The following is a 217318-nucleotide window of genomic DNA, read 5'->3' as shown; positions in this document are numbered from 1 at the left end:
GAACTAGTTAATTAAGGGAATTGAATAAAGTAACGAACTTGACGGGTATGGGGTGAGTCTTTGTTTAGTTCTCGGTTATAAAATCAACATAATTGAATTGGTTCTTTAAATATATGCAACCTAAATAATGTGTATCATGGAGTCGAAGTGGATGATCTTCTCATCCTATTTGATTTAAAACAATTCTCTTTTCAATAAATTCTACGGAATTTCTAACTCTTTCAATTAACTAACTTTCAATTTAAAATCAAGATGACGTGGTGTCTTTAAAAACCAAACTCTTTCTAAATTACTTAAAACTCGCTAGCTCTTCATAGTCTCCGTGGAACAAACCCTTACTTACTTTAATCTATATTACATACGAACGGGTCCACTGCCCGATTGTGTGTGGTATTCGATTCGGAGTATTTATAGGATTTTAATTTAACTAGATTTTCACACATCAACATCCGTGAGATATGTAACGTTTGGCACGAGCAAAAGTACACACGGATATAGAACGTTCTTTCCTATCACCGTAAACCACCAAGTCTTCGACCTTTGAAGTCTTCAAGTATACCGCTTTTTCATCACACGCGATCTTGGCGTTACAAGAGCTCAACCAATCCATACCTAAGATTATGTCAAACTCTCCCGTTGGAAAAGGAATTAGATTAGCTTGGAAGAGTTCCGAAGAGATTTTCATTTCACACCCTTTATACACATCCTTCACTAATTCCATCATACCATTACCAACCTCGACTTGCAAAGTATTTTCTAAACATGACTTAGACACAGGAATAATATGAATTACTCTAGTTGCAACAAATGATCTATTCGCCCCCGAATCAAAGAGAATTCGCATAGGCACATTATATACAAGAAATGTACCTGTGACAACATCATCCGTGTCTCTTGCTTGCTCCACTGTGAGTTGAAAAGATCTTCCACGTGGGTTTCCATGAACTTGGGCGTTCTTCCTCTCCGCCTCCCTCCTTCTCTCTTCGAGTCTCTCCTCCTCGGTCAACTTAGGGCATGAACTTCTCATATGACCCTCCTCAAAGCTTTTGAAGCATATAATGGGTTTTTGAGGTTTAGACCTACATTCCCGACTAATGTGCTCCGGCTTCCCACAAGTATAACAGCCCTTATCCGCCGCCCTACATACCCCCGAATGATTCTTCTTGCATTGGCGGCAAAAATAAACATTTCTTCTATTTGAGTGGTTACCGGAACTACCGTATTGTCTAGGCCGCTTGCTTGGAGAATTTACATCTTCATACCTTCTTTTCAAAACACCTTCATCAACCCTCGACATCTCAATTTCATGATCCCAGGCCACATCCGCCAACAAGGAGAAAGACTCCATTTGACGCAAGCTAATGTTCTCCCGAATATTCTTCCTCAACTTCAAATAAAATTGCTCCTTGAGCAATTGGTCATTTTCAAGAAATTCCAGACAAAATTGAGCATTGTCCAAGAATTTGGCTCGAAATTCGTTCAAGCTCATGTTGCCTTGACAATCATTGAGGAATTCACTCCTCAACTTAGTTACCTCGGCCTCCGACTGGAACTCCTTGAAGAACATTTCTTTAAATTCGGGTCATTCGACATTATCTAGTGCCCCCTTCTTAATAGCCAGCAAACCATCCCACCATCTTTTCCCACCGCTTCTTAACATACCAACCGCGAATATGACCTTCAAATGTGTAGGGCATTGACTAGTACGGAATGCCCCTTCTATCTTCGATATCCACCGAGTATAAACGATGGGATCACGATCACCGTGATACTCCAGTGGGTGGCACACTTCAAATCTCGGAAAGTGAACTTCTTCTTATAGATTCTTTCCCCGGTCACTTCCACCTCCTTTTCATCTTCGGTCTTCTTGCCTTTATCTTTGGCATCACGCTTCTCGAATTCTCGTTGCACGTTAATTGCAACCTCTTCCCTGATCATTTGACCTATTAGGTTATTCATAGCCCCTTCCATCGTTGCATTCAACCTTTTAAGTAAAACGGGAGTGTACTTTTCTAAAGCTCTCCCCATTTGATCTGATATATCCATGTTATCCTCGTCAAATACGGGCTCTTCTTCTTCATTTTGTCTATGGTGCTTATCTTCGTCATTATGATGATCGTCCATACTATAATAAGAGTAGATAAAACTGATTTAAATATATAACCTATCTTTCTCTACGAGCTAAAAGCCAAAACCTATAACTTTATACTAAACCGTCCTAAGGTTTGAGGCCGTCAGTTTATAAAATTGTTAGTATTTCAACCACAATAAGGCCGGCTTCTTATTATGCTTTAAATACTAGCAAGTTGATAAATTAGCATCATCAAACGCATCTTTCGGTCCCATATAAAGTTGTCGGTCACCTAAGGTCGAGTCTCAACTAAGGTTTAAGTCTAGGCACTCTCTACACGAGGGAATACCTAAATCCTTTAAACCTAGCTCTGATACCAACTTGAAAGGACTGGACTCGATAACCAAAAAACACGACTCATTTTTTTTATAATACCCCACTGCGCCGCAGTGGGTTGAGCACTCCCCACTACGCCGCAGTGGGAAATCTCAAACTCGAGACTGGAAAAGCCCCACTGCGCCGCAGTGGGTTTGACACATCGCCGCAGTGGGAAGAAAACCATTTTTGGCCGTGGGTTGCCACTGCGCCGCAGTGGGCAAAATGTAACACCCATCATTTAAAAACAAGGATTTCCAAAAACTTTCACCTAACGGTGTCAAAGAAAGCGAAAAAACATTTAAAAGTCCAAACCAATAATTTCAGTTTGGTTTATTCATCAAACGGTGTTACTAGCCATATCATTGAAACAAGTCTAAATGGAAATCCATCAGTTGCCCAACATAAAACAACCGATCACAAGTCAATACAATTCATAAATATCTAAACATAAAATTCAAAGGTCTAAAGGAGTAGCCACTATGGGTAAACTATAATCCTTTTCAAGCAATCTACCCATGCCTCGCTCTTTATTCATCAACACTCAAAGCTTTCTAAACCTGAAGGAACAACACATTTCGAGAAACAAGTGTTAGCTAACGAATTAGCTAAGTAAGATAACACGAGCTTATAAAAACATTTGTCCAATTAAAACGTATTAAAAGTCATATTTCATCATTAAGGCACATAACATCTCATATAGCCATAAACATCATTCGTATAGGATCGTTCGTCTTGGATGTGCCTAATCATCTTTTCATCATCACATATAACATCATTTCAGGTGTGACATAAGTCACTCATATCATATAAGGTGTAAGTTTGTGTGTAGGCGGTCAAAAGACCTAACGGGGACCTCACACCCGACTGGATGGATAAGCCTTACGGCGGTCCATCAGTGTCGTTAAGGAATGGCAAGTCAATCCAGGAGTAGTCCGTATGTTCAAGACATTGGTGGTTAATCATGCCACCCGGAGATACTCTAACCACGTAATTATGTTGCAAGAAGCCACCCAAGCAACCATATACGTACTCACCGGGCAAGGGCAAGTACGGGTTAAGCTTAACACTTTCATATCATATACGAGCTCGATTTACATTACATATAGTTCAGGAAACTACATTACCTAAACATAACACATAATCATCTTTTATGTTTGGGCCCTTAAACGTGCACATGACATGGCAACTTAAAGAGTCTAGTGAACTAGATTAATAAGCCATACAAACATGCACAATACAATACATCTCAAAACATATCATATCATATCATTTCATTTCATATCATAGGGACTGCATATCAGGCCTCAAATGTCATTTACATAGCCCACATCACCTCCCGTGTATCCCGATTACCCATAAATGATCAAGATATCAAATGGAAGCTATTATAAGAAAACCATCTTTTTTTGAACCCTCAGCATGTCAAAGTAGTGTATCTTACCTCTTAGAAGCGTACAAAATGATAACGTAAGTTACCGAGCTTTGCAAGTATTCCCGATTACCTATAATCATTAAACGACATAATAAGCTAAATAAGTACCTACTTACTTTTGTTCATGAATCAAGCCTAAGTATCTATAAACATGACCCATGACAAGGCTTGATGCATCGGACATTCGATTAATACTTTAAAGCTTACATAACTCAACAAAACTCGACATTCACTCACTAAATTAACCTTTCTGGAAACTTGACATCACAATCATCTTTTAAAAACATAACCATTAGAAAGTAGACTCTCTTATGATTCCGTGGATAGCTTATTTGTTAAAAACGGAGTTACGGTTCAAAAGTTATGACCCGTCGCTATTGCGTCGCAACTACCAAGTTACGTCGCAGCTATGTGTCCCTGTTATCCAGTTGCGCCGCAGCTTAGTAGTTGTGCCGTAGCTAGCCCCGATTCTACACAAACCTCATTGTTTAACCTCCAAAACTTAACCAAACACACCCCAAACGACCCCAAACCTTATGAACGACTTTTAACCCTCAAAATTCATCATTTTAAGACTCTAATGATGTCATGAAAACAACCCTTAACATCCAATTGATTTGCAACACAACAACAATCGTTTTAGGTTACCGAATCGATTAAAACTCACAGTTTCGACTCCAATCAACCCTCTAAAGACCTAGATCAGTTATTAATCGAACCAAGGGATTGAAAGGACATGAAATCAATGTTATTATACCTGGGATACTTGGAGATTATAAAGAGAATGTAAAAACTTGATCAAAACACTCTCGAATCAACCAAACGAAGATTAAATCGAACAAGGAATTGATTATGGCAATGGGGAATGGTTAGGGCTCAAAGAGAAAAGGATAATATGAGTAATTAGAAGCTAATGACCTGCTCCAAGACCCTAATCCCGTTTTTTAGTTTCCACCTATGTCAAAACTAGTCCTTAGGCTTCCTTATTGCTCATATTTAGCTCAAAACACCTATTGGGAATACTTACAACACATTAAACACTTTAAGCACATCAAAAGGCATATAAAACATATCTTAAGCACTTTAGCACATTAATCATTAAGGCACTAAAGCCTGACACATATAACACATTAAACACATATAGTCATTAAATCATTTATAGGCTTAACGGACACGTAATGTTGACTTAACGACTCAGGTCAACTGTTAAATAAAAAGTTTGGGATGTTACGCAAAACCACCCCCATTGCGCCGCAGTGAGCATCAGTTCAGCAACCCTAAAACCATTTCAACACATGATCAAACTTGTAACCTTCAAATTTCAAAACAAACATCTTACCAGAGATTGACAACAACAACATAGACACGTGTTAGCTTAATTACAACATCAACTTGTTTCAAATCCCATGAACACCATCATATGGGTCATTTACCCATTTTGACACCATTTTCGTCCAAAATGCAACTTCACAAACTTTTTAAAAGCTTTACACCTGATCATTTACATAATTTTAACAAAAGTATGACCATCAAATCAAAATGTACCAAGAGCCATGAGGAGAGAGATTTCTAAGCCTCTAAACCAAAAGTTTTCATTCATCCATGAATGACCTAATACCTTCAAGTCTTCCAAAATCACTTCAAGTTCTAATCAACCCTTTCAATTCAATCACACTAGTTCCTTCTTCCGGAACTACCTATAAAAATGTTAAACAACTCAAATATAAGCAAAGACTTAGTGAATATACTTGCATACATTTACGAATACGAAGGAGGGCAAAGTACAAGGACTTTTACAAGTAACCTATGACACCGTCATGCCACATTTACATGCTCACCTTGCACACTATCAACACATATATGGATCCATATAAGCTAAACAATCGTATCAATCACATCTATCGGGATTCTTAGGCCCCGGAGGTTCTTAGGCCTCATAATCATAATGTCCCACATGGGCTCATGCCACATCAATTACCACACATGGATTTACAAATTTCAACATGAAATGGTCAAAACCACCATGGACAAAAGGCTTCAACATGATGTGGTCAATTGATCCAACTTATACATAAAGGTATGCAAATATACTCACCTCCTCCGCAAAAACGACAACAATGCTAAAACGAAAAGCACAAACAAGCTTCAACCTATAGTCATATCATAAAATGCATAAGCTTACATTCACAACTTGACTAGCTCAACCTAGTCATATGCAATCACTAGCCTTTCTAAACCCAAAACTCAACCCATTTGTCATTGAGTTACTTTCATCTATAACAACAACATTAATCCTACCATTTTCATCCACATTTCAATAACTAGCAAAAATTCATCTTTTCTTACAAACTCAATTTATCACATTGAACTAATCTATTTCAAAATCAAACACATTATATAACTCAATGACAACTAGGTTAACTAAGAAATTGGGGAAAAATTAACCATAATTCATTTCTTAGCAAAACCCCCAAATTAGTTCACTCCATGAACCCTAATTTTACAAGAAGGATAGAACTAAAGTAGGGAAAATCAATACCTCAACAATGGAAGACAATAGATTAGGGTTTTCAATTCACAATTCCTTCCCCTTTTCCTCTCAATTTTCGGCCACCACCACTAAGACCCACAAACCCTAACTTTTGAATTCTTAAATGAAGATTATATGTTGGTGATGATTAATACAATAAATTCTTCCTTGAACTTGAGAGAATTTACCTTTGATTTTGAAAGAATGAGATGGAATGCATGAAAGGAATGTGAAGAAGAAAGAAAAAATATTAGTGGGAGAGTGATTCACCAACAAGGTGGTGGGCTGACATTCTTTGGAGCTGCCACAACCCATCCACTTTTTGTGGATATTTTACCCGCTATCCGGTAAAGTTCCAACTAAATTAACCCCATATCTAAAAATAAAATACTAGGAAATTAATTTAATATCAAAACTATGAAAAGGGGTTAATTTCTTTTACCTTAAAATCTTGGCGTATTACAGTAATGTTTTGTATATGGTTGCATATTATAATTATTATAGATATACATAATTATATATCACTCCACAAACTTGTAAATCATATTTTTACATGTTTTCTCATAAAGTGTGTTGTTATTTATGCTTGTTTCATTTTTTCTCGCTTTTTCTATGCTATTAAAATTTTCAAATATCTAAAATGACTATGTTTTATAATACATCACATATCCCCTTGATATTATTTCATCTCGATAACATGTATCTAGAAAAAATACATCATACATACACTCATATGTTAAACTACCTATATAATATTCTCTAGATAAACAAAATCTTATTCTTAAACTATAAACCCTACCCACATCTTGTTACCGCCCTTATCACCACCACGTCAACCGATCGCTAACATTGTTGCGCCATATTACGCGGACAACTTGCTTTTTACTTATTTTTTTGGTTTGTTGCAAATTTTAATAAATTGAACTTCTTGTTGGTCAATTGAGTTTTAACAACTAAGTAATTAACCGTGCAATGCGGCGGTGATGGTGACAACAACGACATATGAAATGTGAGTGGCAACTGATGGTGGTGGTGGTGGTTGTAGAGACAGCTAGCTAAAGATAAGATTTGTTTTAGTTATTGATATAAAATGTAACAAGTTTTTTATTTTAATATACTCTTATGTATGACTTAAATACATATTTTAAAAACCTAAAATTAAATGCTAATATTTTTTATAATGTATTATAGATAAATTAATATGATGATAAACATGTCATTTTCTTGTAGATTTTGGAATATAGGTTTGGTTTCACAACTGACTATAGTTCGACCCGGAACATCATGGTACGTCGACCACCTTATTAGCTTAGAAGTCTAGAACACGTTTGGATTATTATGAATCCCATATGTATATTAGTATGATCTATATCAACAAATTGTGTTGTATTCTTTCTTTGTTTTAGTATTTCTTTTTAATGAGATTAGAGAATATGAGGTTGTTACTTTGTTAGATATCTAAGTTGAGTGTAAATTTTTTACATGTTAACTTTTTAATCTATAAAAAAACATAAATGCCAATCATTTATATATATTAAAAAATTTAATATGTGAGAGATTTTATCCAAAGAGACATAATTTTTTATAAGTATCTAGAAGTGCAGTCAACTAATGCTCAAAAGTTATTGTGTGCATGAACTTTAGGTCAACTTTATTGTATTCAGAAAACTTGTTCAATAGTCCTAAAGCATGCAAAAGTGACCGGGTCAAAAGTTAGCCGGTCACCACTTTCACGTTGACCAGTTGACTGCTTACGTGACATGCACACAATAACTTTTTGGGATTAATTTATGCACACAATAACTTTTTGGGATTAGTTTATGCACACAATTAAAAAAAAAGATTATTTTTTTTAAAACTCGCCTGAAACTGCAAATACTTGCCAGAAAACTTAAAAATCCGATTAAACCTTCGTATCTTCGAATTAGACCACGAAATTGACACCAAAATACTCAAAAATCAGCCGCGAACAAACCCTCGGCAAAAGTTAAACCAATTGAGACGCTGGATAATTCATCAACTCGCCGGAAAATTTAAAATCACCATTACTTTGTTGTTTTTTCGAGTTTCGGACAACAATTTTGAGCAATTTGGTGTTGGTTTCAAGTCGAAACTCGAATAAACAACAAAGTTATGGTGATTTTAATTTTTCCGGTGAGTTGGTGAATTTTTCGGCGAGTTGGTGAATTTTTCGGCGAGTCTCAATCGGTTTAACTTTTGTTGAGGATTTGTTCGCGGCTGATTTTTGAGTATTTTGATACGAATTTCGTTGTCTAATTCGAAGAAATGAAGGTTTAATCGGATTTTTAAGTTTTCCGGCGAGTATTTGCAGTTTCTAGCGAGTTTGAAAAAAAATATTTTGTTTTTTTAATTATATGCATAAACTAATCCCAAAAAGTTATTGTGTGCATATCACGTAAGCAGTCAACGGGTTAATGTGAAAGTAACCGGTCTCACATAGTCATAATCCCGTTTTATGTTCTCAATAACCAAAACTTCAAGTTTCGGGAATACAATAAAGTTGGCCTAGAGTTCGTACACACAATAACTTTTGAACATTAATTGACTGCATTTCTTGATATTTATCCCTAATTTTTTTTCTCATTCTTTTTCTCTATAAGGTAATAGAATATGTTTTGGTCGGCTGGCAAGTACCCACGTGACCAAATAATTTGTGGTTCTACTTTACAAAAAAATAATAATTTGTGGTTCTCTTTCTTTTTAATTCGTTTTCTATTTTTAGCATTCGATGAGGGATTGGATTGAAGTATTTGTAGTGACTCATCATAGCCGGTGGATGTGTATATTGTAGGGTAGCAATAGCAATAGGGACTTGATATCCCAACTCATATTCTTACGTTTTATACCGAAAACACGCAATTTGGTATTACAATTGCAATTGAAGACGTTTTTGTTATTAGTAATTGCCTTTGAGGCTTTGAAGTTATAGTTTTTTAGTTGATGAAAAATATTATCTAAAAAAATGAATGTCGATTAATGATTTTAGTTGTTATCTATTGTTCTCTTTACTAATATTATGGGGAAGTGTTTTTATTCTACAGTTTTTACTTCTCATACTACAAATAATTTACTATGACTTTTTTTTTTATTCTTTTTGATAATTTTTCTAACTTATCAAATATTCATCTGCAGATTTTCTAACCTATCAATTATTCATTTAAAGAATTATAGTGCCCTTTTTTTACTTCTTTCTTTCTTTCTCGTCATCCTCTTTCATCTTACTCATAAAGAGAATAAAAATATATCTTTTATATTTTTTATTTATATATAAATACTCCCAGCAACACATAAAATAGTACTCGTAACATAATCACCAAACACCCGTTTTTATTTTTAATAATTCAGATTTAAAAATATTGGAAGTAAAGTTATTTCGAGAACCTTTTTATTGCGAGAACTTTTGAAAACTTTTCAAATCAAGCCCAACCGATGATTGTTCTTTATATGAAAATTGTTTTTTGATTGTTTTCTAAATAACTTATGTGTAATTTTGAAGTTTATAATTGTGTGGAGCATGGATTATCATCCGTTATATAATTATGTGGAGATTTGGATTCATGATCACATGTGCACGAATATTGCTATGATCACATGTATGCAACCCGATCACATGTAATCATAGTAATATTCGTACACATGTGATCAAGAATTCAAATCTCCACATAATTGTATAACGGATGATAATCAATGTCTCCACACAACTATAAACTTCAAAATTACACATAAGTTATTCAGAAAACAATCAAAAAACAATTTTCATGTAAAGAATAATCATCGGTTGGGCTTGATTTGAAAAATTCTCAAAGGTTCTCGCAAAAAAAAGGGTTCTCAAAATAACTTTTCACTATATATATAGGGGGATGGTAATATAAGGTTGTCGGGTATCTAAGCGTAGGTGTGGAACACTCACATATTGTTTTTTTAATCCATAAAAATCATAGGGGTCCATGCATTTATTTATTAAACAATAAATAGTAAAAATATTAGTATGTTATATATATGGGAAAAAGGAATATATATATATATATATTATATATATATATATATATATGGGAAAAAGGAATATAAGGCTGTCCAGCACCTAAGCTTAGGTGTGGAACTCCTCACATACTAATATTTTACTATTTATTGTTTAATAAATAAATGCATGGACCCCCATGATTTTTATGGTTTAAAAAATTAATATGTGAATATCCGACATATAAGCTTAGGTACCTAACAACCTTATATTCTCATATTGATGATATGAAAGAGATGAATGACAATATTAACCCATATGATACTCCCTCCGCCCATTTTAGTTGTTATGTTGACTAACTTTGACTGTAAATAACTTTGTTTGTACTATATAGTAGTTGATGAAACTTGTATGAACGAAAAGTACATTAAAAACCCAATCCATTCATATATTTTATATCAAGTGTTACATGACACAAACAAAATTATTTATGGTCAAAGTTAGTCAACATGACAACTAAAATAGGACGGAGAGAGTATTATTACTTAAATGCCATTTTTGTCATGAGATTTAATAAGATTGGGAGAATTTGGAGAAAAAGGATAAAAGGGTGTTTAGTGATTATGTCAACAGAAAGAATGAGGATGGAAAAATATAAGTTGATAGAATGAAAATAGACAATTTTGCTATTAATGATGAACTCTGTTTTTTGGTAACACATGAAGAAGTTAGAAGGGCTAAAGAGCAAGAGAATTGAACGAGAGAGAAGTGTAAGTGTGTGGTGAAAGATCAAATAAATAAAAAGGTTAAATTTTTTTATTAAAGTAGCTGACAAATTAAAGGTAAAATAATCAAAATAAATAAATTATAGTAGGAGAAGTAAAAGTTTTAGTAAAAAAATCACTCCCAATATTATGTAGTGCAAATAAACGTTGTAAGCTAGGTTTTTGGTATGATATTTGAAGTGGTTTGGTTCAAAGATCTCAATAGAATTTGATGAATTGAAATTTAGATGTCTTGTAATTCTTATTCCTTCAATTTTACCAATATTTGATTTACAAGTATATATACATGCTATTGTACGTGCTTTGAGAAAAAAATATATGATTTTAAAAATGTCGATAAAAATGTGGCATGGCCCGTGGCCGCTAATTAATGTCTACCACAAGTCCACAACAATGCATTGGATAATACTAATTGTCTCTAGTTAGTGTGAGTGTGTGACTAGTTTCAGTAACAAATTAAATTAATTAAGTAAATAAAAGAATTAACTTACTTTTACTAAAGTTATAAATAAGGATAAAATAAAAATATAAGTATATATTACTGTAAAAGAATTATCTCCCTAGCGATATAATCGGATGGTCTACGTTTATAGGTGTTAGTGGAACAAGTGGGCGAAAATATCTAGGAATATTAATATTAAATATTAATGATATCAATTAATGGTTGTGGAACGAGTTTATTGATGTTATTACTCCGTAAAATTAAGGGGAAGGATCCTAGATTCCTAGTTGTTTTTAATTTGAGGAGTTAAATTAAGAAAATATATTAAATTAAAAAGTAAAAATTTAAATATTTGAATTTTGATCATTAGATTAAATTTAAGAGTTAAAATATTTATAACATAACTAGTCAAGTTAGAAAACTTGAAAATATCAATTACCTAAAATTAAATATAGAGTACTAATTAAAGTATATCAATTTTTTTTCCCTAAACAACAAAGATGAAATAATATTAATAAGTTGTCATCTGACAAGGTATTAGAAGCCGCATATTACAAATACCAATATCTAGAAATACAAACAAAACTGCACAATCTAGACACATCCGGATACTTTAAATGCTAAGTTTGTAAAACAAATAGAAAAAATTATGCAAACCAAGACATAAGAAAAATTTAATACGAGTAGTGAGTTTGTGGAACAAGCGTATGGCAATTTGGCATCATCACAATTCAAAATAGTGAAATACAAATATGTGTCTCGTAATCTTGTATAACAATTATCAAGTTTGCCATTTCATTTTAATAACTTTGATAATGTAAATGAAATTAAATACCTATTTTAATATATAATATAAGACAATTGAATTAATGATTTATTAACCAATTAAATCGTTTACTTTTATCAAATTGATTTTCGCTTATGTCATCATTTAGATTAATTTTAAATTAAAAATTTTAATAATCATCATCCAAATATATTATTATATTAATATTTATATTATTTTGTAGAAAAAGTCTCATTAATTTATATTTTTTTGTTTTTTAATTAATAGTTTACACTTTTTAGCCTTGAATACTTAATTTATATTTATTTTTAGCCATCAACTTAAAATAAATCTCAATATATTAAATATTCTCTAAAATTGTTATTTCAAAACCTAATAACTTATTAAAGAATAATAGATTAGATTATTTTATAAATTATAAATATTAATATTTAGTTTAATATTTAATATAAACACACTTTGAACTCTAGATACATATCCCAAACATAATAACAGATGACGATATACAACATCCTTATCCTAAACATAATAGGAATAAAAAAATATGGGACGATCATAGATAAACACGATTTACAACAGTTTTATTGTATCTCTCAAATCAAAAAGGTACATAATTTTCTCTTTTTTTGTATATTAGGTTTGCGTATTAATGTTTAAAGTTACAATTGTCACTCAAATCAAGAGTCCTAATTGTTATCAAAGAATATGAAAACAATCCTAATTGTTATCTAATTATCATAGGACAAGTGATTGAAAATAAACATATATGTGTTATGGGTCCGCATCAAGATCAAATACATATACTTAAATGTCAATTACATGATCAAAAGTATTTTTATATTTTGATTCTCAATTATCTTTCATAATAATAGCACATTATGAGTACAACTGGTTTCAAAAAGTTATATAATAAAAAAATTATTATAACATGTGTTTTGTGGATGAATATGACAAACAATTTCATTAATATGTTTCAACTAATAATGACAATGACGAACATATGATTATTGTACTATAACTTGCAAAATATAACACTTAGAATTTGAGCATCAAAATCCTAAAGTCGGATGAATCGTCTTTGAGCATCAAAATCACGTGGGTTGTACCCTGGTGGACACTTGGCTTCGTCCACTGTCCTGTCCGGGTGGATCTATCCTTGCTAACACTCGGCGTGATAAATCATGTATCCCAATGAGAAATGCGCATCATATACAAATCTGATTGTGTTGTCTATCTTGGCGAGCTTATCTTGTAGATAGTACGTATTTCTTGAATTTTGGCTTGAAAGCCGGTTTGTGAGCCAATATGTTTTCGATTACGTTCCATAGCTCAGCTTGTGTGTTAGAGTGGTCTAACATGTGTTTTTGCATCTCATTCTTGACATCTAACAGGGCTATGAACGATAGTCGGAGTAAAGGATGAAGAGGAAGTCATTTCAGTTTTTATGATGATATTTAAAAAATCAAATGAAATTATTTTGGTTAAATGAGATAGTTTTACTGAAAAATCATAAAAAAAAAATATTATTTTTTCTAAAATAATTAACCGTCGAAATGGGGTGGGGCACTCAAACTGTCACAAAAACCTCGAATCTCACAAACCAAAACATGGTAATTTTTTTTGCCGCACCGCATTTAGAGGTGTTGGCAGCGATGTTCCAATGTGACACCACACCATCACTATGCTTACCATTTATATGTTGTCATCGCTCTCATAAGAGTACCAATTTTTTCTGTTCATATATTTTTTAATTACTTTCAAAATGAGAAAGTTAATTATATCATGCTAAATGCAATATTAGTCAAATATAAACAACGTATTAGCCAAATATTAATAGGAAACAATTAAATACATCCACGAATTCAGTATGAACACCCACTATACGCACATATGCGTTTATACGGGAAATATACTCGCTTTGACCAGACTAGTCAAAGTACCATACGGGAAGTACCAATATGCTCCTCGTATGGTGGGTGTTGATCAATGTATACTTACCGTATAGTTGATGTTTAGATGTTTATGCCGAATTAAGGTGTTTCTATAACATGACTCTATTAATCGATAAGCCATGCATGATGCATGTAGCATGTGTCATATATCTTGCTTTCAAGAGTTCAAACCTTGTGTGGGTGACATTGCAAACGTTTTGTGTTGTTCTTCTTATGTGAAAAATACCCCTAGTTGACAATTTGATTACTTGTACATTTGGTGAGTGTTTATAAATGGTTAAGTTATTATTGATGGATTGCAAATTATCATCATGTCACTAAAGAAGTAATGATTCTATCTGACTCTAATCCAACACCACAAAAAAAACCCTCAATATAAGTAAGAAAAAAAATAAACCTATAACTCTTTCATTATCAAAGTTATTAGATACTATCACTTGAACTAAGGTCATTGGCTACATCAAGTGTTTGATTCTCACCAAAGCTATACCGGCCTCATCTAAGCATATATTCAACGGTCATCAATAGATAAATTGATATATAGTAGAGCTTGAAATTAAAAGTGTTTTGGGTTTAAATTATGGTATAAACAAAATATTAAACAAGGATTTTCCAATATGAATTTCCTTTTAAATTAAAATTGGATATACAAAGAATCAAGCTGCTAACTCCAAATTTATCTATATCTATACTCTTTTTATAAAAAAAAATTAACACTCCCTCTCCTAAATGTTGAAAGTTACACATGACGAAATCATACTCATACCCTTGAACAGACACAACCCACCACTTAGAAACGAAAACACACGCAAAACACATAGTATTGTTTTCTCCAAAATAAAAACAAACACAAAACATAGTACTATTAACGGTAACCATCATAACGTGGTGTCAATTGTATCCGATATATCACAGTGATAATATAGTTAAAAAAAAATAAGTAAACATATATTATTGTATGCATTTAATGCACTGAATGAATGTATTTATATTATATTATTAATTCATTTAATGAAATAATGAATGTACTCATATTATATGTTATTAATTCATTTAATGAAATATTGACATAATATTATATGCAAAGTTATATGTTTGGTATGCTGTTAATAATTTGACTTATAACCTTCTAGATTTAGAGAGATATGAAGTTCATGCTCTATCTAACATTCTAACCTCTCGGATGGTTTGATAATATGACTTTTAGGCATGGAAGGAGTTATAATGTGTCAGTATGAGCAATTATTTTCATTTCAATTTTGAGTTAATGTAATTTTTCTATTTTGAAAAGTATATTTATAATTTTTCTATTAAAAAAATAAAAATAAAAATAAAAAAATACATAAATGTCATATTTGTTATCATAAGCCTGTTTTTTAAAAATCTTGAAAACATTAGTTTTGAGATAGATTGCTCCAATCAACTATGCTAAACCTTGTCTTCTCAACATTGACCATTGATAATTTGACTTGATCAAACTTCAGAGGACGAAACGCTCTTATAAAGAAACATTAGGCTTTCATAAGAAATCAATGAATTTAAGAGTTTATATCAAATTTACAAACTATGATAGCATTACAGAAAAATGTTTTGATTTTAATGAATTATGGTACATCATCTCTCGAGTGGATGTATCTAGCTCCATCCCTACATACAAGCTAGTGAAGGGTAAATAGTTTAGTTACTCGATTTATAGCAAGTTAGCAACGTATATCACATCTTACTATCTACTTATCTTGTATATATACATTATTATTATTTTTTGGGGTAAAAGCAAGATACCTTTAGAGGGCATCATCACATTATACATTTATACAGAATATATAAAGATTATTCCACGGTTGTGACATGAATGAAATATAAAAGAATGGGCCTGCTTTACCTGCCATTCCTTTGTCGCTTTTGTGGTTGATGTGCCTGTAGTAGCATGATTTTGGCCGGTCCAACCGCTAAATTTATATATTACATTAAAAGTGGCGGGTCCAACCATTAGAAAGAAAATTTCAGTTGGTCATATGAAAAAAATAAAATAAAAATCTTCTTAAAGTTTTAAAACAATTTTATTAGTAAAATTGAAGAATGTTTATCATCATTAAATTAAAATTAATTGTCAAAATTTAAAAATCATCTTTGAATATTGACTATTGATTTTAATTTAAAGGTTAAAATTTTCAACTTTATTAAAAAATTTGTTTTCAACTTTATGTAATCCAAATCCATGAAAATGAAAAATATAAAAGATGTGAGGTCGTAAGGAGTATTTAGTTATTTACACATTAAAGTCTATTACACTAATACTTTTTTTACTATTAGAAATTAACAAATTCAACATTATTTTTGTTTCTAACACATGTAGAGAAGATGATATGTATCCAATTATCCATAACAAATTGTAATTTAAGATTTTTCTGTTTAAAAAGTGTAAATTGGCAGAGATCGTCTTTAACCCGAATGTCTTTTCGGTAACATTTATTAATCACCTTCAGGGCTTCATCCATAAAAAACAACTTCAAACAACTTCCTTGATGTGATAAAGTATAAACACATTGAATTGAATCCAAAACTTTTGTATTTTCTATAAGTCCTTTCAATAGAACTATATATATTTTGTAGTTGTGGATACATCTAAATTATGCTTAATTCAACTTACAAGAAAAAAGATAGAAAAGACAAAAATAAGACAGTTGGAAATATAAACTTAAATCATTATTAATATACGTACAGATAAAAAAAACTCATAAAAAAGTGTTGTGGCCACTTGTATAAGGTACAATATATTTCTTAGTCGAGACTCCAGATACCTTTAAGATTATTTTTATGAAAGGTTAAACAAAGCCTTTAAAGCTTTACTTAACGTGCATAAAAAGATTGTACATTTTTATATTAAAAACTTATTATTTGAATTTTATGGTAAGTGTACAACTAATTAATGCACTTTAACGAAAATCTTTAATGTTTCATTTAGCAAAACCCTTATTTTTAATGGAACTTTTTATATAACAAGTGTATTTATATCAAGTTTATAACTGTTATACATTACATACTTATACATTATACTATAAAATATATACAATGTGATAAATGTATTAAATTATATGATACAATTATCACTTCGTTTTATATGCTCAAAACACACCATTCACTTCGGTGAATTGGTCATATATATTCAACTTGACACGTTGAATTTCAATTTATAATTTACTCGTGTCAGGTTATCATTAATACGAGAATAAAGAAATACGCTTAGATATCAACACGTAGTCTGAACAAGATTGCTGTAAGTTAACTATGAATCTATGATGACAAATATTTGTTTGTACGTAAACTATGTAGATATCAGAAGAGAAACATAGAGAAAAATAAGTTTTGCACTTATTTTCAATTTGTTTCATTTGGTTAGTTATTAAGTCTTTCGTTAATAATATACTTAGACGAATGTCCGCACGATGCGCCATTAATGGTGGTAGCGATGAAGGTGTAGCGACAACAGCAGTGGTGGCGGCGATGTGCGGCGCTGACGGTGGTGGTGAATGTAAATTAATTGATGTAAGAGAGGTTAATATGGTTCTTTAAGTGTTGAAGTATCTATGTTATAATTTATTTCATTAAGAGTATTATAAGTAAATAGGTAAAAATGTTTAAATTAGTTAATAAAGAAAATGAGTAATTTGGTCATTTTAAAATCTTAATTACTTAAAAGGAGAAAAAATAGTTTGTTTTATAGAGTAGTATAGATATAGATATCAAAACAGTTTCCTTTACCGAATAGGACACTTAATAAATTATAAAACATTTTATTATCTATATTATAAAGTACATATAGTTAACTACGAGTTTATGTTTATTATAGACCAAACCTTAACACTTATTTATAGCATTAAAACACAAAGATGGTAGTTAGGGAGTTAGTCATGAGTGCATATCATATTTCTCCTCCGTCATGTTAATATCTTGTTTGAAAAGTAACAATTATATTGCCACATAGTTCATTAATTAGAAATTCATCCGTGCAATATACGGTGGTGGATGAGGTTTTTTATATCGTTTGATAATGCACCATGATAATTGATGATTAATCTTTTCGTTTGAGTAAAGCACTAATGTTTCTTTATAATAATTATGCTTATATTGGTATAGTGCAAACACCATCAACAAAATTCAAAATGTATTGATTATGTCAAGCGATAATTTGATAAACCATATATAGACAACATATATGGTTTCAAGATTTATTTAAGACACGATATGGTGTAAATTTTGAGGTCGAATTTCTACTACCACGTATATATTAATGAAAAATCTATTGGATTTAATGTTCACAAATATGTGATCAGAGGAGATATTAAAATATAGAATAAGGATAAAGTTTAATATGGATTGGATCGATATGTAGTGATGATTGCCTCTTATTATAGTCACCAACTCACCATATATACAATCACGAAATCACCACCCTCGATCATCTCATCATGTGGTCTTATATACGATCACGGAATCACCACCCACATCTCATCATGTGTTCTTTGTCTTCTGTTGGATATTCTCTTTTAATAATTATAATTTATATTATGTGATTTAAATATCAAATTAAGAGTAATTTGATCAAAGTTCGAGACAATTAGATTAGATCATGTATTTAATTTTTTCTTCGTGACATTTAGATTAGATTAGATCATATGTTCTCAAAATTTTGGCTATAAATCATGACAGTAGATGGACAAGAAACTTTTTAATTACCAACACTCGAAAACTCTCCAATAAAGAAACTTACAAGAAAATATTTAACATCAACTAAAAGCTTTTAACACCATCTCGAGTAAACAATCCAAGGAGACATGCATCCAGGATGCGCCTTTAAAAAATTAGATTTAATTGAGTCTCGGTTAAAACAACTGACTATCCTGGTTTGATTGGGCTCCCAATATCCCACCTTTGAATGATGGGGGCGTATATTTGACATTTGCCGTTAAAGTAAAACACTATCTTGACATAAGCTTCTATGTTTAGAAATCTTAAACATTCAATAACGCTTACTCAAAGCAACGGGATTGAATATATTTTAAACATAGTTATGAATTATGATACAATGATATATGTGAAGACAAAGAATCCAAAACCCCCCAACAATAGGGTGTTTCGTAAGATATGTGCAAACAGTACATACAAAAACATGTTAGCACATACTGCATTGAGCAATTGATACCATTTTCGTGTTCTTTCGGAGGCCTGTACGTAACATATATGCATTCAGCCACAATAACTAATCCCACATTATGAGTAGTCATTTTCAGAATGCATTATACGCTCGTTTTCTATCAAATTATTAATTAAAACGCAAACAGATTCAAATCATGCTTACGTACAATATATACATCAAATGATACTTAGGCCCGGTTCTTTTTTAACTTAATAGATTTAATAATTCATAACCTAATGCATTCACTCAAATTTCATGTTTTTTTCCACTTAATAAATGAAAATAACTATCAATTACCTATTTTTTAAATAATATATACAGACATTATTTATATATTCAGCCACTTAATACATTAAACACTTAATAAAAAAAAAGGCCTTTAGACATATAACCGATAATGAAAACCGATGTAACCAAGTTTTGCATCTTATGTTACAATTTCATTTTATTATTATTATTATTTTTTTTTTTTGGTCATTTTTCTTTTTAAATATATTGGTGAGACTCAGTGTTTTCTTTTGCTTGCATAATTAGAGATTGAGAAATATCCAAAGAATACCATAAGAACCAAGTTAATACGTCAACTTTGTGAACAAATGTATATAATCGTAATTTGCTAAAAGAGCACCAAAATCAACAAAATACGAATTAAAGTTAAGCCATATGCATCACTGCATGTAGCACGTCATACATTTTATTTCAAAGGACGAATTTTGGTTAGGTGACGCGCCAACTTAATAAATACTTGTTGAAAATTTGTTTACTTGCACATTTGGTGTGCTTGCAATTAATAAATTATTGACATACGAGTATTATATTATGCAACTTTATTATATATATGACAAAATCTCAATATGTTTGGTGAGGTTTTTGATAAAATTAACATAGAGCATATCGCAAACTCAGTGGAGCATGTTTTGAAAAGATAGAATATATTTTGAAGAGATCAACCTCTCAAAAAGAAGAATTTTCTTCCTATTAGTCTGAGTGTTTTAAAACGCAAGTTAAAAAAGTAGAGCTGTATATCATAGAAAATTCAGTTTTCATAGAAACTACTCGTATTACAGATGAAAACCAAATAATTGAACTTATTAGATAAGCTAGTCAAGGGCAAGTCAAAACCTGCCTTTTGTAAAATACTATTCACAAGCTGAGCTCGGGATTTCCTCATGAGCTATGAAACAACTCAGAGCAAGAGCTCCAGAAATTAAACAAGCCGAGCTCGAGCTTAAGCACGCTAAAGCATGATGTACTCAAATTCGTTTACAACCCACTTGTCTTTTGCTAAAGGATCTAATTTGAAAATGATTTTATGCTTTTAAACTTAAACATTGAAGTTTGATCATCTTTACATAGTGTTTGGTAAGAAGTTATCAATAATATTAACGATTTGAGATTGTAAATAATTTGAATAACACTATTCGTGATAAGATTGCTATTAAAAATTTTTTTAAAATAAAGAGTTATTTATGAAATACAGTTTACATTCGCTGGAACAAATCACGATCATAACACTTTGGTCCATTATTATGGGGACTTGAAGTCTTGAAGTAGTAATCAGTAGAACTTCAAGATAATTAGCAAACACTAACTGAAAACTTGTAAACATTTAGATATCCTAAAAAGTCGATATTATGTTTAATGGTTTCCATTATCCAATTCTTAATCAAGGTAACATTCTTATGGAAAGTATTTATTAATACTTTGTCTTGCATGTGATACTATGCTACATCTGAAGTTAAAGAAACCAAAACCCCGATTTGTATCAATATTCAATCCATCCATGTTGCCAGGAGAAAGTGAGAAAGAAATGCATACTACAATACTACATACCAGCAAAATAGTGCCATTTTAAATATCTAAAGATCCATACTAAACAATTGCCTAAAAACCACATATTACTAAATGCTACAATACTACATACCAGCAAAATAGTGCCATTTTACATATCTAAAGATCCATACTAAACAATTGCCTAAAAACCACATATTACTAAATGCTACGCAGTACCAAAAAATATCTATCAGTTTGGTTGTTGCATACCCAACATACAATTTAATTCTTGACACAAGTCTATATAGACAGAAGTTTTTACTACAACAGAAGAAATGGAAAAGAAAAAGGCAGAAACTTACCAAAATTTGGCCGAGAAAGAGAACCTCTAGCATCTCAGACACCTTATTTTCGCAACTCTGTAGCACCATGTGCGAAGTGGCATCTTTCACCAAAGGTGCAAGACCCTTTGATGAAATTTTCACACAGCTTTGTCTTCTTATTGCTCGTCATAGTATGTGGCGGGGCACCACGATGCATAGCTAGGGGTGGCGCTCTACCAGGTGGACCAGCTGCACCTGGTGGAATAGTTAGACTCGATATTAGCTCCTCAACCAGGGCGTTTGCTTCCTTAATTTGATCAAATGTGCCTTCAAGCTCAATGTTTTTTATACTTGTGTCGCTTTCATGATCCCGAATAGAAAGTTTGACTCCTGTCTGCCTGCTGATCTGTTTAGAATTCGCACCTCCTTTGCCAATGATAGCACCAACAAGGGAAGCATCAACACTGATTTTGGCAGTGGCTGAGGCACCAAAGCTGGTGGCAGTACTTGGCGGTGCAGGGCGGACTATGACTGATGGCAGAGCTCGTGGGGGCTCATGTGATGGAGCAATAGGCTTCCCAAGCTCCCATTCTCCATGAGCAAAGCTGCACTGGTCACCAAACTTACAGCCTTCAGGGGTGTTGTACTTGTTGCACAACTTGGATCTAAGGACTGCTTGGGGCCCATTTTGTGTGGTGGCTTGAGCGGTTGAAATCGGAGGAAGATTCATCAATTGGGCAACAGCATTGTATCCACCAGGGAAAAAATGAAGAAAGTGACAGTTCTCCCCGAATGGACAGCCATCAATGCTACAATAAAACCATCCATTGGTTCACATTGCAAACTAGAAGTAAAATAAACTAACATAACAAGTACAATGTAATTAGGATGATCATTAATGTTAGGTTGAACTTAGAATATAATTCTTGTATATGGTATAACTATTTAAAATAATTTGTTAAAAACAGCCAAGGATTTAAACCTGAAATACTTCATGCAAGGCTTCGTTTTGCCTCTTATACCACTTGATAAAGACTCTGATTCTGTTACAAGACATTAGGTGTTTTCTCTTGGTTAGATTTCGTTGTAATCGTTTGTTCTATATACTTTATATATAGATATTAAAGAAGAAAGAGTGAAGGGGAGGATAAACTCCGTCTTGCTGTGTAATGCAATTTTCAGAATCACGTTACAAAATTTATTTGCCTTTTGGAATGTTATTCTCAGACTAGTGATCCCCCAAAAGTGGTGTTCATACCACAATCTACTTTGAATACACACTATTGTCCCAAACTAGATCCATCATATGTTTGATAAAAACTTACTTTGTAAAGGGTTAGCCGCTCAGGGTAGATAGCAAGCAGGGCACGTCAGATGGGTTGGGTAATAAGTTACAGTATAAGAAATTACTTCTAATACATGTTAAAACAATATCACAATACTAAACTAAATATTTCGAGTATAAAGGCTTTAAGATGTTGTTTGCATTAGAATTAGACTTCAGGGGACTTTTAACCCATCTAAACATGTTCCCCCATTAACAACTTTTAACTGATTTTGGTCTATTTGACGGAAAAACAACGATACCAATGCATCACTATATAAATGGGTTGATATTACAATCATCAGAAAATAACTAAAATGACGAGGTGTGATGATTAGATCATGCCCAAAAACCTTACTCAGTGCATTCTTATCACATCTTTTCAGCAAACCTAACTCAATGCATTCTTATCACATCTTTAAGCAAACAGTACTGATCTTTCCTCTCACTCTGCCCCTATAGCCTCAATCTTATAGGCTAGCTTTTCCTTCAAAGCTAAATCGTGGAGCATCTGGAACTGAACATCTAGAAAGATGCATTTTTAAGTTTGGATCTTGACGCTCTCTACCACTAACATCTTTAATATCTTTGAATGTAGAGCATTAAATATAACCTTGATACATATATATAAGTTTGGCATGCTCTTAGTCCGGACCACTACACTTAGGGCTGTCATTCTCGACCCAACCTGAAACCCAACCCGAAAAAAATCAGGTTAGGGTTGGGTATTTTCGACCCACCAACCTGAATTTTTCCAGGTTGGGTCAGGGTTCGGTTGTTGGGTTGTCAGGTCGACCCGCCAACCCGATATCTTAAAAATATTTGAATTACGAGTATATATAATAGCTTATACTCTACAATCCACTAATCCATACACCCCATTCTCATTATTTATATTTTCAACCTAAATTAACTTCACATCTAAAATAAGAGGATTCAAAATTTTGTGAGATGCTAACTGAATCAATGATAGAGCTCTATATTGGTTGATTTATTCTATTATATATTTATATATATTTGCTTATCAAGTCATATGAGTTGGGTCATGGGTTGACGGGTTGTAGGTCAGGGTTGAAATTTCTGACCTAAAACTTTTAGTGGATTGGGTAGGGTCATAGTTTTTCAACCCGCCAACCCGAACCCGGACCCATTGACAGCCCTAAGTCTAGACTAACATAAGGAGACTGAATCACAAATACTCGAGCTCAAACTTGCTTAAGTTCGAGCTCGAATCGTTTAAACCTGGGAGAAGTCGAGCTAGTTTAAGTTCAAATGGGATGACGCACACACACAAATACTCTTTCTCTAAAGAAGGCTAAATAAAGAGCACATTAATAAAATAAATAATAAGTAAAAAGTTACCTGATTTAGATTTCTTGTAAGAAGCAGCAGCAGCAGCAGTAGCGCCATTGGGTTTTGAATGATGAGGCCATCCTCTTTTGCGAGTATCCATACTCCCTTTCTTCTTTATCTATTCTTTATTATTTATTATTATATATATAATGAATTATATATAATATATATGTATAGGAATTTTGTTTTTGATATGTGAAAATAATCTAAAAACCCTAAATTGAGATGTGGAAGGGGAAGGGAGGGTTTTGGGGGACGGAAATTTTCCGATCCGAATGGAGGTGGAGCAGAATATGAACCCACGGCCTTGAACCTACTTTTAACGTCTTGAGTTGTATAGCACTATTTTTTAAAGCTAAAAAAACTGCATATTACATTAAAAAAATGTCATATTTAATAACAAAAATAATAGAAAAACACTAACACAAAAAGTCAATCTTGAGTAGGAAAATAAACCAAAAGAATTAAGATGATTGTGTATTTATATAGTTTTTGCAATATAAAGTTATGTCGAAAAATGATTCTGTTAAATAAATGCATACTTAAATAGAACAAAATTGATGTGGTTATTAACTTATTATGAGTAAAAATGAGATATATTTATATAGCTTAGAGAGAAAACAGAATGTCATAACCATAAAAACCATAAGACTCAAGCTTCAACACTATAACTTTGACATCTAATTTTACTAGTCACATGCTCGTGCGATGTGACGGTGTAGGGATGATTGCAACAACGGTGACGGGTGATGGTGACGGCCCTAAATGATTACTTGATTAGTGTGTGGATTTTTGTTTGATAGAGATAAAAATTCAAATGCATCATATTTTAGTATGTTTTGGTTGTACGTAGTATAAATATAATATGACATTTTTTACTTTTTAGAGACTCAAAAGTTTTTGATGATAGTAAGTAGTAATCTGAGCATGAGTCAAGCTAGTTCCGAAATCAGCCCTCTTGTTCTAATCTTTTTCTTAACAACTGACTTTCAGAAGTCTTGGTGTGAGGAAGATTAGAAAAATTACAATTTGTTTTATAAAGGTTTAAAGATAGCTTTATAAAACAAGTCATAACTTTGTAGTCGAACACGCCCTAAAGTAAATGGTGTAAAGATGTAACCAAAAAATGCTTTTATAAAGGAATTATTTCGGTTGTGCTCATTAGGCCTCTCTGTTAAAGATTATAGTTGTTGTTAAATATTGTATTAACCATTAAAGATGTGCAAGTAACTATATTAGGTGTAAACTTAAGCTATTATTTGAAGAAAAATAATTACAAGACATAATTAGACAACTAATACAAAGCCGACGGTCGGCAATTGCGGTCGTTGTCACCCTAAACCTCTTAGTTGTGTACTTGTTAAACAACTTGAAACACATCCTGCCTGCACGGATATTTTTGGTTAAAAAAACAACTCTGGCCCACATAGGTTGTGACTTGCTAAGGGGGTTGGCATTCCACCTTCCATTCCTTTTTTCACCACTCGATTTTAACCAATCACATTATGTCACCTCAACTCCACCACTCACTCACCATTCATCCAAATTTCATTGGCATCCGACCACTCACATTCACCACTCCTTTTACAATTTTCATTTTATTTAAACATTAAATTTCATTAAACTAAAAACATTAAGATACATAAACATTTGTGAAGCGGTCCAACGGTTGCGGTTCACGACTTTACTCTTCGGGCGTCACCGTGCCGTGGAACTTTCGGCTTCTTCGGCCGCAATCGCGTTCGCAAACACCTCTAAAATACTATCATCGGACCATTCAAACGATTCGTCGATGATTAAAGTGGAACCAATACGTTTTTCCATTTTTTTTAGTGTGTATGTGTTTGAGTTGTAGTGTGTTTTTTGAAAGAAAAAGTGAATGCGTTGTGAGTTGTAGTGTATGTGTTTTGTACTTGTATGTATATAAAAAAAAAAGGAATGAGCCGTAATATGGTCGAAGTAGCCATTGCACAAAAATCAAAGGGGAAGAAAACGGATGGTCGACCGCGTGGTCACACCACTCATTTTGAAGCGACGACGCGTGGTGAGAGGATGGCGGCAGTGTGGAATGGTGGTGCCGCATCCACCATGCTTCCATATTGCGTCTGATGCGAAACCCCTAACAATCTTGACCCCCCTCATCAATATCAAATATCGTTCATGTACATGTTTAAATTGACTAGCTAACAAGTTGGACAGGTAATATGCCTTTTAAAGTATGTCGTGTCTTTGGTAAATGAAATCATAACAATCTTGTCATCTCGTGTAGTCGAAAGATTTAAACACAATTATCTACCTATAATTAATCCATGGGGAAAAGAAAATGAGACTGTTAGGCACTTAAGTTGGATGAAAAACTTCTCACATACCTTTTTTTAAACCATAAAAATCATAAGGGAAAACATTTATTTAAAATATTAAAATATTAGTATGTAAGGAATTTTTCACCCAAGTTGAATACATAACCCAATAATCACTTTTCTTTTAATCTATATCACTCACTTTATTTTATGTCTTTTGTAATTGACATAAGTTTTTTCAACTCTTTTGCAGCTTTAACAGTTAAAGTTCTGAATTAAATCTAGTCTATATATTTTGTTGATTTTCTAGATCGTGTATGCTTGAAAACTAGTAGCTTGTTAGTGTTCCTTGTTAATTATTAATATATATAATTTTGTGCCGTTAAAAAAAATATATATCATTCATAAATAGCCTCAATCTGAAAACACAATATCGCATTCCAAAAGCACACGCAAACAGTTAAACACACCTTTACAAATCATCCAAAGTGATTTAGTAGTTATCAATATGGTACAAATCTAAAAGAGTATCATGATGCTATAAACAAGAATTAAAAACAAAACTGCATATTTAACCTGAGGTTAATTTGCAAACATGATCTGATTTCCTACCAACAAGAAGTTGAAGTAAAGTACAGAAAGCAGCTAAAACAAAGCCTTAACTCAGTAACAGACTATAATATATAACAGTTCCAAAACTAGTAATGTTAGCAAAAATTTAGACAGGAACTCACAGCTATCGATTTACATAAATATTACTCCACTTAAACAATGCATGATCGCAAGCGGCTAACCTTTTACCTAACCCTTCGCATCCTTTTACGGACACTTCTTGATCCTGAGTCACTACTTTCAGGAGAGTCTTCAACAACAGTTTGTTCTTGTAGCACAAGACCTCTGTTCCTTGAAAATTTCCTAATTGGTGTAGTGGGCACAGAATCAATAGGTTCTCGCTGAGAATTGGGCATTGTATCTACTTGATTTCTGTGGGGCATAAGTTCCTCTCCTTCAGCAACAGCATCAGACATCAGCTGTGGAATTGAATACACAAGAGTCAATAAGAAAAATTAAAATGTATATGTTTTTCGTTTTTTGCAGGGATATTGTTCTACTCTATAAAATATAAAAAGAAGCATATGATATACATGAAATATCATATTCAATAGTATAACCTGGAAAAATTTAATGTTCCGCTCAACTTTGATCATGATATCAAACAATATTAACCACTTTGAAAAATTGACTATGTCAAATCAAAATTGGGCTTTTTGTACATTTACCTTCCAGTCTTTGAAATCAAATCTGAAGGTAAAGTGCTTATAGACAACTTCCTTTGAAGCAACAGCATTCGCATTTGGGGCGTTTCTTGGCGCTAGAAAGAAACATATTAGCACATAAAAATCAATTAACCTATATCAATTGAAGATTTTGTTATCATACTATCTGTGAATGAACTTACAAACTAGATGAGTTCCCTTTTCATCAACCCTTATTTCAGCCCGGCCATCTTTAATAAGGAAAGACATTGCAAAGAGGTTTTCAACAGTTTGTGCAAAGGAAGTTCTGTTCAACACTAGATTTTCCAGCTTCACATTTCTGTTTTTTCTCAGCACATTAAACATGGTTGCCATGTTCTTATCTGTGTCCGTCTTCTCTTCTGTAGCACTGGCTGCAAGCTGCAAAAATCAACACAAAATATAAGTTCACTCTTCCAAACCTATTATAATATGACCAGAAGTGGAACAAACCGCAACTAGAATTGAACTCATCTTGGCACAGATTGTCATTGCAAACAATATATATTAAATACATAGTGTGTGTCAAGTAAATGCCCTTGAGGCAAAAACTTGACCTTTTATGTAACTCAATTCCGTTTTAAAATTTTCAGCTACATACTAGTTTTTTTTTTACTCAATCCAAAATAAGAAAATAAAACCCATATCAACTCACTGACTGTTAAGTAGAATGAAATTATCAAATTTACATGTAATGAATAACAGATACAGCCTATTGCACTTTTGTCCTCAACCTGGTCAAAGTGAACAATTTCCTATGGCCATGCAGATTAAAACTTCAATCAAGAAATAATGCAATTCTAATAGTACCTCCTCAGGGCGGGCTTTTTCAGTTGGTCTTGAATGCTTTCGATGCACAATGGCTTTTCTTTGCTTGACTTCAGAATTCATTGGCCCAACCCTGCAATAAACAAATATAAGTTCACATATTCAAAACAGAGCAAAAAACGAACAAAGTGCACATAAAAATCAGTATATATTTACATTGTAGAACACCCATCACCCCTGCAAAAAACATGGGATACCGCAATACCAACTTTCTTCCACATAACAGAGTTCCTACTTCCTTCATCTCCATCACTTCCTCCAATTCGTCCAAATCCTTTTAATATACATGATACAAAATCACCTGCAGTCACTCCTTCATTACTCTGGGATTTCACCGATGTCATTAACGTGTTAGCGATATCCAACAGGGCCTCAGCATCGGCAACTTGTTCGCGAGGCTTCTGGACTGTAACCCAAACATAAAAAGCCCACATTTTTCGCAGTCAATCACAAAAATTCACAAAAAAAGTGTCATGCATCACAGTTACAAAGGTCATGCCTGACTTTTTTTTGTTTCCAAATTAGATTCCAATAACTGATACTGCTATATAACTCAAACCATTCTTACCATTCTAAGATTAACTACAATAGAAAGCCAATAGATTCACATCACCCTTTTCCCAATACAGTAAAAAAAATAGTGACACGTCATCCCTCTTTCAAACCCAATTATAAAATGCCACAACTTTACAAAAAATTTAACAATTATTTCAAATTTTGAACTTTTTTTTACACCAAAACTAGCCATTGCAATCACATCTGACACATCATACTGGCACACACACACACACACACACATTCAGTATCATAAAATGAAAAATAAAAAAATACTAAATGGAAAAAATGATTTACCTAGCTGATGCAAGGATTCAACTTGATCAAAAATTGACTTAAAATTATCTGAATTTGTCTTTGTTATATCATCTCTCTTATCTGCAAAAATTCATATATTACAAACTCTAATAATTCATAAATAAATGTGTATATATATATAGATACAAAATATAGATACAGATATATATAATAAAAATAATATATACCACTGATCATATTCTTAACCGCAAGATAACGTGACCTAAGAACCCTACGTTCCAAGCCTCCGGCGTTTGGATCATTATCACCATTTTCCGCTTCATTATTATTACTGTTATTATTAACGCCGTTATTTTTACTGCTGGTTGATTCACCTTTCACATTACGAACCATTTTTAATTTAATTATTGAGATAAAATTAATTAATTGAAGTATAAGGTATAAGGAGAAATAAAAGGAAAAAATTAGGGCTAGTGAGAATTGGGGGGAGATGATTGAAAATTTGGAATGAAAAAGATTTGGAATTTATAGTGGGTTTGAAATTGAAATTGAGATGAAAATTGGGCTCTTTTATTTTGATTTGAAAAAATTGGGGGGCCGCCTTTTCGTTTTCACAATTTGTTTTGGGTTTTTTGTTTTCCCCAAAAATATATATATTTTAAGTGGGCTTTCTTGATACGCCTTTCGCTCTTGTAGTAAATAAATCTAGAGAAAATGTCACAAATGGTCCATGTGGTTTGTCACTTTAATATTTTGCCCCTTGTGTTTTTTTTCGTTGTAAATGGTTTTTGGCTTTTTCGTTTTCATTGCCAGAAGTCCCTGACATTAACTTCTGTTAGTTTTAACCGTTTAAACTCATTATGTGCACAAAACACAAGGGTATTTTTGTACATTTACCAAACCTAGGGACCATTTGTAATAAAAAAAAAAGTGAATAATAATTATATGTATTTCTTCAACCTGTATCTATCTATATATTTATCTCCATATATAATGTATATAAATCTGCATATATCTAATTTATATATTCAAAACTATCACCATATAGATTGATTAGATTCACACACTATCAGCTCTTCCACCCGTTATCTATCTCTTCAATCTATATCTTTAAAACCATCACTTTCCACCAATCATCATCATCATAACCCCCACCATATACAATATATATATACGATATAACTTGTGAGCAAAGATGTGCTTTAATCTTTTTCAACAAAAACACAATTATCATGCCACAATTTGAATCAAGATCAAGTTCACCACTGTTCCTCGCATCTGACCACCACTCCTTTCATTTCACTTCCACTTTCCTTTCGGTAAGATCTAAAGAACATATTTTACTACTTGTTATAATAATAATAATAACTTTTTTTATTATACCAAATCATTTAGTTTGCGAGTAGGTGTCGATCCAAGCTATAAAGAAAGAAGGGAGATGGACTAGTAAATCTTGATATACAGTTTTCCATATTAGCTCTAAAATAGTCTTTAATTTCTTGGTTGTTGTTCCTCCTCCCTGATATGTGTTTGAAAAATGATTTATTTTTGGAAAAAATGATATTATAAATAAATTTGGGATGATTAACAGGATATATGAATGGCACATATTGTATTTAGGTTGAAGGTTATTTTAGATCAGTGAATATATATGGACTCTTTAGAATGATCAAAAGATCTGGAAAAAAAAATTCATGTTTGGCCGGATTTTGGTGATGGTGGTGGTAGCTGGAAGAAGGAAGAAAATGGAGAAGGAAAGAAGAAGAAGAAGGGTGTGTTTTTATGTAAGTGGACCATTATACCCTCACTAACGGGCCCAAACTAACAGAAGTTAGTGTCAGGGACTTCTAACAACGAAAATGAAAAAAACAGGGACCATTTGCAATGAAAAAAGCACAGGGGACAAAACGCTAAAGTGACAAACCAAAAGGACCATTTGTGATATTTTCTCATAAATCTATCTTAAACAAAAAACTTTATTAAATAGGCTACTTTCACATTTGCCTTAGATACGTCTTTGATATATCATGAAAACTTTTGTAATTGTTTTGCAATAGATTTGATAATGTTGGCCTTCCCAAAAAATTATACGGTGTCTAATATCGTTATTTAATAACGTTAAAAGCCATCGGAAAATTTGATAATTATCAATGTTATTTAACGTGTCATATTATGGCAAGTTTTTGACTGGTTAACAAGTACGCTAATTAGTGTCCAAACCACGATGTATGACTAAGCCTAAAGCGACAACATGAAGGCTATTAAAAAAATATGTCATATCGTTAGGTGTCCGTTACCAATAAATAAGTAAATATATATAAAAAAAACTCTAAATATCAATGAAGACGCACACTCGACTACCACTTGAAACGCAAAAAAACCTACACACCTTGTACAGTTGTACCTGACGGAACCAGGAATTTTATCATAAGGGGGCAAATTTAAAACATTATGTAGGTAATTTTTTTTTTTTTTAATATAACGATTAAATTTCGATAAATTCATATACTTACAAAATAATAACCATCCAATTACAACCAAAATGCAAACTTAAAAGACGACCTTGCCAATAGCTACAACTTCGGCGTATAACCAAAAGCACGAACTATTCACTAAACTTAAACGACCCATATAATGTTATATTATATTTACTCATCTTCATATTTAATTAAAACAAGATAACAAATAATATGTTGTCTAGTGTGTTATGTGTGAGATTTTACAAAACAAAACCCCTCTTCGGCCCTTCCAATCTATCATCATATTTTCATCTTTCAATTCAAGCAAAAATGAAATATAGGATAATGGAGATTATCTACTTATAGTTACTATTATTTTATTTAGATGGATAATTTTACAGAAAATATATATGGATAATTTTATTTAGATCAATAAATGAAATATAGGGAAGGAGAATGGAGATTATCTATTTATAGCTACTATCATTTAAAAATTGAGATTGAAATCTCATATCACTGATTGCATATGTATATTTTTTTATTTTAGTGTGGTTAAATTTCCAAATATATACTTTTAAATTTTAAAAAATTACATTGAGAAAAAATTGGGGTGGGAACAATTGCCCCCATGTTAGAGTCGTACCTGCCGATCACCCCAATTAAACCAAACACCTATATATATATTGTGTGTTAAGGATAACTTTAAAAAAATAAGTTAACAATTTTTTTTTTTTATCGCCATAAGCTTATAACTGAAGATGTGTATTGTTCGATTTGAACGGTTTTAACTAAAATCTAGTTCAAACAATTATTAACAGTTTAATGTTTTTTTTAAACTAAACCGTTCAGATCATTGTGTTAAACGAAACCAACCAAAACCATATGATAATGTGAATTTGGTAAAACCTCACTTGTATACACAAAAGCTTCAGATTCACAATACCAGATTTCTGCTTCAAAATTGTTTCATTCATATGGATTAACTTAACAATTAAAAGTAACATGTATTAGACGTTTACACTTATTGATCTTTTAAACCAATTGATCAAGATGAGCCCCTTCGTGTCCAGCAACCGGGAACCCTCTCGAGTCTCGATAGGCAATAACAAAACGAACAAATTTATTGACTAGTATAGTACGAATAATTACAAAAATGACTTATAATATATAGCAGCAAAATTCAATTTTACATTGCAAATCATGAATGATACTCATCTTACTTCCCAATTTTAACCAACAAAAACATAAAATTCGAAATTTTTAATGAAAATCAATCCAAAATTTCAAACAATTATTCTTCTGCTTCAACAAATTTACCCTCTATGCCCTTCCCACCAAAATAACCTTCATCTCCGCCATTATATTTACCGTTATTCCCATTTCTAACAACAGTAAATTCACTCTTCAAATTCTCTATAGCTTTCCTTAACGCCATATTCTCAACTTGTATAGTCTCCATCTGTTTCATAAAACTCGCCACGTCACCATCTCCCAGACCCACCCTTTTCACTTCCTTACAATCATCACGCGCCACGTGTTCGATCCCGATTTTATTTATTAACAAACACGGTAACCTCTGTAACCAAATCCCAGCCGTTGATAAATCACTCTTTTTCACCAACACCGCCGCCGAATCCTCTGTCGCCGGAACCCTAACTCCCCACCGGAAACTCATTGCCGCGTTTTTACGCAGAGGCACCGACGTCCTCGCAGTCAATTCAAGCTCCGACAACACGCCGTTCAACGTCGCCGGAAACTTACTCTCCGTCGACGGAAAATACTCCGGCAAACCGATAAACTTTATTCCGTTTTCATCGCTTTCTTTACTAAAAACCGAAGACTGAGTTTTTTGAACCGAGAAATCGCCGAAATGAGGCTTGAACTTAACAAAAAACCTAGGGTTTTGACTTTGACTTCCGGTGATGAAATTAAACTCAGCACTCATATTCAAGGCGCTCGAAATCGGAGATCCGAATTTTCCGATTCCGGTTTTGAAAACGAGACTAAACGGATTAACAGAATCATTCGGACGGTAAGCGATCTTCACCGACGGACCTGATTCAAAAAATGTTGCTAGATTCAATGACAGCTCTTTCGATTCGCCGGCGACGACGCCGGATTGGAACGGAAATCCGATGACACTCACCGGAATTTTGGCACGAAATAAAGGTTTTTGTTCTTCTCTGAACTTTATTGAAGCTTTCATGACTAATAATTTATGTTGGTGTGTTTGTGTGTCTAGTGTTTGGAAAAATATACAGATTATATATACACATTTTTTGTCTCTATATATGATTGTTTATTGTCTATTATATCCTTTTGTATTAGTGTTATTCTAGGGAAAATAATCAAATATTAATGGTATTTTAGGGGTATAAATGTCATTGTAGATACCGTGGCAAATTTAAAATTTCAAAATTTGACAATTTTTGTATGTATCAGAATTTCGAAATTTTGGGAATATTTTGTGTCAAGTGGTTACATATTTGAATTAATTGAGAATTGAATTGAATTTTGTTTAATGTTAGATGCTCCATAAAATTCCAAATTTGAAAGTATGAGTTTAAGTTTAAAATTCAAAGATAGTAGACTTTTGTGTAGTGATATTTCGAAATTCAATTTTAGTAGATGGTATTTTCCAAATAATAATAATAATGATAATGATAAAAGATTTAATTGAAACAAAATTGGATGTGATGAAGTCATGAAACCGAGCCATACTTTTGTATGCGGCAAAAGCCCAAGGTTGGCCACACCGAGAGTTAGTTGTTGCTAGCTAGCTAGACCACATCGTTTAGCACCTCATCATACCGTGAATACTTTTTATAGTTAGAACTTAGAACATAATCAAACCTCCAAATTTCATTATTTGATGAATCATTGAAGATTGATCCAATACCTAGGAGCCTTATCCACTTCATCAAAGACTATATATAGCTTTAGCCCTCACTCAGTTGTTAAACACCTTTAATATCCCAACCACACTTTTTGGTTATACCAAAAAGTGTGAACCCTTTATAATGGTATATATGATAAAGTAAAAAGCGGGCCCCCTGTCATTAATAATCTGGTCGGGTTACCAAAATAATGGTCGGGATACCAGGCGCCTTGTTAAAACAAAAGGTTTCATTAATGAAATAAACGACTCATCAATCTGTTCCCTAACTCCATTTTTAATAGCTACAAAATCGGCCGAAAACACAACATCAAAACTTCACATATATAGAAAAAAGTAGCTAGTTCCTCTGCAAACTTAACAAGCTAAATTTAATTTAAGCATTGTAAAAAACCATAGCTAGCTTGCCTCAAAATTCTGTTCCATGGTACAGATTTATATTAGAGTTGTTTGAGATGTCAACTAAAGATGATGTCTAGTGATTTTAAAAATTAGGTGAATAATGCAAACACCAAGTACAACTTGAAACATGTAAATAAGAATGGGAGACAACAAGCTGAACTTTAAAGTTGATCAGACATGTAAATATGTAGAAAGATCATAACATATCAAACAAGAAAGAACAATTGTCATATATACAGTCTTATGATGATGAAATTGCAGGCTCAAATATACAACAGTTTTGTCAATCATTCAATTACAAAGATATCAACCAAATTTTTTGTAACCTTAACATACTGAACCAAATAATCCAAATACTCCATTACAAGCAACTCTGCCATCAATTACAGTAATACCTTCTTCAAAACTATCTAGAATGCCAGATTTGGAATAATTGGCAACTTAACCGAGCCGATATATATCTGACCACATTCACGTTGACTACTCTTAATAGGAATTCTTGTACTGATCCCTTTCATACCCTCTCGCTTCATCGCCTTAATAAACACACTTGGGAAGGAATTAAAGTAGGTAGTCGATGGAATAGGATGATTATACCAGTCGCGGAAGAAGGGATGTTGAAGCGCCTCCATGGCTGTAGGCCTGTCCTTGGGGTCCCAAGAAAGGAGCGAAGCAATCAGATTAACCGCAGCCAGGCTTGCATTTGGTAACAGTTCTGAAAACGGCACACCAGCAACATCTTCTGGAAACTTATGATATAAATTCCTTGCAAGATCAAGTCCTTCAGACCATGTATCTTCAGTTGGGCTGCCTAAAACACTGCAATGCTTATCCATCACGTCCGAGTTAGTAAGACCTTCAAACAATGGTCTGAAGCTGAATAATTCAGCCATTATTGTCCCCATTGCCCACATATCAACTGCTGAATCGTACGTCTGGGAACGTAGAAAAACCTCAGGTGCTCGATACCAATGTGATGTGATTTCATGCTCCAGAGGCAGAGTACTTTTGGTATCACGGGCTGAACCAAGGTCACCAATTTTGACCGTACCTCTTCCAGAGACAAGAAGGTTTTCGGGTTTTAGGTCACGATGGAAGTACCCATGGTGATGCATGTGGGCTAGACCAAGAAACGCTTCTTCGCATGTTTGTTTGATCTCTGTTTCCGAGAAGGGTATCTTTCGGTTCATCATACATTCGAAAAGATTGCATTCCATGTATTCAAAAACCATCGATGCGGTGTCATTGTTTTCTTGGATGGATAGTTCCTTGAGGCTCACGATATTTGGATGATTGTTGAACTTGTAGAGTGCCTCGACTTCCACTTCCCATGACTTGTTCAATGTAAACAGATTCTTGATCGCCACGATTTCACCAGTTTGCGTGTTGTAAGCTTTCCAGACAACCCCGAATGATCCGCTTCCCACTTCTTCAAGTAATGCGTATTTCTCCATAGTTGACGTACTTTTTTTTTTATCGATCTTTTGTAACACAAATATTGATCAATTAACTTTATTATTGATCAAGAAGATACTAATTCGATCTTCTGTAACACAAAGATTGAAATCGACATATTTAATTACGAACGGCTAAAAGAAAATCAAAGAATGTGATCGAATCGAATCGAAAAGAGTAAGCAGCACGTACTCTTTTTTTCGCAAGTGTAAGATATTGTTTGGGTTATGGAAATAGTTCATTGGCCATATATATATAGTGGGTTTAGATTGAGGTTTATGCGTTGTAATGATATTCGTTTAGATAGACTTTCCTTAATCGAATGTAAACTTTTCGAATAAATTTATTTTAAAATACGCGTTAACAAATTTATTTCAAATCAGTTAAGAATACGCGTTAACAAATGATTTAGAATAGAGTTTATGCTTAGTTATACATATTTTTTTCTTTCTAAGTTTTTGTAAAACTAGATTATATTCCTCTGTTAAATAAACATAACTAATAAAATTTTAATGTTTCATAATATCTTATTATATTGATAATTTGTAAATAGAAAATATTTGAAAAACAATAATGCTATATTTGTTTACGTATAATATTTAAATGAGATACATTAAAATATATGTAAAAAGGAACTACATGATGTACATATATATATATATATATATGTAATAATCATATTTTAATTTATTATAATAAAATTAAATTTAAAAAAGTTATAAAACGTATATGACATTAGCAAATTAATCTAATGGTTTAATTAAAATTTGAGCTTCATCTAAGGATCCAAACTTTTACATTTTGGATTTAAGGTTTTTCTTTTATGTATATTTAGAGATTATATCTAACTATTTTTTAGATAGATCCCAACATCCTTATAAATATAAGAAGTGAGCATTGGGCTTTAAATAAAAACTAATACAAAATACGCCAACAATAAACATGGACGGATTTAGCTTAGGGGCAGTGTGGGCAACTGACTCCACCATAGTTTAATACAATGTAAAAAAAATAATTATTAAACAATAGATTTGAAATTTTACTTCTAAAAATATGTAGGAGATATTTAATCGGGAAGGATTTATGTTTTTTATTATTGGATATATGAATGTTAAAGGTGATTATAAAAGAAAACTTGAGATCTAAAAATAATGGCTGAAAAAGTTTCTACAGGGAAGAAATGAAGAAGATAGACTTGCAATGAAGGAGATGACTTTTGGATAGTTAGATAAATGTCTTTTTGCATTTTATTTGCAATGCACCCTTATTGTTTAATGACTATTACACTTTTATCCCTTGACTTGATAACTTATATAATTATGGCTATAGTATCTGATGAATAAATTTTACTCACTATCTCATCTCATCATAGTATATACTCTTATTTGTTTTGGTAAAATCCAAATTGTTTATTTATATGGTAATATAAATTGTATATATTTCATGAACATAAACTTCTAAGCAAATATGCTGTGAACTTTTCACTCTTAATGTATGTATGAATAAAATTAATATACACGTTTACATTAATGTCTTCACACTCGTACAATTGGTATAAAAGAAAACCGTCTTTATTAATTGCACTGCCATGATATATCCTGGATTACTAGTTTATTAGTGGTATCTTTTGATGATCTCGCTCTTAGCATCAAAAACCTTAGGACCGACCCACAAATGAGTATGACATATGACTATAAAATTTGTCCCCTCGTAATGAATTTTCTGACTCCGTCTCTGACAATAAATAAAGAAAAGTAGTCATATATAAATATTTTGTTTATATCATTTGATACCCAAAGCATTATTTAGATATTTTGTAAATTTCTTTTATAAATTTTCAAACAATGATCGTTAATTTAATTATAAACTTTGTGTTAAAAAGAAAACATATATGCCAAAAAACTAAGTAACTTTAGACTAGCTAAAGTTTAGACCATATATGGCTATCTTTAATGCTAAGAATGCCCTTAGGCGTTTTTGAGTTGTCACATCATATCATTATAAATCATTACATATTCTTATAAATCTTTCAAATTTTAATATTTTATCTCCAACCATAAAAACATCTTTATATATCCTTATAAATCCTTAATGTCCTTTAACTTTAACTAAAAATAAAAATATATTAGGTAAGGACAAGTAAGGGTATTCCCTTAGGTAAGACGTCATTCAAAAGATCTTTAGTTTTGAACAAGCTTCAACGGCAAAAGATATCCTAGGACACCTAAGGGCGCCAAAGGCATCCCTATTGGAGATAGCCTAAGAGTAATAATAGAGTTAGAAGGGGCTAACAATAATTTTTAGAAAATGACAGGACACACTACGGATCGAAACCTAACTAGGTTCGAAATATTGTACCAGGGGTATTCGGTATCAATTTCAGTTTTAAGGCTAACATTTTTTGGTTTTGAAACTATATGGTCCGGTACTTGTATAGTTGTATTAGGGTCAAGGGCGTAGTCGACAAGTTTTATCGGAAAAATGGATCGGCTAGCATCGATTCTTTGGCAAACTTATAGCACATGCATTGGCAAGTTTCAGCAAGTCAATCGGCAAATTGGATTGACTAGTTTTGGCCGATTGTTGCATGTATTGGCTCTTCCATGTGAACTAGGGGCATAGCACGTGACATGTATTGGCGCTTTTTTTCCATACCATTTTTGGCAAGCATTGACAAATTGGCAAGTTATACCATTACTTTTGGCTTCTTGTTGGCAATAAATGACAATATTTTGGCACATCCACATGGCTTCTTTTTATTGGCTAAAAACTTGCCAAAGAGTCAAAATTTGTCAGTAGACCCTTACCCTTTATAGATACAAAAACAAAATTAGTTTAAAATAAGGTTTATTGTATTCCTAACCAAAATGGACTTTCTACTTACCGTCTTTAGTTTTCTGGTTTCACAAGTATTCCTAATTCTCATTTGCTAAGCCCAAGTTAAGACTACAAAGAAGGTTGTGTACTTGTGAATTGTGCGTGTTTAGGATGAATGAAAACTTTTCCAACAACAAAGGTTGTGAATTTAGCTTTTGAAGAACAATGTTTTTTTTTTTTTTTTTTTTTTTAAAAAAACAGAGATTTTAAATATCTACTCGAAAACCTACTTTGTAATTATGTATAACATCAAATGATATTTTTTTTTTGAACAACAGTAGTGATTGGACTCAGCGGCATGCCTCTTCATCGTCCGGTAGAGATCAACCACGTCACCAGCATAGTCAATCTGAGGGCATGACTGGCGGTGGAAGTTCCACTACCGTTCTGGAGGAAACTAGCAAATGCTATAGAAAACCCTCGTGCTTTACCTCATTGGCAAAGACTTCCCAATATGCCTTTTAAAGGTTTTGAACTTGTGACCAACATTTGGTTGAAAGAAATAAGGGGCATTAAATGAATAGTTGGGCTAAATCCCAAAGACGAATGATATTTATTATGTCGTGACTTGTGACCAATATAGTACTTCTTAATAAAAAAGAATATTGAAACTAAAAAAGGTGAAGGGAAATATATCGTTTGTAACTAAAGAACTAGGTTTTCTAACCACTATACGAAAATTTGTCCATTTATAACTTTGTAAGTGCAAAAGCTAAATGAATGGACATTTAAATTTGTTGCCTTCCAAAAAAAATGGACATTTAAATTTGGGTCTACTATAAGGAAATTGTGAATTGCTTTACAATTGTTTTAGAAAATATGGAAGCCCAACATAAAGCCCAACATTAAGGGATGACCAGATTTCATATTGAAGATGGGACTTGACTGTTTGGGAAGGTTAATTTCGGTTAAAACTTTGAGTTAGAACAATAAAGTTACTCGCGTTTTGTTATGGTTTATCATGTTTAGTTTTTTTCATAACAAACTATGATTTTTATCGTTGTATTGGAATATGTCGTATTATATTTCTCACGTCAATTTTTAACCAACTATAAATTTTGGTATTGTAAAAAAAGTTATTATTAAGTACGAACTAGATTTTAGACCCGTGTCCAACACTGGACACGAGGTTTACGATATTATCAATATTAGATCTTCACACATTTAATTCATAAAAGATTATAATTTTAAAGATATACGGTTATAAGTGTTATACTTTGTAAGTTGTAGTACAATAATCACAGGTTCGTCACTGTCATTATTAGCTGAGACATGTTGAAGGAATTGTTTATCATAGTCATTTCACATGACACATGATACAATAATTTATCTATTATGGAAATTTTTAAATCCAGTTCTAGTTATAATGTGATATTATTATGAAAGATAATTAAAAAATAGAATATAAACATACTTTTGATCATGTACTTGACATTCAAGTATGTATTTGATGGTGATGCAGACCCATAAATAAATAACAATTATGATTGTTTTCATATTTTTTTATAACAATTAAAACTATTGATTTGAGTAACAATTATAACTTTAAAAAATTAAATATAATATAGATACTTTTTGTAACCTTTTTTAAATTTTTGAAAAAACCTCCTTAAGTTGATGGCTAAAAAGTGTAAGTTATTGATGGAAAACAAAAAAGTGTAAATTAGTTTTATACAAGCTAATATAAATATTAATATAATAATATATTTGGATAATGATTATTATAATTTTTATGTTATAGTTAAGCTAGATGATGACATAAGCGAAAGTCAATATGATGACATTGACCAATTTGATTGGTCAATAAATTGTACAACTGTCTTATAATATATATTAGATTAGATTAGATTAGCTATTATTCTATTGAATATATATGTAAGAAATATTCTGTTGGATATATATTAACTATTATTATTCTTGATTTATTTTATTGAAATTATTGGTTAGAAAGTGTAAATTTATGGGATACATATTGAATATATATTAGTTCTTATCAATGGCCATGACCCATGACCTCCGTGTCCAGAGGCCAAAGTGTTTACCACTGATACAACTATGTTGTTTTTTACACTACTTCTGGTCTTTTACTTTAATATAATTCACAAAATATCATTGTCAATATTTGAACCTTATAAAAAGTGTTGCAATATAAAAAAGTTAAGCACACATAAAGATCGATAATACTAATAAAATAATTCCATAATACTATCGATAAATTAATTTATAGGTACAAAAATCTAATTCATCTATAATTTTGTAAGGGAAATGATTAATCATTTTAACAAAATAGCTTAAAATTTCTGCTAACTATTAGATGATGACATGCGTAAAAATCAGGGGGCAAAATTAGGAAAGAGAATTAGTAAATAACACATATCGTTTTCTTATAATATTAGAAGGATTTTTAGGCTAATATTTAAGGGGATTTATCATTTTCCATTCTGTAAATATATAACACATGAAACTATATTTGTTTTAGTTTTTTTTTTTAAATAAGTTGTCATGTGATTTTATTTTAGCAAGCATACTTTAAAACAATAATTTAGTGATTTAATATGTCAGTTTTTCAATCGAAAGTGGTAACAAACTTGTAGTGATCATCATACATAAAAAAAAAAACAAAAACAAAGGATTGGATCAAACAAAAGGCTCAACTGATTTAAATAATAGTTAAAATATATTATTAAAATCCAGCTAAGTGTGTAAGAGATTTCTGCCAATTTGTGACTCGATCACCATCTTTGAATCTAACCAAGTCGTTCCATGTCGATATATGCCTTTAATTTAAATGTTAGATTGGTGGTCAGTCACAAAGATGAATCACGTGACCAGTCACATGCACTTTAAAAAAAAAAAAATAGTAATTCTTATATTGAACCCAAATGAGCATTTTATCGAGTGAAAAAGAAAAGAAATATATTCTGTCTTTATATTAGTGTGTTTATCAAACCGTCAAACCGTTAAAACCGAATCAAACCGGGATACTTGAATTGGTTTGGTAGGATTAAGTTGTTAAAGTCTGATTCGACAGTTTAAGTTTTGAAAAACCAGGTTCATTGGTCCGGTTACAGTTTGAACAAATAACAAACCGTTCGTAATATATATATATATATAATTTAATTCACATATAGATTATAGTTTGGAAATATTCTTGGTGTATTCTATTTAACTTTTACAAATTTATACTATTAACACTTTTTTTTTAAGAATCGAAGGTTTGGAAGTTTATTATATTAGCATTCTTTTGGAATTTAAGTATTTAAGTGTGGTTTTAAAAAAAATTTCAATAGCTATAATAAATATTTCATTTTGACTTTGTATGTTATTGAAAAAATTAAACTTTTTCTTGTAATTAATTTGAATCCAATGAAATCTATATGAATTATATAATATAATGAAATATCTTCTGTTTGTAGAGTATACGTTGTGTCTATTTGTGTGATAAACGAAAGGGAAAAAAAAAGAACTCGAAACCGTCGAACCGACCAAACCGGTCCAACTTACATGGTTTGGTTTGGTCTAGTTTGACAAAAAAAATTGGTCTAATTTGGTTTGATATATCTTGAAACCGGAAATAAATATCAAACCAAATCAAAACGGATCACGAACACCCCTATTTTATATGCTAGTAAAAGATATTTTAGTGAATATATCAAACCCAAATTATTTTAATGTATTGCTCTCAAGTTTTGTTTGTAATTCCTGAATCCTCCTAATTCCTTGCTAGGTTTCTTTAATAAATTTGCCATTAAAAAAACATTAACAGTGTGTTCTTAAGTTTATTTTTAAAAGAAAAGAAAAGAGTTGAAGAGATGAGAATGAAAGAGAAAGGTTATAATTTCTATCTTCTCAAATCATTCCATATTTGGGAAGAAAATTTGTTCACCAAAATCAACTAAAAAATCCATTCATTTCATTTCTCTTCTTTCCTTAAAAAAAACTCAAAAACACAATTTTTCTTAAAATCTTTTATGTTCCTTTCCTTTCTTCCCATGACAAAACTCAAGAACACAGGGTAAGCACATACATACAGTGGATACTCAAGACTGTAGGTTTTAATGTTAGTTAAGTTTAGGTAAATAATAGTCAGTTTCCAGAGCAGAAATGACAAGATGTATTGAACTACTCTTTGAAGACTTGTGTATATGCGTGTTGGAACCACGTTAGTGTGACCGTCACTGATCATGTGTCATTCCTGATATGATAATTGACGATAATGAAATCCCTATGTCTAAGTAAATATTCGATGGACGTATTTACTCTTAAAGACATATTATAGGGTTTCCCATTAGGTGATTGGACTTGAGAGGACTAATGAGGCACAAATTAAACACCAGAGGGACTTAATATGAAAATACTCTCCTTATATATACAGAGAGTAATTAACCCTAATGTAGGGTTAATCACGAAATTAATCACAGCCCCCCATATCATAAAATTCGTCCATCTTCTCTGTTGAATTCATTAGAACAGAATTCATCACTTCATCCTAAATCAATCATCTTATTTTGGGAACCCGAAATCAATGACAAATATGTTTAATGCCTTTACAGGTTCCTCTGGATCTCACGGTACGTGTATATTACGAATTGAATCATGTTATATTTCAACAGACTTGTGTATATGCGCTGATAGTTGGTGAAGTTATCTGGATATAGTTTTTTTAGCCTTAGAAACAGTCTATCAAGAAATTTGTATTAGTCAAATAAACGGCACATGATCCTCTGGTCTTTTCAAATCCCAATGTCCATCCTAAAAGAAAATACGGATCTATCAGTTTAAGTTTAATAATTTAATACTTCAACTATTAACACTTTCATATAATGAAAACTTCTTTGGTTATTAAAATGAAGTAAACAACAACAATATTCAATCTTTTTGAACAGGGCATACAAAAGTTGGGATACATATAGTCTTGTTTTAACCCAGAGGCAGAAAGACCGTTTTCATAAAAATTTCTGCCCAAAATAAAACAAAAGTAGAAGAATGTAAATAGTTTAGTTTGTCTGACTATGTCAAAAGTAGAAAAAAGTAACAAACATCGTACTTTAACGTAAATTGAAAAATTGAACAAGATAGAATAAACTAAGACATTAAACATATTAAAAATCAACATAAAAACGGTAATAAATCCAGTTCTTAATTTAAGTTACAGTCTCTAACTTTAACCATTTTTGTCAAACATTCGGTCAATTTTCGACACTACTAATTAATAATCTCTTTAAGAACTCTTTACTATTAACTATTTTCTTTTTCTTTTGAGCTAGCCTAGCATAGAATCTCACCTACTAGCCTTCCTTTGACTATGTTGATACTTGCTACTACATTGTTGCTCAAGGTTTTAGTTTAATTAAAGTATTAAATATCTGTCTCATATATATGTATATACGTATACGTATTAGTATATATCTTGCACATGCATGGATGCTCTCCTTTTCTCTATATAAAGACATAATGACTCTAATGATATTTTCCCATTTTGAGATCCATTTGTACCAATTCCAAAAAGTGTCCTAAACAATTAATCATGAAGACCCAAATCAAGGTGATCTCAATTTTAGCTTGTTTACTTGTTTTTTTCCAAATGTGTCTTCTACATTGCAATAGTACCACCACCAACATCAAAAGAAGTACACTACTACATGAGGTTACCAAGATGTATTCAAGGAAATTGCTTTTAAACACCGTCGCTATAGATCCAAGTTCGTTTGATCAAAAGCCTGGAAGCAGCGTCCCTACTCTCGAGCATTACAAGCATAGTTTGAGGAAGAAACCACGTAGTGGCCCGAATCCAACTCAAAATAAGTAAACTAAATCATCTGTATTAGAGTAGTATTTTTGTAGAATTGAGATCATATTACTTCATTTTGGTTCTTCAACTTTTGATTTGCATATTTTTATTTGCAATAGTTATAGATCGAGATGTATTAGAAATTATTTAGTGTACAGTAAATAAATTCCACGTACAATTATCTTTACAATTTGGTTTAGTTCTTTCTATGTATGTTTATGTATATAGGTGTGTATGTGAGTATTTCATCTATCATATATGCTTAATTTGATTCTATACTTTCATCATCATGTTATCACTACTCGTATATAATAGTTGTATATTATACATGTTTAATTGTCTATAATTAATTAGAACTGATCATCTAATCCAAAGTTATCTGTCAAAGTTTTTCGATTACAAAGTATATAGAGTATTATATTTAAATATCAGGAAATATAGTAAACGAGGAATAGCTAGTGTTAGGTTGTGGTCTTGTGGACTTGTGGGTTGTTACAAACTATTTTACTTTCATATTACATTATTAATGTTGGTATCTATCATCGATCGTTCAAGTGATTTGTGATCTATAAAAGAAACATCAAATTTTCGTGAATTGGTTGGACCGTAGAGACAGAGTCCGCCAATCAGAGTTAGCAGTATTGAACAAGCAAGTAATTACATTTCAGCCCCATCTGTACAAAAAGTCAACAATAGTAGTAGTGATTATGGAACTCAAGATGTTTCAAATTCTGAATTGGTTATTAAAATGGAAAAAGTTAGTAAATGCTCACTTAGGAGTTTTTTTTTAAAAAGTGTAGCAAATCAATATTTCCATTTTTATCTTTTACATAGAATAGACCATAGTAGTCCCATACTGATCAGAAGTTAGTAGTTGGAGGGTAGCAATGTTTTTAATAAAATGTAGCATGTGCTTAGACCACATGTCTATCGAAGATTTATATATGGTGTGTTTACTTAGTTTATGAGTATGAGAATAAAGGCACGACTTTCGTTTATAATAAGTTTTCTTTGTTAATGACTTTAGGATTATAAAAACCCACTAATCTGAACATATTCTTATCCCAACGAGTAATGGACTAATGGGTTTAAAAACCCACTCCCTTTTCCTCTTAACTAAAATCTGATTCCATGTTCAAACCAAACACCCCTTCAAGTTGTTGACTTGTTGTAGCTACATTGGGCCATCGGTCACCTATATGCCCGAGTTAAAGGCTAGCCCGTTCACTCGTTCAGTGAAGGTTTGGGCTTTAGGTATTCTTTCGCCTAAATGATAAAGGGCCCATTTATCAATCAACCTATTGGCTTAACTTCTAAGATTTATTTCCATCACCGACTAGAGTACTAGAAAAAGCAGCATGGTTGGATTAAACACTCTGACCTCTGAAAACAGAGGTTATGGGTTCGATTCTCATCCCATGTAAATGTTGAAGGTCCTTTTCTACCATTTAGGTAGACATTCGAAACAGCCTCTCTACTTAGGTAGAGGTAAAGTCTGCCTACATCTTAACCTCCCCCATACACCGTCGAGGTATTGGGACTCAAAACCCGCGAAAGACGGCACTGCACAGTTTTTTTTCTTTCTTTACCGACTAGAGTACTAGACTAGGTAACGGGTCATGGGTAAGAAGAACACAAATTTTTCAACAGTATATGTAAATGAGTAAATCTACTGTTGCATTTAAGAGAGGAAAACATAGTAATCATTCCATTAGTTTTTATATTGCATCACAAAACTGCTTTAGTTTAAGACAGATAAATTTCTCCGTAAATGTACGAAGGTATGTACAAAACTAAAATAGAATATGCGACCTCACAAACAAATGTAAACAATGACAGGTGTAAGGAAATATAAAACCAAAGAAAGTAGAACACACATGATTTACGTGGTTAGTCCGATAGTTAATCTATGACTTCGCTAGAGAGATATTCTTATTGATTTCGAAGTTAGAATTTACATAAATTATATGACCAAACACAAAAAATGAGTCAGTTCAAGTGGCTCAGGGAACGCGAGCCTTTGCTTAGATGAATCCAGCCTATTGGCTATCGAGATATCCTTGTGACCGTTTCCAAACCTTCTCTTTAGCCACCCCAATATATTTACCTATCGAAGTTCAAACCTAATATATGTGTGGTCCACGTTTGGTGGTGGTTTTAAGCAACGAAATAAATACGTTTACAAATAATTAGGGATTTCTAACTCAAACAACGATTAAAGAAAAATTTATGTAAATCACCAAAAGTTGTATATAAAGCTTACCGATTAGATAGAAAGTTGCAAATACATGCCAAGCCGATTGAAGTATTGAACAAAGATTTCGTTTCAGAATAACACCTTCGATATCGATTAAAGTATTAAACCATATGCCGAAGTAGCTTAAAGAAGCGTGATCAAAATCAACAATCAAAATCTGGACACTTTTAGCCCATTGGGCTTTCATTCTTTTTATGTTCGGCGTTTTGTGACATTTCGTAAATAAATTTATAAGCCCAATAACATCTCTACTTAAATTTTAAGCATGGTTTGTCTGACTTTGTTATTTGTAAAAAAATTTAGCCAAACCTTTTAACTAGAATCTCGCCAAAAGTTTTGTAATGAAAAGATCATTTAGCTGGAGAAGATGATACTAAGGGTATAAACAAAGGTACTTTTAGACTATCCTCGTTCAAAACCCAACCCAACCCTATTATTCATTTAATTTCTCTCTGTTTAATCTATCCCACTCAATCAAACCTATTTTTTACATTTCCATTAACAACCCAACCAAATTATTATTTTAATAATAGTATCTTTTATTTAATATTTTCATTAGTCAAAATTAATTAAAAAAATTAAAACTTGTTTATTTAATTTATAAAATTTTATAAATTAAGTTATTAATCAATATAAATATAAATAATTTAACTAAATTAAAAATATTTCATATTCATCAAACATATCTAACAAAATAAATAATTTATTTTATACTATATATAAAAGTTAAAAAGTAAATAAAATTTTTGGGGGGAAAAACATTACAGTAACTCGTTTTATAATAAACTAGACAGCTTTTTTCTTCATTGTGGTTACATTAAGGAATTAAAAATTTGGGAGGAAAGAATTACTTTAACTTTTCTGCCTAAACAAATTATAAATTAGTGGCCAACTAATGTTTGTGTGAACGAACCAGTGGGTGACATATTAGCCCATCAAAAGATTTTGATTTTGGCCGACTGGACTTAATTTCCACCGATGGGGATAGTCTTATATGATCGTTTTTGAACTCGTTCTATAATTAAGGCACCCTCGGATGTTTAGACAGAGGACCAGAATATTGGAACATTACACATCTTATTAGGACAAGAGAACATATATGACATATCATGTCACCTTTGTGGTGGTTAGCCAAATAATAATTAAACATATGAAAAAGAAAGTTATATTGGAAAATATCGATCAGTTGCTGTTCGCCTTTAGTTTAATCCCCACTGGTTTCTAATTTATAGATAGCTTGTTGGAAACAAAATTAGTTAAATATATTAATCTTGAATTAAGTAGTTGATTCCTTAAGATTCAGTTGTAATTTATAAATCTAAACTTGGATCTCAAGGCTATTTCTTAATTGGAAAATGCTAAACAAAACCCTTACGACTTCAGTTGACGTGTATAAAAAGATTGTACATTTCCATATTAAAAGTTCAACCCTTAAATTTTATGATAAGTGTATAACTAATTAATGCACTTAACGAAAGCCCTTCCTAATTTATCAAATATTTATGTCCAAAATATCTACACCTCGGATGTGATCTATTTCAATGTTAGCTTGGGGAGTAGGGGACCATGCATTACGTACGTATCTTTTGTCCTGCACATGAAAGTGAAGTGTGTTTCTTTGACTGCTTATAAATTTCATAACTTTTTACGACAAAGTCTTGGTAAACTCTTTAATAATTTTATAATCGCGAGACATATATATAAGGAATAAGATACATGTGTAAGTCTCGCCGGAGATGGTCGCCATTGTCGGAGGATCATGGTGGTGGTCGTAGATGATCATGATGGTGATGGTGGTGGTCGAAGATGGAAGGAAGAAGGAAGAAAAAAGATGAAAAACCTTATATTTTTTGTACTTTTTTAAATGCTTGTACTTTTTAAAAAATATAATACCTGCTGAAACATACAGGCAATTGCCTGTTTTTCTAGTAGGATTTTTTCCTTTTTACTATAATTTTTTGGTTATTGAATAACATGGGAAATATTATTAATTGATTGTGAGGAGAAAAGCAGGATATGTGGCTGTTAGATATTAAGTGTAGGTATGAGACTTTTTACATTTTGATTGTTTTATTTAATCCATAAATTAAAAACATGAAACTCAATTATTTATATATTATTATAAAATAAATATTAAAAATTGGTATACGATGGTTTTATACTATACCTAAGCTCAGCCATATATATTCACTTTTTTTTCTCTTTATTTATTATTCGTTGTAAATATTAAATTTCTTAACATGATTAAATGAATTAGAAAGAAATGAGTTATCTTATACTATTGTATAAAGTAATTTTGAATATATTAGATAGATGCGATACAAGTTATCAAACCATTAGGAACTTTAAAAACACAGTTTAACTGTTTAAGCCTTGACGGTACTAACATATCAAAGTGGAACCAATTTTGAAGGTTTTGTTTAAGCTAGCCTCAACAAAACCCCTGATCATGTTATCCGGATTTGATAATATATTATTAAATCTATTGTTAAAAGGGTTTACCAACTCCTTACTCTCATTCCCTGTAAATACTATACTTCCTACATATAAAAACGTAAACATAAGCGTTCAAAACTAAAGATATACAAGCCGAAAAAGTGAAAAACTCGAGGCTACGGAGGGCTTAATAACCGTCAAATCCACGTATATGATTAATTACTTTGAAGGAATTAGTGCATATGATTATTTTAACCGACAATACTATTATTGATTATTATAATACTCGTAACTACTGTTATATAATACACGTACGTTTCCAAGCGTAAATCAAGGTAATTACGTACGAGTATATAGTAAGATACCACGCCATCGCTGTCACGTACTATTCGTCAAGTAGCTAGTGAAATTCATTCACAAGGCTAGCTTGAACAAGCTAGAGACCTGAAGAAAGTGAGGAATTGAATGTTCGAGGACAAGTGAACTAAATGTATGTTCGAGGACAAGTGATTGAAGGATATGATAAAGCCATGAAGAAAAAGAAAGATCATCGATTGCTAAGCAACATGGGGGAACTAATTACAAGTTAGGTGTCATAAAAGTTATGCATGAAAACATAACTTCACGTCTAATTAAGCATAAGAGCATATTATAACATGAATGTACATTATATTAAATGTCGTCATCACCACCGGCCGGCCCTTAATTTATAAGTAATTAATAAGAGATCTCGCTTCATTCACGTTTCACAAACTTCTTGCCATCATTTCTTGAAACTTTCTATCAGATTCTTGTTTCTCCAACATGAACTTCCCACGACAATTTGCTATAAACTTCTCAGCAAGATCGTCGATCTCGTTGATCTCAACGATTTCATGCTTAGTTGTCGTATCGACATTCTTCTCTTCAAGCCAATGGAGGTAGCCCGAGAGATGTGAATCTGGTGCCACCTTCTCTTCAAAAGAGTTCCACTTATTGGAAATATCATAGTAACAATATCCATTAAAACCATCGTTATGGATCGAACTTTTGGGGACGATATGTGATGAACTCCAATTATAGTGAAGCCTAAATGAGCCAAGATAGTATTTGTTCTTGTTTCTATTCTTCTTGAAGATTAAAGGCACTAAAATGTGGATATTCTTAAGATGTAGCTCTTCCACGGCCCCGATAAGGATGGATTTACTTTTTGTAAGAACACGATTGACACAATTTACGATGAAGTTCCGAATTGGGGTTGTGATCTTCATAGGGGAGGTAAAAGAAGAATAAGGAGATGGCCTTTGCATGGAGAAAATTAAGCATGAGATACAACTAGTGTTGTAGTGAATAAGGAAGCTCAACTCCTTTTATTTTTGGAGAGTTTTGAGTTTTTAATTGCAAATGTGATTTCTTTATAAGGAATCTTGAGATGTCGTCCAAATTGTTAACTTAAATATTACACCAATTTGCACAAAGTTTTGAAGACCACTATTTCTAGTTTAATTACTTATTGCCTAAAGTAAGTTCAAAACTAAACTTTCATTTGTTCAATTATAAGATAAAATTTAATTCTTTTTTTGTTTTATGTAAATGTAAATATCTTCCTCTTAGCTAGGGTTAATTTGTTGCAATTTGAAATCTTGAAAATGACAAAGTTTCGTGCATTTGTATATATATGACGTCAATGATCGTATTAATTTGTAAGTGCGTAATACCCGTAGTAAAATGACTTTTTCTCTATTATTATTATTATTGTTATTATATATAAAGAAAAAGATAAAATAAATGAAAAGAATTGCATTGAAGAGATAAGCATGGCTGATTACCTGCCGTAATTATGATTCTTACATAATACTAATTTCAAAAATCACAAACCTAAGTTACCTAACCTAACCTAAACTATACGACTTTTGTAGATTTTCCAGTCCCATTTCATGATCTTAAGGGGAAGTGATGACCTTTATCAACCTTGTCTCTCAAGTAGCAAAAAAGTACAATAACTTTCTTAATAATTTTAGGAATATGCATGTCCTTGTGTTTAATTAATTTTTGGCCTTTAGCTCTTAGCCTGTTATATTTCGGATGTAAGTGAATCTCCTTAATCAATGACATTGTTTACATTATCTTTTTAATTTATCTATTCATCATATGATAATGTTGATATGGTTTAAACTGAAATTGAAATGACTACTAAGTTTAGCAAACTACACGGTTGGTCTTTGTGGTTTGTTTAAAATTTCAAATTTCATTCTTTGATTTTAAAGATGTCAAAAACATCGTTTCTTTATAGTGAGTTACAAAATGGTTGTTTCATAGAAGAAAGTTACAAAAATATCCCTATGGGCTATGAATAAAAGCAAGAAGAGTAAAAGCGAAATCGTTAATTTAATTGAGATGTATTATATAGAAAAGTGTGATGATCCGTTTGATCAAATATAAAATAGGCCCAATATAAAGCCACGGAGCCCCAACATCCTGGTTTAGTTCAAAAATGATAATAATGATTTAATCCACAGTTAATACAGTAATTATATAGAATTTTATTTTGGATATTAATAGTTTTATTTTGCACGTAAATCACATGATATTTTAAAAAGGCATTAGTTCCAAGAGAAAAATGAACAAAGCCTAAATGTTTTATAAACCTGATCGATGATATAAAGTATAAACGGTTTAATAATTAATAAAGAAATTATCACAAATCGTCCATGTGTTCGCATTTTCATCCATGAACTTTTTTTTTTTATCACTAAGTGTCCATGGGCTTTTCAATTTCATTGTCAGACGTCCCTCCTCCAAACGACCGTCCCTTTTTAGCCGTTAAGCCTCTCACGTGCTTGCCATGTGAAGGTAAAATCGTCCACATACACTAAAAACAAACCACATGGACTATTTCTCCTTCCCATAAATTACATTCACCTTCTTTATCTCTCTATAACATAAACAATCATATTTATCACATTAGCACCACTTCCAAAATTACATTCAATCTTTTGTGATAATTTCTCTTAGATCTATCTATATATCTCTGACTCTCTGTACATATTCAAAACCACCCCCACCACACACATATGTATGAATCTACCTACATGTGATATCTATATATCAAGATCCACAACTTGAAAATCATACTATCAAATCTAAAATACCAAAATTTTCAAAAACACAATTGAATTCCTATAAAAGATCATATCATATCAAAATCAACAAATCGAAAAACAATTAAAATTAATAATATAAACCAAGATTCATGTCATGGGGATGTGGGAATGAGGGAGAATATCTCACCCTTGAAGCCTCAAAACACAAAAAATGCCACCCCCACTGTGCCGCCGGAGCCAACCACTTTGGGAGCGATTTCCGATCATGGAGATTTGGGAAAAAAGTGCGACTAGCGCCGAAGATACAGGTATTGGTTCCCACAGTGCCACCACCAACCACCACCGCCGCTGTTCAGCCCTAGAATCAACACCACCATTGTGTCGCCGGACAGGAGGGCGGGAAGGGGGAGGCCCATGGTGCGACTAAAACAACCCAACTGGCTTTATTTTTCAAACTTACATGTTGGTTTGCAGTAAATCTTTAGTTTACATAAATTTTCGGTAGTGATACTATACTAATTGTTGCAACATACCTCAATGGGATGATAATACTCATGTCATGACTCAGACTCAGCTATCTTAAAGAGGTCAAAAGGCATCACGTACATTACTTTGATTGCAATAGTTTTATTATTTAATTTTATTTTTCTTTTGATTAATGTTTATGGAATATAAACTTTAGATTGATTTTATTTGATGATTTAGATAAAGATCATGGAAGGTATGGTACTGATGCTGGTGATACCGACAAAGGTTAGAAAAGAGAAGGGGTCAAAAAGACTAAAATGCCTTCACATGCATTGCACATGAGAGGCTCGATGGAGGAAATTTAACATACGTTAGGGTTAGGGATTAATGGCAATGAAATGGAAAAGCCTAGGGACACTTAGTGATAAAAAAAAGAAGTCCAAGGACGAAAATACGAATCGAGTCAACCACATAGACGATTTGTGATAATTTCTCTAATTAATATGTACCACTGACACAAAATGCATATGTAAAGTACCAAAGTATACAAACTTTATTCAAACAAATTAAATCTTGATTCTTGACTTGACACATAATTCATTAAAAAACTACCAATATCTATAAGGATAGTTAGTTTGGGAATTGCCGTATGTGTATCAAAGGTTTCGTTATTTTTATTACGTGATGGAGCTCATGCCAATTCTTGTTGAATGTTGAGTTACAAATAAGATACGGAGGTTTCAATATGTATTTGTTTTTCGTTGAGAAATCGATTATGATGGTTTGTGAGCCTCTTTGTAAAGGATCATGCTGAGCCCAACAGCCTGATGAAATATAATATTACCAAGCCCAGGAGCCTTTTGAGAGGGAATATATGGAAAAACATTGGGCTGATCCGTAATTGCTAGTGGCCCGTAGCATATAGCATTAACTGTGTGTCTGTGTTTTAGTACAAAATTTTGATAATGACTACTCGTAGTTCTTTTACAAAATTTTTTTTTTTCCTTCTGTTGATGGTTCTTAATAGTTATGAGCAGTTTCCATCTCATTTAGTTGCATAAATACAACTCTACAACTTTTATTACCAAGAAAATTTTTCGAAAAGTTAAAGTAAAAGTTTCGACAAACATTTTTTATATATTCTTTTTACTCTAAACAACTAATTTCAATTTAAATGAGTTGAGCAGATGCGCATAGCTTGAGTCACCCCAAACCTTCAAGGTAATTCCGGCTCAGTCATAGGAAGACGAAAATCCTCAATAAATTATGAAAGGAAATATAATAGCATATAACATGAAAGTTATAACCTTTAAAAAAAAGAAAAAAAAAGAGAAAGTTATAACATTTATCTTTACGTGTTTTCATTAGTAACTGGCGGCTTAAGGTTTTTTGAGGCCTCAAACGGTATCAATTTTTGAGGCCTAGTTCATTACCATATATATTAGAGTAAAAGAGAAAAGCAAAAAAAAAAAAAGTAACTCGATTTTTATTATAAACTACTAGTAATAAAAAAGATATAGATGTTGATATCAAAACCAATAAGGGCGTTACTATAATGCAAATTATATACCGTAGTTAGTCCAAAATCTAAACATTAAGTCGAATATACAAAATATTTAGGCCTCGAAAATTTGGGGGCCTAAAGCGACCGCCTAGTTCCATAGTACTGTTGAGCCACCTCTATCCATTACAATAAACTAGTCTGATGTTCGCGTGTTGCGGCGGCTTAAAAGGTGATCACAATATAAAACGGCGGTGGTGGAAATGGAAGGCGGCGGTGATGAACGGTGCTGATGGTGTTGATTGCGGCGGTAGAGATAGAGGGCGGAGGTGGAGATGGAGGGCGGAGGTGGAGATGGAAGACGGTGGTGCAGGCGGTGGTGATAGAAGGTCTTGGGTGGAGATGGAAGGCGGTGGTGATGAAGGGTCGGGTGTGTATTACGATTAGTCAGAAACGGGGGAAAGAGGTCATAGGGGTTTTAATTTAAAGTAAGAGTATTTTTGAAAGAAAAAAGATGCTGAAAATCTTAATTCTTATTCTCTTTATAAGGGATTATAGATTATTGATTCTGCTCGGGTAGTACCCAAGTATAATAAAAATAGTGAATCGATCAACAAATCTTTCCTTGTTCAAGTGATTTGGGTATTTTAAATCTTTCACTTAGATGTTATTTGCGTCTGAATCTTTTCTATGGACACTCCCAAAATGTTTATCTGTGCATGTTCAACTTCGAATATGATATCTAACTCCGTTGATGACTTTCCATCTATATTTTTTTTTTCTAATCTTTTCAAAACCTCTATTTTTAATTAAATATCTGGAATACCGAAAACAAAACAAAATATTAATAAATTTGTTAAATCAAACAAGGAAAACTCAATTTTTTAAATCCAATCTAAAAGATAAGTAACAACTAATGATAACTAGTCCAACTGGTCAGAGACATCCCAGGTTTTACCCAATGTTTTGAGTTTGATCCTTAGGGATGACAAGTCTTGGAAATTTTTCCTCCGAATACTTGTAACGGTCCATGGTCAATATCTCGTTGTCTAGAGTACATGCAAGGCTTCAATTCACCATTATAAAAAAAAAAATAATAATAATAAGAAGAAGGGATATGAAATAAATATTATGAGAATTCAAAGGTTTCACTAATCGGTCTATCAGTCATTTTCACAGTACAATAAGAAAAAAAGTAACCTCTCATTTTATGTGTTTGTCTCTAGTGTGACTTAAACCATCGTAGGTGGTCGCCAATGACATTTATCTAAAATCTTTGTAGCAACGAACTTTAAATGAAAAGAACTTTGAGCTTTACTTTCATGTATATAAACTATCACACACATAACATTTTATATAAATATTTGTTTCAAAAACGATATTATCCTTATAATTATAAAGGAAGAGACAATGTGTACTATCCAAGATGAGCCACCAAGGAAGGGATCGAACATGATTCGAAAAAAATTGTTGTCACATGTAGTTGCACATCGACAATGTTTGAAGTGTGAGTCTCTTAAAATCTGTTTATTGGCAATGTGTCATGTGTGTTTATAAGTTTTGTTAAGGATAGGAAATTTGGAATCACCATATTTCACATTTTTTCTTTTAAGTATATATCACTAAACATGTTATACAATATTATACAGTATAGATTCTAAAACAAATTTGATGATATACGAGTAGCTAGAATGGTGACATACAGATCATCGTCTTTTTGAAAGAGTCCGTTGTTTTGTTTATGTCAAATGAAAAACTCCTACACTATGTTATAAAGTATGAGAGGGATACCCGCGCAATGCGGCGATAGTTGGTGGTGGCAGCGGTAACGGTGTGGTTATTAATGTAAAAGTATAAGTGATTCGCTAATGAAACCGTAATTTAGATGGAGGAGCATTTATTTCCATAGAAGGACACTAATGGAGTATAAAATATGTATAAAGATAATATAAAATGTCAAAGACAAATCCGATATTTCAAAAACGGAATAGTTTAATTTAAAAAGAGGGCTTTTGATTTATAAGAGAGTAAAGATTATAGTTTGAGTTTTTTTAAATGTAAATTTGCAAGTATAAAAATAAATACTACTATATAATCACTACTTGCTATATTTATATAATTTCTATATTTATCCTGTTTAATCATTTATATATTTTAAAATATGACATTTAGAAAAAATATAAACACCTTATCTATTAAGTGTCAGCTAATCCGTAACTCGTTACCGATTGAAATCTGTGAATTTCATTTTGAAATACATTTACACCAAAATTAGAAAATAGGATCAAATTGAGAAAGCATTCAACCCCGTGCATTTTGTGATTCGTATTTAGTTAGTATAATTTATAATCCATAATCTATTTGACAAAATAATTGGAGCTAAAACTTATAGAAATAATAGCATGATACTCGTACAATATGGAGGTACAATATGGAGGTGGTGGCGGTGATAACGGTATGGTTGTGGGGGCGTCAGGTGTTGATGATGTTGGTGAGTGATGTAAATTGAACAATTTTAAAAGATAAGGGCTTAAAGTATAAATTAGTAAGATAAGAGTTCAAAATGTAAATTAATTATAAGTTTTTCCATTAGAGGGAAGTTTATTAAGAGCAACTGAATCATTTTCAATGTAACTAATTTTTTTTTTTTTTGAACGGTAAATTTGGGCTCAGCGTCATTCCTCTTCATATATCCAACTCCAATTCCAGAGAAACTCATACTGGAAAAACCCCCGTCTCCATTCCTGAAAGCATTTTGCTCACACCAGAATTTGAACCCAAGACCTTTCAGTCTCAGGCTCCACCATACACCAAAGAGTAAAGATAATATTTTATAAATAGACAAATGTATTAACTTAAAAGGATGAAATACAAGTATGTTAAAAGTTAGAGTTTAGAGTTATTTAGGTGATGACCTTCCCTAAACTCAAAACAATTTCTAAAAACTAACTTTAAATAGTGTATACTTTAGTAACTTATCAAATTCATTACCTATATAAGTTTTAGACACAGTCCATATATAACACACACAGATATAAATATATTCGAACTGATTATTAGGAGCCTTTTCATTCGATGTGTCTATGACACCTTTAACATGTTATTATCAACAATATCATTAGAACAAACACAGGTGTTTTGCCGCATAAGAGCTACCCCGCTACCTGGCATTAATATATTGTTTTTTAATTACTATAAACAAGCGATTTGACTACTTCAATGATGCCATTTGTTTCTTGGGTGCAGGCCGGCTAACTACGAGTATTATTAATTTATCCGATGTTTATAGGTACTTTATATTTAGAAGAACAAGAACAAATCACCTAATACTTATGTTATGTTTAGGTTTATTAAAACGCCTATTAAATAAAGAATAAAGGAGTAAATGTTTGTTAATTTGCAAGATTTCCTCACAATGTTGACATCATTTCCTAGTATGCTACCACTATTTCGTCATCCACGGATGGTCAATCCTTAAGGAAAGAAGACCAAAACTTAATAATTTCCCTTTATGTCAAAACTCAAAAGTAGTTATCAATAAACCCTTATAAAACATATTGAATTCTTTTATTTAAGGAAATTCAGCAATTTTTTATACCCAAAATACTCTATTTCTTAATTCTAATTACCATATACACTTAATCTATACTTTTATACTATCTAATAAAAATACAACTCACTTTTTAAATAACATTAATGATTAAATTACACTACAAGACTTTTATCTTTTAAAATATCTTCATTAACCTTTTAAATCAATTGTGTTTACATCAATTATCTATACCATTTGATGTCGCCTCCACCACCAACCGTCGCTCCCACCACCACACCGTCGCCTCTACGACCACCGCTGCATTGCGCGGATACCGTGATAGTTTTACTTAAATAGTACAATTTCTCAACTTCGCTATAGTAAAAGAAATATTGGGTCCTTTTCTATGGGGATTCTTCCATGAAATTTCTCTCAACATCTCAAACATGTATTATAGTTTTCTAATTAATTAATATGAAAAACAAAAACGATAATTGATAGAATTGTGTTTTCAGAATTTCTATTTATTTTCTATAGCTGGAATATATATTACTTCTATAAGATCTATTTCTAAAATAAATAGAAAACTAATTAAAATACATTTTTTACTACTAAACGCAAGACATTGATAACATAGGCATTAGCCTCTTTCGATGCTTTACTTTCAAGGATTTTTTACAGCCACTATTGAATAAGATTACTATTTTCGATCTGTACGTATATAATAATTTATAAACATTTTTAATAAGTGTTTTCATGACACAAGTTACAAAAAACCTTGGTGTATTTATGACACAAGTCGTTAAAAAAAAACAACCTTATTTCGTATAGGTAAGCTTGTCACTTTATCTTTTTGATGAGAAGGTATATATTTTTTTTTTTACTTTCAATTTTAATTACTTAATTACTTTTGAACGTTGGCCTATTTTTGAGTGACCATGCCAATTTCATCTCGATCCGATATCAAAGACGCCAATATCTATGAGGAATGTATTTTTGATGATGTTATTATTAACTTTGACATTATATAAAAGTCACAAATCTATAACCATAATATCACTATAACTTCAAAGCAATCAAAATATATAGCTTATGCACACTAAAAAACTAGTCAGAGCAACTGATTGTCTACGTATGAAATTTACGGATCACCTTATCAAAGTCCTTTAGAAAAAAGAAGACGAAAATATATTGAGGTGGTATTGCACACACCTTTTATGATTTTTTGGTGATGCATATGTAAGACTACAATTGATCGTTCTTTGGTTGACCAAAGTAACTAAAATTGACAAGAAGAGAACAGCTAGACTCTCAATGACAGGAATAATGGTAAGGAGTCAATTCACATGAAAGGCTCTCGTTCGGCTGACAGTCGGTATGATGGTAAAGATCGAGGATAAGTATTAAACATTAAAAAGAAAATGAAAATGAATATTATTGTCATATAGACAAGTTATCCATCCCTTCAAAACCCTAGAGGCCAGATTTAATAATATATGTACAAATGAGGCCTTTGAAGTTTGAACACATTCCGCTTTTGGAAACTCCGAGGGATAGTACCAAATTCAATGACTATATGATAGTATTATAGTAATGGTATATGATGATTTGTATTAATTTAAATCTTTAATTACAAAATTAGACATGTACCACTACCATTAAACTACATTGATTAGTTCCAAAAATGCCCATTGTATAATATTAAACAAAGACAAAGATAACTTATTAAAATGTTTATACTTGATTGGTTGATTAACATATTATAATAGTTTTTTGAATTTCTAAATGGATTAATTATACGAGAATGCTCCATATATGTATGTGTCCGTATATAAACATTATTTCTTAGAGCAGACACCTTATTTGTGACAAAGTAAAAATAGTTATAATATTTGCCAAATATTGGAGACTTTGGTGGAAATTAATGTTTGGTACAAAAGCTTGTAGTTGAGGTTGTAGTTAAGGGTTTGGGGCTGAAGGTTAAGGTTGGGGCTGAGATTTTTTTTCAACTCTCTTCTTACGACCTTTTATTTTAAAGACCTTTTAGGGCTTTTAGGAGTTTTTTGGGGTTGGGGCTTTTAATTTCTTATGTATTACCAAACAAGGCTATAATTTTCAAAGGCTTATTTTTAAAAGCTAGGGGCTTTTAAGGGGCTTAAAAGCCCCCCAAATCCCCACAGACCCTATATATACATAAGCTTTCATATTTTTGATACAAATCAAGGTATGCTCCAATATAGTGAAGGCTATTTGTTAATTACAAAATGAACAAAATAAAATAAATGGGTGAGAACTTTTTGATCTCATGTACCATCTTGGTATACAGGGCACACATCGCATAGGTTTCATGTCTGGTAAATCAACAGCCTCACACATGGAGCACAAGATAAATTTCTCCACTTGCCTTTGACAAGTTTTGAAAATTGTGACCTTTTAGTCTTAATCTTGATCTATGATGAAATGATGAATTGGTTATTATGATAATGCAAAAACTTATTTCACACGGTACCAGTTGTCATCTTTAAAAACGTTTAACTCGTTGATTTCGATTTGTTTTACGTCTATTATTTGCAATCATAGCAGAGGAGGGGGATCGAGTGAAAGGAGCATACTTCAATTCTTGACTACATAAGTACGATCTCAAAGTTCAACTTGCTGAAATTGGAAAGAGACTGGGCATTTGAACATATCCTCTTCATATAGCATGTAGAGAAAAAGCAGTAGACCAGATTGAATCGAATCGACCAATCAATATTCGTCCACAACCTATCAGTCATGCCACGATTAACTTGTTTATTAAACGGGTTGAACCCTGTTATTAATGAAACGGGCCGGGTTAGATATAAGTAGAGACATATGACTAGATAAAATGCTAGCCCGAAACCTGTTAACTCAAATAAGACAAATTTTTTGTACCTAGCCTAGGTTGGAAAATATGATACTATTCTTTGTAAAAACATGTAATTTTATCTCATGTACATCTAGATTCAATACAACACTTAACACACTTAAAGATTTGCTTATTCTTATTTACTTTATTGTGTTTGTGCTTTGGAATAAAATGAAAAACATATATACATATGAATATATGCTTAAATTCACTTAACATTATATATTGAAAGCTCTAATATTCTTTCATTATCTCATAACTTATAAATTGTACTGTATATTATATTATGGGATGGTAATATAAGACAGTTAGGTACTTAAGTTTACGTGTGAAACATTCACATATTGTTTTTTTAATCCATAAAATTCATGGAGCCCAAACAGTTGTATATTAATCAAAAAAATATTAGAAAATTTGTATATGAGAGGTTCCACACTTAAGTTTAGGTGTCGAACAACCTTATATTCCCTTAAACTTAGGTGTCAGACAACCTTATATTCACTTTTCCCTTATATTATATATCAAAGCTGTTTAATTAATTAGGAATCATAAATTAATCGGCTCATGAAAACTTACTTGGCCTCTATCTTCTATAGAATAATATGTTATTTTTATCGACAACACTATGACTCATGTATGAGACGAATTTTTATTAAAATACAGCATAGTTAACATTTGATTATATTTTAAATGAATTTATTTGAATTTTTAAATGAGTTGGAATCATCGAAATGTGTATAGATGTTGATTTTGTATCCTTATAAGGAATAATATATATATATATATATATATATAAAATGTCCTCCATTGAGTTGATCATAATGTTATTGCATACTCCTTTTGAGCACTAAAAATACATATATAGTTTAATAGTGACACCCATTATAAGTTTTTAATCTTGATTGCAGAACTCATTCATGTATACACAAAGAATGAATACTTTGATGAGGATTGGTTCAAACCATGAAATGGTTTACAGTCCTAAAAGCAGAGATCTTGGTAGTGTACAACAACAACCTTGCCAAGTAGGATTCAACGTGTTGCCCTCGGATATCGTTAACCATCAAGAGCAAGAAGATCAGCAACAAATGATGATGAGCTATAGACAAGATTCTCCATCTTGTAGTAAAACGATCATGCAACAAATCGGTTCACCAGCCTCTGCCCTTTGGGCAACTGAAAGATTTTTGGGTTTTTCTCAAGATAGATCTTTTAACGAACAAATTGATGCTTCGTCTATACCCCAGATGAGATTTGATCAGTTTATAAGGCCTAATGAATATGGTTACCTCAATTCTTACGATAGATCACACAAGATGAGGGGTGGTAATTTTTCAGAAAGGGATAAGCTTAGAGAGCTAAAAAGAAAATTACTTGATGAATCTGATGTAGTTTCTGATTGGAGACAATCACCACCCTCTATTTGTTTTGATGGAAATAAAGATCTTGATGTAAGTTTATTCATTTTAATCTGTTGTTTATTTTTGGTCTATATATATGTTTTGCTTCTTTCTGATAAACATTCTTTCATGCACTTGTTGACAGGAGCAATTTGGTCATTCAAGAAACACGCCTAGGACACCTTCGAGTCAAGGTTTGGTCAACCGTACGAATCCTGCAAATGTTATGCCAAGTAAAACACGAATCAGATGGACTCAAGATCTCCATGACCGGTTTGTGGAGTGTGTGACTTGCTTAGGTGGTGCTGAAAGTATGTACTTTTCGTATGAAGACCTTTTACCCTTTTACATGTACTTAAATTTTCATTACAAATTGATGGTTCTTTTGCTACTCTTATGCTAGAGGCGACACCAAAGGCGATATTGAGACTGATGGATTCAGAAGGCTTAACAATCTTTCATGTTAAAAGCCATTTACAGGTACTAGTTATATCAAATCTAGTTTTCTAGCTATTTTATAAGTTTTTAAAATTGTTTTTGTTTTTAATCTAAACTGAAGATGACTTATATTACTCTTTCAGAAATACAGAGTTGCCAAATATTTGCCTGAAACTGCAAAAGGTACAACAAACTTTGTTAAGATTATTGTTTTAAGCGTGTTAGATACTCTAGAATGTATTCTGATAATATTTTTGTGGTATGTAGGGAATTTGGAGAAGAGAAATAATATTGATACCATATCGCAAATTGAAAATATAACGTATGTTTATGTTTTTTACTAAAATGAGAATCTTTCTGGTTTTATTTCAATTATTTCTACTTCAGATTTTGTCGATCTAAAATTGATGGTTTCACTTGTGCATCAGCGGCATGCAATTTAAGGATGCACTGCAAATGCAACTTTCTGTACAAAGGCAACTTCATGAGCAACTAGAGGTATGATCAATATCATCTCTGATTAGTATTTATCCTAAAGTCTTTCTATCAGTTTCTGTAATATGGTAGCAAAAGCATTTATCATAAAGAAAAATTATCTTCCTATGCATGATTTTAGCCTTAAATTTTAGTTTCGTTAAAGATTTCGTTGACATTTTTACAAAAAAGATGTTCCTTTGTAAGTCAGAGAAAGTAATCCATTTGATTTCAAAACTCAAAGTCTGACTATCGTTAACCAAAACTTGTTCTGATATCAGATTCAGAGAAACTTGCAGTTGAGAATAGAGGAACAAGCAAAGCAACTAAAGATGATGTTTAATCAACATCGGCAACAAAAGACCAGTATATCCCAGAATTCGGAAATCACATCTTTACATGATGATCACCACTCCACGAATCTTGATGATGAAGAGATTGTGAATTTGGAAGATGATGATGAGAATACCCTTTTCCCATCCAAAATAAGTTAGCTTTCTATCAAGAAAGCTCAAACTTTTTTGATGAAAAATCCATTTGTGTCTTTAACAGTTGCGAGAAACACATGATTGTCTGTTCACATGATCAACAAAACAAAACTTGCAGATGATGATCAAGCTGCTCGCATTTTGTGAATGAACTTTCATATCTTAATGTAAAACCTGTTTGTTTATACTTGATAACTAGGCTGTTATCTTGTGTTACTGTGTGCAAATAAGATTCGTTAATGAATAAAAACTATGCAATTCGCTATAAGAAATAACGTGAGGTCGGGAAAAGATCAAAAGACAAAAGAAACACAAAGAAGGGGTCAGGATGTAACCTTTCGTCCAGCAAATGGACGTATATATGTATCAAAGTCCATAACGATCATACTAATGTTGACCTGCTCAATGGTTTTGGGACCATTTTGGGATTCTCGTGAGAATTGCTAAATCATGGTTACAATTAGTTATAATGCTTTCATTTGTTTCTTTATGATATGATGTAAGGTAACAATTTATTTTTGTAATGAACATTCATCTTCTCACATAACTCTTGTCCAAAGACTTTCTGAAAACAGTTTCTCTGCCCTCTGCCCTCTGCCCTCTGGTAGTAGTATGACTCTCTACATGACTACATCCTACCTCCCCATACTATGCCTATGACGGAATTGGTTTTGTTGTTGTTGTATTCATATTCTCACATAAAGATTGTCTTGAAAGGTTATTGGTCTCTTATTTTGAGATGAATGTGCAAGAAATTACACACATATTACATATATATGTGATATGTTGAACATATCGATCTCTAGTTGGCCAGTTGGGTAGCCTTATGTTGTCTTCTTCTATATGTATAATAAAACATTGTAAAAAAATTGTATCTATTATAATTTGTTCTCACATTGTGAAACATTATCTATTTATAAGCCTAGCAATAACTAAGACGTGTTCTTGCATTGTTAAACAAGTTAATACTAAAACGTCTCCCTAGTATAGAGTTAACAAGGAAAGATTCAAGATATTGACAAACAATAATGACACTAGAGCAATATACTTTGTAATAATCGATCATAACTTCCAAATGCACAAAGCCGAACTAGAATTCAATTCTGACATTTCAAGAACTTTTGGATAAACTTTTTGGTGGTACTATAGATGTATCAAATGTTTGGCAGGCGGGTTGGGTTAAACGTCAAAGTGCACAAACTATTTTGTCGGTCAAAATAGATTGGATCACATTGTTGGCAGGAAACACCTTGTCCAAATTTTATTTTATTTTTATTTATTTATGAGTAACTAATGTTGACAGATTATAAAACTCCCATGATCGTTTCATTGATAGCCAATAATAGTTATAGAGTACAGATCCTATTTTTTTGTATAGATATACATTACATTAATTTCATCATATCTCTAATACTAATTACGATATATATTAAATATATTCCATGTATATTTATTATCTATTACACCCCCGCAGTCGAAGCAAGAGGAGGCCGGATGCTGAGGCTGGATCGAAAATCAATGAATGGGACTCGAGGTAATCCTTTTGTGAAGATATCTGCTTTTTGGTACTGTGATGGAATGTGAATAACTCGAACAGTACCGCGTTGGACAAGATCTCGAACAAAATGAATATCTAGTTCAATATGTTTCGTCCTCTGATGTTGTACAGGATTACCAGAGAGATAAACAACACTAATTTTGTCACAATAGACCAAACTAGCTGAACAGATAGGTTTGTGTAGCTCCAACAGAAGATTGCGAATCCAACAAATTTCGGCTACAACATTAGCAACACCTCTATATTCGGCCTCTGCACTCGATCTGGAGATGACAGCCTGTCGTTTAGAAGACCAGGACAAGAGATTAGGACCCATATAGACACAGTACCCGGAAGTGGAACGACGAGTATTGGGACAACCAGCCCAGTCTGCATCCGTGTAGGCCCGTAACGAGAAGTCATTAGAAGTGCCAAGAGTTATACCAAAAGAAGTAGTACCCTGCAAATAGCGAATGATTCGTTTCAAGGCATTCCAATGAGGCATACGAGGAGAATGCATGTGCATACACACTTGCTGTACCGCATATGTAATATTGGGCCGGGTAAAGGTAAGATATTGAAGTGCCCCCACAAGACTGCGATATAAAGTTGAATTGTCAAACTCTGAACCAGCAGTAGAGCTAAGTTTGGACTTACAATCAACCGGCGTAGAGACTGGTTTGCAAGAGCTCATACCTTCTCGTTCAATGATGTCTCTGGCATAATTATGTTGACTTAAAAACATGGTGTCCTTACTTCTAGAAACAGTAATACCCAAGAAATGACTAAGGTGGCCAAGATCTTTCATGTCAAATTCTGTAGCAAGGCATGACAGGAGATGAAGTCGTAGCTTAGTGGTCGATGTTGTGAGAATGATATCATCCACGTAAATAAGAAGATATGCTGTTTCGCCACGGTTATTATAAATAAAGAGAGAATTATCACACCTGCTTTGTTTGAAACCAAGAGTGAGAACAAAATCTGTGAAACGTTGGTACCACGCTCGTGGGGCCTGTTTCAAACCATAGAGGGCTTTTTTCAATAGGCAAACATGATCAGGAAAGTCTCGATGTCTAAAACCCATGGGTTGATACATATAAACAGTCTCACTCAAATTACCATGCAGAAAAGCGTTGGTGACATCTAACTGATGTATATCCCAGGACTGAGACAAAGCTAAAGATAAAACCGTTCTTATAGTTGTAGGTTTGACAACCGGACTAAAAGTTTCCCCACAATCCACCCCAAGCTGTTGACCACTACCGTCACATACAAGACGCGCCTTATAACGTTCTAGTGTCCCATCAGACCTGTATTTATGACGAAATAACCACAAGCTCCGTAGGATATGCATGTTAGACTGTCTAGGAACAAACTCCCAAGTCTTATTTTTAATAAGGGCATTAAACTCAGTGGTCATGGCGTCATGCCATTCTGTAGTAGACAAGGCATTAGATGGGTTTTTGGGAAGAAGTTGTACAACAGAAGAATGCAGGTTAAATAATTGTTTGGGTTTAGTAATACCATCCATAGCACGTGTGCGCATGTTTCAAGTAGGTGGGGGGATGGTGAAGTGGGTAGAAGCGTGGAGGCTTGAGAGTAGGTGGAGTGTGGTTGGGATGATTGAGACTGTAAATTGCGTCTGGAATATGTGATGGTGGGTGTTTGGGTGCTAGTGTTTGGGCCAGGAGAAGGAACAGGTTGGACAGTGGGTTGGGACGCAGGAATGGAGTTGCTGTGGGAGACTGAAGATGGGGGAGATGATTCTGTTGGATGTCGCAAGTGATTCCAAAGAAGAGGATGTAGAGAAGTGGTGAGAAAGTCATAAGATTTTAAAGAAGGTCGGGGTTTGTTTTTGAATGGGAAGGTCGTTTCGTCAAATAGTACGTGACGATTGATTATGATTTTATTGGTGGCTAAATCAAGACATTTGTAACCTCGGTGGTTAGGAGGATACCCAAGAAAAACACAAGGCATGGAATGGTACGCTAGTTTGTGTATGGTAGTAGATGGGATGAGAGGGTAACAGAGGCAACCAAACACACGTAGATGATCATATTTTGGTAGGCAATGATATAGCCGTTGGGTTGGGGTTTGAAAGCAGTGGAGTTTGCTAGAGAGAATGTTAATTAGATATGTGGCAGCATCAAGAGCATGATGCCAATATGTATTGGGGAGGGAAGCTTGAGCAAGAAGGGTGCGAATAGTGTTGTTTATGGTGCATATTTTGCGTTCGGCTTTGCCATTTTGAGATGAGGTATGTGGACATGAGAGACGAAAATGCATGCCATGAAGGTTGCAAAAATGCTGGAACAAGTTATTAACATATTCTTTGCCATTATCACATTGAATCTGTTTGATGTGGCGTTCAAATTGGGTTTTAATCAAGTTAATGAATTTTGTGAAAACAGAGAACACTTGAGATTTGTTATTAAGGGGATAGGTCCACAAATAATTGGTAAAATCATCTAAGAACAAGATATAATAATGATGCCACCCAGAGCTTATAATTGGGGAGGTCCAAAGATCACTATGAATAATATCAAAAGGTAGAGAAGTAGTATTACTAGAATCAATAAACGGTAAACGAATATGTTTTCCAAACACACAAGACTGACATAATTTGGGTTTCAATGAACGACACTGAATAAAACTAGAACTCTTAAGTGATTGCAATAAAATAGGTCCTGGGTGGCCGAGACGTTGATGCCAAATATCTTGAGAAATAGAGTGAATGTAGAAGGAGTAGTGATCTTGGAAACTTGTGTAGGATCAAGTGTGTATAATTCCCCGGAGCTATTGCATCTGAGGATAGGTGTCCGGGTCTTAAGGTCCTTCACAAGAAAACCAAAGGGGTCAAATTCAATTGAAACTTGGTTGTCCGTCGTGAAACGGCGAACCGAAAGAAGGTTTTTGATTAAGGTAGGGGAGTAAAGAACTTGATTTAATTTAAAAGGTGGGAATGGTGGGGGTAGAATCTGATTACCATGACCATTAACAGGAATGGTTGAACCACTACCCACAATTATCTTTTGAAACATGCCATTATTAAAAAAAGAGGAGAAGTTACCTGGATGATTTGTCATGTGGGTTGTAGCACCGCTGTCCATTGTCCACTGTTGATCATATGGGTTTAATGCCATTGCGTGAAGAGCCTAATCAAGATCAGTAGGTGCATAGCTAGCAGCATAAGATTGAGGTGGGCGGGGACCAAGTAACCCAGGGGCAGGAGAAGGTGGCTTAGATGTAGATGGATAGGGACATGGTGGGGAAGGAGTCCAAGAGGCCCATGGCTGAGGTGAGTAGGTTGTGTGAGAGCCAACCCAAGGAGCATAGGGAGGAGCCCAATTCTGATAGTTCTGATGATTGGGTTGGGAGGAACCATAGGAACCACGACCTCGTGAAGAGGCACCTCGTCCCCTTCCCCTACCACGGCCTCTGCCACGGCCACGGCCGCTACCGCAGTCTGCTTGTTCTGTGCGAGATTCTTGGCGCTGCGATTGAGTATCGGTGCAATCAGTAGCAGTAAGAAGGGCAGTGCCAGCAGTGGTAGCAGCTTGACGTGCTTGATTGTTTTTCCGAGTTTCAGTCATGCATAACCTGGATCTTGTCTCATAAAAATTTGGCAGGGGTTTGGTTTGCTGAATAGAATCAGCAGCATTTTCATATTGTTCATTTAGGCCAGTGAGGATTGTAGAACCAATTGTTCTTCAGTAACGGGGGAGCCGACATTGGATAATTGGTCAAAAATGACCTTCATAGCTTGGCAATATGCCGACATAGTGCTGAATTGGTCTAATCGGGTAGTGGCAAATTTGTTGTTGAGATCAATGGCACGAGTAGCCTTATTATCTTGGAAAAGATTGGCAAGAGCAGTCCACACGTCAAAGGCGGTGGTTTCTGTCTTTAAAATGGTGTGAAGAAGATCAGTGGAGATGGTGCCATAGATCCATTGTAAGACAATGGAGTCAAGACGCTTCCATGATTCAGTTGGTGGTGTTTTGTCTTTGTCTTTATCTTTATTTTTGTCAGAAGTAGAGGTAGAGGTAGAGGTAACAGGAGACTGAATGTGATCAAATACTTGAAAAGCCTTACAATGAATTTTAAAAAGTTCTGACCAAGTGGTGTAATGGCCAGATTCAACATCTAGGGTGATGGGGATGAAAGTTTTGATATTAGAGACGGTGACTGCGGGGTGAATAGGTGTAGTAGACATGATGGAGAGGAAAAACTGATAACAGGATTGGAAGTTAGAAAAATAGAGCTGTTTAGGGTTTGTGGCCTGATACCATGACAGATTATAAAACTCTCATGATCGTTTCATTGATAGCCAATAATATTTATAGAGTACAGATCCTATTTTTATGTATAGATATACATTACCTTAATTTCATCATATCTCTAATACTAATTACGATATATATTAAATATATTCCATGTATATCTATTATCTATTAAATGTGTAAAATGGGATTACAAAATCTATATATTCAATAAGTATGTCAAATATATGAATAATATTAAGTCTTAGCTCTCCACCTTTACATCAAAATTTCAATTGAGGATAGAAGAACAAGATACATACATATATACGGGCCATTATAGTAACAGACCTTGTAATAATTTTTCATAAACTTCAAAAAGACACAGACAAAACTCGCATTGCCTAACAATCATAGAGGTAGCAAATGGGTGGGTTGGGTAAGATCAGATCGGAAAATTTTTGTACAAGACGAAACAATTAATTTGGGATTTTGGGTCAACCTGAAACAATTTTTTCCAAAAGTTCTAGTACTGTTACATTATGGGTTAGATCCATAATGTTCCACTTGCTGCCTATACGGATGACGGTCTTAGCATGCTGGCTACCAAACTTGGGGTTCCAAAAATGCTAGACTCATACACTAATGCTATGTGTATCGAGTCATGGGGTCGTAGTAGTTACGCAAGAGCAATGATAGAGATCTCAGCAGATAAGGAACTAAAAAGTGAGCTATGAATGGCAATTCTGGATATTGATGGGGAGGGTTATGTTAAGGAAAGTGTGAAAGTTGAATATGAATGGCAACCTCCTAGATGTGCTACTTGTTGTGTCTTTGGTCACTTGGATTCTAAGTGCCCAAAGTTAATTGAAGCTCGTGCCAAGGCTACTGATGTTGTTGATAAAGATGGGTTTCAATTGGTAAAGGGTAAGAGCAAGGCTAAGCAAGGATTCCCGGCCAGAAAACAAAAGCAAAACTATATCTATAGGCCTGTTGTGAAACCAAAAGAAGCTCAACAGGAGGCCCGTACTTCAACCACACCTGTATCAACCAAGAACACCTATGAACTATTGAATGATTATGGAGTTGAGAGGGAACCATTACTAGTTGAACGAAGTGAAGAAGAGATCAAAGAGGATGCTGAAAAACAGAAAAAAGCCACACAACAAATGACTGACTCGGATGATGAGGATGAAATTGTAGTTGAATTAGAAACTGAAACATCTAAGTTTATGCGTGATAACTCAGTTCCATCTAAATCTGAGGGGGCAAGCACTCCCGGTAAAGGAGTGTTAAATGGGTAGTTTAGCATCTTGGAACATAAGGGGGTTGAACCGCCCCCTGAAACAAAAGGAGGTTCGTGAGGTGGTCAATGAGTATCACTTGAATGTTTGTGCCATTATGGAATCACATATGGATGTTTCGAGGCTGTTCAACGTTTGTAAGAGGATTTGTAGGAATTGGGATTGGACTTCTAATGGGAATCTTTGTGACAAAGGAACTCGTATCATATTGGGGTGGAACTCGGATATTGTGGATGTTATGGTCCTTTCGCAAACGAGTCAGGTAATGCATGTTCAAATTATACTTAAGCTTGATAAAAAAATGTTGTTTTGTTCTTTTGTGTATGCTAAAAACCATTATCAAGAACGAAGAGAATTATGGGCTGATTTATGCATACACAAGAATTTTGTTCGCAATATGCCATGGGTTGTGTTGGGGGACTTCAATTCAGCTCTAAATCTTGAAGACAACTTCTATGGTTCAACTATTCACATTGGAATGAGGGAATTCAAGGAATGTGTGGAACGAATTGAAATGATAGATGTCAATAGTTCTGGTCTCCATTACACTTGGAACCAGAAACCTAAGAAAGGGATTGGCATTCTCAAGAAAATTGATCGTGTTATGGCTAATATCCATTTTTTGCAGGAGTTTCCTACCTCTCATGCAATATTCCAACCTTATAGGGTGTCTGACCATACACCTTGTGTACTTAAGATGCCGAGTGTTACAAGGGATAGACCAAAGCCGTTTAAATTTACTAATTTTTTGGTGAATAAACCGGGGTTCAAAGAGGCCATTCAAAAGGCTTGGGAGACAAAGATAGAGGGAAACAAGATGTTTCAAGTGGTTAAAAAGTTGAAACTGTTGAAGTCTCCATTTCGCAACTTACTACATCAGCAAAGGAACTTACATGACAGAGTGACTATGTCACGGAAGAAGCTAGATGAAATTCAGACTCTGATTGATAAGGACCCGTCAAATGTGCATCTTCGTGAACAAGAAGCAAGCTACCTTAAGGATTTTGAAGTTGTTTCATATGATGAAGAGTGTTTTTTAAAGCAAAAAACAAAGATTGAATGGCTTAATGCGGGTGACTCCAATACAGCCTATTTCCATAATTCGATCAAAAGCAAAAACCACCGTAGCAGAATCGAGCTAATCAAAGATTCAAATGGCTGTGAATTAGAAGGGAGTGCTGTTATTAATGAATTTGTCAACCACTATCAAAATTTCCTTGGTGTTGAATCTAACACGTCTACTATGGATAGCAATGGGCTGTTTACGAATGTGCTCAAACCCCAAACAGCAGCCCATATGATTCGTAGTGTCACTAGCGAAGAGATAAAGGAAGCTATGTTCTCAATTGGCGAGAATAAGGCCCCGGGACCAGATGGTTTCACATCGGCATTCTTCAAAAATGCGTGGGATGTGGTTGGTAATGAAGTTTGTCTTGCGATCCAAGATTTCTTTTGTCACGGTAGGCTACTCCAGGAGATAAACCACACGATTGTTGCTTTGGTCCCAAAGGTTACAACTCCTTCTCTTGTAACTGATTATCGTCTTATTGCATGTTGTAATGTTATATACAGGTGTATTAGTAAAATTATCACTAATAGGATTAAAAATGGGCTTCATGAGGTAGTAAACATCAACCAATCTGCATTTGTCCCCGGTAGGAAAATATCAGATAACATACTAATCACTCAGGAGCTTATGCATAACTACCACATTGATAGAGGTCCTCCTAGGTGTGCATTCATAGTAGACATACAAAAAGCCTATGACACGGTTAGTTGGAAGTTCTTAAGGAACGTGCTAATCGCTTTTGGTTTTCATTTAATAATGGTTAATTAGATCATGGCATGTGTAACGAGCGCCTCTTTCTCTCTTAGCATCAATGGTAATATTCATGGTTACTTTAAGGGTAAGCGAGGTCTAAGGCAGGGTGACCCCCTGTCACCTTATTTATTCACTCTTGTTATGGAGGTGCTCTCATTACTTCTTCAAAAAGCTGCCAAGGATCATGGGGAATACAGGTATCACTCCTACTGTGAAAAACAAAAAATTATTAATGTTTGTTTTCATGATCTCTTTCTGTTTGCTCGAGGGGATGCACAGTTAGCTAAGGTTATCATGGATATGCTAGAAGAGTTCAAAGGAATTTCTGGGTTGGTGCCAAGCTCTTTAAAGAGTACGACCTTTTTTTGTAATGTACCCGATCACGTTAAACAAAGAATCCTTAGTATCGTGCCTTTTGATGAAGGAAAGCTGCCGGTACGTTATTTGGGGGTGCCACTCATCTCAACAAAATTAATTTACAAGGATTGTAAAATCCTTGTAGAAAGAATGGAGAAGAGAATCGATGATTGGAAGGCGAAAACCTTGTCCTTTGCAGGTAGATTACAACTTATTAACTCCGTTCTTTCCTCACTTCATGTTTACTGGGCTTCGGTCTTCATATTACCTGCACGCGTTGTGAAAGATCTTGAAAAAAAGACAAGGGCTTTCTTATGGTCCCAAGGCTCGGTAACAAAAGGAAAATTAAAAGTCTCCTGGAAACAGGTATGTCTCCCCAAGGCTGAAGGTGGGTTGGGTATAAGAACCTTAGCTGAAGTTAATAAAGGCTTAATGGCTACTCATATATGGAGCATCCTCCCTAGACGAAACTCTCTATGGGTGGAATGGATCTATTCCTATAAGTTAAAAGGAAACAGCTTCTGGGAGGTTGTACCAAAAGGAAATATGAGTTGGGGTTGGAGAAAACTTCTCCAAGTTCGTGATATTATTAGACCTTTTATCTGGAAACGCATTGGTAATGGCTTAGACACACATGTGTGGAGCGATACTTGGTCCTCCCATGGTCCTCTTAGAGCAGTAATTACACCAAGTGATATTGCTAGAGCGGGTTTCAATTTAAACTCTAAAGTTGCTGAGGTTGTAAGTGATGGAGAGTGGAAATGGCCACGGGCCTGGTATGACCTATACCCGGTCTTATTAAACCTCCAACCCCCGCAATTGATCAATAAAAGGGATGAGCTAACTTGGTATGACACTAATGGTGTCGAGCAGCCATTCTCGGCCAGTGTAGTATGGAATACAATAAGACATAAGCAGCCATATGTAGAGTGGGCTAAATTGGTTTGGTTTTCAGAATGTATCCCTAGGCACTCTTTCCATATGTGGTTGGTTCTTAACATGAAGCTCAAGGCGCAAGATAGAATGAAGCCATGGGATGTGGGAGGGGCTGTAAACTTGAACCTCATGTGTTGCCCCCTATGTAACACCGGAATCGACTCACATAACCATCTCTTCTTTGAATGTCAGTTTTCTATGCAAGTATGGACATTAGTGAGGCCGTTTGCTCAAATGCATCTTGTACCAGCAAAATGAGAGAACATAATTAGCTATTTAACTCCTATCTCCAAGAAGAGATCGACACAAAGTATTATCGGGAAATTATTGGTTGCAGCTTCCACATATTTTATCTGGCAGGAACGAAATGCAAGATTGTTCACAAGAGATAAGAGAAGCCCTGGTCAGATTTGCGACTTAATCCTTGACACGGTTAGATTGCGGTTGCTGAATTTCAAGTACAAAAATCAAGGAAAGAATAGACATCTCTGGGAAGCTTGGAAAATACCGAGGAGCAAATTAATCAGCCCTAATACATTGGAAGATGATATTGTAGCAGCCGCAACCATAGCCACTTAAGTTCTGGTGGTGGTGTTGTCACAAATTGGAGACTACCTTGCCCTATTTCCTAGTAACGGTTAATCATCAGCATGGAAATAATAGTGTTTATTGTTTGCTTAATGCTTGTAATATATATGGTATGCCATGTATAAACTAACGTGATACTCTGTCACGTTTCTTGTACTGAACATTATGTGTTGTTATAAAATCACCGGGGTATCCCATTACCCAAAAAGATAATTTAGATTTTAGTGTGTCACTATGATCAAAGATGTTATTATATTTCAATAATAATTTTATTTCTTGAATTAAATGACTTAGAGGTCATGTATGCAGATACACACACATTGAAGGACTTGCGACCTGTTCAATCTAATTGACCCGTTATGACATGAATAACAAATTTGTAAGTTCGTTATTTCCACAATATAAAACGTTTCAAAACTTATCAGGGTATGCACATACCTATCATGCCCTATGAAAAACAGGTTTTTGCATTATTATAACAATGTACTAACATGACCCTGTTGTCGTAATCGATAATATATAGAAATCTTCCTGGTAATACACGTCTATATGCTCTGAGAAACACACAAAGACAATACAGGGCAACTTAAATCCATATTTGTCTAGTTAACTCTCATTGTTTTATATGATGTATTTTTTTCAATTATCGTGTTTAATTAATTGACGATAATAATAGAAAATAAAAATAAAGTGATGAGATGTTGGCGAATGGCATGGGCGTGTCAGTTTATAAGTGCGGGCGTGATATTGAAGTGACAAAACTGACAAGGGAGCAGCCTAACAATTACTGTACAACATTAATGAGTTTTAGAAAAAAACAATATTAACTTCAGGGGAATTCTGGGATAATTCTTCTTTGTAGGACTACCACAAATTTTATTTCTACTAGAATTAGTATTTTGCAAATAAATTTTCGGTTTTAGTTTCGTACACTCTAAGTTTCTAACTTGTAAAAACTAATCAACACAGGGGTATCAAAGAAATTCAAAAACCTTGTAGTATAAAATGGTATTTTTATGTTACTCCAAATTTAATGCAAAAGGATTAAAGATTTAGTATTGGGCCAAAATTAACATCAAACTTGATGTCACCTAAATGTGTCGTATATGTTGTGGATATTCTTATAAGGATGAGGGAAAGAAACCTTCTGAATTTGCATCCACTTGTAAAAGAAAGAATGGATGAATTTAAAAAAAGAAAGCTTGAAGAAGCCACCAATAATAACAATATAGACGAGATTACAACAGATACATCAGAACAAGAAGAAGAAATGTTGCATTCTTTGTTAGACCCACTTGCAAAAACCCAGCTTGTTGATCGTTTATCAAAGTTGTAAGATTTTATATCTATCTTTTTTATTTTAATTTGTTATAAATTTTGAATTTTTTTTTTTTTTTTCATGTGGGTTTTGCTTGAATGATAAAGGTGTCATGTATCCTATTTATGCTGTTTGAGGTCTAAAATATGATCAATTCAAGATATATGAATTGGAGGGGTTTTTAAACATAGGTTTATAATTTTGTAACTAGAACTAGAATGCTCAGAGGGTGTTTTGGTATCTTATTTTGTACAGTAGCTTATAAGCTTATACTACTTGATACTTAAGGACTTATCAAAGTTGAAAAATTGTTTGATAAGCCTCAAATAAGCCAAAAAGATGGGCTTATTCATAAATAATGAATACTTTGAGGATTGGTTCTAATGAGATGGTTTACAATCTTAAAATTAGAGATCTTGGTAGTGTACAACAACAATCACCAATGCAAGCAGGAATTACCATTTTACCCATGGATATTGTTAAGCATCAAGAACAAGCAGATCAGCAGCAGCTTCAACAACAGCAAATGATAAGTTACAGACTAAAATCCCCATCTTCTAATGAAACCATCATGCAACAAATTATCATTTCTTATGAAAGATCGTATGATATTCTATCAGAAAGGAATAAGCTTAGAAAGCTAAAAAGGAAATTAGTTGATGAATTTGATGTTTCTGGAAACATTGCTACACCCCCTTCAAGTCAAGTTTTGGTGAACGCTACAAACCTTGAAATTGTTGTGCCAAGGAAACCACGAATCAGATGGACTCAAGATCTCCATGATCGATTTGTTCAGTGTGTGACTTGTTTAGGTGGTGCTGAAAGTATGTACTTTTCGTATAAAGCCTTTCACCTTTTTACGTGTACTTAAATTTCTTTATATAGTGATGGTTGTTTGGGTACCTTCATACTAGAGGCGACACCAAAGGCGATACTGAGACTGATGGATTCAAAAGGGTTAACAATCTTTCATGTTAAAAGCCATTTACAGGTACTAGTTATAACAAATCTAACGTTCTGTTTTATAAGCTCTCTAGATTAATTTCTTTTAATATGTACATGACTTAAAATGATCTTTCAGAAATACAGAGTTGCCAAATATTTGCATGAAACTGCAAAAGGTACAACGAACCTTGTTAAGACTTAAGATTGTTCTGTTAAGTATGTTAGATACTCTATCTAATTACATTTCTGTGGTATGTAGGGGATTTGGAGAGGACTAGTATCGATACCATATGGCAAGATGAAAATGTAACGTATGTTTATGTTTCTTTCAAAAATGGAAATCCACCGTGTTTTATTTCTTTTATTTTTACTTCAAAATTTGTCAAAAGCTAACCTAAAATTGTTGATTTTATTTGTTCATCAGTGCCATGCAATTCAAGGATGCACTGCAAGTAGAACTTTCTCTACAAAGGCAACTTCATGAGCAACTAGAGGTATGAACATAATTTGTGATCAGTATTTATCATAAAATCGATCTTTCTATCACCTTTTGAAATATAGTAGCAAGTATTTACCATTAAAATAAATGATGATTTGTAAGCCAAAAAGATAATCATGCTGACTTTAAAACTCAAAGTTTGACTAGTTAACCAAAACTTTAAATTGTTTCTGATCTCAGATTCAACGAAGCTTGCAGTTGAGAATAGAGGAACAAGCAAAGCAACTGAAGATGATGTATGATCAACATCGGCAACCGAACGCCAATAACTCCCAAAATTAGGAAATCACATCTTTACAAGTTAATCACCACTTCACGAATCTTGATGATGAAGAGATTGTAAATTTGGAAAATGAAGTTGAGAATATATACCCTTTCCCCATCCAAGATAAGTTAGCATTCCATCAAGAAAGCTAAAACTTTTTTGATGAGATAGCTTATATTTATTTGTGTTTAACAATTGGGAGAAATACATGATTGTCTGTTTAAATGATCAAGAAAACACAAGTTGCAAGTGATGATCAAGCTCTGCTTTTTGTGAATTAACTTTGATATCTTGAATGTAAAACCCATGTGTTTATACTAGATAACTAGAATGTTATCTTGTGTTATTGTTTACAAATAAGATTCATCAATCACCTGCTCAATGCTTTTGGAACCATCTTGCAGGATTCCCGTAAGACTTACTAAATCATTGTTAGTATTAGCTATAGTGCTTTCATTTGTTTCTTAGGATGTGATGAAGAGTAACACTTTTTTTTTTTTGTGTGTAATTAACACTCATCTTCTTACATAACCCCCAGTCTATCTAACCACTGGTAGAAGTATCACTTTATACATCACTACTTCCCACCTATTCATCTTCTCACATAACGATTTTCTTAAAAAAGTTAGTAATGTCTAAGCTAAAAGACTTGGACTATTTTGATACTTTTGAGATCAAGGTGCAAGATAATACACACACTAAAACACGTACATGATATGTTGAACATGTTGAATATAATTGATCATGGAGTCTTGAGTTCATAAAGTCACACAAGGAAAGATTCAGGATATTGACAAACAATAATGACAATAGAGCAATACACCTTGTAATAATCGTCCATAAACTCCAAATGCACAAAGCCAAAACTAGAATAAAAATTTAACATTTCAAGAAATTGGAAGAACCTTTTTGGTGGATCTAAAAGAGTCGTCTGTAGATGTGGCAAATAGTTTGCAAGCACTTGGGTTAAACGTCGAAGTCCACCAACTTTTATCCATCAAAACAGATTGGATCAATTTTGGTGGCCCGAAACACTTATCGTCCAGATTCATATTTATATTATGAATAGCTAATGTGTAAGGTGTGATTGCAAAATCTATATATCAATATATGATTAATACTATTACCTAGGAGGATTTTACATATTCATATTACAAAACTGGAACTTTCGACCCATTAGATCTATGTGACCATTCAGGCCATTACTAATAGAATCATTCATGTACAAATTTTTTTATTTTCCTGTAATATAAAACATTACGAAACTCTTAAGTGTATGCATGCTCATATCTAGTCTACGGTAAGCTTGTATCTGTTAAAACACTGATATGTAAACAAATGGGGTTTTCTCTGTTTATCTAGTTAGAATGCTTCGTAATACTCGCACATCAACTATGCAAAAGAAAAAGACAAAGTTAGATTTTAGGCTTATTTTAATCTCAATTTATCTAGTTAACTCATATTAGAAAACCTTAAAAGTACCTATGTGAAATGTCATATCAGATGGAGGAGAGTACAGGCGATAATGAAGAATGGTTTCGTTCTTTATTAGATACTTCTGCAAGCACTCAACTGATTGATCACTTGCCCAATTCGTATGTATTTATTTTGCTAAATCCACCTCATAAGTAGTTTGATCATGTATATCTTCACTTTTGCTTACTTTTAAAGTTTTTTTCATCCTGATTTTGATCAAATGTTGTAAACTTTGTGGTTTTTTTTAGCATAAAGTTACTTTTTGAAATAGATAATACGATATGGCGTAAATCAAATCATCATTTTGAATAAGCTAGCCTCAAAACTGTGAGTCGAAAACAAAAATGAGATGACTAACCTTTCTTTTTTCACATGGAACTTTGACTTGTTTATCATCTACAAGTGGAATGCAAGTTAATGAAGCACTACAAATGCAACTTGTTTTACAGAGGCGACTTCATGAGCTACTAGAGGTATAATTAGATCATTTGTCCTTATCTTGAAGTCAATTTCTTACTTTTTGAACTGCTATAACATTACTTCATGCCAGAATTTTTCCATTTATTGTATCACTCTTAGCTCTCCACCTTTACATCAGAATTTGAAGAATATATTTTTCCTTTCCAAGTTGAGAAATCAATTCTTTTGACTTCAAAACTTAAAAGTTTGACTAGCAAGCTGAAGTCCGTTTCTGATCTCTATTTCAAAGGAATTTTCTGACAAATGTTCTTTCACATGTTGACAGGAGCAATTTGATCATTCAAGAAACATGCTTAGACAACCTTCAGGTCAAGTTTTGGTCAACGGTACAAATCATTCAAATGGTATGCCAAGTAAAACACGACTCAAATGGACTCAAGATCTCCAAGACCAGTTTGTGGAGTGTGTGAATTGCTTAGGTGGTCAAGAAAGTACGTACTTTGCGTATAATGAACTTTTACCCTTTTACATGTACCTCAACTTTCATTACTAATTGATGGTTCTTTTGCCACTTTTATACTAGAGGCTACTCCAAAGGCGATACTGAGAATGATGGATTCAGAAGGGTTAACAATCTATCATGTTAAAAGCCATTTACAGGTGCTAGTTATAACAAATATGACTTTCTATCTAATAAATTTCAATATATATTTTTATCTGAATATGACTTCTATATATTGATCTTGTAGAAATACAGAGTTAACAATTATTGGTCGGAAACTGCCAAAGGTATAACAAGGAACTTTGTTAGATTATTGACGTACTCTAGAATGTATTATGATAACGTTTATGTGGTATGTAGGAAATTTGGAGAAGAGAAAGAGTATTGATACAATATCGCAAATTGAAAATATAACGTGTGTTTATGTTTCTTTCTAGAATGAAAATCCTTCCGGTTTTGTTTCATTTCTTTTTACATCAAAATTTGCCGCAAGCTGATCTAAAATTTCTGGTTTCGCTTGTTCAACAGAGGCATGCAATTTAAGGATGCACTACAAATGCAACTTTCTGTACGAAGGCAACTTCATGAGCAACTAGAGGTATGAATATAACTTTTGATTAGTATTTATCCTAAAGTCTTTTTTTTTTTTATCACTTTTTGTATTATATGCATGATGTTAGTTTTAGAATTTAGTTTCGTTATCGTTGTAAGCTGGAAAAGAATCCTTTTGATTACAAAACTCAAAGTCAGACTATCGTTAACCAAATCTTGTTCTGATCTCAGATTCAGAGAAACTTGCAGTTGAGAATAGAGGAACAAGCAAAGCAACCGAAGATGACGTTTGATTAACAGAATTTGGAAATCACATCTTTAATTACATGATGATCAACTCTCCACAAATCTGAAATCTTGATGATGATGATGAGATTGTAAACTTTGAAGGTGAGGATGAAAGTACCCTTTTCCCATTCAAGAAAAGTTAGCTTTCTGTCAAACTTTTTGATGAGATATCAATTGTGTTTTAGAGTTGTCTATTTACATGATCAACAAAACAAAAGTTAACTTGCAGATAATTGTCAGGCTCAACTTTTAGTGAATGAACTTTAATATCTTGATGAATAATGTAAAACTCATGTATTCACACTTATTGACTTATATTGTGTACAAAAAAGATCCATCAATCAATAAGAACAGGCAATTCGCTATAAGAAATAAACGAATGTAGGGAAAAGATTGAGAGACAAAGAGGCACAAAAAAAGAAAGGGGTCGGGAGCCAACTTTTTGTCCCACAACGATACTAATGTTCACTTCATTGGTTTTGGGACCATTTTATTGGATTCTCTTTAAGACTTACTGAAATTATGTCATTAGTAAGTAACATTAACCACTGGGGTGTTTGGTACAATGGAATGGAAATGGTGAAAATGGAATGAGAAAGACTTCTTATGTTTGGTGACAATAGAGAATGGGAAAGAGAATCGAAAAGTGAGAATCGATTTCATTCCTTCAATTCTCTATAAAATGTAGAGAATGGATCGGAATGGAAAATTTTTTTTTGTTGTTGTTGGTTTTAGTGATGTTATAAGTATTAAATTTAATTATTATTTAAATTTTTTTTATTTTTTATATATTCATTATCTGCTTGTACCAAACGACGGAATTTATTCCATTTCCAAATACTCATTCTCTTTCCCACTATATTCATTCTCTATTACATTTTCATTCCCTTTGATTCACTTCTACCAAACACCCCCTAGAAGTGTAGGACACTGTGAAGGCTGCCTAAACAAACACCTAGAGTAAGCGGGAGGTATTAAAGACTAGAAATGTGTGAGTTTGGACTGAACAAACACCTAGACTTCAAATTCAGACATCGATAAGTAAAACTCTCGGGATCCCGATGCTCATAGCACTAATGAATCTATACACAACTATGTTGACTAATGACTACTACGTATATGATACGGAGTACAACACAAAATTCATAGCATAAACATATATATATATATATATATATATATATATATATATATATATATATATATATATCCTTAATTAATTAAACCGATAATGGGAGAAACGACTATTTTCTTTTACTTAAGGTACTAATAAGGCTGAAAGGAATGGACTTTTCTCCCACGCAACTTTCCCCCTAATTGCCTAAGGCTCGCCGGGCACACCACCCCCTAATCAGTGTCGCCTTGGTGGTCAATCTTACCACAAACCACATAGAAATAAACCGACAAATTATTTTTTCATTTTTAAACTTTTTTACCTTAATGAGTCATTGAAGTATCATTGTTGCGATTCAATCAAGTTTTGTCCATAAACCGTATTGATATTAAAAAATAGTAACTGGTATTAGTCTTTACAATCATCAATTTGAACAAGAATATAAGCTTTTTTTTAATTTTATATATAAATGCGAATATTAGCTAACTTCATGACTTTATTAGATTTATTTAAGAAAACTTATTTTACATATTTTTTAAAACATAACATGGGGTGGAAAAAACAAAAGCCAAACATTAAAACCATGTCAACCCGCCATTGGGGTAATATCTCATTGTTTAGGGAGTTTTTCATTTTGTGTTTTTTTTTTTCTAGTGGGTCATGCGTTTAAATCCTGCACATGTGGTAAAGGGGTCTTAGCAATGTTATACATATGGGAGAGCAAACCCTTTAAGGCATTACCAGAATTTGAACCCGACATGGGCGCATCAAAGTTGAGATGTTAGCCGTTTATACGTGAAAAGAAAAAACAAAACAAAACAAAACATGCCAACCCAGTTAAAAGCATGCAAACCCAATTTTATTTGACCCAAAACCCATTCTTCAATTTTCAAATAACAAATTCTCAAATGGGTTATTTGCGATTATAAAATCAAGTTAATCAACACAACCCATTGTCTTCCCAATTATAATCGAATTTAAAGATAGTAGAAGAAGCCCTTTCAATTTAATAATAATAATAAAATATACCAATAAAAATGGATGAATTGAAAAAAGGAAAGCTTGAAGAAAGCACCAAGAAGAACAATGGCGAAATTATATCATCTTCAGAAGAAAAGTTGCGTTCTTTGTTAGACCCACTTGACAAAACTCAGCTTGTTGAGCTTTTGTCAAAGTTGTAAGATTTCTTATCCATCCTTTTTCTTTTAATTTGTGTAAAGTTTGTATTTTTATATGTGGGTTTTGCTAGAATTATGTATCTATATATGCTGTTTGAATAGTTGTCACACAAATCTATATATGTGGGTTTATGATAAATAAGCTGAACAGAGGTAAGCTAATAAGCTCAAAAATAAGCTAGGCTGCATTCTGATGTTGATTGGCTCAATAAAGTGAACAAGTAAATAAATTGTCAAGACTTTTAAATTATGTTGGTTAGAATTAAGGCGAAAAAAGTTATGAGAAAATTTAAATAAGCAACTGATCTCATAGGTTTTTTTTTCCCCGAAAACCCTAGGATATCTTAGGATTCACACACAAGATAATAAGCTGTCACGCGAAGGATTGATACATTGTGAAAGTAAATTCTATAAGAATGTGTTTTGGACGTGTCTGGGCTTGAAATCAGATAATTAATTGATCATGGCATCAGATGGATGGGTTTGTTAAGTTTATAGTTGAAGTATTAGTTTTTTTAAAACCACTCTTTATTTTTGATCCTAAATAATCAAAAAATCAGAGTTGGAATTGGTTTTTGACCAAGACGAAAACTTGATTATCGATGTCATTGTAATCACTTTAGATGCACATCGAAGTCCAAAAACAGCGGAAAATTCTAGGTTCTAAATGGTGGACATGTGGAAAAATGAGGGAGTTGGGAAACAGGTAATCTTGTATGTGTAGGAACAAGTTTGCTGCTGGGTTGACCTGAAAGATATTTTTCCATAAATCACTAACAAAATGGTGTGTGAAATACGATCATCAATGTTACATGTGGATATGAACATATTACCTATAAAGATATCGGTTCTACTTGGAGAGCTTTAGAAGCATTTTGTAAATTGGTTGATGTAAGCACCTCCATTTTAGGGTGCCTTTTCATACTAATAGCAGCTTAGATTCTGTATCTAACTAAATGCTAAGATTTTTTATATGGGGTGTCCTGAATGAAATACAACTTTTCTTGGAAAATTTACCTTGCTTTTCATAACTGACTTTTACAATACACACTTATTTTCTCTCTTAATGTATGTTTGAGGTAAGGCGGCAACGTTGTGAGGGTTGGTAATGAATAATGAGTTAAATCGTTATATGGGTTGATGCACAACCACTGTTTTGTCCTTCTAGTTGATAACAATCAATGTGTGTTATAAGATCACTAATATAGTACAACAATGATTTAATCTTTTTTAATACAGTTTAGGAGGTTGTTTGTGTTAAAAATACTCTATTAGTGTCAAAGATAATCCAGAGTTACACATATATAATCAAATGGGTCAAAGTTGCCAACTCTAGCTCGAGGACACAAATTTCCTACTCTTTAGGGTGCCTTGGCCTATTGATAATAAACATTGCTTCCATCTCTAACTAAATGCTATGATTTATTAATGGGATGACCCTATAAAAGCATAAAATATTTTCCTTGGCAAATTTACCTATTAGGCTATGAGTGATTATTATGGAATGCTCTTTTCTTCTTTATCAGTTCAGGGCTGTTTGGATGTGCGTTTTTGATCTGATTATTGTGCCTGCAAGAATCATAATGAGATGATCATTTGATTAAGTTTAGGGTTAGGTAGGCAAATATACACTTACCCATCCCAGAAGAAAAAGAAAACGTGCTTTTGCTTAGAACGATTTCTTTGATTCTCTAAATCTGATAATATAGGACTTAAAATTCAGAAGATCAGAATTGGAATCAGATTTTATAAACCACTTTAAAACTGATTATCACAACTTTTGGTCACAATAAAAGTTACTTTAAAAAGATAGTTATGGTAATTATAAATAAAGATGCTGAGTTACAAACAGATCTTTACTAACAAAGTTTACAAACTCATGTGGATCAATACAAAATATAAGAGTTTTGATTATATATTATCCATATATTAATAGTTAATTAAAAGTTAATTGTGTATGGTATTAAAAGTTAGGGTTATTGAATATATATTAAAAGGGGAACGTATTGTTCAAATAAAAAGCCACTTGTTAATTAAATAATGTCTCAAACTCTCAATAATTCCGTTTTAGTATATTGGTAGATAGATAGTCTAACAAAAAAAAAAATTATATTCACAAGCGTGAAAAGAGATTGTGATTAAAATAAAATCTAGGAATCTATGAATTTTTGATTAATTTAATACAGTCAATATTAGATACTTAAAAAAAGAAAATTCTTGAATAAAATAATATAAGATACAAAATATCATTTTCATCAAATTTATTAATTGTTTTCAGCATTCAATAATTGTTTTCTGATGTATAGAAAGTCAATAAAAAACTTTCATTTTTCATTTTTGTTACAGGCGTGACAAGAGTGTGAAAAAGCATTTTTGTTTGTACTAATTAGGATTATATTAATGCTGCTGTGGTTCCTGCCGTCATTCATTCATACTCTATCTCCAACCCAATCCCCTTTATTGTGTTCTTACTAAATTTGACATTGTCTATTGATTTACAGACATCTGTTATGTCGTCTTCATCTTCCAATGTCGACACATCTCTTATGTCCCTAAATGAGTATCTTCAGAGTATTTGGATCCCACTAAATCAGATAAAATCAGCTACCAACAACTTCGCTGATGAAAATCTTCTTACACAAACTTCTTCTGAACTTTACAAAGGACAACTCTTCATACAATCATCAGGAGAATTCGTCAGTATTATTGTACGAGCAAGTCTGTCATATGACATTGCAATCCAAGAGCTCAAAATGCTAAAAAATCTCAGGCATAATAATATTGTCCCTATTTTTAAATACTCTGTGACTGATTACAAAGCTACTCATCGGTTGATCATATACAAGCGCGAGGTGAATGAAAGTCTAGACAAACATCTAAGTAGCAGCTCAATGCTGAGTTGGATGCGGAGACTGCATATATGTGTTGGGATAGCACGTGCGTTGACTTACCTTCATTTTGATGCGGATGAGGATCAAAGTGTGATACATGGTAACATCAAGAGCTCCAAAATATTACTTGATCACCACTGGGAACCCAAGTTACATGGTTTTCAATTTGCTGTTATAGCTAAAAGGAACCAGGTTTACCTTATAGATACATACAAAGGCTCATTGTTATATTTGGATCCAGCATATGAAACCACTAGAGGTTTGACTAACAAGTCAGATGTCTTCTCCTTTGGTGTTGTTCTGTTTGAAGTCCTGTTTGGAATAACAGCATCATCTGTTGTTCCAAGCACCCCAGATCACGATGATAATTGGTATTTTGCTCGAATGGCCCGAGCCTGTTACGAAGAGAAGAAACTGGATGAGAAGATTGATCCCAATCTACGAAAACAAATGAACACAGAATCATTAAACATCTTTTCCGAGACAGCATATTTTTGCTTGAAGGAACAGCGGTCACAACGTCCAGATATGAAAAAAGTTCTCCAAAGACTTGAGCGAGCATTGGAACTTCATCGCATACATGAAAGTCCTGTAAGACCATCAATTTGTTATATTCTTGTTTTCACCTTTTTGTTTTATTATTGTTATTATATACTTTTGACATAATAATAGCATATAAGTTTATTAAACTGATGATTTTGAATTTTGTGATTATTGATATTAAAATTATTAATTATAGGAACATTCAAGAGCTGGAAAAGGTACATCATCAAACCACTTGAAGGTAATGACATACTAAACTTAATTTTATCTATATATGTCGTTTCATTTGTCACCTGTTATCTTTGTTTTGAGTATGTTAGTTGTTCAAAAAATAAAATAAATATACAGCAATTATTTTGACTATTATGATGATAAAAAGTGTGTATAATTTGTTAGGTAGATAATGTTATCTGGCATCTATTTAGCTAGTAAATGGTCTTTTAAGGTAACCTTTTTTTCTATGCTAATTACCTTCAATTCACTCCAAATTTCAAACCACCAAATATCTCATTATTAAATGTTTGAAAAATATGAAGTTTATGTATGTGTATATATATATATATATATATATATGTAGTGGATTATAGAGTAAGTTTCATGTGAGAACCATTCACAAATAGTCAAATAGATATAGGTAATATAGAGTTTAAATCGATCTATTCATATGTGAACAAATTTGTTCACATATACCGTTCACATATGAACATCAAGTTATAATTTAAAGGTTCTCATGGTTCTTCTAATCGTACACTATACTCTTTTTTTTTCGTTTGACGATATACTGTGCTTGAAATAAAATTATAAAAGTATTTAATGAGTTAGGTGGAATTTTGTTATTTTATTAAGGGTGGAAAATGTGTATATGAGAATTGTTCTTTTGGTCTTTTTGAAAGCGTTGTTCTCAGTCTAACTTACCCCTATATATGATAGAGATCAAGAGGTGGCTTTTGGAAAGAAGGGAAAGAAAGTTCTTTAAATATCTTTTTTACCTTGTTTATTTATTTTTAAATTTTTTTAAATAAAAATCCACTCCAGGAAAAAAAAAATGATGCATGTTTGGTATAAGTCTATTTTACGCTTAAAGCATAAAGGGCAAATAAAAGTAAAAGGACATTCGATCTACAAAAAGATGAAAAGTAAAATACATCAAATGAACAATTAAAGGTTGACACGTGTAAAATAAATTAATTAATAAGTTACCGTTTCATTTGGTTGTCAAGTAATCAAGTTATTGGATTATCTTATTAGGACAAAAAAAAAAGTTTTGTTGGCGCATTAGACAAAAAAGAAACCGATGAAATAGTAAGTTCGCTGATTAATAAAGGATAGAAACATGTTTCATGACTTTCCTTAACTATTACAGGTGAAAACTCTAGATCACTTAAAAATTCAATTAAGTGACATAAAGTTGGCAACGAACAATTTTTCCGACATATATTGCATTGGGTCAGGTGGATTTGCTACGGTGTACAAAGCACAACTTGACCATTTTGATGGCAACAGTTCACCGACCGTGAATAAAGGAGAGAAAAAAGTTGAATTGCCTAGGAGGCGTGGCACTATAGCTATTAAACGTCTCTTCAATAGGGTAGACAAAAAAGTTGAATTGCCTAAGAGACGTAGCACTGTAGCTATCAAACGTATATTTGGTAGGGTAGACGGGCTAGCAGAAAAAGGGTTCCTTGCTGAAATTGAACTGCTTAGCAAGTGTAAGCATCCAAATATAGTTTCTCTTACCGGCTATTGTGACGAAGAACCAGAAATGATTCTAATTTACGAATATGCTTCTAATGGAAGCCTCGAAGATTATCTGGGAAAGAGTGATAAGATTACTAAATTTACTTGGGTTCAACGTATAAAAATATGCATTGATATTGCATATGGGTTAGAATACCTTCACAAAGTTACAGAAGACAAAGAATGTATAATACACCGGGATATAAAGAGTGCAAACATTCTATTGGATGATAGATGGCAGGCAAAGATTGCAGACTTTGGGCTCTCCAAGCTACACCCTACATATATCCAACGTAGCACCCTCCTTAGTGCTAACATTGGTGGTACCCAAGTGTACTTGGATCCAGAATACGAGAAAACTGGTAACCTGAAAACTAGCTCAGATATTTACTCTTTTGGAGTAGTTTTGTGTGAAATAATGTCTGGGAACTTGGCATATGATAATATCTACAATACAATGGGACTTCCGTCAATAGTAAGACAATGCTTTAATGACAAAACTATAGAGGAATTGGTAGATCCACAGTTGAAGGAAGCTGATGAAAATATTTATGGGCTAAATGAAGGGCTCAATCACGATTCGTTATACACATTTGCAAAAGTAGCAAGTCAATGTGTGGCAAAAGCTCAAGTTGACCGTCCAACAATAGAAGTCATCATCAAAGAGCTTGAGAAATCTTTGAACCTTCAAGTGAGTAACTGTTTTCATTTTAACTTTTTTCTTTTCATGATGATTTCATCATTCGGAGGATATAGTTTGTTCACCACATCAACCTACTTTTTTTTATATGAAAATTGAAAATTAGTGAAACATAGACAAAACTCAGTGAAATTTGAAGCGTAATTGTTGAATGACTAAAATCCTTATATGTTAACTACCACTGCTTGGAAGCTTGCAAACCCTAACAGGCCTGTTGTTTGTAGGCTATTCTTGAATGCTAAATCATCACACTCGGCCTGGCCTGTTTGATGTTGCGCGGTGATATAGCTGCGTGTATTATAAACATCATAAAACTATCTCGAACTTAAAGATTGAATGTCAATTATAAGTAAATAACAATTTTGATTTATAAATTCACTTTTTTTATTTATATACTCTTTTTTAATAATATACATTTACCGGCAAATAGTTGGCATGAATTGGTGATATCTAGCTTAAAATTTCTGATACAAGCTTAACGAAATTTTGAAGTGGATATTTAAATCATTTGAGTTATACATAACAACTGAGAGTGTTGTGATTCACAGAATAATAGGAAGGACAACCTCCTTGAAGCCATAAAATTGGGCACACAAAACTTCAGTGTCTGCAACTGCACTGGAATAGGAAGATCCTGGAAGCTGTATAAAGGAGAAGTTTTACTCGCAAATGCTAATGGACGTACCCCCACTGTTGCAAAGAGATTTGATAGCGGATCCGATGAAGGAAACTCTCAATTTATGACAGAGTTGAAATTTCTTTTTGAGCATAAGCATAAGAACATCGTTGGTTTTGTAGGGTATTGTAACGAAATGGGTGAAAAAGTAATTGTTTATGAGCATGCGTCTAATGGAACACTCGAGAAGCATTTGGACAATGCAGATCTTACATGGATGAAACGCCTCAAGATAGGCCTCGATGTTGCAAGGGGATTGGAATATCTTCACACAGGTGGCATCACAAAAGGTAAGTCGATGATACATGGAGACATCAAAAGCAGTAGCATATTACTTGACGGTGATTGGAGGGCTAAACTTTCTAATTTTGAGGAGTTATCATATGGCTCACTCAGCTACAAAAAGTTGGGATTTTATGATGCACGGTTAGACATGTATTCATTGGGCGTGGTTTTATTGGAGATGTTGGTCGGGAGATCTGCTTGTGAAGAGGAAATAGAGGAATTTAAGAAATTTTCTTTGGCTAAAAAGTGGTATAAAAAAGATGCTCTTGATGAGATGATGTTTGAGGGTATAAAGGAACAAACTGTGACACGATCATTGGATGCATATTCTGACATCACCTATAAATGCCTTCAACAAGATAATGGTTATAAAACTTATTGGCCAGGTGCTAGTGAGGTGGTTGAAAAACTTACGTTGGCACTGACAGAACAAGTAAGTGCGTTGTTTTTATATTTTGATTTACAAAGTTAGTAATTTCCTTTCAACCCTTCTTTAACACCCTTCTAGAAAGTGGATAAAAATTTTACTGAATTTTTTGCACTTATAAACGTGTATAAAGCATCCATATCAATAAGCGCGGCCAACTTTAAAATATCTACATATAAAAGTGCGAAGAAAATTATTCATGTACAAATTTTATACTTTTATGCTCATTTAAGTTTTAAGTGGGAATATCAATTCTTCGCGGGTGATTTTTCCTTAAACTTTACTAGGTAGTTCTACATCGATAACCGTGATCAAATTTAAAGTTTTACATTTGAAAGAGCTAAAAAAAAATGTTCACACCATATGTACAAATTTTATATTTGTACGCACTTCTAAAATATCAATTTCTTCGCGGGTGATTTCTACGAACAAGACAAGTGCATAGAAATTACTCGGGAATAAGTGATCTTTCCACTTGAAAATGCTTACAAATATAATATTGTATACACTTATTAGTGTGTAAACAATTTTCTTACACTTTTAAATGTGAAACTTTTAAGTTTACAGTTGTTAATGTAGACTACTCGTACTATAAATGCAAACAGTTAAACAAAATTTTATGCATGTTAAACGGTGCGTATAATGAAATGCGTATAAATAACTAACTAATGTTTTCATTGTTTAAAATATAGGAGGATCATGAGATACGGGAGACCAAACTCCCTAAGGACTACGAAAAACTATCTCATATGTCAGGTGAAGGCATTATTATTCCCGGAAGGTTTAAGGATTTTTACGACATGCTATGTGATGGATTCTTTTTTCAGGAAGGCAAAGCGGTACTATAATGATATATATTGCAAATTATCATTTTAATAAAAACATTATAATATTTGCACATATACTAAATACGAAAAAGTTAAGCTGACAACACATTTCATTTATTTAATTATCATGTAGTATACAGATGATTATAGTAGGAGGCAAATTAGAGAAATTCGTTATCAAAGTTTTGCGTTATGTATGTTTAACCAAATGGGTTGCATGTCGTGCAGAGTTAGGCTCCCTTTCAATAGATTGGATCTTGATCCAATATCAATCCATTATTATGACTTATTGGATAAAAAAACTATCTCTATTCATCCATTAATTCATTTAATGAATTGATCTAATTGTCCAAATTATCATATGATTGATGGTCCAGACAATCAATTTATATTTCTTAACCTACTTTCTAGAATTCTAGTTACTTGTTACTAAGTGAACCAAAAGAGCCATTAAACTTGTCTCAATTAACTAAAATGTTTGCTAAAAGGGAGCAGCGCATAAATCAATCATGCACCAATTATTATGAAGAATAAGTTTGATTTTTTGGTGTATAACAGTGGTTTTCTTTGGGGAGCAACGGAAAAAGAAATGTGATGATATCAGCACAAAAACTTTCATACACCAATCGTTGGCAACGCAAATGGCTATCAATTCCAGAATCAAGGTTCATTTCTCTTTCTCCTTTTCTTTATAGGTATTCTTGATAAGGTGAACTTAGAATTAAAATTGGAATACTTCATTAAGCCAACAATAATCAACTTTTTTCACTTGCAACTGAGTATTTCTTTTAAACCTTCTACTATACGCAAGTGTACTTTTTTTCATTTTTAAACTTTTTTCACATTCTTATAAATTACTTTTGAATATACATGAAATGAATTATGCATTAATGAGATATCTATTATATATATAGCTTTTTAACTAAAAATCATTTGTTCTCTCTTCCTCGAGCATTAACAATCCCATCAAATAGATTTTATGTAACACCTCTCCCGTGGCGGAAACGTGAGATGCAACTGAAACGAGCTTGCAAATAGATGTTACTGAGAGAAACTATATGATGTCAATTTAACACAACAAATTGTCATACTCGAGTCAAAATACAATATACAAATCCCATGAAAGGGAAAACAACCGAGGCATCATGCCCGAGTCTGAAAATCTAGAATGCAATCCAACGATCTTTGGGTCCATCCATCAACTCCTAGCTTGCAAGCGATTTCTCTTACCTGAAAAGATACTCAAAAACGTCAACACTAGGTTGGTGAGTTCGTAGGATCACATGACATGTTCAAACGTTCAACAATTAACAACAAGGATTCCTTTGATAAACGTGTGTATATATATATATAGATACACACACATAAAGCGGATTCAACAATCCGTAACGTTTCCCGTCTTACATCATGTATATAATAATGTGGATTCAACAATCCATAACGTTTATCGTCTAACATATATATAATATGGATTTAATAATCCGCCGCATTTCCCATCTTACATACGTATATAATAATAATACGGATTCAACAATCCGTAACGTTCCCCGCCTTATATATATATAATATGGATTTAATAATCCATAACGATTTCCCGTCTTACATGTATAACGCGGATTCAACAATCTGTAATGTGGATTAGTCAATCCACTACGTTTCCCGTCTTAATATATAATGTGTGTGTGTATATATATATATATATAGGGGATGGTAATAGAAGTCTGTTAGGTACCTAAGCTTAGGGTTGTGGAACACTAGTATTGTTTTTTTCATCCATAAAATTCATGGGGGCCCGAGCATTTATTCATTAATCAAAAAATATTAAAAAATTTGTGAGGGGTTCCACACCTAAGATTAGGTGTCGGACAACCTTAAATTCACTTTTCTATATATATATATATATATATATATATATATATATATATATTGTGGGGGGGGGGGGGATGAGAATATAAGGTTTTTAGGTATCTAAGCTTAGGTGTCAGACACTCACATATTAATTTTTTTAAACCATAAAAGTCATGGGGGCCCAGGCATTTTATCATTAAACAATAAATAATAAAATATTAGTATGTGAGGGGTTCCACACCTAAGCTTAGGTGTCGGACAGCCTTATATTCCCTTTTTCCCTATATATATATATATATATATATATATATAAAGCATAAATACAACACGATATCAAGATAACAATACATTGAACGTCTAATCAACAATGATGCATCCACATAACACCACGTTCACGTTTAACATCAATGATGCATCCATAACAACACGTTCACGTTTAACAAAGTGTACACTTTCCAATTAACTAAATCACCAAACGAACCTAGGTGCATACTGAAAACCTACCCATCTCTAATCATATAAACACATCAAATATCATATACCATATCGCAATATCATTCTAGTATAGGGTACAAAAATCTTATACATTCACTACATCCACACCGATACTAATCACGATACATGTCTACCTATGACATATTGTAGCTCAAAAACGTATGCATGTAAAATAAACATAAGCTTAATAATCACATAGGGAGTATCTTTCCACACTCAAAGCATACAACATATAGTAGGGGCTGCGAAACTCACCTGAAACGAGCAAACATAATCTCCGAAGATTAGTGAGCACAATACCCAGAGGAGGCCTAGAGGGTGTGCAAACCCGATTACCGGCCGGAGCATAAATTTTGAAGGGGCATAAATTTTTGAAACTTTTTATATATATGTTATATATAAAATGTATAATATATTAAAAGATGTGTTAATAGTTATTGAAATCTTATTTACGATCAACAATGTCTCAAGAAAGACTTAGGGGATTGGCCATAATAGCTATCGAGAACGAAATCTTAGAGAACATAAATTGTGAAGAGCTAATTAACCAATTTGCTATGACGAATGCTAGGAGAGTTTCATGGATCATCGGGTAAATAAGTAACTACTATGGTATGTAATTCTAAAATTTTGATCTTATTATGCATATATAATTTTTTGTTATAATGCTAGTTATCGTTTAAAAAAAAGGTTATTTGTATATTTGAATTCGGTTAAAGTTAGGGGCATAATTATTTTTGCTCGGCCGGGGTGTTAAAATTGTCAGGGCCGCCAGGGCCGCCACTGACAATACCAACCTCAAACAACGATCACAACCTATTACATCACATCAATTCATTACATGGTATCCCAAACGGTAAGGTCTAGCTAAAGACACCATGCCACAACCATAAAAAAAAGCTTGGGTAAGTTCCCGCAACCCATTGGTACCCAACCGACCAAGTACGAAAGTTAAATGATACAAAAACGTGGACTTCAGGTAGTGAGCCTCACTAGAAACCTGACGAGGCGCACTAGAACAACCCTCGTTACACACCAGCAGCTAGTAAGCCTTACCAGAAATTTCGCACTAGAACAATCCTGACCACAAAAATGAACTAGTGGGTAGCCCTAAAACCAGTGAGCCCCATTGACCCAGATTTTAAACCAGAAACGAGTTTTGACATCAAAATCGATCAACCTAGGAGCCAAATCAAGTTTCCAAACTTTAACATAACCAAATACAAGTATAACAAAGCATAAACATCCGTTCTTTTCACAAACCCACTTCCAAAATCTCTGAGATATATTCGAAACCCGTTTTTTACCAAAAACACTCATATTTCACCCAAATCAACTACTAATCGTTTAGATCTATACCAATGAAGTAACATACAATGTAAAATGAACATTTTAAGAAGGAAATCACCTACCAATTCTTCCTAGAAATGTGAAACACGGTTTTGAACTCAAAGGGTATGAAACACACTTGAAAATGGATGAAATCTTGAATCTTGAAAATGATTATCATTATTTATACCCATTATTAGATGATTTTCTAACCCATTAGATGATGAAATCCGAAATTTAAAGAAAGAAGGGAGGAAGAAGATGATTATGGTGATGTTCTTGAAACTTAGAGAGGGGGGGAGGAAATGACAATGTAGAGAGAAAGGAGAAGGGAGAAATGAGGTGGGAAGGAAGGGTGGGAGAGTTTTGTTCCACCAAAACACTCTCTCGGTTAATTCCGTTTTCTGTCGAGAAATGATTCGTTTTGTTAAAACTTTTAACCCGAGACTAGTTCAAATACTTCGTTGACATATTATTATCTATTTCAAAATTAAGTTTTTAACGAATATTCATATGCCTACCTTTTCATAACAAAAGTTTACTTTATTTCAGTTTGACTCGTTTCAAATTTACTAGTCACGTTATGTTGAGTGGTCAAAACGGCGGATGTTACATTTTATAAATGTGAAATGTCTTAAAACTTGATTTAACATAATGACGTAATGTAACGCCCCGAGTTAGGCTCCTAATGTTACCGAAAAGACATAGCGTATGCATGGGCTTATCGTAGAACAAGACTAAATGAATAGAAAGGAATTCGGTGAATCCAAACATCAAATACAAGGAATAAAATGCACACGGAGCAAGTAACCATCAACTGTTTATTTTCAAAAGATGGTTGTCATCATGGCGTCAATAGTTTGAAGTCATGAAGTATCACACGTCAATAATTTCAAGTCATAAAGTATCACAATACTTGGTCCATATCGTGGCGTCACTAGTTTCAAGATTCACAAGTTTGAAATGCATAACAAACGTCAAGTGTATCAATACATACATGTCCATCTCAATCACAAGTCCAATATCCCACAATTCAACCAAACCACAATGCGCATACATTTGATACGACTTTACATTTAAGGAATCATAGTCGCTTATATATAGGATCACCCGCAGCCTTCCAACCACATCTATAACTCTTTAAAGGCATCATCGTCTTCCATGTATGTACAACTATCCTAATCACATCATATAATCAAAATCGAATGCATAATAAATCAAAAATAAGCTATGTTGTTAATAACGGTTATCGGTTCTTCCACAAAAATAACGGTCAAAATAAAGGTTCCGTTATTAACGGTGGTATTTACCGTTATTTTGCCGATATTTAGCTGTTAAAATTTCGGTTAGAACGGTGTATTATAGGGTCTTATCTTTTCCCTTTTTTCGGGCCCAAAACTAATAAATACTTTTTTTATTAATAGTCCATACTAACTAAATAAAAGTCCAGCGATCCATCTAATATGTTAAGAGAAGGTAAAAAAGAAAAACAAGTCTCTAACCCTCTAATTTTTCAATCAAGATGATACTAGAGTTGAATTGGAAGATCTCGAGAAACAAATGGATAACTTGGTTGATGTGGATTCGGAATTACCTCTAACCCTTGAACAACTCTAGAGACTCATAAATGACACTAATGGACCCAAATGAAGGTGTACAAAAAGGTATGGCTCGACCCAAGGACCATGGAAGATCAACGAGCTAAAGGAAAGACAAAACAGGAAAACCCACTTTAAAGAGCACCATAACTTACGGTGGTTACCACCATAAGTTAGGGTGGCCTATTTTGGCCTAGCGTAAATTACGCTAATGACCACCGTAAGTTACGGTTGCTTGGAACAAGCCTTTTCTGCACGTTTTGGCGTAAATCAAGGAGTTGGGCCGTAAAGGAGGGTTTTTCACTTTCCGGGGGGGCGTAAATTACTCCAAAATGGGCGTATTGCCCGATGCAGGTCAAGCACACCGAAAAACACATACACGGCTCCAAACACACCCAAATCACTTCCAAACTCATTTTTTACCATTAAGAACCCATTTTGATGCTATCAAACATGTTACTAACAAAATTTGACCAAAACCCATCATTTAAACTCTTCCAAAACACAAATCTAAGACCAAATTTTACCCCTAATCCACCCAAAACCCTAATTTTGACCCAAATTCATTTTGAACCCAAATTTGACCAAGAACACTTAAAGTGGACTAAGAAACATGATTAACAACATAAAATGATGAATTTGAGTTGGATTTAACTTACCAAAACTTCCACCAAAGTGCCAAATCCGAATTTGAGCTAGATGAGGAGTTCTTGCACTTGAAAATACTCATACTTTTGATATGTGGTGGCAGTGGTGGTGGTGGTGGTGGCGGCGGCGGTGGCGGCGGCAGCGGTGGCAATCTAACTTGAAACACAATTTTTGGCGCAAGAATTCTTGAGAGAGAGTGAGATATGAGTGTGTGTGTGTGTGTGTGTTCTTGTAATCTAGAGAGAGAGAGAGAGAGAAGATAAGGAATGAATGGATGGTTGTGTGGGAGGAAGAGATAGGGTGGGGATACGTTAGTTGGGTCATGGGTAAGTCCCATGGCTAAACCGTTTCACATTTCTAGTTTAGTTAAAACGTCGTCTAATGTCGTATAACCAAATAACACGTCATTAAATCATAAAACGACTCCAACTATATCACTAGCTATAATTTGTTAAATCAATTTACACGTAAAGTCAAACGGGTCAAAATCATGGTGTTACATGTAAGTTTAAAATTATTAATTTGCTATCTTTGCCACTATAATGAAATAAAATACATACTACATATTTTTGGGTTGAAAAAATTGCCAAATTATTGATAGAAGCTGTACATGGGGGGAAAAGAGTGACAAAATATTTATAATTTTATACCATATCTGCAGGTTTCATGTAGTAGCAAAAATGTTGGATACAATGAATATGAAGGTCCGAATTAAGATAAAACCTCAACTTTTACTTCCCGGAGACAACTATGGGGTTCATCTAGTCTTTAAGTTTAAATCAGGAAAATGTCTAGCTAAACAGATGTTTGTGAACCTAACGTACAAGAGTGGAAGCGATACTTTACACTCACACTTCGCCACATTGAGAGAAGACGGGTGGATGACGATTGAATTGTGCCAAATCCTGAATTACAAAGAAGATACTGAATTCAAAGTTGTACTGGAGAGCTTTTCGCGTAGCTACTGTGGAAGAAGTAGCATCTATATTGAAGGCGTAGAGTTTCGGACCATAGAAAAGGCAGGTTTTAGTATAATTAAGTTTATGTTTCCGTTCATGATTCTTTTGTTTTACGTTTTGGAACATAGTAGATAGATCAAGTGCAAGTTCATGCCCTGCATTATACTCGTACTTGTATAATTAACAAGGTAATTTATACAGGAACATGAAGAAGACGGCTCTAAAGAGATCAAGAAATATCAGGAAACTCAAATACATGAAGAAATCAAGAAACCAGAGGAAATACAACACTTTCCCACTGATTCTAAGGATAGATTGACGAGCACAGGATTAGCGATCGAGGTTAAAAATTCCTTCATCTATATGTTAACAATGTTTATAGGAAAGATAATTAACATTAACATACATTTGTGATTTGCTGATCAGGGGTTCTTGCTCAAACAAGTACATTACAAAAAGATATGTTTTATGCTTTTGGATATGGAAGCTCCACACCAGTCTTCAATAGCAAAGCCTTTTCATTTGAAATATTCAGCCGAGTCGAGGTGTGTTGTAAACTATCAGACTATCTTTCATAGTTGAATTTCTAGTATTGTGTGCTACCTTAGTAATAATGTAAAGGTGGTTATGATATATAAATATACACAAATTGAAGAGTCAAAATCCGCAAAGCATGTACATTTCATTAATGATATATTGTTCATGCAGATTTCAAGGGGAAAATGAGCTTTCAAAGCGTCAAGTGTTTGGTATTAAGGGCAAAATTGAAAGTCAACTTTTGTCGCCAGATAAAGATTACACGTGTTACCTTGTATTTAAGCTTTCGGAAACATGTCACGGGTTGCATTGTCCTGTGAGAGTAAGGGATGTTTTACAGTGGAAAAACAAAGAGACGAGACTAATTTGTTTTAGACCTGATACTAATGGGGCAAAAGAAAGGGAAGATGGATGGATGGAGGTTCTTGTGTGGAAATTTAACTCAAATTCTCAGCTCAGAAGCAATCATATTCCAATGTATCTGAAATTCATAACTTATGAAGGAACCATGTCTGGCCTTATTGTAAGCGGCCTCGAGATTCGGCCAATGTAAGAGCATCTGTCAATGTATAATGTATTCCCACCCATGGAGTTTGGGACTCTAAGCTCCTAAAACCCCTTAAAAACTCATTAAACATACCCGCAAATGACACATTATAAGGCGTAATTATATCCTCTTCAGAAGAAAAAATGCGTTCTTTGTTATACCCACTTGCCAGGACTCAACTTGTTGATCTTTTATCAAAGTTGTAAGATTTTTTATCCATCTTTATTCTTTTCGTTTGTTATAAAGTTTGTATTGGTTTTGGGACCTTTTAATGGGATTCTCGTAAGACTTACTAAATCATGGTTACCAAAATTATGTCATTAGTAAGTATTATTAGCCGCTAATGTATGGCATTGTGACTGCGGCCTTAACAAACACCTAGAACCAATTCAGACATCAATGAGACGATGAGTAAACTCTTCCAAACGCTCATGCCACTAATGAATCTATACACGACTATGTTGACTAATGACTAATGACTACTGCAGTAGTGTGTATATGATACAAAACAAAACTCATAGCATAAACATATATCCTTAAATAATTTGATAGTGGGAGGAACGACTATTTTTTATTTTGCTTAAAGAAATAATAAGGCTTAAGGGAATAGCGTCTTCTCCCAGGCGACTTCCCCCCTAATCGCATAAGGCTCCTCGGGCACACCAACCCCTAATCGGTGCCCCAACGGTTATTTTTGCACACAAACCCACATAACAGAGAAATAAAACGATAAATTGGATTTATTTTTTTTTCTTTTTGAAGATTTATAGGAATGGATTATTAGGGAGTTTCGAGAGTCATGAGTTTCTTCACAGACATGAATGCTTCAAGTTTCGCATACTGCTCATTTGGATGTCATTGTAGTGTCTTAAATGTTAACTGCTAAAAACCAACTAATAACTCATTAAAAAAAAAGTTATCTTGAGTAACAAATCATTAAAGTATCATTGTTGCAATTGAATCAAGTTTTGTTCATAACCCGTATTGATATTAGACTAACTGGTATTAGCTTTTGTAATCATCTATTTGAACACGAATATAAGCTAACAAAGCACATGACTTTATTAGATTTGAGAAAACTTAGGGCGTGTTTGGTTCACAAAATGTTTTGAGAAGGAATGTAATCTTTTAAAGGAATTGAAATTTGAAGAAATGAAATTTGACGGAATGTTTTTGATTTTTTGAAAATTCAAGTGATGGAAGGAATGAAATTCCTTCCTCCATCCCCATCAAATGATGGAATGTTTACATTCCTATGGAATGTTTACATTCCTATGGAATGAGATTCAATTCCAATTCCATCAAATTCCATCAGATTCTGTGAACTAAACACGACCTTATTGTTACATATTTTTTAAAACTTAACATGGGACGGAAAAAACAAAAGTCGAACATTAAAACCATGCCAACCCAATTAAAAGCATGCTAAGCCAATTTTATTTGACCCAAAACAAATACTCAACCCATTCTTCAATTTTCAAATTAACAAATTCTCAAATGGGTTAATTTTGCGAATTGCGATTATAAAAGGGATTATAAAATCAACACAAACCCATTGTCTTTCCCAATTATAAAATCGAATTTAAAGATAGTACAAAAAGCCTTTTCAATTTAAAAATAATAATAAAAATAAAATATACCAATAATAATGGATGATTTGGCAAAAAGAAAGCTTGAAGAAAGCACCAAGAATAACAATGGCGAAAGTAAAGAAAAGTTGCGTTCTTTGTTAGACCCACTTGCCAAAACCCAGCTTGTTGAGCTTTTATCAAAGTTGTAAGATTTTTTATCCATCTTTTTTCTTTTAATTTGTATAAAGTTTGTATTTTTATATGTGGGTTTTGCTTGAATCATGTTTCTATATGCTGTTTGAATTTTTTTGTTATAAACTGGGTTTATGAAAAATAAGCTAATAAGCTCAAAAATAAGCTAGGCTGCACCCTGATGTTAATTGGCTCAAATAAAATAAACAAGTAAATTAATTAAGGCGACAAAAGTTATAAGAAAATTAGAATAAGCAAGTGATCTCATAGAGTTTTTTTTTTTTTTTTTTTCAAAAACCCTAGGATATCTTAGGATTCACACACAAGATAATAAGCGTCACGCGAAGGATTGATACATTGTGAAAGTAATTTTAAGAATGTGTTTTGGACTTGATTAAATTGACTTAAAACCGGATAATTAATTGATCACGGCTACGGATGGTTGGGTTGGTTAAGTTTACATTTGAAATATTTTTCATTGAAACCATTCTTTGTTTGCTACAACTCTGATTATTTTGATCCTAAATGATCAAAATTCAAAAAGTCAGAGTTAGAATTGTTTTTTGCTAAGACTAAACTTGATTATCGAAGTCATTGTAATCGCTTTAGGTGCACATCCAAAGTCCAAACACGACATAAAACTTTAAGGTCTCGATGTTGGATCATACAAATAATGGTAATATAGGAACAGGTTGAAACAGCTAAATTTGTATGTGTAGGAAAGGGTTTGGCTGTTGGGTTGACCTGAAAGATTTTTTTCCATAAATCACTAGGATGATTTTTGACAGGATGGCGTGTGGATTAATGTGTGCGAATGAGAATAGAGAGCGGTGAAAGATGACGCTTCTTGGTCTCATTCTAGCATTAATCTTGTTTGCCTTGGATTTCTGACCTGAATGTGCTTTGTTGGAATTTTTGAGGTGTATTTGAGTTGTTTTTAGATGTTGGTGTCTGCTGTTTTTTGTGCAGCATTTTTAAGTCTTGGAGCTGAATGTTATAAGTTAGAATGTGTTTTTTTGTTGTAATTTGTGTATATTGTTTTTTGTACAGATTGTAACTTTGTGCATATCAATGAAATTCACCTTTAAAATTATTAAAATAGTGTGTGATATACCATCATAAATGTTTTCTGGAATAAGTTGATTTATACTCATGTTTAACAGATACTTTGAACGACTTTTAATGTGTGTTCCTTGCTTAACCCATATTCGTTTCAGCCTTGCCTTTTTATCTCCTTTTATCTGTTCATATCGTTATAGATAAAAATCAACCTTCATTCTATTTATAACTCAGACTAAATTGCCACCTCTACTAGATACACCTGGAGACTTCTTTGCATATCTCTTTGACTCTGCTATTTATGTATATATCTTGTTTACGCCACAAAATAGTTGTGCTTATATATGGGAAGCCATAAGATGTCTCTTTTAAATGATTATATGGTGTGTGCAATAATGATGAGATATGTGCTTGTTTGCATGTTTGAAAATGGAGGGGATGCCAATATCCTTTTATTGCCGAGGAAATTAAAGGTGTTGCAAGTGCTGACCCTGCCAACCGAAAGCTTTTTGTTCGTGGCTTAGCCTGGAATACTACTACCGAAAATTTGTGTGCTGTGAGTGCATTGCGTGTGTTTGTTGTAATTGTGTTGTGTATATCTATCATTGGCTTACACAATAGTGGCAGATCTTGAAAGTTTTAGTGGTGGGGGCCTGAATTTTTTTTTTGTCATCGTTATGTTCCGGGTATTATTTCATGGTCATGTAATTCACTAATTTGGGTCGGGTCAAATAAAAATAACACTAATAATTTAAGTTTTCCATTCAAATTACCAATACATAGTTTTTAAGCAACAAAAAACTACAAATACTCAAAAAAGGGAGGAAGACCAGGTCTAAAAGTAAAGAATTTTTAATTGGCTAAGTGAATTGTGGGCTATAAAAACTAAAAAGGTAAATTTTATTAGACTATTAAATTTATTAAACATATCAAAAGTTTTTTAAAAATAATCCCTGGGGACCGACTTAATAAATATAATTTTTTTCGGACGAAATACGGGTATATTAACACTATTAAGCGAAAAGACGGCGGTAGCCCGGGCCCCCATTGGTCCTTATGAAGAACGCCCCTGCTACACAAGGTGTGAATTTGTGCATTGAAATTGCATATAATGTTTTTTGAGATATCGATTTTTGTGTCTCTTGAAGATTTAGGATATACCAGCTCTTGCAACACCTCTGAAAATTGCTGATTATAGTTATTGTTGCATTTAGGCCTTTCTTGAACATGGTGAAATTGAAGAAGGTGTTGTTATCGTCGATAGAACAAGTGGAAAATCACGTGGATATGGATTTATCACCTATAAAGATATCGATTCTACTCGGAGGGCTTTGGAAGCACCAATTAAATTGATTGATGTAAGTATCTACATTTTAGGATGCCTTTTCATACTGACAACAGCTTAGATTCCGCATCTAACTAAATGCTATGATTTTCTATATGAGTGTCCCGACTCCCGAATCAAATACAACTTTTTTGGAAAATTTACGTAGTTGTCCATAAGTGACTTTTACAATACACACTCTCTTGTTCTCCCTAATGTATGTTTGAGATAAGGCGGCAACATGGGAGGGTTGTGCAGGTGAGTAATGAGTTAAACCGGGTTATGTGGGTTGATGCACAACCACTATTTTATCCTTTCATTTGATAAACAATCAATGTGTATCATAAGATCATAAAATTAGTGCAAGAATGATATAATCATTTCTCTTATAATAATGCAGTTTAGGAGGTTGTTTGTGTTAAAAATACTCTTTAAGTAACTAACATAACCCAGAGCGATACAAATTTTCTACTCTTTAGGATGCCTTGGCCTGTTGATAACAGCTTAAAATTAAACATCGCTTCCATCTTAAACTAAATGCTTAGATTAGGTGATGGGATGATCCTATAAAAACACAAAAGAAGTTGAAGTAGCACAACACTTAAAGATTAGGGGAAGTATTGATGAAATTTTTGCCCATTCAAATGTAGCATTTCTTTTTGTGATAAAGGAAATATGTTTTTCTTTCTTCTTGGTCTTGAAGCAGCTCTACGCTTTAGACATTGTAGTATTTTCTTTTCTTTCTGATTTTGTGCTGGGCGACAGTTTTTCTTTGGTTGAGGGGCGATGATTGATTTGGCCATGATGACCTGCTACTAGGAGTTTGGCGTTTTGACCCATCACCCAAGCTGCCCATTTTGCCACCTTTACTGTGTAGTGCACCTCATGATATAGGCCAGGGACATATTATGCTTCATTTCAATTCCTTTAGTTGCTCATATATGGTTCTATCTCAGGGCCGAATGGCTGTTTGCACCCTAGCTTGTGAAGGTGTTAGTAGCACGACTGGTACTGATCTAGCACAGAGGAAGCTTTTTATTGGCGGTTTGTCTCCTGAAATTACAAGTGAGATGCTTCTCGGTTTCTTTAAAAAGCATGGTGATATAGAAGAAGGTTCAGTTGCATATGTCAAAGATATAAACAAATCACGGTATATAATTCTTCACAAATGTATCCATCAATATAGTGATGACTATAATAAAATAAAGAGTGGGTTGTTTATTGTGTTTCTGAAAATAAAATATTTTGTTTTATTAAAATACGTAAAAGTTTTTGCTCTTTTGCATGCTTCATCTCAAGTGGTTTCGGCTTCATTACTTACAAGACTGTAGAGGCTGCAAAGAACGCTATTGATGATCCACAAAAGATGTTTGGGGTAAGATTTCATTTGTACAATTTTTGTTTATTCCAAGTTTATCTACCCAGATTATGAAATCATGTCTCTGCTGACAACCACCCTCGTACACACCGCATGAAAACACTACAACAAATATATTATTTGTACATACTTCCTACATTTTAAAAGGTGCTTAAATTATGCCACTTTGTTCGCACTTGCACATTTTTATGTGTGCATACAAAGTATCTTTAACATTTGTTCGTAGTTATAAAGGTAGACGTTTGTAGGTGCAAACGTTTTACCCATTTTTTTAGAAGTATGTATATAAAAGTGGGTACATATGAGATTTAGTGCAGTGAAACACGCTCCAAAACGAAAAGAACTAGCAAATGAGAGCATCATGCTACTACTGTAATGGAATTACTAATATAAAATCGGTTTCATGAGTGCAGGGCAGAAACATCACAGTAAAACATGCAGATACCCTCGAGAACAAAGTGGTGCCGGCACCAAGAGGAATTATTCCTATTCCTGTACACATTGCTGGGTATCCAAAGCCACACCTTAATGTGGGCTACGCTTATCCTGGTGCAATTAACCAACAATCACCCTCCCCCTCCCCACTGCCATACTCCATCCAATCCCAGATTTCATACACTCAACGCAAAGATACCATGGAACCTTCTGCTGCACTACCCCCAAGATTGGCCACTTATCCCTACTATTACACTAAAATTTGGGCATGTGGCAAGTAGAGCGGAACCTATGCCTCAGGTCAACCTCCAGATAGGAAAAAAGTTTCTTGCAGATAGCTTGAGAAAATTATTATTGTAAAGTTTAGGAAATAGAGAAGCTTGTAGAATTTTTGCATATTGGTTTATATCGCTCTTGTTCTGCAAGAGTGCGCGAATTCCAACTTTCAGCATACTACCACCTTGGATATCATGTTGGGGTTCGAACTATTAACATCTAACACTTGCCATTAAAAAAAAAGTTCTTGTGGTTTTGTGCTGTTATTATAATCTCTAAATCATTGTTTTTTTTGGCGAAATTAACCAGGAGTTTTAAAGGGTTTAAGAACTTTGAAGTCTCAAACTCCAGCCCCTAGGCACAATTTCAAAATTCACTTTTTGTGCCTCTTAATGAAAATCGTTTTCAGATAACACAAACGTAATTGGCTTTTTACTTCTTTTTTTTTTTAGAACAGCAGCTTTTTACTTCTTTTGAATGTTAAAACCTGTTCTGTTAACTTTTTTTTTTGTTTTTGTTTTCAACATTCACAAATAATTGTTTTTTCCTTGCACTGTTTTCTTTAGTTTTTGTTATTAAAAAAAGCAAAAAAATGGGAAGGGAAAAAATAAAATCATTTAACATGATTTTCAAATGCATAATATAAAATATTTTATATGGCTATTATTAACCAACACAAATGAAATATATGCTGACATATTTGCCGTCATAATCGTTTTAACCATTTAATTTTGAATTTGAATGATTTAAACGTCTAACTTTAAAACCATAAGCGTTTTAATAACTTAACTTTTATTTAAAATAGTAAAAACACTAACTTTATCTAAGATAATGTTTTTACATCTTAAAGCTTCAACTGAACTAGGGTTGACGGAATTCAAGCCGCAATAACTTACAATCCGTGATCTCATATATCATGTCTTGATCTGAAACCAACTTGTCCAAAAATCAATTAAATAACTTTACTTTTATTCAAAATGGTAAAAACATTAAACTTTAGTCAAATTAGTGTTTCTACCCTTTAAACCTTCAACTGAACTAAGTTGACAATTCAACCCGTAATAGCCCACATTCCATATACTCATGTGACATGTTTAACCTAAAATTAAGCCGTCAACCTCATATATTAGTTTCATATTTCAAACATATTACATGAGCTTATGGGTTTATGGGTTATTACTTGTTCAAATTGAATATTGTCAGCCTTAATTTAGTTGAAGGTTTAAAAAGATAAAAGCATAAATTCTGACTAAAGTTAAGTGTTTTTATCGATTTGATAAGAAATTATGTAAAATGGTTTTAATATTAAATGATTAAATCATTCAAGATAAAAGTTAAATGGTTAAAATGATTATTGTGTTAAAGTTAGGATTATATCCTTTCAAAATCAAGTAGTTAAAACAATTATTGTATCAAAGTGAAGTGATTAAAAATATTGCAATTATTAAAAAAAAAAAAAAAAAAAAAAAAAGTTGAATGTGTAAAGATAATCAAGATAATCATTACACCCCTCAAAGAAAACATAATTATCCTTATGTACCCCTAACGTTTCATAGCATAAGCATTTGCCACCATCTGCAAAAACCCTACGCCACAGGCCAGAATACCAAAAACCCTAACTAAAATCCCAGCTCTGTTCAACTTGCTGTATAATACTTAAATTTGGAGCTCTGAATTTTTCACATCTGCAATTGAAGGTTAGATTTAAATTATACAAATCTTTAGATACAATTATTCCTTGTAAAAATGCAATCTTTATAGATCTTTATAATCTTTTTTTTCAAGATTTAATCTTTTTATCATGAACAATCTTTCAAAGGTTAGAACGTTTTCTACTTTCAAATGGGCATTTTCAAATTTGGCTAAAAATAATCTAAACCCCGTAAAAACCGCTACAACAAGAATACTCAATCCCGGCAAAAGCGGTGTATGGTGCCCAGGAGGTTTTTTGGGTACTACCCACATTAACCATAGGTTTTATGGTAAAAAAGCATGTTATGAATTAAAAAATGGTCAAAATAAGTCAAATGATTTAGATGAAGAAAACAATAGTGTTGTAGAAGCACAAGATGTTCTGATTGAATACTTGCACTCTACAAGAAGTTTGCAGTATTCGGATGCAGAAAATATTAGTCGAAATTCACCTGAATTTCTTGAAAAGTTGTTGAAAGATGTGGAAAATGAGAAGGATGTTAAACAGTCTTTAAGAAGGTTGCTTTGTTACCATCCGATTAACGAGTTTGAGCCTTTTTTTGAGAGTATGGGGTTGAAGCCTTGTGAGTATGCTTCACTTTTGCCGCGCGATATGATCTATTTAGTTGATGATCAAAGGCTGTTATCGAATTATCATGTGTTATGTGAGTATGGTGTGTCCCCTGATAAAGTAGGAAGGATTTATATGGGTGCTCGTGACGTTTTTAGATATGATCATGGGCGATTGTTAGCAGTGCTTGAGTTTTTTGAAGCAAAGGGTTTCAGTCAACCTAGTGTTGTTAAGCTCGTGATGTCATGCCCGGATATTTTAGTAATTAAGGATTTCATGAAGGTTTTAGAAATGTTAATGAACGCCGGGATTGTAAATAGTTGGTTTGAAGAGAACATCCTGGAGGAAAATACTTATAGTTGGAGCAGGATTCTTGAAACTTTGTATTTGATTAAGAAATTTGGTCTTAGCAATGAGGATATAAGAGAGTTATTAAACAAAAATCCTATGGTTTTAATGGAAGATTCGGGAGCTAAAACTATTTCATTGGTCGTGTTTTTGATAAAGTTTGGAGCTTCTGTTGATAACAAATTATCAATGTTTAAGCAGTTCCCACAAATCAAGATTCAAACATTTCTGTCGAATTTGAAGAAATCTTATGATTTCCTTCTTGCAATTGAGATGGATGCTGATGATGCTGCAAATATCATACGCACCAATCCAGCTGTTCTCGGTTCTTGCACGCTAAAAACTGTTAGGAGCTTACTAAACTCATTAAATTGTGGGAAAAAACGCCTTTGTGACACTATAAAAGAAAACCCACAAGAGTTGAAGAATTGGGTTCTTGGGAAAAAGGTGAAGGCATTACCAAACGCAAAGAATGAAATGTCCCAGAAAAAGATTAGATTTTTGATGGATTTAGGATTTGTTGAAAACTCTAGCGAAATGACTAAAGCTCTGAAGTTATTTAGAGGCAATGGTGGGGAACTTCAGGAGAGGTTTGACTGTTTGGTCAACGCTGGTTTAAGCCGTGAAAACGTCACAGAAATGGTTAGGTTAGCACCTCAAGTTATTAACCAGACAAAAGAGGTGATTGAAATGAAGTTAGATTTTTTCGTAAATGAATTAGGTTATAATGTATCTTCATTAGTTACGTTTCCTGCGTTTTTAGCACACTCAATTCAGAAGATTAAGTTGAGGTTTGCAATGTATAATTGGTTGGTTGGTCGTGGGAAAGTGAACGGGAACTTGGCATTGAGCACTATCATAGCTAGCTCGGATAAAATCTTTTTGCAAGGTAAAGTAGACCTTGATCCTGAATGCTTGTATGCTTGGAATAACTTCAAGAAAAAGTTTTTCCCTGAATGATGTCTTGCTTAGATTATATAAAAACGTCGTTATTTCGCCGATGATTTTTTGATGTATATGATCGTCTTTGGTCTTTCTTTTGTACTTACTTTCAGATTTGATTGTTGTAAAGATGTGATAAACAAGAGAAGGTATATGTTTGATGATTGGAAGTCGAATAGACTGCTTGTTAAGATCAAGATTGATGCAACTCTCAATTTTTCATTTGGGTTATACAAGATTTTAGTCCTTGAAGCATAAAAGTTCTACAGTCTTTTCTTATACGAGTATATATTTACTTACAAATGTATTCTGTGGCACCAATTAGTGCTAGAAGATTGGTGAATGCAGTATGCAGAATATAACACTAGCCAGTTTGGTAAAGACCAGACTTCTTTGTAATTTTTTTTGTTTTGAATTAGTTACAATTTGACAAGAAAATTATTCAAGTTTCTGACAAGAAATGCAAGACTTCAGTAGTAATCACTTTTTTTTAACAAAGTAAAAGAATACCATACACTTATTAGCTTCTTTGGTAAGCATCTTTAAGCCTATTTCTCAAGGTCATGTGCTCTGAAGTCTGAAATATATCCAACTAGGTCAAATTTTATAACGTTATATTGTGTGTGTATCAATTTCACTTCATGGTTAGTGTTATCGTACATATAATGTTACTTGCAGAACATGAGTAATACGTCCACACGCTCTACTTTTTCATCGAAAAGCCAATTTTGTTAATGGTCACATTATGAGAACCATTAATGACTATTTTTTACATGATGTTACTTATTAGTCAGGACTCATAATTATGTAATTATAGGTTGTCACGTTATCAATACTCGTATCATTTAATTGTTATGTAACTGAATACAAATATCAACAAATATATAGTTCCATTTAGAGTTGGTCAAAATGATTAATCTTCCTAATCAAATAATCTTCAATGTGGTATGTAAAAAAAGGATTTATCATTTTCCATTTTTATTTATTTATTTATTTTTTAAATTTCATTTTCCATCTTATAAAGTAACAAAATGTGATATTGTGGAATTTGGGGAGGGTTTCATAACTTCGATGTGGTCTGTAAAAGAAGTACACATTGCATAGGCACCAAAATCAATGGGCGCAGAAATAATTTCCCAAATAACAAGCAAAGAATATGGTCTTGGAGATTACAGCTAGACACCATTGCTCTCTGTGGGCTTTCAGTCCACTTGAACGAAAAGTCAAAAATACCCCTGCAACACTTTTATGTCTATGTTCAAAGTGAAGAGCAACTAAGGGGCAATTTAGAGAAAGTCCAGTCTCCGACAGACAGGTGGGAAATGTAAAGTGTGGGCTTTTTGAAATTGAACCCCACCCGGCTGATCCACCCACCCAACACGTTATCAATAAAACCGTGTTTCACTTAATTCTATATACTCTCATTTAAAACAACAAATGTCTACAATATACATACATGATACATATACGAAGTGATCCAAATCAAGTTAATGTATATTAATTACGAGTAACACTTTCAAAGATTTACCGTTCAAAAAAAAAAACATTGTATTGTTATTCTTTTTATTGTCTTATAATAAATGTCTACAATACATGTCTTTCTTTTCTCACTTTTTTTTATCTTGTTATTGTTAGGCTTTTTATTGTCTTATAACAAATTATACAAGTTATTGATGTCATTTTACTTTTTTTAAGAGAAATCTTAAAGCAAAAATTTTATTTTATTATTGATCTGTGAGCATGATTAATTATCTTGTACCTTGTCGTAAATCGGGAGTTATCATCTTTAATCTATATTTTCGTTACAATCGATGTTCATTATTCATTGAATAGTTACTTTGAACCGTGGTTTGAGAACTAACGGGATGTATGATAAGAAATAATCATAAAGAATAAAAATGAATTAAAAAAAAAATTGATGAGGATTCTTTCAAGTTACTTCTCTAAAAAATCTTGGTCATTGAATAAAAATCAAATGTCATGATTCTTGACCATTCTTTTCATCTTGAGAAAATCTAACAAAAAAAATTGATAGGAAAGAGAAATAATTTCATTATTTGGTACAAACAGAAAATAAGTATAAAAAATATAAAAAATAAACAAATTCATATGAAAAAATAATTTAACAAAATATAATTATTCTATCGTAACATAAACAATTAAATTTAATTACAATAAAAACTTGTGAAAAAAAAAAGTAACTTGATTTCATTCTCATCATTCCTTCCATTCTAAAATGAGAGGAATGATGAGCATGGAAGCGGATCTCACTTTTACCTTTTTGATTTTATTACTTGATGCAACAAAACAAGCAAAGTGTTTCTCATTAATTTTTCACTATTTTCATTCCATCCTACCAAATACCCGTTATACATTTTGTTAAGATCATATGTTTTTTTCTTTTTTTTACATGTTTTCATTTTTTGCTTTCTTTTTTCTTTTAATGGCCGGATTTATGATTACATACCCAAAAGATTTTAACTCAAAAGAGATAAATAAAATAGCCAAAAGATTTTTTTTTTTCAAAAGGACAATACTTTTTGTATTTGTTTGTAGATTGAGATTTATTAAACACTAAAATGAATTAAAAATAATATATATATTTATAATCTATTATTTTAATTTATTTATTTGCATATTGTTATTGTTTTTATGATTATGTTGAAGATTCGTATACTTTTGTACGTTGTTATTATTATCGGTATTAATTCAAATTTGACGTTGATTATACATTTTTAATTGTTTATCTTTATAATTTAATTTTACCTAGACCTTTCTAACACACCAAGTATAAATAAATATATTATAATATGTTATTTACATTAGAGATTAATCACGGGAAGACCAACGTACTTTCCCATTTGTACACGGTTGCCCATTATATTTTTTTATTGATAAGGTTTACCCCCATACTTTTCTGTTTTGTACACGGTTGACCAATATTACCGACTATCACAGGTAAACCGGTCAACTTTGGGTCAACCGTGTACAACAAAAAAAGTATGTGGGTAAACCTCATCAATAAAAAGTATGATGGGCAACCGTGTACAAATGAAAAAGTACGTTGGTCTTTTCGTGATTAATCAAATTTTAATCAACGTTCGTAAACATGTACTTTTTAATCAAGACAGCTATATATTATATTGTCAATTGTTTCCTTGTTTTCTATTTTCATAATTATGTCCATATTATAACTATACTCTTACACATAACTCAACATCGTTCTAATATAGATCATTTTTAAACCACACGTTAAAAATGAAAATAATATAATTCATCTCGGATGTACAACGCACGGGTCTTAAGACCTTGTTACGAAGAAAAAACAAGTTTTGAGGTCGAGCACCAACATTCATTATTATTGGGTTGCAATGATATGCAACATCCACAACGTCAAAATGTTCAAAATTTTTGTATTTTGGGTTTCGTATGAAATATTTGGTTATTATCCATTTTTTAGTAAGAAAGATTCGCATGTATTAAGTATGCGGGATCATCCAAAAGATATTTTTTTTAGCCATACATCACTACATATTTTTTTTGATTAATCATGAAAAGACCAACGTATTTTCCATTTGCACACAATTGCCCATCATACTTTTTATTGATGAGGTTTACCCACATACTCTTTTTTTTGTACACGGTTGACCCAAAGTTGACCGGTTTACCTGTGATAGTCGGTAATATTGGTCAACCGTGTACAAAAAAGAAAAGTATGTGGGTAAACCTCATCAATAAAAAAGTATAATGGACAACCGTGTACAAATGGGAAAGTACGTTGATCTTCCCGTGATTAATCCCTTTATGTTAGTATACAAAAATTCTTTACACTCTCTAGCTATCTCACCTCCTTCATACATCGCTCGTAAACTTAATCATTTTTTATATTTTATTATTGTTAAGCATTTTGTTATATAATTTATTTTTATTAAATGTTTATTTCTTAGATAAATTTATTTTATGAGAAAATGATCCGTACTACAGACTTTACCTAAGCTTAGATACTGCCACATTAAAAAAAAGACTTACATATCAAACCTTTGAATTTAATAAACATACATAACCCCCCCTGAATTTTACATAAATTCTCCCTAAATTTTACATAATCACTTCTGCTTTACTTAAAATACCTAAGATAAGTACTGCATGTTTTCCTCCACCTTTCCCCTTATTTTCTACCCTACTATATTTGTAGTAGTCAAGTACTACTCCACTAGTATACTATATTACAATGTCCTGATTTCTGCTTATCAACTCTCTCCCTCTCACATCTCTTCTCTGTGTTTGCTTCATCTCTCTTTCAAACCAGATAAATAAATAAAACCTTTATTCATATCCCATAAATCTTTAATCTTTTTCACATCTGATTTATTATTTCTTCATCTTTAGATCAAAAAGCTCCAATCTTTCACTCTTAACACAACTTACAATAAAGAACCTTTATTTACTTGCTTCAAAAATCATATCATCTTCATAACAAAGCCAGAATCTTTTTCATGGATTTTCAAATGATTTATTTTATTTGTTAATGATTGCTATATTGTTTCAGAAATGGGTATTTGTTAAAGATTCAAATGGTGGTTTAGCTTCATTTGGTATGTGTTCTTTAATATTGGATTGTATAAAGATTTCATCTTTCTTTGGATTTTAGCTTATATCTATCTGGATTTTTGTTTATGTTTATTTTTGTTGATTTATTTTATTGATAATATATTTATTAGATTAAATCTTGTTGTGCTCTGTGATTTTTGTTGTCTTTATAGCTTTGATATCTTTATATGTTTTTGTAGTTGCTATTTATTGATATCAAGCCATGAAAGAAGAAAACTTAACTTGATAAGATTTAAAGTTGAGATTTTTAACATTAGATTTCCTTCTTTTATCATTAGTTTACCAGTTTAATCAAATACAGTTCTAAAGCCAAGTAAAAATATGTTTGACTTTTTTTGAGAATAATATTTGATATATACTTGGTGAGTGTTTGTTGACCATAGATTTATAAATCCTTTAAAGGGCTTAAACCTACTTTTAGTTGTTCTTCAAACTATGGCTAAGGTTTAGAATGAAGAAAATCTAGATTTGTACTTTTATGATGGATGATGCTAGATTTTGTTCTTGGTCCTTTTTTCTTCTGTTTCGTACAAATTTATTTACTATTATATGTTTATTCAAAGAAGTAAATATAGTGGTTCATGATTATTTTCCTACTTTGACATAAATAATGGAAGTCCTAGATTTGGACAGTTTGATAATATGATGAAATTTAAGTAAGGATCAAATATATTTGTAACACTAACAATGAATGTGAATGATTTGGCTTGCATGTAAATTAAATGTGTTTCTGTATACTTTTAAACTTCATCTTATTTGTGACTTAAAACCATTTGGAAATGAGTGAATTAGTAGAGTGAACAAAGATAACATTTTATTTTGCAATGTGTGACATCATGCATGCTCATCAGGCCAAACCATTTGATTTTTGTCATTCCCAGAAATTCGAGTTTTGAAACGCAACTAAGGAGTTGGTGCAACAAAACTGGTTTTCTGAATTAATTCAAAGATGCATGCAGACATCCTCTTTAGTCCCAACATTGGGCAATTATCAATTCATTATAAATGAGTAGATTCTTCTTATTATTCAATGTGTCGAATAAAAAAGATTAGCTGTAAAGGTTGCGGGGCTGATGAACTCAATAGTTCAAGTGGATTAAGAGTCCTTCTGAAGTGTATTTTTAGTGCATATGCATAAAGCCTTCTAAATGACTTTATTCAAAGATTTAGATTACACTAGTAATAACTCTACTTTGATTAGTACATACGCATGACCCACTTCGACCTGAACTTGTTTTGACTTTTGACATTTTTCCCAGCCCATCTGCAAGAACGTATATATTTGTGATTGTAAAATACATCAAAGAGTCTAGCTACCACTCCTCAAAATGTGACTATATATCTACACGTTTCTTGCAGATCTCACCACAGTTTGTTCAAGATTTCGTACTGTTTAAGTATTTGAACAATGGGTAAGGTTAACAAGGGGAAATCAAAGAAAAGTTCGATTGTTGCTCATCGTGAAGATGGAAGCGGGGAAGAAGAAAAGCTACCTACCAAGCGTAGTAGAGGAAGACCCACAAAGGCACAAAAGGAAGAAGAGTCTGAAAGGGTCAGTGAAAATGATGACACGAAACTTGAAGCTCCGTTAGAGAACGTAAACAAGAAAAAGAAACCGTCTGTATCAACCAAAGAAAGCCTGGCAAATGATGAAAACGGTGTGGGGCCCACAAAAAACGATTGTGGTCTAACAAAATCTGTGGGGTTTAGACATAATGGAAGCAGGCGAAAGAACAAGCCACGGAGGGCAGCTGAAGTCGGGGTCAGTGTGTGTGAAGTATGCAGTTGGTTAGTCCTCAGAAGCTGAGGATATTCGATCTGATTTCGGGTCTGGGCAATGATATGATAGGTAAGAGTTATTTTTGTATGGCATTTTATTAACTTTTGTAATGCTTAGAAATGTAATGTTACTAGACTTATGATCTACATTGAGAATTTTGGCAGCAGATTTATCATTAACCAATTTTTGGTAAAACCATATTCATTCATGTAGATTTCTTGCAATTTTTCTTTCTTTTCTAGTATGTTAAAGAATATGCTTTATTATTATTTTATCTTTTGAAAAATGTATGTCCAACCAGTTTTTTATCTGATTCTTTTTTTTTTAAAGTGTGATTTGAGATGTATTTAGCAGTTAGCACCTGGTTTTCATCTTGCAGATATAAATATAAATTATTATGTAGAGGACCTTGGTCAATAGAGTGTTTCACATTTCAAGCATTATAAAAGAACACCACATCTACATTTTCAAAGTCATTGTAAATTCGATTTCTAAGTCATTAACAATACATAAGTGTAGTTAGCGTATAAAAATAAATAAACAAAAGAACCAAATTCTAAATTATAATTGTGGTTACCATATACAACACATAACAAGTTACAAGTTATAAGTTAAATAACTAGTACATCAACTATTAGTTTACAACTCAATAAATAGTTTCAAATCATTATGCCATAAATCATAATTTCTATATATCCACGATAAAAAAATAATAATAATAAAGCTCTACGCTAAATCCTATAACTTATTTTTATAGTAAATTCATAATGACAAGCTTTAATCATTTATACCTTAATAAGTAACAAAACTAAATACTTAAAAAATAATAAATAATAAATAAAAATAACAGGGGGCTCTTTTTTATTGTTAAAGAAATTAGCCGATTAGGTATTTAGGTAATATAAGTTGGGGCTCTAGTGGAAGTAAAATTAATTTTTAGTGGGCTAGATCTGAGGGTAGTCCACTGCTAGCTACCCCTCTATGTTGTACATTATCCACATGCACACTTATAGATTATTATCACGCGTAATATACGAGTAGACATATATATTTATCGACATTATATTACAATATCGTAAATTGACAAATATAAAAAAAAATGTTATATATTAATTAATATCATGATACAAAAATTGTCAAGTTAATTTGTATCATGCTATAACGTATCATATATCATATATTCAATCATAGTTTTATGTACGACTTCATTTTCAATTAAAACTATATTTTAAACCTCCTATTATTACTCCTGTTATTACTATGTTATGCAATAAACTTTCAAAAGTTTATAAAATATTTTTCATCAAAGTCCCATTGAGTTTTTAATATATAGCTATTTTAAATGGGATTGCTTATTATATAATATTTACTAAAAATAAATCATAAAGAAAATTTTTAAATATTATGTTTCATTAGTCATGTTTTAACATATTTGACATATATCATATATTTAATATTTAAATTATAATCTTATTATTCGCGTCGTAATATGATATTTTTTATATTATGATAAACTTTGTAACTATCAATTGTTTTTATTTACGTTCTCAGTCAGCTTTGTACAACGTAGGATTTTAATTTAATGTGAGATCGATATGTATAGCCATATTAAAATTAATATATTTATATTATTTAATAAGTCATATTTTTTGGTTTTATAAGATAAATATATTTTTTAGTATAAGATACACATGTATAACCAGATTAAAATTAATATATTTATATTATTTAATTGACCATATATAAATTCTTATTATTCGCATCGTAATCTAACACGTTTTTAATTTATATTACGATAAACTACGAATAATATTGTAACTATCAATTAATGTTTATTTACGTTATCAGTCAGCCCTATATAACATACGATTTTAATCTAAAGTTAGATCCATATGTATAGCCAAATTAAAATTAATATATTTATATTAGAGGGATGGGAGTATGTGGTTGTTATGTATTTAGCTTAGGTATAAAACTCCTCACATTTTATTTTTTTAATCGATAAAAAAATATGGGCCCGTTATTTATTCAAAATATTAAAAAATTAGTATGCGAGAGGTTCTAGACCTAGCTTAGGTAAAAAGAAACACACACTCACCTTTTCATTTATATTATTTAATAAGTCATATTATTTGGTTTTATAAGATAATTATATGTATAATCTATATATGGTATGGGATGATCAATATATGGATATAACAAAGGTTACAATCGATAGAAATTGAATCAATTATTAGTTTTAGCAATTTCAATTAGAACATGAAGGTTCATACGTTATCTATCATAGGATCTTGCTTAATTGATCGTCAATTTATATGTTTTCGGTAATCGCAACATAAGAATCTCTATCAATAATAATCGACGCAACACGCATGTACCATGCTAGTTAAATATTCATAAAAACGCAAAGATTATGTTGAATTAGTTTTATATGTAGCTTTTAGATGAAAATACTAATAAAAATAAGATTTTATGATATATCTAAAAAACTAAAAATTTAAATAATATAAATGGAAAAGCCAAATGACAAATATGGCAATGTGTGGTTTGCGCCCCTCTACCATATCGGTACAAATAGAATAGCCTATTTATACAGAATGGTAAAGAGGCCATGTGCAATTAAAGCTTCGGATGTTTTTTAAATTTTTATCCTTTTTTTAACCAATGAGTACATGTTACCAAGTACCCCGTATATGTTTAATTTGATATAAATATAATTTGTGATTTTGATATTAAAACTTCTATAAATAAATGATATAATTTATAAATAAATGTTAATTTTATAAAGTAAAGGAATTAATGTTGTGTTTTTTCATAATAAATTTGGTAATTATACCATTATTTACATCTAATGGTTGTGATGAAAAGTTAAAATTCATCTAACGTTCTTTGTTTTTTTAAAAAAAAAATTTAGGACCTTGTTATATATATATTGGTAGATTATAGAATCTTATAAATATCACTATTTAGTGATATTTTTATGATAATTTGTAACTTTAGCATTGTTCTTTTCACATATCACATATATTAGAATAGTTGACTTATTTGTGAGGCGTAACTGTAGACACATCTAATAGCTTAAAAAATGTGAATGCATAAGATATAATATCTTTAAAAAATAATCCAAGAGTATTATGACTAGTCACTGTGAGGAGGCATAACCTCATGATAATATGAGATGGTAAACGGAGTCTTATGGATGATTTAAAGTTCATTAGATGGTAAACATGAAGCATGCCTTGTTCTGTAAATTGCAAGATTACTTAGAAGGATATGAAATACATTATACATAGAGTATCTCTAGTGACTTACAATGCTAGAAGCATGTTTGAGAGCAACATTTAGTAAAAGATGGAATACCTTAAATATGTTTCAAACCTTCAATTTTTTCTTTCATTAAGTTTTACCATTAGGTTTTACTTATTAAGATTTTTACAAGGCATGATTTTTGAACTATGGATAGCCCGAGGGGAGTGTTATATAATGGTTGACGCCTCCTATGTATTATATGATTATGATTATATCAATAAAATCAGTCATTATCTCTATAATTTTATATCTTCTAGGGTAGATTGATGGAAACTCTTTAATCCCATGTACATATTAAGCAAAAACATACTATTATTGTACACAATCAAAATCAAAACTAAATCATTCGTCAAGACACTTTCCGGAGTGTTAGCATAATTTATGCATGTTTTTAAGTGTAGCTGATCATTATCTATCATCTAGTTTACATGAATATCAAAATGTGTGTTTGCTAAACATATATCCATATTATATTCCACTTCTTTTACTTCAAGAAATACAACTTTCAAAACAAGAATCTTGACCAAAAAATGTTGTATTACTTGAAACAACTAAACATAGAGATTGTAACATTTTTTGAACGCAAAATTTTCAAATCAGAAGTCATGCACTCTGACATTTAAAATGCAAGTATGACAAGTGACAACTGATCTGTGGGAAGTAAGAATATAAAATCTAAATATGGAGCTTCAAAGTTTCTTGTCTAAACGACACCTGGCCCATGATAACCAAATAAAACACAGCAGAGACGGCAGTTTGGTCGTGTAAATTCCTGCTCAACCGTCTAACACCCTAACATAAACTTTGTGTTTGCTGTGAATGGGCTCTCTTTTTATACGATAAAAGCAACGTGACAACCACACATTATAAGTTAAAAGTACGTCAGCAAGCCTGTTTAGAACACACATCAGCATCGCTTTTAAGGCAATATCTGATACTTGGAGAAACGAAACGCTTAAATTGTACTAATTAACAAAACTAGCTATTAACTAGAAAAACAAAAGAGTATGTTTCAGGCACCAGCGTTACTCAACATGCTGTTAATTTCTCCGATAATCTTTACAGGCCTTCCATCAAACATAGATGAAAGTGTAGTTTCACAAAGCTTCTTCAACTCCTTTGTTTTTGCAACTGCTGCTTCCTGCATTTATAAGAACCATATTAGAACTTCTGCAACAATTGAACTTCCCCTTTCACACTCGAAACCACCAAAAACAAGAGCCAATCTCTAATTCGGGGTATGGGGAGGTCATCCCATAAAAATGTACACACACATGAAAACTGTATGATTTGATCAGATAATGATGTAGCCATGTACTTACACAAGAAGGATTTCCAATATTTTGACAACTTTGAAATCATACAGCACAGGTAGCCATGTACTTGTGCACTTACCAAAGGACTTCTAGCCTAGCAATATGTGAGTTTGCCAACCATGAGGCTGTGGGCTCCCCAGGGGGAAATGTGTACAATATTATGTGGTGTTGATATTTGTCTTTCTGAAAAATAATACGGAGTTAACTGAAATAATTTTCATTGAAGGAAACTAAAATTGCAAAAATTTCTTATTCAGCAAGTTTTCAACACTTCGATTTGGCACCATACAGTTATTCAATTATCCGCCTAACTAAGGTAGCAAGTCTCATGCGGTTCATGATATATGTAACAATCAAACCCAAAGGTCGTAGCTGTGAATCAAAGAATACGACCAGTAAACCTTTAAAAACAACAAGTTATGTTTTATACATAAATTTATTTTGAGGGTGTGGTGGGAGTTGGGGTGGAGTAGCAATGTAGCATAAGGAACTCACTTGTTTAGGCCACACCGAAGATAGTGAGTTTTGTAGCTCCATGCGTTTAATAACCAACTCACTTAACCCTTCCTTCAACTTTGCCTCATGATGCTTCTTTTCTTCCAACGTGCTCACTAATCTTTCTAGAAATCTGAAATTCCATTCATATGGTTAACATATAGAAGAATCTTATTCAATAACCAGCCTAACCAGAGCATTAGAGTATGTCGCAATTCGACCCATACCATAACCATGGTATTCAGATAAAAATAGTTTAAAAAATGGTCAACCCATTGCGGCCCATTATGCCACATATTCAAACACAAACCCATATTCACCCATCTTGCACATCTACATTAGTGTAATTAAGATGGAGGACAAAAAGCTTGCATGGCATTGGTAACATTTGCAACAAAATCAAACCCAACATGCTGGAGAAGAATCTTTAGTTATTATATATGTTAATAAAATATAATGTAACCCACCTTTTCGAGTTGAGAATCATAATAAGGTCTCTTGTTTTCCTATTTGTGAGCAAGGAAATGGCCGAGGAGACATCAGACAGCATTGATTGGATAGCATCAGAAGTGTACTGCTGCAACACAAAGGGAGCCACTGCTTGAACTTGATGTTGTAAAGACAACGTCTCTGTATTTGTCAACTCCATAATTCTTTGATTAAGAAAAGCTTTGATCTGATACAAAGAATGAGATCAAAACATATAAATCAGCTGCAAACTCAAATCTATGTAGAGGTGCCAATTGCAGCCCTTTTATGTAGGAACGGATCACTATAGAACAAGATCAAAAAGTATGGGGGTCAAATTAATCAAAATTCGTCTAATGTGTACTTTTAATGCGTGAAATTAAGAAAATTCAGGTTATTATTGAAGTAACATAATAGTTTTAATCATATTGGACATGACCATTTATAAAAATTTGACACTGTAAACAAAGGTGACCTGGCTCATTTTCAAACTGTACAAAAAAGTACCCATTTAGACACAAAAACATATTCCCCAATTACCAAATGCATCCAACCTGCCCAAATTTCCAGCTTAAACTCACTAACATTAAAAAAAAAAAAGAGCAACTTTATTTACCTCAAACATATCATCAAGAATCTTACTCCTATACTCCGTCTCCAAAAGCTGGCTCCTGACTTGGCTGGATCTTTGACTTTCATTAAAAACATTTATCCCTGATGCATCTTCTCCTTGAATTATGTTTGTTGAAGCACTATCTTGAGCCAACTCAACTTCAGGATTGTCAACACTGATATCCCAAGAGATTTCTGTCACCATATTTTCTCTATTAATCTCATCAGGGTCCACCCCATCATTTAGAGCACCTTGTGGAATCTCACTGGCATCGACAATTTCATAGGAACCTAATCCATTACCACCATCTTCTTCCACCGTGCCAATATCCCAATCGATCTGTGAGCTATCTAAAGTAATATCCCAGTCAATGCTATCAGCTGCGAGATCAGCTTCTAAAGTCGACAGATTTGGTTCATTGGGGTTTGTTTGAGCATTCACAGAAGTAAGTGCTTCTGAAGCTACATAAACTTCAAGATTTGGGGGATTATCAATGATATCCCTCAAATTTGGTAATACCGTCTCTGGAACTTTCTGTCAATAAAAAAATTGGCTTTATATTAACAGAAATCCAAGGTATTATCAAATGTTAAATATTAGAGGTGGCATAATGGCAGGCGACACAGGTTACAAAAAACACTTTTTTTAAAAAACCTGAACATCTTTAAAAGCAGTTAGTGAGTCCATGGCGGGTAATTATTTAAATTCTAGTATAAAATGATATAGAAGGTTTAACTCAATAGAAAGTTACTTTGGATTGACTCATTTCCTTTTAAGGTAAATTTTTATCCATTTAACTGTAACATAACCCGAGTCGACCCACTAATTAGTGATTGGGCCAAAACTGCCACCTCTATAGTAACCACAGCAATAACATTTGATGTGATCCTACATCTTTTTCTGTGTGAGCATCTCTAACAAAATTGGAATAATATTCAATAGCCCGTGAAACGGAATCACATTTCAAAACTTCTAGCAAGTTGCTAAACGTGACGGGTAGTGAACTTGATGCAGTTTCCAACAATTCCGACTTCACATTGATTCCCTGCAACCCACAAGCGATTAATTGTTTGTCAAGAGAAAGCATCAAATCAAACCAACTGATGTTATTTGACCACAAAATCTATAATAACCTGCAATCCTAGCTCCTGGCATGCCTCTGCATACTTAGCAGCTGAAAGAGCTGCATTTCTTTTGATATCAGTTTCCTTTCTTTCTAGCTCAGCAAGCTGTTGTTGTGTCCTCTGAATGAGCTTTTTATGATACGGGCTATATATAGAAAACAAACGTAATCAGTAAAAGCATTATTATACATATGCATTCCTTATATAATTATATTCATACATTTCATAGTTCACATTTTGGACCATAATCTGAGCAGCCTCCCCAAGGAACAAATGGTCCTTTTCGTAAGCTCGCACGATTGCCTCCCAAGCACCCTACCGTAAACGAAATACAGTAAGGTGTTTTAACACTTTCTAGACATAAAACACATACATACACACATATATATACATATATATATATAAGCAAGACTAGTATATAGGTACTTACAGCATCACCCGAAAGCCGGCCGAAAATATTGCGGCTTTCTGAAGTTGATTTCAAAAGTATGTCATATATTTTTTTAGCTTCCAAGTATCCAATCCCTGACAACATAGATAACTTACATTAGTTTCTAAATAAATAAATACCGTTTTACCGTTACAGTAAAAAGAAAACTAACCATCAAGCTCTAGGGTTTGGAAAAAAGGATGAATATCTTTAGGAAGAGATTGAAAAGCAGTTGAAATCTTTGATTTGATAACCGCCACTTTTTTTCTCCAATCTGATGGTATTCTTTTCCGATCAACCAGCCATTCTATATTCATTCATTTTTAATTCATTATTATTAATCAATCATATATTGAACAGATATATATATATAGATGTAAATGTATATGTATATGTATATGTATGTACCGCCAAGACGTGCGAAAGCTATATCGATCGGAAGGTCGCGAACGTTATCGGAATTCTGCATTTAGTAAAATTTCCGATGACCGCCGGCGAGATTGTGGGTTCGGTGACTCAGCCTACTAGTATTTGTAACGCCGTAGACTCTAGTGATACTATTGTATTGTTTTTCTTTTTCTTTTTTTCCTTCAAAGGAAAGTAGAACTGTAATTTGATTGACTTAACCGGGTACGTCTAATTCACTTATTTTACGAGTAATACAATTCATATTAAAATAAACGAGTCATATTCTCGCGCAATGCGGCGGTGTTGATGGGAACGGCGGAATGGTGGTGGCGGTAGCGACAGGTGTGATGGTGACGGGTAGTAGGGGCGGCTATGGTGGTAAATTTAAAAGTAATTGATGTTAAAGAAACTAGTGTAGTTATTTTAAGAATTGAAGGTTTATGTTGTAAATTACTTCATTAACATTATTATAGATATATTACGTGGAGATGTTTAAATTAATGAAAAAAGAAATGTTTTATGAGTAAATCACTAATGACACACTTCTATTAACTAAATCTTCTTTACGTGTTATGGTGGTCGTAAGTCGTTTATTTTAAATGCGTTTTATTTATAAAGTTTAAGATTATTAATGGTAAATAATTTTTGGTAAGTGATATTTGTACCACATAAGTTGATTAATTCACCAACTTAATTAACTTATCACAAAATACAAATGCTACAACTTATTGTATAAATAGCTAATGTATGGTAAATTAATCAAATCATATGATACAAATATCACTTCCTATATTAGGTAAAAAAAAAAAAAGTAACAGTGGTAGTGTGACATGAATTATAAGGATAAATTAAATGGTTGGAGTCTGGAAAATGATATCCATGAAGTAAGTAATAAGAATTATGTTGATGAATAATTAAAGATTGAAGCTTAACAATAAAACGTAACACTGTATAAATACGCATAACCCATACATTTATCTCTATAACCAAAACAAATAAATGAAGGCTTTAACAATTAACCAATGAAAATGAAAAGATAATTCTTTACATGGATCATCTCTGTATATGTCAAACTTGCCATTTTGCCAATCGATTTTGGCAAGCAACCATCGTATATTCGTATGTTCACAAGATTGAGACAACTCTCCTTTAAATTGAGGCGCTGCAAATGAACACATTGTGTTGGTACATACGCATATGTTAGTTACAAGTCTCAAACTCAACCATATCAAGGAATCCAATTAAGAGCTCAACACTTTTTTTTCATTCAAAATGTGAAATTGCGGAGGCCAGGTTTGTGGTGATTCTCAAACATGCAGCCATTATGTCAGGAAACGTGAAACCAGAGCCCCTGAATTTGTCTGTCATGGAAATGGACTCGTCAACCACAGATTTCATCTTATCGTCTCAAAAATGACCTTTATTTGATTATAAACTTTAACTATCTGATGCAATAAAACTAAAAAATGTGTGCAGTTCCTTATACCCATGTTTGGTTACTGACTTACAGCTGTACCTTTAAAAAATAAGCACAAAACCTACTGTATTGGCTGTTTCACAAACCCACCAAGATCAGGGTATATAGAAAACCCATTTAAAGCTACTTTTTTTTATTGTTTAACGGCATTTCAAGGTGCTTTCAAACTCATAAGTCAAAGTCGTATGGACCATGGTGATTCCGGCCTCCTAACCAAAGGCTCCCAATATTGGATGTAAAAATCTGATCATGTTCAACAGCAACATACCATGTGTAAGGAAGAAGATAAAACTTATATAAAAATGGGAAGGAAAAAAAGTGCAACATACCTATTGGATTCAGAAAAATGCATAAGCTGCAAAGGGGTCTACACAGTGATAAAAACTCAGACGGCAGTTACCCTTGGATTAGGCAAAGATACATATTTGAAACATAAATCAAAGCTCGGGGACTCTAAACAAAACAAAATAAAAAATAAAAAATGTAGATTTTATTCTATTCATCAAGAGGGACAAGGAGTTAACAAGATATTACAAGTTGAGCTGTAAATTTGATTTTAACTTTGTAGCAGCAGCAACATATACGGCATTAGCGACTTGCCCCTCTTGAAAGTTTTATATCCTTTGCTTGACTTGATTGCAACTACACTTCACCCTTCTATTCACCTTGCAGGCAATATAGTTGTCTAATGTTCCCGGAGGCTGCAAATAGTTAAATAACTGAAGTATTAATATATATTTGTAGATGTTTTTCAGTAAAGAATATACTCTCAGATGATGATTACCATATAACCAGTCTCTAAAGTAGACATGAAGTGCATTTGACAATTCCTTTCTCCTGCCATCTTCCAGTGCTGCTTCTCTCAACATCTGTTGAACCTCCACCAAATTATTTTCCTGAAAAAAAAAAGTGATATAAAGGCCATGAAAGCGATTCAAGTATCAAGACACTATAAAATAATGATCATACATTTCTCCGCTGACTTGACTGATAGGCTTCGGGCAATGAAAATGGATTATCTTTTGTGGATCCAGAAGCTTGTCCTTCTAGCCAGTTAGGAATCTGTAAAGCCCATCAAACACATCAATAAATGTGCCAGGGGTAGAGGCAATAACAGAACTTGAAAATTTGCTGGGGGGGGCAATTTGTACTAGAAAAAAATATTATTTTTATAAACCAAAAACCTAAACAGCATATTATAAATATATGAATGTATGTGTGTGTGTGTGTGTGTAACAATATGAGAATAGATCTTAAAGCAGAATTAAGAAAATGAAGTTCAATTCAGTTTTGCATCCATTTCCTTTTTTACTTACAAAACAAATTAAATCAATTGTTCTAGGTTTTCCCATAATACCCCTGCAAAAGGTGTAAAGATTTAATAGTAGCAAACAATTTCAGTTAAATTATACAACAAATTTAAGCATCTCAATTCCTTAATGGTATATTACTGTATATCTAAAAGACAATTAGACAAATTGAGATTCTAAAGTTTAAACGACAGAAAAAATTCACGATATTAAAGTTCTGTTCCTAAAAATTGTTTGTAATTAAGTAATACAAAACTATAAAATAAGGCTACTACGTACAAATCACCCTATCATATCATATACTCCCTAATAATAATAAATAATAATGATAATAATAATAAACTATAAATACCCGTAGTTTGAGAAGGATAAGGATGAATTGATGATGATTAAAATTTGAAGCAAAAACAACAGACGGACGCCATTTTTTATATTTATGTGGTAATAAATTAGCTTTTCTCTCCACTTGTTTGCTCCTCAATTTTTCTTGATTGGGTTTTGAAGGGGTCAATAGTGAAAAAAATGTTTTACATCCACACTATTTACACTAAAGGCTCAAACTTTTGGAGGGGTCCCTGCCCCTTGAAAGTTCCGTCTTTGGGCAGAGGGTGTATTGTCAAAATGGTTCGGGTTGACCAACCGAACACTTTTTCTACATTCCCTTTTTTATTTCAGTAAATCATATACACGATTAGAAGTTAAAACATGGTTTATTATTTCAGTAAATCGTTAATGTATATAATATGTTTCAAAGATGATCTACTTAATGTAAATAAAATGTTTCGGGTATTGTAAGCATTTAAATGAGGTTGGACTATATTTGACCTGCTTGATTTTATCTACATTTGAAATATTTTATTCATTTGTCCCCTATCAAAGATACGCAACTGGACTGACCTACTCTCGAAAGTAGTTTGCAACTGCTAGATGCATACATATCAGATCAAGAAATAAAAAGGAGCATACTAAGAAATTTGTGAACTGATCAGGGTCAATGCAAGTAGCTGACTCGGCTTGACAATCGGATACACCAGCTGGATGAGAGAGAGAATCATGTGGATCAATAAGGCCCAATGCAACAGGCTCCCCCCATCTGTTTGGAGTAGCCTCGATTCCAACTTGTGCCATGTGTTCCTCCAATTGCGTGTAAAATGTATTATATGGTGCAACCTGTACCGAAGTGGCAATTAGTCCAGAATACAAAAGAGAAGCTAAAGTTAGAAAGGCAACTGTATGAGTATTTAGTTTTCTTTTCATATTTATATGATTTACGCAGAACTATATTTCACACATTAGAAGGTAAAAAGAACTGTGCTTCAGTTGTCTCAAATCAAAGTTGAAATAAAAGTAGTCACAATAATGATAAAATCAATCAACAACAAAATATATTCCTAAAAAACGCCAAACAGGAAGTGTAGATACCGGTTAACTACTAAACACAAAGAATTGGGGATTCCTTTGGAACATACCTGCAACTTATGGTTGTCACCAACAATAAGGGGTTGCTGGTTTACCCCCAAAAAGAATATACACTCACGACAATTAGCAATGCAGATTCGTTTTGCTGCTGAAATTACATGAACCCTCTCACAATGTTCAACTCTTACAGCCTGAAAGTTACAGAAACAGTTCTCGCAGCATTCAGCAATAATATATACACACAGGTAGGTAAGTAAAGATAATAATCGACAGATGATCGCGTATTACTTTTAATCCAATTGCACCAAAATCCACTTACAGCTAAAACGAATATATTGATTGAAATGAAAAGAAGGTTTTAAACACATAAACTTCTACAAAACAATCTGAAAACTGTTTTGCCAGGATCAAATGTAGATTACAATGACTATAAATCGATTTGCAAAACATATTCAACTTCAATGTTATCAAATGCAGCCTAAATTTAGATAACTTGGTTTGTGCAAATGGTGGCATTTAAGCATATAAATTATTTCTGACACACATTACGCACTTATGACAGGAGTACTGGGCATCCTCCAAAACTAAAAATACCTTTCCAACAGCGCCCAGCACTATAGTCGCATCAGAGCATCCATATATGGTGGCATATTTCAAAGGAGCTAACACATAAATGACAGATTCATGGCAATTAACAACCTGCGCAAAATCAAATAATGATGTTAACTCAAGCTGAACCCAATCTCAGAGCAGTCATTGAGACAAATCACAAATTCACAATTGTCCTCATGCAGACCTTTTCGTTTTGATGAACATACAATATAAATCCTAATAAGCACATCTCAATCTAGCTAGATTTCTATATGAAGTTAGGCATCTAAATAAATAAACTTCAAGTAGCTATGGCTCTTACATCAACAAGCCCTATCCATAACTTAATTCAACTTCACTGGTAGGTCATTCAATTTTATAAACATACGCAAACAGGAACTAAATCAGAAGATCTCAAAGCTCGGAACACAAAGGATAACAAAAAGTTACATGTTATCAAGATATATGTAGAGGGATGCAAAGAGAGGGCGTTTGTTGAGTAGTAGCTCATAAAAGACTAAAAGAGAAATCTAACCAGCTAGATAATAAGAGATTAGATTACCCTAAAGAGTGCCTATACCAAGTATATAAGGCATAACAAAACTAACCTTTACAAACGATCCGCTAAGTTCAGGAGCCTGTTTTACGTATGCTTGTTTAGAGATTCCCTCTATAAAACTGGGACCCTTAGCACTAGTAGATGCCTTAAAGGTAGGAGAAGCATCAGTCATTAAAACGTCATGATCAGAAGGACTGGCTTGCCCATTCTCTTTCGCAGCAACTCTTTCCGAGATTCGATCCAATGCATCAGAAATACTTTGTAAGATCCAATCATGAACCTGAGATGCAGGAACTGGAGCGGCTGGCATATCTGGATCTGAATTAGCGAAAAATGGTGCATTCTGGCTCAACGGAGTTTTCTCCGATCCTTTTTCACCAAAGTAGATCAAAAACCCAAGATGCTCAAACTTCTCCATCGTCAAAACCTGCAAACTTTGAAATCACATCAAAAGACTGCAAACTTTAAAGAAACTAAGAAATGGTTTCCCCAGACTTCATAACGAAATATAATGATTTTGCAACATTAGTAAAGTGAAAACACAAACCAAAGATTCTTCTCCTTCCACAGAGTCAGCCAAAAGAGTGATTATGTTTCCAAGATGCTTCTGCAAATAGGATAACTGATGAGCCTCTTCATCAGCTTGTGATGGCATAGATCTCCGGCTATTGCTGCGCACAAGCTGCTCATTGCAATATGGTACATAAACAAACATTAAATTTGTGCGTGTATATAGAAAAAGGGGGGGAAAAAGTAGGATGTACTAATCAACAATTGAAAAATTAAACATTTCTATAGTGTTTCATAAGCAATGATACCAAATTAATAGCAAAAAAATAACCACAATAGGTCAAAAGACAAGTAAACATGTTTGTAAGAGCGAAATTTTATCAAATCTAACCAGCACATAAACTAAAAAACAAAAACAGCTTTTCAATATGAAGCATTTCACATTAGTTGGAATTCCATAGATCACAAATAACCATAAAAAGACTCTTCAACAACCTCCACACTGTTATTATGACTCATAGGAATCAACTTGAACTTAACTTGTAATAAAATAAGAAAAAATTAAACACCGGGCGTCTAGCACCACAGCCTAAACTTGAGGCACGCCCTTCAACTTAACCACTACAATATGCATATTTTGTATTACTGCCAAGCCCCAAACTTACGAATAATAAAGATAACCTTAATGCAACTTGATGGTAACTTACATGCTTGACTAACTTCATCACTTGTAAAAAAAAGGACACTACTTTGATGTTATGTATCATCATCTGTCCCAACAAGGTATGTGCATTTAATCTAGAGTTCTAGACTCCATATTATAGCTTAAAACTTACAAACCCAGGCATCATTTCACTGCTATACAGTGTAACGTAATTAACAAGATACATAAATTAATGAAATAACAGGATGTTTTCATCACATTAACATCCCGTTGAAAACTAATCATTAATAGCAATTACTAATTGTTTAAGGGGGTGTTTGGGATTGCCTACTTATCCGCGATTTGTTTATTTTAGGCAGATAAGTAATAAAATCGCTCTTTCCAAAACTGCTTATCTGCTTATTTTAGTAAAAATAAGCACTTTTTATAAGCAGGTATCTTCAAGCAGAAAATCGCTTATAATAAAGTTAATCCCAAACACCCTTTAATAAAAAGATTCAACTTTTGGTTGTGCGATAAAAAATTTCAATATTAGACAACCATTTTCACATAACAGACACATAACTTACAATGAAAGGTAAACAGATTTACCTACTTGTCCAATCCTTTAACCTATCTTGAGAAATTTCAACAGATATCATATAAAAAGTCACTTCTTGAGTATTTTTCTCATCTTCTTTGGTCATTTTAACCTGAACGATAACCACATCCAAACACTATAACCTACATCCCTAAGAAAAATTCCAAAAAGTTAGATTTCCGATTTTCCGACAACCCCAACTAGCCCAGGCCCATCTCATGAGGTAAATCAATCTAGCCTAGCACCGAGTTGTATCCCACTTTCACCAACAGTTGGTCTGATAAATTAAATCCACCTTGACTCCAGTGGTAATTGAACCCAGAATGCTTTTCACAGTGTCACCTAAACAGTAACACAAATTTACCTATTTATCCATTTCACAACATGTCGTTCGTTTCATCTTTTTATGCATCGTTCTATAATTTAATTCACAATATAACATCTACAAACAAAACGTAAGAAACTCAATAGAATAAACAGCCTGCAAGGACGTGAGGGCAAATAAAAAGCCACACACAAACACATTATATTATTAAAAAATATTAAACATAACACATAACTCTCAATTTTATTCTCTTAAATTGTCATAAAACATGTACTTTGTTGCATAAAACCCAAGCTCTGTTAGCAAGCTAAATCTTTCACCACATTTCATAAACCAATAGTATCACGTATACAAACAATCATATGTGCATTTCGTATCAACTACTATCCCTAAAAGGCATTTTCCTACAACCTAGACTCTAAAGTGTGACTTTAAACCTTATAAAACCTAGTGTATTGTAGATTTATTTCACATCTAAAGGGTATGTCCCCAATCATAGATTAAAACTGCATTTAAAAGAAGGCAGATATTTGAGTATTTGCTGACGGAATGCCTCACATCAAGGTAAAGCCCTCTGTACCCAAAACGGATACGCTGACCAGCCTGCGCTACACCTCGTCTCACCACCCCAGAGCATTTAGATCCACCCGATCGATGAACACTCAAACCCAACTCACCCATCCTTTTGGGCACAAAGACGCAATAACCTAAGGGCTAAGAAAAAGCTTTTTTTCAAAATCTGCCTATACAAACTGATAACACTATTAAGAAGAACAAATCATCCAAAACATAGCGTTCATTTCTGTACCAATTATTACTAATACAACCAATTTCCGACAAACTTAACGATCATTTCATCCATAATTTCCGTAAAAAAATCATCAATCATTATTAGACACGAAAACCACATCCAAACAAACTATACAATTCCTAACAATTCAATTATATGTAAAATTCTCAATATATAAATATAACAAAAAAAAAAAAATCAACCTGCAAAGGCGTAAGCGCGGATAAAAAGCCGTCGAAAGCGGAAGTAGAAGGCCAGACATCAGCAACAGCAGCAGAATCCTTATGACCTCTAGGAAGCAATCTCTTATAAGACTGTATATACAAAAATATAATCAAATCATATACATTCACGCCAACCGAATCAACCTCATCCGGTTTCGCAACGACGACAGGATCCGAATCCGAATGCAGAACCGAAGCGATTATATCAATCACAAGACGCGCGTGTTCGTCGGAAATCCCTAGGGTTTCGGAAATGATAGCTGAATTAATTCGGTTATTTGAAACTGATGATTGAAGGAATTTGTCACGGAGTGGAATTAGGGTTTGAGAACCGTCTGTGAAGATTAGTTTTTGTAAAGGAATTAAGCCGTGTTCGAATGGCTCACGGCGGGGGTGTATGTATATCTGCGGCGGTGGTTGGGATTCCGGTGGTGGTGGTGATTCTGTCATGGTGATTGAGTGGAAATTATGAAATTTGGGGGAAATGTGAACTTGTTTGTGTGTGTGTATGTGTGTGTTGAAAGAATTGAGTGTGAAGGGGGGTGTATGTGGCAAATTGGAAGTGAGGTCAAAATGGAAGAGAAGACCTTTCCTCTTTTAGATGGCTATAGTTTGTTGTTAATCAATGATTGTTGTTAATGGTAATTAATGATTAATGATAAATTATCGGTTAATGTAAAATTTCAACTCGTTGAAACAATTAGATATACTGATGATTAACCACCAGATCAGATATCATTTCGGTTTTATTCAAAGTTTTGAGTTTCATTAGATGGCAAGCCTTGGGTTTTTCTTTCCGAATACTTGTAATGACTCATGATCAACATCTCGTTGTTCAGGGTTTGTGCAAGGCTTCTCTATTATATGGTTAGATTTCCTTGATATCATGTTCTGGGAAAAAAAGTTAATTAAATATTAACAGATTGAATAACACCTTGGCTACTACAAATATGGCAAGCTAACATAAATCAAGTTCCAACAAAACAAGCCCTTCGAATCGGGGACTTTAACATAGCAGATATATTATGTTCGTTATGTGGAAAATGATAATAAATCGTTAACCATTAACCCAGTTCATGTGAGTTGGCCTTTCAAGTATAAAATTTCATTAGTTGACGTAAAATTTATCAAATTTTTGTCTTTAAAGTTTGTGACTTTCTACAACTTCATAGCACTTACGAATATCAAGTGAAAAAAGGGAGATTATACAACTCATAATCATATGTGCATGTTAGATTATATGGAAATCAAATAATGATCGAATTTTCAAAAGTATTAATCAATCCCGACAATAGTTGTTTGAGGAAATAAAAGAAACCTCGTTCATGCAACTATCTCCACGATCAAATTTAGGGTCTTAGATATGATTAATTAGTACTATTTTAATTTATAAAATATTCGTGTAATTTCTTCATTTTCTATTTTAAACTTTTCGCTTGTATCTATTTTATATCATATAAACTTCTTGTTGAAAATAAAATTAAAAAAAAAAGAAAAAAAATACAACTTAGATATATCAATATGTTAGATAGATAACCAAGTTTAACAATTAATGAAGTCAATAGTCTGTGACCATCACATATAGCTATATATATTAAATAAAGTTTATGAAATTATTTGGAAGCGTGGTATTCTCACAACTTCATTTGGTCATTTACAATGATTTATGTTTTGCGAAATAAGACATTATGTAATAAAGTACGTACATTTATTTTATATGGTTAAATGGTGTCGTGAGAACGTTCTTACCCACATATTTAAAAACTTACTTTACATCAAAATATAAATATTTTTATATGAAAATCAACTACCGCATATTATACGAGTATGATTTCAGTATAAATTAATTTATAAAATTACCTATTTACTTATTATTTAAGGGGGTAATTATGAATTATAAATAACATAGTAGTCAAACCAATATAAATGTGGTTTTAATTAATGGTGAATAATCAAATATCCATTCATATATATACATACATACATAATAATATAATCATGTTCATGTTTATTTGTTTGTTAAGATGGATAATTAAAATGTTACAATTGGTTATTAAATTTTTTATATGTGTTAAGGCTAAATGGATACTCACACATATAATTAATATGTCATTGTCATTTCAGCGGTTAAAATATACAAATATAATTAAATTTGGTTTTTATCCTGATTTTAATTTTAATTCTTTCTATTATTATTCTTATTGCACACTTTACTATCATCAAATACCATAAAAAGTTTAATATATATTTTTTAAGTAAAATTACTTAATGTTAAGGATGAACAACCTCTTAAACTTCCTCTGATATAACCACGTTACATATAACGTAATTAAGATTAAGATTTTAGGTAAACAATTAATCCACTCAATACACCAATAATTTCTCATTATATAAACCAAAATACATACACACACATATAATATATATATATATATATATATTAAGTATAGCAAAAGATAAAACACCTGAGGCCTGTACTATATACTTACCCAACTTAGGCCCATAGTACTATAACATAAGAGCAATAGGTATGAAGAGAAAATGGCGAACCCGATTGGTTACATGGCTGAAGACACCAAACTTCATTCATTCCCCCTAATTTTTTTTATTGAACTCAAAATCAAGAATCCATCAAGATTCTTGATTTTCTTGTTGATGTCCGACATGTTAGCCGTCTTTTTTTTAGAAAATAATATAACTCATTTAAAGAAAAATAAATGAAAAACAAAAAAAATCAGATTTGTTTTATTTTACATACACACACAAACATATACATATTGTTAAATACGCCATGATTGCAGTTGAAATTGTTGGGTTGTAGGTTGTCGACGCCAATCAAGAGGAAAAATCTTTTATCAAATTAAAACTTACATATCATATTAACCTTTCAATCACAAATTTCTTACCATCATCTCTCGCCATCTTCGACCAAGATATTTAAATGTAATAAAGTATTTCACCCTAATATTTAAACTCGACATAAACAAAAGCACCAAAAGGATAGTGACGGTAGTCATATGATTATATCAAGTAAGTAACATATGTGTTACATAGGATTCTTTTGCATGCAAAGAGACTATAGTGGCTAAGAGAAAAAGTGAAACCAAATGAGTTTTTTTGTTTTTCTTTATTTTTTCTCTCCTATTTTTACTAATGTATAACAATAATTGTCTAAAAACTACCATTTATATTTTGTCATTTCAATGGGCAAAACTTATTAGCTTTGTCTTTGGCTAGAGATCTAGTGAATCTTAGTAGCTTTTTAACATTACATATGAATATTATATTTAAGTTTAAATTAAATTAAATATAGCCTATTTTTTTCTTTCCAAATGTGTAACATTCAAATTTTGTTATACAAGATATCAAAATCTGAAATTAATATAAAAAATAAAATACGTGTCATATGATATTCTTTTAACATATTTTAAGCATAATAAAGTATACATTTTTTAAAATGGTCAGTCAAATATGGACATCAAGGAACACTTCAACATATAAAAATACGACTTTATCAATTTCACCCCTTGACGTGTAGATTTCAAAGAAAATATTTCACATAATTATCAATTCGAACCATAACTTCATCATAATATATATATATATATATATATGAATTTTATTTGAGTTTAAGTTAAACTAGACTTAAATGAAAATATGCCCGATTTAAGTTGAAATTAAATTAAATATGCATTTTTTTCCCAAATGCGTAACATTTAAATTTTGTTATACAACAGATCAAAATTAAAATAAGAAATGATATATGTGTGTCAATATCCAATATTGTAAGCATATTTTAATCGTAAAATAGATTATACTTTTTATAGCGGCTAGTCGAATAGTGATATCAAGAAACATCTTACTGTATAACTATATAACAATAATGCCATGTCAATTTCATCCCTTCTTGTAAGATTTAGAAGATGAACAAATATTTTTAAAAATACCTCACGAATTTATCACCCACACTACATAATCGAACCCAAAACTTCATTATCTATATTTTTATACTTATATACTTCTATACTATATTATAAAGAAAATAACTCATTTCTTCTTAAAATGTTAAAATTTGTGTATTGATACCAATTAACATTTTTTCACATACACTATCTCCTAACATGAATAACTATTTTTTAAAATATCTTCATTAGCCATTTATATCAATTACTTTTATATTAATAATTTACAACACTGTTTCTGACACCAACAATAGCCCCCACCACCACACATTTGCCTTCACGACTTTTACCATATGGTACGGGTAACGTGTTAGTAATATATAAACGATTTTATATTGTTTTATGAAGAATAAATTAAAATAGTTTTATATAACATGCAATAAAGAGATAAACACAAGAAAACACTCTGACAGACACGCTCTTGAGATTCTTACAACACACAGGCAAAAGCACAGACATCCCCATTTTACACCACCACCACCTTTGCCTTTTTTTTTTTTCTCTCTCTCTAAAACCCTCTTCCTCTGTTTGTTTTTCTCTCTCTCTATCACTAAACCCACAAACCCAATTAATCTCCCCAAGAATCTTCCCTCAAATCTCACTTTCATTTTCCATATCTTTTCAAGGTATATACTCCCATCTACATCCTTTCTGCATATACCCATTTCAATATATATATGCTTCATTGTGACAATATACATTAATATATTCTTATATATCATGCTTCCAGTGTTATCATACTTTGTGGGTTTTTAATCTTTTCCATATGTTTATAGTATTATGTATATTTTACAAGCCCTTTTTTTTTTTTTAATATTTAATCTTTTTCTATATGCATTTTTTTGTTATATTTTACAGTTTGTTGTAAATTTTAATCTGTTTCTACATTTTTACATTTTTTTTTTTGTATATTAAATCTTTTTGTACATTTTACATTTATTTTTGTCTTTTTGTAAAAAAATATATTTGTTTTTTTTTTTTGGTGGGTATCTTACCCTTGTTTTGAAATCTTGAATGTGATAGTTTCCCACCATAAAGCTTTGAAAATTTTGAAAGTTAATTAAGACTATAACAGTAGATTTTTTTGTGTGTAAAATATGTTTTTATGTTAGGGTTTTAAATCTAAATAAGTGTAATAAAAATTATCATTTTTAATATACTTATTTAGTTGTTGGTTTTATTGCTTGCAGGTGAAGGACATCCAGATCTGCAGCTTTAAAACTTTTACCTTTTTAGTTTTATAAGGTAATAATGATACTTATTATTTGGTTTAAATATTAAATATTTGTTATGCTGCCATACTTATTATTTGGTTTAAATATTAAATATTTGTTATGCTGCCTTTTTGGTTTGATATTCTTGGATACTTACAAGTTAAAACAATGATTTTATTTGGCTTGTACATTTATATTACTAAGCTTTAGTGTTTGTTTGAATGTATGTTTTTGGATAAACCAAGTGTCGTTATATAAGTGTAAATATACTTAAAGATAACCAGTTTTTATCAAAATAATCACACAAAGAGTTGTAAGAAAATAGAGTGAAAAAAATGTTAAGATTATTTATGAATCATTAGCTATAAGCTGAACAACTTGTGGCAAAAACGGAAGCATTGCCTAGCGGTATTTAAAGTACCCGTTAAGCAATAGGTTTTTAGTTGTAGTCCAGTTGCGGACAAATTGTAAATATGTGCTGGAATTTTCCGTCTTTAAAAAAGCCCTTTGACCAAAAACTGACAAATGTAGAGTTAACCTGTGTTCTGTTCTCACTGGTTTTTATGTAAGAAATACTGACCAAGGTAGCACTAGCTAGGTTCAAGACGATTTGACTATTACAGTAGCAATAGTTAGAGAAATTTCTCTGCATTTACATGTGTAATGATAGGTCGAGTGCAATTTGAACATATCTACTTATGAGTGGGTGAATTGGGGCGAGTTGCATTTTATCTCTCTTATGGGTCTGGACAGGTTATGGTTTATTTGTGCCGGTTGACGCAGGTAAAGAAAAATAAGTTTAATAGGTAAACCATTTAAACGGTTTGAAGTTTGCCCAAAATGTACTTTTATGCATAAAAGCTATTAATACCTACCTGAGTTTTTGTGTAAGTATAATAAGTTAAAAAATTAGAATCTTTGGACATAAAGCGTTTAAGATTCATCTGAATCGGTAGTTAGGCTGCCTGTTTTGACCTGTACAAAATGCTTAACCGGTGTCGATCCATACCCAACGTCCCAACCTGCCAGAACTACCTGCTTAGAGATTATCTGTTTTTAAACCCCATGTGCAAATATGTCGTGTATGGTGTGTTTCCTAATGTTTTGCATCGGTTTTGGGTCTTCTATATGTAATTGTAAATATTAGTTACTAAACTGTTTTTGTTTCGTTTTTATGGAATCCCAGATGACAAATAGACCACCTCCGCAGATGATGATGAATAAGCCTCCACAGGATGATTATTCTCTCAAAGAGACCAAACCCCATCTTGGTGGTAGTAAAGTCACCGGTGATAAGCTCACGAGCACCTATGACCTTGTGGAACAAATGCAGTACTTGTATGTTCGTGTGGTTAAAGCCAAAGATTTACCTGCAAAGGATCTAACCGGTAGCTGTGACCCGTATGTTGAGGTCCGGATGGGAAACTACAAGGGCACAACCCGCCATTTTGAGAAAAAAACTAACCCTGAATGGAACCAGGTATTTGCATTCTCTAAAGACCGAATTCAGTCAACTATGCTTGAGGTTACGATCAAAGATAAAGATGTCCTAAAAGATGATTTTATTGGTGGGGTTTTATTTGATCTTAACGAAGTCCCGAAGCGGGTCCCACCTGATAGCCCGCTAGCCCCGCAGTGGTATAAGTTAGTAGACCGAAAAGGGGACAAGCTGAAAGGTGAGCTTATGTTAGCAGTTTGGTGGGGTACACAAGCAGATGAAGCGTTCCCTGAAGCCTGGCATTCGGATGCTGCAGCCGTTAGCGCAGACGGCCTTGCTAGTATTCGGTCAAAAGTGTATTTATCTCCTAAACTTTGGTATCTAAGAGTTAATGTAATCGAAGCCCAGGATTTGATGCCAAATGATAAAACTCGGTTTCCAGAAGTTTATGTAAAAGCCATCCTTGGGAATCAGATTGTAAGGTCTCGGGTTTCCGTTAGCAAGACTATAAACCCGGTATGGAATGAGGATATGATGTTGGTGGCATCAGAACCATTTGAAGAACCATTGATTTTGAGCGTAGAGGATCGGGTCGGGCCAAATAAAGATGATACTCTGGGAAGGTGTGCAATCCCATTACAGTATGTGGACAGGAGGTTAGATCATAAAGCGATTAATGCACGTTGGTTTAATCTTGAAAAACATGTAATGGTTGAAGGTGAAAAGAAAAAGGAAGTTAAGTTTGCTAGCCGGATTCACATGCGGGTTTGCTTAGAAGGCGGTTATCATGTTCTTGATGAATCGACCCATTATAGTAGTGATCTTAGACCCACAGCTAAGCAGTTATGGAAAAGTAGTATTGGGGTACTGGAGGTGGGAATCTTAAGTGCTAATGGGCTGTCACCAATGAAAACGAAAGATGGAAGAGCGACTACTGATGCTTATTGTGTTGCGAAATATGGAACAAAATGGGTCAGAACCCGAACCATAATTGATAGCTTTACACCCAAATGGAACGAGCAATACACTTGGGAAGTTTTCGACCCGTGTACTGTTATTACAATTGGAGTTTTCGATAATTGTCATTTACAAGGTGGAGGAGACAAACCCGGCGGAGCTCGAGATTCGAGGATTGGGAAGGTTCGGATTCGGCTCTCAACTCTTGAAACCGACCGTGTTTACACCCATTCGTACCCGCTTCTGGTTTTGCACCCATCTGGGGTTAAAAAAATGGGTGAGATCCATTTAGCAGTGCGGTTTACGTGCTCATCTCTAATAAACATGATGCATATGTACTCACAACCCTTATTACCCAAAATGCATTACATTCACCCGTTAACCATCAGCCAGCTTGATAGCTTGAGGCACCAGGCTACACAGATTGTGTCAATGAGGTTGGGCCGGGCTGAACCACCATTACGGAAGGAGATTGTGGAGTATATGCTTGATATTAGTTCTCATATGTGGAGTATGAGAAGAAGTAAAGCTAATTTCTTGAGAATCATGTCGGTTTTAGGCTCACTGATTGCAATTGGAAAATGGTTTGACCAGATTTGCAATTGGAAAAACCCGATCACCACCGTGCTCATTCACGTCCTATTTGTGATACTCGTTCTATACCCTGAGCTTATCCTGCCCACGATTTTTCTTTACCTTTTCTTGATTGGAATCTGGTACTACAGATGGAAACCAAGAAACCCGCCCCATATGGACACTCGACTTTCTTGTGCAGATAATGCTCACCCAGATGAACTAGATGAAGAATTTGACACGTTTCCAACTTCCCGAAACCCTGACCTCGTCCGTATGCGGTACGATCGGTTGAGAAGTGTTGCTGGGAGGATGCAGACAGTGGTAGGTGATTTGGCCACCCAGGGAGAGCGGTTTCAGTCTTTGATCAGCTGGAGAGACCCAAGAGCTACTGCACTCTTTGTGATATTCTGTTTACTGTTTGCAATCTTACTTTACGTGACGCCTTTTCAGGTTATCGCACTTTTCACAGGCTTCTATGTTTTACGTCACCCAAGATTCCGTCGCAAGTTGCCTTCTGTGCCACTCAGCTTCTTCAGAAGATTACCTGCAAGAACCGACTGCATGCTATGAGCCAAAAGACTACAACAATTACCCAAGTTTTATCAAGACTTGCATGTCCGTGTAAAAAAGGTCGCCTTTTATCTTAGCATGATGTTTAATATGTATGTTCAGACTGTATTTTGTGGATCTCGTGGTTCGTTACTTAGCTTCGTAGGTTTCAGTTCTATTCGAATCTATACATGGTCACATGTACTAAGAATTTGCTTATGTTTTCTTGATCAAGATGATGCAAATTTTATTTTGGGATGTAATGCAAATTTTGATCTTGGAATTGAATCTTCGTGTTCTTAAGCTGTTAAGCATTTCCTTTTGAGTTCTCTGTATGATATTATTTTTGTATGGCAGTATTTTAGTTTGAAAATTATACATGGTTGAAATTGATAGTGGCACATGAACATGGTTTTATTCTAGCAACCTTTTTCTTTGTTTGCATGTGATGTTTTACATTTTGCGAGTTGATCAGACCCTACCTTCATTTTCGTTCCGCCCAAGCAGATGAAGCTGGTTTCTAACTTCTTCAGGTTTCAAACGAGACCTGGTATGGAGGTTCCGGGCAACGCTAGATGCAATGCCATGTCAAGTCGAGCACAATACCGGATGCTCTTACTCCTTGGAACTGTTTTCTGGTGGTTGGACCCTTTACATATAACTTTACATTTAAAAAGCACTTTTGGATTGGGATGTCATTTTCTTTTCTTTTATATAGAAAAAAAGTTTATGTTTTCTATGTTTTTGTACCTTTGTCCTTCATGTCACCTTTTCATCCCCTGTTTATGGTACCACATTGAACTTTCGGTCCATTCTATATATTTAAACTTACAAACGTATTTATTAATCTAGTTTTCGAAATAATTTGAATTTGAGATACATTAATTGGTACAGAACGCACTATTTTTTTCTGCATTACTTTTTCCCTTTTCTTTTAGATCAGAAACGGCACTGAGCAAACCAAAGGTGTGTTATATTTGTTTTAAAAACCAATAAAATGTCACTGAGCTTGAAGACTTATTGCTGCTGCCAAGGTCGAGATGAAACAAACGTCCGAGGACTGTGGGCATCCAAGACCGCCATGTATGCAATTTAGCCTAGTTTTGAGATAATTTGGCTTGCAAAACATGTTGGATACCAAGGTAAGTAGCCAAACAAAATTAAAAAAAGAAAGAACATCTTCTACAGTTACTACCTTCAAAGAACACCCCTTTTAGTTAACTTTAATTACATAATCTAAAACATTAATATTTCTCCAATGCTAAGCCAAAGTTTACATCCCAAGAGTACAAAAAAGGAAAGAACATCTTCTACAGTTACTACCTTCAAAAAATTAGCCAAAAACCCAAAAGGAATATATCTTCTAAGAAGCTTTGTCTTTTCTCCTACTCTTGAGTTAATCACATACAAATGGTTCAAAAAAATTCACTGCAATTTTATGCGGTCAAGGCTATCAGAGATCATTCGCATCTTGGGCCTAACCTCTGGGTCGAGCTCGGTGCAGTTGAGCGCGATATGAAATGCCCCCACCACTTGTTTTTTGGCACGAACTTCTTGCAAAAGCACCGGATCAATAATCTCGGACAACGGCCTTTCTTCCCGAAACACCTTCCGCACAAAACTCTCCAGCCCTTTCCCATTGTTATCAAGCCCGCCACCATCAGGAGTCCGACCCGTTAACATCTCCAACAAGACAATACCGAAAGAGTACACATCACACTTTGGGGTAAATTTATGACCCGAAATTCGGGCTTCAGGAGCCACGTAATACACATTAGATGTTGCAGATGATGTGCTTTTCGAGCTAGTGAGCGTTTGTTGGCTAGAATTGCTAAGCTTCCGGGAGGTGGACTTTGAGATAGTGGCTGACACTAGACGGTTCAGCCCAAACCCAGAAATAAAGGGTTGCAAGTCATCATCAAGAAGGATTTTTGATGATTTTATGTTACCATGAACGTGTTTACGAGGACTGCACTCATGGATGTGGGCTAGACCCCTTGCGGTTCCTTGAGCAATCTTTAGCCTTGAGGCCCATGATAACGGCGGCAAAGGATTTGCGGGCCCACCTACATTTTACAATCAAGAAAACAAAAATCAGTAACAGTTTGCAACATATTATGGACATACAAGTAAAAATATAAAGTAAATTGCTAATAAAACTGTAAAAACATTTCAGTAACTGGCTTTTCCCAATGAGAAGTTGCAGAACAGCTTGTACAACTGAAGAACTAGACAAACTAGAATCTGAAGCACAAATACATGACAAATTACATGGGGGTAAAAAAAAAAAACTAAAAATCACTATGTCGCTAGAATTAAAAAACAACGTGTATAAGTGGTCCTTGCCATTTTAGTTCATGGGTCATTCTCAAATAGGTCACATGGTTCATACTGCAATAACTTACCAGCATGCAAAAGGGGTCCATTTCATATGGTAACCCCAACCCACTTAACCATCTAGAATGTCCTATTTCAATTACATATGCATATGCTCAATAGTTAATATTAACAAGTCAAGCTAAAAAGGAAAAGGTTTAAAAATTTATAAATTTTTTTATTTAAAGTCATATGTTTTTAGTATAAACATAGGTGACTATTTATTTTGCTCGGTCAAACATGAGATACAATTGTATAAAGCAACCTAGGTAACCAAAAGCGCAACTTCATTTTTACAAAGGTCCAACTTTTTTACGATTTTTCACAAACTGACCAACCAGATAGTAGTGATTTGGATCAAATCATAAAAATGGACCAAGGTCGGTTTGTGAAAAGATAAAAAAAAGTTGGACACTTTTGTAAATACAAACTATTCTAGTGTAGATATGTAGTACATTGATGGGCATTGAGATCATGTCTTCACTTAGTACATACCATAACGGAATGCAACAAGTTTATAAAAGGAACATCATGATTGATCATTTGATCCTGTTTTTACCAAAACAAGATACACCAAATCTTTCATATCTCATGTACCAAAAAATACCCACGTTCAATTTTTTTTAAAAGTCAAATTGGTTTCTATACAAAATTAAACTATACTAAGATAACCTGATAAACTCTAAGTTATCAAGAGGAGTTAGAAATCACAATTAGGTCATAACAAGCGTATTTAAATGGTTAAAAACTACGAGTACTATGTAACGAATATTATCATATTGAACAGTTTAGAAGTCGTCCAAAATATACTAATTTAGTCATTTTTACAACTTAATTAATAAAGGGAAAATAATTGTTAGATATGAAGTAATGTACTTACCATGAAGCGCTGAGTACAAGCTCCCATTGCTAACAAAATCTGAAACCAAAAGTTTCTCATCATTAGCATAGTAATAAGCCCTTAACCTCACAATATTAGGATGTTGCACCCTCCCTATACTTTCCACCTCCACCTCAAACTCCTTCAACCTCCACACACCGTCGCCCTCACTCAAACGTCTCACTGCCACCACTGCGCCCACCGCCGCACCCGAACCGCGGCCGGCCACCACCTTATACACTATCCCACTCTTACTTTTCCCCACCACATAAGCTGATGCCCTTAACAAATCCTCTAATTCCAAACTAAACCCTTCATCCATCACTACAAATTTACCATCTTGCCCTTCTTGATCATTCACAACTACATTAATTTGTTCTTTTTCAATTTCTTTTTTTCCTATTTTACCCTCATTAAACTTCCGTTTTCTATTGTAAACCCACATTGAAAAAAACATTATCCCTATAACCACAGATACACCTGTGATCAATGGAACCGCAACGGACCCAGAACCGGAACCCGACTTACCCGATAACCCGGATGATGAACCCGGGTTCTTTGGGGTATCCGGGTTTGATAAAATTCGTGGGTTTTGAGCTTCCGGGTCGGAGCATTGTGTTTCCAAAGGAAATCCACATAGAAATGGATTTCCAGTGAATGCTGTTGGTCCCTAGTATTGTAAAAACCAAAAATACTTTAGTACGATACAATAAATTTTACATATGATAATCGAACAATGAAGAGTTTGTTTTCTGGCATAAAATACAAACTTATATTCATAAATTTGTCGTTTTGGTAATTGTAACTTTTTTTATGCACATTTTCTATGTAAAACATGGTTTTTTCATCTTGTTTGAGTCATTTTTAACAATAAATATAGTTTTAAGATATTTAAATGTACATAGTGTTAGTATTTAATGAAAATGTAAAAATCAAATATAATGCAATACTTTTTTTTTTTTTGACAATGAGGAAATGTATACAAACAAAAATAATATTATTAAAAATCTAATTAACTAAAAGTATAAAATCACATACATTGTTACTCTCTAAACAAAAATGTTAAATTTTTACGATCGCAAATTGTTTAAAATGACACACAAAATCACCATTTAAAATCTTTGATTTCTAATAACATATAATTATCAAAATGGCACAAATGACAATAATACAAAAAAAAAAACAAAAAATCTTATATTAAATAAATAAAAAAACAAGATTAGTAAATGTTAAATAATTAAAATACCTGGTTTAGCAGAGAACCAACAAGAGGAATCTTTCCGGTGAGATTATTATGCCGGAGGTCCAAACTAACCATAACCGGAAACAACCCAAAAGACGCCGGAATCTCGCCGGAAAATTGATTAAATGACAAATTAACAGTCCCAGAAAGGTTAGTAAGGTTACTTAAAGATTCTGGAAGAGACCCATTTAACAAATTTGAAGATAAATCCAAAAAGGTAAGAGCTTCAAGATTCTTGATATTTTCCGGTAAAGCTCCGGCGAGCTGGTTATATGAAAGATCAATAGACAAAAGATTTACAGCATTGAACAAGTGAGTCGGAATTATGTTTGAGAAGTTATTGTGAGACAATGAAAGATGTTTGAGAGACAGAATGGCGCCAAGTTCTGACGGCAAGTAGCCGGTGAGGTTTTTGTTTGGTAAGAAGACGGCGGTGACACGGTGGTCGGAGCTGCAGGAGACGCCGGACCAGTGACATGGGGTGACGTCATCTTCTGACCATGTTGTTAGAATGTTGGTTGGGTCATTGGTTATGGCGGATTTGAGTGCTAGTAGTGATAACCCATCGGAGGTTAGTGAGTAAGATATAGATATAGAAAATGTGTATGTATATGCCAAGATGATAAATATTGTTTTGATAAGATTCATTGTATGCAACTTTTGTTTGGTGTTTTGACAAATTTTTATTGTGATTATTATTTCATGATGATGCAATGTAATAATGTAACAAGGTGTTACTATGAGTTTTGGCACAAGTAGTGAAATGGTAGAAGATGATGAATTGATGATGATGAATTTGTGTTTTGATGATTATGAATTTGAATTTAAGAGTGGATTAATCGAGGTTGGTAAGTGGAGTAACATGTGGAGGTTAAAGAAGATTTTTGAATTTTGTTATGGATTTTTGGTATTTTATAAAGAGCTTTGGGATGTGTGGCTAAGTCTTCACTTAGACCCACTATTTTTGTTGTAGAGCCAAATAAACCCTCTTGATTTGGGAAAAGCATCCAAAGTGGCCTCTAATAGATGTAATCCCATCTAGCGTGTTATAACTTATAAGTAATAAAACTTATTTTTAGTTATTTTAGATAAATATATAATAAATATGAGAGACATTTTAGGAAAATAAATGTTGAAGCTTAAAATTTAGACATAGAGAATCTGCTTTATAATATAAAATATAGATATTCAACTTGAAAGAACATTAAACTCCTATCTATGATGAATGGACTTAGTTAAGATATCAAAAGTTAATTATTTACAAATTAGTTTCAACAAATCTAAATAAGACTCAACAATAACTCTAAGTTTGGTACTAAAAACATTTAAGCAAGTTATTGGTAACCAAAAGCTTCAAATGTGGGGAAATAATTATTGATTGAAAATTGATTAGACATGGTTTAAAACAGTCATTATGTTTCAATATACACTATTTCGTTTTTCTTCTTCTCCTTATATAATCAACTTGATATTTCTTCACATAGATAAAACCATTAATTACCTACTATAATAAAGGAGTAAGATATGAACAGTACTTTTTTGTCTTTACATGCAGTTTTAATATAAATAATTGTGACAACCGTCATCTGAGCGAACTTTTCTGAAGTACTTTTCCGGTCATTTTTAGTTTATTTCGTCTATGTACGTCGTTAGACCTTAAGACTTTATCATGAAATAATTAGATTTTTGTTTTGTTCGGGCTTTATGAGCGGGTAGACTTTGGAAAAATTGTGCATAGACTCGTGAACAAGAGGAATACTAGTTGTCTTGTGAAAATGCCAAAATAAATAAAATACTTAAAATTAAAACAATTAAAGATTTAATTATCAAATATGGTCGTGCTTATAGTCGTTTAAAAGCTATTTAAAAGTTACAAATATTTATGTCGAGAAAGTAAACTAACAAGTCACGGGTTTTCTGTAAATGTCGTGTCAAACGAGTTTTATTAAAAGTCAAAGAAGGTCAAGACTTGGAAAGGGTATAAAAACCCTTAAATTCTCCAAAAACCCCATAAGTTCTCTACCTTTCTTTCCTCTTTTTTTCTTTCTCTTTTGGCCGTGACTTCTGCCTCTTCTTCTTCAAAATTTCGATTATCATCAACAACATCAAATCATCATCTTCCTCATAATTCTTGTTAAGGTAATCAATGTATTATGATATGGAAATGTTATCTTAGGTAAATCTCATTATAAATACACACACATATATATATATATTACAAAAAAATTCTTAGATAAAAACATATATAGATTCGATCTATATATATATAAATACATATAACTTTTATGATTTATAGATATATATGTATGTAAATATTGATTTTCAAGAGATTTGATAAAAGTCTAGATTAAATCCTTGTGTTTTTCTTAAGTTTCTTGCAAGGATTGTTGATTATTATGAATTAGGGTTTGGTCAAAATTGAAGATGTTCATCAAATTTTCTTTCTTTTTGATCTTCATTTAGGCGTAAGCATGGCTAGGTTTTTTGTTAAATTCTTTGAATAAACTCTTCACAAAATAAACTCTCTGAATCCAAAGTTGCTAAATCAGTCGTGACTTTGAGGAGAATTTGATAAGTTCTCTGGAATAAACTGTTTGTACAAATTCTCTAGAATAAACTATTTGTACAAACTCTGTGTTTAAATTCCCTAGCTAAGTTCTCTAGACAAACTCTTTGTTCTTTTAAACTCTCTTTGCATTAGTTTTGTTTTTTTCCTGTGTGCAAGTCGACAAGTTCTCCAGGAAGTAAACTCCCTACTTTAAACTCCCTAAATAAATTCTTTGGATAAGTTATTTGGATAAGTTCTTCTCTAGATTAAGTTCTCTAAATCAAGTTCTTCACAATAAGTTCTCTGAATAAATTCTCTAACATAAGTTCTTTGCAATTAAGTCCTCCGAAATAAGTTCTTTGAAATAAGTTCTCTGAAGTAAACTCTCTGAAAACTAAGTTCTCTATATAAACTCTTTGGAAGTTAAACTCTTCGATATATAAATATACTCCTTGATTCAGTAGTCAAAGACAAAACTTTAAGTCGTCGACATTTCAAGTGTTTCAAGAACAACTAAGTCATTATATATATAATACGACATTATACAAGACATGATGACATTTCTTAAGTCACTAGTATAAGACATAGACGTGTACAATTGAGTGAGTACTTACTGGTTGACTTGTGGACAGTGTAGGACTTTTGGACAGATAGTGTACGTGTTTCAGGTGTACTTGACTGTTCAAGTTCTTTTTCGTTGATTCTAGTGTGCTTGTACTTGTGCTGCTTTCAGGTGAGTTTCATAGCCCCTTTTTATTACAAGTTTTGGGGTGGAAAGTATACTGATATTTCAAACAGTTTTGTCGATTTCTGTTTTATGTTCAATATTGAGCCTGTGCGTATAGAGTTACTTGTGCCATTTGACTTGCTTTGATCTTGTTTATATGTGTGTGATTATGTGTTTGTTTGTTGTGTTGTAGACGTACTTATTGCATGAGTTAAGACTTGAGACTTTGGACTAAGGCAGGTACCGTAAGGCCGGACTTTGAGACATTGAGACTTTTGGACTTATTATGGCGTAACTCTGCTCGTTACATATTGAACTATTACTTGTTTAGACTTAAAAGAATCGACAAAAGACTTATTTCTTTGACTAGACTTTTTGACTAAAACCTATGAACTCACCAACCTTGTGTTGACACGTTTTAGTATACTTTTCAGGTGCTCAGGTTAATCAGGGATAAAGACTGCTATGCTAGACTGGACTTCGGAGATTAGTGCTCCTTATTTATTGTTAGACTTTACGGCTACATGCCTTGGATTATTTCTTTTTGGACTTGGTTGTAATAAGCTATTTTTAGCGCTGTTATGACTTTGAACTCATGTTTTTGGGAATATATTTATTATATTCTATTTCATTTAACAGTATCTATGTAATACCATGTCGTACTGTACTTTTCATGACACCTCATGTTTCCGCCAACGATGTGGTGTTACAATAATAGAATTAGCAATTATAACAATAAAAGTGGATTTTGTAAAGTGGTTGATCTCTATGGCTTAGGTGGTGAAGGTCTTGGTTCAAGCCTTTCCCACCTTATTTTTTTTTGTTTTTTTTAATAGTAAAGTATTTGCATTTTAGCCTCTCCTTTTTTTGCTTTTTACTTTTCAGTCTCTCCTGTTTCTCTTTTATTACTTTAACCACCTAACTTTATATAATTTATGTTTTTTTTAATATATTGTAACATTTTGTTTTTTTATACCTTTATCACATTTAACATTTTTTTATAACTTTTTAAAATACTATATATTTTGTTATTTACTATGTTTTTTTTTGTTCTTTTTTAAAATTTTTTTTGTTACGTTGTATTTCTTTTTACTCTTTTAAACATTTCGTTTTTATACCTTTTTCACATGTAACATTTGTTTTTTTATATAACTTATTCATTTAGTTTTATATTTTTTTTTGTTCTCTTTTTTATTTTTTGGTTGAGTATATTCCTTTTGTAATTTTTTTAAATTGCGTTTCAAAATTTTTTGTCTCCCATAAATTTGTGGTTTTTTTAACCCCACCCATAAACGCAAACGTTTTTAAAAACTTATGTCGCCCATTGGGCGGCATGAAATTCCTAGTTTGTTAATAAAAGAAAAGTCACTGAGAACAAAAGTTAGACATTACTCCTTTAATTGGGCATATTTGGGAAAAAGACATATCAAAGGGGTATTGATTGAAAATAAAGAACGAATGTCTTGTTATGTAGATGTTGACTGTCTTAAGTGATCGCGTCGTCAACGTTAATTTTGAAATGAAACATTTAATAAGAAAAACATGCATCTATCTTCTCCATTTTGTCTGCACCTTCAATTTCTATTATCAGTATTCCTCATTAAATCGTAATATTGTAGTTTAAATTTGTTCATAGTTTAATTTTGTATTTTGTTAAAATCTATTTTCGTATTTGTGTTAATTAAATGGTGAAAAATTTAAGTAATAAGTTTTTATATTTAGTTGAAGACTATTATGTAATATTATACTTCATAATAAAACAAATGCTACTTTTTTTTTTAACATTTTCAACATTTGAATTATCAAATTTGTTCTTACTATAATAAATATCACTATGTATTAATCCATTAAATGTCTCAAAATACCTTTATCCACTAACATAGTGTTATCTCACATAAAAAACAAAAAACACAAACATTTTTTTATAGTTTTCACCATTACACAACCGCCCCTTTACTCAAGTGACGACATATTAACTGTCACTTTTAAGTTTTAAGAGATGAGTACTCTATTAATTTTCATTTAAGTTAAATCCTTAGTGAAACTTTTTATCATATAAAGTTAAAAATATGTAAATTGTTAAGGTGGACAAAGTATTTTTAACTTAGGCTAGACATCTTTTATATAAAATCTAGAAAATGACAAACTTTTTTAACATTTTTTTCCAAAATTCTTCTATGATTGCACATCAAATGTAATCGATAATTTTCTTTACAAGTTTCTAACTTTATTAAATGTCATGATCATTTTATTAAGATGATTTCTAATTTCTTAGATAAATAAGAGTATATTATTTTCTTTTTATTATACTATTAATAATATCATATTTAAACAGCACACAATTGATCGAGTAGTTGTTGGCTTGTTGCAGTCGATCATTGACATTTTGCACCTAAGAAAATTGTTTTATTTCTTGATTAAATTAATTTTCAAAATAAAACAAAAACAATTACATGTCATTGTATAATTCTAAAACTTAACGACTGAAGTTTAAGGTGTTTGAAAATAACAATAATATATGGGATAGTCGTGCAACTTGTTGCTTGACTAACTGTCATTGTAATGTAATGACTTTTTTTATCTATTTAATTATATGTAGTATATAATATAGGCAAATTTTAAAATATGCATGCATGCCGTAAAATACATATATACGAGCATTTTCGTAGACGTTACCACTACTAAAGAACTATACAAAGAGTCAAAGACATTTAATCAATGGAATTAACTAACTAATTTTGTTAACTAAAGTTTAAAAAAAGAGAAAGCTGTATGATATGATGGTTGTATTTTTGGTTAGTATTTGACTGTAGGAAAAAAGCCACTGAAAAAGACAAGAAATCATACTTTTCAGTTTCCACTTGGATTCATATGAAGGTACTGTCAACCATAAAGCATGCCATTACTATACAGTATACACTACTATATGAAACTTCTGCAATTCTACCTTTTTTTCATGCAACTAGAATTTGAATTTAGGTTGAGTTCACATTTCACAAACAGGATCAGTGGGGGCGTTCAGAATTTTATCACTCCGGTCGGGAAAAAAAAATTATGCCTCTAACTTTAATAAAATTTAAATACTCATAAATTATTTATTTTTATAAACGATAACTAACATTATAATAAAAAATTATACATACATAATAAGATCATAATTTTAGAATTACATACCACAGTAGTTACTTATTTACTCGATGATCCGTGAAGCACTCCTAGCATTATTCATAGCAAATTGGTTAATTAGCTCTTCACAATTTATGTTTTCTAAAATTTTGTTCTCGATAGCTATATATTTATATTAGGGTTAAGTATTCTAGAGTGTAAATAACTTTGCAACTTTTTCTATTATATGTATGTATCAAAAATTTTGAACACTTAATGTAAGTATCCCTCTAAATTGAACATTTAATGTAAAAATGTATACGTGACAACTATATAAGCTGTTACGTAGAAGTTTTTGATTGGTCAACGTAAAAAATTTATATTAAGTGTTCAATTTAGATATTACTTACATTAATTGTTCAAAAATTTTGATGCACACACACAATAGAAAAAGTTGCAAAGTTACTTATATTTCGAGAATTGGGTTTGCACACCCTTTAGGCCGCCCCTGAGGATAATGATAAAATCTTCTTAAAACATTTTCCTAATTACAAGATCATAAGACATAACAAAATCAAAACAAATAAGATGATGCAAGAAATTAATGAATTATATGTGTTATGAGATTTAAAATGATTATTAGAAAAATGTTTTATATGATAGTCAAAAGTTAATATTTGTCCATTAAAGTGTAAATATATGTTTAGAAATATGGTGTTAATATATGATAGTCAAAAGTTAAAAGTATCACTTTCAAGTTAAACACTAGTTTACATGAAAATCAAGCTCGAATAGTAAAAAGAATATTAAAGTATAAACACAAATGTAAAAATTAGTCCATCTCGAGTTGAGAATAAGTGAATGAGCCCAACATTACTATTCGGCTCCGCTAGTTTTTACTCCTCCAAATCTTTTATTTATTTACTCATCCAAGTCTTCATCCAAGTCTTCTTAATTATTAGATGATGAAATATGGCAAAAGAAATGGAGCTAGATTAAAAAGGAGAAGTAGTGGATATCACATGTCACCTTTTTATAATTTTAATAGGATTTTTAGACTAATTTTTAGAAGGATTTATCATTTTCCTTTATTTATTATAAAAAATGATTACTATGTCCTTAAAAATATATAAGCGTAAAACCAATGTGAAATTAAGCCGAATTTACTTTATAGATAATTTATAAATAGTTAGATAAGAATTCTGTCTTTCTTTTTTCTTCACAGTGACAAAGTTTGATATGATTTCAAGAAATTACATTTCTTATATTAATTTTAGATGAATATATCCCGTGGAATTAAATGGCCTAGGAGATCCGTGCGTTTGGACTGCGCCATCCTATATGTACTCACATATGGAAAGCCTAGCATTGAATTAGTTGGATGTTTAGATGAAAAAAAATACTTGATATATGTGAAAAAAGGATGTCAATAATGACTATTCTAAGTGGTCAGAGGCATCCTAGGTTTTACCTAAATTCTTGAGTTCGATCTTTAGGGATGACAAGTCTTGTGGTCAGAGGCATCCTAGGTTTTACCTAAATTCTTGAGTTCGATCTTTAGGGATGACAAGTCTTGGGGTTTTTTTCTCCGAATACTTGTAACGAGCTAATGACCCATGGTCAACATCTCCTTATCTAAGGTACGTGCAAGATTTCACCATTATACGGTGAGGTTTTTTTAATGTCGCATAATGACTAGATCTTTGAAAAAAGAAAAAGAGAAAAGGATAGTCCGAAACGATGATATAGTTATCATGTGAATAAGATAGTGATGCTATGTATAATAAAATCTGAAAACATCTAGATAATGACAATATATTAAAACACGTTGTATAAAAAGTAGTCCTATATAAAATAACAATATTGATATAGATTATTAGTAAGTATAAAGTTAAAAGAATATCGAATCACGTGATCATACGAAATATCACATTGTCGTTATGCATAAGATTTTTACCGTGGGATTTGATATAAAGCAAAGATTCATTTGATCCCCACGTATCCATAGATAAAAAAACAAAAGAAGAAGGAAGTGTTATTTTTTTTTTTTGAAAGGTGAATTCTGGAAATTTCGTGTCACGATTTAACAGTGGAAAGGTCTAGCATACGTTGTCTTAACCGGGTCCGCGCTAGAGAGCTCCTTTGAAGTGAAAATGCCTATTTTAAATACCCGATGGGGAAAACTCCCTATTAATCCGCCCGAAAGCACGACGATCAATAGGGGTAAACCCTGCCCCTTAGTTACTTAAGATAGTTAATTAGTTTGTTAACTAAAAAATAAATCCGGAGGTTTCTGAAAGTATTGGGTTTAAAAATAGGATAATATATCGTTTGTTTAAAACATAAAACATAAAATATTTTACCCTAAGAAAAAAACATAAAATAATTAGTTAATACAAGCGACGTTATCCATACTTCTACCTATAGATACTATATTATAAAAAGAATAACCCTTATGTTGAAAATTATATGAGAAAAAATGTCTAAAATACCTTAATAATTATATTACACTATCAGTTATTCATCTTTTAAAATATCTCTATTAACTCTTTATATCAATTACTTTTACATCAATTATCTATACCACTCGACACCGCCTCCACCATCAACAATCGTCACACCGTCGCCGTCACGAACACGGTTGCATTTACGCGGGTATTGTACTAGTATTTATTTGTTTTTTATTATTATTATTTTTTGAGTAGCGAGCTAATGCTTGTTACCAATAAACAAAATGTAACTTGATAGATTTTAAATATTGGTTTGGTTTAACACAAGCATAACCTTTCTACACGGCTTCGGGTTTAAAATTAAATTTGAATAAGTCTAAGCTTTATGGAATTGGAGTTAGGGACTTAGGGGGACTGACATTGATCACTTTGCTAGACTTGCACACTGCTCTAGCGACTCATTTCCTTTCGTGTATTTGGGTACTCCAATTGGAGCTAATATGTCTAAGTTGGATTCTTGGAAACCAGTTATTGATAAATTTTGTAAACGGCTGTCCAAATGGAAAGCAAATCTTCTTTCTATTGGCGGTCGCTCTACTCATGTTTCGTCAGTGTTGGGATCCCTGGGAATTTACTACATGTCTTTGTTTTGCATGCCGGTCACGGTTAAAAAACGACTAGAAGCTCTACGGGCTAAGTTCTTTTGGGGAGGTAACGGTGACTTTAAAAAGATGCATTGGATTAAATGGGAGAGGGTCATTGCTAGCAAACAGAACGGTGGTCTTGAGATTGCTTCTTTAGATGCTTTTAATAAGGCTGAGCGGAGTGACTCCGACTTCCTCCGACTCTCGCCCCTTGTCACCCAAAGTCGCCCCCCACACCACCCCCCTTGGCCGACTTTGCTCTCGCCCCTCCCCCCTTTGACCATCACACTTTCCCACCTTCTTTTCCGGTCCCCTATGCAAATGGCTATAATTTTATTTTTTTTTCATTTTTTTTACATGTAGTGTATATATATATATATAAAAGTTGGGTGTATGGTGAAGAAGATGAAAGGTGTACAATGTTTATATATTGAGTCATCATCATCATCGCAGCAACTCCGGCGAGTTTCTTGGCGATTTTTCCCGGCAAGGAAGTGGTTGTAGGTAGGAAGGGGATGTGATTTTTTTGGTATTGGTAGTAGGTAGGAAGGGGATAGGTGATATTCTTTTTGATCGGCTGGAAAGTGGGCAAATGGCATATATGGTGTGTTATTATGTATATATATTGGTAGTAATATAATTTATTTTTATTTGTTATAAGGATTATGTTTAATGTTTAAAAAAAATAAAAAAATAAAAATCAATCATTGGAAGTGCCACATGGCGCAAGTCGCCCCACTCTAAAAACTCATCCATTACCACCTTTTTTGAGGAGCGACTCTTTCTACCCCACATGTCACATGGCGCAAGTCGTCCCTCTTTCCCTTCCTTCCCAGTTCCCACTCCTCTTAGTCCAAGGGACTTTTACTTCAGTGGAGATGGAAATATGTTACTGCCCCAGATTCTTTGTGGGTAAAAGTCTTAAACAATCTTCATAAGCCAAGCTCTTTTTGGTCGTGGACTAGTGCTAGTAATGTGATTTATGGGATTTGGCACCAGATCTCAAGGGTGGCGACTGAATTGAATCAACAAAGCATAGTTCCTTTTCATGCATTGTCCATTAATGTTGGAAATGGAAACAAGACCTCCTTTTGGCATGATATATGGCTCGGTCTCACACCCCTACAAACTCGCTTTCCCCGTCTTTATAGTTTGGAGCAACAAAAAAATTGCATGGTTTCTGATCGTTGGGGAGCTGGACACTTTTTGTCTCATTGGCGAAGACCAATCAGGGGAGGAGTTGAGGAAAACGAATGGATGGAGCTTGCTTCTGATCTGAATGATGTCGAGTTAAAGATTGTGAGGATAGATGGCAATGGAGCTTGGCGAGTTCTGTTGTCTTCTCTGTTAAGGATGTTCGAATTCATATAGATGATAAATTGCTCCCTGAAGGCCCGATTGTCACAAGATGGAGCTGTCTCATTCCTAGGAAGGTGAACATTCTTGTATGGCGAGTCTTGTTAGATCGTATTCCCTCTCTATGAACCTGTGTAGCAAAGGAATTAATATCCCTTCGGTTTTGTGTCCGTTATGTCTAAGTGAGGTCGAAACCACTCAACATGTTTTTTCAGTTTGTAAATTGGCGAAAAGATTATGGAGCTTAAAATCTGGATGGCTTGACATCCCTCTGTTGCGTTGTCCAATTTGGAAGATGCTTTTCAATTAATGGAAGATTTGAACCTTAAGAGAAGCGTTGTCCAATTTAGAAGATGCTTTTCAATTAATTGAAGATTTGAACCTTAAGAGAAGCGTTGTCCAATTTAGAAGATGATTTTCAATTAATTGAAGATTTGAACCTTAAGTATCTTAAAAAGATGTGTATTGAGGGGAGTTTGGGCTATATGGAAACATCAACGATCAAGTTTTTTCTCCTCACGACCATCGCTCAAATTTATTATTTGATTTCATTGTCGCTCAATCGCATGTGTGGTCCACAAACATGTGTAGAAAAATGCGTGTGTCAAGGGACGAATGGTTTCAAAACCCGCTTCTTTTCTTGTAATGTTTCTTTCCTAAATAATTTAATTGTATCTATACTTTTGTAGCAACGTCAAGTATTTTGCTTGACAATATTTTATTTAATATATTGCCGTTCTAAAAAAAAAAATTACCTTTTTACACTATGTTTGATAAACCTACCCTCATGGTACAATTGCCTGATAGATCAACACGACCTGACCCTTGCTATCTATCTTATGATCAAACAGCTATTACATCACGGCGTCTTTAAATCACACAAGAGCATATGTTACCTCGTATGCTTTTTTTGCAAGTGTAGCGACCATAGTGGAGATGGCAATGATAAAATTATTGCAAGTCACATTTGCTTTTCTGATGTTGTGGGCAAAGGCTGACATTTCATGAGTGCTAAAAGATCAAAAGTTTCTCATTACCCATCCCCCACAATACAGAAAAAGATCGAAACAACAAAATTTTACAAAAAGAATCTCAAAAGTTAAATAAAAAGTTAGAATCTCGTAATCAAGATTCATGAGTGCAACCCAACTGCACAGGATGCCCAATAAATCAGAGGTAATGATTTGTCTTGCCATTAGCATTTACTAGAACTTGAACAGCTAAGGGGATGACGTCAAAAGTGACAAGTAGAGAGACGTCTTGCATTATTTTTCATGTCATGGTTAATCTTATTATCCAGTGCTAATCATCCTATATAAAGTACAACAGTTTTGGGATATATGAACTAGCTGTATAATTCTAAAGTCTGGATCGTGAATCCTTTTTACCAGGAATATGCAAAGCATCATAATGGCCAAAGCCGTGGTACAATACTCTGATAGGGTCTTCCTTACCGTACTCATGACCATATTCAGCAATGGATATGAGGCCACCTGAATCCTTGTCGTTCATGTACACTGAAATCGGCATCCTGCATAAGAATATAAGCAATAACTTATTTGGCCAAACTCAAATCATGATATACGCAAGTTCCTTGGGGAACTTGAAAAGTTAATGAATATATCAGCAGAAAATATCAATGCAAAGATTAGAAATCTTATCAGGCCAGAAAGGTTATGGATGTTAACTGTTAAGATGTAAACCTCACAAGATTCTGCATAACGATTATAGACTTGGGGACAGATAAGATATTTTGGACATCTATGGTCACTCAACAATTATCTAAGGCATCTCGCGCAGATTACTACTTATGCTTTCAAAATACTGAGTATAAATGTAATGATAACAGAAAGGAATAGGATTGTAAAGTCTGTATATTTCTTGATTTGTTTGCACATGGCATATAGCTACATATACATAGTAAATAATGAAGTTGGGGATTTGAAATCCCATAACTTAAGCTAAAGATCAGTAACTCATATATCAGATCACTTGAGTTTGATTATAAATGTTTAGCTTTAATAGTTTGAAAACCACATTAAATTTATATACCATGTTAAACTATCATGAACTAGCGTGTCTATTTAGGAATATAGTATAAGAACCAGACGAGATCGTGTTCTTCATATCTGACTTTTGAGATGCATAATATAAAACTACAGGTGGCAAATAGCCTAAATAAAAAGACAGTATAAGAAGATAGGCGAGATCGTGTTCGTACTTTGAGATGCATAAATGCATAATGTAGAACTTGAGGTGACAACTAGCAGGGTAAAAGGTCAAAACATGTTCAGTTTAAAGCAAATAAATGATTTAGTACAAATCAGATTGACTCAAAACATTTTTATCCTTAAATTTTAGATTTTTTCAACTACCTGGTGTGTCATATATGATTCCATGTACATTGGGACGATAGCCAAGGCAAAAGACGAGATAGGCACACTTTCATATGATTGATTTCCACCAATTTATAAAATTGGCTCTGATACACAAATATGTATGACCCAACTCCTACCGGAAAGATATAATGTTACTATTTCGATATACAAGAACTTCAATTTAGGCCCCATTAGAATTCCTTAAGGTGCAGTTTGTCAGTAAGCACTCGAAAAGGCACACATAGAAGGCAAGAGGAATACACCTCGGTTGACCCTTATGAACAAGAACAAGTGCAACAGTTGAAACTGCTCATAGTATTTTATTTCTTCCTTAAAACATCTATTAGCGACTTGTGTGTTTACAAAGTTAGCTCCTAACCTTGGCTCCATGCCCATAATTTGTATATCAGTAACGGTTTATTATAGTGCAGAATTGCGTAACCAGTTTAGACGGTCTTTATGGTTCTGCATGATTAAATGATTTACTATGGAAATTGGTTATATTCAGGTGTCTAAGTGATCTTCTCCAAGGACAAGAGTTTATCATGGGGTTGAACCAGAGACACCTCATGGAGATGACTTTGCTGACATGCTGTTTTATATCTAAAGCGTAAAAATGCTGCTATATGTTAGCTTTATTGACTCACACAGAAAAATAGGCATGTGTTTCTTTTTGTCGAGAGGGGAAGAGAGAGACATACTTGAGAACATGAGAAGCCATGAGCAACTCGGGTTCGCCTCCCCATACATGTGTCTTCCTTATTTGTGACACATAAGAGTCAAAGTTACCTTCAATAAACCTGCATAACGTGTAAATGCAATAGCTTAAAAAAATACTCGTAAGAGTTTACCCTAAAAGAAGTACCATAAAGATAGTTCATCTTTCATATAAGCACAAACAGCATATACACTGAACACTTGCTAATAACAAAAGAAGCTAGTGCACAACATATGACCAACTTCTGGAAAACTATACATTCAATATGTACATCTTCTCAGATGTTTTTACACAGACCTACATTTATTTCTGTTCATGACTATGATTGTTAAAGTCCCAGGAAAAATTCTATACGACTTACCATTCTGTCTCTTCACGTCTCTTGACAAATTCATCTGCTACCTACAAAAGTGCCAAAACTAAAATATATTATGCCTTAATATAAAGCAAGAAACATAACTATTTCTAAATTATAATTGTTAACACTGACACTTCACTTGTTCCTTTTACGTGCATGTGAGACACTAAGATGAAACAAGATATAATTTTAGTGTCTCATCAACCGAGTATTTCAAGAGAAATTAGCAGTATTTCGGTCATCAACGCAATGAAGGCTATCAATCAATTATAACTCAAAATTTAATCCTAACATGGAAACCATATGTACGTAAGAAGCCTACTGAATATAGACCATTTCACCAATGCAATGGAACTATTGTAATAAAGTCAGTACTACGTGAAGGATATCAAAGAGTATTCTAATTCATTGATGATTAAATTCATGAAAAGAAATCCTCAAAAGACACGAAAACTATCTACATGTATTATATATAAGGTGCAGAGTGTAGTGATGTGGTACTGTGGTGGGCAACTTGCAACAAAATAAAATCCACATTAGTATTTTTTCTAATGTTTACAAAGGGAATTCGAAACATACCCTGGCACGTAATTCATCGGCTAACTCTCTTTGAAGGCTCTCACTGGGAGCAGGCTTCCCTGATCGTATACATGCTCCATGAGCAACAGCTCGAAACAAACATCTCCCGTCTCCAGGAATTCCTACAGAGAAAAGACAGGTATTTAAGCAATTATGAATGAATTTTAATACTGCCCAACCCGACCAATCAGAGTTTGACCCAAACTAAAGAGTTACCCACCTTGACCCATTAGCCAACATACCCATTTTGCCACATCTATTATACACTACGGCAGCTCACCTATAACTGAATAGTCTGTGTGGACTTGCTTTCCATGTGAATAATTGGTAGAAGAGGAACTACTTTCATCTACTTTGTTCTCTTTGGCTTCGGCATGTACTGGCTCAGAAGTTGAATTACAAATGGACAATCCCAATCCAAGTCCAGCTACAGTACATCCTTGCCACCACTGACCAGGTACCAAACTCCATTTCATTCTTGAAATAATCCCTTGTTTTGGAAATAAAAGCCTCAAGTTCATATTGCTGGATCTGGCCGAAAGATCAATCCGTGCCTTGTGTTGACCTCGTCTCAAACGCATTGCGATTTTGATAGTGGAAAACTGCAAGTTACTCCTCTGGTTAGCAGATTCTGACCTGATAAGAGATTGGCGGGTGTCCTTTGTAACATAACTTGGTTTGGCACACCCAAGTGAGAGATGAAAACAATATGCACTTGATGAAGATTGGGGCATCACACTTTGCCTGGAGCCACTTGGGTGCACGATATATTTCGCTAAGGTTCCTATGCGAGAACAAGCAATCATGCTGTCATGACTCCAGGTTGATTTACTGTGCACAATAACATATGATTATAATCAATAAAGGTAAATCAAAAGACCAGCCTTAAAACAAAGACATCTATTCACAATTTCACATTGCCTGTAAATTAATCCACATTTATTCCCTTCGTCTCCTATGGTGCCCAAAGGAAATGTCTCAAAGGCATAGCTGCTAAAGCTACAGCTTTAGCGTTCTTGAGGTCCCCGACTTTGTAAGTTCACATATTTATGTCCTTAAAAAGACTTAACTGTGTATAGTAAAACATAGTTACTTTTACCAAAAATGTATATCGAATAATTCTAATCAATAAGGCTCATTTTAAAAGTTTGCTTAAGGCTTCCAAATTTCTTGAGATGCCCTTATTGTTTATGAAATAGATTCCTAATTAAATCCATCAAGTAGTTCCGTGATAAAATTACAGCATATTCTTCTTCATTATAGAGAGATCAAAATAAGACACGCGTAAATCTCTAACTATGATTTCTAAACAGCACTATTGTCCCAAAAATGTAACTTAAGTTTTCACTTTTCACTATATCAAATTGTGCATATATGTAATGAACCACTTTTACTAAGTTTTGACAACTTTCTGCTGCGTTACAAACGTCCATTGGCTACCTTCTAATGCAAGTAAAATGGCGACACGGCACCAGTTTTTCTATAACGTGCCATGTCACCGTTTTACTTGGCATAGATTGTTATTGCCAGGTACATAAAAAGGTTTGTTACATCAAAAGATATACTTTTTATACAATTTCATTTTATATTAATTGTGAGGTCTAGACATCAGCTTATCTGTAATTAATATAATAATAACATAAAATTATAAGTTTATAACTAACAATCCAAAATAAAATATATCAGCCAACATACCCCAACAAATTAATCGTTAATCCTACAAAGATTAATTAAATATTAATATCTTAAAACAGTAAATCATTCAATTTAAATGAAACCAACACATAGAATCAGTATTTATATATATATATATATCATAATATTATAATAATTGATGGCATATAACTAAAGAAACAATTCCAGTGCAGTAGCTATTAAATAGGAAAAGAATAAAATTAATAGATTAAATTAAACTAGTAGTAGCAAGCATACCTGTTATTTAGAAATATAATATTTAATAATAACTTAGAGAATTAAGGATGAGGAGGAAATTTAAAAGAAAGAAATGGATTGATTGAAATGAGAGAAATGGAATGAATCAAGTCAAGTATTGAAATTGAAATAAATTTGGAGGAAGGAAGGAATCAATCAATTGATTGATGTAAGAGGAAGGGAGGGAGGTAGTAACTAATACTCGTAATAATGACCGGATATGATAAACCGCATTTCATTTCCATCAGAAGTCTCCTGAACCTTCTTTGGTCAACAACGGATATATTTTTTGGTCAACAACATTAAACATATAATATCCGATATACGTTCTTTTAATCAAGTCTGTGTTAGAGTCGAAACTTGCATAGACTAACCATCAGTGAAAATTCGATACTTGTGTGTACTTTTCACTTTACTATTAGACCATTTAGTGATGGTTAACGATAAATATATGACTTCTTTTTTATTATTATTATTAAATCAGCACACTGTTGCTCTAATTATATTTTTCATAAATATTCTATTACTCTAAGTGGATTAAATAATTCTCTTAAAGTTTTTACTGAACTTCGTAAATCAACATGATGTTATCGATGGTACTATGGCGATAACATAATTACATAAATATCAACGTCGACGATTACTCGATCAGAGTGTTACATTATTGAACATCATGAAACAAAATGTTGGTCTATACCACCTAATAGTTTACAACGAAAAAAATGAGCCATACAAGTCACGTTATGTAACAATGTGTTTATCCAACTTCTTATGTATTTAAAGTTTTAAACCTGATATTCTGTAAGTTGTAGCTAGTACGAAAAATCTATTATTATTAGTTACTATCAGTATTCACTATATCAATCAAACTCATCACCTCTCCAGTATGTGCTAGCCTGCTAGGACATGCATTATTTGCCCTTTCACTATTGTTCTCAAGATAGCAATAGTTTGTGTCATAGTACATATTTACTTTTTATTGTTCTTATTTTGTATTTATCAGTATCAAAAATCACAAATATTTGCTTAACTCGTAGTCTAATTTTACTATTCGTTCCTTGTAAGCCAAATCGGTTTCACGACAGACGTATATTATCTTACAAGTTACAAGAGACAAGTGACAAGATCACAAGAGATATCTTCGAGGTAAAAATAGACATGTTTGGGCCCACTTGTATTGGACAGCTTGATGGATGTGTAGACAGCCCGTCATTCATAATTTATTGATGTTGATTAGTGATCATCGATGGGCCAGATACTAAGATTGGCCCACTTTCATCTCATTGGGCCGTTCATGTTTTTCTTCTTCGTACTTGGGTCATATGGATAAAAAATAATACTTAATTTCCTACAACAATGTCAATTACTCAATTAGAAATAAGTAAGTAATATGATTAAAAAAAAATGTATGAGTCAAAACTAAACAAATTATAACTTGCAGGCATAAGATGTGACATACATTTTCATTTAACATTTCATCAAATTTACTTGAAATTTGATATAAAGAGTGTTCATTTTACAAGGTATGTAGAACTAACCAACTAAAATTGTATAGTACTTGACTACGTCTGAAAATCCTAAAAGTGAACTCCACATTGCCAAATGCACGGGTCCAAAAAAGACGAGACGAGCTCAGCCAATGCTCGAAGACACGAAGATAAGCCTTTAAAAAAAAGACCGAAATGTGTTTTTATAAGTGAGTCTGAATTGTATGTTTTTGACTCATGAGTATGTTTTTCGTGTTTGTACTCTAACTTTGTAAACTATGACACAAACTCAAGTTCAAATTCAATGTATATTCCATATTATTTTTGTGACATTAAAAATTATAAATTGTGTATCATTTTTGTGTATACGTAAAGGCATAACTGGACCCGAAATCACCTGCATAGCACGCAGTGTTAGGCCCGCGAACAAGTGGGCGACCTTAAACTCAATAAAACCACAAATCAAGTGGTCCTCTTATCTACTCTTCTACTTCGCAACGATTCTTATGTATATGATCATTTTAGTATATCATAATACTTTTCACATTATACTCCCTATATATTTTTAGAGTAAATTTCATTAATCCATTTTTATGTCCAATTGACCTTTCCTTTGTGCGGCGTGATTATCTACACATTGATCTATCCTACACCTCACAAAAAGTAAGTGATATTAGTGCCAAAAGTTTTGATGTATTTACCATAAAATACAATAGTTTATACATATTGTATAACTATCTAATGCACAGTAATGATAAATATATCAAGAGACATGGTACGAATATCATTACCCTTCACAATAAGACCAACATGAGTACATGACAACGACACGGGGGGTCGTACTGGCATTTCACACGTGCCAACAAGTGTCACGTTGTGAAACGCATTCATGTGATATAATCCATCAAACAAAGATTGGTTGTCAACTTATGTAAAGTACACTAAAATGAAATGCTAAGTTGTTGTCACTATTAAAGACTTATAGGCTATACTTTCTAAGTTATATTCAACATCTTAATCATGTACATTATGACATTTTATTGTGACCATATTCGTAACGTGAACATTTGCACTATAAACGTCTCCGAGCCAAATATAGTGGTAACGTACGACGGATAGTCACAATCGCAAACAAAGTAAAGTTGCTTTGACTACAAAAATATCCCCAACACATTAAGTTTGTGAGCCTCATACACATTGGACCAAGCAAGGGACTAGTGACTAGTCTATCAAGTTATACCCTTTTTAGTGCATTTCTATCTTACCTTTACTTATCAATGTCGTATTTTTTTAAGCCTTTGTGAATTTGTACCAAGTACTACAAGTACACTGATATCAATACTTTGACTACCCATATGCTACTATGCTAGATTGCTAGGGTCTTTGATGAGCCAAAAATATTCTTTCACGGACCAAAAAGTGATGAAAGTTTGTATTTTTTTTTTAAAATTCTAAACAAATAAATAAATATATACATGACAACCTTTTCAACCATAAAGTTGTTGTGAATCTTTTATAAATTGATTTGTCAGATGAAGATTACGAATTTAGGACATTTTTGTTTGCAAAATGTCTTTTTGAAAGCTATATATGTAGGTTTCTTGGATTGGGGATTTGGGGGACTTTGAAGTTATATGTTAGTCATGTGATCACGAAATTATTTTTTTTGGTTAAAGGTTTACCTTGATTAGATTATATATTAAAAAAATTCAAATAGATAAAGTACAGGTAGTATGGCTCAGTACCAAACTGGCTTACACATCCAATCATACCATAGTACGTCTATAAACTACCAAAAGAATCAAACTAAAAATTTCAAACTCAAAGAACTATAACATTCAGTAAATTAAATGAGAAAAAAACTACGTCTTGCCAAGTAACCAAGGGGGAAGATCCCACGCTGCTACGACTTGCTCCATTCGTCTTGATTTCTTGAATCTAAATGTCATGAGCTTCAATCGTACCGTAGAAATGATGGAATCCACAATTTGAACACGTGTTCTCTTTTTTTCCATAAGCAATCTCCCATTCCTTTCATTCCAAATGACATACACTGCAGCAACAAGCACTAATTTAAGGACAATGCTTCTAACTGTTGACTTCTTCAGTAACAACATAATGTTGCTAACAACATCATTCCATGTTGAGAAGTTAAGATTAATCTCAGCTTTCCTTTGAGCAGCTTTCCTTTGAGCAGCTATCCATACCTGTTGCGTGAAAGTACAATCAAAAAATAAGTGTTCATGAGAGCCTGGAATAGCTTCACAAAGTGGGCAGACAAGCGTCCTCTTATCTGACCCCAAATTCCATTTTTTTATACAAGTATAAAACAATAATGACAATTTTAATCAAAAGAAATTAAGAGTTCAAGTTTTGAAAGAGTGATTATGTGAATTTTCATGGATAAAACTGAGAGTTATCATGCTTAAAATTGAGAGTTGATTCAGGTATCTATATATCTCCAATGTTATAAACGTATTCGAGGTTCTTATTAGCCGTCACATCATGTGTCAAAATTATGTTTACAAACCTTTAAAATTCATTAATTTTACTTTCAATAACACAAACATTATTTTATAAGCTTACAAACATTTATAAGACTATAACCATACAAATGTCCTAACAAATATCGTAGACATTATTTTCCTACAGATAGAGAGCCCTGTCTTTTCTAGCCCCTTCTTGCTTCCGCATACAAATCTTTAAATATAGACAAACACCATAAGAACAAGTAATGAATAACATGCTTCAATTATAAAGATAAATATGGATGATGATAAATAATGAATGACAAGCAAGAACACATGTATTGAAGCTCACACCCTTTCATTGCAACCATTTTTTGTATACGTTAAACGAACGGGCATACCCTTCCATTTTGGTAGAAATTACTCAGGGGGGGCTTGGTTAGATGTATTTGGGGGTGGGGAATGGGTAAGATAATCATTAATGATGCTTGGTTAAGAAAAAAGTGGGTAATCAATACTAAAAGTAGGTAATGACCCATTATACAATAATTTGGGAGGAATGACTATCAATACCCCACTCCTTCTCTAACATCCCATTATTATTATTATCATTATTATTAATTATTATTATATAATATATTTTATAATGATAGTATTCCTTATCCATTACCTTTCTCTTACCCTTACCCTTTCCCCTTTTTGTACCAAGCACCCCCTCAAATTAGTTTATGTGGACATTTTGACAGTCCGTTAATCCTGGATTCCTGGTATACAACCTGAAAATCGAATTAATTAGCTCTAAAGAATAGTTTATAACTATTTCATGGACATTTTTACATGTGTTTTCATGGACATTTTTACAATTATCTTGGGTCGTAGATAGTTTATAACTATTTCAAATGTGACTCGGCGGTGTTTGAATACTGTCAAGTACACAGTGTCGGCTTAAGGTTTAGGGTAGTGTATTAAGCGAAATAAGTTTTGGGGCCTAGTGTATTAGCATATAAATTAATGTAAACAAAAATAGTAGTATGACTTATATTATTGAACTACTAGTAATAAAAAGATACAAATATTGATGCAAAAACCAATACAGATGATACTGCAATGCAAATTATATGATGATACCTAGTCCAAAATTCAAACACTAAGTCTAATATACCAAATACTGAGACTTTAGATTTTTGGGGGCCTAAAACGACCGCTTAGTTTCACAATATTGTTAAGCCACCTATATAAGTACAATGCTTCTAAAAGTATTCATAGTTTTCAAATAATCTGAATAACAAAAATCTCATCCGATTATCATAAAATACTACATAAATTAATTTATGATAAAATGGTTGACTAGTATTTATCATCCGTTTATACAAATAAAAACTCTAACCTAACCATTCTACCATTTGCTTATACTTCATATATATATATATAGAAAGTCGACGGACCCGAAAGTTATAAACAATCGAAAACTGTCCAAAGACTGCTTTCACACGTTACAAATATAGGCCAAGTGAGTAATTATTAATAAATTAGTATATTAGCTAGTTGACTTGAAGTTCTTTGTCAACATAATCAGTATTCAACTTTTAGCGTCGACTAACGTCATTGCTATTGGTTCGGTACTTCTATTATTATTGATCATCAAAGATTTAAAGTGTTATGTATCTTAAAATAAAAGTTTTCTAACACAGTTATGAGTATACAAAACGTTACTATTATATAAGCTACTAGTGTACTAGGAGTAAACAATATTTTCTTTTCGAAGAAGTTGGGTCTTCAATTGTGACTATCTATATATAAACAATTTTCTAATGGGATTAATCACGGGAAAACTGATCAACTTTGAGTCAGCCGTATACAAAAAAAAATTATGTGAGTAAACCTTATCAATAAAAAAGTATAATGAGCAACCGTATACAAATGAGAAAATATGTTGGCTTTCTCGTGATTAATCCTTTTTCTAATTAGTCAATTCCAACATATTTATCTACTTATGTTTAAAGTTAGAGAACACTTGTAGTATTGTTAAAACGTAGCGCTATAAACGAATAGAATTAATATTCATGAACAGTTTATGTTCATTTATACGTATTTACCTTATTTTCTTTATTTGTACTCGTGTGTGTTCGTTTGTTTTTATATAAATGAACACGAATAAATTGGTCTTTTTAACAATCGAATATGAACAAGCTTGTCTTGTACATGAACGTCCAAAAATATTTGTTGGTGTGTATTTGTTTGTTTCCTTGTTTATAATTAAACAAAAACGAACAAGAATTCATGAAGAAGTAATCTTGTATATTGGTTTTAATGTAATTGTAGTTTACCTAAAGATAAAAGTAGAGACTAGTGAGTAATAAGAATTTATAAAAATATAATATAATGAATGCAAGAAGTATTGGTGGCCGTAAAAATTATAGAAGACAACGACGGATCATCCTTAATAGTTAAGACACCATTGTCGGATTCGGTCCCCCGCTCTCCGGTCCCCTCCCTCTCTCTCTCTCTCTCTCTATACAATTCCCTTCCCACCATCATCATCTTATCTCTATATCTATATCATCACCATCATCTTTATTAATATCTAATATTAAAATAACTATTTTATATAATTATTCCTACAAAAAAACGTACACAAAATTTGTTGAGTATAATTTGATAGTATTTCTCTTCTGGTGTAGAAAGTGTTAAAAGTACAAATTGCCAGTTCCTTTCTCCTTCCGTCACTTTCCTTCCATTTATTATTTATTATAATTATTAATAAATTTCCCACTTTCCAAAAACGCTCTCATAAAAAAAAAAAAAAACTATAATAATTTCATTTTCCTTTACCCTTCATTCTTCTTCTTATTCAATTCATATATACAATTTGTATAACTATTTTCCCAAGAAGAAGAAATGGTCGACGATGTCCACTTACAAGCCCTAATTATGTCAGCCGTACAACCACCGCCGGAAACCGGTAATTCCTTCACGGCGCTCCTAGAACTTCCCCCAAATCAAGCCGTTAAGTTATTACACTCCCCTGAACATATTCCAAACAACACTGTTTTTCACAACACTAACCAAAACGACGCCGTTTTGGTTAGTTTATTGGAACCTGATAATAATAATAATAACAACAATAATATTAATAATGATGATAATAATAACAATAATAATAATTTAGTTAAACAAGAACCAATTGATTCTGATTCTATGTATTCGGATCCCACCGCTTTGAGAACATCCGCCAAACGTAAGGAACAACCAGTCAAGGTTTGTGTTTTTTTTTTTTATAAATATTTTTCAGATTAGAATTCTGTGTTTAATCTATTTTTTATATATTTTTCAGATAAAAAATTTTCAGACAAATTCGGTTGAGTTACTTAACATTTTTTGTTTCTAATTGACTTACACAATTGCATGCCCCTTAAACTTACTCAATTGCTTCAGTATTGTTATTTATTTATTGTTTATATAATTCTATTAAATATTAAAAAAAATAGTCTAAAACTACTTATAAATTTTGAATAAGAAAAATGTAGTTAAGTAACTTTATTAATTTAATATAAAAGTTATATAATGATATATGTACATATGTTTTTTACTATGACTGAAAGCATTTAGATATGTTTTATTAATTTAATGTGAATGTTTTTTAAGGGTAAATCATCAGGGAAGAAAAGCAAAAATGTTGCTAAGGAGACAGACGGTGAGGAACTTCCGTACGTTCATGTTCGAGCGCGGAGAGGGCAAGCAACGGATAGTCATAGCCTAGCTGAAAGAGTAATCATTTGTGTTTTTTTTTTTTTAGGTATAACAAAAGTTTCGTTAATTTTTATTGTTATTGAAGTTTAATTTAATTAGTTAAATTTTGGTAGGCAAGAAGAGAGAAGATTAATGCTAGGATGAAGTTACTTCAAGAGCTGGTTCCTGGATGCAATAAGGTTAGTTATATGTTTTTAAAGCTTGTGTATATATAATTTAACATGCCGTTTTTATGTTTGCATTGGTTCGTGATTTACTATCTTATGTTGTAATCTGCTCGTAATCATGAACTTGTTATTCAAATGGTTGTTAATGTACTTGTAATAAAAAATCTGGTATTAGGAAAATGTTTTTTACTTTCGAAGTAGAAATTGTTACTACCAAAGGTAATCGTTGATACTAATTTTATGAAGAACGTAATTTAAATCAGAGACAAGTTAAAATGAAATGAAAATTTTAATTTCGTGACTAGTTCTTGCAAGAAACGTAACATATTACATAGGAGATGTATAAAAATATTTCTTCTATAGAAGAATACTTAATATCTTTTGAGGTAGTCAACCCGACCATAGTTGGTTACAGTAACACTAACAATGTAGTAATGAAAATGTAGAATCACAATGATGTAGGTTAGAGGGAATGTTGTTGGTGATGTGTATCTTTAATATCCTTTATTTTTTCTTTCCCTGGGATAGTTAGGCGGGGGCATAGATCTAATATGGGCTGTTGATCAAGAATATACGTTTTAAATGGGCAAAATACTTTAAGCAAGAACATAGTTTTTGGTATTTCATTGAATGGTCATACTCTTGATAAGCTTTTTATCTCAGATGCAAATAGTATAAGATTTAGTTCGATTCTTCTACCTATTATGTGTAGATATGGGTTATATATAACCTTTAATGGGTGAAAAAATGTAGTTAAAAAGGGATGGGGTCAATGGGCTGAATGGTAACGCTGGTTGAAAGTTGCTCATTATGTATATTCTTTGTGCTTCTAATCTCCGATTTTGCTTTACTCGTTGATGTAATATTATCTGTGTACCTAAGTATACGTTCAAAATTAATACCCCGTAATAGTTTTAAAGATGAACCAATAAGTGTATTGGGTCAACCTAACCCGTTTGGAACAATACTTTAGTTCTACTCATTCTTACCTGTTATCCAACCCTCCTGACCAGTCTATCTTGCAACCTCCATATACAACTTAAAAAGCTTTGTAGTATATATCAACAATGAATGTAATGAACCATTTCTGGTCTTGCAGATTTCAGGTACAGCAATGGTGCTTGACGAGATTATCAATCATGTACAATCCCTGCAACGCCAAGTGGAGGTTAGTTCTTTTAAATAATATAATAATTTTTTTGTACTTATGAGACCCCTTGTTTCATAGACATTTGCAAGGAATTTTCTGATTTTTTAAGTACAAAACTTATACTTTAAAAGTTTTTTATTAAAGTTGGATGGTTGTTAAACATACAGGGCATTAAATTTCAGGAAGAATCCCTCTCAAAAATGTTTCACTTTGTATCATTTTCACAAATATAGAAAACTCCACAAATATGTATAACTCAGAAATCATAAGACCATTCCTGCAATGCTTTTGAACGATTCTGAATCATTTGTTTTTCTGCAGTTTTTATCTATGAGACTGGCTGCCGTGCACCCTAGCATCGATGTCAACTTGGACAACATTTTTTCTGCAGAGGTAATAATTTTACAGTCCTTTTACCTTTTTGTATGTAAGCTCACATGCTATGCTATGATTTATTAATCCCCATTTAGTTTTTACCTTAAGAAAAATGTTTGTAACTGTTAATGGCACCATCTATTAGAAAACGTATTGGGGAATGAAATCAATGAACTTCTGTCACAATTTCGCTAAACTCTCACCGTTTAGAAATATATCAGAAGGACAGGCTAATGATATGGGACTTGGAAATTGGACCACAAATGTCAATTTACACTTCAACTTTGATAGGAAAAATTGCAACCATGGTTCAGTGAACTCTGCCGTGTATTTATTTTTGTGGGACTGCTGCACATTCAAGCCACTGTTTCAATTGGGTACTATAGAATTAATGGTTCCATATACTAGTCTTATAAAGAAGCCATTAATGTGCTATCATAAGGTCATTGGGCCCACCCTTTTGGTGCCCTGGCTAGGACTGTATGCAACTGTCCCAAGTCCAATGTCTAATTAATTTCTTTGACCCTTTTGAAATCTTGTAGAATGGGTCAATCATGGACTGTGGTTTCACTGGCATGGTTTCTCCATCGTTAAGTCAGCAGCTATGGCATCCCGATGCGCTACCTTCCCAGCCACTATGGGGTGTGGAAGATATTAACCCTAATTTCATTACTCCGGAAAACTCACTTTTAAGTTATGACTCTCCGGGTAATTCAGGTAAATCCCAAAAAAAATAACAGAGTGTTTGATTGTGTCAATAGAAAATGCTTATATGTTCGGAGTTGTAGTAACCAAATAAGTGCTTGTTTGTGAGTTTGGAAATGCTATATGATCGTTTTACCAAATAAGAAAAAGTAGTATTGTCTTCTTAGCTTATTTTAATATATTTATCTCTTAAATAATCAAGTATTTTCACACTCACAAACAAGTAATTATTTTACTAATTGCAACTTCAAACAGTTGATTGCTAGGGGTCTGATTATTCAATATAACATAATTACTTATGTAATACCCATGGTAAACTTAAGAGCATGGTATTCTTATGAGGTTGGTGTTGACTTAAATTGTGTGTTATTGTTTCAGCTTCTTTGCATACAAACCAGCTGAAAACGGAGTTATGAAGACGGGAATTTAGTCAAGTGGGTAGGTAGCGAGCTATTGTATATATGGTAAGATATTAATCGATAGAGATAGCAGTAAATTAGTTAGATGAAGAAGCTTTATATTTAATCATTTATAAGTAGGTTTAGAGATCTAGATTCGAGTGGTGAAATCAAGATGGTATTATGCATATATATAATATATACTAGCACAATATACAATTTATATCGTTGGACTCTAGCACTCATTTATGATGAGTAACTAGTCTTTATTCAATTGTTCCTTTCATTGATGGTAGTAATTTCTGGGCTTCTTAAGCACAAGTGTTAACTTACGTTTCGGACTAGTTATTTGTCACAATCACATCAATCTAGAGAAATGTAAAATGCAAAAGTTCAGAAACAAGGTGTCGGGTTGGAAACATAGTCATATCAACATTAATGGATCCCGATCCAATCAATGTGTGATTATGTTAATATGATTGAGGTTGAAAAAACAGGGAAAAGTGGGTCATGCTGTTTGTGAGTGTTTATACATGACAGCCTTGGTACATCTGTTACGCGGACGCATTTGTTCCAAGTTTGTTTTTCTATCCCTTTTTTCATTTTGTTTTCTAGTCGGCAGGAGTTATCATCTAACGCTTATTGTTGATATGACTATCTTATGAAGACGACACCTTAGTGATTGATCATTGTCTTCCTAATTCCTTGGTCGAAAAAGTGTGTAATTACTAGTCACATATTTCTGTTATCAAAGTCAAATCATGGGTTTTAAACTTAAAACCACTTTGACGAGTGGGGAGTTGCTGATAGCCTGATACCCTTGCCAGTTGGTTAGCAGTCATATAGTAATTACAAGTTTACAACGATGAATCAATATATATTTTTGATCCCATTACTTTTCAATTGCACTCTTCGATCATTGGAGTTGAGCTCTAGATATAAAGGGCCATTTCGGAAGGAAAAAAAAGGTCACACTAGATATATGTTCAATTTCAAAAAAGTCTAATAGCATTAGTGGTGGTTGTAGGTCTTGTTTTTCAATTAATGTTCTCAAAACCGATTGGTACAGGTTGGATTGTTTTATAATTTTCTAGTTATCTTTGCTAATTTGACTACTTATAAATCAATCTATTTATCTGTGGACACTTCATAATTTTCTATCTTCCAACTTAAGACTATTCAACATTATAACTATGGACCAACCGACTAGCAAGGGAATGTGTATGTTATCATAATATCATCTTTCTTTATGTGATAATCTATTTGAGTATGCGTCGATTGACATTGTTGCCTTGACCTGCACAATAGGCCGCTTGATGTTCACATCATCATCCACTTTAGCAGTCCACATATGAATCTATTGGTTGGTTATCTTTCAATAGCATTTCTAATGGTGGTTTTTAACCGGGTTCATAAAATATGGAACATGTCCCAAAGTTTTAATAACTAATTCTTTTTACATGAGCCCGCGCTGTAAAATTGTTGTTAAGAAAACTTTGAAAATAAAGATAGTAAAGAAATTCATTTGGTTTTCAAAAAATTTATCCTATATAAGTTAAGATAAATACATAATGAACGTCTGCAATAGAAGTAGAAAAAGTTAAAATGTATCTGTAAATAATTATGAAATTGTCGGGCCTTGTTTGAAAGTTTTGTATATTGAAGTTGTCCCATTTTTTTACTCGACTATTAATTTGGCATTTAATCTACGAAGGAAAAGCTCAATCATACTATTCGTAATAACTAATAAGTATAACAGACAAATTAATATACCAAAGGGAGCAAAAGTACCAAACTCTTTATCCATCATCGACTGTCATCATTCAAATATATTCCAATTTTACCATATACACGTAAGGGTACAAATTTCATCAACAAAGCATCGCTTAATTTACACAGAAACTGGTAAATGGATGAAGCTTCTAAGCGATTTTTTTTACTTAAGATATACGCAGTGATGGAGGCGGCAGTGGTGGCGGTGACGGTGACGGGTGGTGGTGGCAAGCGGTGACGGTAGCAACGATTGGTGGTGGTGGTGGCGGTGACGCTGACGGGTGGTGGTGGCAAGCGGCGACGGTAGCAACGATTGGTGGTGGTGGTGGTGGTGGCGGTGACGGTGACGGGTGGTGGTGGCAAGCGGCGACGGTAGCAACGATTGGTGGCGGTGGTGGCGGTGGCGCCGGTGAGTCGTGCAAGTTATTGATTTAATGTGACTATAATGTAGATTAAAATTAAAATTAAATTTTAAATTCAATGTTAACAATCAAAATAGATTTACATTATAATGTATTTATAACGGGGGAAGGGAATATAAGGCTGTTAAGCATATAAGTTGGGTGAAAAACCTCTCACATACCTTTTTTTAAACCATAAAAAGCACAGAGGACCATACATTTATTCAAAATATTAAAATATTAGTATGTGAGGGTTTTTCACCCAAGTTGGACGCATAACAAGTTCATACTCACTTTTCTCATTTATAATATAGTATAGTATAGATACGGTCTAATTAAGATATTATGCGACTGTTTTCAAATCTTTTCTTGACCAATGGGATTTGAAAGTGATAATAGTGTTAAAAAAATGTCTAAATTAGATATGGTTATGTTAACCAACACTTATAGAGATTGTATCTTTATCTTTATATATACTAAAAATATAACTGACCAAACCTCAATTGGATAATCAAAACTCTTAATTTTACTAATTTTTTCAAATTAAATATGTGACTTAATTCAATTAATTAAATTTTGTCGACTTAACTCAATTATTTCAACTAATTCATCCGTATAAGTTATATAAGATAGCAAAAGATAGAGTAATAATGAATTGATAAGAAAAGAAAAGTTGTATAAATGAATAACGACAATCTTGAGTTAATGAGTTTAAAGAAAAATCAAAGAAAGGAAAAGTGAGTGGAGAGTTAAATGTATTTTTCTAGTTAAAAGGGAATAAAAAAAAAGATAAAAAAATTTATTTTATATATATAACCTTTTAGTCATTAAAACTTATATATAACGTTGAGGGGTACATTACTAAATTTGTATATTTTCCTTTCCAATCATGTCAAAAATGATTGAAAAAATTTTGGGTTAAAAAGCTCTTGCTTTTTTTTTCTTTAACTTTCTTTTATTTTAATATAAAAAATCAAAATATATAAATAAAATTTTCTAAACTTTTTTATTTTTTTAAAATTATTTCTTCAAAACAAAACTCAAGAATGTTCCAAATATACATGCTACATGGATAGTAGAATATACACCATATTTGACATTGTGATCTACATATATTTAGTTTTAAATTTAAGTCAAAGAAAAGTATAATCATGTGTTGCGAAAGATAGTAGATACTTGATACATTGATACTTGATAGTGATCGAGTAGCAAACAATAAACATAAACAATAAACAATACATCTATCTATTCACCAAAAATCCATCATAACAAAAATACAAAAACAATATGACAATTTTAATTTCTCTTCTTACTCAATTTATACTGTTACCAATTTTAATTTTAGTTCAATCTATCACAACCATCCAATCACAAGCATACACGTCATCAACATCATTTATCCGTTTACCTCACTCTCAATCTCCAACTCCGACGCCGGTAACTCTCTCCGTCACCGACTACGGCGCCACCGGCGACGGCGTAACATACGACACCGTTTCAATCCAATCCGCAATCGACGACTGCACGTTAGCCGGCGGCGGCCGCGTAGTGTTTCCGGCGGGCAAGTATTTAACGGCGACGGTGTACTTGAAGTCCGGCGTGGTGTTAGAGGTGCAGAAGAATGCAACGGTAATTGGAGGGACGAGGATTGAGGATTATGCGGCGGAGCAGGACCGGTGGTATGTGGTGGTGGCGGAAGATGCGGTGGATGTCGGGATCACCGGCGGCGGCGAGATCAACGGTCAGGGATTAGAGTTTGTGGTTAGGTTTAATGAAAAGAAGAATGTGATGGTGAGCTGGAATGAGACTGGAAAGTGTGATGGTGATGAATGTAGGCCTAGATTGATTGGATTTATTCGGTGTAGAAATGTTAGGGTTTGGAATATCAGGTTGGCCGAGCCCGCGTATTGGTGGTTAGTCGATTTCCTTTTTTCGTTAAAACTTCGTATATAACTTGTAAACTGCTGACGTGACATTAGTTTTCATTTTTGATGACGTGATACGTGTTATGTTTGCAAAAGATATCGGTATAGAGGTCAATTGGGGAAAGGATTCCCTAAAGTTATCTCAACTTGATTAGCCAAGTTTTAAAGATAAGTTTTAAATCTTGACCCTTGATTTCCCAACTTGACTAGTCAAGTTGGGATAACTTTAGGTAGAAATGCCTTAGCTTGCTTATTGATGGTTAGGCCAGTTCTTATAAGGACTAGAGTCCTCAAGCTTCTTGTCTGTCACGTCAGCAGGACTCCCCTCAGGACTCTCCCTGCCTATAAAGGCAAGCTTCTTTACATCTTGGTCCCACCTCTTTACTTTCTCCCTCTCTCTTTATCTCTCTCTCCGTTGCATTTTGGTCCCACTCTCGTGCGTCCTTCATAGTCCTCGTGAGGACTCTCTGCCCAGGACTCCCATTTTGGACGTTTGGTGACAATAGCGTCTTGCGTCCTCTTCTTCAGAGACTCCCCCAAGACTCCCCTATAAGTAGGGGCCTTACTTATATCTATAACTATATTAGTATATTTATCTCTTAAGCTATACACAATAATTGATTATTTGAGAATTGTATACACACAATAACAAAACGTGACACGTTTGATACAAAAAAATATAGTGCAGTTTTGGTAGCCATAGATGTAGCTGGGGCAGTTCCCTACAATTTGGTGAACTGATCCACACTATAGTTACTAGTTATGGTTAGGCTTGTTTAATGGTTACTCAGCTAGTGAATTTTAAAATTGTCTTCGAGTTCAAAATCTTTGTTATTGTTCAAGTTGGATTCTTTTTCAAGCTCAAGTTGCTTATTGACTAGACAGAAGTTTATAAATTTGTTTCAAAGCTTGAATTTGAAGATAGCTACTTCAATGAAAGTTTTAAAGTGCTAGATTCTTGTGTAAAGTAGGCTCGTTTGACTCGTTGGTATCTATTAGCTCTTTGGTCTCATTAAGCTTAATTAGCTATTTCTCTTGTTAGATATATTAAATGAACTTTTGAACTCATTTGGCTTATTAATTGCTCGACTTGTTAATGTTACATTGGACTGGTCAAAATTGATTTCTGACTGAAAATAATCATTGCAATGTACAGTTTTCTAAGTTTCTATTTCATGTATGTAGTTGCAGCTTGAATTTGGTATAATGTGAAGACACATACAAAATTATACACTTTTAATTTGACTAGTCAATTTTGATGTATGACTGAATTTTTTACCTGAAATAATCGTATAGTTGGTACTGCAAGTAACCAAATAGTAAGTGCACAGTCATCGTATGTAATAACTCATAATGTTGTGTTTGCAGTTTACATTTGGTTCAATGTGATAACACATACATTCACGATATGTCAATCTACGGAGATTTCAACACTCCGAACAACGATGGGATAGACATCGATGATTCAAACAACACTGTGATTACGAGATGCAACATCAACACCGGAGATGATGCTATCTGTCCAAAGACATATGATGGTCCTTTGTACAATCTCACTGCTACAGATTCTTGGATTCGTACTAAATCTTCGGCTATCAAATTTGGTAGTGCTAGTTGGTTTGAATTCAAAGGGCTTGTGTTTGATAATATCACGATAGTAGACTCTCATAGAGGACTTGGACTGCAAATACGCGATGGAGGTATGAAAGTGACAACTATTACTATGGATAATAGCCTGATAACATAAAACATGACTGCTTTTATTTCTAACATCATATTTGACATGGTCCTGATAGTCGAAGCATAACCACTTTGGGGGGTTGGATTTACGTCTAAAGAATCAAGTTTAAATATTTGTCAAAAATTGATTTAGTCCTAAATTGTTGCCTAAATGATCGCCTTCTCTGAGTTTGGAAAGAAAATACTCCATGATTAAAAGGAAGTGGTGGCTGTCGAAATAAGCAAACTTGAATATTAAGGAAGAAGATATTTCAATAAGGCTAATTTATTTTAGTTTTTTTGGGTAAAAATAAGGCTAATTTATTCAGATAAAACTATAAGTTACTCTTCCCTATCATAGTCAACTAGTTATTTCGTTTATGATAATTAGTTTGACGATTTAAATTAAGATGCCTTTTTAGATTTACGTATCATGCGCTTATATACCAACATACAAATGATCGATGGAACACTTTTAACTAAACTATGCTTGTCATGGATAATGTTTAACTGATATTGTGATGGTTTGACTCATTCTATACTTCTATTGTGCAAAAAATTTTCAATACATGAGTCTATTGTCATCTAAGTGAGACTTGACTGTAATGGTATTGAGTTTAAGTGGCTTATATCTCAACCTTTTTTTTGAATGGCAAGCGCTTGAATCTCAACATTAACAGTGGTTTGTCTTGAAAACTAGAGGATATTATGCTTGCTGAATTTCCCACCCTCTGTAGTCCATTGTCCAGAATAGTAGGTGATTGAAATCTTGTTCACATATTTGATATTTGTCTTAGAATGAGTACACAAATGTCATATTTGTCTTCTGGTTTCTTTTATCTCCCCAAATTTATTTATCGTATCTGACTAAACATTGAAGCTATGCTGTACTCAGGAATTGTGTTTATACTTTGCTGATCACACATATATATTGTTTGGGTATAGAATTTATTATTATATTTTATTAATTTATTATTTGGCAGGAAATGTTAATGACATAACCTTTTCAAATATTAACATAACCACGAGATACTATGATCCATCATGGTGGGGTCGTGCAGAACCAATCTACGTCACAACATGCCCTAGGGACAACACTTCAAAGACGGGTTTAATCTCCAATCTAACTTTTGTTAACATCACAGCAACATCAGAAAATGGTATCTTCTTGTCGGGATCTAAAACTGGTGGCCTTCACAATATAAAGTTCATGAATGTGAACCTTACTTACAATCGGTGGACTAGTTATGATGGCGGATTGGTTGATTACAGGCCGGGATGTCAAGGGTTGGTTAACCGTAGATCGGCTGGGATTATGATGGAACACATAGAAGGATTGGAAATCGAGAATGTAAATATGAAATGGTTTGGGAACAGAGTGAGGGGATGGAATGTTCCTCTGGATTTTAGTCCCTCAAACGTGGATAACATTTCTTTGTTGAATTTTCACTCAAATACATACGGAAGGTAAACCTAATTACTAATTTGTTATTGAAACGATCCTTTTATTTTATTGGAAAACTTTTGTTTCAAATGAGACAGTGTCCATTGCCGAATATTTTGGTATTTAGATCATCAACATTGACTTTTGGTTTCATGACTTTCATCACTTTTGTTGGTTCAGTTGGCCTGGTCTATTACCAAAACTTAGGATGTCAACTTTTTGGGCTTTAAATTTTTAAGTTAAACTTGCAAGTTGCAACTATAAAGCCTTAAGAAGAACAATTTGGGTTTATTCCTATAGAGCCCAAAAGTTGGCTACGATTATATTTTGTATATCCGATTCTCCGAAGTGAACGTTAGTTGACCTTTTTTCTTTGCTTTTCTTTTCGAAAGCCTTCCTGTATGAAAGCTATCAAATACAGTATATAGCAACAAACAGGTTTTAGCAATAATCGTGTAGGTTACTCACCCCCCAAGGGGGTTTGGGGCGAACAATATCATATCTTTTTTTGAATTCAATTTCTTTATTTTCTGAACGAAAAAATTATATTAGAAAGATGCTAGAAGTCAAATATAGAGCAAATCTAGATAAAAATTCCTTTACAGTTGTCATTCTTGATGTTTGATGAGCAATAAGCTTATATATAAATAGATTATATATATATATATTTTTTATTAACTAAATTATCAATATGTGTCATATGACGACGTTTAATCATTTAACCAACTTTCTTTACAGTAAACGGGAAAGATTTCCCTTGGGATGTCGAGTCATATTTTGACTTAGATATAACGGTCTAACTAGTTTTTCTTTTCACTGGCAAGTTCTAACCATTTTTTTGACCATATCAAATTGGAAGTATTCAAGTTTGAAATCTTTTATGAGAAAACAAGAACCTTTACCACTAGATTACGTGGTAATAATTAATATTTTTTTGTAAAAGAGAAAAAAAATGTAGTATAAATGTAATACAATATGAACATAAACACAGAGGCAGAGAAGGAGTGACTAGGGGGTGTCTGGTCACCCCTAATAAGCCAATGACTTTGATTTTTATAATAAACCCATACGTATATAACGTACTAGTCTTAATACCCGTACGATGTACGAATTATATAATATTTGATGATACAGAGAGTATGTGTCTGTTAGATATCTAAGTTTTGATACCGTACTTTCACATTTATACGAAACCCTATGAATTAGATAATATATTTGTTTAATTAGATGTTTAAAACTTAGCATATATCTTATCTTTTAAGATTATTCCATATATGATGTTAACATTATTAATTTTTTTATAAATCATATATATGGAAACTTAATATATAATTATATATATTAAATCTAAAGATTAGTATTTGATTACAATTAGGTAATTAGGTAATTGTGAATTAGAAATCTTTTTTTAGTTACACCAAGTGACACATGTCGTGCAAGGAATGCGCCAAGTGTCGATCAAAAATCTTTTTAATATTAAATCTAAAGAAAGATTAGCATTTGATTACAATTAAGTAATTATGAATTAGGAATCTATTTTTAATTACATCAAAAGTGACACATATCGTGTAAGAAATGCGCCAAGTGTCGATAAAAAAAATACACAATTCTGTTTTAGTATATTGGTAGATAATATATTTTGATCTCTAAGTCCAAACTATTTTTTTTTTCCTTTGAACGGCTTCCAAGCTAATTTCTATAAAAATATCTTCTTCATTGGAAAGGTTAAGTAATCTTCCACCCTTTATTAATTTTTTTTAATCTATCCAACGAATCTGCTATACTTTTATGTGATCATATTTTAGAGTATTATATTGCACTTTTTTTATCCAATTGAAAATTTTGTATCTTCCATATTAGAAAACCACATACTCTTTAATTTTATACTAAATTTACAACTATTTAATGCATCTAAACTACATTTTTTATGGATTTGTTTCACAAAACCCTTATTTATATATAAACATAATTATTTCGAGTACTATGTTGACTTGGAGAATTTTACAACCTTGTCACAATTCTTCGGCCCTTGCCAACTCAAATTTCTTGTTTCGCCCTGCATAAACATAAATATGAGGTACACTCATAATATATAGAGAGTGCATGGATAATTGGATAGTGTAGATCCAATATAATTAAATGCTTTGCTTCGTTATTTCGAAACTAGAAAGTATGTACCAATTAATATTTAATTGCAAATTAGATTCGAATAGAAGGTGGAAAAAGACAAGTTGGAAAATATAAAATGCACAATAAGTTTATGATATCGAATTCGTAGTGTAGCAACTAAATAATACGAGTAATACAGTAATATTTGTGAGGACTAATTTAACTAATTAATATATTTAAAAATTTGGTTATTTATATATTTTAAATAGTAACTTTGCTTTGTGAGGTAAAGTTACTGTTCCTAAAATGTATCATTTTTGAAGCATTTGGTACTACTATTTATAGAGAGACATATGATATACTAGGTAAATTGTCACGTGTATTTTGAAGTCTTCTCGAATTTTATATTTTTCTTACCTTTTCTTTTTTGATATTTCTGTTCATCATTTTCAACCCTTCCTGAATCTTCTTATCTTATCCTTTTTGATTTTCCCTTTATAATTCTCATTTTGCATTTGATAAAAATCCAATTAACTCTTCTTATCACTCTGAACTGCTAAACCCAATTTATCTTCTTCTATAATAATACACAGTGCATTAAGTAGTATGACAACTTAATTTTCATGTAGTTTAATAATACTATAATACACTGATCTATATAATATTTGGTTTTTGACTTCTTAATATGTGCAACATTTTACTTACACATGTCACCTTCTTCATCAATACCTTTTTTTGAAGGTCTGTTACCCCGCCGCAACACGCAAGTCATAATTCTAGTTAGTTATTACATGCAAATTTTACTGGTCTTTTTTAACCATCGCAAATTAGTTGTGAAAGGAAACGTAAAACCAAAGTCCAAAGGTGTCAGAGTGAAAAAAGAAATTTAAAATTTTGGATCCACAAAGCTTAATAATTACTTCGTGTTATATTGTCGTGCAGTCGTGGAATTATATATGTTTTATTCTGTGACATCGTTATCTTTATTTCATTTTGTTTTTTTCATAAAAGTTTGTGAAATTTTGTTTAAGATTAAGTGGATTTGTATATGTCGAAACATATAGCAGTCAAACAAAATATTTATTATCTCTATATATATAGTAGTATATTCTAGTATTTAAATACGAGTATATAGTGTATGACTGTATGTATTCTGTCTTAGTGTCTTTTTAGGCACTACCATTTTATGTTTATTAATTCTTCAATTGAAAATGTGGAAGTATAAAATGCGACTGCCGTATTATAAAGAGTGTTTGGCCTTAGTGGCATCGTCTTATTTTAATTACTATAATATGATATTGTAAAACAAGTATTAATATAAAATAAATAAGACTAGTTCTTAACTCTCATATCATAGTTAAACTGATACATGAAAAATCATGAAGCAATTGATTTACGATGATTTTCATGATTCACAATGATTTTTAATAAAGAGAAATTTATTGTTTTACTTGTTTATTTTAATATTTGTTTTATTTTACCTTAAACGAATTCCAGATAAAACATGGTTCTTAAAAAAAAAACGTTTATCTTCAATCCAATAATCATTTTGCTCACACCTGAATTTTAAGTTAAGACCTTAAACGCCTCTAGTCCACACAAATACAAACTGACCTATTTAAGCTTAAGATCTTAAAGCCTCGAGTCCACATAAATACAAACTGACCTATTGGTTATATTATAAGAGTTTGTAGACAAGTTTTCTCACAACTTTTATACAACTACTCTAGTAGTCTAGTCAATCTCGTTATAAATAGTATATCGGAAAAATGAAATATATACAATCATATACGATTTATAACTAATAATTATTGGCACTGATCATGGTTCGATAGGAAACAAGAGACTTTGATGGTGCCTTTGGTAGGCCAAGAAGAAGGTACAAATGAAATAAACTTGAGTTGAGAACTTGAGATCTATTGGCAAAAGGAAAAAAGATAATGTGTAAGAGCTAAGGCAAAAGAGTCGCAGTCAAAAAAAAGTTTGGAAAATAACTAAATAAGTCATCGTCGGTGTGAGGCCGTTTGGACTATTGTAGAGCAGGGCGACACAACACGACATCTTACCGTGAGTTATATGTCGTCTTCTACGAAATTACTAATACTAATTATTTTATTATACTAAATATATTCTTACTCCAATATTTTTGAATTTCTTTCATAACGATGGTATTTAAATACTTCACATGTATATTGATTTGTGTATAATTAATGTATGTTAAAATGTTGATATGTTGAATTTTGGCTGTTTCTGGTTAAACTTATGTATATTAAATGAATGTTATGAACTTATGATGATTATATATGCGGGTCACTTTTATTCCAGTACTTCACATGCGTACCCACTTATAAGATGTTTATCATGAATATGATCATGATGATGATGATGTTGAGGAAACAGGAAAGAGAAAAAAATTACTGTAATAAATATATTATGAGTATATGTTTGAAATATAAGAAAAAAAAGGAAAGACATGTTAAAACATTCAATGGATGACATTTAGTCATGTTATATGTGTTAATACTAGATTTTTAGACATCATTAGGATTTAGGTTTATTACTTATATCAAACTTTTTCCATTTCGTATATATGTAGTAAGCTATCGGGTTGTGGATTCTAATTTCGCAGAAGACAAATATGTGAGATTTTATGTAGTATGTTGATATTTGTATTTATAATATATACGAGACGGGGTGCCCGCGCGATGCAGCGGTGATGGTGGCAACGACAAAGGTGTGGTTGCGGCAATTGTGGCGATGATGTGCGGCGGTAAGGGTTAATATGGTTATTTAAGGATTGGAGAATCTATGTTGTAGTTTATTTTATTAAGGGTATTATAGGTATATAGGTAAAGATGTTTAAATTAGTGAATAAATAAGAAGGGTAATATGGTCATTTCAGGTTCTTAATTACTTAAAGGGGAAAGGCAGTTTGCATTATATAGTAGTATAGATATATGGGAGAGAGAATATAAGGTTGTCTGGTACTTATGTTTAGGTGTGGAACCCCTCACATAATAATATTTTATTATTTCTTGTTTAATGAATAAATGCATGGGCCCCCATGATTTTTAGAGATTAAAAAAACAATATGTGAGTGTTCAACACCTAAGCTTAGATATCCGACAGCCTTATATTCTCATCCCCATATATATATAGGGTAACACTCCGGTGAAAACAATTTTAAAATAAAAATGGTGAAAACATTTAAAAACATCATTGTGATGCATTAAAAGTCCATAAAACTAACATAGTGCATAACTAATTATCATTATTTAAGTGTTTAACAACACATTGATCTGTCAAAAAAAATCACGTTTTTTGTTTTGTGCATCCATCTTGAATGCATATTCATCAAAATGATGCATCTAACAAAAAACGTGATTTTTTCGATTTTGACGGATCAATGTGTTGTTAAACACTTAAATAATGATAATTAGTTTATGCACTATGTCAGTTTTATGGACTTTTAATGCATCAAAATGTATTTTTTAATCATGTGTTATTGAGTTTGTGTTATAAAAGAAAAGAAATGATTCTAAGTGATATTATTTTTCTCTCAAATCATCCCATAGATGGGGAGAACTTTTTTTAGACAAAATTAACTAAAAAATCATTCCACTTCTTTTCATTTCATTTCTATCCTTAAATTAAATTCAAGAACACAATTTGTTTTGTAATCATTTACTTTATTTTCTTTTCATTCCATAAAAAACTCAAGAACATAGTGTAAATGTTCTCATTTGTTCTCATTTTAATTTGGTTCTCATTTGATAACCACCCTATAAATATATATATATATTGTACCTTTTTTCTCTTTTTCAAACAGTAATTTTTACTTTTTTATACACTAAATAATTGAGGTAGACATTCTTTCAAGTTGGGGCTAAGTTTGGTTGAGATTGTCATCTAGAATGAGATTTTAACCTTGGATTTAATTCAATGATGAGAATTCTCTCAATTCTATTCAAATAATTGGAGGAAATTTTTACCCAAATATTTTCAACTATCTCTAACTTAGAATTAAGTCTAAAAACTCCAATCTAAAAAGTAAGAGACATAAGACTCTATCAAATAGGCAAATGTCATGTCAACGATGTTGTAGACTTGTAGGTGTTTTTTCAATTTGTAGGTGTTTTTTCCCCTAATCCCTATGATAATAATACGTAACCCGTATCCCCACCAGTATTTTTTGGTATCTCGACCACAACTAATATTTGCAGCGATAGGCGCTGCAAATAGTGTGGGCCCCCTGTGTGTAATGGCAAATCTGACAAAGTAATAACGGGGCCCCTATCAGTAATCGCTGCAAATAGTCGATTCACTATCTTCATATCAAGTTATAATATATTGATAAAAAAAAATTACATACATTCTTTTACATATTTTTGGTTTTAAAATTTTGATTACAATGTCAGGGTTGAACCCGGGTTGCTTAGCTAGTTATCTATATAATTATTAAAACAGTAGTTAACCGGACGATTCTAAGCCTTCTTTAACTCAAAACTATCTTCAAACAATGCCACGTAGGATAAAATCTAGGTGACAACTTCATATTTTTTTTATAATATTTAATTTATTTAGATATAAAAATTTGAAATAAAAGATAAAAAAAAGTTAGAAAACAAATCTTCATCATACTAAAACAATTCTCGATCATATGATCTTTAAAGTATATTTATTTCTTAATTTAAGTTATATAAAACACTAATCTAATATATAGGTTCCGTACGTTTCTAAATATTATTCTCAATAAATTATATCATTTTAATTTATAGATTTCCAATAAAGATTTGCTTTTATTTACTCATAATATCTATCTATATCTACAATTTGTAATCATATATGAAGATACATATTAAAATAAAAAAAAACTCTATCAAACTCTCACCAATTCCAGATTTATTACCTTTTTTTTATGTTCTTTTATTAAATTATGCCATCTTTTGTTTTACGGTATTCATGGAAAAATCGTTAATCCAACTTTTGATTATAAACTTTTTTAAATTTAATTACTTTGTATTAACAACAAAATATATGTTTTTTTTGTCAAATAAGTGTTTTATATCACGTGTAAGGATTCAGATAGTTCATTTGCTTTTGAATTTTAAAGGCGGATTTTTTGAATATGAGGTATAAAGAGTAGAATAGTGTGCGCATTATAAATTTAGATTAGTCTTCTTTGTAAGATAATGAGTATTCTTTGAGTGAAGAATTAATTAATACAAACAATGGATATGTATGATAAGACTTGCATTTTATTTAATTTATGGATATGAATACTATATCCTTAATTTTAATTTGAATTATCTTCTAAAGTTCATATATATATATTAAAACAGTAGTAATCCGGACGATTTTAAAACACCCTCAACTAAAAACTATCTTACTTTGTATAACATTACCACATAGGATAAATCCCATCCACATTTTTTTGATAATTTTTTTGTGTCCTTAAATTAAATTTATTTTAAATATTAAAAAAAATATGACTTACTTAATTTCTAAATACTATATAAGTATTAAAATCTATTTATTTTAGCTAAAAATTTGTTTTTAGTCTAATTAAAATTGAAAATCACGTGTAATTAATTGCAACTTTTATGAATAGTTACTTGATTATTGAAACATGACCCTACTTATATTACGGTGTATATTAGAATAAATTGAAAATTTTATTTACTTTATTTTTTTTGTTTTATTAAAATAAGTACTGGGTTTGTTTTAGTTTTTTGTGTATGTGATTGGTTTTTTTTTTTTACAATCATTTATGAAAATTGTTGAGTGACCCTTATCATTTTGACATTCAGTTTCATTGCTGCTATGTATTTTATTCAATAATATGTTATAATCTTTTTTCTATAACCTATGTAGCCGAGTCCGAATTCAACGCATGTTATTTAATATTTTTGTTGACCGGTTTTGTTGTTAACTATAATATAAAAATAGAAGGGTCAACAAATGATATGATTGTATAGATTAATACAAAACATTTTTAATAATTATCAATGTCCGCATCTAGATTATTTTTTTTATATTTTATCTATCCATTAATGATGTTTTAATTAACCGTATATCGTGTGGGTAAAAAACCTAGTTATATATATAAAAATTTATTTATACATTTGGATACTCGTTTTAGCTAGAGCTTATTTTAATATGCCATCTAGGCATCTATCTATCTCAAGACTTGAAGGAAATATTTTTTTAAGGAAGCTTTATGCTTAGAATAGAAAGAGAACAAAATCTGCAGAAGAATCACAATACGCGTAGTGTTACCGTGTATTGCCGGTTAATCGTCTGCCACCGACACATTGTCACCGGTTACTCTCCACTTTCCCAGTAACACACTACTGGATATACCACTGGCAAGTGGCAACAGGCAATTAATTAGTCCCATAAGTTTATTTGGTTTGCTTTGACCTCTCTTTCGTTTTCTTTTTTTTTTTTATTCATGCTTTGGATTTTGGAAGCAATATTTTTAAATTAATTGTCAATTTAATATACCCAACAAGAAAGGATTTAATATTTTATATTTGATATAAACTATGGTTGATACACAATAAAATATTGTATCTATTAATCGTAATTACTCGTATTTATAAAAGATCGTTATTTTGTGTTTTCTTATTTCTATTCATCAACTCTAAAATTTGATAATCATTAGGATAGCTAAATGTTGCTTTATCCGGAGGTTTTAAAAAATTTTAGTTATCAATCAAACATGTTTATTTAATTATTTGCTCAATTGAAAATGGTACCTTTCATGATGATAAAGTATTTTCGTAATCTCTTAATTAAGTTTCAATAGTTTATGTTTAGAATTATCATCGACATAACAATCTTTTTCCTTTTTAAAAAGTGTGAATCTTTGTCTATATTATTTGATATAAGCAAAGTTGATTAATGAATCAAATTTGATTTATCAGTATGTTTGATAAGGGAGTTTTAAAATCTTGAAGTCTCTAGGTTTGAATAATTAAACTCGTTTTAAAGCTTATTTGCATATGCCAATATGGTAATGGAAAAAAAATTAAATCACAATCTCAAAAAACTACTTTTAACAATCTGTCATTAAAAGTCATCGGAAAGAAGGAAACAAAACCGGTGCTTCTTATTTATTCCTTTTAACTAATGTTTTAAGATATGAGCATGAGTAAAAAGTTAGGGCATCATAAATCCATATCCATAAACTACAATAAGTAATAAACATAAAAGCTAAACAACCGGTCATTTCTTACATAAGCTACATCCCTCCTCTTCAAAAAGTAAACAGACACAATTTTTCTCTCAAGAAGTTATGCCAATGTTCACCTCGACACCTCTTATGATTCAAAATGGCAGGTCCACCACTATTTCGACTTATATTAATTGATTTTTACAGTGATTTCCAAGTTGTTATGTTTAAATGAGGAAGAATCTTGTTAGAAACTAAAATAGTCTCATCTAAAACCACTAAAGTAGTTATACATGAGAGAAAAAGTAGATGACGAAAATACATTTTAAGAAATATGTTATTGACAATAACAGAACTACCGTCGCTTGTTTAACCCAAAACTATTACTTATTCGCATTCCTTTTACATTCTATTTAAACAGTTAAATACACCAAAATATACAAAGAAAGAAACCGTTCATTGTCGTCTTTCGTGTGTTTTGAGCCCCAATACCTTAACGGTGTATGAGATAGGTAAGGATGTAAGTAGACCTTACCCAGAGCCGGCTCATTAATTGTAGAGGGTTAGGCATGGACCTAAGGCCCCTAAATTTTAGTTTTTTGAGTTAGACATACACTGGGCTTCTTTTTTAAAGCATGTTTATTTAGAAATTAGAATTACAAAGAGCCTCCCATCTTTCTATGAACATGAACGGCTTTAACTCTTTCCAAACATCATCACTTTTTCTTAAGATCTAAGATACTTTTACAATTGAATATTATACTTGAAGTACTTACCAGTAGAGATATATCAAAATTTGTGGTTAGTAACTTAGTATCACTTGTTTCTTTGTTTTTCTACTTACTAGAAATGCATGTAATTTTGTTGTGTATTATATTTGTAGCTACTTGAAGCACATTGTAAGTACTTTTCCTATCAATCCTAATGTGCCAATTATATGAAACGGATTTTCGGGTCAAACCTTAAAACCTACTACACTTAATTTGTATGCCAATGAACTAGGCCCCAAAAAATGTTAAGCCAGCCCTGACCTTACCTCTACCTAGGTAAAGAGGTTGTTTCTAGATTTTACTTAAATATATTGAAATATATCTCTACCCTAAATTACTCCAAATAGTTTTATGGCAATGCTTAAACTTTGGTTTTTTCTCAAATAAACATAAGTATCTATTAAGTGAGCTAATCTTATTTTGACGGATTTCCTTTATATAAAAACACAATCCTTGTGATATAGGAATGATTATATAACTTTTCTCTCCATACATTTGTGTTCTAATAATAGATAGTTATACAACATTAACTAGTAGCCTTATAGGAGTTAGGAAGCATGTAGCCATGTAATACTTAATTCGTTACCATTATGGGCCAGAAAGATATAATTTTTAAAAATATACAATTTTGCATTGAAATTAACATGGATATATATATAAATTAAAAAAAATATATTCATCGACCTAATTCATATCTAAAAATCAACGTAAAATCTTAAAAGATTAATACGTGGATTTCATTCATTCTCTCTTCTAATCTTATTCATTGATTCTTCCACATATCATTATCATATGATTAGGTTAATTTTTAGGCATATGAAATAAGTTGATTAATTATTATTAAAGATGACAATGAGACGGGTATTGTCGGGGATCTAAATCCCCGTCCCCATCCCCGGTTTTCAATTGTAATCCCCATCCACGTCATTATCTTCGTCGGGGATATAAATTGCATCCTCATACCCGTCACCATAATGTATCAGGATACCTTTTTCGAATAAACGTAAATTTATTGTAGCATAAAATAAGTAATAGGTTTATTTAGACCTTTTCTTTCAGTATATAAACTACTATTTATGTTAAATAAATAAAGTATAACACAAAAAAAACATTATTCATTATCCATAAATTAATAAGTAACATGGATATTACTTATTCACTTTCTTAAATTAAACATATTTATAGGTTAATTATGTAAGCACATCAATCATTTTCTAATTAATAATTGTAATGTTATTCCTGTTGCATTATTTAAAGTAGACAATAATATTTATTTCAAAAACCTATGATTGTCGATAAAATATCCAACAAATAATTTATTACAACAAATTTGGATGGCAGAACTATTTGCCTTGGTTTGCCATTCCCCACCTTTCACCGTCACTTTTTTTCAGCAGTACTTTTATAACAAGACCATATATATCTCTATATCTATAGATATCCGTGTGTGAGAAAAAGAGTACAGAATTGAAGAATAATAAAAAGTATTATCTAAAAGTTTTTTAAAGTTCAAGAAGAAGCTGCTGCCTGCTGCCAATCCCAACTAAAGATTCTTTATAATATTTCTTCAACTCCAACACCTTTGTTTTTCATCATCATCATTTCAAGCTCATCAAAAACTAAAGAAAAAATAAAACACACACATACATTCTTAAGGTAAGTTCTATATCTATATATATGTACACTAATACACACACAAAGCTCATTGTACTAATTATTATTACAATCTATGATATGCATATGTTTTGTCGTATATATTGTCATCTTGTTCCACGTTTTCTGTTTGGTATTTTCATATTTGGATCTTGAGTTCACTTTTTTAGATTTTTTGTGTCGGTATGTTTTGTTTTTTTCATAAGCAGTAGTACTGTACTACTGTATGTCTATGTATATATACTAATATACATACACACTTAATATTTTGTTGCTCATGATGATTTGATGTCTCTTTAACCATAGTGTTAAGCTTTTAAACTTTCGGATTTTCTGTGTCGGATTTAGGTAATTACCCTATGTTTTTGTCTAGGTAGATTCATATTGTAGATTATTACTATTATATGAGTAATTTTAGAGGTTATAAATGGTAATTCACATGATAAAAAAAAATTAATTAAATAGTACATGGGGTGTCTAGTGTAACAGGTTGAAGAATTATTATTGTTATTTATGTGGAAATTTAGTGGTTGGCATTGTTGTTTGGGCTACATGATGATTACAATAAATTTGATCACATGTCTCATGCAATTTGCAGGTCTTAATTTAGTGATTATATGAGAAAATCAAAATCTTTTCTTCTTTTAGCCTTGAACTTTTTTTTTTAGAAAAACATTATTATGCCGGGTAATAACAAAGTTCAATCCTTTTTATCATTTAGGTAGACTTAAGGCTATACATTTACATTTTATGCTAAATAGACGGCTTTGAGAGTGTGTAAGATATGCAACTGCATATAGCCTAAAGAATTTCCAAGCCTCGAAATTTACCTCAAGTACTAGTATTTATACAAGAAAAATTGTTTTTCGTCTGATATTAGTTGTTGGGTCGAATTGTTAGTGCTATTTGGGTTGATCTAAATATAGTTAGGTTTTCACATTTATTATCGCGGTATAATTTTTAGTAATTGGAGACAGAACAAGGTAGATGGATGGATTTGGGTTTCAGGGGCTGTTGGTATGATCATTTAAAATTTACCTTTCTTTTGGCAATTGAAGGGACTGAGCAAGTATGAAGCAGCCAGAGAAGAAGAGTGCTCCAACAAATAATCAGGCCATGCGTTCGGTAAGGTCCCAAAGCAGAGATACTAAGCTAAAGCAAGAGAAGGCAAGCCAACCACGGAAAACAAAGAACACAGATACAATTAGTGTGTCTGAGGAAGTATCTCGAAATGATAAAGTAATTAAATCTGCCGATCAAGAGAGTAAGCCAAACACAAATTTAGATAGAGAAGAAGATGATGGGAGGGAAGAATCAGACTCTGAGACCGTAACAGATTCTGTATCCTCCAGTGGGGATTCACGGGCCACAGAAGACGAAAAACTAGAAAGTATTCCAGTAGTTTCACAAAATCCTGAAAAGAAAGATAATTCGGAAAAATCATCAAATGTACAAAGAGTGAAATCTACTAAGGAACTTTCTGCTAGCACTTCTAAGAAAACAGCAACCTCTACTAATGGCATAGGAAAACGTTCTGCTGATAATAACTTGAATGGTGTAAAAGTGCATCCAAAACGTTCATCAGCCCCTTCATCAGTGTCCTCTGAAGGATTAGATGACCAAACCTGCGAAGAACGAAAGGAAGAGAATATCTTGGATGATAATGAAACAAAAGAGGATTTGGATCAAAAGATCGAAGAAATGGAAATGAGGATCGAGAAACTTGAAGAGGAGCTAAGAGAAGTTGCTGCTCTTGAAATTTCTCTCTATTCAGTAGCTCCAGAGCATGGTAGTTCAGCGCATAAGGTGCATACACCAGCCCGACGCCTTTCTAGACTTTATATACATGCAGCCAAACACTACACTCAAGGAAACCGAGCTACAATTGCTAAGAACACTGCATCAGGGCTGGTTTTGATTGCAAAATCATGTGGCAATGATGTTCCGAGGTACATAATTTCTTGTTCTTGAGCAGACCAAGTTTCGATTATATACCCTTTCATCTTAAGATTAAGAGGTGTCAATATGGCAGGGTCGGGTAGGTGATCAAAACGGGTAATATTTGTAATTGTCAAACTGGATTGGATTGACCCAGTAGATTTATATCTTCCAAGGTTTTTAAGCTTATAAATAGTTAACTGTCAGATATGATTTACATTGATTATATGAATAACGACGTACTTTCAATGACTTCCAACCTGATAACCTGAAAAGCTAACTTTCTTAATTTTACTCATTGTTGTGTTAGAGATAAAACATACCTGGATCAATCTATTATTAAGTAAATGGGTTGAAATTGCCACCCTACATAGATATATAATGCAACCCTTTTACTATTAACAGGTTAACGTTCTGGTGGTCAAACACTATCATATTGAGGGAGATTATAACCCAAGCATTTGGCAGTTCCTGTCAATCAAGTTCATTGACTAGAATACTAAGTCCAAAAGGATCAAATAATAAAATGGAAGGCAGAAGTAAACAATTTAATAAACCTGATTTTATCGAGTTCATTGATGATTGGCAAGAAACAAGAGCCTTCACATCTGCACTTGAGAAAGTTGAGTCGTGGATCTTTTCGCGAATTGTAGAGTCTATATGGTGGCAGGTAACAAACCTAAATTCTTTCAGATTATCAAGGTTATATATTCATGTAGTATTTGAGCTGGGTCCTTTCTGATGCAGACGTTGACTCCTAAAATGCAATCTCTAGGTGAAGATACAAATACTAATAAAGGTATTGGGAAGTTACTAGGAACTGCTTCGGGTAACCAGCAACAAGGAAACTTCTCCATTAATCTATGGAGGATTGCTTTCCATGAAGCTTTCAAGAGACTTTGTCCTGTTCGTGCTAGTGGTCACGAATGTGGTTGCCTCCCAGTGGTGGCAAGAATGGTATGCCTTACACCTTCTGTGACTTGTTATCTTAAGTTTGTTTGCATTATTTAAGAGACAAAATTTAATGCTAGACATGGTTAGTTCACTTGTTACATTACACGATAAGTTTGTTAAGCAACCTTAGTCTAACTTCTATTTCGATTATTATCTGTCAAGGATAAAAACTACCTTAAAAAGTTTGGAGATTTTAGGGGTGAATACAAACCTGGTTGCCTGCAACAGAAGTTAGACAAGTGTCGGCTTCCCTTTTTATGCAATTAACCTGAGTACCTTATTGAATATACGACTATATTTCATCGAATTCTGTATAAGCCTTCACAGGTATCAGCATGTAATTCTGACATCCTTCATATCTTTATGACCAGGTAATGGAACAATGTGTTGCTAGACTCGATGTAGCCATGTTCAATGCTATACTTCGTGAATCGGTACATGAAATGCCAACTGATCCTGTCTCAGATCCTATTGTTGAATCCAGAATTTTGCCTATACAGGCAGGGGAACTAACTTTTGGTTCTGGTGCACAACTAAAAAATGCGGTATGCATCTCAACTCACATATAGCTAGAAGCAATACCTGAAACACCCATTATGAACGCATTAGATGAGGCTTTATAGTTATGAACTTATGACTGGATCAATTTGAGTTATGGTTCTATTTATTACTGGTCTGATGGTATTACTAACAAACAAACAGTAGAATAGGACATAATCTTACACAAAATTTGAAGCAACACAAGTTTTATAATCACTTTTCACACACTAGCTAATTAAAATTACTTTGGACAGAGAGTTTTGAGTAACCTGTCCCTACATATTTTGATCCGTGACCCAACCTGTCTGAACCTCTACCATTGATATTTCTATCTTCAAATGATATAATTTACATGTTTATAGGTTGGCAATTGGTCTAGATGGCTTTCTGATTGGTTTGGGATGGACAGTGAGGATGAGCATAGTACAGGTGAAGACGGTGACTTAGAAAAAAATGGAAAAGGTGAATTCAAATGCTTTCATCTCCTAAATGCATTAAGTGATCTTCTGATGCTACCAAAAGACATGCTTATGGACAGAACCGTTAGAACTGAGGTGATTATCTTCTTCTATATCCTCGAAATAAAGTATTTGTAATCATCTTTGCATGTACTCTGATCCACCTATTTCGTAACTAGGTATGCCCATCAATCAGTCTTCCATTGCTTAAACGAATTCTCTGCAATTTCACTCCAGACGAATTCTGTCCCGATTCAGTTCCCGGTGCTGTATTGGAGGAAGTAAACGCTGAGGTATTAACTTATTCACTTCTAAAATACCTAAGTACATTTACTAATAATTCAAATGCTTACAACCTCATACACTGAATGGTATAAAAAACTGAATTTGGTTTTGAATTGCTAGTTTGTTTAAACATAATACAAATCCGTACCCCTTTTGATCTATTGCCCAAACCGCACGTTTTTCCAGCTCTATTTATAATGGTTACTTTAAACTGATTCGTTTTCTTGGGTTGTGAAGTGCCTCATAGAGCGTAGGTTCTCTGGAGACAACTCAAGCAGTTTCCCTTACGCGGCTGCACCAGTGATATACAAGCCTCCTTCCTCTACCGATGTTTCTGAAAAGGTGTCAGAGGCTAGTGGAAAATCCCAACTGAGTAAAAACTCATCCATTGTTCAAAGGAAAGGATATACTAGTGATGAGGAACTAGAAGAGCTCGATTCACCACTCAGTTCTATTATTGATAAACTACCTTCATCTCCAACCATTGCTAGAAACGGAAATGGACAGCATATAGAACAAACCAGCCGTGTTGCAGTTAATGCTAGATACGAACTTCTTCGTGAGGTGTGGTTATCATGATAAAGAAAATAGTTTCGAATCCAAAAATGAGCGGGAAAAAATAGAACGGAGAAATCTGGTTTTATATTACAAATTGTTATTTTATTGTGTATGTTTAGAACAAGGGGTCATTACGGTCATAGTCTCATATATATCACAAGCTCGAGGGTGCCAAAGTTTGTCACTTGATTATATTAGAATTACTTGCAGAGTAATATTATGTTGCCAAAAGGTCACTTTATATAAAAACACCCTTCATCTTACTTGCCACCCGTTTCTTCTAACTGATAGTTCTTACTAGTGTAACTCGCCTGAAATAATACCTAACATGAATTAATCAATCCATAGGACCATAAATAAATGGATTACAACTGCCACATGATCTTGGAGACTAAAGTACAATCACATCACATACAAGTATATAACAAAGTAACGAGTATTGAAAAAGATCGATGGTAAATTAGAGGCAAAACGAATAAATGATGATCGAGTAAAGTTACATAATAAGGTGAAAGGATAGAAACTATCTTGAATTAACTAATCCATAGGTAGATATGAAGTTCACACACGTCTTAGAACAAAAGCAAAACAAGGTGTTTTTATTCTCCATTGGCATACTATTCAAACACACCAAAATCCGAGTCAAAACAACAAACCAACCTCACAGCAGATTTCATTGTACTCTATAGCAAACTTACTCAATTTTCACTTCTCTAGTTGGGGGTGCCAATTGCAAATAGTAAAATGGGTCGGTAGGTTCCTCCCTGTAAAAGAAAAAAAAAAGAACATGAAATACAATTATCGTGAGGTTGACAGCACAACTTACTATTTCCAATAATTAATATTCGGGTCAATTAACGGACAAACTTTGGATCTTAGTGAAAAAGATCAGAAAAAAAGAATTGGAGACACAACAGATGTACATTCATGTGTCGCGACTCAACATTTGGTATAAGTTTGGAGTATGTTAAATAGTTCATGTACAAGTGATACTTCAAGATACGGCATCAAAAAACTTGCGGAAATAGACCTTTTTATAGAGTTTGCTCTGCTTAAATACCAAAAGATCATACAAACCTATTTTGCAAGGTACTATGTGTGACTCTCCTGAAGACCCTTGTAGAAACAAAATAGCAAAATTTACTGTTAAAACACTAGAACATGAAGGCAATTACGCATACCCGGGTTTAGATTGCATGCATTGCCAGAATAGCTTGAAAGGGCCCGGAACCGTCTTAAAAGGGTTTCCTTCAAAACATGCCTACATATACCGAAGGAATGAAATGATATCAGGTTCAAACTGAAAAGATAAAAGACAGTGCTGTAGAAAATTAAGTCTATGATTCCAAAAGAAGACTTTAACTCAATATTGAAAGGTGAAACCACAGGAGTTAGAACACTACAACTATAGTGAAACTATCAACATGACCATTGTGTTTCTGCAAAACAGATTAATCAAAATCCAATAGCCATGTCATATACGGCATACCAAAGTCTAAATGGTTTTGGTAATCATGCTTATCATATAAAGATGCTTGAAATGTAATCACTTTATTATGATTATTCAACAAAACAGGATCCAGCAACTGAGCAGAGCTTCTTTTATATATATATATAAAGAAAAAAAAAGTCCCTCTCTAGTCTCTATCATTCTAAGTTTTCAGGATTCCTTATTGAATATGTTACTAATGTATATTATGCTCTCCCACCTGAAAACATATATTGAAAAATACAGGAAAGAAAAACCTAAAACAAAATTCAAGTTGACAAGGTGTTAACTTTGTCTTCCAAAATGCAGAGGTATCTGTATGGTGGTATCCCCAAAACAAAATTCAAGTTCATAAGGTTGTTTATAAAATTTCTGTCTGAAGTGCTCAACCAAGCATTTGGCCCAAACCATTTGGCTCGTCTTAAGGTTTATTAAGAGCTAGCCTCATTCTCACGAGTCATGACAAATCAAGTCAAAGATCAAATCATGTGAACTAATATACATAGATAGAATGTATCTGATTCTAAGATCATTCTTTTAGGCAACTTGATTTTGGAAAAAGAGCTGAAAAGTGGTGAACCGAGTTATCAGGAATGATGGCAGAAAATACTTAGACCTACCCAATGTATGCTTTTTATCTCACTCCAACTTGAACTAAACAAGATAGTATACTAGTCTAATAGATTCTGATAGGTAAATATCTTAGGCATACGTTGTGTTCCCTGTTAGTAGTTTCATTTGATAAACAGGTTTTGTTACGGTACACCAACTTTCTGCAAAATGAAATCATTCTTAACCATCTCAATGCACAGTCAAAAACAGTCTTCCAAACTGTTGTTTGCACCAGTCTGTGAGTTATTTGGAAATCCCGCAATGAGACTACTTTCAGGCCTCTCCATCAAAATTCCACCAGATTGATCAATGATGTTAAAACCTTCTCATTCCTTTATAGTTCTAACAGTAATAGACGGTTTAATATACCTTGGTTAACTTTGCTTAATAATCATATCATGAGCCTATACCTCGGTAACTATGTAGCTTTGTCCCTTTGTACATTTTCTACATTTTTGTAACATTTTTCTAGCTCCTTGCTAGTATATATATATATACACACGTATATAAATTAACAAACTACAAAGCAGCGTGGTTTAGATCAGTGGTAAACACCCTGGCCTCTGGAGACAGAGGTTCGATCCTCATCCCATGCAAAGGCCGGAGGTCCTTTTCTACCATTTAGGTAGAACCTGAAAGTAGCCTCTCTACATAGGTAGAGGTAAGGCTGTCTACATCTTAACCTCCCCCATACACCGTCGAGGTATTTGGGTCCAAAACCCGCAGAAGGCAGCAGTGGGCAGTTCCTTTATATAAATTAACAAACTACAAATTCATGTAGAATGACACACAATTCACTTGACAAATCATGATCTAAACCTATATATATCATTTAAAAAACAGCAAAAAAACCCTACAAACTCAATGCTCTAACATTAATCGGAAACTAAACAAACAAAAATAGAGAAAGCATATGAATATCTGTGGCTCTAAACTTCCAGATTAACGTAATCGTTACGTGCCCTAACTACGAACTTAGATCGGCATGAATTTAACAATTCTCTAAGAAATCACAATATTATTCAAGTATCAGCATCAATAATACCTAGAAAACTACTAACTCACACATGAATCAAACCAACAACAATCACAAATAAAAAATAACCAGAAAATTAATCAAAAATCATAATATGGCTTTTATTATGCTAACCCTAACTACAAATTAAGCCTCAATTTACTTACAAATACATCACAATCAAAACCTATAGATACAGAAACTATATGTATATATATAAGAAAGGAAGAGAGAGAGAGAGAGAGTAAAACAAACTTGAACAACGTCTTCAACACGATCGTTGCAGCGATGAGCGACAGGTTGACGCGTGTCACCTTCAGGCCTTCCCCATGGACTCTCTCTCCTTGGCACTTCTCTACTCTCACTCATCTCTCTCTCTCTAGTTTTCTCTGTGATGATAGAAATGTAAAAGTGTAAACTGTAAAATATCTTCTTTTTCTTCATATTTATATATGGGCTTATTATTATAGTGGCATGGGCTTATTATTATAGTGGGATGGGCTTTTTATTGGACCAAATAGACACAAACTTTTGTTTAACAAAATGAATTGAGGCTCACATGAAACTGGGCCACAGTTAATCATAGGTTAATAGCTTAAGATACTAAAAAAAAATTATATAATGTATAGTATGCTAAAAAAAATTGTAATAAATATATATATTTGATTCCTTTTTAATTAATGTCTAAAATGTAATAAGACGTACAATACTTAAGATACTAAAAATATGTTTATATATTTGAATTTGTTAGAAGTTAGGGGCATTTTTTCTTGACTCGACCGGAGTGTTTAAATTCTCAGGGCCGCTACTGGAGTTACGATCCGACTTTAACGTCTAGAGAGACAGTTTACAGAAATAATGTTGATTTAACTTTTAAGATAAAAGCTTTAGATAGTTACTAATTACTATTATTCAATGCATTGTTTTTTAATTATTCATAATGCAAATCGACCGTTATAATCAAGTAGTCAAAAAAACATGTCATAAAAAAATAAAAAAAATAAAAATACATTACATGTTACTTCGATTATCAAATTTTTTTTTTTTAACGGCAGCTCGATAATCATGTTGCTTCAAGTATCATTGGGTGGCGACTTTTCAAGAGTAATTTAATTGATTGATTGATAATTTGATATGATGGAGCGTCAGACATTTCTATGAATTGTCATTAGTCCTTTTATATTCTTGTCTTTTCTCAATATTTCATTTGTCAATTATAAACGACTGATAACAACTACTCCGTATTTTTCTTTTGGTTGCTACGTAGAGATGTCAAGATTTAGTTTTGATATATCTTATTGGACGAGACCCATGTATAATAGATATGAAAAAAAAACACTAGCATATAGTTTGTACAATTTGACAAAGAGTAAATATTATTATTGATCATATTTGATGACTTTTTATGATTGTTTTCAGATGCGGTTCAATGGTTTGAAAGGTAACGTAAATTGTAACATTGAACTTTTAGAATATAGTTTCTTTTAATGAAAATGTTAATTTTATGTGAACTTAGATTATAAATGATTTATTTATTTTAAAAAAATATATTTGAAATTTCTAATTAAATTTGCAAGAATATAAACTATAATGTAATAAATGATTTTCCCCCAATTATATTATCTTATCTTAATAACTTTATAAAGCATTTGACATTAATTTTCTCAAAAACAAAATTTGATCTACCTAAACTATCCATCTCATTTACTTACTAATTTAAATAAGTCTACCTAATATATCTATAATAACGGCCCTTAATTAAATTATTTATAACAAACATCCAAAGGCGGTACCAGAAAAAAATTCTAAAGGGGCCAAACTTAAAAAACTTATGGAAAAAAAAATCTAAAAGAGGAACCCTTGCCTCACCCCCCCCCCCCCCCCCCCCCCCGCGTACCGCCCCTGCAAACATCCTTTAATCATTAAAATAACTACAATGTCTTCTTTTATATCAACTACTTTTATATTGGTATATACTTCAAAACACTGTCTTTGATTAGTCAATTATGTGGGGAGGTTTTCAATTTCCTTATCTAAGTTCAAGAAAGAGATTGACCAATGCAATATGTTAGACATGACCTCTAAGTAAAACAAAACATAACCCATGTTTGCTGTACTAAAATAGTAAAATGTGCAAAATAGAGTTGTGTTATTATGAACTTTATATCTTTAGACTATAAAGGCTAACAGAACTTCAGAAACCATAAAAAATAGTTTATAGTTTTGCAAATAAACACCTTCAAGGTATTTTTGCAAAAAAATTTTAAAAAAAAAACTAATTTTCACTTTTTAAGAAGCTAATAAGCACCTTTTATTAAAAAAAAAAAAAAGTTTCGTTTAGACATTATATATCCTTATATATTATAAAAGTTAAAGAATGAATCAATTCTAAACCTAAATTATCTCTCTTCATAATAATATTAAATCCTCTTTTGTTTGTTAATTATGTATGAGTGTAAATGTGACCATCATCAATCAGTAAATGAAAACGCATTGGGTTATTTTGTTATTTAATTGTGTGGAAGCATTTAAGATGGGTGAGTCATTGTTAATAAGGACTTTTCATTTTTCCAATTCGGTTGGCAATGTGAGGAGTCTTTCTTAATTGTGTTATTATGTGGCTGCTAATGTTAAACACTTTTCATTTTGTAATGCATCATCAATTTTGAGTTGATCTGAAAGACATAATATTATGACAAAAATTGTTTCTTGGAAAGGACAAGAAGCCAGCCAACCTAGCCCATGCACTCTCGTGTACCTTAATGAAGTTTGTGAAGGTTCATCGGGTTCCATAATAGTGATTTTATGTCTATCCTTATCCTTATATATTATATAAAAGTTAAATCTTGAAGCAACTTGAAACTAAATAATCTCTCCTAATAATGATATTAACTTCTTTCTTTTTAACCTCATTATAATGATATTAACTTCTTTCTTTTAGATTCATAAATTAAGGTAATTCATGTTTTGATGATGATCCATATTTATAACAACCAACCGTTTGTATTTCTAACTTCTATGCAAATAATTATATTGATTACTTACAAAAAATTAAAAACACATACATGTTTCGGTTTATTCCATAACACATTATTTAACCAACTCTTTGCTTTTAAAAACAATACTTTTCACAAAACAACATCCATACAACACACGTTATCAAAATAACCATGGCAAAACACAACACCCCAAGTATGAGTGTTGTTGAGACAAAGATGGCAATGCAAAATCACATGTTTGACAACGACAAACACAAGTCTGGAGTCAATAATGTGATTCAGAACGTAACGAACAACAAGGAAACTTACATGGACGAAATCGCACGTCTCCAATCTCCGAGGAGGAATCCTAACGCCGCCGAAAATAAGTATATTATTTATCTTTGACAAAAAAGCGATTGGCTGGATCAAATCATTGTACAACTTAACACTGCCTCTTCCACTTTAACAACCATGCTTGACCATGCAGAATTCTGGCATGGCAATTTCGAGGATGAACAACCTGTAGGTTACCAGACTGATCCAGGTGAAGAGTACGCAACTCAACCCGTCGACGGTACAGAGTCTCCTGAACTCTATCGCTACATTCATCGTAATGACGGCGACAGTAGTGTCGATTCAGACTATTCTGAATATTCGTAATATTAAGTGTGTTTCACAGGGTATGTTTCACATGTCTAACTTCTTTTAAACAAAAATATGTTCGAGAGTGCCACATAGTAATGTACGTTAATATTTAATAAGACCAGCAATTTAATAACGAAAACAATTTTACATGGTGACAATACTCACCCGAGTACTACAATGCTTTACCCCAAAAAACATACATGATCACTTTCAACACTTTCACCCTATATAACGATCAATTCTTTCACGCAAACAATTACCGTTCATCATGGCCGTGCATAGCACGGGTTTTAAGCCCTCGTAAGTTAATAAACTAATTAGTGGGGCCTAAGTTCCAAAACAGTAATGAGTTTTGTTTGTACAGCCAATCCGGTTGCCTAGAAAGGAGGAATGGGGGTGTTTGTGGTTATTCGTTGGCGGTTCCCTTCCGGTAAGAGTTTCTTTTTTGTACGCCAAGAATGTGTGTAAGTGATTATGCCTCATTCTAGCCATTCTTCCCCCTATTTATAGGGGTTTCATGACTTATTCCCCAAGTAGTGTTTTCTTGGGTCGTGTATATCCCTTCCGAAAATAAGAGATTTGTTTTGATCTTCTTTCCTAGTGTACAGGATTCTTGATAGATACAAATCATTTCCTTGTTTACCGAAAGTAGAACGTACCCTTCAAGCGTACTCTGGGTTCTTGCCCCTGGGTGGGTACGTCATCAAGCCCCCCAGTCTAATGGGGTGACTCTGCGAAGATCATCGTATTAGACTTTCGCCCTGCACCTGCGATTCTTTTGAAAGTTCACGCAAAGTATAGGGTCTTTTTTGAAATTCCGTTGGTAGGTTTGGGGTATTTAATTTTTGCGAGATAGTGGGCGCGTATATCGAAAATCAAAACCTTGATCGACGACCTTGCCATTAAGTTGCCATATAAATATCTTTTTGTGGTTAATATCGATCCAAATTCTTCATCCGATCAAAATTATTTTGCTGCTTCTTTGAGAGAGAGAGTCGTCGTTTGCCCAAGGTACGATCTTTTTCCTCTGTTTTGTTTTTTGAATAAACCCTAGAATAAATGGCAAAACGTGGTATAACCGGTACCAAATCTGTTGTAGATGCCGACACTCTCCGGGATTTTGTTGATCAGTTTTTCCCTGGTCGCCATTCATCTTTCCGATTACCTACTCGTTCACAGAGTGCATTAAAACCCCCAAATGGGTTCGTTAGTATTTATGTGAAAACCTTCACTATGGGAAACCTAAGGTATCCGTTTCCTAGTTTTTTCCTTGAAATTTTGAAATACTATAAATGTCATATCTCTATGATGCATCCACTAGGCTGTGCTAGGATAATTGCCTTTGAGATTGTTTGTCGTGCTTACGGTGTTGAGCCATCCGTTACTCTATTTAGAAAGTTATTAAGTGTGTCCGCCGCTGGTGACTGGATTACCATTGCCAATAGGCCTGGTATCGAATGTGTTATTAAGGGCGGTGTAGAAATTCGTGATTGGAAGGATGAATTTGTGTTTATGCACCATAGCTTGTTACCTCAACACTGTGAGTCTTTGTATGAAAAATGTAGGCTTAAGGTTAAGAAGAAAGGGTTTTTTGGTGATCTTATCCCCGATGATGATTGTGGTGAGATTTATGATATTTTAGAAGAAGAGGGTTTTGTTGTTTACCCTTATCCAGATGGAATTTTGTTTAGGGCAGGTCTTATTCCTGTTCTGGCTTAAGGAGATGAAGAATTTAATGGTATGCCTCCATTATGTGATATTTATATTGTTGCTATATACCTTGTCATTGTGTTTCTTTTTGTTATTTGCAGAGATGTCTTATCTAAAGTTCGTTAAGAAAGGTGCCAAAGAGATCTCCCAAATGCCTACCCCCAATGCTTCTGGTGGCGGCAGTCGTGGTGAGAGGACTGGTGAGACTGGTGAGGTTGTTAGTCGGCCCCCTCCCATGCTTCAAGCTATTGATGTTGATTTGATCTCCGATGCTGGTAAGAAGAGGGTAAATGTTCTTCCCCCTGGTGGTTCTATTGGTGCCCGTTTGAAAAAAGCTAAGAATGCCGCTGCTAGTGCTCATGCCCCAACTGATGATATTGAAGAAGGAAATACAAAGCTTCGTGCCTCAAACAGGAAATCCAGGAAGTCTATACCTACAAAATACTCTCCCAGAAAAGGTAAGGATATTTGCCCCTACTGCTATTATTTTCCGTTTTCAGTACAATACTTATTTCTCCATTTGCTTTTGCAGAATTTTATGAATCGAATTGGGTATTCAGGTCCCAAATCCCCAAGCAAACCGCCGATGAAATAAGGTCAATAGAGCTCCTGGAGTTCTTGGCCTTATATGATGAAGATTGTGATGCACACAGTACCATGTTGACTGAGATGCGCTTCCGGTTTGAAGGAGTTGTGAAAACCTTGAAAGAGAGTACTCATAGGGAATCCTTGTTGAGTAATAATGTAATTGCTTTGGAGAAAAAGTTAGCAGATTATGGTGAAGATACCTCTGTTGGTGAAAAATTAAAAGAGAAGGAAGCTTTGTTGAAGTCCCAAGAATCCACCCTGTTTTCCAGGAATGAAGAAATTGCCAAATTAAAGACAGAATTGCAATCCAAATCCATTGAAAGTGCCCAAGTGTTGTCCCAATCCCAGGCTGACAAATTGTTAATCGAAGACCTTTCAAAACAATTGCAAGAATTAAGAGTTGACCGAAACAGGGTGATATCAGAGTATGTCCCTTTTGTGTGCAGGTCTCTGTTGGCGAACCCAGATGTGTTAAAAGCTGTTGGTGATGGTGTTTCAGCTAACCGTTTGGAAGAGAGGTCAAGGGTGCTGGAGGAGTTCAGCCAAGAGGGTCATGTTGATTTATCCTCCCGCCTTGATTATGATGCTAATGCCTCACAAAAAGTTGAGGCTGCTGCAAAGGAGTGGGAGGATGTTGAATTTCCAGTGATTGCTTCATTTTCTGCTCACCCTGATTTGTTTGTGGACCAACTTCTTGCTCTTGAATTCCGAACAATTTTAAATATTTGGCTATGTAGCCCTAGTTTGTAAGACAATATTATCTCCCCCAGCCCCCCAGTGTATTTGGGTTTCGTCTTTTGGACCTGCTGGTCAACTTGAACAATTTATCTTATGCATGCTTTTAGCTATATTATCTACATACCTTTTTTTTCAGGATTGCTTTTTCAGCAGCTTAGCATATATATATATATATATATATACATATATATCATAGGAGTATGATTTAAGTCGTCGGATTCTTCATCAGTTTTAGAATGATCGGATTCTTCATCCATTTTAAATCGTCGGATTCTTCGTCCGGTTTAAAGTAGTCGGATTCTTCATCCGTTTTAAATCGTTGGATTCTTCGTCCGGTTTAAAGTAGTCGGATTCTTCATCCGTTTTAAATCGTCGGATTCTTCATCTGGTTTAAAGTAGTCGGATTCTTCATCTGTTTTAAATCGTCGGATTCTTCATCCGGTTTAAAATAATCGGATTCTTCATCCAGTTTAAGGTAGTTTCAGTTCTTGGAGTTTTTTGTCCAGGCTATATGTTTATATACCTTTGTCGGTATTTTGTTGTATGCACGTGCTTTTTCAGTAGTTGGGCATATGTTTTGATAAAATCATAGGAGCATGATTTTTTAATGCCATTGCCTTTTTGGCATATTTAGGCATGTGTTTCACTATAATCATAGGAGTATGACTATTTCAATGTATTTTGCCATATTGGCTTTTCAAAATTATGTGTGTGAGGTTGCGACCCTTCTTCACCATAAATCATAAGTTTATTTGAACAAATTTATTGGAACAGAAAGTAATGCTAAATAGATAGACTTATTCTGCTTTAGAAGTGCCGTCTTCGAGTTCTGGGTCTTCTTGCTTTTGTATTTCCATTTCATGGAATGTTTTTGCAAGTTCCCCCTCTTCTCTGCCTAGCCTCCTTTTCTTTATTGACATACTTGTGCCTGTTCGTCCATGGACGCTTAGTGGTTCGTAACTTCCCCGGATGCTTGCGATCCCATCCTCCATTTGAAATTTGACCATGTTATGTATTACGGAGGGTATCATTCCAAATTTTTGGAGTGTTGGTCTTCCCAGGATTGCATTGTAGGGTGAGGATCCTTTGATTATCATGAACGTTAGCTCCTCTGTCCTCCTACGTGGTCCTGCAACAATGGTGACTGCGAGGGTAATTGTTCCCGCAGGTTGAGTTTTATTACCAGAGAAACTTATTAACCAAGTGCTTGGGGTGAAGACAAGATACGTAGGAGTGAGTTGTCCCCTGGGAACGCATGCTCGTAAAGTATATTGCAATCGCTTCCATCATCGATGTGGATCTTATCTACCCATCTTTCTTGCAGTATTGCTTGTATGGTTATTGGATCATCCGAGACATTTGTTCCTAATATTGGGGGGAATGAAATTTCTCCTACGTTCTGAATTAATGCATCGATTCCCCTTCTTTTCTCGACTTGTTTTTCCCTTCGTATTGTATAAATTGTTGCCTGGGTATTATTGTTTTTCTGCTCCCCAGAGTCTTCTATTTTTTGCTTTGGTTGCTGTCGAATTCCTTTCACCAGGTGTGCCAGTTTTCCTGTTTTAATGGCTTCATTGATTGCTTCCTCAGTTGCATACACGAGTTTGTATCGTGCCCTATATCATTGTGGAAATCACAATATTTGTCCTTATCTCTCCTTCCCCTTTCGCTTAATTTTGGTGGGATGGGGAATGTTTTCCCTACTGTCTCCGTGAGTAGTATTTCCTTTGGAGTCTTTGTCATGTCTGGGAGTGATATACTATAATCTTTTCTTTTTTCTTCCCTGTTATACGAGCTGTACCTTTGTTGGTCTTTGTTTGGTTGCCATTTTCCCTTTTTGTATCTTGTATCATCTAAATTACTTGCTCCAATTTCTTTTGTGTCTAGGAATTTGTGTGCTCTTTTCTTTCCTTCATCGAATGTTTCTGCTAAATCTGTATTTAAGCGTTCAACCAACTCTCTATTCCGACAACCATGTATTAGCCCAGAAACCCTTTGTGATTCTGGCAATCCTGTGATTTCTTGTGACTCCGCGGTGAACCTTTCTATGAAGTCCCTAGAGGTTTCATTTTCTCTTTGTTTGATGTTGTGGGCTGCCACATGTGTCTTCTTATGCTTCTTCTGTTGACAGAAGTGCGATAAAAACTTTGTTTTGAGTTCATCGAAGCTGTTTATCGATCCTTCCGTTAAGCTACCCAACCATTCTCTTGCATCACTCGTTAATCCCATTCTGAATGCTTTGCACGCCACTGGTTCGACCCAGTTTTGCATTTTTGCTGTTCCTTCGAATCTTTGCAAGAAGTCATCTGGGTCATCTTTGCCATTATACGTCCCTAGGTGGGTTGGGTATTTCATGTTTGCTGGCAATGGGTGGTTTCTTATCCATTCTGCAAATGGTGATCTTGTTGGCATTCTGCTAAGACTGAATGGTTTGAGTGTGTTTGGTAGGTATGCTTGCAAGGTTTGGTATGTGCTTGGTCCCCAGGTGTTTGTTCCGTAGGTGTTGAAGTTTGGACCCCCAGCCTGATAGTATTGCCCATACCTTGGTTATTGATTCCTGAATTGTTTAGGTAGTGATGGTTGTAATCCTGACCTGATTGAGGTCCTTTATTCTGATAATGTGTTCCTAGGACTTGGCCCGACATCTGGAATCCTTGTTGGGGTTGGTTTGGAGGAGGCCTTACTTGTACCTGCGGTGTGGTTTGATTTACTTGGGGGACGTAGGCTTGACCGTAACCCTGCGTTTGTGGACCTTGGGTGAAGTTTTGTGATCCTGGTATATTGGATGCTTGTGTATTGGTTGGGAAAAATTGGTTTTGGGAGTTTTGTTGGTACCCTGACATGTTTGTCCCTTGATCATAGTAACATGGGTTACTTGTTCCTTGTACCTGGTACTGCGGGAGTGAATTTGTCGATTACTGAGGGAAGTTGGTGTGCTGCGTATAATGCACATATCCTGGCGCATTATATTGCTGTCCTGGATTTGATATTCCTTGCGGGATGTTCTGGCCACCTTGGTTGTTTGAACCTGGGTTGGTTTGTCCTTGGGTGTTGGACCCTAGGTTACTTTGACCCTGGTTGTTTGACCCGAGGTTGACTTGTCCCTGGGTGTTTGGTCCTAGGATGCTTTGTACCTGGGTGTTTGACCCTAGGTTTCTTTGTACCTGGGTGTTTGACCCTAGGTTGCTTGGGTTTTGAGTATTATCTTGTGATCCCGCTGCATTGCTTGGCTGGTTATTGGTCATTTGCACTCTTGATCTTGGATCCATTGGTTGCCTACACCTTCCGCCTGGCGGTGTATCACCATCATACTCGTCATATTCTTCATCGAAATTGATTGCCCTTCCTGATAATTCTCCCGCGTCTTGGAGACGCCTTAGAGTGCTCAGGATGCTGGCGTAATTTTGTCGTATATATGCATCGTTGATCTGGGGTTGAGCCGACGTAGAGGCGTGTGTCACCCCTACTGATGAAGGTGTTATTGGTGTGCCGCCCTGATTTCGGTTTAGATCTATGCTTTCTCCCTCGAAACCAGGTGGCGGCCTATCTTCCTCGCTCATTCTTCTAGGTTTTAGGGTTTGGGAAAACAAAATTTTTTGCAAGTTTTGTTGTTCGGAGAATGTCTTGCGGATGGCGCCAATTGTTTGTACAGCCAATCCGGTTGCCTAGAAAGAAGGAATGGGGGTGTTTGTGGTTATTCGTTAGCGGTTCCCTTCCGGTAAGGCTATGCCTTTTGTACGCCAAGAATGTGTGTAAGTGATTATGCCTCATTCTAGCCATTCTTCCCCCTATTTATAAGGGGTTCGTGACTTATTCCCCAAGTAGGGTTTTCTTGGGTCGTGTATATCCCTTCCGGAAATAAGAGATTTGTTTTGATCTTCTTTCCTAATGTATAGGATTTTTGATAGATACAAATCATTTCCTTGTTTACGGAAAGTAGAACGTACCCTTCAAGCGTACTTTGGGTGCTTGCCCCTGGATGAGTACGTCATCAAGTTTTAATTCAGATATTCGTTTAATTTAATACGAGTAGTAGTAGTATGATAGTTTTTTCACCTTTTTGTTTTAGAAATAAGTAGCGAGGCCTAGGTGGGGTTTAAGCTAGCTAGTCTTGCTTATCAGTTAGGAATATGTAGTTTTTTATTATCTTATCCACAATTTTGATTAGGACATGAGAGTTCTGGTTTAGGAATAAACTTTTGTGTCATAACGCAGTTGAGACCTACATCCATGTATTATATTACACAAGTTGTCAACAAACCATACATTAACTTACAAGCTTTTAATTGACAAATTATTGTTAATATTACGAGTATTTAGGAAAAGCCTCTCTTTAGTGTACAGTGAACATTAAGAATTATTTTGTTTTAATCGTTAAACAATTTTGAGTCTTGAAAATTCAGTTATAACACCTTTTAATCTCCTCTTTTTTTAGGCTTTGAATAATCCGCTTCTTACAAAGTCTGCATCGAAATAATGTCACATGATACTTTTCAATAAAAATGAATAATTAGATGAACAAGCTTTCTAAAGATTTGATGAATACTTAATAAAATAGGTGTGTAAAAAATTGTATTAAACTTATCTCATTTTCACCCGTATTGTATTGTATTGTATCATGAACTTCTGACAGAGTTACATTGTACCTAAAGTAATACTCTATTTGGCAATAACAAGTTCAAATGGAAAAGAAAAACATTCTTTACAAAGATCCAAGCAAACGTAACAAACTCTTTTGCCATATTGCTTAAAGATTCTCCCCAAACAACCAATAATACTTTTGTCTATATCCACCAACCAATGATTAAATTTATAATCTTTGTATCCGCATTCCTATATCTAAATTAAAACTTATGAATATTTTTGCTACCCATTTAGCATACCTCATTTTACCACTTCTTTAAACAACTTATGAAGGACCACAACCATGATTCCTATTTATTTTCCGAAGACCTTTACTAGGAAAACTTACATAATCAAATATTTTGATGCAAAATATGTGACATATTGGTGGGACTTACTAATGAATATGAATGAGTACCATTATGGATGGTTTTAATTTATATTTGTAAGAAATTATTTATATGTTTTTGGCATACCAAACAAAGGAATATGTTAGGTGTTTAAGGTGTAGGACAAGCATAGCATACCTTTTATTATCCACACGAGGGGTTAGGGAACAAACCTTATCTTAACATCAATATACATTTCATCCATGGGTTTGTGATGTCAATGGCATATCTTCGCGTGGACCATTTTGATTTTTCTATAAGAAAAAGTGGGTGTGTTTACATTTAATGAGCCTATTCAATTTTGCTATTAGTTTGGTACTCGCATTACTTTATTTTATTTCAGAATTCTCATCATTTGTGGCATAAGCATCAAAATTTTTATAAAAATGATGATAAAGTTATCAATTATACTTTATAAAAATGAAAAAGATACGAGTATTATTTTTGAGTTGAATCTTGATGTCTTAAATCTTAATATATGCCCAAAGTAGACATTAATTAGATAATCTCTTTATTTTATTATATAAATGATGAACGTACATATATATTGATTAGCCTAGCTATAACATATTTTTTTTAAGGCTGAGGGTAACACCACCAGGTAAAAGTCAACCCGACCAAGGTATTAGCGGCGACGTCGCTGTTAATACTCTGACACTGACAGAGGGCCCGCTAATTTTTCGTTCAGATTTACCATTACAGACATGGGGACCCGCAGTATTAACGGCGACGTCGCCGCTAATACCCTCTGTGGTGAGGTTACACATTTTCCCCTGGTGGGGTTACACATCCCGTTTTTTAAATGTTAGTGGTCTTTGTAAGTCATTAAAGTTTGAGTTCAAATGATGGTGGTCTTCGTAGTAGATTAGTTTATTGACGTATATGCATCGATGGTGTTTGTTTATATTAAGGAAATGCCACCAAGTTAAAAAGTTAATTGCAGTTTAAGCAACTATGCTACACTGTTAACTTTAATTAATTGGTCTATTGGTTTTTTAAAAAGTATTTTATAAATTAAATGACTAAAGCTTTTGAAAAGCTCTTAAAAGCTTATGTCGAAAATAGCCAAAATGTATCATTCGTTTAGTTATTTTCTGACATGATATTTAAAGACTTTTAATTAATTAATACAACATATTGTAATAATGATAATGTAATCTAAAACAAATTGAAATTCAAATGTTATGGTCTTCATTATACATACCTAACTCTAAGGACCTAAACAAAGTTAATAGAATACTACATAAGAAAAAAGCTTATTACGCGAACTAGCTTCGATCATGTACCAACTTTTTTATTTTCATTCTCCGTTAGTAAATAAACAAAAAAATCTTTTCCATTCTTTTTTTTCCTTGTTTTTATTTTTTCATACCAAACACTCCATGTAACTGTTGATTACGTCAAACCCATATTGGTTTACCAAAACATTGCCACAAATAATAAAGGTTTATTGTTGCTCACTTGGTAATCCATCAAATCCTCAATTTCAGTCTCAGCCTTTAATTTCAACCTAACCTATAGCTCCAACTATTTTTATCAAATATACCTATAGCCTATTACGTTTGAATAAAAATCATTAATTGAGTGTTATTGCCTTATTGGTACATGTCTTGTTTTTTCAGGATACTTCAATTTGTTTTCAATAAACTTTAAATTATAGTGATTTTGTTTTTCTGTTTATGAAATATATTACGGGTATTACGATTTAGGAAAAAGTACATAGTAATTATTATACTAGTATGAGCATGGTATCCGCGCGTTGCGACGAATATCATTGACAAGACGTCTAAACAAAACTGCAGTAGAATACAGGTGTCCCTATTTTCACTGGTGATTTGGGTCTCATGGAGACGTTCCGCGGTGGTGGTGGTGTTGAACGAATGTGGAGGCGATGGACGGTGGAGGTGATGGTTGGGTTTTGAGGAAAGCAGTGGAGGTGTGTATGTATTTTTGTGGCAGAAAAAAAAACAATAGGGAGAACAAATGTAAGGAATAAAGGGAGAAATAAGGAGGGATAAAAGGGTAATATCGCATGTCCCAAATCTTGTAAACTTTCGACATGGATTGATAAATTTTAATAGGAAGTATAGATAATATAACAAAAACCTAATTTAGCATATAGATAGATGTGCATTTTTTAAAGTTAAAAATAACTTTATTAGTAAAGTTCATTGGATTATCATGACCTTTTAATTAGAATTAAAGGATTAAATTTAATATTCATATTTGAATGTTGACTTTTTATTTTAATATAATGATCTAAATACTTAACTTTACTAGTAAAAAATTAATATTAATTTTAAAAAATCTCAATCCATAGATAACTAGCACAATACCCGTACGTTGTTCTGGTTATACTTAATAAACAACCTTTTATAACTCACTCAACTCAACTTATACTTTCCAGCACCGGAAAATGCATACCTCTTTTACATGGTGTATGATTTATCTATTTTTTATTAGTCATTTTTTTTTTATAGATCTACAATACTTTTTTTTTTCAATTTAAATTTCACTATAAACTATCATAAACTTTAAGCCATCAACTGATTATTTTGGATAGGTTGAAAATCCTAAACATGCAATTTCATACTTTTAAGGTAATTTACTACATTTACAGGGATAAGTTGATGAAAGGGTTTTTTATATGCTAATAAGTAGATGAAAAACTTTTTATCACTGAAAAGCTAGCGCTTTTCATCAAAAGATTAATAATCCTTAATTCAAATACTCTTACACTAACTTAAAAAATATGTTTTATTAACATGACTTTATTCAACAATTTTAATCTAATATTATAAATTAATGATCTAATAATAATAAAAAGTAACTTATAGATAATGTCATTGGAGATGCATGCTCTAATACTCAAGTTATAACAGCCCATGAATGGACCTCATAAAATTCATGTCTCTAACATGTTACGAGTAGTTTAATAGTTGAAAGATGTGATTAAATTATGACAACCAAATTCATATATAAAGCAATTGCAAAACATCTAACTTTTTAAAAATTCTATAAAAATAAATATCTACTTCAATTACATTCTGTTAAAAAATTGTTATTTCAAACAATTATTATTACAATAACTTAGATTACTTGCTACCGTTATAACCACCACAAATAGTTACTGTCACTGTCATCGCCGCAACCACACTGCCACCTCCACTGTGACCGCCACAATTCGCCACGGCCGTTGCTGCCATTACACCGCAACTACCGCCACTGTCATCATACCACCGCCGTGCGAGTTCCCTGATAATATATGGTAAGTTCACAAATATGTAATGAAACTAATATTAATTATTTTCTTAAACTTTAAAATTATAGCTTTTATATAAACATCACCGGTGAAAGCATCCGTCACCAATCTTAGTTTTGTCGATACATTGAAATTGTATAACTCCGTGAACCACGCCAATATCTAGTATACATTAATAGTTAAGAAGTAACATTTATAAACTACTTTTTATATAACTAAAAAATTTATATTATGAGATTGTAGATTTATTAATATCAACATAAAGGCAACATCATATATGGATCAATTAACAATGGCAATGGTTATAATCACCATATTCTTTTACTTTCTGTATTTATAAACTATAAGCAAAATGAAATAATATGGATCTTTTAATTACCACAAACACATATTATTTTCAAACAGTATTCCAGTCCAAAAATGAGTTTTTTTAAGAAACATAAACACCCATAAAAATAGACTTTTATTTGGCTACTTACCAAGCACAAAATATACACATGTTTTATACATTAACTACTATCCACTTAAAAAGGATGGGTTAAGCATGTTGTTTCGTGTGTTGTTAAAAGTATATTATACAAAATAAAAGATAAGCATAATTAAATGACCACATGTTGTATTATTTAGTAACTAACTATCCACTTAAAAAGGAAGGGTTTATGCGGCTCAGATTAATTGATTTGTAAATCGGACGGTCCTTATTAATTTTAAAGCCCACTCATTGGTGGCAATAGTTATATATAATTGACTTAATAGATTTGAAAAGTATATATAATTAAAGCATCTGGTATGGGGTCAAAAGTTTGTTTAGTGATGAGTGATAACTGCCTTTTGTACAAACAAGAATTCAAAAATTCAAAAGCAAAAGAATGCAAAATCCACTTGTTCAATTATGCAAATCACGCATAGCTATAGACTTTTTGCCAACCATGGTCAATTTTCATCTCCCAAGTTCCACACCACTTTAATGCTCCCTTTACCTACTCGGGCACTCGGCTACTCATATGTTTTACAGTATATGTTTCTCATCTATGTATTTGTAGCATGTTAGAATTTCCAGCTTAAGTCATTATCATGATATAGGAACAATGCATCCACCGACAAATTACTTATGCCCAGATCGATGTATTTAATTGACTATATATGTTTGAGATATTTGATTACTTCGAATATATTTATATATGGTATCCAATTAAGAATATAAGATAATTAATTACATTTCCTATTATCATACATATTTAACAAGGCCAATATAATAACAAAAAATTTCGATAGATCACAGTAACAATAATCAATTCTCATATTCAGCAGTAACAAATCAATGAAATTCTATTCATTAAATAAAAAAAGTTGGAATTTTTAGGACATTTCGAAAGATAATAAGAGGCGAATATTAACAATTTTACTGGAGACATGAAGTTCATATCATGACAAAAATATCAATCAATTTCATTAAAGTTAAGTGTCGGCGATCATTTGGTCATTTGATTTCTGATTACTTGTAAGTTGTAACTCAACTTTCTACTATTTAGGATTTCCACTTTATTAAAAAGTTTTTAAATTTTAAAAATTAAAATATACAAGTTATATTACTACTTTCGTAAATCTTGATAAGAAATACTACTATCTTGTCCTAAACATATCTAATTATGGTAAATTTTAAATAACTTAGGATTCCATAAGATTAAAGCGTACTATGATTTGATGTTTCAAATCATCCACTTCTAAACAAATTGATCCAAAGTGTATGGATGAAACTATGTTAAGATATCGACTTAAGTCTTTCCAAGAGGGTGTATGGGATTTTTTTTCTTTCTTGTTAATCTGCTTATTATTTGTTTTTGAAACAGATAAACAAATAGAGACCTCTAAAGTTAAAATCAACTTTGCTAGTAAAGTTGGTAAGATTTGACCATTGGATCAATTTTTAAAGTCAAGATTATAAGATGATTTTAATCTTGACTACTATTTTTAATTCAATATTTAAGATACCCAATGAAATTGTATAAAACTTTAAAGAAAGGGGTGGGGCGGGCGGGGGAGGGGATCAGGTAGGTCCACGATATCCAGTCCAGATACATGTGGAAAAAAAAACTCAACCCAACAAACACTATCTCAAAAATGATTCTTCCAATTTTGATTGAAAAATTGTTCTTTATAAGAAAACATGTATCTATTATTTATTCGAGTTTAAAAAACACATATAGATTTAATTATAGATAAGCAATTCCAAAACATCTCCTTATATTGTTTATGTTGACATTATTTGTAAGTTCAACTATGTTAAATATTTGGGATTATGACATACGAATGTAACCACGTATGACAAAATGCTTATGTAATGTAGTGACCAACTCGGGTGATTATGTGATGTAAGATCCTTTATTTTTCGGATTATGTGATGTATCGTGTTACCTGTTGTATAGGTTACCGGTCACCACACTACATTACATAACAATTTT

General features: G+C 32.9%; 21 protein-coding genes and 2 long non-coding RNA genes across 27 annotated transcripts; 11 read left to right on the top strand and 12 right to left on the bottom strand.

The window, feature by feature from the left end:
- Positions 1–21451: 21451 nt before the first annotated feature.
- On the bottom strand, positions 21452–24618 carry LOC122582023 (zinc finger CCCH domain-containing protein 14-like). The gene is made up of 3 exons (XM_043754368.1): positions 24336–24618; positions 22632–22692; positions 21452–22458 (listed from the first exon to the last, which is right to left on the bottom strand). Exons 1-3 carry the CDS (start codon positions 24424–24426, stop codon positions 21732–21734), a joined length of 879 nt encoding a protein of 292 aa, XP_043610303.1. The 5' UTR covers positions 24427–24618; the 3' UTR covers positions 21452–21731.
- A 2590-nt stretch (positions 24619–27208) lies between these two features.
- On the bottom strand, positions 27209–30027 carry LOC122582556 (non-structural maintenance of chromosomes element 4 homolog A-like). Its single transcript, XM_043754962.1, has 7 exons — positions 29790–30027; positions 29602–29682; positions 28906–29155; positions 28732–28822; positions 28086–28302; positions 27907–27998; positions 27209–27657 (listed from the first exon to the last, which is right to left on the bottom strand). Exons 1-7 carry the CDS (start codon positions 29953–29955, stop codon positions 27424–27426), a joined length of 1131 nt encoding a protein of 376 aa, XP_043610897.1. The 5' UTR covers positions 29956–30027; the 3' UTR covers positions 27209–27423.
- A 3139-nt stretch (positions 30028–33166) lies between these two features.
- On the bottom strand, positions 33167–34256 carry LOC122582636. Its single transcript, XM_043755055.1, has one exon. The coding sequence runs from the start codon at positions 34225–34227 to the stop codon at positions 33313–33315; it is 915 nt and encodes a 304-aa protein (XP_043610990.1). The 5' UTR covers positions 34228–34256; the 3' UTR covers positions 33167–33312.
- A 1473-nt stretch (positions 34257–35729) lies between these two features.
- Positions 35730–36773, bottom strand: LOC122581487 (cyclin-dependent kinase F-4-like). The gene has a single exon (XM_043753717.1). It carries the CDS (start codon positions 36771–36773, stop codon positions 35730–35732), a length of 1044 nt encoding a protein of 347 aa, XP_043609652.1.
- A 14108-nt stretch (positions 36774–50881) lies between these two features.
- LOC122581485 lies at positions 50882–51424 on the bottom strand. The gene has a single exon (XM_043753716.1). The coding sequence runs from the start codon at positions 51422–51424 to the stop codon at positions 50882–50884; it is 543 nt and encodes a 180-aa protein (XP_043609651.1).
- Positions 51425–62436: 11012 nt separating this feature from the next.
- Positions 62437–64857, top strand: LOC122582504 (myb family transcription factor PHL5-like). Its single transcript, XM_043754908.1, has 7 exons — positions 62437–63060; positions 63155–63320; positions 63413–63489; positions 63591–63630; positions 63715–63769; positions 63876–63945; positions 64203–64857. The coding sequence occupies exons 1-7, from the start codon at positions 62527–62529 to the stop codon at positions 64413–64415; spliced, it is 1155 nt and encodes a 384-aa protein (XP_043610843.1). The 5' UTR covers positions 62437–62526; the 3' UTR covers positions 64416–64857.
- A 4244-nt stretch (positions 64858–69101) lies between these two features.
- LOC122581480 lies at positions 69102–70162 on the bottom strand. The gene is made up of 2 exons (XM_043753711.1): positions 69701–70162; positions 69102–69587 (listed from the first exon to the last, which is right to left on the bottom strand). Exons 1-2 carry the CDS (start codon positions 70160–70162, stop codon positions 69102–69104), a joined length of 948 nt encoding a protein of 315 aa, XP_043609646.1.
- A 6805-nt stretch (positions 70163–76967) lies between these two features.
- Positions 76968–78469, top strand: LOC122580875 (myb family transcription factor PHL5-like). Of its 2 annotated transcripts, none has more exons than XM_043753022.1 (6): positions 76968–77357; positions 77448–77524; positions 77615–77654; positions 77738–77789; positions 77903–77972; positions 78158–78469. In XM_043753022.1, exons 1-6 carry the CDS (start codon positions 76976–76978, stop codon positions 78257–78259), a joined length of 723 nt encoding a protein of 240 aa, XP_043608957.1. In that variant the 5' UTR covers positions 76968–76975; the 3' UTR covers positions 78260–78469. The 2 variants fall into 2 exon arrangements, with proteins under 2 accessions (XP_043608957.1, XP_043608958.1); XM_043753023.1 differs by having other exon boundaries at positions 77738–77784; positions 78158–78178.
- Positions 78470–80252: 1783 nt separating this feature from the next.
- On the top strand, positions 80253–81759 carry LOC122582878 (myb family transcription factor PHL5-like). 2 transcript variants are annotated; one of them, XM_043755309.1, is made up of 7 exons: positions 80253–80345; positions 80464–80629; positions 80722–80798; positions 80888–80927; positions 81001–81055; positions 81169–81238; positions 81424–81759. In XM_043755309.1, exons 2-7 carry the CDS (start codon positions 80488–80490, stop codon positions 81487–81489), a joined length of 450 nt encoding a protein of 149 aa, XP_043611244.1. In that variant the 5' UTR covers positions 80253–80345; positions 80464–80487; the 3' UTR covers positions 81490–81759. The 2 variants fall into 2 exon arrangements, with proteins under 2 accessions (XP_043611244.1, XP_043611245.1); XM_043755310.1 differs by lacking the exon at positions 80253–80345 and having other exon boundaries at positions 80361–80629.
- A 1833-nt stretch (positions 81760–83592) lies between these two features.
- On the top strand, positions 83593–100040 carry LOC122581198. The gene is made up of 11 exons (XM_043753368.1): positions 83593–83771; positions 86274–87254; positions 87403–87447; positions 88570–89634; positions 90192–91037; positions 91724–91870; positions 92417–92523; positions 98438–98795; positions 98937–99077; positions 99162–99280; positions 99444–100040. Exons 2-11 carry the CDS (start codon positions 86283–86285, stop codon positions 99823–99825), a joined length of 4182 nt encoding a protein of 1393 aa, XP_043609303.1. The 5' UTR covers positions 83593–83771; positions 86274–86282; the 3' UTR covers positions 99826–100040.
- On the top strand, positions 99963–106229 carry LOC122581199 (UBP1-associated protein 2C-like). Of its 2 annotated transcripts, none has more exons than XM_043753370.1 (6): positions 99963–100021; positions 103077–103197; positions 103856–103999; positions 104922–105115; positions 105265–105340; positions 105757–106229. In XM_043753370.1, exons 1-6 carry the CDS (start codon positions 99963–99965, stop codon positions 106057–106059), a joined length of 897 nt encoding a protein of 298 aa, XP_043609305.1. In that variant the 3' UTR covers positions 106060–106229. The 2 variants fall into 2 exon arrangements, with proteins under 2 accessions (XP_043609305.1, XP_043609304.1); XM_043753369.1 differs by lacking the exon at positions 99963–100021 and adding an exon at positions 101325–101595.
- A 1514-nt stretch (positions 106230–107743) lies between these two features.
- On the top strand, positions 107744–109804 carry LOC122582876 (transcription termination factor MTEF18, mitochondrial-like). The gene has a single exon (XM_043755307.1). It carries the CDS (start codon positions 107856–107858, stop codon positions 109623–109625), a length of 1770 nt encoding a protein of 589 aa, XP_043611242.1. The 5' UTR covers positions 107744–107855; the 3' UTR covers positions 109626–109804.
- A 4042-nt stretch (positions 109805–113846) lies between these two features.
- LOC122582190 lies at positions 113847–116206 on the top strand. Its single transcript, XR_006321130.1, has 2 exons — positions 113847–114202; positions 115578–116206. It is a non-coding gene; the product is annotated as an uncharacterized LOC122582190 (long non-coding RNA).
- A 3910-nt stretch (positions 116207–120116) lies between these two features.
- LOC122581371 (CDK5RAP3-like protein) lies at positions 120117–124348 on the bottom strand. Its single transcript, XM_043753592.1, has 10 exons — positions 124162–124348; positions 123926–124060; positions 123754–123848; positions 123544–123638; positions 123333–123468; positions 123092–123244; positions 122203–122733; positions 121586–121794; positions 121119–121251; positions 120117–120448 (listed from the first exon to the last, which is right to left on the bottom strand). Exons 1-10 carry the CDS (start codon positions 124220–124222, stop codon positions 120320–120322), a joined length of 1677 nt encoding a protein of 558 aa, XP_043609527.1. The 5' UTR covers positions 124223–124348; the 3' UTR covers positions 120117–120319.
- Positions 124349–125953: 1605 nt separating this feature from the next.
- LOC122580993 (TBCC domain-containing protein 1) lies at positions 125954–133152 on the bottom strand. The gene is made up of 9 exons (XM_043753137.1): positions 132590–133152; positions 130065–130199; positions 129567–129944; positions 128962–129066; positions 128418–128558; positions 127915–128118; positions 126608–126700; positions 126423–126534; positions 125954–126339 (listed from the first exon to the last, which is right to left on the bottom strand). Exons 1-9 carry the CDS (start codon positions 133058–133060, stop codon positions 126296–126298), a joined length of 1683 nt encoding a protein of 560 aa, XP_043609072.1. The 5' UTR covers positions 133061–133152; the 3' UTR covers positions 125954–126295.
- A 3913-nt stretch (positions 133153–137065) lies between these two features.
- On the top strand, positions 137066–141594 carry LOC122580992 (FT-interacting protein 3-like). The gene is made up of 3 exons (XM_043753136.1): positions 137066–137198; positions 137763–137817; positions 138973–141594. Exon 3 carries the CDS (start codon positions 138973–138975, stop codon positions 141325–141327), a length of 2355 nt encoding a protein of 784 aa, XP_043609071.1. The 5' UTR covers positions 137066–137198; positions 137763–137817; the 3' UTR covers positions 141328–141594.
- Positions 141595–142498: 904 nt separating this feature from the next.
- On the bottom strand, positions 142499–146650 carry LOC122581783 (receptor protein kinase-like protein ZAR1). Its single transcript, XM_043754062.1, has 3 exons — positions 145809–146650; positions 144563–145232; positions 142499–143372 (listed from the first exon to the last, which is right to left on the bottom strand). Exons 1-3 carry the CDS (start codon positions 146451–146453, stop codon positions 142732–142734), a joined length of 1956 nt encoding a protein of 651 aa, XP_043609997.1. The 5' UTR covers positions 146454–146650; the 3' UTR covers positions 142499–142731.
- An 11155-nt stretch (positions 146651–157805) lies between these two features.
- Positions 157806–162782, bottom strand: LOC122581471 (OVARIAN TUMOR DOMAIN-containing deubiquitinating enzyme 4). 2 transcript variants are annotated; one of them, XM_043753701.1, is made up of 6 exons: positions 162601–162782; positions 160949–161499; positions 160669–160790; positions 160093–160133; positions 159715–159813; positions 157806–158166 (listed from the first exon to the last, which is right to left on the bottom strand). In XM_043753701.1, the coding sequence occupies exons 2-6, from the start codon at positions 161472–161474 to the stop codon at positions 157995–157997; spliced, it is 960 nt and encodes a 319-aa protein (XP_043609636.1). In that variant the 5' UTR covers positions 161475–161499; positions 162601–162782; the 3' UTR covers positions 157806–157994. The 2 variants fall into 2 exon arrangements, with proteins under 2 accessions (XP_043609636.1, XP_043609637.1); XM_043753702.1 differs by lacking the exon at positions 162601–162782 and adding an exon at positions 161590–161679.
- A 6563-nt stretch (positions 162783–169345) lies between these two features.
- Positions 169346–173386, top strand: LOC122581295 (transcription factor bHLH48-like). The gene is made up of 7 exons (XM_043753497.1): positions 169346–169813; positions 170201–170323; positions 170419–170484; positions 171572–171640; positions 171944–172015; positions 172540–172714; positions 173081–173386. The coding sequence occupies exons 1-7, from the start codon at positions 169454–169456 to the stop codon at positions 173116–173118; spliced, it is 903 nt and encodes a 300-aa protein (XP_043609432.1). The 5' UTR covers positions 169346–169453; the 3' UTR covers positions 173119–173386.
- Positions 173387–176487: 3101 nt separating this feature from the next.
- Positions 176488–180452, top strand: LOC122582117 (probable polygalacturonase At1g80170). Its single transcript, XM_043754476.1, has 3 exons — positions 176488–177187; positions 178568–178899; positions 179902–180452. The coding sequence occupies exons 1-3, from the start codon at positions 176562–176564 to the stop codon at positions 180387–180389; spliced, it is 1446 nt and encodes a 481-aa protein (XP_043610411.1). The 5' UTR covers positions 176488–176561; the 3' UTR covers positions 180390–180452.
- An 11235-nt stretch (positions 180453–191687) lies between these two features.
- On the bottom strand, positions 191688–193196 carry LOC122582206. Its single transcript, XR_006321131.1, has 2 exons — positions 193110–193196; positions 191688–192037 (listed from the first exon to the last, which is right to left on the bottom strand). It is a non-coding gene; the product is annotated as an uncharacterized LOC122582206 (long non-coding RNA).
- LOC122582204 lies at positions 193117–197001 on the top strand. The gene is made up of 7 exons (XM_043754564.1): positions 193117–194020; positions 194415–194679; positions 194757–194966; positions 195335–195508; positions 195866–196057; positions 196141–196254; positions 196484–197001. Exons 1-7 carry the CDS (start codon positions 193143–193145, stop codon positions 196823–196825), a joined length of 2175 nt encoding a protein of 724 aa, XP_043610499.1. The 5' UTR covers positions 193117–193142; the 3' UTR covers positions 196826–197001.
- A 259-nt stretch (positions 197002–197260) lies between these two features.
- LOC122582473 lies at positions 197261–200326 on the bottom strand. The gene is made up of 3 exons (XM_043754868.1): positions 200176–200326; positions 197986–198065; positions 197261–197568 (listed from the first exon to the last, which is right to left on the bottom strand). The coding sequence occupies exons 1-3, from the start codon at positions 200287–200289 to the stop codon at positions 197499–197501; spliced, it is 264 nt and encodes an 87-aa protein (XP_043610803.1). The 5' UTR covers positions 200290–200326; the 3' UTR covers positions 197261–197498.
- Between the last annotated feature and the right edge of the window lie 16992 nt (positions 200327–217318).

Source organism: Erigeron canadensis, chromosome 9 (assembly GCF_010389155.1).
Source record: "Erigeron canadensis isolate Cc75 chromosome 9, C_canadensis_v1, whole genome shotgun sequence".
NCBI classification, from domain to species: Eukaryota; Viridiplantae; Streptophyta; class Magnoliopsida; order Asterales; family Asteraceae; genus Erigeron; species Erigeron canadensis.
This window is presented reverse-complemented; position numbering and strand designations above follow the sequence as displayed.

Excerpts from the sequence above, each read along its gene's own strand:
- LOC122582023 (XM_043754368.1), bottom strand. The coding sequence starts at position 24,426 with ATGGATACTCGCAAAAGAGGATGGCCTCATCATTCAAAACCCAATGGC. Across the intron at positions 22,693-24,335 it reads TTACAAGAAATCTAAATCAG|AATCAGAGTCTTTATCAAGT; the intron begins GTAACTTTTTAC and ends GTCTTGTAACAG. Across the intron at positions 22,459-22,631 it reads CCTTGCATGAAGTATTTCAG|CATTGATGGCTGTCCATTCG; the intron begins GTTTAAATCCTT and ends GTTTTATTGTAG.
- LOC122582556 (XM_043754962.1), bottom strand. The coding sequence starts at position 29,955 with ATGGTTCGTAATGTGAAAGGTGAATCAACCAGCAGTAAAAATAACGGC. Across the intron at positions 28,823-28,905 it reads GGTGATGGGTGTTCTACAAT|GGTTGGGCCAATGAATTCTG; the intron begins GTAAATATATAC and ends TGTTTATTGCAG. Across the intron at positions 27,999-28,085 it reads AAAGGGAACTCATCTAGTTT|CGCCAAGAAACGCCCCAAAT; the intron begins GTAAGTTCATTC and ends GTTTCTTTCTAG.
- LOC122582636 (XM_043755055.1), bottom strand. The coding sequence starts at position 34,227 with ATGAAAGCTTCAATAAAGTTCAGAGAAGAACAAAAACCTTTATTTCGT.
- LOC122581487 (XM_043753717.1), bottom strand. The coding sequence starts at position 36,773 with ATGGAGAAATACGCATTACTTGAAGAAGTGGGAAGCGGATCATTCGGG.
- LOC122581485 (XM_043753716.1), bottom strand. The coding sequence starts at position 51,424 with ATGCAAAGGCCATCTCCTTATTCTTCTTTTACCTCCCCTATGAAGATC.
- LOC122582504 (XM_043754908.1), top strand. The coding sequence starts at position 62,527 with ATGTATACACAAAGAATGAATACTTTGATGAGGATTGGTTCAAACCAT. Across the intron at positions 63,770-63,875 it reads TCGCAAATTGAAAATATAAC|CGGCATGCAATTTAAGGATG; the intron begins GTATGTTTATGT and ends CTTGTGCATCAG. Across the intron at positions 63,946-64,202 it reads AACTTCATGAGCAACTAGAG|ATTCAGAGAAACTTGCAGTT; the intron begins GTATGATCAATA and ends TTCTGATATCAG.
- LOC122581480 (XM_043753711.1), bottom strand. The coding sequence starts at position 70,162 with ATGTCTACTACACCTATTCACCCCGCAGTCACCGTCTCTAATATCAAA. Across the intron at positions 69,588-69,700 it reads CATATTGCCAAGCTATGAAG|CAAACCAAACCCCTGCCAAA; the intron begins GTCATTTTTGAC and ends GATTCTATTCAG.
- LOC122580875 (XM_043753022.1), top strand. The coding sequence starts at position 76,976 with ATGCAAGCAGGAATTACCATTTTACCCATGGATATTGTTAAGCATCAA. Across the intron at positions 77,525-77,614 it reads ATGTTAAAAGCCATTTACAG|AAATACAGAGTTGCCAAATA; the intron begins GTACTAGTTATA and ends ATGATCTTTCAG. Across the intron at positions 77,790-77,902 it reads TGGCAAGATGAAAATGTAAC|TGCCATGCAATTCAAGGATG; the intron begins GTATGTTTATGT and ends TTTGTTCATCAG.
- LOC122582878 (XM_043755309.1), top strand. The coding sequence starts at position 80,488 with ATGCTTAGACAACCTTCAGGTCAAGTTTTGGTCAACGGTACAAATCAT. Across the intron at positions 80,799-80,887 it reads ATGTTAAAAGCCATTTACAG|AAATACAGAGTTAACAATTA; the intron begins GTGCTAGTTATA and ends TTGATCTTGTAG. Across the intron at positions 81,239-81,423 it reads AACTTCATGAGCAACTAGAG|ATTCAGAGAAACTTGCAGTT; the intron begins GTATGAATATAA and ends TTCTGATCTCAG.
- LOC122581198 (XM_043753368.1), top strand. The coding sequence starts at position 86,283 with ATGTCGTCTTCATCTTCCAATGTCGACACATCTCTTATGTCCCTAAAT. Across the intron at positions 87,448-88,569 it reads CATCATCAAACCACTTGAAG|GTGAAAACTCTAGATCACTT; the intron begins GTAATGACATAC and ends TAACTATTACAG. Across the intron at positions 98,796-98,936 it reads AGTTTCGGACCATAGAAAAG|GAACATGAAGAAGACGGCTC; the intron begins GCAGGTTTTAGT and ends TAATTTATACAG.
- LOC122581199 (XM_043753369.1), top strand. The coding sequence starts at position 101,468 with ATGGATGATTTGGCAAAAAGAAAGCTTGAAGAAAGCACCAAGAATAAC. Across the intron at positions 103,198-103,855 it reads CTACCGAAAATTTGTGTGCT|GCCTTTCTTGAACATGGTGA; the intron begins GTGAGTGCATTG and ends TGTTGCATTTAG. Across the intron at positions 105,116-105,264 it reads AAAGATATAAACAAATCACG|TGGTTTCGGCTTCATTACTT; the intron begins GTATATAATTCT and ends CTTCATCTCAAG.
- LOC122582876 (XM_043755307.1), top strand. The coding sequence starts at position 107,856 with ATGAACAATCTTTCAAAGGTTAGAACGTTTTCTACTTTCAAATGGGCA.
- LOC122581371 (XM_043753592.1), bottom strand. The coding sequence starts at position 124,222 with ATGCAGAATTCCGATAACGTTCGCGACCTTCCGATCGATATAGCTTTC. Across the intron at positions 124,061-124,161 it reads AGCTTTCGCACGTCTTGGCG|AATGGCTGGTTGATCGGAAA; the intron begins GTACATACATAT and ends GAATGAATATAG. Across the intron at positions 123,639-123,753 it reads GCCGGCTTTCGGGTGATGCT|GGTGCTTGGGAGGCAATCGT; the intron begins GTAAGTACCTAT and ends CGTTTACGGTAG.
- LOC122580993 (XM_043753137.1), bottom strand. The coding sequence starts at position 133,060 with ATGACAGAATCACCACCACCACCGGAATCCCAACCACCGCCGCAGATA. Across the intron at positions 130,200-132,589 it reads CCGCGCTTACGCCTTTGCAG|CTTGTGCGCAGCAATAGCCG; the intron begins GTTGATTTTTTT and ends TGCAATGAGCAG. Across the intron at positions 129,945-130,064 it reads TGGAAGGAGAAGAATCTTTG|GTTTTGACGATGGAGAAGTT; the intron begins GTTTGTGTTTTC and ends CAAAGTTTGCAG.
- LOC122580992 (XM_043753136.1), top strand. The coding sequence starts at position 138,973 with ATGACAAATAGACCACCTCCGCAGATGATGATGAATAAGCCTCCACAG.
- LOC122581783 (XM_043754062.1), bottom strand. The coding sequence starts at position 146,453 with ATGAATCTTATCAAAACAATATTTATCATCTTGGCATATACATACACA. Across the intron at positions 145,233-145,808 it reads TTGGTTCTCTGCTAAACCAG|GGACCAACAGCATTCACTGG; the intron begins GTATTTTAATTA and ends TTACAATACTAG. Across the intron at positions 143,373-144,562 it reads CTTGTACTCAGCGCTTCATG|GTGGGCCCGCAAATCCTTTG; the intron begins GTAAGTACATTA and ends TGTAAAATGTAG.
- LOC122581471 (XM_043753701.1), bottom strand. The coding sequence starts at position 161,474 with ATGATTGCTTGTTCTCGCATAGGAACCTTAGCGAAATATATCGTGCAC. Across the intron at positions 160,791-160,948 it reads CACAGACTATTCAGTTATAG|GAATTCCTGGAGACGGGAGA; the intron begins GTGAGCTGCCGT and ends TTTTCTCTGTAG. Across the intron at positions 159,814-160,092 it reads AGACGTGAAGAGACAGAATG|GTTTATTGAAGGTAACTTTG; the intron begins GTAAGTCGTATA and ends CACGTTATGCAG.
- LOC122581295 (XM_043753497.1), top strand. The coding sequence starts at position 169,454 with ATGGTCGACGATGTCCACTTACAAGCCCTAATTATGTCAGCCGTACAA. Across the intron at positions 170,485-171,571 it reads TGGTTCCTGGATGCAATAAG|ATTTCAGGTACAGCAATGGT; the intron begins GTTAGTTATATG and ends CTGGTCTTGCAG. Across the intron at positions 171,641-171,943 it reads CCCTGCAACGCCAAGTGGAG|TTTTTATCTATGAGACTGGC; the intron begins GTTAGTTCTTTT and ends GTTTTTCTGCAG.
- LOC122582117 (XM_043754476.1), top strand. The coding sequence starts at position 176,562 with ATGACAATTTTAATTTCTCTTCTTACTCAATTTATACTGTTACCAATT. Across the intron at positions 177,188-178,567 it reads GCCGAGCCCGCGTATTGGTG|TTTACATTTGGTTCAATGTG; the intron begins GTTAGTCGATTT and ends TTGTGTTTGCAG. Across the intron at positions 178,900-179,901 it reads ACTGCAAATACGCGATGGAG|GAAATGTTAATGACATAACC; the intron begins GTATGAAAGTGA and ends ATTATTTGGCAG.
- LOC122582204 (XM_043754564.1), top strand. The coding sequence starts at position 193,143 with ATGAAGCAGCCAGAGAAGAAGAGTGCTCCAACAAATAATCAGGCCATG. Across the intron at positions 194,967-195,334 it reads TCCCAGTGGTGGCAAGAATG|GTAATGGAACAATGTGTTGC; the intron begins GTATGCCTTACA and ends CTTTATGACCAG. Across the intron at positions 196,255-196,483 it reads TGGAGGAAGTAAACGCTGAG|TGCCTCATAGAGCGTAGGTT; the intron begins GTATTAACTTAT and ends TGGGTTGTGAAG.
- LOC122582473 (XM_043754868.1), bottom strand. The coding sequence starts at position 200,289 with ATGAGTGAGAGTAGAGAAGTGCCAAGGAGAGAGAGTCCATGGGGAAGG. Across the intron at positions 198,066-200,175 it reads GTGTTGAAGACGTTGTTCAA|GCATGTTTTGAAGGAAACCC; the intron begins GTTTGTTTTACT and ends CGGTATATGTAG. Across the intron at positions 197,569-197,985 it reads TGCATGCAATCTAAACCCGG|GGAGGAACCTACCGACCCAT; the intron begins GTATGCGTAATT and ends TTTCTTTTACAG.